This window comes from Schistocerca serialis, chromosome 10, assembly GCF_023864345.2.
Source record: "Schistocerca serialis cubense isolate TAMUIC-IGC-003099 chromosome 10, iqSchSeri2.2, whole genome shotgun sequence".
Taxonomy (NCBI): domain Eukaryota; kingdom Metazoa; phylum Arthropoda; class Insecta; order Orthoptera; family Acrididae; genus Schistocerca; species Schistocerca serialis.
The window spans coordinates 183,992,384-184,255,478 of record NC_064647.1 but is presented as its reverse complement, the minus strand read 5'-3'; the positions used below and the strand labels follow the sequence as shown (position 1 = coordinate 184,255,478).

Genomic DNA, 263,095 nt, shown 5'->3' with positions numbered 1-263,095 from the left:
CGAAATTATTACATATAATTAATTAAAAACGAACGAACAACGGTTTCAAGTGGAAAAAGAATTAGAAATAATTCAAAAGCCGAGATCGCTTAAATACTGTTTACTGGATAACCGGTTTCAAGACACTAAAGGTGCCATCATCGGATCTTACCTATTGAATTATTTCTACAACACAGTGATCGCCCCACAACGCAGTATGTGTTCACTGGAAAAAGAATTATTGGAAGAAAAATGAGAGCAAATGAAGAAGCTGATATTATGATTAAAGTGACGCGGTAAAGGAATGGAAATAAAAAGTTACATTTAAATTGTTTAACTAAACAATAATGGTGATCAAAGTCACTTTTATAAAGATTTAAAAATAAAAATAAAATTAATGCAACTGATGAGTCTCAATCCCGCAACCTCTTGCATCAGAAGCCGTCACCCTATCGATTAAAAATGGTTCAAATGGTTCTGAGCGCTATGGGACTTAACATCTGAGGTCATCAGTCACCTAGAACTTAGAACTATTTAAACCTAAGTAACCTAAGGACATCACACACATCCATGCCCGCGGCAGGATTCGAACCTGGGACCGTAGCAGTCGCGCGGTTCTAGACTGATGCGGCTAGAACCGCTCGGTCACAGAGGCTGGCGCTAGTATATAAGCATTGACATGTAGCGAGGGATTAGTGTGACATTCGTGTCTTCCCGACGTGCGAGTGCCAAATGCGGTAATGTGAATTGAGGCGACGTTATTACCAGATGTGTCCAAGGACGACCAACGTATTGTTATTTGTTAGTTTATTGATACTGACTTTGAAAGGCTGTCCATATTTACTTTCTTAGGAGAAGAAAAATTTTGAGCTAAGATCGCAATAAAACACTGTATAGCGGATGACCTGTTTCGCTAAAACTATATTGCCATCATCAGATGTTTAATTACATTACAAAAGGTGCTACGAACTCCAGAATGAGATTTTCACTGTGCAGCGGAGTGTTCGCAGAAGAGCTTCTGTAAAGTTTGGAAGGTAGGAGAAGAGGTACTGCAGAAGTAAGGCTGTGAGGACGGGGCCTGAGTCGTGCTTGGGTAGCTCAGTTGGTAGAGCACTTTCCCGCGAAAGGCAAAGGTCCCGCCGCAGGTTCGAGTCCTCCCTCGAGCATTGGTATGTCTGTTATCCTTACCGTAACTTAGTTTAAGTAGTGTGTAAGTCTAGGGACCGATGACCTCAGCAGTTTTGTCCCTTAGGAATTCACACACATTTGAACATTTGAAAACTCTCGTGCCAGCTACACACAAATTGTTTCCATTAAATCTATGAACGGATTCTGACATGAATGACGTGTTGGCACGTCAAAAGTAAAAGTTAAAGTTGTTATGTACACAAATCGCTGCAAGGTTCTGCAGCTTTGGGGCACGAAATGGCATAATCTCAGCGCGCACAACAAACTGCGTGCCATTAAGGAGACTACGAATGTGTGGCAGTCCTCCATGCGGACCTCTCGCAGGGACTCTGTGGTTCTCTGCCGGCTCAGCGTTGTGCTGTGATGACCCACCTCGGTCTGGCACCCGGCTGACAGTGGTCCTTATCTTGGTGACTTGTCATTCTTTGGCTGCCCTGCGATGGACTCTTCAGTTACCAGACTCGTTGCCATTAATTTCAGCTAACAACGCCTCATTTGCTCATATAGGGACACTGGTGACGGTCACCAGCGACTGTCACTGACTGAGATACATTCATTTGAACTGGAGCGTTCACACCAGAACAATACGCTGCCTCACCGAGCCACTGTGAGCCAGCAGTGACTCAGCCTCGCCACATGTGACAGACGAGGTCACTGTGTTTACAGCACTCACCGCCAGACTAGCATTGGTTTGGAGTGTTCACACTGGAACACTGGTCAGAGACACAGCGCTGCAGATTTGCCAACAGACAGGCAGTCATTACTAGGACAATGCTGAGAAACATTCTTTATACGAGGGTGACTCCAAAAGAAATGCACACTATCTTCGTAAAAATACAGTTTTCATTCTGCATCTGTGAAAGTCTTACAGTGTGCAGATACATCCTTCCCGCTTGTTTTCAAACTTAGTTCAACCTGTTCCCGTGAGTGGCGCCGTCGTAGCATGTCTTCAAGATGGCTGCTACACTTGACGTTCGTCAGAAGCAACGTGCTGTCATAGAATTCCTGAGCTGTGAAAAGGAGACAGTGGGAAACATCCACAAGAGGTTGAAAAAGGTGTATGGAGATGCTGCTGTCGATCGCAGTACAGTTACTCGGTGGGCAAGCAGGTTATGTGATGAAACCGGGCACGGCAATATTGAGGATTGTCCTCACAGCGGCAGGTCTCGTACTGCTCTCACTCCAGTCAACACTGAAACACCCGCCTTACAGTCCTGACCTGGCTCCATGTGACTATCATCTCTTTCGGAAACTGAAAGACTCTCTTCATGGAACAAGGTTTGAAGATGATGACTCCCTTGTGCACGCTGCCAAACAGTAGCTTCAACAGGTTGGTCCAGAATTTTAATTTTACCGTGCAGGTATACAGGCGCTGGCTCCAAGATGGCGTAAGGCAGTTCAGAGGGAGGAAATTATGTGGAGAATTGAAAATATTGTTCCTACAGGATGTATCTACACACTGTAAAACTTTCAAACATGTAGAATAAAAGATGGATTTAAAAAAAAATATTGTGCATTTCTTTTGGAGTCACGCTCGTATATTATACTGTACACACTGTACCATTGAGTTTAGATTTGATTACCACGGAAGATTTTATAAGTGAAGTAGAAAGCTGTCCTGCTATTTGGGACGTGAAAAGTGACGACTATAGCAACAAAGTGATGGAAAGGAATCCGTGGGAAGAAATTACAACGAAGTTTGTGCCTGATTTCAATGAGAAGAGCATGGATAAGAAACACAAAATTGGTAAGTTATATGTTCTTTTTTCAAATTTAATACCTTGTTTTTCGGACCATAAAAGGCCAGCGAAATTTAGTTGCTACCCCAGTACGTGTCCATTTCATCAACTAATCAGTTGACAATACCTGCAGTGTCGGACACCAGTGATCCTAGAGTGTTCACCACAGTCACCGGTGACCATCACTGGCGACTGTCACCAGCGTCCCAGTGTGAAACGGGCCTTAGTTTTACGTTTCATACGTGACGGTGGGTTTTATCATTCTATATAAGTTTTAGCGCGTGTCCTTTGTCCCTTTGTCTTCTCCACTCCAATATCCTTAGGGTGGATCTTCTAATGTGTCGCTTTTCCTTTTTATTCTCGTCGTCGGTCAGCCACGGTCATCTGTTTTCTTGTTTTTACTTCTTCTTGGTTCTGCGCTTTTCTTTTCCTGTTTTATCCATGGTAATGTTGGTTGTTCTTGTGCCATTCTTTTGGTTCTTCCTTTCTCCTGTCATGGTGCTGTACATCTCCTTTTTCTTCTTTCCCTACTGTAATTATTTTACCTGGAACAAGGTACCGATGACTTCGCAGTTTGGTCCCGTCTCCCACTTCTTTTAAACCAACCACTGCATTACTCGCCTTTCTCTCAAGAATGGTTAGATTTAACTTGTGGAAAGTATGTCACTTACTAAGGGACCCGGTCTCTTCGTTCTGTACAAAATAGAAGCTTCTAAGTTAATGCAATCAATAAGTACGCCATATTACGGCTCATGTTTTGATTATCGGAAACTCGCTTACTTACAGTTTTAAATGCCATGTTATTTACCTAGGCCCGTAATATTTGGCACGAGACGAGGTGCAACAACAACGTTATATGAGTAAATGCAAAAAGTATTAATTTGTAATAAAAACTTAAGAAAAAATTTCATTATTGTAATATGTTTTTGTAGTGTCGTAATGCCAAACATCCTCTCAATGAAGTCGTGCACACGTTAAATGACAACCTCACGAAAAATATCGACCCCCCCAAAAAGCATCGACCCACAAAAATATCAACCTTCCAAAATGACGACATCCAGAAAATTAACGACTACAAGAAAAAGACATCGACCTCCCGAGTACAGTGTACATACCAACAAACCGACTTATCGAGAAACAAGGAACTATCGAAGATAGAGACATCCAGTAAAATATCGAACGCTCAAAAATAACGACGCCTCGAAAATTATCGACGCCTCGGAGTCTGCCGACGCCTCAGGGGCTGCCGAGGCCTCGGGAGATATCGACGCCTCGGAAAGTGTAGCCCACCCGAAAGATGCCTACCCCTCGAAATGTGTCGGTGTCTCAAAACGTATCGACACCCCGTAGGGCATCGACGTTTTGACTGTTACCGATCCTTCGAAAGATACCGATATCTGGAAAAATATCGGCTTCTCGGGAGATGTCGTTGTCTTGTAAAGTGTCGGCGTGTCTCAAAAAATCGACCTCTCAAAAACGTCGACACATCGAAAAACTTTTGCCCTTCTAAGAAGATGGACCTCTGCAAAAAATAGACCTCGGAAATTAACATCCCCTAGAAGAAATTAGTCCTATGGAATAATATCGACCTCTTGAAAACTGACATCTCTATCATGAACTTCCTCAAAGTAAGTAACATCTCGAAGAACAAGCTCCTCTATAAAAATAATGACACCACGAAAAATAATGATATTTCGAGGAATGATGTCTACTCGTTACATGTCGTGCTCTCGCGAAAAGTCGACCACTCGAAAGAGGATGTTACCTCACTAATATTGAAATATATGTAGGTATCAACATCCTTAAAACATCCAACTCTCGAAAAGTGTCCGTCTCGAAAATGTCGACGTATCGAAACATTCGGTGCTGTCGAAAAATTTTGATCTCTAGAGAAAATGCCGTCCTCTCGAGTAACGTCGTCCTCCGAAAAATGTCGTTCACTTGAAGAATGCAACAAATGAAGATATCTCGAGAAATGTCGACAATTCGAAGAGTGTCAATGTCACGAAATATGTCGCCATGAATAATATTATCGTCTAGAAGAAATTCGACGTCTCGAAATGTGCCGACGTCTCGAAAAACGTCGACTATTAGACATTTGTTTATATCTCGAGAAATATAGGCCTCACATTCAGTATCGACTTCTCGACATGCATAGATTTCCTAGAATATCGACGTCGCGATATGACGACCACTCGTATTGTGTCGATAGTTGCAGACTTATCGATGACCTAAAAATATCTTGATCTCGAAAAATATCGGACTGTTGAAAGGTATCGAAGCGCGAAACGTTCCGGCAGTGATGACTGATCATGACATATCGACTAAAAGGTAATTTGTATCTATCGTCATCCACTAAAGTGCAGCCCTATGAAAAAATCTACCTCTCGAAAATTGTCAACTTATTTAAAAATATCATCTTATTGAAAAATATCATCTTTCTTCTCGAGAAATGCCGTCTTTCTTCTCCAGAAATGCCGTCTTGTCACGAATTTTCCTCCAGAAAAAAGTCGAACTTTCGAAGAGCATCAGCCTCGATAGGTATCGCCACCTCGAAAGTTGTAGGTACCTCAAACATGACGGCACATCGGTATTTTCGACTCCCCGAGGAAGTGTCGATCTCTCGAAAATATTGTCCTACCTGAAAATAGTACCGACGTGGTTAACATCGACATCTCGGAATATATGACCAATTGGAAAAAAGCATCGCCCTCTAAGTTACGATGCCATCACGAAAATAGTCAACCATTGGGAAGATATCGACCACCCGGAAATTTTAGACACTAAGGTATCCGGGCTCCTCGTTCTGTACAAAATAGAAGCTACTATGTTAATGCAATCGACAAGTACGCCGTATTACAATTCATATTTGGTTATCGAAAACTCGCCCATTGACAGTTTTAAGTGCCATCAGTTGACCTAGGACTGTAATATTTGTCACGAGACGACGTGCACCAGTAACGTTCCACGCCAAAGTGCGAATAGTGCTAATTTCAAATAAAATCTTAAGAAAACATACCATTCTGTAACTGGTTTTTGTAGTCTCGTAATGCCGGAATTTCCTCTCGTAAAAAGTCGGTCATATGGTAAAGGTCAACCTCTCTAAAATAGATCGTCGACAACTCGAAAAATAATGACATATAAAAAAAGACGACCTCTTGAAAACCTATCGGGGACGAACAACCTCGAAAAGAACAGATATCTCTAAAAACATCGATGTCTCGAAAGATAACGACACTACGAAAAATATCTACTTCACGAGAAACATCGCCCTTTCTGAAACGGACTCCTAGAAAACCATCGTTCCGTCGGAATATATCGACGCCTCGAAAAATGCCGTCTTGAAAAATGGCGTCATCTCGTAGAATGGCCTTTAAAAAAAAAAGACCTGTTGAAGAATGACGATATTGCGATAAACGTCGCCATCTAGACAAATACTGGCATCTCCAATACACGACAACTCAGTTAAAATCGAAGTTCCGAGAAATGTTGTACTCCGAACAAATGTCGTCCTTCTAAAAACGTCGATCTTCGGAATCAGGCGATACGTCGAGAAATGTCGACCTCACGTATAATGTAGGGACAGTGAAAAATGTCGACCTCACAGTAAATGTCAACCGTGCGGTAAATTGTTAACACTCTGAAGAATGTCGACATTTAGAGGAATGTCACATATCAAAGAATGTCGACATTTCAAAGAATGTCGTCATGTCGTCGAGTGTCGACGTGTCGACGAATGTCAACATGTCTAAGAATGTAGGCATGTCGAAGAATGTCGGGGAATATCGACACGTCGGAGGACACCGACGCTCCGGAGCACGCCGACTCTTCAGAGGACGCCGGATTTTCGGCGTACGTCCACTCCTCGTATTACGTTGGGGGATAGCGAAAAATGTCATCTTGAAGAAGCTAACATCTCAAATAATGTTGTCTTCACACATAACGTTCTCTCGAAAAATGTCGACATCTCGAAAAATGACGATATCTCTGTATATGCCGCTATCTATGGAAAAATCGAAATCTTAAATACTTGACCCCTCGAAATATGTAGACCTCTTGAAAAAACCGACGTTTAAAAAACGTCGTCCTTTCGAAAAGTGCCGTACTCTTGTAAAATGTCGACATCTCTAAGAGTGGCGCTGATCAGAAAGATCAGGAAAAGTGTCGACGTCTCTGGGCGTGTCGACGTGTCGGGGGTGTCGACCTATACAAAACTAACCACCTTCCGTGAAAAGCACCAACCCCCGCAAAAAGCACTCACCTCCCGTAAAGCAGCGATTTGACAGAGGGACCATTCGGAAATTTCGCCTAATAAACTCTGTGTGTCAACCTGAGGAGCGCACAGGGAGGAAGAAGAAAACGCTGAAGCGGAGTAAGGATAGGAGAAGGGGAACGGAGGAAGAAAAAAGGAACGATAAACAGTGGATGGAGTTTTCTGACATCGGTTACTGAATATGCAGATCACATTCCCAAAAACATCCCAGACATGTTCCCCCAAAGGAGAGGAAAAAGAATAGCAGCTCAGAAAGTACATACTGCAACCGACTAGCCAACATGTAATGCCGCACCAAGAGGAACTTTTCTCAAAAAACGTTGGCCCCCCAAACTACATGGTCTCTCTAGAAATACCGGTCTCTCGAATATCGTCGACCTCTCGAAAGATGATTGATTTAGCACTAAGAAGAAGATTTGTTTTCATTCATTTGGAGACAGCCTTTAATAGGGAACAATGCAATGAACTAATGGAGGTTTTAAGAAAGAATGATGTCTACTAAAGGGATAGAAGGCTGATTAAGAACCTATACCTACAACAGAAAATACGAGTTCAGATTGGGAATAAAATGACAGAGGAAAGCACATTTGGCAGCAGAGTGAAAAAGTTGCTGACTCCTACTTGGCATGGAGTGAAAACACAGTCATTGGAATGTTAAAATATCTGAGAGGAATTCGGGGTGAGAATTAATCAGAAAATATCGACTCTGATACATGTACTCTCGTAAAATATTCACATCTTTGGAAATACTGAAAAAACGAAAATTACTGACCTATCGGAAAACACGGGCCACATAAAAAAGGCGATCTTTCAATGGATAACACTTTCTCGAAAAGTGTCGACCACTCGAAAAATATAGACAGCTCCAAAAACATAGACGTTTCGAAAAGTATCGACCTATAAAAGGCATCAGCAAATACAAATTCATCGACCTCTCTAAAAGTATCGACAGTCGATGGGTGTCGACCTCTGGTGGTTAGAATAGGCCTGAGGTATTCCTCCTGTTGTAAGAGGGGGAGTCTCACACTTTTTGGCCTTTATGTGATGGACCCATATCGGGTTTGACTTCCCTTTCTAAATTTTACCGAAGAGGGAGCCTGGTGGGGAAGGACTCCTTACATAGTGCATTGTGTCCATCATGCATTGTGATCTATAGCCCACTTTCTCGTCGTCGGATTGCAGTACCGCTCATTCTTCATCTCCTGGGCGAGGACACCTCCCTGGGTGCGTTTTCCACCACACACTATGCAGTGTCAGTTTCTGCGCCGACGATGACCATGGAATTCTTAGCACTTCATATCCAGCACGGTATCCAGTCCGTTGCGATGGGGCCGCCTCGTACCCATTGGTTGTAGACATCTGACAGGGATCTCCCAGCTGATGCCTGCCCCGTTAACTCCCCACGCATGCCATGGAGTAGATGCCCATCTCCTTGGGGCATCGGGACTCCCAGCAATGGCCAAACTCCCCACGCATGCCATGGAGTAGATGCCCATCTCCTTGGGGCATCGGGACTCCCAGCAATGGCCATCCTGTCAGGTGGCCCTTGCTGAGGCTGGGTGGCGCCCGTGGGGAGGGCCTCTGGTCGGAGTGGGTGGCATCAGGGTGGATGACACGCCATGAAGCGTAGTAGGTAATCTACTGCTGGTGGTCCGCCACCATCCGCCACCAACAGTCTCTAAGCGGGCAAAGTCTAACTTCAATGCTAAGAAATATGACCCCAAATCGTTCTTCTCCCTGGCCACACCATGGGAGGAACGCCGGGCTAAGGTTGGCAGTGAAGGCTGAGTGACTGGTTTTTAAATGTTTTCAGAGATTAATTCATTTGTGGTTTTACAACAAGCAGTTTGTAAAGTTTGCCTGAGTGGCGTTTCTTAAAGAACTTATTATCTGATTTATGATCGAAATTCTCTTAATGATTTATCTATGATGCAAATATATGTTGAAATCAAATGGTCACTGTATGTGTCAAGTCCTTCCACTCCCTTTACAGTATAGATTAAGGAATTTGCGGTTAAAAGAGAAATACGTTCCACATCGTGCTCCTGAAAGTGGCAAACATGATTGTGATGTCGGCGCTGCAGTCCGTCAGGGACTGAAATGAGGTGCATGGACGCATGAAGGGTCTCGCCTCGTGCCCACTGTCTGTTGCCTCTAAAATCCCTGAAACAATCATTATCATGTGACGCGAAGCGATAGTTGCATCCTTCCTTCGGCGCCGGATGCTCAGGAGTGTGCAGCAGGTGGAGCAGTGTCCGATGGCGGCCGCCGTGGAGCAGTTCCCAAGGCGATGGTCGAGTCGAGAAACAGTTGCAGTGCTTGGTCCCTGGTGTCTGTGGTGCGAAGTTTGGACATCTGCTACTTGTAGGTTCCGACAAAACGTTCCGCTTCGCCATTTGACTGTGGATGGAACGGTGCACTAGTTAGATGCTGTGCCAATGCGTTCACAGAATGATTCAAATTCATTAGATGTGAACCGAGGGCCGTTGTCTGACATTATGACCAGGCAAACCTTCGAGGCAAGTAATAGAGGACAACGCCTGAACTTCAAAATGGTTGAAATGGCTCTGATCACTATGCGACTTAACTTCTGAGGTCATCAGTCGCCTAGAACAGAACTAATTAAACCCGGCTAACCTAAGGACATCACACACATCCATGCCCAAGGCAGGATTCGAACCTGCGGCCGTAGCGGAAGCTCGGTTCCAGACTGTAGCGCCTAGAACCGCACGGTCACTCTGGCCGGCAACGCCTGAACTGTGTTACGTGACGTTGTCGAGTTCATTGGCACAGAGAAAGAAAATTTGCTATTAGAGTCTACCATGATCAACAAACGAATGTTCCAAAATGGTCCCTCAAAGTCTATGTGCACACGCTGGAACGGTGATTGTCACGTAGGCCACGCAGAGAATTTTTGTGGCGGAGAGAACTGATTTTCCGCAGACGCATCACATTTATATCGCTCTTTCAATTAAGAACAGTATTATTAGCCTTATTTTCATAGAAGGGAGAGCTGACCGATAATATCTGTAATGTCAATAGCATTAAAAAGGTTTTCATTAAAACTACCGAAATATACGCTACTGGCCATTAAAATTGCTACACCAAGGAGAAATGCAGATGATAAACGGGTATTCATTGGGCAAATATACTAGAACTGGCATGGGATTACATTTTCAAGCAGTTTGGGTGCATAGTTCCTGAGAAATCAGTACCCAGAATAACCACCTCTAGCAGAAATAACGGCCTTAATACGCCTGAGCATTGAGTCAAACAGACCTTGGATGGCGTGTACAGGTACAGCTGCCCATGCAGCTTCAACACGATACCATAGTTCATCAAGAGTAGTGACTGGCGTATTGTGACGAGCCAGTTGCTCGGCTACCAGTGACCCGACGTTTGCAATTCGTGAGAGATCTGGAGAATGTGCTGGCCAGGGCAGCTGTCGAACATTTTCTGTATCCAGAAAGGCCCGTACACGACCTGCAACATGCGGTCGTGCATTATCCTGCTGAAATGTAGGGTTTCGCAGGGATCGAATGAAGGGTAGACCCACGGGTCGTAACATATCTGAAATGTAACGTCCACTGTTTAAAGTGCCGTCAATGCGAACAAGAGGTGACCGACGTGTAACCAATGGCACCCCATACCATCACGCCGGGTGATAGGCCAGTATGGCGATGACGAATACACGCTTCCAATGTGCGCTCACCGTGATGTCGCCAAACTCGGATGCAACCATGATGATGCTGTAAACAGAACCTGGATTCATCCGAAAAAATGGCGTTTTGCCATTCGTGCACCCAGGTTCGTCTTTGAGCACACCATCGCGGGCGCTCCTGCCTGTGATGCAGCGTCCAGGGTAACCGCAGCCATGGTATCCGAGCTGATAGTCCATGCTGCTGCAAACGTCGTCGAACTGTTGGTGCAGATTGTTGTCTTGCAAACGTCCCCATCTGTTGACTCAGGGATCGAGACGTGGCTGCACGTTCCGTTACAGCCATGTGGATAAGATGCCTGTCATCTCGACTGCTAGTGATACGAGGCCGTCGGGATCCAGCACGGCGTTGCATATTACCCTCCTGAACCCACCGATTCCATATTCTGCTAACAGTCATTGGATCTCGACCAACGCGAGTAGCAATGTCGCGATAAATCGCAATCGCGATAGGCTACAATCCGACCTTTATCAAAGTCGGAAACGTGATGGTACGCATTTCTCCTCCTTACACGAGGCATCACAACAACGTTTCACCAGGCAACGCCGGTCAACTGCTGTTTGTGTATGAGAAATCGGTTGGAAACGTTCCTCATGTCAGGACGTTGTAGGTGTCGCCACCGGCGCCAACCATTTGTGAATTCTCTGAAAAGCTAATCATTTGCATATCACAGCATCTTCTTCCTGTCGGATTTTTTCCGTAAGGTCACAGACCAAGAATATCTGGGGAATTGTGTGTGCGAGAAAAACTAGTGCTCAGTATTAAATTCTATTACATGCCGAATAACTGATAAGAGGATCTGTGGACTATGCGAAGGGGATTGGACACTTAGTTTTGTGAAAATAAAAGCGTACGAAGTCTGAACGACTGTATCGAAGTACAGTAATGGACCATAGTCCTTCCTATAACGAACTATAATAAGTCATGGACATTTTAGTTGCCATAATTGCTGAGGGTAATTGTACGATCAACCCTCCTTTCCCCTCTAAACAAAACGCAATCATGCATGATCATTTAGTTATTATTGAATCATATTGTAAGTAGGCTGTTTTATGTTGGTAACGCCATGTACCGCTCTATATGAAAATCACTGACTGTGCTGTGTGCAGTCTGTGGCTGGTTTGCATTGTTGGAATTTGCTATTGTAGTGTTGGCCAGTTGGCTGTTAACAGCGCGTAGCGTTGCGCAGTTGGAGGTGAGCCGCCAGCAGTTGTGGATGTGGGAGAGAGATGGCGGAGTTTTGAGAGCGTATGATCTGGATGTGTGTCCATCAGAGACAGGAAATTTTTAAGACTGGATGTCATGAACTGATATATATATTATGACTTTTGAACACTATTAAGGTAAATACATTGTTTGTTCTCTATAAAAATCTTTCATTTGCCAACTATGTCTATCAGTAGTTAGTCCCTTCAGTAGTTAGAATCTTTTATTCAGCTGGCAGTATTAGCGCACGCTCTATTGCAGTAGTTTGAGTAACGAAGATTTTTCTGAGGTAAGTGATTCATGAAAGATATAGGTTATTGTTAGTCAAGGCCATTCTTTTGTAGGGATTATTGAAAGTCAGATTGCGTTGCGCTAAAAATATTGTGTGTCAGTTTAGTGTTGATCAGAATAGGTAAAGAGCGAAATGACTGAGTACGTTCAGCTCTGTTCAGCTGTTTGAAAATCAAATAACGTAAGGGGTCTATTAGCACAGTAATTCATAAATTTTTCTAAGGGGAGGTTTCAATAATAATAAAAGAAACTAAAGTGTTTTCCATAACATCGTGTGTATTGGGTAATAATAAGTAACATCCAAAGACGTTACTAACTATATTGTCCTCTGATGCTTATCTGCGTCGACTTGATCCCCCCTGTAGTGTCTGGGTGTATTTAGAAGCATTTCAGAACAATAATACGTTAGCTTGGTGTCAGCAAGCGTCAGTACGTGTCCCAGAAAGACGATTCTTTCGCATCCAATATTGGTTTTTGTGTGCCGTGTTGACGTTTTATAGTTTACCATTGATTTATAGTGTACGGTTTTGTCTTTAAAGTAAGAATAAGTGGTAATGAAGTGTGTTGGGGCAGAAAAGCTAAAAACATTGTATCCAACGCGGCGTCGAAACAGTACGTCATCAAAGCGTCCAAAGAATAGATATGAGGCTGAGAGCAGGTCGGAAGGAGTCACTCCTCTAGGCTTAGGCTTCACAATAATTATTACTTGTCCAAACTGTTAAGTCCTAGCAACGCGCCTGCTTTCAGTAGGCCAAAAGGAATTGTGAAATTTTACGCTTTCATGGAATTGTCACGACCGATGTTTCAATCGTTTTATGATAAACTAGTGGATATGACTTGGGTCGTAACGACAACATTACGACAGGCCAGTCCTGGGATAGCAGATAAATCGTAAGATGTCCTAGACGTATAATTTTTTTTATTTGTTCATGTCTACTGCACATTTTTGTAGGTACTACTGTACCTTTATGTAATCGTTTCACCATGTGCAAAAGTTCAGTTGTAATGTAGCCATTAAAATGTTCAGTAACATGTTTTGTACGTGTCATGTACTATTATGTAATTGGTGCACAACTACGTACAACTAGCATTTACCCCTCAGTTAGATCTTTGATCAGCCATTAGTTATATTGACCCTGGCCGGTGATGTTCGGTATTTCGTTACTGTTATGGTCATTCTAGTACTGTAGTAAAGATCGGTAAAGAATGAACGAGTAAGCCCTTCCCAAATTTTTCACTGTGTGTGACCAGACGTCTGTATTATTTAAAGTCCACTTAATAACAGTGTTAAGAACAGTAAGTATAGCGTTTGTCATACTGTAGTATGTCAATCATACCGTGATTAAAGGCAAAACGGCTGCATCCCAGCATGTGCAATAGTGGTGCATTCCATTTATTTCAAGCATCAACTTCGCTTCGCGATTCCTTGTGATGTAATTGACGAATTTCTATGCAACCAAAGTCATTGCTTTCATGATTTTTGATGTTACTGATAGCGTAAGAAATAATACAGGCTGTCCATCTAAGTTTGTGTCGAAAGTAATATTTGCTTACGTTTTAGAATGTCTCATAGTATTTAGTCACCCAGGGAAAATACCTATGAATGTAATAATAATTACATACAGATATCTACAAACGATTACCAACATTAGATCACAGCTTATTTTACAGATATTTGTAATCTAAATAGCCTTGTAATTGTAAGATGATCATATGAAAGAATGGAAGAAAATTCACGTAGACATTGGGTGACGAAATTGCAGGTAGACACTGGGTAACAAGCTCACATCTAGACGCCAAACGACACATTGCCGTATACAAGGTAGTACAGACAGCAAGTTTGCTAACAAAAATTCAAAATCTTAATTGTAGCTCCATTGGGAAATAGGTACAGTATATGTTTTCCAGATAACTATAGTAAGGTATTCATTGTTTCTTTGATTTCAAGTAATTATCGATGTAACGAAACTAGCTTACATATGGCATTATAAGATGTACATAAGAATTTTTAAAAGATTTAGATTCATTTTATGTAATTTGATATTGAGAATTATTAAAGTTTTGTAGAAATATTTTTAGTAAAAGTTTTTAGATAAATGTTGGCACATATTGTAATTCTGTATGAAAAATGCCTTAAGGTTTCATTGTATAGAAACTGCTTTTTATTATGAGTTGGACACTGAGCACATTCTGTTACACTTCATTAGTAATCTAAGATGAATATCAATTGAACATATTTGTTCTAGCAGAGGTATATGTAACAGTGAGCTAGTAATGCTAGACTATGGGCTCAGTTTTATAGCAATTACAATCCCACATGGCGTAATAATTGTACACTGGCTATACTAAACATTGGAAGAGTGTTCATCTGGATATCAAGTGATCACATTGTACATTGGCGTCATATATCGAGATTCCTCCTAAATCTCGAGTAACATGTTGTCTTGGGTAAGCTCATGTAAACTTTGTAATTGACAACAAAAGCAAAAACATTAAATAGCTTCAATGTTACGTATTCTTGATGTAATATCATATATGTGCCTGTAGATATCGAGCTATTCCCAAATGTACTAAAATCAACCTACATGTGATATAATTAGCTGTACATAGAGAACTTTTAAGTGGTTATAGGTTGTTGCATTGGTTGTGATTTTGTATAAAGATAAATTTGGTAAAGAATTTTAAGAATAACTATAAAATGTTTTTTAAAAATTTTCTAAAATAATATAAAAATGATTATGTATAAAATAAATATTATGAATGTGGCACAATCCTTTACAGACTGTTTTTTTTTTAAGTAGAATACTGACTTGGCTTATATGTCATGATAATAATTTAGGCACATATAATTATATGGAATAGTTGATCTATTTCTTAATTGATTTGTATTACCACTGTGTCATGTGATGTACTTATGCATCACTAATGATGTTCACACTGGTATCTGACAGTTATAAAGTGGTGATGAATGTGAGCACAAGTAATTGGCACAATAATATTTGTGTACATAGCTGTTATTTTAAAACTGAGATGCTGACTTCTAGTATAGCTTACAACAACGACGTTGTCATACATTGTATAGCACCACTTACTGTTCTGTAGTGGGAGAATATGCACTGATATAAACAAAGGTATGTTGCTGTTGCAAGTATTGCAAATGTCTGTTGTAATTGTGTGGACTGACACGTTAGTTGCTGTATTCTACCATATTTTACAGACTATCTACATGAATAAACGATTTTAGTGATCTTGGCAGTAAAAATTTACTCGCTGTTCACAATACTACAGGTCAGCCCCACGTCAACGATGCCAGAAGCGTTTTTGTAGTGTTTACTTTCATCAAACCCTGCCATACATTCATATCCATGAAAGACTATCTCAATATCTAGGGTGTGTACTGAAACATTCAGGTGGTCCATCCTGTATATGGATGTTACGTGTATATACTGTACACTGTGTGTTTTCAAGCAATGATATCCTTAACAGCAGCAAGGACTCTTGCACTTTATATTTTACTTGAACAGTTAATCATAAAACTCAATGGTTCCTAATGTATTTCATGCAGTTCTGTTGGAGTTCAGTAACAGAATAAGTTGCTATATGGAAATGTTCAAAACACACAGATCACCGAAGAATTTGGGGAAAACTGCTGAAAAAGTTACATCATTCTTCATCATGCTAATGATAGATGTCTCACCTAGTACAGTTGATGATATGACTCATAAGAAACAAAGAAACAATGTCTCACTGCCTTGATTGCTATGATTTGTTACAAAATGACTTCATTTTCTTCCTTTACATGAAGTTAAAAACGCATGGATGGTTATTTTCACCATGTCAAATAGCTGTTGATTGCTCCCAATTCATGCTTTTAAGGTAACGGTATGAGAGTGTGCGAAATGTTTCCTGAATTTTTTTTAATGCTTGGAAAACTGTGTAATATTTAAAGGTGTATATTTTGATAACAATTACCGATCTGTATCAAATAATTTTTGTTGCAAAAGAGCTTATAAGATTCTCATGTTATAACCTAGTTAAAATCTATATGAGGATAGACTACCACAGTTGTTGATGGCACCAGTTAAAACATATGTCTGGATATGTTGTTCCATTGTCATATTTTTGTATAATTATCTACTTATGTTGGCAAACAATATGTCGACTCTTGTCGACAGCTTAGTATACCCCCTTAAATGTGTCATCATGGTACATATTTCCATGTCAGCCATATAAGCTCAATTATTGTCCTACTATGGTCTGTGACTACTGGCATTTCCACAATGCACTGTGTGAGTAGCATATTTAATGCCCCCTCGTAATATCATGTTCTTACCCACACTCAGAACGTAACAATTCGTGTTTGTAATATCACATTGTTTAGATAGATAATAAAGCGATTATAACAAGCGAGAAGTGGTTCGATGAAACTTTTTGTAGTTCCGGCTAAGCAGGTGTCTTGGCATTGACTTAATCTGAGTGAAACACAGTGACATACATAAAAGTATGCTGACTAGCTCGGCCTTGGCATGGGAACCTAGTGACTCCACGTGATAGTTTCAGTGTGGTGATGACTGCTGCCATTTGCTTGAGATTGTGTCCATAATGGATGCCACTTATTTTTCAGTTGTTTCATGAGTACTGGATCAGAGCCCATTGTGGGTCAATTTTATTAATGGGAGGCTTACACAAAAGATCTGTCACTTTCAAGGTCGAGGACATCTCCCTCCCCCTCCTCCACCTCAGGTCAATGTGAAGCTCAAGGTCACTGCCACCACTACTTCTCTGCCCACCTCAACCCCTTCACACTGCCTTTTCAGGCTGGACTATTTACCTACCTTCGCTTGTATACCATTCACCACAGTGGGAAAAAGTGACTCAGGAAAATCTTAATATGGTTAATAATTATACTGATCTCATGTTCAATCGTTATGAATGATTGCAGTTATTTGACATATTGCAGAACAAAAACAATTTAAAATAGCTGTAGTGGGACCAGACATCAGGCGTGTTATTAGCACAAGCAGTGTGGCTAATAGTTACGGCTGGATCCAATTATTGTAAAATTATGTCATGACTGAATTGCTGACAAAAATTACATTCATTACGGTGAGAAAAGTGTGTATTGCATATCACATTAAAAAACGATGTATGTACACAGTTCAAAGGTCACACTGATTAATTACAATATTCACATTTTATGATTATACTGATTCTAGATAAGCCAATTGACACACAAATAAACACATGTAAGCACAACCCAATTAAATGCCTATCACAGAAGACAGATGACAAAACTGGCTTTTTTCCGCACTATAACCAGAGTTGTAGGGAAGAAGGGATCAAATACTTCTTTATTTAGACATGGTATAAATGCTGAACATGAGTGGAGAGTTGTGGTAGTTGACCTTTGTGTCTTCATCTACTACTGTACCTGGCAGAGCGCGACATCTGTGTTGGTGAATGTGACCTGCCAGCAGCAGTGAGCATGCACAGTCCCCACCCCCACACACATCTTTGTGAACAGCTGCCTCGCCAGTGGCGCTCCCCTCTCAGTGGGCTGAATCCCTGCATCCCTCTCGTACCATTGCGCCAGCACAGTCGGTCGTTAATTACAAGGAGAGACAGGCTGGTGTAGATGTGTTACAGCAGCTTGCTGATGAACCCCTTGCGGCTCTTACAGCATGCCAATCTCGAGTCAACTTCCAACCTCACGAAAATATTTACATTGAATGCACAGAAATTTATAGATTTAGTGCTAATGACTGATGGAAACAGACTATAAATTCTTTCACTGTGACAGCATTAAAAGGGCCTGGAGACCTCTGTCAAAGGTGCTCCTGCCTTCTGGCAACTGATCTGATTCACTCACCTGCCATCCATTCCCAAAACGTGCTTCAATGCTACTAATTTTGTAAGAGCACACTATTTAGCGTCTCGCCCAGGTACAATACCTGCAGTCTTCTGTCCAAACACATTAGGACCTGTCAGATCTGCTAGACTTAACAGAAATCCAGATAAAGAATTCCCTTATGCATATATTCTCAGTCCTAGTCCCTACGATATTGTACTCTTTTAATCCTCAGATGTGCTTCCAATGCTATTGTCCCCACTTGGACTTTTGTGTTAGCAGAAGAGCCAACACCGTGTTACGAGTAGAGGCCGAAAAGCACGTGTTTTAGCTCACGCAGGCTGGAGTGAGGAGGGAAGAACTATACTGACGTGAGGTCTGGAACATAACAAGTAATGAGAATTCAGAAAGCGGACGTAATTAGTTTGATACTTAACTTTAATCCATTATTGATGAACGTCGCTCTTGACGGTACATGAGTCAATATTATCTGTTCAGAAGACATTCTTGAAGATAGTACTTACACTAACTGAATATGGCGCCTTGTTAGGTCGTAGCAAATGACGTAGCTGAAGGCTATGCTAAACTGTCGTCTCTGCAATTGAGAGCGTCTGTAGACAGTGAACCATCCCTATCAAAGTCGGCTGTACAACTGGAACAAGTGCTAGGGAGTCTCTCTAGGCCAGACCTGCCGTGTGGCGGCAATCACAGATGGTGGCGACACGCGGGTCCGACGTATACTAACGGACTGCGGCCGATTTAAAGGCTACCACCTAGCAAATGTGGTGTCTGGCGGTGACACCACATGGATATTCCAGTCCGTATGATATTTCTGAGTGCAGCACAATCAGAAAAACCTTTCTTCTTGCTCTGTCATAATTTTCTCGATATTTCACAGCATTTAAGGTCTTGTGGTAAATTTGGTGTGCCATTGAGCTTCCTTCCGTCTGACTGAGCAATACACATCCCCATCAACAAAACACACATTCTAGCTGCTGCCACATCAGTCAACAATACTGTGTATAAATATCACAACCATGTTAGTTGAAAATCACTCCAGTTCCAGATTGTTAACCTGAGACACGTACAGTGAAGAGATTTTTGTCATTTTCTCCCTGCAGCAGTTCTTAGAGCAAGTGATAACAGCAGCCTGGTCATGTATCCAGTACTATAGGTGATGATGATCAGCCACAAACATTTCAATTTCCATGCAAGTACTGATTTTTCCCTTCTTATTCAGCTGTTGTGTGTGTATTATATGGAGTTCAGTATGAGTTGTCGTTGCAGCAATCATCCCTCAGATACTGGACGAGCTTGAACAATAACTTAAAGCTGAACAACATATAATCAATGGACATTGTATTCCAATATGGTGCTAGTGTCGGTATATTGCGTGAGATAGCTGACAATTACAAATCCTTTTTCATATTTTGCAGTTGGAGGTATCTGTACATTGATGTCTCACTTAATGAGGAGTATCATAAACAGCAGATATTGACTTCAAGGACAGTAGGTTGTGCTGGTGTGGTGGGACCAACACATGAACAGACTGCTCCGAAACTTTAAAAAATGAAGCCAATCCAAAGTACACTGCAGTACACTTCCAGGATGATGGGGAGTAATAGGTCTATACATTCTTACTTATGTGTGTATCTGCTTGGGACTCCAGTAGTGATGATGATGATGATGATGATTATGATGATGATGATGACGATGTACCAAACTCACAAATGATATGCAACTCTGATATGCATGTCTGACTAGAGGATATGCCTGATGATCTCAAGATAACAGTATCAGACTGGCATAATACATACATCAAAGTTGCTTTAGATAAGAAGAAAACAATTCAGTACTTACACATGTATTATAAATATCCATATTATAAATATCCAGTAGTAACATATCTCATTATTTTTTTCTACAGTGTACATTTAAATCATCCAGAGGAGTACTTAGGATGCAATCACCACCACGTGGTCTGACATCATAGTTAACATGTGCATGACCACCACAATTCAGTCTGGTCCAGCTTGACCCTCACAGCCTGTAAAGTTCACTTCACGCTCACCACAGCAGCTACCATCACACCAGCACTGGGGCTCTATCTACTGCTGTCCTGGGCCATTACTCTTGGCGCAGACTTCAACCTCCACTGCTGATAGTCGTGGTAATACTCCAGCTAGCTGCAGACCTCTGTACCATTCTACTAATAATGTACACACACAGCAGGTTACCAGCTTTCCACCTTTTAATTACTCAGTGACAGCAGTTGCATTTGAAGACTAGATATCATTTGCCCATATAGATAATTGTACTGATGGGTACAGAGACACCATACATATCTTGAACTCTGGTCTATGCATTCGAGAAAGTGAGTTTTCCAAAATGGCTGGCAATCCACAACGGCACACCATTAAGCGTGGCACACTGTTATGCTATGAACCGATGCACACAACAAAACAACTTTTCCAATATGCAGGAAAGAGGGTCCCAAGTACTCCTGATTGGTGTTCAATCTCATCTTATTGATCCATTAAATGATGGGTCCAGCTATATGTGGCTTCCACAAGACATCACTAACAAAAAGGCGCTTACTAATGTCGAGAATCTTGATGAGATTTGTTTTTCATGGTCAATTCTGGAAAGTGAGAGAAATTATTGAGTCATCCATGTACATAATAAAGTTTGTGTGTGTTGTAACTTTGATGGTACTGATTTCCTCATTCAGCATGTACCAAAAGGTGAGAAGCAGAATACCAGTGTATTGGTTCATGTTTATGGCCTTCATTCATCTAATTTTGGGAGCTAGCATAAGATAGATGTAGATTTGCTTTTATTCCCAGAGGGAGAAAATCAACATTACTCTATATGTTGCCTTCCAAAGACTCTGGGACATGTTGATATTCTAATAGAGGAAAATAAATTCTCAAAATTTAAGAAGACTCACCACCAAAATCGGTTTCCCTTCGTTGTGTATGCTCTGACTTTGAGCGACTCCTTGCTCCTGTCATATCCATCTTCTGGTGCCTTATGATAGTAATAAATCCTTTGTGGAGATGGGATAGATATTCTCCTGTACTTCCACTATTCTTTCATGTTAATGTATTTGTTTCTAAAGTGTGTGTGTGTGTGTGTGTGTGTGTGTGTGAGTGAGTGAGTGGGAGATAGATAGATAGATAGAGAGAGAGAGAGAGAGAGAGACAGGGAGAGAGAGAGAGAGAGAGGGAGGGAGGGAGGGAGGGAGAGAGATTCAGATTATTGCACACCATGTGTGTGATATAATGAAATGCATGTATACATTTCTACATTAGTCTTTCACCTGCTGCCTGCTGCTAGAGTCTCTAGTTTTTAGTTTAATTGTCATGTTAATTCAGTGTATTTTGAAGAAGTATATCAAACTATATTGCAAATTTCTCCATTGCAGCAAATGACACTGCGATTGTCAAAGTTTTCCATACTGGGTCAAATGACATTACAATAACTGAATTGTAATTTTTTCTGTTGTATCAATGTGTGCTTTCATTGAAAATATACTGTAGGAAGAGTATTTTTCTACCTAAAAAATATAATCTTTTAAAAGATTTCATTATTATAACTGAAACATATTAATGAAAAATATGTATCTCTGTTTTATTGTTAATTAAACAACAAAAGGAAATACTGCTTAAAATGAACTGAATAGATGATGAAGAAATTTGTTGCCCTAAATTATTATTATTACTTACAAAAGCCCAAATCACAATTTTGTCAATCTGACGTAGTATATAAAGGGTGTGAGACACTTTTATATTTAAAAAACGCGAATGTTATTTAGAAAATCCGGTTCTGGATGTAGTTGTGTGCTGAGTAAAAATATATCCTCAAAACATTAACTACATCAGCCGATGGTAGCTGAAAACAAAGTAAAATTACGACGAACTCGTTAATAACACAGTGAATTTGTTTTAAATTCATTTGATTGTCAGCCAACTTAAAGGAATTTCCAGATTTTATGAAGCAAACGTAACACTATTTTCTCCATTTCCACACTTTTTCTTGACCTGCTGGACAGCTGGGCAGTACCATGCATCCATGTATTCATCTTGTATCATATTGCATAAATGTGTTTGTGAGGTTGAAGGTTTAATATCTCACTACATACTCATAAGATATGTCAGGATCATTACAGCGAATTCCATGGAAAAAGTACGTTAACTCATGTGTTTTGGTACACTTCACACGTCACATCCCTGAGAGATTTCAGTGATGCTATATTTGCGGAGAACGTCGTTATTACACATTCACAATTTCTTTAAAAGCAGTTAAGGCAGTATCCTTAACTACATACTGTCTGCATTCATTGAAAAAGACTTGAGCATCTACAAAGATGTGCCATCGTGAACTGTTTTGGATATAACACACCACCTGTTTATCTATACTGCTCGTCGCACAATTTTTGTAAGTGGCGAGTAGTTAGTCACCCAGTCATGCAGAAGTGCCTACTGGGGGACAAATCTAACTGTATTGTTCTGTTTTGAACAACGTATAACGATAAGTGATGCCAGCTCCTTAACTTTCCATAGAGTGAACAGACATTCTTCTCCTTTTACGTCCTCATAGTAGGAAGGGTGAAAACTTACATGCATATCAAATGTAAGATAAAAAGATTCCATTTCACTCATTAAGTGTGATATGGATAATAAACTGAATTCAGGTTGACTTTGGCGTTAGTTAAAGTACAGCTGTCTCGAATCGTTTCCATTGTTGCAGTTCCTCTTGGTTTGAAATGCTGATATAATGAATCTTGCTGTTCCTACCCGAATGGACGTTTTAATAGCCTATGCGAGCTTGGATGCTATCTGCAGAACAGCATGGTGAAAATGCTCCCATCAACAGAAAGTTAATGGCAGATGAATACCAGCATTCAAATGTTCCTCATCTGTTACATTGATATGGGGCATCTTCCATCATATTTTTCCAACGAAAATCTCATTCTCATCACCACATCCTCACTGAACGTTTGAGTTACAATCCATTGCATTTCTTACCTAAACAAATTCATGTCCTTGAAGTATCCCATCAACATGGGGTATACACGCGTTTAACTGACTATTTTGCTGCCCTACCCATCAGTTCATCTTCGAAACATCCTGCATTTTCTAAACCATTCAAATCTCAGATTTTAAGAGTTAATGTTACACTCACATTACGTATGTTCAGATCTTATTTCCTGGAACACAAATGTTAAAGCATCACATGTAACATTCGATCCAGATGTAGCATTATCATCACATTTCCGAAATTTCTCGTTGAAGTATAGAAAAATATTACTATTTTTATCTGGTACATAAAAATTATCAGAATGACGCTAAACCTGAATCCTTGAGAAACCTAGTAGTGGTACCATTGAGCAATCACAGATGAGCTCTATTTTCTTTTTCATTGTCCTTATTTCTGAGTTAAGCTTATTCATGTTTGCCTGTAAAACAGTTCCTTTTTCAGACCATTTAAAAACCTCATTTTAATATTAATATCAAATGTGCCAGGTTCTGTTTCCCTAACTTTACTACCTTTTAGATGTAGCTTATTGTCTGCCTTTGTGATATTGGAAACATTGTTCTATATCTCTAATCTAGTCAGTGTGATACTGCAGTGCCCTCTGTTTAAATCAATTGGTGGAAAAAAATTTGCTCATTATACTGAGGATCACTCTTTTAAAGTCAGGATATACGATATCACGTTTAAGTTTCATCTGATGAATGGATGGGTAATACTGATCATTATAAATTATTCTACTTCATAAATTTCAGGCGAACGTGAGGCACAGATGAGCATACAATTGCGTATCACTGTTTTGGTAGCTTCGAAAAATATAGAACACATGGTTGCTGGTAAGGGAGCGGCGTAATTCTACTGGTGGATGAAGGTCATCAAACAAATCAGAACAGTAGACACTATTTATGGGTTTTTAAACATATGCAACCCTGTGAGTTCTAGGTCTTCCTGCTACATCTTAATTCAGAATCATGCATCAATTAGTTTTTCATATAGTCTTAAGCAATGTGTTCCATATAAGCACTTTATGAAATCTTGGAATATCGAATATCTGGGCAAATTTAAGCAGATCAGTATTTGTAAGAGGTCAGTTGGATAGTATAGCCAGGAGTTTTTCCTATTACGAACTGCCAGATCCCTTCCTATGTTCTTTTAATTACAATCCTTTCCCAATATCCATAGATTCCATCGTCCTGTTATGTCCTTTCACCTCATCAAGCTGTGGGTGGGCACTTTTAGAATTTTTCACTGTTCAGGCGATGACCGTCACATCTCTAGCTAATGAAGCAGTTGCTGAAAGATCTGCCAGTGTTAGAATTAGAAATGGAATAATTTCACATATGGTCTTATGTACTGGTTGTACCTTAGGCCTTTTAATTCATTCTTCTTCTTCCTCCTCCACCTCCTCTGCACTTCAATGCTCTTGTTGCTGCTGACACCACCAAGTGGAAATAATTTTTTAAACACCCTTGGGCTGTATTTTTATTCTTTAGTGTATGACGAGCAATGCTCTTAACGTATTAGAAATGTACTTCCAGACCCTATTTATGCTTGGTGCTCATCGTTTTATAAGCTGCAAATGCTGTAATGCATAAATCTCTTCTCGCATGTATTGTCTTAGCTTTATCACCCAATATTTTATCTGCTGCGTGACTTTCTGCCGAACACTGATTTGTGGGATATTCAATATCATACTTCTTCCCCACCTTAGCCAACAGAATAATTCTCTCAGCACCATTTGCTAACTGTTTCTGAAGCATCGTATCAGGTCCATAGTAGTTACATGTTGGGATATGTAGTTCGATCGCTGGTTTATCTATAATACTACAGCCACCTCTGATGCATTTCCTACCATTCGCTTTATACTGCTGCACGGTTTGATGTTTGCACCCCCTGTTATACCGGGTGTTTCCGTAAGATCACGCAAAAATGTGACAGGACATAGAGGTAGGGAACCAGCACTCAGTGAAGGCAGCTTAAGGTGATATGGAAATAAACTTGTCTACCGCTCTGTCTAGCATTATTGGTTTCCAGCTTATTTGTAACTAACATGTGTACAAGTTTACCCATACTGTACTGTTTCTTTACATATACAGTCTTTATTTCCTGGAAGAAAACGAAGAGGACGAGCTTGATTACTAGGAAGTATTTCCTGGTCCCTGGGAGGTCTTTTCATGGCCTGCAAGTTGATTATTTCCTATGGGAATATCTAAAGTCACTTGTCTATGAGACCCAGTGAATACAGAGATGGAATTAGCTATCAGTGTTGTAGCTGCCTATGATGTGATTCGAAACACACCAAGGATATTTCTTAGGTTCCGTCAGAATCTTGTTCCCCAATATTATGGTTGCATTGAGGTTAATAGCCGTCAGTTCCAGCAAGTTTCACAAGATGCAGTGCAAATGGTACGTTCATTGTGTCAATGATGGTATTTGTAGTTAACTGTAACTAATGTAAATAAAGTACACAGCACCGTGATTTTACTCCCATTATATCCTTAAGCTGGCTTCTCTGATCCATGATTCCTTACCCCAAATTGTTCAGTGAAGCATCCACTATGTCCTGTTAAATTTTTGCACGCTCTCACGTAAACACATTGTATAACAAATAACCAACATATTTATCTAAAGACCTAATCCTTGATGTGTTATGAAACTCTCTACACGAAATACAACTGATTCGGAGCTTTTCCCCAATTCTTCTGCGTAGAAAAGCCAGCACTTTCTTCACCTTTACCATCTTTTAAGACATACGTTCTTGTGTTTGTTTTCTGCAATTTTATAATGGTAAATATCTCTGTTGACCAGTTCGATATATGTGATTTCTTTTACTCTGAAATGCACATCAAATCACCCACATTAAATGTCTGACACTGCGGATCTGACGTTTTATTATGATTTTGTACAGTATTTAGAGTGTCAATATTAGGAATGTTAATCCGTTTCATTCATACTGTATGATATATAGTTCACTTAGACTGTTCAGTTCTTTGTGGGAGAATGTCTAACCATTTGTACGATACTAGAAGATTACAATGCTTGAAAAATTTGTTTTTTACTATCGTATTCAAACATTCCTAGGTACCAGACTTCAAATGGAAGGACGCAAGTATTCCATACCGCTATATTACCACTTTCAAATGCTTATTGTAAATTTCACCTCTACGGTCAGTTTGAAGGTTTTCAGGCAACAGCATCAGCTGCTCAAACAATGTGCAACATGCATGCTCTTTTATGTTTTCACAGGTAATACCCAGGAAAATTGGAATATATATCAGTAACCATTAAGATGCACTTCAATCCTCTTTCACACTTAAATATTGCATTGTATCTACAAGATGAGCCTCCACAAGTCATATACACCATATATGATTATTATTATTATTATTATTATTGTTATTATTATTTATTATTATTTCGTATGGCTTGAAATACAGCATCAGCTTACATCTGGTACATTGTGAGATAAGATATATATGTACAGTACATACTGATTATAAGATAAAATACTTATGATGAAAAAATGTATGTAATATCAAGTCATATAGAATAAAATAGTAAGTGCTGTATAATTCCATAAAGTGACCACGTAGTTGGCGTTATTGTACTGCTCAAGGATGGATGTCCAGTCCTTTCAGCCAGACGGTAGCTTCTCCCTTAAGCAAATGAAGGTCGTGAAAGGTGCCTTGGAATTTCCTTACAGATCATGCAATGGCGATGTGCTGTAGTGTCTGTTGTGTGCACAGTCGCAGTCATGTCTATCAACCACGCCCCATTTACGCCTCCAGTAGTGACAATTTCGATGCCAAGTTCAGAAACAGTTGAGTGATGTCTAGGATCATCTTTAGGAGCTCAAATCCGACAGGGCGTCGGCTCGGATCTTTGATTAGATTGTTTGAGTCTGGGTTGGAGGAAGATCATTCTCGGCGCCAAGAATCATCAACGTTAAAATTGAAACTTCCTGGCAGATTAAAACTGTGTGCCCGACCGAGACTCGAACTCGGGACCTTTGCCTTTCGCGGGCAAGTGCTCTACCAACTGAGCTACCGAAGCACGACTCACGCCCGGTACTCACAGCTTTACTTCTGCCAGTACCTCGTCTCCTACCTTCCAAACTTTACAGAAGCTCTCCTGCGAACCTTGCAGAACTAGCACTCCTGAAAGAAAGGATATTGCGGAGACATGGCTTAGCCACAGCCTGGGGGATGTTTCCAGAATGAGATTTTCACTCTGCAGCGGAGTGTGCGCTGATATGAAACTTCCTGGCAGATTAAAACTGTGTGCCCGACCGAGACTCGAACTCGGGACCTTTGCCTTTCGCGGGCAAGTGCTCTACCAACTGAGCTACCGAAGCACAACTCACGCCCGGTACTCACAGCTTTACTTCTGCCAGTACCTCGTCTCCTACCTTCCAAACTTTACAGAAGCTCTCCTGCGAACCTTGCAGAACTAGCACTCCTGAAAGAAAGGATATTGCGGAGACATGGCTTAGCCACAGCCTGGGGGATGTTTCCAGAATGAGATTTTCACTCTGCAGCGGAGTGTGCGCTGATATGAAACTTCCTGGCAGATTAAAACTGTGTGCCCGACCGAGACTCGAACTCGGGACCTTTGCCTTTCGCGGGCAAGTGCTCTACCAACTGAGCTACCGAAGCACGACTCACGCCCGGTACTCACAGCTTTACTTCTGCCAGTACCTCGTCTCCTACCTTCCAAACTTTACAGAAGCTCTCCTGCGAACCTTGCAGAACTAGCACTCCTGAAAGAAAGGATATTGCGGAGACATGGCTTAGCCACAGCCTGGGGGATGTTTCCAGAATGAGATTTTCACTCTGCAGCGGAGTGTGCGCTGATATGAAACTTCCTGGCAGATTAAAACTGTGTGCCCGACCGAGACTCGAACTCGGGACCTTTGCCTTTCGCGGGCAAGTGCTCTACCAACTGAGCTACCGAAGCACGACTCACGCCCGGTACTCACAGCTTTACTTCTGCCAGTACCTCGTCTCCTACCTTCCAAACTTTACAGAAGCTCTCCTGCGAACCTTGCAGAACTAGCACTCCTGAAAGAAAGGATATTGCGGAGACATGGCTTAGCCACAGCCTGGGGGATGTTTCCAGAATGAGATTTTCACTCTGCAGCGGAGTGTGCGCTGATATGAAACTTCCTGGCAGATTAAAACTGTGTGCCCGACCGAGACTCGAACTCGGGACCTTTGCCTTTCGCGGGTAGAGCACTTGCCCGCGAAAGGCAAAGGTCCCGAGTTCGAGTCTCGGTCGGGCACACAGTTTTAATCTGCCAGGAAGTTTCATATCAGCGCACACTCCGCTGCAGAGTGAAAATCTCATTCTGGAAACATCCCCCAGGCTGTGGCTAAGCCATGTCTCCGCAATATCCTTTCTTTCAGGAGTGCTAGTTCTGCAAGGTTCGCAGGAGAGCTTCTGTAAAGTTTGGAAGGTAGGAGACGAGGTACTGGCAGAAGTAAAGCTGTGAGTACCGGGCGTGAGTCGTGCTTCGGTAGCTCAGTTGGTAGAGCACTTGCCCGCGAAAGGCAAAGGTCCCGAGTTCGAGTCTCGGTCGGGCACACAGTTTTAATCTGCCAGGAAGTTTCATATCAGCGCACACTCCGCTGCAGAGTGAAAATCTCATTCTGGAAACGTTAAAATTGTCTCCTACTAAACCCCCTCCCACCCTACATGATGATTTCAGAGACCTTAGTCGAGAGTGGGAGATGACATCTTGATGGACAGGAAGTTGATGGTTGTCTAGGCATTTTTTTCAGTGCTAGCTGTCTTCGCAAGTGTAGAGGATGGATGTTGGACAGAACAGGGAACCACTGGGTTGGTGATGACTTGATGATTCCCGATATCAGCCTCATAGTATTATTGAGTTATCCACTGCTCTGGTATGGGCGCTCTTTATCAATCTAGAGCTGCAGTACTCTGCGGCTGAATAGACAAGAGCAAATGCCGATGTCCGGAGGGTTATCGCATTCGTTCCCCTGCCATTTCCTGTCAGTTTTGGGATTATGTTATATGTAGTTTGTATTTTGCAGGCTGTCTTCTCCAGGTGAGCTCTGAAAGTGAGAGTGTGCTCAAGCGTTAATCCCAGGTATTTTGGTTGAGGGTTGTATCTTAACATTTGGTTTCTGAGAACGATTCTGCATGCATAGTGTGTCTGTTGTTTAGGTGAAAGCAGGCTGTCTCTATCTTCTTGGCGTTGGGATTAAGTTGCCATACTTGGAAATATTCATTCATCTTTTTCAGATCGTTTTCAAGAGCAATTTCTGATGTCTCAAAGTCGACAGATTAGCTAATTAAACATGTCATCGGCGTAAATGAACGTTTTAGAGTGGGTGTTTGCTAGGTCAGATATGTATATACTCAAGAGCAGAGGTGGAAGAACTGACCCCTGGGGAAGGCCGTCACTGAGTTAGTAGTTCCGTTTTTTCTTGCCATTAAGGTGTACTTTGATGTGTCTATTTGCCAGCATGTTCTTAAGTAGTGTGGCCAGTTTTTTTACAAGGTATGATGCATAGAAACTTTAGCAGTACTCCTTGTTTCCATACTATCTTATATGCAGATGATAAATCAATAAATACAGCTGTGGGTTTTTACTTTTGTTCAAAGCCCCTTTAGATATGTGTGGTTACTGCTAGTACATGGTCATTGCAGCTCACTTTAGGTCTAAAGCCAGTCTGTTCAACTGGTATCATCTCCTTAACAGTGGGTTTTATTCTGTTAAGAATGAGGCTCTCAAGAAATTTATAGCAGACAGTAAGCAGATCTATGGGTCTGTAGTCTTTAGGGTGCTTTCCTGTCTTTCCCGGTTTCAAGATTACTATGATTTTGGATCTATTAGAAAGGGCTGGCAGCCTTCCAGTCTATAATATGTTCTTGAAGAATTCTGTCATCCATTGTACAACATTGGGGCTGCAGTGCTTCAAAAATTCTTGGTATACGCCGTCGATGCTTGCAGCTTTCCCTGCTTTTGTGTCCTTAATGGCCTTGGAGATCTCGTATGTCTCAAAATTCTTTGAGACGTCAGTTTCACGTGTTCTTCATTTGACACTGCTCAGTTCTGCTCTGATTTCTCTGGTTTTCTTTTTGTCTGTCTCTGGCGTTTTGCGTGTAAGTTTCAAAATTCTGTTGGCAACATCATTGGGACTTATATCATCACTATTATGTACTGTTTTGTTTTAAGTCACGCCCAGTCTTGACAGTAAGTGCCATACCTTTCTACTGGAATGTTCGAAACTCATTTCATTCATTAACGTGTGTCATTTTTCTCAGCCAGCTGAGTCCAAACATTGCAAAAGTTCGTCAGCGACGTCAGGATCGGCATTCTCCAGGTATTCATTGTAGAGGTCAGTGCATTCCTGGCTCCATCCAGGAATGTATGTTTTTCGATAGCCCCTGAGGACATGTGTTCTGGCGATGGATAATAGCAGGCCCACAAATCGCCCTTAATTTCCTGCTTTTGGAGGAATCCATTGAATGTTAAACTCTAGCTCAGAAGTATAGTTCTTCCAGTTAGATTTACCAAAATGCCATCGGGGTTTAGGAATCGATCTGATAACAGGAATTTGTGTCCCGACGTTGAGTCGAACAGGCCTACGTTGACTGCGAGGGAAATCTGAGAGGCCTTTCTTGTTGCAACGTAAAGGTGTATTTTGTACATCTTTTGTGATGAAGCACGAATCTGGACAGTAGTCTCTACCCCATCTAGCAGAATGGAATGTTCCCCTGTCTTTGGAGTCATATATTAGAAAATATTCTGTGTCTCTGCCTATTTGGATACTTCTTCACCGTCTTGGTTCAGAATGGCTCTGAGCACTATGGGACTTAACTTCTGAGGTCACCAGTTCCCTCGCCATCTTGGTTGGTATAGTTGTATTCCCATTGAGTGCTGTGACAGTTGAAGTCTCCCATGATGAGTGCAGGGCGTTGGATGTCTTGAATTGAGTTGCCATTCCAAAGTTGGGCTGGAGGCTCATAAAGGCTTATAATTTCCATGTTAGAAATTTTAACGGTTGTGACATACGTGTTTCCTTCTGTAGTGGATACCATGCTATTCACTGCCTCGATGTTATTCCTGACATAGTTGGCAGTGCCATGTGCCATGTGGTATGTGGCAGCAGCTAGGGTGAAACCAGGTAGTTTGCATCAGTTTCCTAGTTGTGTCTCATCAGCACAGTGTGTTTCCTGAAGTGAAACTACGTGAACAGAGTGATCGTTCAGGATCTTTAGTAGGTAATCGGCTTTTGATCTACTTGCACCTTCTGTGTTCAGTTGTAATGTTTTCAAGACATCTCCAATATCCCTCATTTCTGATTCTGATAAGAGTCATTTGTTTTTGCATTTGCTTTGGTATTCATTGCGCTGTATTTCTAGAAAGCTGGGAAATCCCGTTTAGGTCCAGCAGCCGGTACTGTAGACTATTTATCCGTGACAAGTCACGTTGCCCGGGATGCACCATGTGGCGGCTAGTCTACGTTGCATTCTCATGTACGATAACATGCCTATGAGAGAACGTTTTGTATGCTGGTTTGTGTAGTTCTCGAACTACTCTCTCCATAATTGTTTAATGATTTGTCTTTCCCTAAACTATGAAATAACTGATATGGTTTAATTTATATGAGCTGTATTTCCAGCAGTTGCTGATGTTGTGAGCAGTCATAGCTGCCCTATATTTCAATGAGAGCGTCATAATACATGGACTCCAGAGACTGATATAGATCTGTTTATACTGACCATCAATACCTTTAATGGCTATACCACATAATAGAAGTTTAATTATGTTTCCATGCTTCAAATACTGTCAGGGCTTTCTGTTCGTCTATTTGTTTGTCGTATGTAATATTTCACCACACGATTTTAGATCTTTAGAAAAATTCGGAGTAGATATTAAAATCCATGGAGAAGAAATAAAAACTTTGAGGTTCGCCGATGACATTGTAATTCTGTCAGAGACTGCAAAGGACTTGGAAGGGCAGATGAATGGAATGGACAGTGTCTTGAAAGGAGGATATAAGATGAACATCAACAAAAGCAAAACGAGGATAATGGAATGTAGTGGAATTAAGTCAGGTGATGCTGAGGGAATTAGATTAGGAAATGAGACACTTAAAGTAGTAAAGGAGTTTTGCTATTTGGGGAGCAAAATAACTGATGATGGTCGAAGCAGAGAGGATATAAAATGTAGACTCGCAATGGCAAGGAAAGCGTTTCTGAAGAAGAGAAATTTGTTAACATCGAGTATAGATTTAAGTGTCAGGAAGTCATTTCTGAAAGTATTTGTATGGAGTGTAGCCATGTATGGAAGTGAAACATGGACGATAAATAGTTTGGACAAGAAGAGAATAGAAGCTTTCGAAATGTGGTGCTACAGAAGAATGCTGAAGATTAGATGGGTAGATCACATACCTAATGAGGAAGTATTGAATAGGATTGGGGAGAAGAGAAGTTTGTGGCACAACTTGACCAGAAGAAGGGATCGGTTGGTAGGACATGTTCTGAGGCATCAAGGGCTCACCAGTTTAGTATTGGAGGGCAGCGTGGAGGGTAAAAATCGTAGAGGGAGACCAAGAGATGAATGCACTAAGCAGATTCAGAAGGATGTAGGTTGCAATAGGTACTGGGAAATGAAGAAGCTTGCACAGGATAGAGTAGCATGGAGAGCTGCATCACACCAGTCTCAGGACTGAAGACCACAACAACAACAACAGGTACATGGTTATAGGCTTTGAAGGTTTTAAGAATATTAAATCCAATAGACGAAGCGTTCTTTCAAATTCCTTACTTTCTGCACATAGGACGTTCTTGGCTAAGCTTACAGGCTGTACACCCTACATATATGGTTCTTCCCTACTGATCTGATATGTAGATTCTATTTCACTGTCTCCATGACAGCTAAATCAGTCAGCAACAGTATATTATACTTCTTCCTCTTCTTTGCACACATCGGACTTAGCAAGTGTGTGTGAGAGCTACTCGATAGCTGTTTTGGATTAAACTTTTCTCTGAGAGACTGAAGTCATTCTGAGTGTCCTAACCCTAGAAATCGTAATTTCTGTCTAGTAGCTTTCTGTGCATCAATGACTTCACGTTTCGTCAACATGCTGTTGCATACTAAACTGATTTCGATACAATATGCAACATGTATGGTCTCTGTAGATTTATTTGTACTATATTTCTAAAGTTCATTCATTGTTATCAAACTTTAGGTTTAATATAACGATTAACTTCAGTAGGGTTATGTCATTTCCTTGTCCCTTTAATATCTTCAAGTTAGTTTTTTTCATATCTTGTAATGTTTATTCAATTAACATGACCTTTCCAGTTTTCATATTAATTATCTTCAACATGTTCTTGTTCTTCTGGAATTTTACATCAATGTGTTGATTAACTATCACAGACTTAATGTCGATAATTTTAGTCAATCTTCTGCTGCTCTATGAGGTGACAGATGATTAAATCTTTGCATTTAGACATGGGCAAATGTTCTGTGTATTCATACTCCCCCTCTCGGACTGAGCACGTGACATACGTGTGAATATAATCATAATGTACTGTATACTTAACTCCTTCATTGCTATATGTAGAGAAACTGCTGAAAGTTTCATTTTTACTGTCTGTCATTCAATTTTCCTGTTTTGTTAGTTTCCAAACACTTGTACTGTGTGTGATACCAACAGACTCCATATATCTTCATAAGTTCACTGGATGTCATAGAATTTCCTGCAAGTACTTGATAAATGTGTTTCGAATTCATATTGTCTTGTTTGAAAGCGATAATAAGGTGTGCATTATCCCTTACCAACTGCTTTGGAACTCTAGAATATGTCAGACTTATGTAAAAAATGTTAACTCTCCTATGATGGCGTATATATTCCAGTTTTTTACCTGATTTTCCAGTGCAACATCATCAAAGCACTGTGTTTGCCTTCTCTCTGTCTGTCAGTAGTATATTGCCTCTTTCGCTGAATGTTGTATATGTTTCACCAACGATGCTGTGCCATATTTACTATAATAGCTGGTATCTGGGTTGCAATAGCGTTTCTGAGAAGCAGATTCTATCTGAATGTGTTAGCAATGACATGATAACATTCATCTTGACACAGTCAGAAGGACCTACAATTATTGCTCATGTATTATCATGGAGTGGTGTTCCATTTTTGTTCTTCTTTTTCCAGTCTCTGGTAGTATTGCAAGACGAGTTAGTTACTCTGAGGTTCTGAGAAGCTGTGAAACAAGACTTCAACTCTCAGTGCCACGTTACATACCATAAGCATCACTGTTGCTCAGTGTCTCTCCTTTCCTGAAAGGCTCAAGTGTGGTGATGTGAAGAATTTATACTGGTTGATCAATGTAGTGTTATATGGCAAAACGACACCGAAAACAGGAATTTAAAAAATTTAATTCACCTAGTTTTCAGACGTGTTCAAACTGTTTCGACTTTTTGTTCGTAATAACTAAAATCTTTGAAATATCCAGAAAAGTCAATGTTCAGTGCTTAAAAATTGTGAGAGCAGTTCCAATGGAATTTTTAGTATAGGTCGTTGCCGAATGTAGACCGAGTGGAACGCCGAAAAATTGTACCACTTCACTCTTTTCATGAAATAAATAGTAACTTATTCGACATAAATGAGTACCTTAGCATATTGCAACACCCTCTAAATACATTCTGACCATAAATATCTCAAAAGAAACATACTCGGACATTAATTTTATTTCTTGAAACCATGCTGACACAGATAAGCAATTTTCTTCAATCACATGTTGCCACTTGCTGGAAACACCCAGAAAGGAATACAACTGATTCACACAAGCATATGGTATGAAGTACGAGGTGCGACAATAATGTAATGAGTTCCCTTCTGATTGCACACACTTCTTCCAGCGCTTCTGCCGTTGATGGTAACATTTCTGGAACTCATCTTCTGTAATATCCTCCAAGACCCTCGTCACAGCTTTTTGGACATCTTGTGTTGTTTGAAAATGGCGTCTCTTGACCACCGTTTTGACTGTTGGAAATAGAAGAAAGTCGAATGGAGCGATAGCTGGTGAAATTTGTTTTGAGGTTAAAAATTGCTGTACTGACAGAATGACAGAGCAGTATGGGATGGCACATCATCGTGATGCAGACTCCAATTATCAGCAATGTTGGCACAGACACGAAGAACTCTTTTACAAGGTATTTCTAAAATTTATTTGTAGTAATATTGGTTAACTGTTTGTCCAGGAGGCACCCACTCTTTATGGACAATTCCCTTGGAATCAAAGAAGCACACAAGCATGAATTTCACTTTTGACTTTGACATGCGAGCTTTCCTTGATCTGGGTGATCTCTTTGAGCACCACTGCGAACTTTGGCGTTTTGTCTCTGGATCGTACTGAAAAAACAAACGTTCATCGCCAGTGATAACATGGCTCAACAGTTCTGGATTGATTTCCGTTTGCTCTAACAGATCGGCTGCCACATTTTTTGGTGTTTCTCGCTGTTGTGGTGTGAGATTTTTGAGGACAATTTTTGCGCAAATCTTTCTCATACCAAGATCTTCAGTTATTATTAGACGAACCGTTTCTCGATTGATGTTCAGTTCTTCTGCAATCGTTTTCACAGGTAATCTTCCATCACATCGTACTAGTTCAGGCGCCCTGGCCAAGTTGACATCCGTCCGTGAGGTTGATGGTCGTCCACCGCGGTGTTTATTTTCAACATTCGTTCTGCCTTCACTAAACATTTTATGCCAACGAAAAACTTGATCTCTTGACATAACCTCCTCTCCAAAAGCCATCTGAAGCTTACCGTAAGTTGTCGTCGTGTTTTCACCCAATTTAACGCAAAAACGGTTCCATTTCCGTGACGAGAGACACAGACACGTGTTAACTTATTGCAGCACAACTCACGACTGAGCAGTTGCATCAATGTGCCGCTTGGACTAGAAGCAGCTTATAGGCCAAGGTCAAAGATATTGTGCCTATGCAAGCCTACAGGGTTGCCACATTTTGCAAAGAAAATCAGTCTCATTACTTTATTGTCGCACCTCATATATGCTACAATCGAATACACCCAGTTCAATTTACTTCCTGAGATGAAAAAAGCAAAAAAAGTGGATGTGACATATATTCTACGTTAGCATTGAGGTTGCCAGTGGTCTGAGAACATATTTTTAGCAATTATCAAGCGTTCTGTATTGAGTTTTTTATTTTAATTTAAATACATACACAACGTGATCTAGTAACAGAACCATATCACAGGCAATACCGGTACCACCTTCTCAGTCAGTATCGGGTGGAGCAGTTCTTGTGATCCACTCGAGGAAGGAGGTTACCCGGGCATAGCCAGCAGCTACAGGTACCTCGCACCTGTCATAGAAAAAGCTGGCAATGCCGATCTGCTTGTAACCATCATTGGACTTCTGAACAAGGGCTCCACCCCAGTCTCCCTGCAATGTAGACAGTTATTACATTACAAATATCTAGTAGAGTTCTGCTGCTAATACTAATAGCTGATGAATAATATTACACCTTGACCTATACAAAGGATGCACCATGGGCAATGGACTCGTCTTCAAAATCTGTGTGTTTACTGATGACAAACACGCTCATACCAGGAACAAACCGTAACAGAATAACGTAACGGGCTTATATCGGGTTCCCAACAAACTGCTTCCCTTCCTACAAAAAGCCGTATTGTTGGAACTGAGGCATTACAAGCAGAGATCAGTGGGACCAAACTCCACACTGGATAGGGCACCATGTGGGACGTTATTTGGCATCGATGCGCATAACAGACTGTCGTTATACCAGCGCATGGATATGTTTGGCAAAAAAAGATTATGTGAAGTTGATATTTCAACATGTTGCAAAAGTCTCTTCAATGACCTTGGCATTATTAAACTTAACCGGCAGTACATTTATTGTCTAATCGTATTTGAAGTTATTGGCAAGAACTATGCAGAATGAACAGTGAATTCGCAGCAGAGACGGACCTATCACGATGCCATTGGAGTACTCACGACAACATAAGTTTTTGTTACGTATGTGTTGTAAAATTATACAATGGACAATAACGAATTATGTCCACCAAAGCAAAACTGCACTTGTACGAAAATTATAGGAGTAATCACAATTTCATGGCTTTGACCATGTATACTTACAGCAAGTCTTATGTATTATCTGATAAATTTATATTTGTGCTAGCAAATAGTAAATAACCAGGTACCTATGTTTATAAATTAATTCTTATGGCATCTGATTCGTTTCAGATTAGTATTGTCTCCCACATTGCCCAGAAAGACAGTTATTCACATTTTCTTAGAAGCTTCTCGCGACAGATATTCCGTCTTTCTCGGAGCGTCTGCAGGTTAATATTTCCCCACATGTCTGTTATACTCTCCAGCCATTGAAGTAAGTCTGCGATCATTCAAACCGCCCTTCATTGCATGTTGTTGTTGACTATTGTTGTTCAAACTCTCCATCCACGTTCCATACCGATTTCTGCGTGCTCTCCCTACCAACAAATCCTCAATTCAGTCGCTCGATAGTCCATACGAAAGTACTGTAGATAATGATATTATGAATATTACTGAGAAACATTGGATCTATCTGACTGCCATGATCCACGGCTTTCAGATAAGCATGTGAGAAAACAGTGATTTGAGTTTCACATGATCGATGTTTACAGAATCCGTGCTGGCTGTCATAGAGGATGTCATTTTGTTCGAGATATACGAGTATTTGAGCCAGTCAGTAATTCTGTGGATCGATTCTGCTACCCTTCTCGTTGACAGGTGCGACCTGTGCTTCAAGGCCATGAAGCTTTGTTGAAATGTAACGACCTCAGCTGTTCCTCAACCTCAGTGGCACTAATATCCATTTCAGTCATCTTTGAAGTGATACAAGAATGAAACTGGGACATTGATTGTCCATTTTTCCTTTGTAAAGGAACGTTAGAAACACTCAGTTTCAGCTCCTGGCTTGTGCATGTGTGTCTGAACACTAACTTTGGTGCCACTAACAGTCTTTACACATGATCAGTATTTCTTAATATTATGTGGAATACCTTTTGATAATAATCTTCTACAGGGTGGTCAATGAAGGCACAGGCATTTCCTCCTTTAAAGCTAAACGAGTTTCGTTCAGCATCTCTCTATCTCCATCCGTATGCTATGTACTAAACCTACTATGCAGTTCTCTCTGTTTCTTTAGAGCATTGTTCAGTGACCATATACCATGGAGGACCCCATCCACCACGAACTGTTCCGTGAGGTGCATTTCTATCTAAGGCATGGTCAACAATTTTTTTGAATTTGTGCCATAGTTGCACTACATGCTCCTGTCAGCAGAAAGACACAATTTCTTCATTTCAATCTAGCTTAGCGAACATATAAGTCCGTCTACCTGTTTTTGTTGTCCTTCTTACAGTGGTAGTCGTTGTTGCTACAGCTACCTCGTGGTTATTATTACAAGTTTGACTGTGGATATCCTCAGAGAGATCAAGTGTACTTGTCCTCAGTAGATCCAATACACAGTATTTCCATCATGACTGGAATTCCGAAATATATGTTTTCGGTAGTTATCAGAGAAGGCATTTAGTAATGTTTTGCAGGAAGTCTAGTCACATCTATCACTAACAAAACTGTAACTATCCCAACTGGTTGTTGGATTAAAGTCTCATCCAACGATTACAGTGTGACTGAGGAACCTACATACCAGCGATCTAATGGCTCCCTCTCATGTTTTCGGTGGCATCAGGAAGTGAATTTGGTTATCGATGCAAGACTCCAGTTATACGTTTATGCCCAAGGCTGTTATTGAGTCTTACCCAAACAATCTTGCATGCAACTGCAATTTATTCATCAATGGATCTGAGTTTCTTGTCTGCTACACAAAACAGACAACAGTTTCTATGAGACCAAATTAATCATTTTATTATACTTGCTTTTAACTAAATTATTGTCATCTTAACAGGGTCTGTTGGACCAGCTTAACTAATAAATGGTAGATTTCTGTTTTAACAACACTTTGGCACAACAGTCAAGATTAGGTATTTTGTGTATGATGAATTTATTAAAAGTTCATAACTAAGTTACATTCTGACAAGGTATTAATTCTGTAAATACTACCAGTTCACATAATATATTCACATATTTTAACAGTCTCCTAATAAATGATAAGGGATGTGACTTTTATATTCTGCTGTTCTAAGCTTTTTGTGTTATACTTTCTGACATGTTCCACACCCACGAGAATCTTCTCATTTGTGGGTCTATGGAACGAAAACTTAATCTAATCTAATTTAATGTAGTCGAAACGGCATTCCTGCCAATGACGCAAGCCACTAACACACATTGCATGCAGCACAGTTCACGGCATATCCTCCTCCCCTGGAGGAACAGCGACCTGCTGTTTCTGAACTCACTGGAGCCGACTACAGTACCCTGGATCTAAATCTTGTCAATAAACTTCGGCATGGCAACGCTGGGGGATTCTCAGGTTCCAGTCGTGTTTTCACATCCACTTCACTACGATGAGAATTGAAGGCAGTCCCTCCGACGAAGCTTCATGGTCGTCGAGAGGGTCTTCAGTTTCCTTGAATGAGGAGCTTCCAGTGTTCATTTGCTCCTCAGGGCTCTAATAGGTCGTCATATGAAGTACATGTACGACATCCCTGCATATTTGTCTTCTTGATGAGGCGGTCATAATCCTCGATTTTGTATGTGGCGTCCGAGAAGTGGCAAAGGATACCATACAGCCCAGACGAGTGCATTAGTGTCTTTTCCTGCCGTCCCACTTCCCACGCAGCTGTAAATGTCTATATCAAGTCTCCCAGGCAGTACATCACATAATAGTGCTTGGCACAATAGTACTTGTTTGTCGAAGATCTGTACGTGAGCCAGCTACCTTGGTTCTTTCATCCTAGTGATGTGTTTCATGCAGTCATACTGGGTATTTTCAGGCAAAAACAGGTGCTGTGCATCGATTGCCATTTCTGTTTCACAACTGTGGAAGAGAATGAATGGTGTGAAACCTGCAGTATCTTGCTTTTCTGCACTAAGTGCGAATGTCACAAGTGCAATTTGTGTCCTGATCTCTCTGTTTGATATCAATATGCATCGAGAGTAGTTCTGTCACGGTCTTATTAAAGCGTTCTGTGAGGCCATGCGCCTGTGCTTGGATAACAGTCGTCATCCTATGCATGATGTCACAACATGAAATTACCTCTCATTCTAATTGCAGCAAGAAAACATTTCTACGACCAGAGATCATCGATCATCGAGCATTCTGCTTCAAAACTATGTACACCACAAGGAGTCTTGCAACTTCCGGAACCTCGTCAGGTGGCACTGCTTTGGTGTCGACCCAAATCATTGTCCTTCGATTATCATTTGTCGACTTTAGGATGCGCCCCAAGATGTCGATTCCAGTTCGGTGAAATGGTGCTACTGTGGGCAGAATTTGTCCCAGTTGTCCTGAGGTAGTAGTGACATGTGCTTCCGTCACGTGCATTACTTACGGTGTCTCACATAGTGACTAATAGATCAGTAGACCCACGCGGAGTGGCCGAGCGGTTCGAGGCTCCATGTCAGGCATTGCGCCCCCCCCCCTCCTCCCACCACCAGATGTGGAACCCCGAATATGGGAGTGTGTGCAGTTCTTAGCATCAGTTAGCCCAAGTAGTCTGTAAGTCTAGGGACTGATGACCTCAGCAACTTGGTACTGTAGGAATTCACACACATTTCAACATTTAGATCAGTAGACACCTGCCCAGAGATAACTGAGACAATCCCGAATCGTTACGACTTCCGAATGATCAGGCTGTGGTTCGGACAGTGCACTGTGCAAGCTGGTACACCGTCCACTGCTCGATGCAGTGACGTCAGCTCCCCTGACACCACTTAAGAGGCACTCAGTAGAGTGAGTGGTATGGTAGTGGGCTTGTCGTACCCAGTAGACATACTGGTCACTGAGACACAATAATTTATTAGCTTCAGAGACATGCCTCACTACTGCGACCTAGGCCAGCAAAGGCTCCGAAGTAGCGGCTTCCATCCTACACAGTACACGAAAAGGTGTACTCCAGACGTGGTTTTTACAACTTTGTTTTCGTCTATTATAAGTATGTACCATAGTTTCATCATTATTTATACAGACGGATCCCAGCAGGAGAATGCCCTCGGTTGTTTTGTGGTTTTCGCTGATAGTGTTTTTAAAGTGCGTCTTCCAGAACAATTTACAAATTATGATGCAGACTTATATGGCATTCTGATGGCCCTGGAGAGGGTTCACTGACATGAGCCTAGGAGTTTGCTTGTCTCTTCCGACTCTCTTAGTGCATTGCAAGCACCTCACCAAATGTATCCGGTAGACCCGCTGATTCAGCTCCTCCATGACTCCATACAATGGCTCCAATGCCATGGCAAGGTGGTGATCTTTTGCTGGGTACTGGCCACGTTGGGATACAGGGTAACGACATGGCTGACAAAGCTTCCAAGGAAGCATGTTGGGATGGTGCTGTCCATCAACGTCCCATCCCGTTGCACGCCATTATCTCATTTTCTGACAGATGCATCATGCGTCAGTGGGAGACTGAATGGTTGCACGTGTCAGACAACAAACTGCGGTCGCTCAAATCGACCACAAAGGCTTGGCGGACTTCATGTCAGCTTCGCCAATGGAAGGCGGTTTGGCTTACCAGACTGTGCATCGGTCATAGCCCTTTCACACGTGGCTACAAATTCTGTGAAGTTTGTGGTGTGCCGCTTTCAGTTCAATATATTGTGGCTACGTGTGTCCTGTATACTGGTACTAGGGCAGTCCTCAGTCTCATTGGAGATCTGCCCACCGTCCTCATAAATACCGATACCATTGTTAAAAGAGTGGTGAAATTTTCTGATCTGTCAGGACTCCTCCCTAAACTGGAGGGGACAGGAGGCAGACTTTAGTACATTATTAACTGCTCCACATGTGGGGACAGCCTTCGTCCGCACCCGTGAGATTTCATGTTGACTTTCCATCAGGGCGCTGATGACCATGATGTCGAGCACCCCCCTCAACCCAAATATCATCGTCATCATCATTCAGCGTCAGCGCCCTCTGATACTGACATTGAGGGCCTATGGCGTAACAGTGGGTCTCAGTATTGATGTCAGCAGTGCTCCAAGTTGTGCCGCTATGGCATGCGGCAGTGGCGTGGTGGCGAAGGATAATTGCAGTGCATGGGACATGACCTGCTGCCCTGTAGTAGGTCTAGGTGGCAGGCTGGTGGCGCTGTGGCACCAAGTCCCATAACGAGACGCCACTCTGGAGGCAGCTGGCTTGACCCAGTCCAGAGTCTGTGGCAGCAGCTGGTCATACCCAGTCACCTCGTCATCTAGCTTGCTCTTGGCATCGTGGTGGTGCCAAATGTCCTGCCCTGATGTGGTAATAACAAATAATGTGTGTGGCTAGGCCGGGAGCCCCACCTGCAGGCAGGATGGTGCAAGTCTTTTTAGTTGAGCCCCCTTTGGCGACTTGCATGTCAATGGGTATGAAAAGATGGTGGAAAACACAACACAGTCGCCAAGTGAGGAAAATCTCTGACCCCACCTGGAATCAAACCCAGGCCTTCTGCATGGCAATCTGCTGCATTGACCACTCAGCTATGGAGACGAACTCTTTAATGGGCTGACACTGTTCTGCCCACTCCCACTATTACCATTGTGCAGTCCGGTCCCATATGATGGCACATTACATATATTGCCCAGTGGTAGCTGGATACAGAGGTACACTGCAACTCCTTACACATTATTCAAGTTCCACCAAAACTAGGTAGTGACACCACAAAATGTATACTAGTCCAGTTTCTATGACTTCCGTGCCTACGGACTTCCAGTCGTCTTCAGCTGATCTGCATACAGCGATATTCGTTATCAGAGACTCTAATGCCTCAGAGACTTTCAAACGCTTCTCATCATACTTGAGTATACCACTTCTTTCCACATTTTCTGTTTATACGTATAGTCTGCTACGCGACAAATTAGTAGATAAGTGGGAGAATAAGATTTCTATGTCCGAACTGGCAGCGTTACTCAGTTACACGAAATTATCAACACCTGCCAGCTGGAAAGCAGCCTCGTCACTCTGCAGAGAACCCGTGGATCAGCTCAGCGGAAAATGGTTAGAAGAGCAGGGACTGGACTGCCGTCATTACCCTGGCAGCGCCGTGTAAATCCGTCGGCACACGGACCGTGCATCCGAACGTTGAGCGTTGAGCGTGCCGAGTTTCTGACGTCACAGCGTGGAATAGCACGTTCGGGAATCTTTCCGAACGTGCAGAGCAATATCTGGTGTGTCAGATATTCTGAGAGTGCGTCTGAGCGTTGACCAATGAGAAGGCACAACGCCACCTACGTCACAAGCACGCCGTCTCCCTTCAGTTGTGAGGCGCCATATTGGCATTCATTTCAAGCCCATATGTATATATGCCGTTCCGAGCATCAACAAATTGAGAATCACTGCAAAACCCGTTGTTAACTGTGTGATTCGTTCCAATAAAATAATGAGAAACATCATATTCGTGGCAAAAGAATTATTGTAACTTGCATATAATGAGAGTAGACTATTTGAAGGCAGCGACACACTGAAGATCCACCCAAAACGCATTGTTCTTGGTACAATTTCTTATAATTAAATTTCAGTTAGTAACATATCTACGATTAAGATTTTTAGCAAGTGGTAAGATACTATGAGTAGATACGAAAGGTGTGAAATTGGTTTAACGTAATTAATAGCGTCCTTGTCCTGCAATGAGTTTTTTGCTGGGGCGGTGGTTCGCGTCCTGACACAACCAATTTTTTTTGTCTTAACATTCACGTTTTTATTAGGTTCTGATACTTTATTATTATTTTAATATAAGTATAGACTATAATATTTAATGTTATGTAAATACAAGTTCACCTTTTTTTTGAGGGGTGACTGTTCGATTGGCTTAATCTACAGGACAGCTTGCGCTACCTGTATACAGATATTCTGCTCCTTTTTCTTTTACGCTTCGTAATTCACATGTTGCAAAGATTCTGCTACTGGGTAGGAACAGTGATCAAGTGAGAGTGACCTTGGGGTTTTACTAAAATGTGGGAATGATGAAATAATGTTTATCTTATTCGGAGAAGTTCAAAATGGTTCAAATGGCTCTGAGCACTATGGGACTCAACTGCTGAGGTCATTAGTCCCCTAGAACTTAGAACTAGTTAAACCTAACTAACCTAAGGACATCACAAACATCCATGCCCGAGGCAGGATTCGAACCTGCGACCGTAGCGGTCTTTCGGTTCCAGACTGCAGCGCCTTTAACCGCACGGCCACTTCGGCCGGCTATTCGGAGAAGTATTCCAAATTTGTAACGCACTGTTTGTAATGGAACTTTTATAAGCCTGTGTCTTTATTGATTGGACATGGTGCTTTCCTTTTCGTGGACGATGGAAGAAATGTGTGTTTTAATATAGCTAACGTGGGAATTTTACGCGCGCCCGTTGAGTAAACAGTGTGATTTACGAACTAGAAACATCCCTCAACTGTCGCTGAAGTGCGTTGCGATCGCGTATACCAAGTTGGGGCCCACATACCGTATGCACAAGTCGGATCGTTCCTGAGCGTTCAGCAGCACGTTGAACTTGGCACGCTCAACGTTAACGTTCGACAATACGGTCCGTGTGCCGACGGCTTAAGAGACATTAGGCGGAACGCAATATTACCTAGCAGTAGTTTGACTAAGCAGCAAAGGCGGTGTAATAAATTTGTTAAGCAGATGTAGCGGAAATGAAGACCACCGAGAACTTGAAACGAATGCATCTCGTTCGATCATTACAAATGTCGTAGAGTGGAGTCTTTCCTCAACACCATAAACACTCGGCCCCCACTAGTTTAGAGCAGTCAGTCAGGACGATCGAACGGCACTCATATCGTTCACACTCAGTTATCTGGTAATGATGTGGTAACATCTTGTGTGTGATGTTGTTCTAATATTGGTCTTCCACTTGCTGCCTTACGAGAAGGTAAGCGATCCTCAGCTACAGATGATAAAGTCCAGCATTCTGTTCTGAAGTCAGCACAGCAGCCAGTACTGACAGGTAGTCCAGAGATCTCTCAGTGCAGCTCCGGATTAGACCAGAAGCTGCCATAAAACTCCAGCATTGCACGTTGTTCATAACAACATCCCCAACCATATTCTCAAACGTTGTGCCACCAAACGAGAAGTACTTCGAAGAACTTCCAGGTTCTGTGACCCACTTGGTCTCCTTGTCACCAATGTCTCTCACTGCAGAAACAATTTTCCAGGAAATTCTGTCTGGAGGGCTTGAATGGTACAAGCTTATTCCTCTTGATTATGGCAAATGCTGGCAAATGCTGGTATCAATTTTGCCATCATTTCTCTTATACAAATACCACAATGGATTGCTGTTTCTGAGGACACTGAATAAAGAGGACCTAAGGGAATGATGAGGTTAAAATTACAGCATAACGGAGTGCTATTCAGTGGGACAACCTGTGACGTAGCAGGCACGGTGTTTCGTCTCCTGGTTACCGTCATTGGAACTACTGTATTAAATTTCACAGAGCTGTGGTTCTATTGGTCAGAGAAGTCGCTAGATGCGTTACCAACACCGAACCTTGCCTTTGTAAACCATAACCTGAAACTGGACTTCGTTCACTCATTAGACAAGTTTGCAGCTTCGCCAAAGGAATGGATTACCGCGGAATAGAAGTTCCAGCATATATGGCAGTACTGTGTGATAAGCAGCGCCATGATGTCGCAGCTATAGGTGTCACGACATGCAGTGCTGCAGTGGTTCCGACTGAATTCTGTGTAACCTTCATCTAGCTTAAGCGAAAATTTACCGTCCCACATAAACTGTCAGTGCATAAAATGCCAGCAGTGTGAGAAACCATTAGAAATGGGAATTAATCGAAAAAGAATTGGTTACAAACTAATTTGTAATAAAAGGAAATGCAGATTAATAGTAAGAATCGAGGAAGATTGTTATTACGTTTTCTGAAGAGTTGTTACGATGGAAAAATTTCATTTTACTAATTTGTAAGTGGTGATTCAGTGGAAACATATTCCTGCAGTCAATAAAGAATGTCAAGTGGACCGAACCTAGATAATAATGTTAGTTTGTAAGATTGCAACCAATGGAAGTTGTGGTTTAACTACCGTTTCGCATTGTCTGTGTTTTATGGTGTATTATGGAATGTGTTTCAGACATGCATGTGTATCTGAAGCACTTGGCATAGCACACCGTTAGAAAACCGTAAAATAGTGCTAATGCCTAGACGGACCGCGACAATAATACGTTCTCCCTTCGTGGGAATCAGAGCAGGATGTAGATGCCTGCTGATGTATAGGGTTTTGGGTCGATCCGTGAGTCTAGCTCACACAGCAGAAGTCGTTAAGGCGACTGCTCGAGTAGTCTGGTTTCGAGTCCACATCGGGCCCAAATTTTCAAAACTGTAAGCCAAAATGCCGGACGTATAGCGTCCCAATATGTATTTCTCACGAACATTTTTACATCTGCTAGGAATTAATTAACTCAGTGACTTTAATAAAAGAACTTCTGTACAGTGCAATAGTCAGTGAAACAGAAAATTGATGAACATGGAATATAAGACTGTTAATTCTACGAAATGTTACTATGGAGAAATATATAAATTGCTGTGCAACAGAATATTTATATCTGTGACTCTTACAGTTTTGTCGGTGATGTTATACATACTGTGATAACGTCTCTCTCCTCTCTCTGGCGCCTTTTCTATGACTGTCGTTGTTATAAGATCTCTATGTGGCTTCCAGATCTGTAGTACTGTAGCATAAGACTGCTATTCCACAGGAGCCTGTGGACCTGCAGGAGATCTTGTTTATATCGAAACAAGCAGGTGCACAAAAATGATTGATTTTTCAGCTGGCCTGGCAATGAACCAACAAAGATGTAGTTTGAAGTCATGTTATAAAAGAAAGGTGTCGGGCTATGCACTGTTAAATCATTATAGTGAGAAATACTTACAATGGTAGTCATTTACAGTGGCATAGTTGATTTTGTGGTGTAAAACTAGGTATTTCTTTTACGTGGAGGTAGTGTCGGATGCCTATCGAGTTTTTCTTGGTCATTACCTATAACAGCATTTATGCCACACAATCACAGTAATTAGATGGAAGACTCAGTTCATGAATATTAAAGTAAGTGTGGCTAAGACTTGTCCTGCTATTTATGTCGCAAACGAAAGTGCTAGCCTAAGAACCGATGCTGTGTTTTGGAAGCTATATATATACACTCCTGGAAATTGAAATAAGAACACCGTGAATTCATTGTCCCAGGAAGGGGAAACTTTAATGACACATTCCTGGGGTCAGATACATCACATGATCACACTGACAGAACCACAGGCACATAGACACAGGCAACAGAGCATGCACAATGTCGGCACTAGTACAGTGTATATCCACCTTTCGCAGCAATGCAGGCTGCTATTCTCCCAAGGAGACGATCATAGAGATGCTGGATGTAGTCCTGTGGAACGGCTTGCCATGCCATTTCCACCTGGCGCCTCAGTTGGACCAGCGTTCGTGCTGGACGTGCAGACCGCGTGAGACGACGCTTCATCCAGTCCCAAACATGCTCAATGGGGGACAGATCCGGAGATCTTGCTGGCCAGGGTAGTTGCCTTATACCTTCTAGAGCACGTTGGGTGGCACGGGATACATGCGGACGTGCATTGTCCTGTTGGAACAGCAAGTTCCCTTGCCGGTCTAGGAATGGTAGAACGATGGGTTCGATGACGGTTTGGATGTACCGTGCACTATTCAGTGTCCCCTCGACGATCACCAGTGGTGTACGGCCAGTGTAGGAGATCGCTCCGCACACCATGATGCCGGGTGTTGGCCCTGTGTGCCTCGGTCGTATGCAGTCCTGATTGGGGCGCTCACCTGCACAGCGCCAAACACGCATACGACCATCATTGGCACTAAGGCAGAAGCGACTCTCATCGCTGAAGACGACACGTCTCCATTCGTCCCTCCATTCACGCCTGTCGCGACACCACTGGAGGCGGGCTGCACGATGTTGGGGCGTGAGCGGAAGACGGCCTAACGGTGTGCGGGACCGTAGCCCAGCTTCATGGAGACGGTTGCGAATGGTCCTCGCCGATACCCCAGGAGCAACAGTGTCCCAAATTTGGTGGGAACTGGCGGTGCGATCCCCTACGGCACTGCGTAGGATCCTACGGTCTTGGCGTGCATACGTGCGTCGCTGCGGTCTGGTCCCAGGTCGACGGGCACGTGCACCTTCCGCCGACCACTGGCGACAACATCGATGTACTGTGGAGACCTCACGCTCCACGTGTTGAGCAATTCGGCGGTACGTCCACCCGGCCTCCCGCATGCCCACTATACGCCCTCGCTCAAAGTCCGTCAACTGCACATACGGTTCACACCCACGCTGTCGCGGCATGCTACCAGTGTTAAAGACTGCGATGGAGCTCCGTATGCCACGGCAAACTGGCTGACACTGACGGCGGCGGTGCACAAATGCTGCGTAGCTAGCGCCATTCGACGGCCAACACCGCGGTTCCTGGTGTGTCCACTGTGCCGTGCGTGTGATCATTGCTTGTACAGCCCTCTCGCAGTGTCCGGATCAAGTATGGTGGGTCTGACACACCGGTGTCAATGTGTTCTTTTTTCCATTTCCAGGAGTGTATATATATATATATATATATATATATATATATATATATATATTTATATTTATATTTATATTTATATGAGAGCTGTTTGGAAATTGTTCACTTCTTATATATATATATATATATATATATATATATATATATATATATATATATATATATATATATATAAGAAGTGAACAATTTTTTGTTGTCGAGTAATTACTAAAGTGAATGTACAGAAGATAGTTTCTGGTGTTGCTAGTATGGCAGTATTGCTTGTAGTATTGCAACACTGAATAATTTACCTGTCTGTTGTTGCTTCTTTGTATTTTTGATACAGTGATATATTATCACACTGTACTTTACCTTGAAATTCTATAACAAAATCTTCAGGCAATTTTTTGTCTTTGTTATATACATAAAATATAATGAAGTTCTTGTGAAGTTTTCAGACATTTTATGATGTTTTGCTATATACTGCCAATTTACTTTATTCTGAAATCCTCTAATACAATCAGCTGACAGTTTTGTATCATATGATATGTAATTACATCCAAATTCTTTGCATGGATTTTTCTTCTTAATATAATTGACAACTACATCAACATATGTTTAATGTGTTATATACAGATTATATAACTGTCCAAAATTTAAATTTTCACACCTAAGAGGAATCATTTGAATAAATTGTTGTTGTTTAGCCTTTACTTCAATAATCTCATTGTTACTGCTAATATTATTCCTAATAAGATAAATAAGTTCTTGCTTTCTCTGTTTAGAACATCCTTTTATTTGTAGCTGTATTTCTCTGGCTTTATTTTGTTGACTTTTAATGGTTGTAGGCTCACAATTTATAGAATTATTTTTTGTCAGACAAATAAAAACTAACTATTTAAAGATGCCAGTAATTATGAAGATTTTATGCTATATTAATTAAGGAATTTCAGTGTCCATGAGAGTAGGCCCTGGAAAATCAGAAGATGCAAATTCTCTGAACACCAAACATGAAAAACTAAACAAAATAAAAAGTTTATATTAAATTTCTTACAGAGAATAATTCTGAAAAACTTTTTTCCTTAATAAAAGTTACATTCATATAATGACAGCTATCACAAGTAATGCTGTTGGCAATTCAGCATCAGTTATGATGAATGTTCTTGTATTTATTCATAAAAACGATTATCAACTAAATTTACGAAATTGGTTTAAAGATATTTGGTTTCCATTATTTGACAGAAAGGTAAATTGATATTTTGTGTATTTTTTGTGATGTTCCCAAGTCCAAATATTCGAATGTGACAACTTTAAGTAGAAGTAAAAGTCATTATCTCCAATTTGTCAAACAAAATGTTTCTTTCATAGAAATACATCACAATAATCAAGCAGCTTTAGAATATCAATATATTCGAAATTAAATAAAAATCTTAATCGTTTCACTGCAGCCTATAGACTAGTTACACCTGAGGCAGTCTTCAGACTGCATCTGTGTCTGCACCTGCAGCGTATTCCCAAAAATGTCTATTTATTAAACACAAAATATTGTTAAATTTATAATTAACAGGTAATTGTTTCAACACAAATAAGCACAAATGACCATAAATTACTTGATTAAAATTTTATACTCATTGCCTATTATAGTACAACTCACTTGAGCCAAGATTTTTAACCACTTCTTTAGGAATATTTCCTCCAAATGATTCAAACACAAATTTTAATCTGTATTCTTATAATAACAGATTCAATGTGAAACAGAATGATCAGCTGCATCTAAATTTACTATTCCAGATTCATATCCCCTAAGATGATCAGTGCCAGCTGAAAGAGTCTTAGAACTGGCGACTGCTGGAGCAGTGGCAGCTGCACCAGTGTTCAGACTGCCTCCATATGCAGGTAATTCATCAATCATAAAAATAGCACAAAAGTAAACAATTTTTAACTGCTTAGCAACTTTTTATTTATCGAAATTACTTAATTCATTAGGATTCATATATATGGATTATCTTTTATAACTTGTTTTTACTCCAATGGAATCTGAACCAGACTTTCAGCTGCACCCAGTTCCAGCTTTCCTCTCCATTGCTAGAGGTAAAACTTCTATGCTTCGTTTTACGTTTCCAATTTTCTTCTAAATTTTTGAGCATTTGTTGAAGTTGTTTTTCTCTTTGGATGACAGAAATTCTTCATTTTTATGAAACAAGCTTTCCTCAAATGAGATTCTGACTGTTTTGATGGAATAGGAAACATGTCATCACATTTTTCTTCATGAAGATGGTAATAATGAATGATTCGTTTTTCAGCCTCACTATTTTCTTCAGTAGCTTTCAGAGCATCATAACATAAACCTTCAGTCCTTCTTTAACTTCTTTGATTGCATCAATAACTGGTTGAGCTCCTTTTTTACATTTTTCATGTTCTACACTTGGTTGTTTTTTCCAAAACTTGATCTGCTCTTTCACTTCTCCAACTTGTTTTATTTTCTTTGACTTTTTAACAACTTCTGCATCAAATTTTGAAGACATATAATACAGATGAAAAAATTAACTAAAAATAATTTTAACTTTTAATGTTTTATGTTCTTGTTTATGAATTCAAGAAAAACAATTCGTTCTCCTTTAAGTTATTAGGAATTTTTCTATTTTATCTCTGAAATTACCTTCATTCATTTTTCTAGTCATATTTTTAGTAAAAAATCCAAATTGATCATTGCAACATTTTCTCCCATTTCTTTAAGGTCATCAAATTTTCAGTCACCACCAACAAACTCATGGTAAATGTGATTTAAATTTATGTCATCCTGTCTGAAACTATTTAAAAATTTGAGATTATCTCTGAGTAATTGTTTTGGTATTTTTGAGAAAGTTTCAACTAAATGAAAACTATATATTTCTATATGACTATGTCTAGTATAATATTTTCTTACTATACCCTGATTTTCAAGGATGAAGTCATTGCATATTAGAAGTGAATTATCTTGGCATTAATCTAGCGGTATAATTTATCGCGATTTTCAAGAAAAGTAGTAATCTTCTCATTTCTTTGTCTTTAATTTTTTTGCAAATTTTTAAAAGTTCTTGATATTTCAGTTGATCTAAACTTATTGAATTTATGTACAAATGATTAGTTATATTCCAGTTCAACCATCCTGTTGCTAGGATGTACTTGTCAATCATCAATGTAGTTTTTCCATATTTGCTTGACCTATTATTGCACATCAAATAGAATTTAGCAAAACCTATCATGTTTACAGTTTGATTTCTTCTCTGGAATTCTTATTTTTGTTTCCCAAACAGTTTTCATTTGATGAAAATAATTTTTATTGATATAAATGAGTAGATTAGTCCAATTGAGTGGCAAGTCATACGTTCTCAAGAAAAAAATCAACTGTGCCTATAAGAGACAGATTTGCTATGTAGAACTAGCTGGTTTTTATACAACATTTCTGACACCAAATATTACATAAAAATGATAAACCTTACTGTCAATGAGAAAAGATCTAAATTCCTTTTGCCCAGTACAATTTAAAAAGCTCGAAAAAATTACTCATACAAAAAAGCCAAATATTCAGAGTAAAACAGATGAAATTTTATATTTGAATTATTATACAGGGTGATGTTAAATATTACATGAATATAAAAGACAGTATTAAAAGTGTGCTTGGGTGAAGTGATGGTTCAAATGGCTCTGAGCACTATGGGACTTAACATCTATGGTCATCAGTCCCCGGTGTAGTGATCAAACTGCTGAAGCTAATAAAAAACTGTTGTTAATGATGTTCCTAAAATTATTCCACTCGAATTAATTAATACAATTTTTAATTTAGTTGATAGAATGCTTGTAAAGCATACTGATCATTTTCATTGAGAAACTAATATTACTGTATCATTCAAGATAATTTGATTCATTTCAGTGGTGCTTCTGCAACAGTTGTTTTACAAATTGCTGAAACAATTTATTCCTTAAGAAATAATGAACGAAATAGAGAGTTACCAGTTTCACTCATTCCATGCGAATGGGTAATCTAAAAATAATTTAATGTACCTAACAAGGATACAGAGATTAATATAAATAATATCGACAGCTGGGTACATCCTAGCCATGCACAATTATACAAGAGCTTCAGTATTATTGGAACTGATGGTACAGATTATCCAACATATAACGCAAAAACCAAACAAAAATTAATTGATAATTATGTAACAGAGCTATAGGATTTTGTAACCATAAAGATAGGAAATAATATTTTATCTAGAATTGAGCATCCTTTCATTTCATCATCAGTTAGCTTGTATTTGACTTCATGTTTCTAATAAAATTAATATAGAAGAAAATATACGTAACACTGGCAAAATAAAGAGTAAGAAAAATAAAGTACTTTATCCACTAAATATGCTTGGTGGTTCTACATCTACATCTACATCTACATGATTACTCTGCAATTCACATTTAAGTGCTTGGCAGAGGATTCATCTAACCACAATCATCCTATCTCCCTACCATTCCACTCCCGAACAGCGCGCGGGAGAAACGAACACCTAAACCCTTCTGTTCGAGCTCTGATTTCTCTTATTTTATTCTGATGCTCATTCCTACCTATGTAGGTTGGGCTCAACAAAATATTTTCGCATTCGGAAGAGAAAGTTGGTGACTGAAATTTCGTAAATAGATCTCGCCGCGACGAAAAACGTCTTTGTTTTAATGACTTCCATCCCAACTCGCTTATCATATCTGCCACACTCTCTCCCCTACTACGTGATAATACAAAACGAGCTGCTCTTTTTTGCACCCTTTCGATGTCCTCCGTCAATCCATCCTGGTAAGGATCCCACACCGCGCAGCAATATTCTAACAGAGGACGAACGAGTGTAGTGTAAGCAGTCTCTTGTTGCATCTTCGAAGTGTCCTGCCAATGAAACGCAACCTTTGGCTCGCCTTCCCCACAATATTATCTATGTTGTCTTTCCAACTGAAGTTGTTCGTAATTTTAACACCCAGGTACGTAGTTGACAGCCTTGAGATTTGTACTATTTATCGAGTAATCGAATTCCAACGGATTGCTTTTGGAACTCATGTGGATCACCTCACACTTTTCGTTATTTAGCGTCAACTGCCACCTGCCACACCATACAGCAATCTTTTCTAAATCGCTTTGCAACTGATACTGGTCTTTGGATGACCTTACTAGACGGTAAATTACAGCATCATCTGCGAACAACCTAAGAGAACTGCTCAGATTGTCACCCAGGTCATTTATATAGATCAGGAACAGCAAAGGTCCCAGGACGCTTCCCTGGGGAACACCTGACATCACTTCAGTTTTACTCGATGATTTGCCGTCTATTACTACGAACTGCGACCTTCCTGACAGGAAATCGCGAATCCAGTCGCACAACTGAGACGATACCCCATAGGCCCGCAGCTCGATTAGAAGTCGCTTGTGAGGAACGGTGTCAAAAGCTTTCCGCAAATCTAGAAACACGGAATCAACTTGAGATGCCCTGTCGATAGCGGCCATTACTTCGTGCGAATAAAGAGCTAGCTGCGTTGCACAAGAACGATGTTTTCTGAAACCATGCTGATTACGTATCAATAGATCGTTCCCTTCGAGGTGATTCATAATGTTTGAATACAGTATATGCTCCAAAACCCTACTGCAAACCGACGTTAATGATATAGGTCTGTAGTTCGATAGATTACACCTACTACCCTTCTTAAACACTGGTGCGACCTGCGCAATTTTCCAATCTGTAGGTACAGATCTATCGGTGAGCGAGCGGATGTTTATGACTGCTAAGTAGGGAGCTATTGTATCAGCGTAATCTGAAAGGAACCTAATCGGTATACAATCTGCACCTGAAGACTTGCCCGTATCAAGCATTTTGAGTTGCTTCGCAACCCCTAAGGTATCTACTTCTAAGAAACTCATGCTAGCAGGTGTTCGTGTTTCAAATTCTGAAATATTCCATTCGTCTTCCCTGGTGAAGGAATTTCGGAAAACTGCGTTCAATAACTCCGCTTTAACGGCACAGTCGTCGGTAACAATACCATCGGCTCTGCGCAGAGAAGGTATTGGCTGCGTCTTGCCGCTTGTGTACTTTACATACGACCAGAATTTCTTCGGATTTTCTACCAAATTTCGAGACAATGTTTCGTTGTGGAACCTATTAAAGGTATCTCGCATTGAAGTCCGTTCCAAATTTCGCGCGTCTGTAAATTTTAGCCAATCTTCGGGATTTCGCGTTCTTCTGAACTTCGCATGCTTTTTCCGTTGCCTCTGCAACAGCGTTCGGACCTGTTTTGGGGGATCAGTTCTATCTTTTACCAATTTATGGGGTGTGAATTTCTCAATTGCTGTTGCTACTATATCTTTGAATTTGAGCCACATCTCGTCTGCATTTGCATAGTCCGTTCGGAAGGAATGGAGATTGTCTCTTAGGAAGGCTTCTAGTGACACTATCCGCTTTTTTAAATAAAATTATTTTGCGTTTGTTTCTGGTGGATTTGGAAGAAACGGTTTTGAGCCTAGCTACAACGACCTTGTGATCACTAATCCCTGTATCAGTCATGATGCTCTCTATTAGCTCTGGATTGTTTGTGGCTAAGAGGTCAAGTGTGTTTTCGCAACCATTTACAATTCGCGTGGGTTCGTGGACTAACTGTTCGAAATAATTTTCGGGGAAAGCATTTAGGACAATCTCGGAAGATGTTTTCTGCCTACCACCGATTTTGAACAGGTATTTTTGCTAACATATCGAGGGAAGGTTGAAGTCCCCACCATCCTCGACTTGCGCCATAGGGTGGTGGGGTTTCGGGTTCCGCTGGATAGGTCAGGAGTCCACAACACGCAACAAGCGGCTACACGGGTAGCAGGGGTTGTGTGGCGTGGGCTGTGCGGTTTTTTAGGTTAGATGGCCTTGGGCAAGTACAGAAAGGGCAACAGCCTCAACGGGTGCGGGGCAAAGTCAGGACATGCGGGGACCAAGCAGCAATCGGTATTGTAATTGTCAACTGTCGAAGCTGCGTTGGTAAAGTACCGGAACTTCAAGCGCTGATAGAAAGCACCGAAGCTGAAATCGTTATAGGTACAGAAAGCTGGCTTAAGCCAGAGATAAATTCTGCCGAAATTTTTACAAAGGTACAGACGGTGTTTAGAAAGGATAGATTGCATGCAACCTGTGGTGGAGTGTTCGTCGCTGTTAGTAGTAGTTTATCCTGTAGTGAAGTAGAAGTGGATAGTTCCTGTGAATTATTATGGGTGGAGGTTACACTAAACAACCGAACTAGGTTAATGATTGGCTCCTTTTACCGACCTCCCGACTCAGCAGCAGTAGTGGCAGAACAACTGAGAGAAAATTTGGAATACATTTCACATAAATTTTCTCAGCATGTTATAGTCTTAGGTGGAGATTTCAATTTACCAGATATAGACTGGGACACTCAGATGTTTAGGACCGGTGGTAGGGACAGAGCATCGAGTGACATTATACTGAGTGCACTATCCGAAAATTACCTCGAGCAATTAAACAGAGAACCGACTCGTGGAGATAACATCTTGGACCTACTGATAACAAACAGACCCGAACTTTTCGACTCTGTATGTACAGAACAGGGAATCAGTGATCATAAGGCCGTTGCAGCATCCCTGAATATGGAAGTTAATAGGAATATAAAAAAAGGGAGGAAGGTTTATCTGTTTAGCAAGAATAATAGAAGGCAGATTTCAGACTACCTAACAGATCAAAACGAACATTTCTGTTCCGACACTGACAATGTTGAGTGTTTATGGAAAAAGTTCAAGGCAATCGTAAAATGCGTTTTAGACAGGTACGTGCCGAGTAAAACTGTGAGGGACGGGAAAAACCCACCGTGGTACAACAACAAAGTTAGGAAATTACTGCGAAAGCAAAGAGAGCTCCACTCCAAGTTTAAACGCAGCCAAAACCTCTCAGACAAACAGAAGCTAAACGATGTCAAAGTTAGCGTAAGGAGGGCTATGCGTGAAGCGTTCATTGAATTCGAAAGTAAAATTCTATGTACCGACTTGACAGAAAATCCTAGGAAGTTCTGGTCTTACGTTAAATCAGTAAGTGGCTCGAAACAGCATATCCAGACACTACGGGATGATGATGGCATTGAAACAGAGGATGACACGCGTAAAGCTGAAATACTAAACACCTTTTTCCAAAGCTGTTTCACAGAGGAAGACCGCACTGCAGTTCCTTCTCTAAATCCTCGCACAAACGAAAAATGGCTGACATCGAAATAAGTGTCCAAGGAATAGAAAAGCAACTGGAATCACTCAATAGAGGAAAGTCCACTGGACCTGACGGGATACCAATTCGATTCTACACAGAGTACGCGAAAGAACTTGCCCCCCTTCTAACAGCCGTGTACCGCAAGTCTCTAGAGGAACGGAGGGTTCCAAATGATTGGAAAAGAGCACAGATAGTCCCAGTCTTCAAGAAGGGTCGTCGAGCAGATGCGCAAAACTATAGACCTATATCTCTGACGTCGATCTCTTGTAGAATTTTAGAACATGTTTTTTGCTCGCGTATCATGTCATTTCTGGAAACCGAGAATCTACTATGTAGGAATCAACATGGATTCCGGAAACAGCGATCGTGTGAGACCCAACTCGCCTTATTTGTTCATGAGACCCAGAAAATATTAGATACAGGCTCCCAGGTAGATGCTATTTTTCTTGACTTCCGGAAGGCGTTCGATACAGTTCCGCACTGTCGCCTGATAAACAAAGTAAGAGCCTACGGAATATCAGACCAGCTGAGTGGCTGGATTGAAGAGTTTTTAGCAAACAGAACACAGCATGTTATTATCAATGGAGAGACGTCTATAGACGTTAAAGTAACCTCTGGCGTGCCACAGGGGAGTGTTATGGGACCATTGCTTTTCACAATATATATAAATGACCTAGTAGATAGTGTCGGAAGTTCCATGCGGCTTTTCGCGGATGATGCTGTAGTATACAGAGAAGTTGCAGCATTAGAAAATTGTAGCGAAATGCAGGAAGATCTGCAGCGGATAGGCACTTGGTGCAGGGAGTGGCAACTGACCCTTAACATAGACAAATGTAATGTATTGCGAATACATAGAAAGAAGGATCCTTTATTGTATGATTATATGGTAGCGGAACAAACACTGGTAGCAGTTACTTCTGTAAAATATCTGGGAGTATGCGTGCGGAACGATTTGAAGTGGAATGATCATATAAAATTAATTGTTGGTAAGGCGGGTACCAGGTTGAGATTCATTGGGAGAGTGCTTAGAAAATGTAGTCCATCAACAAAGGAGGTGGCTTACAAAACACTCGTTCGACCTATACTTGAGTATTGCTCATCAGTGTGGGATCCGTACCAGATCGGTCTGACGGAGGAGATAGAGAAGATCCAAAGAAGAGCGGCGGGTTTCGTCACAGGGTTATTTGGTAACCGTGATAGCGTTACGGAGATGTTTAATAAACTCAAGTGGCAGACTCTGGAAGAGAGGCGCTCTGCATCGCGGTGTAGCTTGCTCGCCAGGTTTCGAGAGGGTGCGTTTCTGGATGAGGTATCGAATATATTGCTTCCCCCTACTTATACCTCCCGAGGAGATCACGAATGTAAAATTAGAGAGATTAGAGCGCGCACGGAGGCTTTCAGACAGTCGTTCTTCCCGCGAACCATACGCGACTGGAACAGGAAAGGGAGGTAATGACAGTGGCACGTAAAGTGCCCTCCGCCACACACCGTTGGGTGGCTTGCGGAGTATCGATGTAGATGTAGATGTAGAACTATAACCGTATGAGTGGGGTATTTATTTGTTATGAGACTCAAATTTTCTCTGAACTGTTCAGCAACTATATCATCGGAGTCTGGGGGTCGGTAGAAGGAGCCAATTATTAACTGAGTTCGGCTCTTAAGTATAACCTCCACCCATACCAATCCGCACGGAGTATCTACTTCGACTTCACTACAAGATAAACCACCACTGACAGACCACCAATTCTGCCTAATCTATCTTTCCTGAACACCGTCTCAGACTTCGTAAAAATTTCTGCGGAACTTATTTCAGGCTTTAGCCAGCTTTCTGTACCTATAACGATTTCAGCTTCTGTGCTTTCTATTAGCGCTTGAAGCTGAGGGACTTTCCCCAACACAACTACAACAATTTACAACTACAATTCCGACGGTTCCTTGATCCAAGCACGTCCTGTATTTGCCATGCACCCTTTGAGATTGCAGCCCACCCCGTGCTTTCCCGAGGCCTTCTAACCTAAAAAGCCACCCAGTCCACGCCACACAGCCTCCGCTACCCTTGTAGCCGCCAGCTGAGTGTAGTGAACTCCTGAACTATCGCGGAACCCGAAACCCCACCACCCTATGGCGCAAGTCAAGGAATCTGCAGCCAACACGGTCGCAAAACCGACTGAGCCTCTGATTCAGACCCTCCACCCGGCTCTGCCCCAAAGGTCCGCAGTCGGTTCTGTCAACGATGCTGCAGATGGTGAGCTCTGCCTACATCTCGTAAGCAAGACCGGCAGCCTTCACCAAATCAGAGAGCCGCTGGAATCCAGAGAGAATCTCTTCTGATCCAAAGCGACACACGTCATTAGTGCCGACTTGCAGCTGGCTGCACCCTGTGCTCTTCATGGCATCCGGAAGGACCCTTTCCACATCAGGAGTGACTCCACCCGGAATGCACACGGGGTTCACACTGGATCTCATCCCCTCCTTAGCCGTCATATTCCTAAGGGTCTCTTTAGAGACTGTAAAGAAAGTTTATGGGAAGGTGATCTTACGGTAATTTGCACTTGAAGTTCCAGTGCTGGATATGCTCTTCTTAGATGACCTGATAAAAATGATGCTGGAGTCGAAATGAAAGATACACGTCCAAAAGAAGGAAAAGTCGTTGTAGAATCGATGGAAATTCGTGTACTCATTGTTAAATATGAACCAAATTACTCGTCACACCAAGTAGAAAATATATCGAAAAATTCTAAAATTCTAATATTTTTTTATGAACTACAAAGTGTAGAAGTTGCTGGATTCACTGGTAAGACAAATTTTGAGTTAGATATTACGAATTTCTACAGCTCAGTAGAGTTTATGTGCTATATTTAATATTTGTTAAATTTCAAACAAATTGTAAAAATAATCAGTGCTGGACTCTTCATTATTCCATCACAATGAGCTACAGAATATATACCTGAAAAATGTAAGAAACGAAGTTTTCCCTCAAGATATGTGGGATATTAATCCACCTTATAATTTTCTCAAAGCATATGATGAATTTCTCGATTTTAAATGAGTTACACTACTCAAAGGAGATACTGAAGTAAGTCTATAAAATTTTGTAACGAACTATCTTATCTATGTGATTAATATGAAACTTTCCCGAGGCCTTCTAACCTAAAAAGCCGCCCAGTCCACGCCACACAGCCTCCGCTACCCGTGTAGCCGCCAGCTGAGTGTAGTGAACTCCTGATCTATCGCGGAACCCGAAACCCCACCACCCTATGGCGCAAAATATTGTAACACTCCAAGGACAACAATGAAATTAATTGCAACTTTTAATGAAAAAATTCTTGCAGATACTTCAGCGTACACAGTTATGTATGGTAAAAAGAACCTCACTTATGATGCGAAGCACAGAATTTTAACTGACAATTTTTAACCTCTGTGGAAGTGGCAGTGAAAAATGAATTGGCAGTGAGTACATACTATAAGGAGATGAGAGCAAACCTTTGCCTATATCTTTAAAGACTTCACATGATGGAGTGTATAATTGTAAAGGCAAATTCTATGGAGAGATTCTGTAAAACTTCATGCTTTTAACCAAAAATAATTATGCATTCGTGTTTCATCTGCATATTTCTACATAGCTCTAAAATATTAACATAATAGCTCTCATTGAATCAAATGTTTTACAAATGCTAGACAAAAGTAAGATCTGAGCATATTGGAATTGGAGACACGCTCTTTCCTCGTTTTTCGAGCTGTTTTCCTTTTGAACCGAGCCCTTATGGGAGAACAGCACTCTTTCTAACGGTTCAAGATCATAAATCTCCACTCCAACCAAGAGTAGTTTATAAGAACAGGCGCAAAACAGTGTACTGTCAACAACCTTAAAAAGTAGACAAAATTAAGCTGCAAAAATATACACAACAACAAGCTATGATGAATACCACCCAAATTTTCGTAAAATGAACATTAACTCACGAACTACATAAATCTTATGTGTAAAAACCTGTGAATAATGATCATAACATGAACACTTACACACTTAGTGAATGTAAACCCAAAGTGTGAGGCACTATTTTTGTGATGCATGTTTAAAAAAAAAAAAAAAAAAAAAAAAAAAACAGGAACTGTAGTGGAATGCCCATTACAGAAAGTATTCAAATGTATGCATGACCTTTCCAGTGAGCCATATATTGTCCTTATGTGTATTTGTCGCGAACTTTTTTTTTTGTTCGTTACGAATTAATGAAATGAGCAACTCTAATAGAAGACACTCTGTACCGCTAGTGAGAAAGAAAATCAATGGTCAAGGAGTATAAGACTGTTAATTCTACGAAATGTTACTTTGGAGAAAACCAGTGACGATAGAGACCTGATAAACTGTGCTACGAAACAATACATTTATATCTATTGATTCTTACAATTTAGAATTACCACCATTATGATAGTCTCTCTCCTTGATATTCTCTCTCCGACGCAATTTTCTCTGACTCTGTTGTTGTTATAAAATCTCTCAGTGTCTTCAGGGTCTGTACGATGGTGTTATTAATTATGAAATAGATTTTTCGCTGAATCTGTTACTTAATGCTTTCATTTCGTAATGGTATGGCCCTGTGTCAAGTAACCAAGCATTGACAGCAATTCTAGCACCATGGGCAGTCGAGGCAACGTAGACTCACAGGAGCTACAAGACAGCCGCCATTTTGCAGCGAATTGGGTTTAGTACTTTTCTTTATAGTCGCACAACTGCTCGCGCAGTTAGTACAACATTTCTATCCCATAGGAGCCTGCGGACCTCAAGGAGATTTTATTTATACTTAAAGAAGTAGGTATACAGTAAATGATTGATTTTTCAGCTGATCTGGCTGCGAACCAACAAAGACGTTATTTCAAGTCACATTATAAAGGAAAGGTGTGGGACTATGCTCTGTTACAGTGAGAAATATTTACGCTGATACTCATTTACAGTGGCATAGTTGATTTTGTGGTGCGAAAATAGTACTCTACGTAGACGTATTGCCGGACTCATATCGTCACGAGATTCTGTTTTTTCCTTGATCATTGCTCACAACAACATGTACCCCGCGCAGTCACAATACTTAGATGGAAGACTCAATACATGATTATTAAAGTAGATGTGACTAAGAATTGTCCTGTAATTTACGTCGTAAACAAAAGCGCTCGGCTTAGAACAAATGCAGTATTTTAGGAGCTAATTTCCAAACAAAACTCGGATTTAAGCATTTAATTTTCAAACTCGGTTATTTTCTAACGGAGGGAAGAGTATTTCGCTGTAAATTGATATAATCGGTGCGGCTGGGGAAAAATGAAGACATCTTCAACGGCTAATGCAAGCTGCCACCTCAAAAGTTCACACAGACTGACCAAATTTTACAGAAATAATGCAACACATTTTTTCAGGAATTTTACTCAGGATTCCAATGTACCATATTATTCTTCGATCTAATCATAACTTAACACTTCCGGGCTGGGATGCTGTGGTCCATACATAAAACTCTCCCCCGACGGGCGCTGTAAACAGCTAGAAAAAACCAGCCAAATTATATCGTTAGGTAGATGATACACTTGTTATGTGGATCCATGGTGAGGAGGAACTGGATGCCTTCCTGTTACATCTGAATAGTATTAATCCAAGAATTTAATTGACTATGGAAAAGGATGGTGACCTGAACTTCTTAGATGTAACTGTAATTAAATGAGAGGACGGATCATTGGGTCATAAGGTTTTCAGAAAAGACACACACACACTGATCTTTATCTGCAGAAAGATTCTAACCATCACCCAAGACATAAAAGAGGGGTGATTAATAGATAGGGCGCACACAATATGTGAACCAGCTCACTTAGATGATGAGATTGAACACCTTAGAGCGACCTTCAAGAGCAATGGGTATTCCAACAGAGAGACAGATCGTGCACTATGCCCTAGACTGACAACCAGGACGGACGATGATCAACACCAACCCAAGGGGAAAGTGTTCTTACCATTTATCAATAAGGTCACTGATCGCATTGGAAAACTTTTAAGCAAGTACGATGTGGAAACTGTTTTCAGACCCACCACGAAAATAAAAGAATGTTTAAGATCCGCAAAAGATAAACGACATCCTCTTGCTACACCACGTGTCTACAAAATTCCGTGCAGTTGTGGAGAGGTCTATATAGGTACAACAAAAAGAAGCGTCAACACCCGTCTGGGTGAACATAAACGGAACTGCCGCCTCGGACATATTGATAAATCGGCTGTAGCGGATCATGTGTTTCAGGAAGGTGATCATGAAATAAAGTTTAGTGAGACGACCGACATAGCAAAGACGTCGCATTATTATGCGCGAATGTACAGAGAGGCTATTGAGATTGCCAAACACTGCAATAATTTTAATAGAAAAGATGAAGGCATTAAGCTGGATAAGATATGGATGTCAACATTGCAGCAACAGCGTTGCAATCGATTAATTTCAATTGAGAAAAGTAGATAGGAAATGTATGTTCTACCCCAATTAACGAAATCAGCTATTTAAAGCCATTTTTATGCTATTTTTAGACCATTTTACATCGAAATCAGCTATTGTTCATATTTTTACAATGATACAACCACAAAATTAGGGAAATGCATAAAGTGTCTCTTTTAGATAGTACTATATACATATATACAACATTTATAATGGTGTTGAATAATAAAAATATATACAATTATAGATGGTGTTGGTTATTCTAAATATATACATATATACAATTACAAATAAATATGTTTACATAATATATACATAATATATACAATATTTACAATAAACTATAATGTCCAAGTGGTAATGTATTTATTCCATCATTCAGAATGTGTCTTTTATCATCATTTGCATTTAGTGCTATTTTATTTAATTTTACTGTATATATTTCATGTTTATAGCTTCTAATTAAATTCATTGATCTATATAATTCACTATTATTGAATAAGCAGTCTTTATAGTCATCCATTGATATTTTATTCATTACTACTGATTTCTTAACACCTTTAGATTTTTTATTTTCTTTTTCACCAACACAATATGCATACATTTTAGCTCTCAAACCAACAAATTCAGTCATTATTTTACCATTACATTCATCTTTCATTTTACCTAATACCTTTTTGTTCATTTGTGGTATATTGTACACATTATTTGTTGCATAATCACTTGTATCAAAATGTTCAATCATATTTTTCATATCTTCATAAAAGTCATCTGTTTTTATATTGTATATATAACTATCAGTATCTTGATAACATAACTCAATATTTGTACCATATTTAGGTTTCATTACATTATAATGGAAACTATACATTAATTCTTTTGATAAATCTAATATACTCATTCCAACATAAATTGGTTTATTAAATTTAATTTCAGTTTTATTCATATGAATAGCAACCAGATTTTCATTAAATATTGTTCTATGTTTAAAATTTGGTTTAGCTATTAATTTATCACATTTTTTACCATCTGATACTAATTTTATATTAACTCTGTTTCTTATATTTTCCATTGTTTTTCCAAACACACTATTGTTCATCAGTTTAAAGAAATCTTTTTCAAAATCATTTTTAGCTTTTGTTCTCATTTCTGTATTTAAGTCAATGTACTTTTTCAACCAATCACTTTGTTTGAATTTTAATGCACGATGTATTTTTGTTAATTTCAATCCTAATTTTATACATTGTTTTAGGTTTCTATAATGTACAACATATTTATATTTATTGTTTAATGTTGTTAATAATTTATGTCCATTTTCTGGTGCTAATGGTAAATCTTTATGTTTGTCATGTAATTCAATTGGATATTGTAAATCAACTTCTAAAATATATCCATATTCAGATTTATCTGGAATGTTCATTACATCAATGTTTAAATTATTTTCCCATTCAAATCCACCATATGGTAAATCTTGTGACATTGCATATCCATATAAATTATTAGCATCTAAATACATTAAATAATTTGATTCTTTATTTTTATTGTAATCTTTCATGTATTTATTATTTGCTTTAACATATCTTTTACAACATTGTGCTATACCACCTCTAATGCCTTTTTCAACCATTAATATCATATCATAATCATGTAATAATTCAAGTGGTTGTTTAGTCATTTTTAACATTGCATCCCATGATAAACCAGGTGCCGTATAATACCATGCTGGATCTAAATCATATGATTTCATACATGTATCTCTAAAGTTTTCAAATACATCAGCTAACAATAACACATCTGTTTTCAAATATAAATCATGGTATTCACCCATATTTTTTATATTAAATTTATTCCATACTAATTGTGCATGCTCATAATCATCATCACTTATATTACATTCATTGATCTTACTATAGAATTCATTTTTAGGTGGTAATTGTGTTTCATTAAATCTATTCCAATTATCCATATAATCATATGGGTAAACACCTTTTCTAATAACTAGATCTACTTTATCTTTTTGAAAGAATAATTCAATATTTTTCATTTTATCTTTTGATAAATTAGATGATAGTTTATCTAATGATGATGCCATGAATCTAAATGTATCAATAAATCTCATTTTTAAGTTATTTGTTTGTTTACCAAAACTTATATATTTTTCTTCATTATTTGGTATCAATTCTATTTCCTTATCATCATAACCAAGTTCTTTAATAAACAAATGTGAATCATAACCAGTTAGATTGTGTAAGAATATAGGCACAAATGTTGGTTGTTGAAGTTTAAGATTACATTCATTACATAATGGTGCTATATAATTACCAGTTAAATGATCATGATGATGTACTTTTTTATTATTTGGTGTATATGGTGATTCACATAATGTACATCTTTTAGATAGGTTAAGTATTTTTATTTGATCATGTGTTAACTGTTTCATTGGTTCTATTTGTGAATATATGTGTCCTATTTCTTCAACTTCATTTTTAATCATCTCAATAAATTTAGTTTTAGCATTTGGTCCTCTATAAACAACAGGATCTTTATAATGATTATGAATGTATTTCACATAGTAACAAAATCCAGATGGTTCATGTTTTTGATATTTCATTGTGTACGATTCATTTGGATTTGGTTCACATGTGTCCATTTTCAATAATAAGCTTTCAAAATCAGCATATATCACAAATGGAACAGGCATTGTATGTTTATAATTCTTAAATGTTATGTATTCACCTTCATTTGGTACTCTAATTTTAACTGATTCATTTTTAGAACAATCTTCTTTATGTACATTTAGTTTACTTTCTGAATTAAAGTGTTGTAGACACATTTTACATAGATGAATATTTTCAGTATGTTTTGTACACTGAGATCTAATTAATCTAGATAGATTTTTAATCCAACAGTAATGTGAATTATTATTATTTTTCATGTATAATAAATGAATATGTGTTGATTTTTCATCATTAGTTATCTTTAATGGATATATTTCATATTTCTCATCATATGCATACACATTAATCGATATATTAAGTTTACATTCATATTTAGGTATATTATCAATTTTAACTGGATATTCAATTTGACCAATTTTAGTTTCTAATTGTTTGACACATTCTATATAGTTACTAGTTCTGTCTGGGTTTTTACATTTTGTAGGGTCAACTGGATTTAATGCTGATGCTATTGACCACAAGAAACATTTTTCATCATTATTCTTAACATTTATACATGCTTTTTTATCTTTTATTGTTTTTGGTAGTTCAATATATGATGAACCATAAAGTGGTGTATATTTGTTAATTCCTAATTGTAAACCAATTACACTATTTAACATCCAGCCTGATCCTCTATCTTGAAAATTTTGCATGTGTGTTAATATTTGTTGTTTACCTTTTGTATAAAATTTATTTAGATCTTTTTCATTTGTGATTGTATAGTTGTATGTTGAGAATCTAAATTCTTTTAATTCATTAGTAGTATTCAATTTGAATTCACAGTACAATATTAGATTAACTTTTAATCCATTGTATATTTTAAGATTATCTTTTATTAACTGACATACAATAGGTTTTGCTGATGTCATAATGTGTTGTGGATCTTTAATTTTTAAGTTGTTTTCAATATTGTATGTTTGTAATCTATTTTGAAATGCTTTTTCAATTGAATGATAAACATGAATTATTCGTTCATTAGGATGTTCAAATATATCTGTAGCAAATGGAAATAGTGTTTGAGTATTTTGAATCAACTGTAACAAATCACTTTTACATAATTTAGAATATCCACTAAGATTTAAATGTTTAGCTAATGTTCTAAGTTCATTAACATTCATTTTTGATGGATCTTTATCTTCTATATTAGCAATAGATTCATTTTTAGGTGTTCTTTTTCTTTTATTAGATACCTTAGCAATATCAATTGTATGTGGAAATAATAAATCCATTAATTCACGTTTACGCATTTTAGAGTAACCTTTAATCTTTATGCTTTTAGCTATTGCTCTAAGTTCATTCATCTTCATCTCCATTATGATAGCTCTATTTATTAAGGAAGAAAACTATTATTGTTGTTGTCTGTATTTGTTGTCTATTTACTTATGTAATTATTATTCGGAATTTTTGGTAACTGTATTTTTACAAATAGATACAGATATATCTATTTATTAGGGATAAAAAGTAAACTAATTGTTGTCTGTATGTGTTGTCTCTTTTGTGTTTTTTTATATTACATAACTGATATTTATTAGCCTTATTTTGATAACTAGATACAGTTAGATGTATCTATTTACTTACATAATAATTATTCAGAATATTATACTCTATACAACATATGGTTATATAATTTGATAAAAAATATATTATAAGAATTAGTAGATATTTATAGATTCTTTTTCTTTTATAAGATCAGAATGAATTAATGATTTTTCATGCTGTTTAAGTTTACATCTAGCTATAATTCTACCACATTCACATGCTACCTTTTCAAATAATTTATCTTTGTTTGCTTCATAATATCTTTTAGTATAATAACATGCACACTGGTTACATACTCTACGGTGTCCATCTTTTACAAATTTATCAAAATGAAATTCATTAATATTTTTATCTTCTTTACATCTACAACATTTCTTAGTTGTATCCATTTATTACACCTAAAAACTCTAATTTATTGTTGTCTAAATTCTAATACATGTACCTTTTTATCTGATCTATCCATCATTCCTTTATATACAATATTACAACCAATTATAGCTGTACAATCATCCCAACCAATCATTTTTGCATATCTATCTGGTAGTATTATATTAAATTCATTATTAAGTTCAATAAATGTTTTAAAACCTAATTTAGTATTTTTGATTTCTACATTTGTAATATGATACACTTTATCCACTTCAATGTCACATAATTTCACCAATGGTGTATTTTTATTAACACTATTAAGTCTAGTTAATAGTTCCATTTATATAGAAGAAAAATGTTTTAATTGTTGGATTGTATTGTTTAGTACAATTATTAGTTCTGATATTAACGAAGATGATTTAATACAATCTATACCAAATAGTGATAAATCAAATATACCATACTTTACTACTTTTTTGGTGAATTCATTATATTCATAAAAGGCATCATCTCTAAAAAAGTACAACATACCATTAATGTACCTAAATACTGAATTTATACCAGTTGGTAATCCAGAATATTCTCTACTTATAATACCACGTACTTTATATTTAAAATTACATTCATCTATTTCAGCATAGAAAAAGTCATTAAAGAAAATAAATGTTCTACCAGAATAAGTGTTCACTATGCCATTTAATTTGAAATTATTGCGTAAACCTGTACTAGATAGTGGTTTGGGATATCCTGATATCAATTGTAATGTATGTAAATGTATCATATATATCATATTATTGGAAAATATAACAAGTTCACCACTAGGTCTCTGATATATACCATCTATACGGTTTACATCATTTGGTAAAAATGTTAACCAATCAGTTATTAATTGAGATTGTGGTATTGTATTTTGAATTATCCACACCCATTTCTGATAAAAAACATATAAAATCCCATTCATAAATAATATGTGATCAATATGTTTAGTTTGACATAATGATATAGGTTCTGATTGTATAGGTGGTGAAATTGGTTTAATTGGTACTTGTGTTGGTTGTGTTGATTGTTTTCCATATAAACTTTGAATAGCATCAATATCATCTTGAGATAATTCTAAATGAGATCCATTATAGTATGCATACATTATTGAACCATAATCATCTGAATGTCGTAGACCTAATGAATGACCAATCTCATGTATTAATACTTCAAATAGATTTGTTTGTCCTTTTGGTGTATTAGTATTCATCTCTAAATACCATATTTCATCATCATCCATATGTATTTCTACAGGATTATTATTCATATCTGGAAAAAATGCATGACCTAAAACATTACCTTTACCATCTAAATCCTTTGAACAATGTATACTTTTATCAATTTCAAATTTATGTTTACATCTTTTATTTGTAATTAAGATATCAGGATTATTGCTATCATGTTTAAACTGAATATCTATTTTATCTTGCCATATTTTAAATGCTGCATCAGTTAATTGTAATACTTTTTTAGTAGCACCTTTATAATGCCATTTGATATGTTGCTTATTCCATTTATACAAACTAGTTCTATAGCTACCAAATTCATCTTTTACACCACATCTAGGCATGTTCATAAAATTTAAAGTATCATCACTTAATTCACCACTTATTTCAAGATTATATGTTAACTGAAATAACATTAATGCTTCTCTAAATGTATCATCACTAACATGAGTATTATCATTAACATTTGTAATATCTAAATATCCATAATCACTTAAATACTTTATTGCTTTACTCTTATCATTGGCATATATAATTTTAAACAACAATAAGAATATTATTGTTTTCATTTATATAGACTTAAAAAATTCAATCTTAATATTCTCATTCTTATCACTAAAATATAAATCAATAATATGGTTATCTATAGTTGAAGAAAATTCCCAATCAGATGATGTAATTGATTCTTTAAAATTTAGAAATACCTTTTCATCATAATTATAAATAATGATTCTATAAGTCGTATACAACATTTTGTCATATTTAATATAACCAATCCTAAGATTATTATGTAAATAAAAATCAATGTTGAATTCTTCAAGTTTAGATATAACATTTATTAACTTCATTTATTATATAAAAAATAAATAGATTGTTTCTTAAAATATTCATAAACAACACATATTTCCTCACCATTCAGATCATATACATAATTCAAAGATTCATCATTTAACTGATTAATGAATATAGATACATCATCATCAGGATAACAGACAGATAGAAAAAACAGAAGTGCAAACTTCTTCATTTATATATATAAAAATTATTCACGTAATTATGTTGTCCTTACTAACCCAACTATTATGTGAATTATCAAATCCTAACCATTTAACATATAGTTTATCACCTTTTGTTCTTAACACCTTTTCAATAAGATATACATCTGGATATTTTGTTTTCTGTATCTCATGTTCATAGAAATTACCTTTAATATCTTTTAATTTATATGTAATTGGATCTGAATAAATAACATCTTCAATTTCAAATAATTCTGTTGACCAATTAGCAGTATATTCTTTTTCAAATATTCCTTTTAATTTACTTATTCTAACTTGATCACCAATAGAATATTTAGCTTTATATGGATATATTACAGTAGCATTTGGTTTATAATTTTTATCATTAACATCTATTGGTTTCATTTTTATTGTACTATGTTTAGTATTATTATAGTCATTTACTAGTTTTTGTAATATATCAACCCATTTGTAGTTACCTTGAATATCAAATTGTTTCCACATTTTCTCTTTTAGTGTTCTATTAAATCGTTCTACAACTGATGCTTTAATTTCAGTAAATGTAGAATAGTGATTAACATTATATATTTTCATTAGTTTATTAAAATATTTATTATAAAATTCTTTTCCATTATCTGTTTGTAAATGTTTTGGTGATCTAATTTTAAATATATTATCAAATGCATTTGCTACATTCTCACCTGATTTATCCTTAATTGGAATAGCCCATGCATATTTAGAATATACATCAATAACAGTTACCATATATTTATATCCTTTATTTATTTTTGATATACCTTTTACATTACCTGAATCCATTTCAACTAAATCAGCCTGCCATAAATCATCTATTCCAAATGATTCTACTTTTCTTCTATTATAATTTTTCCTCATTGGTTTATGTAGTTCATTTATTATATTTTCTCTACTTACAATTAAATTTTTTTTAAAAATTTACTCTTTTTTGTTTTACATACTGAACATATACCTTCAATTCTTTGTCTTCCATTTTTAGTTATTGATCTATGTAGATCATGTGTATCTGTAAATGTTTTACACTTCAAACAATATATTTGATCATTCATTTATAAGGCTTAAAATTCTTCTTCATCTATTAATTCACCAAATATAATTAACTTAACATCAACTGGAACAGTTTTAACTGTATCATTTAATGTAACAGTTAGAAAATTTGATTTGTGTACAATTATTGATTGATTACCATTATTTACTTCATATAATTTATCAGCTACACTTACTGCAATATCAAAGTCATCAAATTTCAAATCTTTGTTTATATTCTTACCAACAACAACAATTCTTTTAAGTCTGAAATCATATTCAAAGTTGTGTATTTTTTGTTCATTTCCAGTCAGAAAGGTAAATTCAATTGTTTGTTTATCACAGATTTTATTTTCAAGATTATTTATTTTATTTATGTATGGTGATAAATCTGACTTTGAGAAATAATCTGAAAAAGCCTTTTCAATCTCCTTTTTTGTGAAGAAATTCTTAAAAGTGTTGTAGTTATCTTGATGAATCTGATTAATTTTTTCATTAAATTTTGTATTGGTAACATAGTTATTAAATTGTGTTAAAATAGACATGTATTCAGGTTTGGTAACATATTCTTTTTCTAAGTATCCTTTTGTAACAGCATCATAGTCATTAACTGGGTCATTTATATTTACTAACCGTTTACCTTTAAAACTAATATATTTTTTGGTAACCTCAAAAACCTCAATCAGTTCTTTTTCAAATACATTAATTACATTTTGAATTTTTGAATCCAATATTGAGTTTAGTTTATTAATTTGTTTGTTTTTTATATTTTCTGATTTTATTTTATTTCCAAAAATGTCCATTTATTAGATTCAAAATATCACTGAATTTATAACCATCTGATAATAGCTTTAACACAAATATACATAAATGCCCACATACTACTTCATCATAATTTTGTATTCTCATTGCATTATAGTATAATTCATTTTCACCTAAATACTTAACTAGTTGATATGGTATATTACCACCAAATGAATCAAACACAAATTTACCATCATTATTCTTATAATAACATATCCAATGTGTACCAACATGATCAGATGTGTCTAAATTTACTATTCCACATTCATTACTTTTAGGTTTTTTATTAGATAACTCATCTATCATAAAAACACCTTTAAAATGTTTAATTTTTAGTTTTTTAGCTATATTTTCTAAATCGAAATTACTTAATGCTTTTGGATACATTTGTATTATTTTTTGCATCGTTTTTTTAACCCTGTACCTTTTTTTTCCATTTCTAAATTATGTCTTTTTAGTTCTTCTAATTCTTTATCACCTTTATTTTTATTTATTATTGCATTTGCTACAGTAGCTGTTCCACCAGCTAGTGTACCAAGAGCAGTTAAATATGGTAATGCAGCCAATAATAGTGGTAAAAATCCACCTTCATGTTGATTTAAACCAGAACCATGTTTCTTTTTTGTTAGATATTCAATAATCTTTTTCACAACTGGAATACCTAGTGTAATAAGTAAACTACCACCAGTTTTTTTCTGTTTCTTTCTTTTTTGAACATCAGTTAAGAATGGTTCAATACTATTTAACTGTTCATTATTCACTTTAATTTTAATACCTTTAGCTTTAATTTTACCATTAGGTAGTGTTTTATAATCAACTGTAAAGTTATTCATTTATATAGAATAAAAATACACTTATTTTAAAAACTAAATCCATTATCATCTATTTCAATACCCATTCCTAATTTTCTTTTAGTATACATTATACCTCTAACAGCAGTAGAAGCTAATTTTTCACCTAATGATGCATCTGAACTATACATTCTCTCTTTTGCTACATTTTGTAATGTTTTATCAGCTATATGTCTTTTTTCTGTATCTTTATTATCCCTATATGCAATATCATGCTGTTTACATGCTTCATCTAATGGATTTATACCTTTATCACCTCTAGATAACCTTTCATCTAATTTTGTACCTGGTCCACAATAATTATAACCAGGTAGATGCATTTCAAATGGTAATTTATTAATTAATGTATTTATCAATCCTTTACCATATTTTTCATTCTTCCAAAATGTGTGTGGTATATTATTCAAGATCCTAATTAAATATGGAATACCTTTTGGATCATTAATTATAAAGTCATTAAATTTATTTGTTAACATTTTAGATATTCCTACTTTTTCATTGTAATAATTATTATTACCAGCCTTTTCTTCACCATGAATTACTACTAACCTATCAATTAATTCACGTACATCATTCATCCAAACATATTCAACTGGTTTTTCAGTATATTTTTTAATAAATCCTGTACCTGATTTGGTTGGGGACACATCTGAATAATCTGATGAATCTATAGTTTGTTTTCTTTTTTGTGGGAAATAAACATCAACAATTTCTTTTATCAAATTATTGTATTTAACACCTTTACTTGATTTTATTTTATTTGGATTTTTATCAGAATATAATGCATCTGATTTGTATAATATATCTGCATAATTTGATAAATCAACAGAATAAAATTTATCATTCAAATCATCCATAGTAACATGTTTTTTAGTTAAAAGGTTCATTAATCCATCTGTACCATCATATTCATGTCCACCAATGATTAGTTTATCCCCTTTGAATTCTACAGGTAATTTACCAATGTACTTAAACATTCCAACAGGTCTTAATCCAAAAACGGGATCCTCACTATGATTGATATATTTTAACATTCTTTCACTTATATTAATTTTTTTTAATTTTTTCTCTTCTTCATATTTATTCAATACATCATCAATTTCTGATTCATTTAAATCACTGTAGTTATCATATGGTTTGATTTGAGGTATATGATATGGAATCATTTGTTTTTCTACCTCTCTATTTTCTTCAATAGCTTTCAGAACATTATCACCTATTCCTTCAAGCCCTTGTTTTACTTGTTCTATGGCATCAATAACAGGTTGATCCTCTTTTTTATATTTTTCATATTCTGTTCTTGGTTGTTTTTTCCATGTTTTAAATTGTTCTTTTAATTTTTCTACTTTTTTTCTATTACGTTTAGCTTGTTTAACTATAGCTGGATCATATTTTGTAAACATTTATTTAGAATGAAAATGTGTTTATGTTGATGTTTGTGTTGACATTTAACATTTACGTTAACGTTTATGTTTAACGTTTATGTTAACGTTTATGTTTATGTCTAACGTTTATGTTAACGTTTATGTTTATGTTTAATGTTTATGTTAACGTTTATGTTTATGTTTAACATTTAACGTTTATGTTTATGTTAACATTTATGTTCTTATGAAATGTTGTATTTTATTTCTATATTTTCCATCATTACATTTCCTTGTAATATCTATTGTTATAAAACCAAATTCATCATTCCAACATTTACTACATATTTCTTTAAATTCATTAAATTTTAAATCACCACCAACAAATTCATTATAAACATGATGTAGATTTGTATCATCCTGTCTAAATATATTTAAGAAATTCAGATTATCTCTGACTAACTGTTTAGGTATTTTTGAGTATGTTTGAGCTAAATAAAAACAATCAATTCCTTTATGTCTGCCTCTAGTAAAATATTCTCTTACTATATCTTGATTTTCTAGTATAAAATCATCAAATATTACAATTGAATTATCATCACAATCATCTAATGGTACAATGTCATCATTGCTACTAATAAATGATGCTAATGAATCACCTGTTATATCTTCAATTTTATTACATTTTTTAATTAGTTGTTGATATTTTGATTGATCTAAGCTTTTAGAATAAATATATACATGGTTTATTTTATCCCAATTTAACCAGCCTGGTGCTAATAAATAGTTATCAATCATTAATGTTGTTTTACCACATCCACTTGGTCCTATAATTGCACATCTAATTGAATTAGGTAACAGTTTACCATGCTTATTTTTTACCTTTTTGTCTGCTATTCTAATTTTTGGTTCCCAATCAATTTTGTTCATTTAATTAATAATAAATGAGTAGATTATTTCAATTGAGTGGTAATTCATCAGTACTTAAAAAAAGATTAAATGTACCTATTAGAGATAACTTTAATAGTGTAGCATTAGTTGGATTTTATACAACATTTTTAACACCTAATATAACATCTAAAAATAATAAATTATATTGTGATGGTGAAACAATTGTATTTCCTATTGGTCAATATAATTTAAAAAATATAGAAAAATTTATTCATACAAAAAACCCTAATATAAATATTAAAGCAGATGAAATTTTAAATAGGGTTGTTATTGAGAGTGATAAAAAAATATATATGGATATGCAAAAAGAAGATAATATAGCACCTCTGTTAGGTTTTAGTAATCAAACAACTAATCCAAAACAAAGAACTGTTGCTAATGATGTACCTAAAATTATACCATTTGAATTAATTAATATTAATTTTAATTTAGCTGATGGTATGTATATAAAGCATAATGATCATTTTCATAGAGAAACTAATATTATTGCTTCTTTTAAACCAAATGTTGAATTTGGTGCACCAATAATATATGAACCATCTCATCCATTATTTGTTCCAATTCATGACAAAATTCAGGATTTAGTAGTAACTATAACTGATGACAATGATAATTTAATTGATTTCAATGGGGCACAAATAACAGTTATATTGGAGATGAAATGACACATTTTTCTTCTTAATAAATGGATAAGATTGAAAGCTATCAATTTCAGTCATTTCCAGTCAATGAAAAAACAAAAAATAATCTTTGTGTTCCTAATAAGGTTACTGAAATTAGTATTCATGTTGGTGATGGTTGGGTACATCCTAATCAAGCTCAATTGTACATGAATTTTGAAGTTATTCATGATGATGGATCTGATTTTTCTGCATATGATGGAAAAACAAATGTTAGATTAATTGATAATTATGTTGCTAAATTATTTGATATTGTAACTATAAAAAAAGGGAATAATATTTTATCTATAATAGAACATCCATTTATTTCATCATCTGTGTTAATACGATTAACTGCATCTATTTCTGATAAAATATGTCTAGAAAATTGTGTTATGAATAATGGAAATGTAATGACAAAGGAAAATGAAGTACTATATCCATTGGAATTATTTGGTGGATTTTTTAAGAATTATAAAGAAATCATGTGGGAAGGTGATTTAACTGTATGTTTTACATGGAGTTCAAGTGCTAGTGATTGTATTTTTAGATGGGAAACAGATAATGACAAATCTACATTACCAAAAGAAGGAAAAATCGTTGTTAAACATATGGAAATAAGGGTGCCAACTGTAAAATATGAACCTAATTTTGAACTGGAACTAAGAGAAATGATGTTAAATAATCATAAAATACCAATATCATTTTATGAAATACAGACTATAGAAATTGCTGGATTAAGTGGTAAGAAAAATATTGAATTAGATATTACAAACTATTACAATTCAGTTGAATTTGATATGCCATATTGGATATTTGTTGTATTTCAAACTAATCGTAAAAATAATCAGTTGATTGATTCATCATCATTTGACCATGTTAAACTAAGTAATATTTATGTGAAAAATGGACGTAATGAAATGTTTCCTGAAGAAAGGTGGAATATAGAACCATCACATACTTATCTTAAGGCATATGATGCATTTCGTGAATTTAAAATAGTAGCACAACGTCAAAGAGATGTTGATGTTAATCCATATAATTTTATTAATAATTATCCAATATATGTCATCAATATGACTCATAGGAAAAAGGTGATAACAGCACAAAAAACAACAATGAAACTATGTGCTACATTTAATGATAACATACCAGATAATACACTAGCCTATGTAATAATGTATGCTAAGAAACATCTAACATATGATACACAACATAGATTACTCACTGAAAACTTTTAATCCCATATATCAATATCTTCATCTTCATCTTCTTGTTTCTTATTCTCATTTTCTTCATGTTTCTTTTTCTCATTTAAAAATTGTTCCCATATACTAATATTACGTTTTGTGTTTTGTATTTTTATTTGATGTTCAATATTTAATAGTTCAGCTATTTTTGCAATTATATATTTGTATGGTAATGCCTTACCTTTGTAATAGTAATTAAACATCTCAAATAACTCTATAATACGATCCTTTTCATAACCAGTAAACATATCCACTATTGCACCATTTTCTACAGTTACACGTAAGTTCATTAAATGTTTATTAAAATATTTAAATCTATATATTTTGTTGTTATGAACACTTACTTTATCAGGATTACAAATATAACATCTTGTACCATCAATACTCCATTGTGAACAATTTTGACAATATTCAGGTGCATAATATTCAGATGGATAATGTATATTATCAGGTATATCAATCTGAACTGCTTTTTCGAATTGTTGAACTAGTCTACTGTCATCATTTTTTACATTATTCTGAATGTTACTGGTTTCCTTTGTATGATATCTATTTTTTCTATCTTGATTAATACATTTCTTACATATAGATCTTGGTTTACCTAATTTAAGTCCATATTCAGATATATCTTTTACCATATCACATTTAGTACATTTTTGTACTGTTTCATTTTGAATGTTACTGGTTTTCTTTGGATGATATCTGTTTTTTCTATCTTGATTTATACATTTCTTACATATTGACCTTGGTTTACCTAATTTAAGTCCATATTCAGATATATCTTTTACCATATCGCATTTAGTACACTTCTTTGATATGTTGTCCATTTATTATAGAAAAAAATTTAAGTATTTGTTGTCCACTATTTGTTGTCTATGTTTTATATATGTAAATATATTGTGTACTATTGTTTCATCATCATTCATTGTATATATGTATATATTATGTAAACATATTTATTTGTAATTGTATATATGTATATATTTAGAATAACCAACACCATCTATAATTGTATATATTTTTATTATTCAACACCATTATAAATGTTGTATATATGTATATAGTACTATCTAAAAGAGACACTTTATGCATTTCCCTAATTTTGTGGTTGTATCATTGTAAAAATATGAACAATAGCTGATTTCGATGTAAAATGGTCTAAAAATAGCATAAAAATGGCTTTAAATAGCTGATTTCGTTAATTGGGGTAGAACATACATTTCCTATCTACTGAGAAAGTTGGAAATATCAGAGATTATAGCACAGGCGACGTCACGTGATTGCCAGCAGCGCCCTCTGGATGGCTTATATATTCGACGTTCACTCGCGCTCCCGTTGCAGTTCGCCGCTTGTCTTCAGAGGATGCCTTCCGCAGTCGAAGGCGAAACGTCAGGGGAGAGTTTTATGTATGGACCACAGCATCTCAGCCCGGAAGTGTTAAGTGATGCCAACACATGTCGTGAAAGCCTTCATTCTATGATCTTTCCGTTTTTTTGCTACGAAACCCTATTTTTCAACAGAATCTCCGTTCAATGCAACGGCCTTACACGACATTACTGGGAGGGCGTTTACAACCGCATGGAACCACTCTAGTGGTGGACATCGGAGCCAACGTCTTGTTGCATAAATAATCTCTCCACTATCCACGCACTGCTTCACGCAATCCTTCATTGGGCCAAACAGATGGGCCTTCGTGGCTCTTTATGCTCTTTTGTCACGTGGTGACGAACCTAGCGGGCACATACCTTTGAGTACCCCAGCTGGTGGGCGAGTGCGTGTATCGACAGAGCCCTCCAGTTAAGCGGTGACGTGTTTGACTGTGATCCGTCGATTTTCTAGAATGAGGGTGTCCGCACATTCCAGTATTGCAGGAGACACAGCTGTGTGTAGCCAGCAGGCGTGCAGGAGATAGGACAGGTTTGCGCTGCCAGGTATGCGCTACCTCACTACGATGATGACAGACGCCTCGCCCAACAGCTCACCGTGCTTCTGTTCACTGCTAGTTCTCCACAGACTTTCTGCAAGCGCCTACGAATCTCCGAGATGCTCTGCTTTTCCGTCAAAAGAAACTCAATGACAGCTCGGGAAGCAATTATGTGTTACAGACTTCATTTCGAACGCTACGTATATCGCCACCACCCATCAGAAATTCATAAAACTATGGGGACCGAAGCGGGAATATTCCACGATGTCCCGACAAATTCCGCATTTTTTCAACCCAAATTGGCCTAGAAAAAAGCGTTCCATTACTTTCTGAACGCCCAAGAACATGTTGTGATTCACAAGACCAGAACTGATAGACCAGCAAAGCAAGTATGTACCAAACCAGTTTACATAAAGCACCTTCTTTGGTGAAAGGTATCGCAGTCAGCAAGCTCGAGAATGGACCTTTGCTGGTCCCAAAGTTTACAAGTCTGAAAATCTATGAATGTATCAGTCTGGAAAGCTCAATCAGTCACCTCCTTCAGACTGTGATGTTGTTAGCTGTGGCACTACTGTTGGTGCCAAGTTCGTTGATATGGACTTTACACTTTCCAACCAGTGAGACAACTGCCAGGCCTATTTTAGCTGATTCTGCCTCCTACCCTGCTGTCTTTGGTTCCCGTCCAGTGACGTGCAGCCTCTCGTCCACAATCTTCTGTGTGTGCAAACTACTTTCCACTCTGGGCAGACTCTGCTGTTGTGAGCTGCCTCTTCTGCATAGGTCAATAGCGTGACCATTGACGCCTCGACCATCCGTATCCAGGGCTGTAATGGTACCAAGTCGGTGGGATTACCATTATGTTTCTGTCCTGCTGGGTCAGCGCATTTGCAGTGCCAGTGCCTTCGCCACTAAGCCACCTGCTGGTGGCCATTCACCACCTGCTGACCGTGGCCTCTTCTCTGGCTGGGTCTACACTGTTTCCGTCCTTTGGACGCTAGTGTCATGGGGAATCGTCACAATGGATGCATTTTGAATAATAAATGAATGAGTTACCACTGTTTCTCTGGCACATCACACAGCATCTAACAAGCACCCATTCAACACCCTACAGCAACTCTCGTCTTGTGCTTTGATATTCTGGCAGCCTGACAACGATCCAACTCATTGTGCCAACCACCATAGAGGTAGCCAACATAGTCGTTAAAATACAAATCTTCCTCCGAGCACCATCTCTAACTTTCACCGCGATCGATCCCCATCTTAGAGTCTGACCAATACTTCAGGCTCCTGGCACAGAGCGACATGCCAGCTTTTTGCATGCTAAAACAATGCCACAGCACCTCGACAATGCCCTCACTGCCAACAAGTGTGCGTACCATGCTCAGTGTTCTAAGCTGTGAGACTCGCTGGCTAGGATATGTTAACAAAAGAGTACAAGCTTAGAAAGCATGGTACTCTTAGATATTGTCTAACACTTTCACCAAGTTTGTTGGTGGGGAGAAGGGGGAAGGGGCCTCATGAAGTTGCTTGGGTGGGTAAGCGGTCGCTGGCAGGTAGTCGATGTCGTCACTGGTGGACACAGAGGCCACGCTGTTGGCGAGAAATTCTGCTGCCCCAGTGGCTCCACACCACGAGTATCAGACAACGCGGCATCGCTGCAGACGTTAATAACGAAATGCGCAACAACACATCATTCTGATGATAACGTCATTACAGACCTTTCATCGGAATGCTGTATCGCCACATTACAAACTTCCAGCAAAGTGGTCCTGAGGTTATGATTAACGCAGTGGGAAAATTACTTTTGCATTTCTTAATTCTACTGTATAATGGTATTAATTGTATAAAGGTATTAATTGTGTGAGAATAAGCCCTACAAGTGTTCTACACGTGAGCCAAGCTGGTACACCTACACCATTTATCTGCTGGTACACCTACACCATTTATCTGTTACATTGCAAATGCTACATTCGGGTATTCGTGATTTTAAAATTAACAACGGATATTAGTTTCCCAGCGTCTAACTAGATATTTCCATCGCCATCGATGACATATTATGGAGAAGATTTGCGGCAAATGGTTTCCCCTAGCTCTAGTTTCAGTAGGACTGACATCTGCTGACAGTAACAGATTCATAAAGAAACGAACTATCCTATCTATGTGATTAATATGACCCATAGAAAAAAATATTGTAACATTCAGAAGACAACAATGAAATTAGTTGCAGCTTTTAATGAAAAAATTCTTGCAGATACTTCAGCATACACAGTTATGTATGGTAAAAAGAATCTAAGTTATGATGCGAAACAGAGAATTTTAACTGACAATGTTTAACCTCTGTGGAAGTGACAGTGAAAAATGTATTGGCAGTGGGTATATACTACAAGGGCATGATAGCAAAGCTTTGCCTATGTCTCTGAAGAGTTCATATGATGGATTTTATAACTGGAAAGGTAAACTCTATGGAGAAATTCTGTAACACTTCATGCTTTTAACCAAAAATAATTATGCATTCGTGTTTGATCTGCATATTTCAACATAGCTCTAAAATGTTAACATAATAGCTCTCATTGAATCAAATGTTTTACAAATGATAGACAAAAGTAAGATCTGAGCAAATAGGGATTGGAGATACGTTCTTTCCTGGTTTTTCGAGCTGTTTTGCTTTTGAGCCGAGCGCTAATGGGAGGACCACTCTCTTTCTAAGTTAAAGATGATAAATCTCCACTCCAACCAAAGGTAGTTTATAATAACAGGCACAAAACAGTGTACTGTCAACAGCCTTAAAAAGTAGACAAAATTAAGCTGCAAAAATATACACAACAACCAGCAGCAGCAAATACTATTTTATAAGTTTCAAAAGTTTTAATTGCCACATGTAAGATGGTAGATATGATGAATACAACCCAAATTTTCGTAAAATGAATATTAACTAACGAACTACATAAATGTTATGTGTAAAAATTATGGTCATACCATGAACATTTAGTTAACGTGAACCCAAACCATGAGACACTATTCTTGTGATGCATGTTTTATAAAAAACGGGAACTCTAGTGGAATGCCCATTACAGACAATGTTCAAATGTATGCATGGCCTTTCCAGCGGTCCATATAGCGTCCTCATGTCACGAACATTTTTTGTTCGTTACGAATTAATGAAATGAGCGACTCTAATAGAAGAAACTCTGTACAACTAGTGAAAAAGAAAATCAGTGGTCAAGGAGTATAAGATTGTTAATTCTACGAAATGTTACTTTGGAGAAAATCAATGACGATAGAGACCTGATACAATGTGCAACGAAACAGTACATTTATATAAAATTTATATAAAATTGTTACTATATTAATTGTTACGAATTAGCGTTGTAGAAAGCATTAATGATGTTGGTAGTAAGTTGTCGTAGTAGACCACACTTCTTACTCACAGAGCAGATGCCTTTGTTCGTGTTTCCGGCACACAGTGTACTTTCAATAATGAAACCCGGTCCGTAGTCTTGCTCGCACACTGAATTGGGAATAACTGTCACCTCTGTGTACAGGAGAGTATCAGAATAGCTTTGGCCTGTAACGAGAAAAAAGTCAGTCATGTCATATTCGTGTCTCTTTACGAACATGAAAATCCAGTAACTCTACCCTTCAGTACCAACATAAAACTAATTAGTACTATCGGTCCAAAGTACTTGCAGTATAAGGATCTTTGCAATAATTTTTTGCAATAATTTGTGAACGCTGATCCACTGTTTGCCAAACTCAATTTGACCAGTTTATTTTATTATGGCAGAGACTGAATCAAGTTGCATATCATGAATGAAGCACATGTTTTTGGACATAGCTACATACTCGTTATTTACTAATACAGGGAAACCACAGAGAATCATACTATATTTTGTTCTCATGTATATGCATATTAGTTTGCAGCTAGTTGAGCAGTGCGTGTCTCATGTTCGTGCCATCTCTTATTTAACATCCTATTTTTGCCGTACTGCCACCTCGCTATGTTAGTTTCGATTACTTGTCACTGAGTTGCTGCTTTGCCTGCCCGTGAACGGCAGCAGCAGCGCTTATCGATATAAGCTCTGCTGTGTTATCTTTGCTGGACTGCTATTACTTCCCGGTCGTCTTGTGTCGAGGAGTTCGGTTGGAACATGCCAGCAGTTAGTTCGGATCTGCCAGTGAGTTGGGAGGCGCTAGCAGTGCAGTTCGGACCTGGCAGTGTTTGACTTACGACGCGGCAGAAGTTCAGTCGGGGCAAAGCTGCAGTGAGGTCTAGACAGCCATGACTCGCCCGATGGTTGCCGATACATATCATTTGAGTGCAGACCACCTTGGTTGGTCGTCTCGTCGGACGACGAGTATGTTGGCCAGCGATCGCTTATGGGTTGCCTGCGTGTGCCGACTCGTGATTCTTCCCTGTCATTGTACAGTCAGCTGTTAGCATTGTCTGGTTCACAGAGCAAGTGTTCGTGAAACTGTTTGTAGTTGGTGTGATTTTGGTTGACAAGTTATTTTAAATGTTGTCGGCGTACTGGCTCAGAGGAGTCGGTTGATTGGTGTGGATCAGTCAGGAAATCTCCGCGCGGCACAGTGGGCCGGGCCCGCTGGCAGTGTCTACGCAGTGTCAGAGTGTGTGGGAGCTGTTCTGATTGCTACGGGGTTCGTGGCTCACCGACCCAGGACATCAGAGTTGAGTGGTGATTTAATAACCGAAGCCAGACTGTTCACATTGTGCCGTTGGTTTCCATGGTCGGCTGTTGGGGGTATTCCTGTAAGCAACAGCGAGTGTTCGAGTTGGCGAAAGTTTGACCACCATCCGGTGGAGTTTAGCTGTATTTTGGTTATTTGAAGTCCAAGTGTGCCAGCGGAATTTTCTGCCTTGTGGCTGTTAGCGTTCCAGTTACCTGCCCTGGCCACTGACATAAAATTCGGGCAGTGTCGTTTCCCCATCGTGTTGTCGCTGTCCAACACGTGTGTGTAGTTTTGACAGCTTATGCATATTCAGTTGTGGGTGGCTACGCCTTTACGTTTTGGCATTGGAGTTCCTTGTGTACTGGTCGGGTGGAAAGCAAGTCGTCTTGTTGGTGGATCTGTTGACTGTCTCTTGGTTGGGTTGCCGGCGGATCGGGTATAGTTGGGTTGACTACCTGTCTGTCCTAAGTGAACGTTAATATTTCAAGTGCAGACCGACCCCCGAAAACTTCTGATTGTGTATTTTAATGGCTTTTTGTTGGGTTTTAAATAATGGGCCTTCAGCCATTTTAAAATTGAAAGTTTCTTACTTGTCAAGTCTTGCATTGTTTGGGCCTTCAGCCTCATTTAATTATTTTTTTTTTTTTGATGAAGCTTTGAGCCATCTGCCTTTTCAAAATTTGTTGTAGTTGTGTTTTTAAATGATGGGCCTTCAGCCGCTTTAAAATTTAAATTTCTTTCTTGTTAAATCTTAGATTGTTTGGGCCTTCAGCCTGTGTAAAATATTGTTTAAAGATAAAGCTTTGGGCCTTCTGCCTACTAAAAATTATTTTAGTTGTTTTAAGTAATCGACCTTCAGCCGTTTTTAAATTAAAGTTCTTGTCTTTCAAGTATCAGACTGTGTGGGTCCTTCAGCCTAATAGGAGATAAGCCCTTCTGCCTTGTGTTTTTTTAACTAATACCTACAGTCTTAAATCATGAGCCTTCAGCCGTCTTTAAATTAAACTTGTTTACCTTTCAAGTGCTAGATTTGTTGGACTTTCTGCCAAGTTATAAAAAAATGGTTCAAATGGCTCTGTGCACTATGGGACTTAACATCTGTGGTCATCAGTCCCCTAGAACGTAGCGGTCACGCGGTTCCAAACTGAATCACCTAGAACCGCGAGGCCACACCGGCCGGCTGCCAAGTTATAGAACTAACTTATGTGAGGGCTTCTGCCTTCTAAATATTCTTTTTTGAGTCTGAATTTTAAGTTAGTGGCTTTCAGCCGTTTTTAAGTTTAAGTGGTTGTGCCCCTAAGGCATAAGATAGTGTGGCCTATTCAGCCGGTAACTAAGTTCAAAAATTTTTGCTGTATTGTTTGGACAACTAAATAATGTTATATGTGTTTGAGGTAACTGACAGCCCCCATTTTGGCCCCATTTTACAATACCAACTACCTGTGAACGTTTTTGTCTGATGAGGTCCATCTCATGTTACAATGTTTATACTCCGAGGGTGATTCTGTGTTCCAAGAAATCAGGATCGCTATTCACACAGATCGCTTCGTCCAGGGCTGGTTTTGTGCAAACGGGAATGAATTATCGCATCTCCCGTGGCCACAATAATCACCAGAATCCAATATTACTGAAGCTTTGTAGTCTACTTTGGAGAGAGGTACGTAATCGCTACCCACCTGCATCATCGTTACTTGGACTGGCCACTGTTTTGCAGGAAGAATGGTATAAGATTCCCTTGAAAACCGTATAGGACCAGTATTTATCCATTTCGAAACGACTGGACGCTATTTTGGATGCCAATAGTTTTCCTACTTCGTATTAGGCGATGGTAATAAGAGGCGTGTTTTTTAAGTAAGGTCCGTTTCGTTGTTGACACTAGTAGTTCGCGCGCATACCGCAACGAGCGCGTGCGTCGTGTACCGGCATGCCTCGGGAACAACTGTGCTCAATTTCAGCTCTGTAGCTAACCTGTACGGTTCTGTCCTGTGTTTTCAAAAAGATTGTCAACTCGCCCGCCCCGTGTGAGGTTCGCTCAGTGATACGGTTTTTGCCAGTAAGGAATTTGTCTGCTGCAGAAATTCACCGACACATTTGCAAAGTGTACGGTGATATTGTTATGAGTGAAAGCAAAGTGCGTAAGTGGGTACGAGAATTCAAGGACTTCCGTGACAACGTCCATGATGGGGACCGCTCCGGTCGCCCTTCTTTGATTACATATGATTTGGTGGCTTCAGTTGAAGCGAGCATTCGTGAGAACAGGCGCTTCACAATAACAGGTCTCTCAAACGAATTTCCTGACGTGTCGAGATCAGTGCTGTACGACATTGTTTCTGAACACCTAAAGTTTAGGAAACTGTGCTCCTGTTGGGTCCCGAAACTCCTAACAGAGGACCACAAAAACCAAACATTTGAGTGTGCGATGAAGTTCTTCACTCGTTATCACGAAGAATGTGACGGCTTCCTGAGTCAGATCGTAACTGGAGACGAAAGATAAGTTTCGCGCATCACGCCCGAATCTAAGCAACAGAGCGTGGAATGGAGACACACACACTCGCCTGTAAAGGTGAAGGCCAAACAGACTCTGTCCCAGCGCAAAATCATGGCGTTGGTGTTTTGGGATAGGCATGGTGTTTTGTTGGTCGACTTCCTGCAACGAGGAACCACTATCAATGCAGAAGCATACTACCAAACTCTGACAAAGCTATGCAGAGTGATTCAAAACAAAAGACGCGGCATGCTGACAAAGGGAATTGTCCTTCTCCATGACAATGCAAGACCTCATACTGCAGGTCAGACCCACAATTTATTGGACAGTTTTGGCTGGGAAGTTTTAGACCACCCACCTGACAGTCCTGATCCTGCGCCGAGTGATTACCATCTGTTCCTCAACCTCAAACAACACCTCAGTGGCAACCGTTACAATGATGACGACGACGTGAAAACGGCAGTGAACTCTTGGTTATTGGAGCAGGTGGATAGTTTTTATGAAGAGGGTATTTTAAAATTGGTTGAGACATATGTTACGTGTTTGAACAAACTTGGCAACTACGTCGAAAAATAGAGTGAAGTATGTACATTCTGAAAATAAATTTATTTTTTTGAAATAACCTTTCGTTGTGTACTTATGTTCAAACGGACCTTAATTAAAAAGCACGCCTCTTAATGGGATACAGTGGTCGACCAGCTCATCACAAACCACAAATTTCTGTAATCTGTGCTGCTACTGAACTATGTATTCATTTGGGATGATGAACCAAACTGTGCCCTATGGTAATTAGATGGAAGGGACTGGACATGTGTGAATGCCTGCTGGAAGTTGCACAGCCATCATGTGTTAGTGCCAATACTGAAGTATGGATTAGATGGTGTTACGGTGTGGAAGAATTAGGATGAGATGCCTGTATTACGCTTAACAAATCGCTAAATGTGGAAGGATGTGAACACATTTAACATGACAGTAGACATCATACAGTAGAGGAACAGACTAGACGGTTACTGATTCTGTCAGTATGAAAGAGCACTGTGTCATAGGGCAGCATTTGTGAGGCAATGGTTTGTCGATAGTAAAATTCGCGAAATGGGCTGGTTTACCCAGAGTCCCGACCTGAATGCAATGGAACATAATTTGACGGGACAGAACGTCGACTTCACTCCAGACCCAGCGTCCAACACCAATACCTTCTCTGGTACAGGCTCTTTCGGAAAAAAGGCTGCCATACCTACTCAGACATTCAGATCCATCATTGATATTGTCTCCAGCAGAAATCAAGCCGTTATAAAGATGATGAGTAGACACACACCATATTCATCTACATCTACATCCATACTCCGCAAGCCACCTGACGGTGTGTTGCGGAGGGTACCTTGAGTACCTCTATGGGTTCTCCCTTCTATTCCAGTCTCGTATTGTTCGTGGAAAGAAGGATTGTCGGTATGCCTCTGTGTGGGCTCTAATCTCTCTGATTTTATCCTCATGGTCTCTTCGCGAGATATACGTAGGAGGGAGCAATATACTGCTTGACTCCTCGGTGAAGGTATGTTCTCGAAACTTCAACAAAAACCCGAACCGAGCTACTGAGCGTCTCTCCTGCAGAGTCTTCCACTGGAGTTTATCATCTCCGTAACGCTTTCTTTATTGCTAAATGATCCTGTAACGAAGCGCCCTGCTCTCCGTTGGATCTTCTCTATCTCTTCTATCGACCCTATCTGGTACGGATCCCACACTGCTGAGCAGTATTCAAGCACTGGGCGAACAAGCGTACTGTAACCTACTTCCTTTGTTTTCGGATTGCATTTCCTTAGGATTCTTCCAATGAACCTCAGTCTGGCATCTGCTTTACCGACGACCAACTTTATATGATCATTCCATTTTAAATCACTCCTAATGCGAACTCCCAGATAATTTATGGAATTAACTGCTTCCAGTTGCTGACCTTCTATATTGTAGCTAAATGATAAGGGATCTTTCTTTCTATGTATTCGCAGCACACTACACTTGTCTACATTGAGATTCAATTGCCATTCCCTGCACCATGCATCAATTCGCTGCAGATCCTCCTGCATTTCAGTACAATTTTCAATTGTTACAACCTCTCGATATATCATAGCATCATCCGCGAAAAGCCTCAGTGAACTTCCGATGTCATCCACAAGGTCATTTATGTATATTGTGAATAGCAACGGTCCTACGACACTCGCCTGCGGCACACCTGAAATCACTCTTACTTCGGAAGACTTCTCTCCATTGACAATGACATGTTGCGTTCTGTTATCTAGGAACCCTTCAATCCAATCACACAATTGGTCTGATAGTCCATATGCTCTTACTTTATTCATTAAACGACTGTGGGGAACTGTATCGAACGCCTTGCGGAATTCAAGAAACATGGCATCTACCTGGGAACCCGTGTCTGTGGCCCTCTGAGTCTCGTGGACGAACAGTAATAGGTGTCCCATTGCTTTTGACCAGCTAGTGAATCTCTAAAATGCCCCCAGTACAATGAACACGGTATAGAAAACTGCTGATACAACGCAAACTGTCCGTTGCTTAAACAAAGCAACAGCCATAAACAGGTTCATAATACCTACCTGTGTTTTTGGGCGGCCCCACACGGTCTGAGAAGCGTGAGGTTTTGCTCTCTCATAAGGATAAGTTATTTAGTTTGTAATAACAGTTTGTTTCGTACAGATTAAACATTAGAAAAGTATGCTACCTTGTTTCTCAAGCTTGTTTAATAACAATTTCACTTCACAAGATTTTACTTAAGTTTACGTATTATTCGAGAAAACGCGGCAACATCGTAAAATCGGCTTGTAGTTATAATTTTGTTTACATTTTGGCGCAGTAGATTTAGAGAATCCCATTTGTCTGTTCTGTTCTTCTTTCCAACAAGTTAAGTAGACTGTGGTTACCATTGGAGAGTAGTGGAGAGATAACTCGCTTTGGCACGAAATATACATTTATTGAACACTTGTACATATGACAATTATGGCAGAAAGTTCTCGCCAGAATCGATAGTCCAAAGGAAAAGGTTCCCAAAGATAGTGCGCTCTGCGCCAGACGCCACAGAGCCCCCCCTCCCCCCCCCCCTTCCCCACCCCCCCCACCCCCACACACACACCGGTAGTGCGGAGCACGGCGGAGGGAAGGCTCACGGGATGAAGTCGTAATTTCGGAGCCAATCCGGCGGGTTCAGGCGGCGGCCGTCGAGGGATGTGCGGACGGTGGTGTCGGCGGTGCTGCAGACCAATGATTCCAACGGCTGCACTTGAGAAGTGATGGCAGGCGGAGACGAGTCGGCTGAAGGCAGGGCGGCTGCGTCGGACCAGATGAAGTTCGTCGTTGAGGGACCATTCCGGTTTAAGTCTATTAACTGAGACTGTCTGGGGCTATCCATGGAGGTGGATGACAAACGTGTTGGTACCGTGGCGCAGCACATTGTGGGGGCCCAAAAAGGGCCGCTGTAGGGTTGCCTGCACAGTGACATCCCGCAGCATAATAAAATAGAACTTAGCTAGGTCCTTGTGGAAGAACAGAGAGGGGGGGTGGTGTAGGGGCGGGGCAGGGGGGTGTGGAGGTGCGTGACGTGCGTGCGACATGCTCGACTAGGATGGGGAGATGCTAGCATGTTGCGGGAGGTGAATCCTCGACGAACTCAACGGTGAGATGGAGTGGCTCGCGATACGGAACCTTGGCGAGCAAGGCATTAAGATATTCCTTATGAGACAAGCAAACATCCAGCAATACCCACCGGGGGAGGCGGGGTGGGGACGGGTCTTGGATGGCCTTAACTGTGCGCTCCCACCGCTCGATGAGGGTATTTGCCTGCAGGTGGTAAGCTGCGGTATGACACTTGGTGACGCCGCAGAGTTCGCAGACTCATATGAAGAGTGCATGCTCAAATTAGCGTCCCTGGTTGGTGGTGAGAGATAGGGGACCGCCAAAGCAAGCAACCAACACCGAGATGAAGGAACAAGCGATGGTGTCGGGCATGATGTCAGTAAGGGGGACCGCTTCGATCCAGTGGGTCACATGGTCGATGACTGATAAGATATATCTGTAGCCCTCGGATGGAGGAAGGGGACTAATGACGTCGATATGGACGTGCCAGTAACACCCCTTAGAGATATAGACCTTGCCCAGAGGAGGTTGGGCGTGTCTGCCGGCCTTGCTCCACTGGCACAGAATGCACGCGAAGCTCCAAGCACGACAGTCGTGCTTGATACCAGGCCAGACAAAGTGCTCCATAACCAGCTTTGTCGTGGCGTATGTCCCAGTGTGAGTTAAGCCATGCAAGGCGGTAAAGACCATATGGCGAAGAGCAGTGGGGAACAGGGGACGAAGTGGACCCGTTGAGGGGTCACAAAGGACAAGGATTGCAAATCCAGGTAGTATATGGGGCTGGACAGAGAGCGATGAACTGGTGTTTGTTCTTAGTTGCTGTATATCGTCATTGTCGGCTTGTAGTCGGGCCAGCTCCTTTAGATTCAGCGGTGCAGTTAGCACGCAGATGCAGGAAAGGTAGTCTGTCACAACATTCTCCGTGCCGTGGTTATAACATGCGTCGGAAGAGTACTGACAGATGTAGTCCATATGGTGGAAATGCCTGGGTGAAAGGTTTTTAGCCAGATTACGAATAGCATCCACGAGTGGCTTGTGATTGGTATAGATCGTGAAGGGTCACCCCTCGACGTCAAGGCTTAATCGCCTTGTCCACTGCAAGCAGCTCACGGTCAAATCGTCAAGGCTTAATCGCCTTGTCCACTGCAAGCAGCTCACGGTCAAATGCTGACTATTTGCACTGGTTCTTAGTCAGTTTCTTGGAAAGGAAGCAGAGGGGCTGGCTGGAGTCGGCAGTGTCCTGCTGTAAAACAGCGCCCGCAGCTGAATCACTGGCATCAGTCGTGATAGAGGCATGGCCCTCAGGGTCAGGGTGGGTGAGTGTGAGGGCTTTGGATAGGGCAGTTTTAAGGTTACCAAAAGCATTGACCATTGGTTTGGTCCACTCCAACTTCCGTTTTCCAGTGGTGTTCTTGCCAGGGAGAGCATTGGTGAGGACCATTTGGATGGAGGCAGATTGAGGTATATGGCGGCGATAAAAGTTTGCCATACCCAGAAAACGACGGAGCTGAGCATAATACTCCGAGAGAGAAAGTTTATGTACGATTTTGACACAAGCATTCGTCGACTGCAGACCATCGGCAGAGACAGAATGGCCGAGGAAGGTAACAGATGTGGAACACAGTTGAGATTTATCATGGTTCACTACCATGCCATTTGCAGCGAGGGCCAAACGGACCAAAGCGAGGTGAACTTGACACTCCTCAGCAGGGGAATAAAATATAAGAATATCGTCTACGTAAGCATAAGCAAGAGGCAGATGAAGCAAAATGGAATCAATGAACCAGTGCCATGTCTACACAGCGTTTTTCAGTCCATAAGGCCTGTAACAGTATTCAAATAGGCCAAATGGTGTGATGATGGCCATCTTCGGAATATCTGGTGGATGCCTAGAAATCTGGTGATGCGCTTTGGAAGAATCTAATATGAAGAAAAAGGTAGAACCATGGATATGGATATACACTCCTGGAAATGGAAAAAAGGACACATTGACACCGGTGTGTCAGACCCACCATACTTGCTCCGGACACTGCGAGAGGGCTGTACAAGCAATGATCACACGCACGGCACAGCGGACACACCAGGAACCGCGGTGTTGGCCGTCGAATGGCGCTAGCTGCGCAGCATTTGTGCACCGCCGCCGTCAGTGTCAGCCAGTTTGCCGTGGCATACGGAGCTCCATCGCAGTCTAACACTGGTAGCATGCCGCGACAGCGTGGACGTGAACCGTATGTGCAGTTGACGGACTTTGAGCGAGGGCGTATAGTGGGCATGCGGGAGGCCAGGTGGACGTACCGCCGAATTGCTCAACACGTGGGGCGTGAGGTCTCCACAGTACATCGATGTTGTCGCCAGTGGTCGGCGGAAGGTGCACTTGCCCATCGACCTGGGACCGGACCGCAGCGACGCACGGATGCACGCCAAGACCGTAGGATCCTACGCAGTGCCGTAGGGGACCGCACCGCCACTTCCCAGCAAATTAGGGACACTGTTGCTTCTGGGGTATCGGCGAGGACCATTCGCAACTGTCTCCATGAAGCTGGGCTACGGTCCCGCACACCGTTAGGCCGTCTTCCGCTCACGCCCCAACATCGTGCAGCCCGCCTCTAGTGGTGTCGCGACAGGCGTGAATGGGGGGACGAATGGAGACGTGTCGTCTTTAGCGATGAGAGTCGCTTCTGCCTTGGGGCCAATGATGGTCGTATGCGTGTTTGGCGCCGTGCAGGTGAGCGCCACAATCAGGACTGCATACGACCGAGGCACACAGGGCCAACACCCGGCATCATGGTGTGGGGAGCGATCTCCTACACTGGCCGTACACCACTGGTGATCGTCGAGGGGACACTGAATAGTGCACGGTACATCCAAACCGTCATCGAACCCATCGTTCTACCATTCCTAGACCGGCAAGGGAACTTGCTGTTCCAACAGGACAATGCACGTCCGCATATATCCCGTGCCACCCAACGTGCTCTAGAAGGTGTAAGTCAACTACCCTGGCCAGCAAGATCTCCGGATCTGTCCCCCATTGAGCATGTTTGGGACTGGATGAAGCGTCGTCTCACGCGGTCTGCACGTCCAGCACGAACGCTGGTCCAACTGAGGCGCCAGGTGGAAATGGCATGGCAAGCCGTTCCACAGGACTACATCCAGCATCTCTACGATCGTCTCCATGGGAGAATAGCAGCCTGCATTGCTGCGAAAGGTGGATATACACTGTACTAGTGCCGACATTGTGCATGCTCTGTTGCCTGTGTCTATGTGCCTGTGGTTCTGTCAGTGTGATCATGTGATGTATCTGACCCCAGGAATGTGTCAATAAAGTTTCCCCTTCCTGGGACAATGAATTCACGGTGTTCTTATTTCAATTTCCAGGAGTGTAGATATGTGGTATGGGGTAGTTATCGATAATGGTGTCGGCGTTAAGGGACCTGTAGTCCCCACACATGCTTAAGGTGCCATCCTTTTTGGGAACAAGGTGAATAGGAGAAGACCAGTTGGTATCGGAGTGGCAGAAGACACCCAAAGCCGACAGATCCTTAATGATCTCCTTGACACACAGAAATTTGGAAGCGTTAAATCGCCTGAGCTTATAACAAAAAGGTGGGCCATTGGTGGTGCGAATCTTATGGCAAGTGTCATTAATGATGGCCGATAATCCCATAGGGAAGTCGACATGAAGGCTCATGAAGGTATCCACAGGCAACGTCGGTCCATCGGTCCACTGACCTTGATGAACCAGGTGAAGTAGGCCAGGCGTCAGCTGTAGTCGGCGACAGAAGGTTCGATGCAGGAGTGAAGCGGCGTGAAGAATCTGGAGAGGTGTATGCAGGTGCATCTTGGAGACTCGTCTGCAGCAATGCGAAAAAACCAGTAGGTGGTCTAATGCTTGACACTGGTGCAGGTTGGCGAGAATTCTTTGTAGAGGCATGTTCTGGGCCGCCTAGCTGCAGGGATGCCGTGTGTGTGACAAGTCGGTGGAGGTAGGGGCGATGCAGAGTTCGTTGGTCTGGGAGCACACTTACGAGAGATCAGAGAGTCGTGAGGTTATGCACTCGGCCAGAGAAGCACATGTGGAAAGTGAAACTAGGAGGCAGAGAGCGAAGTGGTGCTGAACTCAGGTGTGCATGGAACTATAGAGCCAGACATGTGACGGAGCATGGTGGCATGCAGGTCTGGTGAAAGTTCAGGACGAATGATGGTGTAAGCCTGATCCACCATATGTAATCGAACCTCGATGGGTCAGTGACATTGGACAGGAGATGTAGTGGAAAATCTGAAGGAATTTTGATCATCCACAACGTCCAAAGAGCAGCATTAGGCAATGTGTGGTCGTTGTGTAAGCACATAGACACTGCCATAGCTGCGAAGGGATGTGGCTATCATGATGCTTCTCATGTACAATGTGATGTACAATGAGGACGGGTAAGGCGCTCAATGGGCAGTGATTTGGCCATCGCATATTTGTGCGAGGCGTACAGTGAGAGAAGCAAGTCCCTAATGAGGTCCGTATGTGTGTGGAGATGACTCACCAGGCAGACAAAACGGGCGCCGTCGTCGGAAATGCCATGGATGTAGAGGAAGTGGTCTACTAAGTTTTTGGGTTGCCTTTTTGCAATGCAGATAGCTTAGGGAACCTGCCTGGTAGCACATATTCAGTTTGTACCGTCAGCTGGAGATTGGTGCGGTCAGAGCAGGACGCCTCCGACGCCGAAAGTGCGGTAATGATGAACATTGCGTCGCCTAAGGTCTGGTTGGGGTGGTGGCCGCATACCGCATACGATACGAAGGGAATGGAGGCAGCGGCGGCCGTATAAGACAGCAAGGTGTGTCCAGTCGGCAAACCTATCGAAGAACGCAACACGGGTGTAATGGCCAGTACTGTTACAACAGTGGTCGGGGGGCGGCTGTGGTGGAGCCATGTGGTGGCGGACCTGGGAACCGGCGTGGGGAAGGCGGTTGTGCAGCAACCACGCGCCGACGGTCGTGGAAACTGGAGCGATCGAGGCGACTGGCGTGTCAAAACAGCGTGCAGGGGGGAGGGGATGGTGCTGCCACACTATGTAAATGAGAATGTGCTACCCCATGCATTGTAATGTTTGATTCACAGTCCTGGAATTTCGCTGGCATGCCAAGCCATCCTGAAGGTAACAATGTATATGAAGGATAGACTGAAATGACATGTGATGGCGGCCATTTTGATGGCGGCCATGTTGAACTGGGTAAGGTTAGGTGGCCGCCGGCATGGCTGACCGTAAATAACCACTTTGAACCAAGTTCGAAGACTGTACACCTGTCAACTCATGGTCACAATCGACAGAGTTAATGGGGCCCATTACACTTGCACCGAAGGTCACAGGTAGATGCATTGTGGCGTAAACAATGCAGCCTGGCACGCGATGTGAGTGAATGACGAAAACAAGCACAAATAATGCTGGATGAGACCTCTACGGTGTCAGGTTCACCACTGTAGTTATCACGGGAGATTAGTCGAGAGATAAGTCGCTCCGATATTAAATATACATTCATTGAACACTTGTAAATACGACAATTATGACTGTTACACATATCGCGAGCAGAAAGTTCACGCCAGACTCGCTATTCCAAAGGAAAAGGATCCTGGCTCTGCGCCAGAGACGCCACAAGACCAGGTCCATCCATTATAAGTTCATATTTCCAGAAAGTAGCTTAAATTTTGAAGTTTTTGATTTACAAACTTTTGCACTAGTAGTTTGTTTATGTAGAGTTTGTATACATTAAAGCCACATTAGACTTTACGTTATATTGTGAATAAGTTAATTAACAGATTCTTCATCTGTGTGAGAGCTGTGCTGTTAATGTAAGCAAAAGTTATTAACTTTCTACTTTAAATCATGCATATGAAGCTTTAACCCGTAGGCCCAGTTTTTGCAACTTATGTGTGACTAACATAACGAAAATTCGTGCAGTGTAAAGAGTGCTAATTGGTTTAATTCTATTTTTAAGCACAGAATGTCTGTTCCAATGAGTGATAATAGGCTACCAGGTCACAAATGTTGTGTCTGAAGCGAAGCCAGAAGACACAGGGAATTTGTGGAAATGTTTTAGCAAAGAGGATCAAGTTAATGTAGTAGTTGGACTGGGGAACAGCTTGGTTAAGAACAGTAATATTACAGCGTTAGGCGTCACCTAGCTGAAATAGGAGTATCCTCTACACACACAAATGTGAGTTTTGTGGAGGTCCTACAGTAGTATAACCAGCCATGGGTTAACACTGCTGTGAGCCATATGAGTTAATGAGTTGAGCAAGCTGATGGTGACTGAAATGGAATCTCATATGACTGCAGTGCCAGTTGGTACAGGTGGGAGGTTGGGATATATTAGACACGGCCTATACCTGAACAGGAGATTCAAAGATAGGTGGGTGAGCTTCATGCAGAAAATGAGCAGGGGGCCACCGTCACACAAGATAAGATCCGTGTTGTTATTTGGGTCAGAAACAGAACTTTTCTAATTTAGAATCTGGCCGGATTTTAAAAAGGTTGGACTAACAGAAGAGCCCCACAAAATGCTTAGTAATGCACAGAAAAGTAATGTTAGCTTATTTCATCAAAATTCTAGAGGACTGAGTAATAAGGTAGAAGAAGTTCTTGTCTGTTTGGGAACTTTGAGAGCTCTGAAAAGACATACATCCTGTGCCTGTCTGAGCACCACATAACCACAGGGTTAGATAAGTTACATGTAACGTAGCATCTTATTCATGCACAACTAATATGGGAAAAGGAGCAGTTGTTCCAGATATTAAGACAGAAGTCAAAGGCACAGTGGCAAGCAGATTTTTTAGGATCAACACACAGAAGTGTGTGTTTGTAAATTAAAACTAAAGAAATTTCACTTTTAATTATAGCCATGTATAGTTTGGGAGATTATTAAATGTTTCTGAGTCTTTCCTAAAGGCCTCACTACTTGGGAGTATATGGTTGGCAACTACATAACCCCTTAGCTAAGTTTTACGTTACTTCCACTTACATGTGTCAGGTTTCTTCCGTTTTCCTTCTTATCGGCCTTCCTTGGACAATTCTTATATTTCGACCCCAAAGATATTAAGTTCCGAGGTATGTGGGCGTCTTTCGTTTTCCTTTGTATTTCTAACGTCGGAGGCATCGGAGGAGATGGACAGGAGAAGGAAATTGTAGAGTCTTTTCTCAGAGAGGTAGCTACAAATAGCTTAGGACTCATATTGAGTGGCAGAATACCGCTGCACAACCATACACCTATGTTGAAACGTATGGGATACTACCATATTATTTTCCCCAGGAAACGTGGCGTGGCTTTACTTGTATAAGAATCCTCAATCGATTCTCCAGGAGGAGCTTAGACTGAGATCAATACAGAAATGAAGGAGGAGGAAAAAGAAAGGAAGGGAAAACGGAGAAGGAATATGGAAAGGAAGTTGAGGATTGGAACATGGAATAAGCTTACACAATGGTAGGCTGGCAAATGCCAAGCAGGAAATGATCAAGAATGGACTGGATGTATTAGGTATGTGTGAAATGACACAGGTGAGTAAGGAAGAATTAGAGAGTGGAGGGCACAAACTATTTTACTCAGGCAGGAACAAGACTGGCAACTATGGAGTGGCAGTTATGATAGGAATACAGCTGCTAAGAAACATACTGAAAGTGGAGTGCATAGACGAAAGTTTGATCATGATGAGAGTAAGAGGTGACAAGAAAGACGTCGTATTAATGCAAATACATATGGCAATAAGTCAAAAAAGTGGTTCAAATGGCTCCGAGCACTATGGGACTTAACATCTGAGGTCATCAGTCCCCTAGAACTTAGAACTACTAAAACCTAACTAACCTAAGGACATCACACACATGCATGCCCGAGGCAAGATTCAAACCTGCGATCGTAGCGGTCGCGCGGTTCCAGACTGAAGCGCCTAGAACCACTCGGCCACACCGGCCGGTGGCAATAAGTCAAAACCCTGGTAAGAAAGTAAAGGACTATTGTGACAAGATTGAAGAAATTCTGCATAAAAAAAACGCCACATAATCCTAATTAGGGATTTGAATGGAGTGGTAGGAGAGGAAAAAGTTGAGGGAGTGGTTGGAAGATTTGCACTCAGAAACAGGAACGACAGGAGTGAAAGCCTGGTTAATTTCTCCAGAGAAAATGCTCTTGTGATTGGAAACACACTGTTTGAACAACATACAAGATAGGTAGGTTGAATGAAGACAGGTACCAAATAGATTGTATCATGATAAAGATTAGGAACAAAAATAGCATTAAAAATACCATAGCATACCCTTGAGGAGACACAGGTTTGGACCACACCCTGGTAGTGGCATATTTGCGAATAAGATTGAAGAGAGTAAGAGGAAGAAAACCAGTGAGAAATTTGACCTAGAAAGACTAAAGGAAGAAGGCAAATAAGCTGAGTTAGAAAACACGTTCATGTCAAAATGGGATAGAAGGTTCAAGGAAGAGAGCATAATGAAAAATAGATGGAACAAGGAAGGGAAGTTAATGATGGGAACATGGAATGTGCTCACACTATTGTAGGCTGGCAAGCTGGAAAATAGTAAACAGGAAATGATGAAGAATAGACTAGACACGTGGGACATGTGTGAAGTGAGATGGGGGAATAAGGGATAACTGGATAGTGAACAGCACAAATTGTTTTACTAAGGCAGGAAGAAGAGTGGCAGTTATGATAGGAAAACGACTCATGAAACAAGTGTTGAAACTGGAGTCAGTGGATAAAAGAGTGATGATGATCCGATTAAGAGGTGACAACCCGACGCTTCAGCGGGTCATGCAGAATTTCGCTATTCGTCTGCGCCACATCATCGCCAGTGATGGCAGGAATGTGGAACATGTCATAACCTAAATCAAAATATCTGTAGGGATGTTTACATGTTGAATAAAGAGTGTGCACGCCGTAGTTTGTAACAATTTAGGTTTTTATCCATATAGTTCAGTAATTGTCGCTCTGTACGTACAACAACGGGAAGAAATGGTAAACAAGGTTCTTAAATTTACCATTGGCTCTTTCTGTGAATGGTCTCACTGACAAAGCACAATATATTCAGTTGTCCACATCTTGGCGGGACTACATCAATGATAAGTGTACTACATGAAGGGAACTTCAAAGTTTTTCGGTGTGCTCATTGATGAGGATCTAAAATGGAAAAAATCACATTTTTAAGTTCCTAAAACAACTTAGCCCAGCCACATTTGCACTTATAATTGTTGTAAGCATTGGGAGAGACAACTCAGTAATTTTGTATTTTGCATACTTTTATTCAATAACGTCATATGGAATAAGGTTTAGGGTCACTTATCTTTAATAGCGCAAGTGGTCGTTGTTCAGAAACATGCTGTAGGGATGAAACTTCCTGGCAGATTAAAACTGTGTGCCGGACCGAGACTCGAACTCGGGACCTTTGCCTTTCGCGGGCAAGTGCTCTACCGACTGAGCTACCCAAGCACGACTCACGCCCCGTCCTCAGAGCCTTACTTCTGCCAGTACCTCGTTTTCTACCTTCCAAACTTTACAGAAGCTCTCCTGCCATCGTGGAGGAGTACCTTGAAACTGAAGATATCAGGCGAATGGAGTGGCCTGCCTGTTCTCCAGATCTAAACCCCGTCTAGCACGTCTGGAATGCTCTCAGTCGAAGTATCGCTGCACGTCTTCAAACCCCTACGACACTTCAGTAGCTCCGACAGGCACTGGTGCAAGAATGGGAGGCTATACCCCAGCAGCTGCTCGACCACCTGATGCAGAGTATGCCAACGCGTTGTGCGGCCTGTGTACCTGTGCATGGTGATCATATCCCATATTGATGTCGGGGTACGTGCACAGGAAACACTGGCGTTTTGTAGCACACAACACAACCACTTCTACACTCGCTCAGAGCTATACTTGCACGCCTGATGGAGCGAAGAAGACGGTAAGTACCGCTGGTACTTTAGAGAAGCTTTTTAAATGTTGTAATTCCAAAAAAATGCTGAAGATTAGATGGGTAGGTTGGATTAATGAGGAGGGACGCAATCGAATAGGGAAGAAAAGGTATTTGTGACATAACTTGACTAAAAGGAGGGATCAGTGATAGCAAACATTCTGATGTGTCAGGGAATTGTGGATCTGTTAATGAAAGAAATATTTAGGAGAGGCAAGTGCGTAAAACTTGTAGTGGGATATCATAACTTGATTACTGTAAGCGGATTCAAATGGGCATGGTTTGCAGCAGTTACGCAGCAATGGGTATGCTTCCACATGATACGATGGTTTGGAGAGCTCTATGAAACCATTATACGGAGTGGACTTGAACACAAAACTAGTTTGTTTGTCTTGTAAACCCAGCGTAAATATATTTCTGTAAACAGTGATCAAAGCTGATTAAAGTGGTATTGTTTAGTATATTCCTCTAGTATGCTTAATTTGTCTTTGAATCTGCTTCTTAGCCGAAAATAATGTTATTTAGGCTGAATTTCATTCGCGACTGATGTTTATAGACACTGTGAACTCGAAATAAAAACGCCTCAGCTGGAAGTTACTGCCAAGCTCTCAAACGAACTGGATGTGTGTGCCTGTAGGTTTTCCAATATTTTCAGACTGGCAATGTGTAAGGCATGTTGAGTTGTGATGCAAAAGTGATTATTTTGTTTACGAAATTCCCGTTACAAAAGTCTGGAGAGGGGAGTGAGTTCATGATGTTTTTGATGGGAACCCATGTCCAGGACTCCAGTTCTACGACGGTTTCACTTCAGATGTGTAACGTGTCCACGTCTGATGAGAGAAAGAGAAACGTCCCAGACTTGCCTGTCCTGGTTTCCAGTGGGGTAGGCAGGATGAAGTATAGTGTACCACATCAAACGGCCACCTGATGTGGGGTCGAACGCTAAGCTTAATTTACAAGACTCCTGTACAGACACCGGAAGATCAACTGGCATGTGTTCTGGCCACTGCACTAGAAAACGAAAAGACACCATTTGGGACGGAGAGTGAGTGCCAGATCATGCTACATAGGCACGATGTCTGTAACAATATTTGTGGTCACCACATCTATCCGCTGCTGTAATGCATCGCTACTTTTCTGTACGTACAGTATGCCGGGCTCTTTTTTGTTCTGGAATAATGTAAACACATGATGTTCAAGTTCTAATAAAAATAAATATGCTTCAATGATAAATGGAGATTTCATTATGTTTCCTTTCGAATTGTTACCTAATAATTGCACTGTGTCACACCTAATTCAGTTCCTCAAGCAGAAGTGGATGAGTTAAAGATCTGAATTGAAACCGTCGTAGAACCGAAACGTTACGCTTCTTGACATAGGTTCCGAATGAAAGTATTGTTACTTCTCCCCTCTACGGCTCTTAGAAGGTTGTAATGGGTATTTACGAACATCTCGTATATCCGTGTGAAACTGGCCGTGCAACGCTACCGATAGAAAAGTGTACTTCTTTCGTAGTGTGCAAATAGTCATTACGGAACTTATGGCATTTGCAGCTAAATTTCGTCGCGAAAATAATCAGAAATGCCCAACAATGCCATACTTTCCACGAAATGGCAAGGTACACAGGAGGTTTTCGAACGATCGAAACAAACATAATTCAGTACTGTATCATAAACTAAACTATGTCAGTAACTTACCACCCTCCCGTTTTCCCCAGCCTGTCATCAAGGCACGTTTTCCCACGAAGGTTGCATTGACCTCGCTGGGGGAAGGCAACGTCACCAGCTTGATGAAACCTTGAGGAAAAAATGTTAAATTATTTATGCCGACAATCCTTTATGTATTGATTCTGTAAATGCAAAAAGCAATACCATCTAACAAAGGATGTTGGATGAAATAATACACCTTTGCCGTCCTCATGTTATCTTGACAATAAGTCCTAATCACCAATACTATGAGGAGGTAATACAGGATGTTACCAGAATAATACAGGACGGACCTTGAGGTAGTCACCGACTATTCCACGAAAACGTACTTACAAGGAAACATTTTTGTTAAGAGATGAGTCTTTGGCCATGCTACAGCCCCCTATGTACCGCTCCCTGTCAGATCACACTTTCACCTACCATGCGATTACGCGCTTTTTTCCCTTCTCTTTCATGTCACTCTCCATCGTCTTAGTGGGGAAGGAACACAAATTAAGTCGAAGAGGTTCCATTGACACATAGTCAACACGGATTTACAAAACATCATTCTGGTGAAAGATAGTTCTTTACCGACATGAAGTGCTGAGTGCTATCGACAAGGGTTTTCAAATTGCTGCCGTATTTCTAGATTTCCCTATATCACAAGCGGCTTGTAATCAAACTGCGTGCTTATGGAATATCGTCTGTTATTCAACTGGGTCGTGATTTTCTGTCACAGAGATTACAGTTCGTAGTAATTGACGGAAAGTCATCGTGTAAAACGAAAGTGATTTCTGGCGTTCCCCAAGGTAGTGGAGCAGTCATCTTGCTTGCACAGGATGCTGTCATTTATCGTCTAGTAAAGTCACCAGAAGATCAAAACAAATTGCAAAACGATTTAGAAAAGATATCTGTATGGTGGGAAAATTGGCAAATGACGCTAAATAGTGAAAAGTGTGAGGACATCCACATGAGTGCTACAAGGAATCCGTTAAACTTTGGTAACACGACAAGTCAATCAAATCTAAAGGCTGCAAAATGAGCTCAGTGCCTAGGAATTACAATTATGAACTTTTTTTTGAGATTATCTGGCTGCTTCTGCTTCTCGGATTTAGATATTTGCCTTGAAGTGACTTTTCTTCGGCATATCCCAGAGGACACGTGCGACTTATGGTATGTCACAGACGCGAAAACCCATCGCCCCCCTTAAATTGGACAGAGCACGTAGAAAAGTTGGGGGGGGGGGGGGGGAATCGAACCACAGACTGCGTTTCATTGGCAGAACACTTAGAAGATGCAACAGGTCTACTAGAGAGACTGCTTGCACAACGCTTGTACGTCCTCTTTTGGAGTACTGCTGCGCGATGTGGGATCCTTACCGGATAGGATTAATGGAGTACAACGACAAAGTTCAAATAAGGGCAGCACGTTTTGTACTATCGAGAAATAGAGAAGAGAATGGTACGGACATGATACAGCGTTTGGGGCGGACATCATTAAAACAAAGTCGTTTCTCGTTGTGGTGGGATCTTCTCACGAAATTTCAGTTACCAACTTTCTCCTCCGACTGAAAAAAATATTTTGTTGTCGCCGACTTATATTGGGAGACACGATCATCATAATAAAAAAAACGAAATCAAAACACGCAATTCAAGTAGGGGAACCTAGGGTAGAACGGGTTACCGGGGCAGAATGAAGATCGACGTTTTTAGGTGTAAAGGAGATGCTGCCAGTTAGCTGCAACAATTTGAACTATATGACCTTGGTGCTCTTCAACTGCGGCATTCATGTTTTTTGTGTTGAGCGCTGAGGTGTGAAGTTTCTGTTGTGCGATATTTTGCCCCTGCCTTGGAATTCCAAATCATTTTTTAACTAAGGTGATGTATACACACATGTCTATTGAGGCAATTAAAACTCCTGTCGGTGTAGATATTTCTGGCCTGCATGGATATTTAAAGGCTGTATCACTGGTGAAAACAGTTCTATACAGCTACAAGTAGTGAATAACTTTGCAGTTCATATGACTTCCTTGCTGCAGTGCAGAAAGTAAGTTCCCCATACTTGAACTAACATCCAGTTCACAAGAATCTTCTTAAAGATTGAGGGCGGGGGCGAAAGAACACCACCAGTGGGTATCAAAGACACAGTAATAGGTCACTTGGGCTGGTGGGGCACAACACCCGGTGGTACACTCCAGTGGCACCATAACCATGGAAACCATGTTAGGTGCTTCCTTCAGATTACTAACTGGGCGCCAGTTGGGTTGGAAGTGGAGGTAGTATCATGTGCCAGGTTTGACACTTTGGATGAAGTAGACATCTTTGTTTGGTTTCACGTCGCCTCTCATCAGTGAAATATTAGAAAAGCTATCGTATTCTCATTAGAGGTCACTACTTGTGGAATGGTCTGAGCTATCTACTGACATACATCCAAGCAAGAACGCTTAGGGTTCCAGGAGCCACCATGGTTTCACAGATTCAGAAAAATGTGGACGCCAGTAGATTCTTCCATGATTTACAGTCTGCAGATATGCACCCATGTTAGGTGCTACATTTATTCTAATGTCATCCGCACTTCACTCATTGCTGAAAAATCAGACAGTTTCTGTAAAAAGACCATAAAAATGAACTGAATAAATAAAGAACTGAAAGAAAAGCAACTATGTAGTATATTACACTGTGCAGTCACATTAATGTGAACACGTATCAGAATTCTGAATAACCACCTTTTGCAGTGTGGACCGCTATAAGACATGCGGGAAGATAGTCAGCGAAGTTCTGGACAGTTCTGATAGTGATGTGGAGCAACGGCAACTCCAGTGCTGTGGCCAGTTGAGGATCCATTGTGTGAACAGGTCAGTGTGGTACCATGGGTTCTCATTGAGTTTCGTATATGGTGTGGTTGACAGAGTAGTAAGCTCACCCTGCTGCTCTTTAAACCATGAACGTACACTGTCAGCTGTGTCGCATGTTGCATTGCCCTGCTGGTAGATGCCATCGCGTTGAGGAGAAAGGAAGTGCATGTAGGGGTGAACATGGCCCCCAAGGATAAATGCATACTTTAGTTGATTCATTTTGTCTTCCATAATGGCGAGATCACCCGCTGAACGCCAAGAAAACACTCTGGAGACCATAAAACTCTCTCCTCTGATCTATACCCTTCCGCTGATTGTTGCAGGGAATTTACTTCCAGACGTTTCACGCTGTACAGCCTAACCGCCAACTGTCTGATGGAATATCAAACGAGTTTCATCTGAAAACTCGTCACCACTCGGTGGACGTCCAGTTCCGGTATTAGTGTGAAAATTGCTGCCTTTTCGCCACTGAACAGCAGTCAGCGTGGGTGGATGAACCAGCCATCTGCTGTAGAGGCCCATAAACAGCAATGTTCCCTTACTGGTTATTGAGGAGATACTGCTGGTAGCCCCTTGGTTCACTACGAGTGTACCAGGCATTAATTCAGTCCCGTCTAGATTATGGGAGCCTGACTTACGGTTCGGCATCCCCTTCTGCATTGTGGTTGCTTGACCCCCATCCTTCACAGTGGGATGCGACTCGACATTGGAGCTTTCCACACAAGCCCTGTCAACAGCATACTTCTGGAGGCTGGTGTCCCTTCATTGCGGATCCAGCGCCATCACCTACTGGCTGCTTATGCTGCACATGTTTGTAGCTTGCCCGGGCATCCCAACTACCGTCTGCTGTTCCCCTACTCGGTCGTCTATCTTACAGAACGGCGGCCCCAGTGATGGTGTACATCGCGGTTCGCGTTCGGACTCTTCTCTCTGGGCTTGAAGTTTTCCCTCTTCCGCCTCTTTTCCGGGCCCCCCGTGGTGTGTGCCCCGCCCATGCCTTCAGCTCGATTTGGCACAAGACCCTGAGGCCCTCCACCACCACTTTCTTTCAATCCTTGCCGCGTTTCAAGGCCCTGACGTGGTTTATACCGACAGTTCGATGGTTGCTGGTCGGGTCTGCTCTTACTCTAGGAGACCGTTCTGAACAACGCTCATTGCCGGCTGGTTCCAGTGTTTTCACTGCCGAGCTGGTACCAATCGAGCCTTAGAGTATATCCACTTCTGCACAGGTGAGTCCTTCGTTATCTGTAGTGACTCCCTGAGCGGCTTACAAGTTATCGACCAGTGTTTTCCTCGCCTGCTGATGGCAATCCAGGAGTCCCTCCATACTCTTGCCCGTTGCGGCCGCTCCGTGATCTTTGTGTGGACCCCAGGTCATGTAGGTATCCCGAGAAATGAATGGGTAGACATACTGGCCGGACAGGCTGTCAGTGCCCCGGCCTTGGAGATTGGTCTTTCGGAGAGTGACCTCAGCTCACTGTTGCGGCAGAAGGTACTTCGCACCTGGGGTGAAGAATGGCGCGCCCTTTCTTCACCCAACAAACTTCGGGCCATCAAGGAGGTTACCGGTATGTGGCGCTTCTCCTTGCGAGCCTCCTGCAAGGACTCAGTTGTTCTCTGCCGGCTACGCATTGGCCACACCTGGCTGACGCATGGTCATCTCTTGCGCCGTGAGGACTCACCTCTCTGTCGCTGTGGATCAGTGTTGACAGTGGTCCACATCTTGTTGGCCTGTCCGCTTTTAACTGCGCTCAGGCAGTCGTTTGCACTGCCAGATACGCTCCCTGCTCTTTTATCAGATGACGCTGCAATGGCAGACTTAGCTTTGAGTTTTATTCGTACAGGGGACTTTTATCTCTCGATCTAAGTGTTTGTGTCCTTTTTGTGTTGAGTCTGGCCCTTGGCCTACGGTTTTAGATTATGGTCGTTAGTGTGTTTCTTGGTGGTTGGCTTTTCCTTTTTTGTTTTCATGGTCGGCCAACCACTGTCATATTCTGTGTGCTTTTAATTCCTATTGTCTGGTCTTTGTCTGTGCCTTTCTAGTTCTGTGTCGTCCCTTGTTACCTCCGTTATTTGTTTTTATTCCTTGTAGCATTTTGTGGCCGTGGAACAAGTGACTGATGGCCTATGTAATATGGTCCCTTCAACCTCTCACAAACCAACCAACCCAACCATCTGGGTGGCCAGCTGCTCAACAGCTACCCATCTGTTTGACTATACACATCTTTCAGCTACCATTCATATATGGCGCATAGTGCAGGACAGTTGCCTTACCACCAGTTCAGGATAGCGCCATTTTCCCATGTGCATTGTACTTTAACAATGGCGGCATTTCGAAAATGCTTCCACCCTTGTCCCAAAAACCAATAATCATGCCTTTCTGTATGTCAGACAAATCGCTCTATTTCCGCATTATGACATCTGCACTGTTTCTAAGCTTCCCACCCCCATAAACACCCTTTACGTACCCTCCGCTGGCAATGCTGCCACCTGCCATCTGAGACTGGTCATTGCACTTTGACGTTGAACAGAGGTGGCGCTCACATTAATGTGACTGGACTGTGTAAAAAGAAACTGTAAGTTTCAGACTGCACACACTGCTTTGCCAGACTGCTGCACATGACTTTCACTCAACCACCACACTCTATCTCACACTCTTTATCAGTTTATTTATATATCTATCTGTACGTCTGTAGCTCTCTGTATGAAGCAAGAGCGCCATTCTACTTTTACACTACTCACTACTGAGAGGCGCCTTCTCAGGCAGGAATATAACAGACACGTCGTGACTGTAATAGGTCTCCGTATTGTAGTCTGGGTGGGTCACTGCCCAGTTGGCGACCACGGTCCAAGATGTGGTCTCGTTCTTAGTGCGATGAATTCCTCCCAGGCGGATGGTGAACTTCTCATAGCTGCAAGAATAAAACTACTTTCAGTTGCAAAGCAGACAAGCGCAACTAATAATTTTTATATATAGCTGATGGTAATCAATGCCACAGACATTCCACAGTAGGTGAAAACTCTACTACTAACTGTCAACTTCTGTTATGTCCATTTTTGTATATCTAAAGACATACACAAACACAATATAATATCAGCGAAGTTAATTAAACAGTGTCCTTCTGAGATTAGTAAAGCAATAAGTTATTTGTGTAATCAGTTATTCATCTGCGGAATATTTCAGAAACTGTTTGAATGTGCTGAAGTTAAGTCAGTTCGAAAGGAAATTAAACGAACAGTGGGAATGACAGACGGTTATACAATGAAGGCTTTCACCACCGAATGTTTCAGCTACCGAGAATTCTTCCGGGTTGTATGGCCGTGGTCCATGGAAGCCTTCTATCCCTGACGTTTCATCCAAAGTTACGTTGGACATCTTCGGAGGTGCTCCTGGTTGTGCTGAGTCTTGTCGACTGACGATTCGGACGTCGAAGAGCGGCCTAAATACCGTGGAAAGTCGGAGTGGTCTGGACTTCACGTAATAGCAGAGATGAACCTTGTCAAGGATAAAATATAACTATCGATCATAGTACGTTAAAGATTAAAACTTCTCATCGATTCTGTGGCGCCACTGTCCATACATCGCTGAGTTTCATAGCTGCTTCTTTTCTGTTAAAATTATCACCATGTTTATATATTTCGATGGCTTCTCTATACAGCCATGGATAATAGTTCGTCTTAGTGTATAATACTTCAGTTGCTATTTTGTCTAAAACTGACATGGTGAGACTGTGGCTGTGTACAATTAATGTAGGTTAATTCTTACAAAGAAGAAGACAGCAACCAGCCACTATTAATACTGTTGTTTATTTAGGTAAATAGCGCCGTTACCGGTTTCGAACTGGCAACTTCATCATCAGACAGCTGTTCACATGATTTGCAAAATACACTTTACATTATCGTCCGATATCGATTTTTATTCTTCCATTGTGGCGAAGTATTTTTGGTGTGTTGTTGCTGTCGAAAATTCCGCGCGATTTTGTTGCGAAGTTGCAGGATTGTATTTTTCGAATATTCCATAATATATCAAGCATTTATGTAATTTGTACATCAGCATATTGTGCAAAGCATCACACACACACACACACACACACACACACACACACACCAAAAAGAATTTGCCACATGAGAAGTTATCACAAAGATTGCACAAGAGAACTTCTCTTTCACAAGAGAACTTCTAAATAACAATGACCAAGTAGCCGAAGTCAAGGATGAAACTGATAAATTGAAATCCACTGAAGAAGCAGCTAAATGCTCTAGTGGATGTAGTTGGCTCTGAAATTGTAAATATAGAATCAGCTAATGCTATTAGATAAAATAAAACTATGAATAGTTTTGAAATAGATAATTCTGAAGGATAATTAAATTTTGACATAAGAAATAACTCAAACTAAACAGAATCCGGAACATAAACTGCAACTTTAGTGCAGACAAATAATCAGATTTCTGTTATCAATACTAAGGTGGAGGATGTAGAAAGAATAGTAACCAGTAATGTAGGTGAATACGAAAGCAATGTGTCAAACATTATATAGAAGCTTGTTGAATTACAAGAAAATCTCTCTACAAAACGTTTTGTTAGTAAATGTAGTGGTATTTGGCCTAATGCACCTTCAATAAAATTTCCTAAAGAAGGTAAATTATGTGCTGTCAACTTTTGTACAAGACTTTTGTGACAAAGTTGTTTCTTAAACGACTGATGTGATTAAATTTGATAGATACGTTTTTGAAGGGTAAGCAATTTTGTAACTGAATCATAATGTCTGTTCACATACGTTTTATGCTGTAAGGTATTTGAAAAATGTGCTCCAAACAGATTTTTGTTAGAATCAAAAGCGAGTTTTTGAGTGGGTTTAACTTTAGAGAGGGAAAGGAGAGTACAAAAGAACGTTTCTAGATAAGCTCAAGTACTGTGATATAAATGGGACAGCGCTCAAATGGTTTAAATCATATCTAACTGGAAGAGTGCAGAAAGTTGAAATAAGCAGTTTACATAATATGCAAAAAAAGCTGGTGATTTCTCAAACTGGGGAACAACCAAGAATGGGGTTCAGTCTTGGGTCCTCTGCTGTTCCTATTTTATATTAATGACTTGCAATTCTATATTCACAAAGATGCAAAGCTGGTACTTTTTGCCAATGATACAAGTATAGCTATCACACCCAACAGACACGAATTAACTGATGAAATTGTAAATGATGTTTTTCAGAAAATCATTAGGTGGTTCTCTGCAAATGGACTCTCATTAAACTTTGACAAAACACAGTATAAAGAGTTCCACACAGTAAATGGAATGACACCATTAATAAATATAGACTTCGATCAGAAATCGGTAGCTAAGGTAGAATATTCAAAATTTCTAGGTGTATGCTTTGATAAGGGGTTGAACTGGAAAAAACACCCTGAAGATCTGCTGAAACGTTTGAGTTCAGCTACTTATGCTATTAGGGCCATTGCAAATTTTGGCGATATACATGTCAGTTAATTAGCTTACCACGCCTATTTTCATTCTCTGCTTTCGTATGGCATCATATTATGGGGTAATTCATCATTAAAAGAGTGTTCATTGCACAAAAGCGTAAGAATAATTGCTGGAGGCCGGCTGCGGTGGCCGAGCGGTTCTAGGCGCTTCAGTCAGGAACCACGCGGCTGCTATGGTCGCAGGTTCGAATCCTGCCTCGGGCTTGGATGTGTGTGATGTCCTTGGGTTAGTTAGGTTTAAGTAGCTCTAAGTTCTACGGGACTGATGATCACAGATGTTAAGTCCCATAGTGCTCAGAGCCATTTGAACCATTTGAACCATAATTGCTGGAGCTCATCCAATATCATCCTACAGACACTTAATGAAAGAGCTAGGGATCTTCACTGTAGCCTCACTATATATATATATATATATATATATATATATATATATATATATATTCACTTACGAAATTTGTTATTAACAATCCAAACAAATTCAAAAGTAATAGCAATGTACCTGGCTACAACACTAGGAGAAAGGATGATCTTCACTATTCAAGGTTAAATCTAACTTTGGCTCAGAAGGAGGTAAATTATGCTGCCACAAAAGTCTTTGGTCACATACCTAATAGTATCAGAAGTCTGACAGACAGCCATACAGCATTTAAAAGGAAATTAAAGGAATTTCTGAACAGAAACTCCTTCTACTCATTAGATGAATTTTTGGATATAGTAAGTGGGTAATTTCCCCACCCCCACCCAAAAAAATTAAGTGTCATATAATATTTTGTGTAATGTAATATCTTGTATTGACACCTTTTATTAACTGACACATTCCACATCATTACAAAGTGTCGTATTCATGATCTATGGAACAAGTACTAATATATTCTAATCTAATCTCTGTTTGAGAAACAGCTTAGAAGAGTAATACATTTGGTTAGAGCTTTGGCGGGCTGACTCAGATGCCCTAAAAACAAGACTTCCACAAAAAGCGCAATAGGCACAGTTTATGTAACAGAAGCCTCAACTGAATGGTTTCTCAAGTATGTTTACAAGCCAGACAGTCTTAGAGAAAAATGAGAGACAGAAATTTTATTGTGGTGCAGTTGATGGTTATGGACATTGGGATGGGATAGAAATTGTAATGAGAAAATTCGTGAAAAAAAGGAGGAGGATATTGCAGGAATGATTGACAGGGATTGTGAAATCATAAGAGATTGCCAATGAAATGAGAGAAATAGAACTGGAAACAGAGAACTTTAAGATAAAAACTTTTAAATTCCAATAACTTTAAGATAAACGTATGCTTATGGTCTTTCCATTGTAAGCTTGTCAGTTTGGAGGAAGAAATATGAGCCTAAATATGGCCAGTAATTACATGATCAGAGTATAAGGGAGGATAAGTTCAGACTCCTATGTACAGAAAAAGTGGGAGCCTGTGAACAGTATAAATTATATTCTGATAGGGAGTTCAAGAAAGCAATGCCTCTCAACACAACAGACAACAGAAATCCTAAAAAATACATGTAATTAAGAGTAAGTGTGGGGTGATGAGTTGCTCCCAAATGCCTATAGTCTGTTAGGAATTGAAATTTCAAAGGAGGAGGAAATGACGAAAAATAATTATAATAATTGTGGTACAAATAATAATTACTGAGGAAGCACGACTAAAACGTAATCTCGCTATTTCCAATGTTGTAATTGGTGAATTTGATAATCAAGTACAGGTAGTGAAGACATTTTACCTTTTAATTGTAATACGAGTGATGATGAAATTAAGATGAATATGATGACAGATGTGATGTAATTTATGATGAAGAAATTGATAGAATGATTAAAATCGAATTTACAGATAAAGCAGTGGAAGTTGACGATGTTGACATTCATATCCAAATTGTAGGAACAGTCAAGTTGCTGGTATACAGCTCCATTAGAATCAAATTTTTGGTACTCAGTAAGTCATTAATCAGTTATGGAAATACCAAAGAGTGTGAGGTAATGAAAGTTCGAAGTTGTTTTTGAAAATATTGTAGGGACAACAACACAAACAGAAAAATCAAGACCAATGTAAAACAAATTGGTGAGATGATGTATCCAAACTGTTGAGAAGAAATGAATAATAGACTGGATAATGCAGGGAATCCACAACTGGTGAACATTCTTCCAATGAAAACTGTGGAGAACAGGGAAACCTGGCATGACTGTTAGTGCATCACAAGCAGAAAAGAAGGCAGCACTGAAAAAGATGGGGCACAAAATGGGTTTCAGTGAAACTGAAGATAATCTCTTTTATAATGAGAATGATAAAAATCAATGTGACACTCAGGGAGCTCCCTATATTTCCATTCAGACAGAAAACTGGGAGACTAATTGTTTCATACATCCTAGAAGTCTCTAGAACTTCAGAACCAGGCAGTGGCAAAATGAAACACAGTCCAGATTTCATGACAGTGACTGGAATGGCTGTTAAGGTACGTACATTGGTGTGAGATATGCAACAGTTATGAAAGAAATAAAATATTACTTTTGTCAGCTGACATTGGGAAGATAAAATTTGTGCAAGAATGTCTAGTTGTACCAGATTTCAGTTAAAAAACCATATTACATTTGGACAAAATTGTAAGAATGGGAATGGAATTTGACTCACCAATAAAGAATTAATATTTACTGACCCAAAAAACAAAATTAATTGAAAGAGACAATTTTTCCGATTTATGTAAACAGAAGCATCCAAATTAGGTAGCAGGAAACATATGACACAAATCTGCACAAGAACAATTAATTTTCTACCAGTTTCGGCCTATCGTCTGGTTCTTATGTCAATGTTAAGAAGACAAAACTGGCTACAAAACCTTAAAATACAAAGCGTCATGTAGACAATGACAAGATAAAATCAATATTCATACCAAGTAGCCAATGAAAATTACATGCCACTCAAGTAGAAACATAAAACCACATTAATTATGAAGGCCTAGAACAATAGCAAAGTATATAAGGATTGCCTAGAATCACCACTTATCGTAATACACAGCAAGAAGTAACTGAACATTTTTTTAGGACTTAACCTGAGTAACTAAAGTATTGTAATGTAAAATATAAAATCACAAAGATGTCTGATCAACATGTGCTGTAGTACGCTAGGATAATGTTAAGATTTTTTTATATTTTATTTCCTATGGCACCAAGGGTACATTACAGAGATTGAACAGCAGCAGGGTTAAAGATAATACAATATACATAAAGTACAGATAAAATAAATTAATATAATTCCTGATTAGGGAAGCCTTATGTTAAGTTGATGAGACAATATTATCCATGTGAATGGAGTACATTTAAAAACAGTTGCATGAATTATACAGTAAAGAAAAATGCTAATTTTAATAAGTAGAATAGGTATTTTAAGTTTATGATAGTAAAAGACAGGAAAGTTCTTTAACTATTTTCAAACTGTTGGTTGTAGGTTGATATCTAAAGTTCCACCCAGAAGACTGCATCCTGAGAGATGTAATGTATGCTGGACAGAGCTTCAGCGTATTTTCATGGAGGAGATTCCATGTCTATGAGGTGCATCGTTTGTCGCTAGTGTCCACTGTCACTCTTGGTACTTTCACCGGTTTCACACTTGTGCTTAAAGTCCTGCCATACTCTGTGCTTGGTGCATATGCGATTTAGGGTATTCAACAACTTCCTATGTTGTTGGAAACCTGGAGGGGCTCGTGTAAGAAGATTGGCACTGAGACCTTCAGAGCCAGGATTGGCTGCAAACCACTTACCCCACCATGCTGGAATCCTTCAGAAGTGAATCTCTTGCCAGGAGAGTTTCCCAGACTTAAGTTATTGCCTTTGAGTGACGTCACAGTACTGATGTAGTGACAGCTCGCAATTTCTCGAAAATTTCTCCCACTCCTTTTCCAATGGAGCTTGATTTTGTATCTTCCATTGTTCGATCAAATTGCCATTCCGTGGGTGTTGTGCCATATATCTTCTTACACCCACATTCAGCTTTGTATCAACCATGTCTGTATGAGTATTATTCAGCCATACTGGGCAGCAATATTCACCAACAAAATGCACATTTAGAGGGCAGTTGTTTTCAGAACTGATACCTGAGTTCCCCAACTTTTTTCACAGAGTTTGTGTAATATGTTGCATCTGGTTCTCAATTTTGAGACTGTTTCAGTTAGGTACGTTCTATATGTCAGAGGGCAATCCAGAGTCACGTCAAGATATTTTGGAGATGGGTTATATGACAAGAACTGATTTCTGAATGCACTTTTCAGTTTATGGCCAGCATGCCAGTTATTCAGATGGAAGATGAAAGAATCACTTTCGTTTTCGTTTGCTTTGAGTCGCGATACATCAAAAAATCTCATCCAGAATTCTCAAATCCTGAGTGAGAGTCTTTTCTGAAATTGTAAAATCATTAGACTGTTATGTCATCAACATAGATAAACGTTCTCGCTCTCTTTTCTGGTAGGATGCAACATTAAATTTGAAGTCCTTGTGGTAGTCTGTAATTTAAATTGTTCACCTTATTTACTTGACCATTTAGGTGAACTTGTAATTTCCTGAATGAGATTTTCACTCTGCAGCGGAGTGTGCGCTGATATGAAACTTCCTGGCAGATTAAAACTGTGTGCCCGACCGAGACTCGAACTCGGGACCTTTGCCTTTCGCGGGTACTGGCAGAAGTAAAACTGTGAGTACCGGGCGTGAGTCGTGCTTCGGTAGCTCAGTTGGTAGAGCACTTGCCCGCGAAAGGCAAAGGTCCCGAGTTCGAGTCTCGGTCGGGCACACAGTTTTAATCTGCCAGGAAGTTTTGTAATTTCCTGTTGGGCAGGAGGTTATTCAGTAGCTGTACAACTCTTTTACACTGAATTGTTCTGAAGAACCTTAGAAGCATACCTTTCTCCACACTTTATGATATGCCGATGTTAAGTCAATAAACAGGGCTATTGTTTTGTTCTGATCTTTGATTCCATTCTCTATGTAAGCGGACTATGCTTGCACTTGATCACTACAAATGCGGTCTGGTCTCAAGTCAGCTTTTTCTAAAGGAATATTTTTCAAGATATTTGGTGCTATCCTACTGTAGAGTAACCTTGCCTGCAGTTTATGGCAGGCATTTAGAACAGCAATAAGTCTATAACCTTCGCGATTGTTAACCAGATTTAGACAGTTTCAGGATGGCTCCACCTTGACCAGCATCTTTAATGAACACACAGTATATGCTCTTTTTCTAGGTTTCAAGATGTCTAAGGCTCAAAAAACTTTGTCTGTAGAGATTTTTTGTGCAAATTCGAAAGGCTGTGCTTGAGACAGTTTAGACACTAGTTCATGTGTCATTCCTTTGATTTGCTATTTTCGTTGTTGTTTCTTGGCGTTCTCGTTAGATTGCCACTCCTAGTTGCTATTTTGTTAGGATTTACTTCGTCTGGTAAAGAATTATAACTATAATAGCAACAGTTAGAGCAATGTTGTAACATATGTACCAAAGCAGAATAATAACATTGTAAATTAATCACAGCTGTGTGTGTGTGTGTGTGTACCATTTTACAGTGCATTATCTGTCTAATAGAAAACTAAGTGACAATAAGGGAAACTCTCACAAATGACATTGAAATATAATTCAAGCAAACATGTTAATAGTATTATTATACATAATTTTTACTACAATATATCATACAATCACATGTTCCAAAACACAAGGTCTGACAAGCAAAGAATACCTATCTGAATAAATGACTAAAATTTAGAGCCAAAGATTTCACTAATAAGCTTCATGATCACAGATACCAGACAAACTAAGCAGAATTAAAGCAAACAGTGGAAAAAACTCAATGACTACTGAAGAAAGCTGTAAGTGCAAGTATTTACAGCTAACAGGAGTAATAGGGAAATATATTTCCCAGAAGATCAGTACACAATATCAAAAAGCGTCACACTTGAAGGGAGATATGGATACATCATACTACTTACTAGTGGTTTTTATGGTCAATCAGATGATGGCACTGATGCTGAACTTAATACATTATGGTACATAGCACTGCAGAACATTGGTTGTAGGCAGGTTGTATAACAAGACAATTAGAGTACAGGTAAGACAGTAAGAATAGTAGTCACTTTGCTTGAAATAAATGACAATGAGAACACTAGTTATATGGTTCTTGCCCCATATGGTAATATTTCAGAGAAAATTAAACAACTAGTTAGAAGAAGGTAATGCTATGATCTGTTTGGCATGAAAGCATAAACAATATATAGACAGGACTAATCTGGGACATGTAAGGTTGATGATTTTCAGCATGACAAATTTTACATAGGTCAGAATGAAAGAAAACTTTGAACTAGATTTAAAGAGCATTCTTCCCCAAGCAACATATAAGCTCTTGGAGCACATCTAAATATCCACAAGTACTCTCTGAGTAATATAAATGATCAGATGAGACATTCTGATAAGATCTAAAATTAACAAGCTGATTTGATAAATAAGAAGTATTCAAATGATTTTTGTATAGGTTATGAAAATGCTGTGACATTTATGATTCTTGTTGATGGTTTCTTGTGCACAGTATTCTGTTATTTATGGATGACTAGGTCCTGACAGGTAGTAATTTGGAATGGAGGTAGTTTCAAAAGAGTTTTAAAAAGTTTTTGCTTCATACCGCTACTAAGAGACATTGATACGTCTTTTCTTAAGACAGTGTTTTAAAATTTGGTGTTAACAAAATTTATTTTTCTTCATATTTAAGATATCAGTTATGCAGCAATCAGTTACTCATCTCCCCCCCCCCCCCAAATTTCCCTTTCTCTTTCTGGCCCATGTTCAACACTGCCCCACCCCCCTTTCCTTTTGGCCATCATTGCCCCCATCTCCTATGATAAGTTTGGTTCTGCCTCAATCTTCATACTTTAATGTGTTTACAAAGTGGTATATTTCATTTTAAGTCAAATTTAAACTTTCCAGTTTAACCATTGTCAGTATACCGTATATTTCACTCTTTCAGTCTTTCTGTTAACATAATTTGACTTCATACTGTTATGATAGACCATTGACTTCATACTGTTATGATAGACCACTATTCTGTATTCTAGTATTATCAGTTATGTCTTCAGATTACAAAACCAATAATATTGATTTACTAGATTATATATTTTTATAGTAACTGTTAATGCCACCATCCAAATGATAAATTAAACTCCATGTCAGCACACATCCAGCTGCTGAGAGAAAATTTTATTCTGGAAACATCTCCCAGGCAGTGGCTAAGCTATGTCTCTGCAATATGCTTGAAGTGCTAGTATTGCAAAGTTTTCAGGGGAGCTTCAGTGAAGTCTGGAAGCTAGGAGGTAAGGTACTGGTGGAATTAAAGCCGGGAGAACAGATCATGAGTCATGTTTGGGTAGCTCACATGGCAGAGCATGTGCTTGGCAAAGGCAAAGATCGTGCGTTTGAATCTTGGTGCGGCACCCAGTTTTAATCTGCCATGAAGTTTCATATCAGCACACACTCTGCTGAAGAGTGAACATTGAATACTTTCCTCTGTGTGCATTCTGGTTATTTTGGTGCTACATACACTCCTGGAAATTGAAATAAGAACACCGTGAATTCATTGTCCCAGGAAGGGGAAACTTTATTGACACATTCCTGGGGTCAGATACATCACATGATCACACTGACAGAACCACAGGCACATAGACACAGGCAACAGAGCATGCACAATGTCGGCACTAGTACAGTGTATATCCACCTTTCGCAGCAATGCAGGCTGCTATTCTCCCATGGAGACGATCGTAGAGATGCTGGATGTAGTCCTGTGGAACGGCTTGCCATGCCATTTCCATCTGGCGCCTCAGTTGGACCAGCGTTCGTGCTGGACTTGCAGACCACGTGAGACGACGCTTCATCTAGTCCCAAACATGCTCAATGGGGGACAGATCCGGAGATCTTGCTGGCCAGGGTAGTTGACTTACACCTTCTAGAGCACGTTGGGTGGCACGGGATACATGCGGACGTGCGTTGTCCTGTTGGAACAGCAAGTTCCCTTGCCGGTCTAGGAATGGTAGAACGATAGGTTCGATGACGGTTTGGATGTACCGTGCACTATTCAGTGTCCCCTCGACGATCACCAGTGGTGTACGGCCAGTGTAGGAGATCGCTCCCCACACCAATTGGAAGCAATGTCCTACAGAAGAGAAAAATGGCTAGAATTTTCTGTGTCCTACAGCTGTTGGTCTGAAAACAGTAAATAAAGGAAGTATAAACCATTATCCATCATTACCAATCATAAAAAATCTTAGACAAAACATCCATGAAACTAGTAACATATAATGACAATGGAAAACATCATCAGAGCAGAAATATAAATATACAACTCTGACAGGCCATACAAACATCACAGTGTGTAATCCTATTACATATTATGACACTAAACCACAATTTGTCAGCATGGACCAGAAGGGGTGGTGTGACTTACTAATAAAAACACTGTGTAGTGATACGAGTTTAATACACTCCTGGAAATGGAAAAAAGAACACATTGACACCGGTGTGTCAGACCCACCATACTTGCTCCGGACACTGCGAGAGGGCTGTACAAGCAATGATCACACGCACGGCACAGCGGACATACCAGGAACCGCGGTGTTGGCCGTCGAATGGCGCTAGCTGCGCAGCATTTGAGCACCGCCGCCGTCAGTGTCAGCCAGTTTGCCGTGGCATACGGAGCTCCATCGCAGTCTTTAACACTGGTAGCATGCCGCGACAGCGTGGACGTGAACCGTATGTGCAGTTGACGGACTTTGAGCGAGGGCGTATAGTGGGCATGCGGGAGGCCGGGTGGACGTACCGCCGAATTGCTCAACACGTGGGGCGTGAGGTCTCCACAGTACATCGATGTTGTCGCCAGTGGTCGGCGGAAGGTGCACGTGCCCGTCGACCTGGGACCGGACCGCAGCGACGCACGGATGCACGCCAAGACCGTAGGATCCTACGCAGTGCCGTAGGGGACCGCACCGCCACTTCCCAGCAAATTAGGGACACTGTTGCTCCTGGGGTATCGGCGAGGACCATTCGCAACCGTCTCCATGAAGCTGGGCTACGGTCCCGCACACCGTTAGGCCGTCTTTCGCTCACGCCCCAACATCGTGCAGCCCGCCTCCAGTGGTGTCGCGACAGGCGTGAATGGAGGGACGAATGGAGACGTGTCGTCTTCAGCGATGAGAGTCGCTTCTGCCTTGGTGCCAATGATGGTCGTATGCGTGTTTGGCGCCGTGCAGGTGAGCGCCACAATCAGGACTGCATACGACCGAGGCACACAGGGCCAACACCCGGCATCATGGTGTGGGGAGCGATCTCCTACACTGGCCGTACACCACTGGTGGTCGAGGGGACACTGAATAGTGCACGGTACATCCAAATCGTTCTACCATTCCTAGACCGGCAAGGGAACTTGCTGTTCCAACAGGACAATGCACGTCCGCATGTATCCCGTGCCACCCAACGTGCTCTAGAAGGTGTACGTCAACTACCCTGGCCAGCAAGATCTCCGGATCTGTCCCCCATTGAGCATGTTTGGGATTGGATGAAGCGTCGTCTCACGCGGTCTGCACGTCCAGCACGAACGCTGGTCCAACGGAGGCGCCAGGTGGAAATGGCATGGCAAGCCGTTCCACAGGACTACATCCAGCATCTCTACGATCGTCTCCATGGGAGAATAGCAGCCTGCATTGCTGCGAAAGGTGGATATACACTGTACTAGTGCCGCCATTGTGCATGCTGTGTTGCCTGTGTCTATGTGCCTGTGGTTCTGTCAGTGTGATCATGTGATGTATCTGACCCCAGGAATGTGTCAATAAAGTTTCCCCTTCCTGGGACAATGAATTCACGGTGTTCTTATTTCAATTTCCAGGAGTGTATTTTAACGAATTTAAATGAGTACGATAGTAGAAGTACTTTTGAGAATGCGGTATATTTCTGCAAAACGCTTATTGGTGTCGATGGTCCTGCAAATAAATAAAATATAAGTTGAATAACAGGGAAACAATAGATTCCTACTGCACGTAATTAGTTATGAACAACAACAAAACTCGCGAGATATTAACTTCTAAGTGCACTACATCTTCACTGTAGAAGCCACGGAAATCTCACAAATACATAAGTCAGCACTACGAAATGTTTCTATGTGCCGTGAGCACGCGTAAACCGCTCCACACTGTCTAAGTCCCTCTCGCGACTCTGCGTCCATCTCGCCGCTACGTCCAGCAGTTCTCGTGTCCTCTCTCGTCCTCTCCAGAACTGCCACACTGCTCATAACTACCTCGTTTCCTCCCCGGAGACGATCGCTGCGATTGGCTAGAGTGCTTCTGCCCTGTCTTCAAGCCAACGCCCACTCACAAACGTAATGAAACATTCGAAATACTGGAGTAGCATTTAAACAACTTGAAATTAAATAAATATTCCTATGGCTAGACTTTAAACACGCTCTAACACACATTATTAGATACACAAACAAATTAAACAAACATATATCAATGGAATAGAACAAAAGGTAGGCCAGTAGCCTAATGTCTCTGTGTTTTCTAAAACACAGTAAATCTTTAATAAATTTCTCCAGATCGGATATAAACAAAGACATAGACGAATAAGTATATTCATAAGCATGGTGCTACCGTTTTAACTGTAACTGTGGAGTACTGATGGCCTGACGCAATCGATAGTAATTGGCCACTTTGTCTTCCAGTAACTCATGTACTATTCAAGTTACATGCCTGTAATTCATACCAATTTAGGTTTGCACTAACGGCTCTCTAAAGACACGTCGATCGACGAAATCGCGTGAAGCGTTTTCATTTCGGAAATTCCTTGCTGGGTGTTACTTGTCTAATTTACAGTCAGATACTAAACTTTTAACTAATAAAGACATTGAAAATCTGATAACACCATCAGAATCGTCGTTAAAATAATGGTAATGTACATGTTTCTTTTTGAGGTGTCATGATTCCTCTGGGTACTATTACACTACTGGCCATTAAAATTGCTACAGACGTGAAATTTAACCGACAGGAAGCAGACGGTGTGACATGTCACTGATTAGCTTGTCAGAGCATTCGCAAAAGGTTGGCGCCGGTGGTGACACCTACAAAGTGATGACATGAGGAAAGTTTCCAAGCGATTTCTCATACACAAACAGCAGTTGACCGCCGTTGCCTGGTAAAACTTTATTGTGATGCCTCGTGTAAGGAGAAGAAATGCGTATCGTTTCCGACTTTGATAAAGTTCGGATTGTAGCCTATCGCGACTGCGGCTTATCGTATCGCGACATTGCTGCTCGCGTTGGTCGAGATCCAATGACTGTTAGCAGAATATGGAATCCGTGGGTTCAGGAGGATAAAAAGAAACGCTGTGCTGGATCCCAACGGCCTCGTATCACTAGCAGTCGAGGTGACAGGCATCTTATCCGCATGCTGCCAGGTCTCGATCCATGAATCAAGAGATGGGGACGTTTGCAAGACAATAACTATCTGCACGAACAGTTCGACGATGTTTGCAGCAGCATGGACTATCAGCTCGGAGACCATGGCTGCGGTTACCCTTGACGCTGCATCATAGACAAGAGCGCCTGCGATGGGGTACTCGACGACGAACCTGGGTGTACGAATGGCAAAACGTCATTTTTTCGGATGAATCCAGGTTCTGTTTACAGCATCATGATGGTCGCATCCGTGTTTGGCCACATCGCGGTGAACGCACATTGGAAGCGTGTATTCGTCATCGCCATACTGGCGTATCACCCGGCGTGATGGTATGGGATGCCATTGGTTATACGTCTCGGTCACCTCTTGTTCGCACTGACGACACTTTGAACAGTGGACGTTACATTTCAGATGTGTTATGACTCGTAGCTCTACCCTTCATCCGATCCCTGCGAAACCCTACATTTCAGCAGGATAATGCACGACCGCATGTTGCAGGTCCTGTACGGGCCTTTCTGGATACAGAAAATGTTCGACTTCTGCCCTGGCCAGCACATTCTCCAGATCTCTCACCAAGTGAAAACGTCTGGTCAATGGTGGCCGAGCAACTGGCTCGTCACAATACGCCAGTCACTACTTTTGATGAACTGTGGTATCGTGTTGAAGCTGCATGGGCAGCTGTACCTGTACACGCCATCCAAGCTCTGTTAGACTCAATGCCTAGGCGTATCAAGGCCGTTATTACGGCCAGAGGTGGTTGTTCTGGGTACTGATTTCTCAGGATCTATGCACCCAAATTGCGTGAAAATGTAATCACATGTCAGTTCTAGTATATTTGTCCAATGAATACCCGTTTATCATCTGCATTTCTTCTTGGTGTAGCAATTTTAATGGCCAGTAGTGTAATTTCTATACGAACCTTGAAATGTGTGCCATTAAGGTGTCACAAAGTCCGCGATCTTGGGCACTCGCAACATGTGTCCTTCACCGACACAGCGTCACCATTGAATTGCCAGTCACGCTGCCGCTGGACCCCTCTTGCTTCGGCCGGCGTCTGGCTCCATGTGATCGGCCTGCCGAGAGGGCCGTGCGACCACTGCTTCCTCCGTACTTTCGGGGCCCCACGACTCACCCGTTACCTCACAGTAGGAACAGGAAAACTGCGCGTATCCGATAAATCGTAATTGACAGTTTTAGGTAAGCGCGAAATCGGTGAGTTTTACGAAATACCGTAAAATTTGTCATTTTTCCGAATGAAAAACGTTAAAAATCTGAGAACGACAGTGAAACAATGTAAGTAACTGATAATTACTGAATACTGACAATTCATTCTGCATATTTTCCGTGTGAGCTTCATATACAATGTTGGATTAATAGTCCATCTCCCACGTAAAGAACTATGACGTGACTTCAAAAATAGCACCGAAATCGGCAAAAAGAAAAACACCAAGCTTGGCAAGAAAATAACATCGAAAGTGGCACAAATAAAATCCAATTTCTAAAACAAAGCGCAACGAGTTTGGCAAGAAATAACGCAGAATTTGGCAAAACAATAACAAGGAAATTGGCAAAAAATAACAAGGAAATTGGCAAAAATAACAACAATATTAGTAAAAAAAATATATCGAACTCGGTAATAAACACACCAAAATTAGCAAAAAACATGACTTGGCCAAAAGTGCATAGAGTTTGACAAAAGAAACACAATTTGGCAGAAAAAGGTAACACCAAATCACAAGAAGAAGTAGTATCGATTTTCGTATGAAGATAACAACGTATGTGGCAAAAAACACCGAATTTAGATAAAAATTACTACGAATTTGTAAAAGAACATCGAAAAGGAAAATCTGTAACATTAAAATTGGAAAAAATAGTCACGAAATTGGTAAAGTAACACCGAGTTTGGAAAAAAGCAATACCGAATTTGGCAAAAAAAACTCAAATTGGCAGAAAATTAAAACAGGCAAGGAATAAAATAACACCAAAATTGGCCAAAAATAACTGTAAATCAAAAAACTAATTCGGCAGTAAAACAGCGCCGAAACTTGCGAAAAATGACACCCAACTAGATAAGAAATTACACCAAATAATGAGCTAAAATAAAACTATTTTATCCTGTTCTGCCGATAGCTAGAGATCACTTTCAAGTACCGTCGATTTTAGCTTTGAACAAACTTAACTGGAGGTCAAAATTGTTAAGGCTTTCGTGGCCACTTGTTGACAAACTGCCTATTGGCTTCTGTCTCGGGTTCTTCGGCCGACGTTCATCTGATGATTTTACTGACGTTTTGCCAGCACAAGTGGCTGGCATTGTCAAAGCTTCACGCAACGTTGCCGGTGGTGAACTGGAGCTGAGCTCGTGGCTGCAGGCTATATGTACCTGGCGCGCCAACGTCCGAGGGCTTCTCCGACGGCATTTCCGGTGCGGTTCTCCTCTTGCTACCTGCGACGGTCGTTCGCTGCAGTACTGGAAGCCAGGATCCGTTTACGTTAAGGCTTTCCTCTTTCTTACTGAAGCTGTTCCCGTGTTTTTGTGTTTCTACAGCTTCTCTGAACAAGCGGGTGTGATAGTGCTTGAAACACGTATGTAACATAGCAGCGATGGCGAGGCATTGTAGCATCTGTGACCAGAGAGTTTGCGCTTGACCGCGCGAGTGTTGCGAGCGGTTCTCAGTACTCTGTTGTCAGTCGTTGCGAGTCTGTAGCTCTGTGTAGTCGTGCAGTGCAGTACGCTAATAGTCGTCATGCAGAGCGGTCGGTCAGTAGTAGCAGCCCAGTGCGGTTGTGTGATGTAGGCGGTCGGCAACACTGGTCAAGATGCTGAATGAGGTACACTGTTAATTAATATAATCATTAGACAATGTAAAACTTATTTATTGTAATCAATCTCTAACAAGTCCCCCAATAATAATTTTGATTTCAAAAGCATTTTTTCAAAAATTTAATTTTTTATTGAACTAAAGATTTCGTTGCACTTCCCATTTCATTCCACTTCTTTTGAAGAAAAATTTCAGTAAATTTACAGAAAAAAGGAATAATATTATTTGCAATGCAGTTCCTCCAAGCCGTGCGCAGAAATAAGAGCAGAAATGTGACATCCATTTATTCTGAGGTAAGACTTTAATTCTGATTGTTCTACACAGGGCCAAAGACCGATGTTTCGGTTTAATTGAATTTTCTTATCACTGAATGGACTTTAATTTTTGTGAAGAATTTATATTTGAGTCAGATTGCGAATTTCACATTTTTGTTCCCATTGTCAGTACATTTCATTGTGGGCAGGTTAGGCTTAGAGCAATGTCCATTGGCATTCATAAATAATATTGTCATTCATGTAAATTTTTGTGGGGAGGTTACACTCGGCTCCCATTTCTATTAAGTATTGTCGTATTTCTTTCTTGTAAAATTTTTGTGGGGAGGTTACACTTGGCGACACCCAGTCCAGGATCGTATTTCGTTGAGAGTCTTTTGAGCGACAGTCAGATATCTGCTCTTATTTGCTTAGATATAATTAGGATTTGGCGCAACGCTTTTACTAATCTTGTGACTTTCTTTCTACAGGTCAACGGCAATTGTTGCTCTGTTGTATTTGTGTGTTGCTTTTGCATTGTGCTTATTTATTTTTTGAAAAATTGTGACTATTGTAAAAATGCCGCGAAAGACTGTGAATAGTGTATCGCGAGGTATTTTGAATGAAATTACCGACTTAAACAGCGTGACCGATAGTAATTATGACACGCAGTGTGATGATGACAATCCTGCGTTCACTAACAATCAGTGTATTCCAACCACTAATGATGACTTTTGTCTTAATGATGAACAAACGAACTCGGTTATGTCCTCTGTTGATTTGACGACAATCGATGACGCGGGACGCTCTATTGTAATGAGCGCTGCCCAGCTTAACACACACGATTCGGAAAACTCAAGTAATGTACAGACAAATTTGTCTAATGAAAACGAACAGGATACTCAAAGTACGATGGATCTATTTAATTCCGAAATAATGTCTGACAGTGTACATTCGACTGACAAACCTTTTTGTGAATCTCAAAATAACCAAATGGTTACAGAAAGCGAAACAATTCCAGATCCACCATTAAACACCACAGAGAATAGAAATGCTAATTTTTTGTCGGATCCACTTAAGGCATTGTTGCTGCAAATTCTTGAAAAACAAGACAACAGTAGTAAAGATTTCAAACAACAATTTAGTGAACAGAACGAAAAATTAGACAAACAAAGTGAAGATTTTAAACAACTTAGTGAACAGGTCAAACAACAGAATGAAAAACAAAGTGAAGATTTTAGGCAACTTAGGGAAGATAACAAACAGCTAAATGAAAAATTAGACGACAATTCTAGACAGCTTAGTGAACAAATTAGAGACGTTGCCGCGCAGTGCCATGACACTAAGGAACAGTTGCGCGTGGAAATTGAGGCTTGTTCTCAAAAAAATAGCGAAGAAATTAAGTCTGTTGCGCAAGAATTAAGGGAAATGCAAACAGCCGCAACAGAAACACTCAGAGACGAAATTAGCGGAGTCGCTAAACAATGCTCTGAAAAAGCTACACAATTACGGGACGAGTTTAAAGCAATGACGGTAGAACTTTCGCGCACAGTGGACGCAAAGATAGACGCGAAATTCGAACAGCAGAACACTCAGATAAACGAGCGCTTTAATCAGCACATACAAAACAGTGATACGCGTTTCCGCAGATTTATTCAAGATCAAAACAAAGTAAAACGACAAGTCATGGAAACAATCACTGCACAAAGACAAGAGGACAAACGTAAAATGTTCGCGAAAGCGAAGACGTATGTAGACAATAATATTACTACAGTGTCCGACAAAATTAACACCATAGAACAGTTGAACGCGGAATTACGGGATGAAATTTCTGATCTTAAATCAAAAACAGATACACACACAGTAAATATTCAAACAGTGACAGACAGATTCGAACAATTAGATCTAACACAGGATCGCGATGTCATCAAAGCTGATGTTAAAAAACTGAGCGAAACTACGCGTAAGTTACAAAAACAGATTAATGCGTCTGATTCTAAAACCGATGATCAGGCAAAATTACTGACAGAAAAATATGATGAATTGGCCAGTCGTATTGATGCTATCGAAAGTGCTAATGACAATAAATCAGACGATACTGCACCGGTTTCATTTAACCAAACACCTGAATTTCAAAATTTACAGCAGACAATTAATGAGATCGATTCATCTAACAATACGTTACGTAGGAAGTTGTCAAATTTACAACAAGAAGTAACAGAGATCAAAAACATTTCAGTTAATAACATACCGCAACAGACGCCACTTTATGAACATGTGTCAGACTCACGCAGCGCGTATAATTTGGGTAATCTACAGAGAGTACGGGACTTAGATTCCGATCAACCACAGTTCAATAGATTCTCTTACGATCCTGAACCTGTTCCATCACACAGAGATGTTAATTTCGACTACAAACATTTTCTGTCAGTGAGAAAGTTTAAGGTTTTCAAAAACGATAGAACGCAGATTCACCCACTGGATTGGATTCAACAATTTAGCTTTGCTCTTCCACCGACTTGGCCTGTAACACATAAACTTGAATTTATTTGCAGTTTTTTGGAAGGCGAACCGGCAACTCGTATGAGACCAATCGCGAGACAGTGTTACTCGGTAGAGGAATTTCAGAATGCTTTTCTGTCAGCGTACTGGTCGAAGACGACGCAGCGCGGAATTAAAGATCAACTAATTAGTTTGCCAAACTATGAAAACTCAAATTTTCCCAGTGTGACGCAATTTTTTGAGCACATGGTACAACAAAACCAATACCTGAATGAACCGTACACTGAATCCGCACTTATACAATTATGCATTTCCAAATTACCACGGTCATTACGAGTGTCACTTCTAACGGGTCAGCAAAAAGAAAACATTTCAGCATTCAGAGATATTTTACAGCTCTTGGAAGTACAGCAATCTGATTATTCTTTTGTAAACAAAAACTTTTTAAGTAACAACCAAGGTCAACAACCGTACTGCAATTATGATCAGGGACGTAATTCCAATCGGAAAGATAACAGACGTTTTAGGAACGACAACTACCAAAACTTTAATAACAGACAGAATTCAGATTATCAATATCGTCAAAATTTTCAGCAACAGGAAACACATTTTGGTAACAATAGACGTTTTCCACCACAACAGCATGAAAGTCAGCCGGTTAACATACCTAACCAACAATGGAATACACAAGGTCAACCAGGCTTTAATGTTTCGCCGCGTGCACGTGTAGTGCCAGCCGCAACAAATAGTAACGCATGGCAACAAGGAAACAATTACGTACAAAGAAGACAGTATTTCAATTCCTATCGCAATACACCGTATAGGAATGACTATCACGACAGACGTAAAAACGATGAGCAGAATTATCAGCGCACATATAATAACAGTCGGTCTCACCAGCAACAAAATAATCAACAAGGACCTATTCTCATGAATGAACCCGACAGTAGGTACCATCCAGAACGTAATACGTCTGGAAGAAGTAATAGGACAGTTCAAATAGTCGAAATGCCACAACATCCTCCTAATAATAATAACGCGTCAGATAGAATCTGACTAGATACTGCACAGATCGCATCTTCCAATAATACAAGTACTACTTTAGACACGCAAAATGTTGTTCATGAAAATGTAATTACTTTTGACGACATCAGAGACACTCTTTTACAGGAAAGACCAGTTATTCAGAAAACCATTTCACATCCTGTTATCGAAATTAAAATTGGTTCATCGAAATTCTCAGCAGTAATTGATTCCGGATCACCAATATCAGTAATAAATGAGGAGACTTTCAACGAGTGCAACAAAGAGAATACCTATCCGACATTACCTTTAGGCAAAACAAAAGTGAAAGGAGCAGTACCGAGTAAAGGAGTAGACGTTAAATTACAGACTCATTTATCATTTTGTATCGCAGGTCACACGTTTCACTCTAATTTTTGGATTGTTCCTTTATTGACAACAGACGTTATTTTAGGCACGAATTTTCTGGTACAACACGACGCAGTTATCGATTTTCAGAATTCTTATTTAATGTTAAAGGATGAAAATGTACAACTTGCTTTAGAATTTCAGCACTCATTATCTGCGGAAGAACAAACAATCAACCGCACAGAGGTCATTTCCGCAACACGTGACATAGACTGTAATCCCACATTGTTAACGGATACGTACGTACACAACTATAGTACTCCAGACGAAGCTGACTACGACGTAATACAATTGATTTCTGATAAGGTTAAAGAGAGCAGTGCAACTACAGACGACGAACGAACGCAATTACACAAAATTCTTTTACAGCAAGCTCCAGTTTTTGACAACATTCCTGGTACTATGTCCGGCTTTATGTATGAATTTCAAGTCAAACCGCACGACACATTTAAAGCAAAGCATTATCCTATTCCATACATTCACAGAGAACAGGTTAAAAAAGAATTGCAGGATATGCTTGATCAAGGAATTATTGAACCAGCAGTTAGTCCGTACATAAACCCGCTACATATTGTTAAGAAAAAAGATGGCTCACTTCGCCTTGTACTTGATTCACGTCACATTAATGACATTATTATTAACGAAACAGATCGACCACAGACACTAGAGGAACTTTTACAGACATTTCATGGTACAGCTATTTATTCTACACTAGATTTGAAATCGGGATTTTGGCAAATTCAACTTCATCCGAACTGCAGAAAATATACAGCTTTTCTCTGTTTCGGCGACTGTTATCAATTTTGCAAACTACCGTTCGGCTTAACTATTTCTTCTGCAGCTTTTATTCGCGGTTTGAACACTATACTTCCGACAGAACTTAAAGACAGAATTACGACGTATGTAGACGACATTCTTATCGCAGAAGCTAACTGGTCCGAACACAATCTGATTCTTGAACAACTGTTACAAACTTTTCATGCACAAGGACTTACAGTTAATCTTAGTAAATCGCACTTTGGCAAAACTTCCATAAAATTTCTTGGACACGTAATTTCAGCAGAAGGCATTGCACCTGATCCGGAAAAACTTCAAGCTCTACGTGACATTACCGTTCCTACGACGAAGAAGCAATTACGCAGTTTTTTGGGCTTAATTAACTTTTTTCGTAAATTTATTCACCATTCTGCTTTAGACACGCCTAGACTATGCCAATTAACAGGTAAAAACAGTATTTGGTCTTGGGATAAGCAAGCACACTCTGAATTCATGAACCTGAAACATGCTTTGTTGAATGCACCACTATTATCGCACCCAGATCTTACTAGAAATTTTTCCATTGCCACCGACAGTTCTAACACCGCTTTAGGCGTACATATTTTCCAGGAAATTGAAGAAGATGGTTCAACAGTTATTAAAAACATCGCATTTGCAAGCCGCATTCTGTCACCTGCTGAACGAAATTATTCCGTTACAGAATTGGAAACATTATGTGTTGTATGGGCTTTTACGAGATTTAGGCACTTTCTTTATGGCAGACATACCACCGTTTACACAGACCACAGAGCGATACAATTTTTACTTTCGGCTAAACTCACTCACGACAGGTTAAGCCGATGGAAACTATATTTACAAGAATTTAATTTTACGATTGTCCACATTCCCGGCACACAAAATGTTATAGCAGACGCACTATCGCGTTCTCTCGGCAACAATCAGCAAGACGTAGCAACCAACTTCTGCAAAACAAATTTCAGTGTCATGTACATTCAGCAAGTTGCATTTGAAAACTTTATTTCATCGTCATTACAGGACATAGCACAAGAACAAAATAAAGACAACGTGTGGAAAGAAATTAAACACCTTTGGCTAGATATGAATAATGTAACGATTAGGAACCACTACACTGTACGCAATGACGTTCTGTTTCGCCGCTCTCATCCTGACAGCAACAATTGGTTATTATGCATTCCTGACGAACTGGTCAACAAATTAATTTGGTACACTCATTTAAGCTACGCACATTACGGAGCACGAAAATGTTTTCTTATACTGAGACAGAACTGTTATTTTACCAACATGGAGAAACGTATACGACGAGTTTTAGCGTCTTGTAAAATTTGCCAGAAAGCTAAATCAGACACCACTTCACATATTCCTCCATTATATCCCATTATACCTGTTAAATTAAGACACATGGCCGCTGTAGATATATTTGGTCCGATTCCGAGAACTAACAGAGGTTTTTGCTACATCTTTGTCGCTGTTGAGCTCACTTCAAAATTTGTTACTTTCACTCCATTACGCAAAGCTACTGCTAAAACTGTTTCAAATGCATTTGTAAAACATTTTCTATCTCATGTAGGGCATGTAATGAAAGTAATTTCTGACAATGGATCTCAATTTCGTAGTAGCGTATGGACACGCATGTTACGAGCTAGAAACATTTCTCCGATCTATATATCCAAGTACCGCGCTTCTTCGAACCCCTGTGAAAGATTAATGAAAGAAATTGGTAAGCTGTGCCGAATATACTGCCACAAAAGACATATTGATTGGGACACACACATATTCTCATTCCAAGATGTAATTAATTCCATTCCAAATGAATCCACTATGCTATCTCCGTCTGTTATACTGAAAAATGCTGAACCACCTAACAAAATTAAAGAATTAATAACATTTCCTACATCTCGTCGATTACGACACCACGAAATAATTGACATTGCGCTGAACAACATCAAACGTGCCGCAGAGCGCCGGAGAAGACAGCAAAAACAGGTTTGTACACGCCGCGTCTTTCACGTTGGACAGAAGATACTAGTACGTACACACTATTTATCCAGTAAATTAAAAGGTAAGTGCAGTAAATTTGAACTTCTATACGCAGGTCCGTATCGGATTCGCAGCATCCCTCACCCCAATGTTGTACACGTCGAAACTTTGAGAACTAGAAAATCGAAAGGCAATCACCATATCTCAAACATTAAACCGTTTATTGAGTGAAACCACTGTATGATTCAACACACTATGATGCCATTTACTAATGCAATTATTTCACGTGACTAATTACTGATGATTATCGTATTTTTTTTTGGCAAGTGCCCGGCAAGGTAAGGTTAGCAGGTCGCTTTTCTTGTCGTTACACATCAGACCGTGCATATTTTTCCAGATGAACTTACGTATTTTATGACTAATTATGCAATGTTAGCTAATGACACGTTAATTTCATTACACTTTTTTTCCTCATTAAAGGCTTTAATTCTCGCCTATATTAACTACACTACATACAAGCTGAACACAACGAACGTCACATTTTGTCTTTTTATATATGATTGTACTCCAGTTTTGTTTATATGCACTGTGAAATAGTTAAGATATAACACACCAGTCGACTTTGACATTTTTTTTTTGCCCTATGATATCTCAACATCGTGAGTGTTTTACATTTTTTTTTTGCTACTGCATTGTATTATTCTGTGTACATTTTTGCATCTGAACACTGTCAATGTCTTTGACACGTTACGTTTTCTGTCATGTTATGCTGTATGCTTAATTGTGTCACCATAAACCAGTCATTATTTAGTGGGTATATGATTTAAATGCAAGACATTAATCTTTGTTCATGAATTTCAGAAAGGAATGATGATTCTAAGAAATAAATTTAGCATAAATGGGAATTTCACCTACGGAATAAACGAAAGGAGATGCAATAACTTTATGAGGAAGAGTAAATGGATCAGGATTAACAAACATTAACAAGAATATACAATACTCATCACAGAATAGCAGTCTTAACTAATTTTTTCATTCAGAATACAAGGTGATTGATACAGGCTGTCAGAGAGAACTACACATCTTAGTTTTAGTGATGAAATATGCTAGAGATAAGGAATAGTTGTATAATGAGTAATGAAGTGATTTTTTGCAGATGATAATGAATACTGATGAATAATGATGAAGGAAATGGTATTATGAATAATGAAGTTTTTCTTTACAGGTGATGATGATAATGGTGTTATGTTGAGATGTATAATGAAGTTTTCTTTACAGATGAAGATAATGTTGTAGTTATGTATTTATGTTATGTAGTTATTTAAGTATTTGTTGCAGTTTGCTTTGACAGCAGGTGTTATATTGCATAGTAGGATGACGGAAAGTTTTGGAAAGGACAGCTATGGAACACATTTTTATACACGTTTCACTACCTGTTAATTCGACGTTCACTACTTTTCAGCATAGTGTGCGTTTCTTCTTTCAGGTCAATAATCCATTTTGTATTTTTTCCAGGAGAAGCTTTTCATGATACTTGCTAAACCTGTTACTTATTATACCTGTTCTAGTACTTGCATTTTTTTGTATTTTTACCCATTTGTGTTTATCATTTATAAATGTGATCACATATACTGCCTTGTTACATAACCTTGCTACAGCTGACTCATGACGAATGACGTTACCTATCCTCGTTTGCAGCAATAGGTCAAAAGCAAATAGTGTTATGCCTCAGCAATTAATTATCGATCCCAACGCAATGCATTGCTAACAAAAAAAAAAAAAAAAAAAAAAAAAAAAAAAAAAAAAAAAAAAGGGTATTACCAGTCCCAAATAGTGACACCAGTTTGAGACAATTCTGAATAATACTGATTAGCTCTGAATAGTACGTCACTTGAGTAATGACTTCTTAATGAGACAAAAAAAAAGGTATATATTTAAGATAATGCTTTGTCACTAGCTAATAACTGCCACTGTTTATTGTAATGATCTGACTGAATGAGGAACACTGTTTATTGTAATGAGACTACTTATAGTGCCTGTGATTGTTAATGCTTTGATTGTAACTAGCTGATTTTTAATAATGACTTCGTAATAATCTGAATAATACTGAATGATGATTCTATTCAATACTTGCTGGCCACTGAGTGCCAATAATTAATGTCACTCCACGAATTGTTATTAATTATGCCATTAATTAACTTTTGTTTTCAATGTTCATACTTTGTAATTGGAAATGAATGTGACTGTTTAATAATGCTTTGTAATTAGGAAAAGGCTAATGATTATTATTGGAACGACAAATGATTAATTACCTGTAATTAGACAAATGATTAATTAACGACAAATGATTAATTAACTGTAATTAGGAAAAGGATAATGAGTATTATTGGAATGACAAATGATTAATTAACTGTAATTAGGAGAAGGTTAATGATTCTTAATTATACTCTGTAACTGAAAAGAATGCGATTATTTCATAATACTTTGTAACCAGGAAAAGAAGGCTACTGATTCTATGTAAAACAATTAATGAACATTCTTCTGTAATACTGCATACTTGGTACAGAAATGTTCAATAACTGGGCTATGAATGCCGCAAACTACTAATTAAGTCTGTAATTGTCAATATTATGTGACATAATGTCCTTATCCTCATAAGCTAACTACCCTGAATTATTGCAATGTCCATTTGTCCTGTTTATCCTAGTGATCATGGAGCACTATATTTGGTTTTGCACTAATTCTACGTTGGTGTGCCTTGTAAGAGCGTGGTGTTGACACGACATGCTGTCCACCACCGCGAGCGATGAAGACATTATTATGGTCCCACTGTTTGGTGTACGTAAGGTACTGCCAAAATGAAAACATGGAACATTACTACGACAGTTCAGTGTCTTGGCTACACTGATAAATTCTGATGGGAAAAGAACATCAAGTTGTGTCACTTGGTGTTGTACTTCTGTGGAAAGATATGGACTTTCAGAACAGCTGTGTGCAATCTAAAGTGCTACAACCATGATGCAATCCTTCCCTTTCCTATCCTGATTCTTGTCACATAAAGAAAAAAAATTTTTTGGTAACATCATTTATGTTCATAGGTTATACATTTTTCGATTCGCTGAACTCCAATGCGAGTACACTTATGTCACTTGTCATCATGATATTTTTTCTTACCAGTCTGTTTATTTGTTCTGAATATGCTAAAGAATTTTTCAGTGCCTGTGCACTTTGTTATCTGTCAAATAATTTGTATATGCATTTTTTCTGATTTGCTACTATGTTTTGTACTCACATTTTGTCTTTGTCTGATATATTTTGTACTTAGTGCGTGTGCACAACGTTTAAATATTCTGTAAGTTGAAGAATTTTGTTAATTAAAGAAAAATTTTGCCGCGCTTGGCAAGTCCAAATGACTCACCATCGCTGCCAAATTTTTGCCCCCCCAGTGGAGGGTTATGAAACACGTATGTAACATAGCAGCGATGGCGAGGCATTGTAGCATCTGTGACCAGAGAGTTTGCGCTTGACCGCGCGAGTGTTGCGAGCGGTTCTCAGTACTCTGTTGTCAGTCGTTGCGAGTCTGTAGCTCTGTGTAGTCGTGCAGTGCAGTACGCTAATAGTCGTCATGCAGAGCGGTCGGTCAGTAGTAGCAGCCCAGTGCGGTTGTGTGATGTAGGCGGTCGGCAACACTGGTCAAGATGCTGAATGAGGTACACTGTTAATTAATATAATCATTAGACAATGTAAAACTTATTTATTGTAATCAATCTCTAACAAGTCCCCCAATAATAATTTTGATTTCAAAAGCATTTTTTCAAAAATTTAATTTTTTATTGAACTAAAGATTTCGTTGCACTTCCCATTTCATTCCACTTCTTTTGAAGAAAAATTTCAGTAAATTTACAGAAAAAAGGAATAATATTATTTGCAATGCAGTTCCTCCAAGCCGTGCGCAGAAATAAGAGCAGAAATGTGACATCCATTTATTCTGAGGTAAGACTTTAATTCTGATTGTTCTACACAGGGCCAAAGACCGATGTTTCGGTTTAATTGAATTTTCTTATCACTGAATGGACTTTAATTTTTGTGAAGAATTTATATTTGAGTCAGATTGCGAATTTCACATTTTTGTTCCCATTGTCAGTACATTTCATTGTGGGCAGGTTACGCTTAGAGCAATGTCCATTGGCATTCATAAATAATATTGTCATTCATGTAAATTTTTGTGGGGAGGTTACACTCGGCTCCCATTTCTATTAAGTATTGTCGTATTTCTTTCTTGTAAAATTTTTGTGGGGAGGTTACATGCTTCTCTACAACCAGAACTTCCGTGTCGGCGAATTTTATTACGTGGTCGGTCTCACTCAGTGCGTGCTCTGCCACGGCCGATATCTTCACCCGCCCCAGCCTGCAATGTCGCTTATGTTCTTTGATCCTGGTGTTGACTGATCGTCCAGTCATTCTGACATAAACTTTTCCGCGTGTGCATGGTATATGGTATATTCCCGACATTGCAAGTGGGTCTCTTTTCTCCTTTGCCGATCTAAGACACTCTTTGATCTACCTACTCGGTTTGAAAATCGTCTTTACGCCGTTTTTGCGCAATTTACGGCCGATTCCGTCTGTCACTCTGGGAATGTATGGCAGAAAGGCCGTACCCGACGTTTCTTTTTCTGATTCCTTACTTCGCTGAGTGTTTGGCTCTGTTTCACTTCTAATATTATTTGTGGAGTACCCATTGCTCAGCGTATCACACGGAATACGAATCGGTTAATCAAGGCGTCTTCTCTACCGGCGGACATGCAGAGATACCTGCCCAACACAGAAGGCCTACCACCTCGGCTGTATAGATTACCTAAGATCCATAAGAACAATGTTCCACTAAAACCGATCGTTAGCGCTCCTGGCTCACCGACGTATAAACTGGCAAAACACTTGGCCTCTCTGCTCCAGCCGCACGTGGGGAAAACCGACACATACATAAGGGACTCAGGACATTTCACTGAGAAGCTGAAGAAACTGAAGCTTTCAGCAAACGACATCCTGGTCAGCTTTGATGTTGTTTCTTTGTTTACGAAAGTGCCACTCAGTGACGCTCTGGACCACATCGGTTTCATTTTCCCGCAAGACATCACAAAGCTCTGCCATGCTTGCCTCACCACGAGCTATTTCACGCTGAATGACAATTTCTACGAACAGCTCCGGAAGGCGTCGCCATGGGTAGTCCTCTTAGTCCACTGGTGGCCAACTTCTTCATGGAACAATTCGAAGCGCAGGCACTGGGCTTGGCGACTTGCAAACCTAAGGTGTGGTACAGATACGTCGATGATACTTCCGTCGTGTGGAGCCATGTGGAGCTCGGTGACTTCCTAAGACACTTGAATAGCCACCATGCTGACATAAAATTTACCATGGAAGTAGAAAAAGTCAAAAAACTGCCGTTTCTAGATGTGCTGGTCTCAAGGGATGACGAGAACCTGGGACACAGCGTGTATCGAAAACCGACACATTGGACCGATACCTACACAAACTGTCAAACCAGCTCCAGAATCAGAAACAGAAAGGTCGGGTACGGCCTTTCTGCCATACATTCCGAGAGTTACGGACGGAATCGGCCGTGTATTGCGCAAACACGGCGTACCCAAGACGATTTTCAAACCGACTCGGTAGATCAAAGAGTGTCTTAGATCGGCAAAGGAGAAAAGAGACCCACTTGCAATGTCGGGAATATACCGTATACTTTGCACATGTGGAAAAGTTTATGTCCGAATGACTGGACGATCAGTGAACACCAGGATCGAAGAACACAAGCGACATTGCAGGCTGGGGCGGGTGAAGATATCGGCCGTGGCAGATCACGCACTGAGTGAGACCGACCACGTAATAAAATTCGCCGACTCGGAAGTTCTGGCTGTAGAGAAGCACTATCACACCCGCTTGTTCAGAGAAGCTGTAGAAACACAAAAACACGGGAACAGCTTCAATAAGAAAGAGGAAAGCCTTAAGGTAAACGGATCCTGGCTTCACGTACTGCAGCGAACGACCGTCGCAGGTAGCAAGAGGAGAACCGCACCGGAAATGACAGCGGAGAAGTCCTCGGACGTTGGCGTGCCACGTACATATACTCTGCGGCCGAGAGCTCGGCTGCAGTTCACCACCGGCAACGGAGGCTGAGCTTTGACAATGCCAGCCACTCGTTCTGGCGAAACGTCAGTAAAATCATCAGATGAACGTCTGCCGAAGAACCCGACACAGAAGCCAATACGCAGTTTGTTGAGTTAGAGTGTCGAATCGTCACCCATGTCGAAAGCTAAATTATGCACCACAAACAGTACTGTCAGCTTCATTGATGAACAGGAAGTGTTTCATTACTTTGCAATTTATCAGGTGTACCAGTATGAAATGAGCGTTTTTTTTGTGAAAATGAAACACTAATTTTGAAAAGTAAAAACATTTTATTCAAAGTACTGACTATTGCTTTCTATACATTTTGACCACCCTTCTGGCAATTTGTGGATACCACGCCAATAGAAATGTTCGTCTTTTGAAGCAAACCAATCAGACACCGAATTTTCGACTTCTTCGTAGGAATCGAAGAGTTCCTCAACCAATGCATGTCCCATTGATGAAAACAAATGGTAGTCGGAAGGGGCCAAGTCTGGTGAATACGGCGGGTGGGGTAGCAGCTCCCAGCCAAGTGTTTTGATTGTATCCTGAACCAGTTTTGCTTTGTGTGCAGGTGCATTGTCGTGTAAAAAAGTTACTTTGCCATGACTTCTGGCCCATTCTGGTCTTTATCCGATCAATGCATAGTTCAAATTGATTATTTGTTGTCTGTAGCGATTAGTATTCACAGTTTCACCGGGTTTTAGAAGCTCATGATACACCACACCTTTCTGATCCCACCAAACACAGAGCATTGTCTTCTCGCCGAATCGATCTGGTTTTGCAGTCGATGGTGATGGTTGTCCCGGATTACCCATGATTTTTCCCGTTTATGATTCTTAAAATAAATCCATTTTTCATCGCTAGTAACAATTCGACGCAAAATTGATTTTCTTTCATGTCTTTGAAGCAAAATTTGACAAATGGTTTTTCGGTTTTCCATCTCTCTTTCATTCAATTCATGTGTCACCCATTTTCCACACTTTTGTATCTTTCCCATAGCTTTCAAACGGTCATAAATTGTTTGTTGTGCAACATTTAGCATTGCTGCCATTTGCTTCTGACTCAAAGTATCATCTTCATCCAATATTGCTTGCAATTCGGCGTCTTCGAACTTTTTTGGTGGTCTTCCACGTTCTTCTACATCTACATCTACATTTATACTCCGCAAGCCACCCAACGGTGTGTGGCGGACGGCATTACCTCCCTTTCCTGTTCCAGTCGCGTATGGTTCGCGGGAAGAACGACCGTCTGAAAGCCTCCGTGCGCGCTCTAATCTCTCTAATTTTACATTCGTGATATCCTCGGGAGGTATAAGTAGGGGAAAGCAATATATTCGATACCTCATCCAGAAACGCACCCTCACGAAACGTGGCGAGCAAGCTACACCGCGATGCAGAGCGCCTCTCTTGCAGAGTCTGCCACTTGAGTTTGTTAAACATCTCCGTAACGCTATCACGGTTACCAAATAACCCTGTGACGAAACGCGCCGCTCTTCTTTGGATCTTCTCTGTCTCCTCCGTCAACCCGATCTGGTACGGATCCCACACTGATGAGCAATACTCAAGTATAGGTCGAACGAGTGTTTTGTAAGCCACCTCCTTTGTTGATGGACTACATTTTCTAAGGACTCTCCCAATGAATCTCAACCTGGTACCCGCCTTACCAACAATTAATTTTATATGATCATTCCACTTCAAATCGTTCCGCACGCATACTACCAGTTATTTTATAGAAGTAACTGCTACCAGTGTTTGTTCCGCTATCATATAATCATACAATAAAGGATCCTTCTTTCTATGTATTCGCATACATTACATTTGTCTATGTTAAGGGTCAGTTGTCAGTTGCCACTCCCTGCACCAAGTGCCTATCCGCTGCAGATCTTCCTGCATTTCGCCACAATTTTCTAATGCTGCAACTTCTCTGTATACTACAGCATCATCCGCGAAAAGCCGCATGGAACTTCCGACATTATCTACTACGTCATTTATATATATATTGTGAAAAGCAATGGTCCCATAACACTCTCCTGTGGCACGCCAGAGGTTACTTTAACGTCTGTAGACGTCTCTCCATTGATAACAATATGCTGTGTTCTGTTTGCTAAAAACTCTTCAATCCAGCCACACAGCTGGTCTGATATTCCGTAGGCTCTTACTTTGTTTGTCAGGCGACAGTGCGGAACTGTATCGAACGCCTTCCAGAAGTCAAGAAAAATAGCATCTACCTGGGAGCCTGTATCTAATATTTTCTGGGTCTCATGAACAAATAAAGCGAGTTGGGTCTCACACGATCGCTATTTCCGAAATCCATGTTGATTCCTACATAGTAGATTTTGGGTTTCTAAAAACCACATGATACTCGAGCAAAAAACCTGTTCTAAAATTCTACAACAGATCGACGTAAGAGATATAGGTCTATAGTTTTGCGCATCTGCTCGACGACCCTTCTTGAAGACTGGGACTACCTGTGCTCTTTTCCAATCATTTGGAACCTTCCGTTCCTCTAGAGACTTGCGGTGCACGGCTGTTAGAAGGGGGGCAAGTTCTTTCGCATACTCTGTGTAGAATCGAATTGGTATCCCGTCAGGTCCAGTGGACTTTCCTCTGTTGAGTGATTTCAGTTGCTTTTCTATTCCTTGGACACTTATTTCGATGTCAGCCATTTCTTCATTTCTTACATCAAAATCATTATTTCTGAACCGTTGAAACCATCTTTTGCATGTTGCTTCTGATACAGCATGATCACCATATGCTTCGACAAGCATGCAGCACTTTTTTTCAAATGAAAAATTAATGTTTTCCGCAAATCATCACTTTCTTGTACAAAATTCGACATTGTTAACACGATGAAAACATATGATGTTGTTTGTTCCATGACTTGATGTTCAAAATGGCTCTGAGAACTATGGGACTGAACTACCGTGGTCATCAGTCCCCTAGAACTTAGAACTACTTAAACCTAACTAACCTAAGGACATCACACACATCCATGCCGGAGGCAGGATTCGAACCTGCGACCGTAGCAGTCTCGCGGTTCCGGACTGCGCGCCTAGAACCGCTAGACCACCACGGCCGGCAATGACTTGATGTATACTAAATATCTTTGACATGCGTCATACCAACCAAACAAAAAAAATTAAGGCTCTTTCACAACAACAGTTCGCTATCGACACATTCGTATCTTAACGCTCATGTCACACCGATATACCTTGTACTTTGCACTTCCGTTTCCCATGACAATCACACATAATATTTGTTTGTTGACAGATGTGAAAATTACCGAACTATCAGTTTAATAAGTCACAGCTGTGAAATACTAACGAGAATTCCTTACAGACGAATGGAAAAACTGGTAGAAGCTGACCTCGGGGAAGATCAGTTTGGATTTCGTAGAAATGTTGGAACACGTGAGGCAATACTGACCCTACGACTTATCTTAGAAGAAAGATTAAGGAAAGACAAACCTATGTTTCTAGCATTTGTAGACTTAGAGAAAGCGTTTGACAATGTTGACTGGAATACGCTCTTTCAAATTCTGACGGTGGCAGGGAGCGAAAGGCTATGTACAATTTGTACAGAAACCAGATGGCAGTTATAAGAGTCGAGGGGTATGAAAGGGAAGCAGTGGTTGGGAAGGGAGTGAGACAGGGTTGTAGCATCTCCCCGATGCTATTCAATCTGTATATTGAGCAAGCAGTAACAGAAACAAAAGAAAAGTTCGGAGTAGGTATTAAAATCCACGGAGAACAAATAAAAACTTCGAGGTTCGCCGATGAAATTGTAATTCTGTCAGAGACAGCAAAGGACTTGGAAGAGCAGTTGAACGGAATGGAAAGTCTCTTCAAAGGAGGGTATAAGATGAACATCAACAAAAGCAAAACGAGGATAATGGAATGTAGTCGAATTAAGTCGGGTGATGCTGAGGGAATTAGATTAGGAAATGAGACACTTAAAGTAGTAAAGGAGTTTTGCTATTTGGGGAGCAAAATAACTAATGATGGTAGAAGCAGCGAGGATACAAAATGTAGACTGGCAATGGCAAGGAAAGCGTTTCTGAAGAAGAGAAATTTGTTAACACCGAGTATTGATTTGTCAGGAAGTCGTTTCTGAAAGTATTTGTATGGAGTGTAGCCTTGTATGGAAGTGAAACGTGGACGATAAATAGTTTAGACAAGAAGAGAGTAGAAGCTTTTGGAATGTGGAGCTACAGAAGAATGCTGCAGATTAGGTGGGTAGATCACATAACTAATGAGGAGGTATTGATAGAATTTGGGAGAAGAGGAGTTTGTGGCACAACTTGACTAGAAGTAGGGATCGGTTGGAAGGACATGTTCTGTGGCATCAAGGGATCACCAATTTAGTACTGGAGGGCAGCGTGGAGGGTAAAAATCGTAGAGGGAGACCAAGAGATGAATACACGAAGCAGATTCGGAAGGATGTAGGTTGCAGTAGGTACAGGGAGATGAAGAAGCTTGCACAGGATAGAGTAGCATGGAGAGCTGCATCAAACCAGTCTCAGAGCTGAAGACCACAAGAACAACAATATTTACATACCAAAGTATTGAAATCACAGCTGTGAGTACAGGAAACAACAGCTTATTAAAGTGTAACGTAGGACGCAATTTTCCCAAACGAGCATACATTTGTAACACCCGAGATGAGACATTGGCCCATTAGCCTGCGCCACTTGCGCTCTGCCAGCCCAGTTGCCGCTTACCGCTGCCACTCACCCGACCGTGCAGAAGCCGGCGGTGAGGACTGCAGTCTTCGTGATGAGTGATCCGCCGCATATGAAGTGATCGTCCGCGACGAGGAGGGCCTGGTGTGGGAACTGGCCGAGCGCCGCCGCCTTGCCTTCGATGATGCGCGGATTGCCCTGTGCGTGTTGCGACTGTGTGCCTAAAACAAGACGTCACTCTGTCGTACAGTTTTGTTGAACTCTTCGGCCGTTCATTAATTTGAGATACACTGCCAACACAGAACCTGCATCTGATTGATACGTACACGCTGAAGGCTCTTTGTTCGCTATAATAAAACAAAAATTCACAAATGAAACTTGGTTGTGGTATAGCATTACACACGCTTCTGGTTACAACATAAAGTCGTTTGAAATTATTTCTACATTTTTATACCATTCAGTGCGTTCATATTTACTCTGTCAGTTCATATAGCGCTATCCCTGTTTTCACTTTCTGCTTCCGTTTTAGAAATTGTGTCTAACATTACTAACATTTGTTAAAAGGCAAAAATCGTCTCGTATTAGCAGTCACATAACGGACTTAGTGTGTGACAGCCCCCATAAAATTATCCCAACAAGCCCAGTATGAGAGTATTGCTGAACTTAATTTCTGACTCCGGCTTTTTTAAATTGTTTTTAAAGAGAAGCTTTTCGAAGCCAGGCAACGCCCTTGCCGCAGTGGATACACCGGTTCCCGTGAGATAACCGAAGTTAACCGCTGTCGGGCGTGGTCGGCATTTGGATGACTGACCATCCAGGCCGCCATGCGCTGTTGCCTTTGTTCGGGGTGCACTCAGCCTCGTGATGCAAACTGAGGAGCTACTCGACCGAATAGTAGCGGCTTCGGTCAAGAATACCATCATAACGACCGGGAGAGCGGTGTGCTGACCCCACGCCCCTCCTATCCACATCCTCAGCTGAGGATGACACGGCGGTCGGATGGTCCTGGTAGGCCACTCGTGACCTGAAGATGGAGTGCTTTTTTTTTTCGAAGCCACTGAGGCATCTCAGTCGAAACATATCAAAAGATCCCGATTCATATGTCTACTATCACCTTAATGAACATCTATTGGATAATAATAGTAATAACAATAATAATATCTAGAATGCGCAGCCTTTACAAAGTGTAATGGATCATATTATTTTTTCTTTCTTCGTTCTTTTCCTTTTATACATGTAAGCTACATATAGACAAAGCCAAAGGTAAATTGACGAGTTATTTTTTGGCAGAGATACTGTTTTGATACAAAAAAGGAGAAGAGATACGCTCTTTAATTGATTACTTTCTGTACCTTCATCTATTTGTTTCTGTAAGTCGTGGTGGGCAGACGTATGATGAGATCCATCATACCAGTATTGTTTAAAAATGTGTATTTCAAGCATACATTAAAAAGTGCTATAAAAAGGTATTGTGAAAGTGAAGTTTATTCAGATATTCACATTGACCACACCTGTCTGTTCATCATTTTTCTCGCGACGAGAGGCCTGCAAGACAAGAGCAGCGGACGAGCGATCCTGCGTCCGCATTGTTATAATCAGGAGTACGCACAATGGAATTAATGTGAAGAAGTACGTAACTTACATGATGAATATCTATCTTAAATGTCTGTTGATACACTACTGGCCATTAAAATTGCTACACCACGAAGACGACGTGCTGCAGACGCCAAATTTACCCGACAGGGAGAAGATGCTGTGATATACAAATGATTAGCTTTTCAGAGCATACACACAAAGTTGGCGCCGGTTGCGACACCTACAACGTGCTGACATGAGGAAAGTTTCCAACCGATTTCTCATACACAAACAGCAGTTGACCGGCGTTGCCTGGTGAAACGTTGTTGTGATGCCTCGTGTAAGGAGGAGAAATGCGTACCATCACTTTGATAAAGGTCGGATTGTAGTTTACCGCGATTGCGGTTTATCGTATCGCGACATTACTGCTCGCGTTGGTCGAGATCCAATGACAGTTAGCAGAATATGGAATCGGTGGGTTCAGGAGGATAATACGGAACGCCGTGCTAGATCCCAATGGTCTCGTATCACTAGCAGTCGAGGTGACAGGCATCTTATCCGCATGGCTGTAACGGATGGTGCAGCCACGTCTCGATCCCTGAGTCAACAGATGGGGACGTTCGCAAGACAACAACCATCTGCACGAACAGTTCGACGACGTTTGCAGCAGCATGGACTATCAGCTCGGAGACCATGGCTGCATCACAGACAGGAGCGCCTGCGATGGTGTACTCAACGACAAATCTGTGTGTACGAATGGCAAAACGTTGTTTTTTCGGATGAATCCAGGTTCTGTTTACAGCATAATGATGGTCGCATCCGTGTTTGGCGATATCACGGTGAACGGACATTGGAAGCGTGTATTCGTCATCGCCATACTGGCGTATAACCCGGCGTGATGGTATGGGGTGCCATTGGTTACACGTCTCGATCACCTCTTGTTCGCATTTACGGCACTTTGAACAGTGGACGCTACATTTCAGATGTGTTACGACCCGTGGCTCTACCCTTCATTCAATCCCTGCGAAACACTACATTTCAGCAGGATAATGCCCGACCGCTTGTTGCAGGTCCTGTACGGGCCTTTCTGGATACAGAAAATGTTCGACTGCTGCCCTGGCCAGCATATTCTCCAGATCTTTCACCAATTGAAAACGTCTGGTCAATGGTGACCGAGCAACTGGCTCGTCACAATACGCCGGTCACTACTCTTGATGAACTGTGGTATCGTGTTGAAGCTGCATGGGCAGCTGTACCTGTACACGCCATCCAAGCTCTGTTTGACTCAATGCCAGGCGTATCAAGGCCGTTATTAGGGCCAGAGGTGGTTGTTCTGGTTACTGATTTCTCAGGATCTAAGCACACAAATTGGGTGAAAATGTAATGACATGTCAGTTCTAGTATAATATATTTGTCAAATGAATATCATCTGCGTTTCTTCTTGGTGTAGCAATTTTAATGGCCAGTAGTGTATTAGTACCAGTTAAACTTTACCCAGCATATGTGTATCTTCCAATTTCTTTCAGTTATTCTTTCCAATTAATTTTTGTAGTTATTCATGCAGCAACAGTCAATCAGTTTCCATTATTTATCTGCACACCTTATTTGCAACTATTCTGAAGTTTCATTTGAGGTTCAGTCAAACGCAATCATTTGATGGACATTCTTTGGCACAAAACATGGCGGGTGGCAGCTGCAGAGTCCAAGCAGATCCATCGCAACGTGGGACAAGTGACCTCGCATGGTAGTCAGACGTGCTGATCACTCAGCTAAGGGGGCGGACGACTTGGTAGCCACTCTACTCAGTGGAAGAGGGCTCAAAATCAGCGAACACGTACCTCGGCTTATCTGCAGATATTCCTACGTCTCCGAGCAATAAAACGTTCTATGAAATGATTTTGACTTAAGGTCGTGTACTCATCGTTGCAGACGATCTGTCGCAGTCGTAGTCCTGGATTCTTAGACTTACTGTAACATTTAACTATTTGATTAAACGAATATTTAATCCTGTATTATGTTTCCATGCATGGTTTAATTTATTCACGAAAATCAAAGCATCTTTACAAAAGTGAAATAAGTAGTAACATTCTTACAATAATGAAATGAAACTTACTCAACAAGCTACATGTTTTCTGCGCAAGTTCACACAAAGTACTGACTCCCATGCCAACGTGGCTGACCCTATATATATCTTCTAAACAATTCCGAACAATCATCGAAATTGTTTAAAATGGTTTTTTGATTATATAACAGTTAAAATACGTATTTAAGAACTGATAATAAACATATAATTGTTTGTTTTCTGATGTTACCATATTAGTCTGTATCTATGACTTGATTCGAGTATAACTTCTCGAATACGTGATCACAATAATGTATTTGCATATTTTATTAATTACTAGATGCTCGTTTCATAGAAAATATTCCTATCATTTACAGTACTTCTGTACTTTACCTTAGTTGTAGTGTAATAGTTTTGCTGCTATAATTTTTCACCCATATTACATATTACGAATTTTTGTTTACATGTATAATCCCGGATTAAAACTGGAGAATGTACGTTTTAAGTGGGTCTTAATGGGCTGTTACGTTTCAGAAAACAACGGTCAAAGTTTTGGAGTATTTTCTGTGTCTTTTAGCGCCTAAATACGCTGATCACCCAAACAGCTGGGACCACTGCTCACCGCAACGTTGTATGCTGCTTGTTCCCATTGCGGGCATGTGACGCTGTAACGAAAGTATATAGACAGAGCACACATGGACGGGCGATCACCCTAGCTAAGATATTGGCTGTAAAAGGGGGAAATCCATTGAGAAAAGCGACTCTGACGAAGGGCAGATTTTTACTACGTGGAGTCTGTGAACGGGTATTTCGAAAACGGTGAAGCTGGTCGAATGTTTGCCTGCTACTGTCGCGAGCAGCTCCGAAACGAGGTAGAAGGACAGTGAAACTACCCTTAGACGCTAAATGGTTGGACGCCTATGACTCGTCACAGAACGTGGTGTTCGGAGACCCGTCTCATTTGTAAAGTAGGGTAGATGGCGATCTGTGGCATCTCTGCCGAAAGAACACAATACTGGTGCGCACACAAGTCTTTCAGAGGACTGTTCACGGCACAGTGGTGACCACTGAACTCCGCACACACCACCCCTACGTGTTCACACGTTGACTCGATGATGACATCTTCAGTTAGCCAGCCGTTGTGGCCGAGCGGTTCTAGGCGCTACAGTCTGGAACCGCGCGACCGCTGCGGTCGCAGGTTCGAATCCTGCCTCGGGCATGGATGTGTGTGATGTCCTTAGGTTAGTTAGGTTTAAGTAGTTCTAAGTTCTAGGGGACTGATGACCTCAGAAGTTAAGTCCCATAGTGCTCAGAGCCATTTGAACCACTTACAAGGGGAGGCCGCCAATTGTGAAATTCAGATTCGATTCATACTGCGCATAATAAAAGCTCATGGCCAGAGGTGTAATGTGGCAAAGCACCAAGATGCACTTCTCAGCCGTTGTCGAGAAAATCGACAGTTAAAATAAACCGTTGCGGTGAAATGCCCTCTACTGTTAATAGTATTATACAGCGTCGTGGCGCAGCGGTAAGCGCTCGGGTTTGTAATTGGAAGGTCGCCGGATCGAATCTCGTGCCATGCAACATTTTTTTTAATTATTAGGTTTTTGTAGTTCAAATCTATATATATATATATATATATATATATATATATATATATATATATATAAAAACTATTAATGAATTGCTTATGCATTTTGGTGAAGGCGGATCGCTCTCCAATTGTACCGCCTCCATTTTTCCGTTTGTTTAACAGGGTGTACCAAAGCTTTCACGTCCGCACTGATTTTCGACGATGTTATAAGTTGCGCTAGGGACCGCATCTACCTTCTTTCGAAATTAGCAGGCAACTACGCTTTTATGCGGCGGCTCGTTTCGGCCCATTCAACATCTGTCCTTCAAGTGTAACGAGCGAGTAACGGAGCTTATATTTCATACCTGCCACAGCTATTCTAATTCGAACGTTTGACTTACACTATACGTATTCGTTTCGGAATATCGTTTCTACGTCTTCCGTTAACTATACGTTGTTAACATTATGAAGACAATTAATAACATTTGTGAAATACAACTTTGTTTGCGGTAAACATAATGATGTTCGAAGTCGCCAGTTTTTCCACGACAAACGACCTTCAACAACTTATTATATGCATAATTGTTGCAACTGATTGCCGGGAATTATATATATATATATATATATATATATATATATATATATATGTGTGTGTGTGTGTGTGTGTGTGTGTGTGTGTGTGTGTGTGTGTGTGTAGACACATTTGAATAACAAAAAACAAATACTAAAAAAAAAAATGCATGGCGCGAGATTCGATCCGGCGACCTTCGGATTACGAACCCGAGCGCTTACCGCTGAGCTACGACGCTGTCGATAATTGTTAATCGTTGAGAATATTTCACCGCAACGGTTTATTTTAACTGTCGATTTTCTCGACAACGGCTGAGAAGTGCATCTTGCTGCTTTGCCACATTACACCTCTGGCCATGAGCTCTTACCATGCGCAGTATGAATTGAAGCTAAATTTCACAATTGGCGGTCTCCCCTTGTTAGTTACGATTGCAGTGGACACGGGACAACCGGGGTTCTATCTTCGACCAGTGGAAACTTGTCGGATCTTCGGGTGAGTCACATTTTTGCTTTGTTAGGTCATCAAGGTGAACGGTGGCTCGAAATGTGTAGCGTTCCACAGATGCAAGCTGGTGGGAACAGTATTATGCTATGGGAGACATTCCCCTGTGCTTCCATGAGACCTGTGTGGGTAATCAAAGGCACTGTGACAGCTGCAAACCACATGCATCCCTCCGTGCTTGGTGTGTTCCCCGACGGCGATATCTTTCAGCAGTGTAACTCTCTGTGGCTCGGAGTCAGAATCGTGCTACCGTGCTTTGAGGAGCGTTATAGTGAACTCACGTTGATGACTCGGCCACCAAATTCGCCTGAGTAATCTCTGTGGAGCCCATCTAGGTCGTTATCGTGCGCCGTCAGCGGCATGTGTAGACATCTAATGCCACATACCTCCACAAACCTACCAACAAAGTCGGATTCCTGATACGCAGAATCAGTGACGTATTTCGTTCCAAAGTTGGTCATAACGTTTTGGTTCATCACTACAATTCAACCAAAGCGGTGGCGCATTGTTTAGCATTGCAGTTTCACACTTTAGCGTCCTTTCGCCCCGTTTTCGAAATCTGATTAAATTTTATAGTTTTCCTTTCATCTATTCACGTCCGTAAAGCATTGACATGCGAATATTTTCCAGTGTATATAGAACTGAACTTGTCTTCGTACGTTACTAATTATATGTCAGGGGAATAAATTTTAAAAAAATTAATGAATGGAAATATTATCTGAAATTACACTCCTGGAAATGGAAAAAAGAACACATTGACACCGGTGTGTCAGACCCACCATACTTGCTCCGGACACTGCGAGAGGGCTGTACAAGCAATGATCAAACGCACGGCACAGCGGACACACCAGGAACCGCGGTGTTGGCAGTCGAATGGCGCTAGCTGCGCAGCATTTGTGCACCGCCGCCGTCAGTGTCAGCCAGTTTGCCGTGGCATACGGAGCTCCATCGCAGTCTTTAACACTGGTAGCATGCCGCGACAGCGTGGACGTGAACCGTATGTGCAGTTGACGGACTTTGAGCGAGGGCGTATAGTGGGCATGCGGGAGGCCGGGTGGACGTACCGCCGAATTGCTCAACACGTGGGGCGTGAGGTCTCCACAGTACATCGATGTTGTCGTCAGTGGTCGGCGGAAGGTGCACGTGCCCGTCGACCTGGGACCGGACCGCAGCGACGCACGGATGCACGCCAAGACCGTAGGATCCTACGCAGTGCCGTAGGGGACCGCACCGCCACTTCCCAGCAAATTAGGGACACTGTTGCTCCTGGGGTATCGGCGAGGACCATTCGCAACCGTCTCCATGAAGCTGGGCTACGGTCCCGCACACCGTTAGGCCGTCTTCCGCTCACGCCCCAACATCGTGCAGCCCGCCTCCAGTGGTGTTGCGACAGGCGTGAATGGAGGGACGAATGGAGACGTGTCGTCTTCAGCGATGAGAGTCGCTTCTGCCTTGGTGCCAATGATGGTCGTATGCGTGTTTGGCGCCGTGCAGGTGAGCGCCACAATCAGGACTGCATACGACCGAGGCACACAGGGCCAACACCCGGCATCATGGTGTGGGGAGCGATCTCCTACACTGGCCGTACACCACTGGTGATCGTCGAGGGGACACTGAATAGTGCACGGTACATCCAAACCGTCATCGAACCCATCGTTCTACCATTCCTAGACCGGCAAGGGAACTTGCTGTTCCAACAGGACAACGCACGTCCGCATGTATCCCGTGCCACCCAACGTGCTCTAGAAGGTGTAAGTCAACTACCCTGGCCAGAAAGATCTCCGAATCTGTCACCCATTGAGCATGTTTGGAACTGGATGAAGCGTCGTCTCACGCGGTCTGCACGTCCAGCACGAACGCTGGTCCAACGGGGGCGCCAGGTGGAAATGGCATGGCAAGCCGTTCCACAGGACTACATCCAGCATGTCTACGATCGTCTCCATGGGAGAATAGCAGCCTGCATTGCTGCGAAAGGTGGATATACACTGTACTAGTGCCGACATTGTGCATGCTCTGTTGCCTGTGTCTATGTGCCTGTGGTTCTGTCAGTGTGATCATGTGATGTATCTGACCTCAGGAATGTGTCAATAAAGTTTCCCCTTCCTGGGACAATGAATTCACGGTGTTCTTATTTCAATTTCCAGGAGTGTATTTCGCTGAAATTCCTGTAGCGTATCTTAATTCATAATCAACTGCAAATGGCGGGTTTCGGAAAAGTGATTCGTTATGTATGGTTTGCGGCCAAATTATTGACTATTTGTGAAATCTTCAGCAATATTAATGACATTTCTTTCCCGAGTGAGATTCGCACGAACAAATGCCGCTGTGAGAAACCTACCTTCGCGTGATGCTCGCGGTGTTTGGAATGTTCGTGTTCCGAATGTTACTACGGTCGGTATTTTAACGTAGCTAGTTATTCCGCGTTGTGAAGGGTGCGGTGAGCTCCAACGGTCCAGTGGCTGCAGGAGATTCGTTCGCTTTTCTTGTTCTTCCTTCAGTCAGAAAGCAGCCGACGCATCTGCGTCAGGTGCCGCCTGCTGCAGACACACGGCGCGCCGGTAGTAGAAAGTTTACGCTCCCTGTGAATTAGTTATTCTCCGATTTTGTTGAATCTTTACACATTGCTTTTTGTTATTGCTAATATTATACTGTCCAGGTTACATTTCATTGTTTATCATAGTTTCGAAGCCAAAAAATTTTACATAAATATCACAAAAAAACCATTCCGGTATTTCAGAACTGATCTAGCAACGGCAACAGATTAACCTTCAAGGTCATATTGAGCAATAATGAAAAGTTCAGTTGCCAAAACTCAGTTAACTATAATCTTTCATTTTATAATATTTGTAACTTTTATTTGACGTGGTATTGAAACATTTTAAAATTGATTTTCAGTTATATTTTTTATGTGAGTGAGTGGGAGTGACAGAGAGTGAATGAGAGACATACGAAATTGGAAATGTTTTATTTTGTGAAGATCTATGTGAAATCCAAATGTTGGGAACAATCCTGGGAAGAACGATGAGTCATGTGACATACGTTTGACTGATCATGGTTTTGTAAAACGCAGCCAGAAAAAAGTTAATAACATCTACATCTACACCTACATCATACTCCGCAAACCACCTAATGGTGTGTGGCGGAGGGTACTTTCGGTACCACTATATTATATGATCCCTCCAACCCTGTTCCACTAGCGAATAGTGCTTGGGAAGAATGAATATCGGTAAGCCTTTGTATTGGCTCTAATTTCTCGAATTTTCTCCTCGTGTTCAATGCGCGAGACGTATATGGGACGGGGGGGGGGGGGGGGGGGTGGAAGTAATATTTTGTCTGATTCCTCCTGAAATGTGCTTTCCCGCAATTTCAGTAGTAAATCTCTCCGTTATGCACAACGTCTCCCTTGTAGCGTCTGCCAGTGAAGTTTGTTTACCATCTCTGTAACGCTCTTTCGTCAGCTAAATGATCCCGTGACGAACCGCGTCGCTCTTCGTTGGATCTTCTCCATCTCCTTTATCAGTCCTGCCTAATAGGGATGTCAGACAGATGAACAGTACTCAAGTACCGGGCGAACAAGTGCCTTATAAGCCACTTCTTTGTGGTTACATTTCCTTAAAATTCTTACGATGAATCTGAGTCTTGTGTCTGCCTTTCCCACTATCTGTTTTATATAGTCATTCCAGTTAATGTGTCTCCCCTAGATATTTTACGGCAGACGCTGTCTCCAGCTATTTGTCATCATTAGTGTAGCTGTACAATAGTGGATTTCTTTTCCTATGTATACGCAATATGCTACATTTATTTACGTTCAGGGTCAACTGCCAGAGTCTGCACCATTCATTAATTCTCTGCACGTCTTTCTGCAAGTTCTTACTAACTTCTGGCATTGCTACTTTGGTATCACCTGCGAATAGCCTTAAAGAGCATCCGATGCTTTCTACTAGATCATTTATCTATATTGTGAACAGCAACGGTCCTATCACACTTCCCTTTGGTACTCCGGATATTACCTTTACACCTGTCGATTTAGTTCCGTTAAGAGCGACGTGTTAAGTTCTATTTGCAAGAATGTCTTGAATCCAATCTAAGGTCTGCTCCGATACTCCATAAGCTCGTATTTTTTTTCATTAAACGACAATTCGGGACGGCGTCAAATGCCTTACTGAAATCAAGGAACACGGCATCAACATGAGTGCCGTTGTCCACTGTGCTGTGGATCTCATGGAGGAACAGAGCGAGCTGAGTTTCGCAGGACCTCTGTTTGCTGATTCCATGTTGATTTTTATAGAGGAACTGTTCATTTTCCAAGAACGTCATAATTCTTGAGCATAACACATGTTCCATAATTCTACATCAGATTGACGCCAACGATATAGGTCTATAACTGTGTGGATCTGTCGTACGGCCTTTCTCAAAAACGGGAATGACCTGCGCTTTTTTCCAGTCCTTAGGTACCTTTCGTTGCTCAAGTGATCCACGATAAACTACTGCTAGATGGGGAGCAAGTTCTTTCGCATAATCTTTATAGAATCTTACAGGTATCTCATCTGGTCCTGAAGGCTTTCCACTACTATGCGATTGTAGCTGCTTTTCAATTCCGCGATCGTAGTAATTTTGCTATTTAATTTCGGATTTATTTCGTACTTTAAGTGGTTTATAATTAAAAAGCAATGTCATAAATTGAAAGTTGGCTTACGTAAATTTACTTTCTAAATTTTGATTGGATAAGAGAGGATTCTGCCGCGATAAAGAATGTTCCGATTGCTCGTTCAGATCAACAGTCAATCAGAACTGAAAGCTTCCCATGAGGAGAGAGGGGTACTGTATGTACAAGGGCACTGCCTAGGAGAGTCACTTCTGAACCACTGTTCCGAACACGTGACGTTAGATCTCTTTTCTCAGATAGTACGTGAAATGAAGAATTGGAGACGTAAATTCGGTTACGTTGTCACTAACAGAAAGCGACCTGCCGCAGCGATCGCTTGGTAATTTTATGTGGTTCTGTGTGAAAGATAACCGCGTATGAAACATTCTGGTCGAACTTAGAAAACCAGCGAGGCATGTTTCGCATTTTTGACGGAATATTGCGACGAGTACTTTTGTAAAGGAGACCACTGAATTGACTGGCTGCTTAACTCGTGTAAAGTTGTGGGTTGGTGACTGGTTGGATCGCAAACGATATTCAGGTCGAACTTCCAAATTTCTGGTTGCTTTTAAGTGACTAAGTGTACCGGATTTTTATAATTGTAAACTTGCAGAGAATATACGTACTTGATAGCCATTTTATGACTCTTAATGGCAATAACCAGTCAACGGAACTTTAAATATCTTGCTACCAGAAGGTAAAACCCGAACGCCCGATATTTATACCTAGATAGTCTCTGATACGATAGAGAGGAGGGACAACGAGCAGACAAGAAGCCTATGAGGCAGGTGGGTTGAACTGTGTGAATCTGATAAAAATACGAAGAGGGCCAAAACCACTCTGTCGCAGCATCATCCAAGGGAATACACGAAATCTTCCAGAAGAATAAGACCAAGAATAAAACATAAGAATTAATATAACAGTTGATACGAGACTGAAATATGAAAATACGAGATTTGGAAATGTTTGTGCCCTTTGAAAATACGATACACACATGTGTTGTATAATAAATTTATGACACTTATTATGAAACTCGGTTGTAATTTTACAATCAATGAAACGTCCTTGTATCACCTAACTTGACAAGAAACATTTGTGTAGTAACCTGCTATGGACAAGGGTACGTAAATGAAAAATAAACTAAATAAAATAATCAGGTTTTGAAGCAGAACGCAAAACGTTAGAAGCCATGCACTAGCCACTATGTCACCACTTGCACTCAGCTTATTGTGCGTAAAGAGGCACCTAGATCACGTGGAAAACTTATACGGTCGGTTTCTCACAAAATGTTGTGGACTGACAAGACAGCCAGTCCACAGTGACGGGTAACCGAAAGGCACGCAGGCTGGCGTGAGGTCTGAAACAGGATACGTAATGAATGCTATAAAGAAAAGTACGTAGCTGGTGGTATACTTAACTTTAATCCACAATTGGTGAACATTGGTCTTGTTACTGTACATGCTTCATTAGATACATAGCAAAGGATAAATGGCGCCTTGCTAGGTCGTAGCCATTGACTTAGCTGAAGGCTATGCTAACTATCGTCTCGGCAATTGAGAGCGTAATTCTCAGTGAACCGTTCCTAGAAAAGTCGGCTGTACAACTGGGGCGAGTGCCAGTACGTCTCTCTAGACCTGCCGTGTGGCGGCGCTCGGTCTGCAATCACTGATAGTGGCGACACGCGGGTCCAACGTATACTAACGGACCGCGGCCGATTTAAAAGCTACCACCTAGCAAGTGTGGTGTCTGGCGATGACAACACATTCCTCCCCCGCAAATCGGCGGACGGTTGTGTTATAAGGCTTCCGCCCGCCGTGGGGAGGACCCCATGGTGACGTATGCGACGAGGTGGGGAGCCTAACAACAGGCGTGGCTGTACCACCCGCACCCTGCCATTCGGTCCGAGGGGAGCTAGGAAACGCCTGAAAACCTAGTCCAGGGTGCACGCCAACATGCGGATTATGAGCCCTAAGATAGTCAGGAGGGGCCGAAGGGTCGACCTCCATCGAGTCGGAGCACCCGACGGGCGAAGGTGACATCTGGTCCGGAGCGGGCAAGAGTTCCATGTCGGAGGACAGCCGGTCACGGGAAGCGATCGGCGGCGCGTGACCCAGGGAGGCGCCTGGCGGTTGCAGCGAAGCGTCCACTGTGGGCGGTGCCGGCGGGAGGACCGGCGGCGGCGGCGGCGGCGGCAGCGCGTGGCCACGGGGCAAAATGGAAGGCAGCGTCGGTAACACCTGCGGATGAGGCGAGCCAGTAGATGGGTCCCCAAGGCGCTGACGGGACGGCACCGTCGCTGAAAGCAGACGGGGAGCGGCAGAACCCGTGCGACGACAGAGGCGCAGCTGATTGAGATGCCGACGCACATCATCAGAGGCCCCCAAAACCAGATACATAGCGTGACCGAGGCAGCGAAGAATGCGCCCTGCGAGCCAACGCTGTGAACCGCAATAGTTGTGATAGTATACAACGTCGCCTGGAGCAAAAGCAGGAGTCTGCCGCTGCACAGAAACCTGATGCGGCGGATGCAGCAAAGACATCAAGATTCGATGAGGACGACCGTGGAGCAACTCAGCCGGCGAGTGACCATCTCGGGGCTGAGAGCGATACGAGGACAAGAAGAGCAATAACGCGTCCTCCCGAGAATGCGACTCTTTTAACTTCAACATCTGTGACTTGAAAGTCCGGACCAATCGTTTAGCGGCACCGTTTGACTGAGGCGAAAACGGCGCGGACGTCAGATGTTGAATACCATTGGCCTTGCAGAATGACTGAAATTCTGCGGACATGAATTGTGGGCCATTGTATGAAACAATAGTCTGTGGAAGACCTTCAATGCAAAAGATAGCGGATAACGCTTGGATGGTGGCAGAGGACGTCGTGGAAGACATCCGGACAACAAAAGGAAAATTACTGAAGGAATCCACCACAACCAACCATCGAGCATTCCAGAATGGACCAGCAAAATCGATGTGTAAGCGTTGCCAAGGGGAAGTGGCTTTCGGCCATGCAAAGAATTTCCGCGGCGGTGCGGATTGTTGTTCGGCACATGCCATGCAGGAAGAGCACATATTCGTAATTGCAGCATCGATTCCGAACCAGGTACAGTGCTGACGAGCAAGTTGTTTCGTGCGCACTATACCCCAATGTCCTTGGTGGAGAAGCCGTAGGACAGAGGACTGTAACGAACGTGGGACCACGACTCTGGACTGATCATTATCAGAACGCAACAACAAAACACCACGTCGTACAGAAAGTCTCTCCTTGTGAGCAAAAAATCTGCGAACCAACGGATCCTCGATCCGTGACTTTGACAAAGGCCATTGCGTAGCAACAAAACGCAAAACTGTAGCAAGGACAGGGTCAGCAGCAGTGGCTGTAGCTACACGACGAAAATCAATCGGAAACGATTCGACCACGTCATCGGTTTCCGCGTCAATGAACATGCAAGCAAGTTCGGAAGAATCGAATGCTCTATCCTCAGCAACAGGCAAACGGGACAACGCATCGGCGTTTCCGTGCTTAGCAGTGGACCGATACAAGATATCGTAGCGGTACTACGAGAGGAAAATAGACCAGCGAATGAATTTCTGCGCTGTACGTGGAGGTACAGGCTTGTTCGGATGAAAAAGCGATGTCAAAGGTTTGTGGTCTGTGATGATGGTAAAGGGACGACCATACAAGAAATCGTGAAACTTTGTAACATCAAACACGAGAGCCAAAGCTTCCTTCTCGATCTGTGAATAATTGCTTTGCGCTGACGAGAGCAATTTGGACGCAAAGGCAATAGGGCGATCATGCGAACCATCTTTGTCTGCAAGCACAGCACCGATCCCGAAATCCGATGCATCTACCATCAACAAAAGGGGTTTCTGTGGATCGAATGGCGTAAGGCAAGCATTAGAAAGCAACGCCGATTTCAACTGGCGAAAGGCGCGTTCGCATTCCGTCGACTAGACGAACGGAACACCTTTACGGCGTAAGCGAAGAAGCGGAGCTGAAATGGAAAAGGCATGCGGGAGAAAGTTATGATAATAGTTAATTTTTCCCAACACACTCTGTAGCTGCTTCAAATTCTGCGGCGAAGGCAAGTCTTGTATGGCACAGAGGTGCTCTGGACTCGGATGCATGCCTTGGGCATTGATTACATGGCCCAGATATGGTAAGTCACGAGCAAAAAACACACATTCGTCCTTCCACAAGCGAAGACCATTTTGTCGCAAGACCTGAAATAATGTTCGGAGGTTGGCTAAATGTTCTTCTTCTGTCTTTCCGGAGATCACAATATCGTCCAGATAGTTTGCTGCAGTAGGGACCGACGCACAAACAGTTTGTAAATATTGCTGGAACAATGCAGGGGCGGATGCACACCCGAATGGCAGTCTTTTGAATCGATACAAACCAATATGAGTGTTAACCACCAAGACGCGCTGGGATTCATCGTCCACTGGTAGTTGCAAGTACGCATCGGCTAGGTCCAATTTCGAAAAATATTTACCCGGGCACAGTTTGTCAAAAAGATCTTCCGGGCGGGGTAAAGGATAAGTTGCAATCACTAGTTGTGCTTTCACTGTTGCCTTGAAGTCCACACAAAGTCTCAATTTTCCAGAAGGTTTTGACAAAATTACTAAGGGTGAGGCCCAGAGAGAAGACTGCACACGTTCAATCACACCTTGCGATTCCAAATCGTTTAATGTTCTTGCGACCTCATCACGCAATGCGTGGGGAACATTGCGCGCTCTGAAAAATTTCGGTTGCGCGTTTACTTTCAGTTCCAAATGTGCTTCATAGTTCTTAGCACAATCAAGGCCCGGTGCAAAAATGTCTGCAAATTCTTCACACAGACGAGAAACACTGGCTGAAGGCACAGTCTGGTTCACTGATAGGACCTGATTGACTATAGACAAGTTAAACAACTGAAATAAATCTAAACCAAACAAGTTCACTGCAGAAGAAGAATGAAGGACGTAAAATGACACAAGTTTGGTTTGTCCCTTGTATGTTGCAAGAAGGCTGCACTGTCCTAACACAGGGATCTTGTGACCTGAATATGTAGTTAGCGTAACATTTGCGGAACGCAACGGGGGTGTGCCCAGTTGTTTGTACGTGTCTTTATTGAGCAATGAAACTGCAGCTCCGGTATCGAACTGGAATTGAATCACGTTGCCATTAATGTCCAAGTCTACAAAAAGTTTATTGTCCTGCTGACGACAAGAGCGACTGTTTTGTGCAATTTGAACAGACACTTGTACAGAATCACTCGCGACTTGACATGATTTCCGTTGATGCCGACGCACACTTTTTGTGGGACGAACACAGTCACTGTTAGAGAGAGTGGCACTGGGCGGAGTGGAATTAACGACATGAATGTCCATGGGCGAAGGTTCACGAGCCTGAGTGTTCTTGGTTCGATTCCGGCGCGAAGCAAAGGGCCCAGAATCGTTGTGAGTGTCCGATCTGAGCCTTTTCTGGCAAACACTCTGAACATGTCCTTTTTTATTACAGAAGAAGCAAATAGCTTGGCGTGACGGGCAATTTTCACGCGAATGTCGAGTAGCACACCGCGGGCATGATTTCACTGCATTTGCTTGCTGCCGCGGGACACGTAGTTGAGATCGTGGCGGCAGCTGCGCGGACGAGCGCGAGGGCTGTTTACAGTTCCGTGCAGCTCGCCCGGCGGGCCGGTTAATGTGACACACAGCTGACGAAGTTTCAATTGAGGCCTGAGCAAAGTCAAGTGTGTCTTGCCTATCCAATATGTCTATCACTTGTTGAAGGGAGGGATTCACTAGTTTCAAAATTTGCTCCCGTATACGAACATCAGAAACGTTCTGTGCAATTGCATCTCGCACCATAGTATCTGAATAAGGGAGGCCACATTCACACTCAAAAGCACAATCCCTTGTAAGGCCTTGCAAAGTTACAACCCACTCCCGATTAGTCTGACCGGCCGTACGTTTTGTACGAAAGAACGTATACCTTTTTGCAACTACATTAACTGATTCCTTGAAATAGGCATCTAATGCCGACAAAATTTCTTCGTAGGACAGAGTTGCTACGTCGAGTCGGGGAAATAATTTCACTATCACACGGTACGTTTGAACCCCTACACACGCCAATAAATGAGGCTGCCGCTCGTTACCTTGAATTCTGTAGGCGGCGAGATGAAATCCAAATTGGCGTGACCACTCCGTCCAGGTTTCCATTTTCGCATCAAATGGACGAAACAGTGGTGCAACTGTGTGTTGTGGCTGCGGTAGCGGTGGAGCGGCGGCTGATGCATCGTTTTGCATTGCACGTTGACCCTGGACGAGCTGTCCAAGGGCATCCAATAAGGCCTGCGTCTGCTGATTCTGCAAGCGATAAAATTCGGACAGTACATCTGGCGAAGTCATGACACAAGTAAATTAGGGCAATACGAACGCTAAATCCTCTTTTGAGACTCGTCGCCAAAAATGTTGTGGACTGACAAGACAGCCAGTCCACAGTGACGGGTAACCGAAAGGCACACGCTTAAACTCACGCAGGCTGGCGTGAGGTCTGAAACAGGATACGTAATGAATGCTATAAAGAAAAGTACGTAGCTGCTGGAATACTTAACTTTAATCCACAATTGGTGAACATTGGTCTTGTTACTGTACATGCTTCATTAGATACATAGCAAAGGATAAAGGGCGCCTTGCTAGGTCGTAGCCATTGACTTAGCTGAAGGCTATGCTAACTATCGTCTCGGCAATTGAGAGCGTAATTCTCAGTGAACCGTTCCTAGCAAAGTCGGCTGTACAACTGAGGCGAGTGCCAATACGTCTCTCTAGACCTGCCGTGTGGCGGCGCTCGGTCTGCAATCACTGATAGTGGCGACACGCGGGTCCGACGTATACTAGCGGACCGCGGCCGATTTAAAAGCTACCACCTAGCAAGTGTGGTGTCTGGCGGTGACATCACACAAACAGTCCAGTATCTACAGATAACTAGAGACATATGTTCCCATATTATGGCTCCTCTTCCCCTCAGCAAAGTTTCTGGGAAATCCAGTTATGGCACTTGCCGCGATCTGGTTATCAGCCTGGATATCTGCACAGTCTGGCAACACTGTAAGCAGCAGTAGCTCCTGAAGGACGTCTTGTCTTCTGTGTGAGTTGATATACTACACCGGCGCCCGTGATCTAGCAGTAAACAGCACTTCGTCTGAATGCAGTATCTCGTGATCGAAATCGCTCTTTGGCCAAAGTTTTCTATTGCCTTTCGTCTGAATGTTGAAGTCGTGATTGTAATGGTAACACAGTCTGGCAACACTGTAGGCTGCAGCGGTTCCTGAAGGACGTCTTGTCTTCTGTGCGAGTTGTTATACTAAACCGGCGCCTGTGATCTAGCAGCAAACAGCACTTCGTCTGAATGCAACATCTAGTGGTCGAAATCGTTCGTTACCTAAAGTTTTTTACTGCCTTTCGTCTGAATGTTGAAGTCCTGAGTATAATCATAGCACAGCTGCAATGTATTTCAGTTTGTAACACATCGGTAACGGCAGTTCTGTCCAATAAAATTTTGCGACCGATGGCTTGGCAGTCTGTCTGTGTTTGAAAGCCGCATGCGTTAGACATTTCCAGGACCCACTTGCTGGAGCCTGGCAGCGGCTGCTGCATGCGAAATGCACTCCCTCGCCCTTTGTCGAAAGCGTCACCTACCACCCACCACTTTGGAGCATATACAATTGTTTACTGTTGTTGAATTATGCTGCATAAAAATGACTTCCATTTCACCTTCAATAGTAAAGGATGTAGACTATCCATTTTTGTTTGATGAGTGTTATATTACACCATGGATGGCCACAGCGTGCCAAACTTCACATGGGCCAGGTGTGCAGGCCGCGTGCAAGCCAAGCCTCAGTCTGTCTCGCTTTTGGTCGTTGGTCCTCGAAAGTATCCAGTATAGCGTGATATCTCTTTTAATACGGTGGTGTTCTATTTTTCGGTCGATACAACTCCATTCATTTCGTCAGAATCCTGGTATCAAGGTCGCTTACCTATCCCTGTTTGTTCGTGGTACGAAGGACATGCCTATTGGCTGTTAACACAAAGAAAGCAATCTAGCCATCTATGGCCATAAGCGTTTAAAAATACGTAGGAAAGACACAAGAGAGGGGGGAGAGTTCTCAACATACGAGGGTGAGTCAAATGAAAACCTTAAATACTTATTTAAATATTATTTATCGTACAGAAGTGGTACAAAGCTGTATCACTTTTCAACATAATCTCCCCCACGCTCAATGCAAGTCCTCCAGTGCTTACAAAGCGCATAGATTCATTTAGAAAAAAATTATTTTGGCAGTCCGCGCAACCACTCATGCATCGCGTGGTGTACCTCTTCATCGGAACGGAACTTCTTTCCTCCCATTGCGTCTTCGAGTGGTTTTGATGATGAGGAATGGCGCCATTCCTTGCTCGCTCTCTTCATTTCCGGTTGGTGGAAGTGAACCCACGTTTCGTTCCCAGTAATGATTCTTGCAAGGAAGCCATCACCTTCTCGTTCAAAGCCCCGAAGAAGTTCTTCACAAGCGTCAACTCATAATTTTCTCATTTCAAGAGTCAGCTGCCGTGGCACCCATCTTGCAGACACTTTGTGAAACTGGAGCACATCATGCACAATGTGGTGTGCTGACCCATGACTAATCTGTAAGCATGCTGCAATGTCATTCAGTGTCACTGGGCGGTTTTCCTTCACTGTGGCTTCAACTGCTGCAATGTTCTGTGGAGTTACAACTCGTTGTGCCTGACCTGGACGAGGAGCATCTTCCACTGAAGTCACACTATTTGCGAACTTCCTACTCCATTCGTAGACTTGCTGCTGTGACAAACATGCATCACCGTACTGAACCTTCAAATGGTTCAAATGGCTCTGAGCACTATGGGACTTAACATCTGTGGTCATCAGTCCCCTAGAACTTAGAACTACTTAAACCTAACTAACCTAAGGACATCACACACATTCATGCCCGAGGCAGGATTCGAACCTGCGACCGTAGCGGTCACGCGGTTCCAGACTGAAGCGCCTAGAACCGGCACTGAACCTTCATTCGTCGATGAATTTCAATAGGTTTCACACCTTAACAACACAAAAACCGAATAACAGAACGCTGTTCTTCCCTGGTGCAAGTCGCAAGTGGAGCGGCCATTTTTATACTGATACTGCGACGGTATGTGTGCATCTGCACTATGCTGCCACCTACAAGCCATTCTGTATGCTGTTTGTAGCACGCTTACCAACTTACAGGATAACGGCGAGAAATTTCGATTTGTTTTTACCAATTTAAGGTTTTCATTTGACTCGCCCTCGTAAATTATGCAGTCGAATAAGTGACGGGTATGACAAATTTGCTATGAGACAATATTAGAATACCATGCAGATAGAATTTAAAGATTTACTTGATGACGAAAGAGCCAACAATCATAACAATCAACAGGCGGAATTCATTGTTCCGCATAGCAAGAAGCATTTTGTGCTAAATTAGCAGGTATGCAGCACATGAAGAAACTGATGGTGTGGACAGTAAAATTTCTGAAGTCTCACTCATTATTCCACTGTCAACTTCAACAGTTTTCGATGGAACTGAGCAAGGAATATGGAGACATTATACATTACTGCAAAGTACGTTAATTAAGTCAAAGGGCATGCCGGAAACGATTTATCAATTTGAAAATCGCTGTTCTTGAATTAATGAAGGAAAAAGGAACGCAAGTATGAAAATCAGAACATGCAAAATGGGTTGAAGACCTCACATTTTAAGTGGACTTGACTGCACACCACCCACAGTATAACAGTACAAGGGGAAAAACAATACCTTTCTGGTTTCTTGGGGATCCATTAAAAACAACATTCTGGCAAACACAGTACATTTTACTAAGCTCACCGCTGTTAAAGAAAACCTGAGGTCTGAAGATTCATTGTGGCTTGAAAAAAATAAAGGGTAACTTCCTAAATGTTTTGAGGACACTGTTAATCTTACCTCTGTTTCAGAGATCACTTGCCACTTAAACTGAAAGTGGCCCTGTGAATGAGCATATGCAACTGGCTGGACTGCAAGATAGTTCCTGTTTTAACCACAAATCCTTTCACGTGAAAACTGTCCAGTACGTCTACATTACTTTCCTCAGGTAGTGTTCCCATCTGCTCATAATGAACTTGCAAAAGTTCTACAATATCTCGGTCGATGAATTTGGGTGAAAGACATTTTTCAATTATGAAGGTAAATAATACACAATTATGTGGCAGCCTATACGAGAAAATCAGTGAAGTTTTCAGCATAGGTCTGCATGTTAACAGCTTGTAATAGATAAAAATTGTATTATGTCTTCAGCGCACCAAAATAATTAAATAATAGTGAAAATTATTTATGTTTATGGTCTATAATGTTGCGAAATGACAAATATAAAACCAATTCGCATACAGTGCGACTGCAGTACCATTTAATTGCGGGGCGTTCACAGTTTGTCCTTCTTTCCCTTTTTCGTAGTCAGAAAGTGTGGCGCTGTTATGGGGGAAGTGTGCAGCGATGCTAAGCGCTGTGGCAATCATGGCAGGGCATGGCTCTTGAACCAAATTCCTGGCCACCCCTGTATTACACGAACGTTCAAGACATGAGTATGGCCCAAAAATCAGTGTTATAATTTGTGATCCGTTCAGAATACTTTGTTCTTTAAAGTTATTGTCAATCATTAATAACTCAGACCTTTTTTAATTTCGTGCTATTATTTCGCCAGGAGATCGTATGTTGTTGTCAAGCCACAGTAAGTAACAGTGATGTAATGAGTTTTACAGTCGTTGTTTGATTTCTTACATGAAATATATACAGTAAACTGCGTGAATACCTTGCAATGTACGCTCCACAGCAAAGCAGGCACACTGTCCATTTTGAGGTCCATATATGGATTCGTGGAGAACTTGAAGCTGATCGAAAGTAATATCCAAAATATTGAATTACATTTAACAGAACAGAATATCCCATTTTTGAAGTTGCCAAGACTAGCAGACGCAGCTAACGTCCACGGGGCTATCTAATTGGCAGTACACAGATTCAGCGCAGAGGAACTGCACTACCGGTGTACGTGTCGCCACCGGCGCCAACCTTGTGTGAATACTCTGAAAAGCTAATCACTTGCATATCACAGCATCTTCTTCCTGTCAGTTAAATTTCGCGTCTGTAGCACGTCATCTTCGTGGTGTAGCAATTTTAATGGCCAGTAGTGTAAATGAAATGGGCAACGGAAGGGGGGACGGTTCATGTTGACTTACGTTGGTGGCCGGTCGCGAGGAGCAGAGCCTCTGGCTCTGCCTTCCAAAAAGACGTCTGTTCTGCTCGAAGTCTGGATTAGAAGAGAGAGGAGCGAGTGTGTTCGGCACAGCAGGCCACGCCAGCGTCCACACACGTGATCGGTATCCCACGCACACTACTGGTTAAATCCAATGGCGTGAATTCGCTAGCATTTTCAGCAGGGCGTCTCTTGTCTGCAACTTTAGCTGGACAGAAGTGCCTCGGTTTTGAAAGGCAAGCGACTTGTGTCACGTAGACACGGCGTGAATTACTCTGGGCCTTTGAAATAAATTTTATAAACCAATTCCCTAAAATTTTACTTGACTGGCTGCCATCATGTACATATCCTCCCCCTTCCAGAGAAGTGGTGACAAACATTGTTTACAAAAGGGCGTCGGTCACTCCCCGGAAAGACGGTTTGGTTCAAATGGTTCAAATGGCTCTGAGCACTATGAGACTTAACATCTGAGGTCATCAGTCCCCTAGAACTTAAACCTAACTAACCTAAGGACATCACACAAATCCATGCCCGAGGCAGGATTCGAACCTGCGACCGTAACGGTCGCGCGGTTCCAGACTGAAGCGCCTAGAACCGCTCGGCCACACCGGCCGGCAAGACGGTTTGCCTTAGTAGGAGCCTTACTACTATGGGAGGGATATGTTACAATATTTCGTTTAGTGAATGTAAATGAGAGAGGATTTACATGTAGTCAAGTTTATCATATTTCATGAGGAAGAAAATAGTAAATTATTAACTTGTTCAAATTACAATACAATAGCCGGCCGAAGTGGCCGTGCAGTTAAAGGCGCTGCAGTCTGGAACCGCAAGACCGCTACGGTCGCACGTTCGAATCCTGCCTCGGGCATGGATGTTTGTGATGTCCTTAGGTTAATTAGGTTTAACTAGTTCTAAGTTCTAGGGAACTAATGACCTCAGCAGTTGAGTCCCATAGTGCTCAGAGCCATTTGAACCATTTACAATACAATATCTCCTGTAATAGTTGAAATAATAACTGTCCATAAAATCAGGTCTGAAGACAAACGAAGTCAAAGTGATGCCATAACGCTTCACAAAATAGGAATGAACGATCATGGTTTCTGTTAGTTTGAGGGAATAATCTGCTATTATAACAAAATACTTAAGTTGTAAGTTCTAGGGTACTAATGACCTCAGAAGTCCCATAGTGCTCAGAGCCATTTTGAACCAAAATACTTAATTCTATGGTAATCAAAATATTTGGGTAAAAAAGATAATACATTGACTTACTGCAGATCATTAACAACTAGCTTGGGTTACAAGCACATTTAAAGAAGAGTGATAACAAATGTAATGTTAGTACATCCTCCACGTATTAGTTACAGGTAATGGTTATATAAAGTTCCACGGGCTACAACATATACTGACAAAACACTGGAATTGAGGATGAAATCAAGGGGCTGTCATATGGCATAAAATAATCTTGTAAACAAAGTTATAGGCATGGAGAATACACAGGCAAAACGCTACAAAAGATAATTAAAAAATGGGTCCATAGTGACAAAACAACTAATAATATTCTCGTCCTATTCACAAACTTCATATAAAGAAAGGGAAAAAATAATCACATCATAAAATACGAAAAGGTTCACATCTAGAATGTGGTTCTGCGCGAAATAAGTGCACCCACAAACTTTGACCAGCCGGCCCGTGTGGACGAGCGGTTCTAGGCGCTACAATCTGGAACCGCGCGACCGTTACGGTCGCAGGTTCGAATCCTGCCTCGGGCATGGATGTGTGTGATGTCCTTAGGTTAGTTAGGTTTAAGTGGTTCTAGGGGACTGATGACCTCAGAAGTTAAGTCCCATAGCGCTCAGAGCCATTTGAACCATTGAAACTTTGACTGTTTGCACGTCGCTTGTCCGGCGGGGAAGTGTGACGTCGACAGACTTTAATGGCCGTTCTCTCTAGTAGGGTGATGGAGGGGGTATTATCTGTGGCGTAACGCACGTCTTGCGGGAGGGGAAAGAGCGGAGAGGTAAGCGCAAGAGATGAGGAAGGGCGGGAGGGCTGAAGAGGAAGAGGCACGCAGCACAGCTGGTGGCATGTACCGGTGGAATTTAGTGGTTTCATGAGTGATTCGCTGAATCGGAAGCTTTAGTACTGGATGTTGGGGCTTATGAAGAAAAGGGATTTGACCAATGGGAAAAATCATGTTGTATTTAACGCAGGGTTTGTTCTGGGTGTAATTGTGGACATCCGTCTGCGATCGCAAAATGGCTCTGAGCACTATGGGACTTAACTTCTGAGTCATCAGTCCCTTAGAACTTATAACTACTTAAACCTAACTAAGGACGTCACACACATCCATGCCCGAGGCAGGATTCGAACCTGCGACCGTAGCGGTCGCGCGGTTCCAGACTGCAGCGCCTAGAACCGCTCGGCCACACCAGCCGGCTCCGCGATGGCAACGCCAGGGTAGCCCGACATATTGGCCATTCATGCCGTGCGGCACTCTCGCGGCGAACCGGAAGGGTGCTCACATTAAAGGATAAGGAATTGGGTATAATGGGGAACAAGTTCAGGTGGACGAGCGATTCAGAGCAATGGTAGTAACCCAGTGCAATGCATGGGCGAGGAAGACGTAGGGCGATTATGTCTCGTCGGGGTTAACTATTTGGAAATTCCCAACATCCTTGAAGTGACAGGATGAGCTACGAAAACAAGAAGGGCTGGAACTACTGTGACATTGTACAATGAAACTTTTTATTCATTTGGGTGGAAGTCTCTTGCTAACTAAATTATCAACAAAAAAACGCGTTACTGCGTTTTGGCTATGACGTCACCTCATTGGTGCTAAACATCAACAAACGAGTGCTTATTTCAGCAGGAGCGTCAATCTTGTAACATCATGGGTGTATTTGTTTGAATAAACAAACGGGTTTCTCTCATTTCCTAAACACACAACTGGGCACTGTATCCAAATGGCAACAGTGTCAATTTCCGTGCTCGGTCGTAACAACTTCACTTAGTCAATAAATTACTTCGTAAGAAGTAGGGTAAATAATAATGAAACTTGTGTTCGCCTGGGTGAATCCTCTACCTCGCTTACCGCTCTACAGCGAGAGGGTACCGCACTTCCTCTCAACTTCAGGGGCGCATTCAACTCTTTATATATTGGGTATTTTATATAATTCGGGTGCTTCACTTAGCAAGGACTTCCACGAAAATGCGTATCGTAGCGGGCGTGTTAAGCGTTTGCGGAAGGTGGAATGGTGGTACTATACTTCGGAGGAGGCTCGGAATTGCAAAGCGCCAACAAGCTAAGTGGCGATTTACGGGAAGACACCTCATAACGACCGGCTTTTTTATGGCAATGCATTTCCATTTCGCGTTCCATCACATGGTGGTCGCTTGCTTCTAAACTCCACTCAGAATTATAGTCTGATTAGTGGGCATGAGAGTGAAAAACTCGCAATCTTTTTTAATTTTAGGCAGCTTGAAAGAAAACAGGGAAATAAATGCTTCTAAAACGACAGTAGACTTAGCTCATCTGCAAAGCAGTGGAACAGTGGAGTATTAGTTGCAAAAGTAAGATGAAAATTCGAAGTATCACAATCTATTGAACAAGAAAAGACAAACAGAATGGAAAACGCAAGGAGGGGCTCCACATTCTAGTTTTGACGCCAAAACGAAACGTTCGACGACGTAGGCTTGTAAAAAGTAGCATTGTAGAAAAACTTTTGTAGGGTAAACTAGATGCATTCTTTCGAAAGGCAGAACAAAATCATTGTCAATAAGCAAGATCTAAAAGTGAAATACAGTACAATACAAAAATTCTGCAATAAAGTTGAAAATAAGGCAAGTAGTTTAATACACCACTAAATTCGGTCTAAGGCGCTGCAGTCATGGACTGTGTTGCTGGTCCCGGCGGAGGTTCGAGTCCTCCCTCGGGCATGGGTGAGTGTGTTTGTCCTTAGGATAATTTAGGTTAAGTAGAGTGTAAGCTTAGGGACTGATGACCTTAGTAGTTAAGTTCCATAAGATTTCACACACTTTTTGAACACCACGAAATTACTTTGTAAGAAGTAGGGTGAACAATAACGAAACTTGTGTTCGTCTGGGTGAATTCTTAAATGTGCAAAACGCACGTGTGGTGGTAACTACTATTCTTCATTTATTTGAGTGAAAGTTAATTACTTCTATCCTATCGCCGGCCGGGGTGTCCGATCGGTTATAAGCGCTACAGTCTGGAACCGCGCGACCGCTACGGTCGCAGGTTCGAATCCTGCCTCGGGCAGGGATGTGTGTGATCTCCTTAGGTTAGTTAGGTTTAAGTAGTTCTAAGTTCTAGGGGACTGATGACCTCAGAAGGTAAGTCCCATAGTGCTCAGACCCATTTGAACCATTTTCTATCCTATCACAAAATCTTTCTCGCCTACCACTCTACAGCGAGAGGGTAGCATACTTCCTCTCAACTTCAGGGGCGCATTCCACTCATATCTATTGGGTATTTTATATAACTCGGGTGCTTCACTCACTTCTAAACATACCAGCTCGGCTGTGGGCACGAACATTGCGCATACTAGGATTCCGGAATCGTAAACTCATAAAGTCAGGTATTATAACTGAAGGGGAATCTTATATAAAGGTGGTGTTGCTGTAGTGCAACGTATCTCAAATCCAGGCCTGTGGTGGCCCTTTACACACTGCGGATAGCAATATAAAGTACAAGTACATATTATAAAACACAAATGGCATAAATTATAAAAATACAGGCGTGAAATAACATACACAACTGGCCGTTAAAATTGCTACACAAAGAAGAAATGCAGATTATAAACGGGTATTCATTGGACAAATATATTATACTAGAACTAACATGTGATTACATTTTCACGCAATTTTGGTGCATAGATCCTGAGAAATCAGTACCCAGAACAACCACCTCTGGCCGTAATAAAGGCCGTGATACGCCTGGGCATTGAGTCAAACAGAGCTTGGTTGGCGTGTACAGGTACAGCTGCTCATGCAGCTTCAACACGATACCACAGTTCATCAAGAGTAGTGACTGGGGTATTGTGACGAGCCAATTGCTCGGCCACCATTTACCAGACGTTTTCAATTGGTGAGAGATCTGGAGAATGTGCTGGCCAGGGCAGCAGTCGAACATTTTCTGTATCAAGAAAGACCCATACAGGACCTGCAACATGCGGTCGTGCATTATCCTGCTGAAATGTAGAGTTTCGCAGGGATCGAATAAAGGGTAGAGCCACGGGTCGTAGCACATCTGAAATGTAACGTCCACTGTTCAAAGTGCCGTCAATGCAAACAAGAGGTGACCGAGACGTGTAACCAATGGCACCCCACACCATCACGCCGGGTGATACGCCAGTATGGCGATGACGAATACACGCTTCCAATGTGCGCTCACCGCGATGTCGCCGAACACGGATGCGACCATCATGATGCTGTAAACAGAACCTGGATTCATCCGAAAAAATGGCGTTTTGCCATTCGTGCACCCAGGTTCGTCTTTGAGTACACCATCGCGGGCGCTCCTGCCTGTGATGCAGCGTCAAGGGTAACCACAGCCGTGGTATCCGAGCTGATAGTCCATGCTGCTGCAAACGTCGTCGAACTGTTCGTGCAGATGGTTGTTGTCGTGCAAACGTCCCCATCTGTTGACTCAGGGATCGAGACGTGGCTGCACGATCCGTTACAGCCATGCGGATAAGATGCCTGTCATCTCGACTGCTAATGATACGAGGCCGTTGGGATCCAGCACGGCGTTCCGTATTACCCTCCTGAACTCACCGAATCCATATTCTACTAACGGTCATTGGATCTCGACCAACGCGAGCAGCATTGTCGCGATACGATAAACCGCAATCGCGATAGACTACAATCCGACCTTTATCAAAGTCGGAAACGTGATGGTACGCATTTCTCCTCCTTACACGAGACATCACAACAACGTCTCACCAGGCAACGCCGGTCAACTGCTGTTTGTATATGAGTAATCGGTTGGAAACAGTCCTCATTTCAGCACATTGTAGGTGTCGCCACCGGCGCCAACCTTTTGTGAATGCTCTGAAAAGCTAATCATTTGCATATCACAGCATCTTTTTCCTGTCGGCTAAATTTCGTGTCTGTAGCACGTCATCTTGGTGGTTTAGCAGTCTTAATGGCCAGTTGTGTAATACTCTCCGTACATGGTCACTCAAAACTTATGCAATAAATGGCTTATAAATCAAATGAAGATTAGACTTAATTTATGACAGGCAAAACGAAGAATAGAGAGAGCAGTGATAGCGTTTGGGGCGTAACTGACGTATAGCAAGGCGACAGCTGTGCCAGGCTACGTGGTTGCGTCATGCGGTCTCTGCTTATAGTAACCGTTCACTGGGAACATGGGCTGCAGAGCCTCTGGCTCTGCTTTCCAAAAAGACGTCTGTTCTGCTCGAAGTCTGGATTAGAAGAGAGAGGAGCGAGTGTGTTCGGCACAGCAGGCCATGCCAGCGTCCACACACGTGATCGGTATCCCACCCACACTACTGGTTAAATCCAATGGCGTGAATTCGCTAGCAGTTTCGGCAGAGGACTCAGGGCGTCTCTTGTCAACAGCTTTAGCTGGACAGAAGTGCCTCGGTTTTGAAAGGCAAGCGACTTGTGTCACGTAGACGGCGTGAGAAAACTTGTAAATATTCCACTGGGCCTTTGAAATAATTTTTTTAAACTAATTCCCTAAAATATTCTTTGACTGGCTGCCATCCTGTCCATTTATAACTCCTCTGCGCTGTAGTTTAAGAGACTTCATATGTGGCGAGGCATTTGATTAGTCTAAGGGAGATCTGAGGCCGGTATTGCACTATCAAATTTCTTTTTCAAATATCTTTGTCAAAAATCTTTGTCAAAGATATTTGATGGTGTCATAGGAAACTTTGTCAAATGACGTCCAATATTTGATCAAAGCTAGGGCCTCGCTGTAGATTTGATCAAAGAAGTCGCTTGTCTTCTGTTCACCGCAGTGTGACATGTTACCATGTGGAGCGCTAGCATCGCTGCAGCGTTCTGTCGTCTGTAGTGCTTTTATACACATTGCCGGTACATACAATTGGTGTGTGCCGACAACTACAAAATTAAGAGAGATGTATGAAGCTGATGAGGCGCTTTGCAACGTGAGGCACCCTGAATACAACCCTCTCCTGTAGCAAAGAATCGGAGTGTTACAGTGAGCCTGTCTTGTGCAGATGTAGCAGTTCTTAAGTGAATATTGTGCTTTGTGATATGAGGATACACTTCACTGAGCACATACTGTTATGTATGCTCATCCATTCTTAAGTAATTGATGTACGACTTGACATCCTCCACTATAAGCTCACGTAACAAGTTTTGTTTAATGATTTATCGTGTCGTCGTAAAACCCACGGCTTAACCCAGGTACGTTTCCTTTTTTTCCCTCAATTCTCTTCTGCATTTGCACACAGTGCAATTGTGGTTAATAACAGGTTGTTGTTGTCAGCCATCTTGAACTTTGACGAAAAATATGATGACAGTGAAATACCCCATCTAGCGCTACGTCACAGATCTTTGTCAAATGTATTTGACGAAATATTTGTTCACATCTTTGATCAAATCTTTGACAAAGAAATTTGATAGTGTAATACCGGCCTAAAGTGAGGAGGCATCCTTTGACAGAGGCAGATCTTAGCACTCTGTCACGAGCCAAAATGAGTTTAATATTTTAGTCATATGATGCATGACGTAATAGATATTAGGCTGATTAGAACAGATTTTTTTCCACCTGATGAAAAAATACTTAGAAGGAATGTAGCCTATGCCACACTGTTACAAGATCTTCACAACAAGTAACGATACTTTACTGATGAGTATGTCCTGGTTTCTTCTGTCCTTGAAAATAACTTGTATAAAAGCTAGAAACCAACACTTTGCATGAGAAATTCGAGGCATTTGGTCAACATATCGCTATCTCAGATTGGGTAAAGTGGATTTTTTAAACTGGGGAAGGGGGAGGGGGGAAGCTATGTCGGGGTGGAATCGGTTAGAACTGCTATATACATCCAAGCTGCAGCTGCAAAGAATGCGCCGACCAGTCTGATTTTCCCCATGGCAGCATGGGCTGGTGAAGCGTGAAGTGCGCTGGGTGAGTGGAGATAGAAACGGATGTATGTGTTGAGTGAGAGAAGATTCAAAATAACAGCTGTTTGGGCCAGACATATTAATAACATTCGAATTCCTACCATTCCAATCATCCCTGGATGCCCTCCATGACCAGTGGTATTGCAACCTGGCTTACACACGCGTCCAGGACTGCAACTGCGGTAGAAGTGGAAGTTTTCACCCATGTAGTTTTCACCAATTTCGTATCACTAGTGTCATCGGTGTTTGAGGATATTGGTGCACTGTATGTGTTTATCAGAACATGAGCGTGTGGAATGTGCCAGTGTTTCAGTGATCTCTGACATCAGCCCATGTCAGCTACTGCTACAGACGGATTTGTGGTTAAGTGTGTCGCGTTTAGTGCTTGTCAGTACATCGCAGTGGACTCTGTCTTGCAGTGGTATTTGCTGTTGTCTCTATCCTATCACACAGTAGATCCTTCCTCCTTCTGAATGTAGTGGAGAGAACCAATTTAGGAATTATACAGTGTTTTAAAAACCCAATAGCAACATCAAATTCCAGATTGATAATGATCTCTGATATCTAGCCATGACGACTTATTTTTCTGGATTAGATCGCTGTTTAAGTGTGTTATGTTTAGTGTTTCGCGGTACATCACAGTGGACTCTGTCTTTCAGAGGTATTTATTATTGTTGTCTCTATACCACTGTGTGGTAGATCTTCCTCCACCTCCTGTTGTGGCTGAGAGAACCTGTCAACTTAGGAATTCTGTAGTACTTTTGAAAAAGAAAATACACTTCGAAGACCTGTAGTGCTGAGGAACGCCATAACCATGACGGAATAAATTCACATTGAAATTTGAAATTGCAACTATCATTACATACATCACAACTTCCAATGGTGATGACGAATAATAATAGGTTTGTATTACTTAATGAAACTTCTCGCCTGAGCATAACACAATTGTTTATGCAGACAAACTACTGTGCAGTGTTGTTCATTATTAGTTTTAAACTGTGTGCGTTTGAGCAAATCATATGAGTCCCTATATTAATGATTTAATTAATATTTCCTGTGGGACATCTAACGAAGCAATATTTGAAACATCTTCAAGATATGATATTCCACACCAGATTTAATAACTTCTGAAGCACTTCATGAAGTGTATCACAAGAAAGTGCACCAGGATGGCTTGGGCAGTTTAGAGTCCATGGCTGGAATGAAAAAGCGCTACAGTTGTTTGAATGTCCCACACTCATTCCTATGTCATGTGCAAAGCACCTACCTACCTCTCTCTCTCTCTATCTATCTATCTTTCTAGGCAACAATCATTTGTTTCTTTCACTATAGTTTGAGTCAGCCTGCTATTTGTTTTGTGATGTCATTAATGTGTGTGTGTGTGTGTGTGTGTGTGTGTGTGTGTGTGTGTGTGTGTGTGTGTGTGAAATAGCTACCATGTTCGCCATATATCCCCTACATCATGATCATATGACCAGAAATTAATTATTTATTAACTTCATCAGTGTTTCTGGATCCATTGCCAATCAGGTAATTGCTCCTAAGGAAAGTGTCCCTTGCATTTGCTGGTATCCGACAGACCATTTGAGATAGCAGGGGATGCTGACAGGATGTGCGATTTTATTCCAGGGATTAGCGGGAGATCCGCTCTGTGTGGTGCATGTGGCAGCTGGCGTGTGGTGTGGCCGTTGATGGACACGTCGCTTTGTGGGGCCCCCAATGCACCCCAACTCGAGACAGCCTGCAGGGGGGACAAGACGAGAGAAAGTTAACAGGTATGTTGAAGCAATCTGCTAGGGTGAAATTACGTGTTTCCTCGACCTGTCAGTCAAAAGAGAACGATAGGTTTGTCCCTGAATGTATACTTGCCTGTGATGTAGGCAACCCACAATGTGGGGCTGATGCTGCTGTTGCCCTACTACTCCTGTTTCCAACCATGTACTGTCCGGTGCTGTAGCTGCTTACTACAAAAGTATGAGGCCTATGAGGAGCTGCTTGAACGTTGTACGCTATTGTTTTTAACTTGTCAGTGTGATAGATGGACTGCTGATAGCACTTTCGAAATCACGACTGATTTCTTCCACAGATTTTCTGTGACTTTTTTACAACTGTCCTCCACAGTGCTTGACGGTCCCTGGCCATAAGTACATGAGGTCCTCGAGATCTGACTGCCTCCAGACTTAAGTGTCTTCGATGGGGAATCATATGCGATCTTGTGGGTACTGCAGCAGATGAGCTACTCGATAATTGGGAGTGATAAACTCCTCGTATGTTCCGACTCCCTGAGATCCCATCACTCTCTACAATGCAGGTAAAGTAGTCCAGAATATCGTGGGTGCTCTGCTCGACCTACACAGGCTAGAGAAGGAAGTGTCTTTCAACTTGGAACCAGGACAAATGAAAAAGATATTTCAGTGTGCCATCTTCAAATGTGTTATCACCTCGCATGGCTTCTCGATCTAGTGAGAGGACCCTCCAATGTGTGGCCCTTTTGTCGTACAGGTCACAGTGCGCCACCTTTTACTAGAATGAATATTATTTTCAGATGAAAGGGCAGCAACTCTTTGCTGACAGATTTGCTCTCTATTTTAACTGACGATCAAGGGAATGTGACACGACTTTTAAGGTTTTGTGAGCATTCTACACGTTTCCTAAAATTTTAGGGCGACGTTTTTGATGTGTTATCCGGGTGGCGGTCTGATCCGCGTTTTTTGTAAATTATCAGCCAGTTACATACTTCTCCGAATCTGTTTTAGTTTTCCTCTTGTTTTACTTAGCTTTATTTAATAGTTGTAAAACATCTGAACAATTTTAAAGCTGGGATGAGATTTTCACTCTGCAGCGGAGTGTGCGCTGATATGAAACTTCCTGGCAGATTAAAACTGTGTGCCCGACCGAGACTCGAACTCGGGACCTTTCCCTTTCGCGGGCAAGTGCTCTACCAATTGAGCTACCGAAGCACAACTCACATCTGCTACTCACAGCTTTACTTCTGCCAGTACCTCGTCTCCTACCTTCCAAACTTTACAGAAGCTCTCCTGCGAAACATGCAGAACTAGCACTCCTGAAAGAAAGGATATTGCGGAGACATGGCTTAGCCACAGCCTGGGGGATGTTTCCAGAATGAGATTTTCACTCTGCAGCGGAGTGTGCGCTGATATGAAACTTCCTGGCAGATTAAAACTGTGTGCCCGACCGAGACTCGAACTCGGGACCTTTGCCTTTCGCGGGCAAGTGCTGTACCAACTGAGCTACCCAAACACAACTCGCGACCCGTCCTCACAGCTTCAGTTCCGCCAGTACCTCGTCTCCTACCTTCCAAACTTTGGAAGGTAGGAGACGAGGTACTGGCAGAAGTAAAGCTGTGAGTACCGGATGTGAGTCGGGCTTCGGTAGCTCAGTTGGTAGAGCACTTGCCCGCAAAAGGCAAAGGTCCCGAGTTCGAGTCTCGGTCGGGCACACAGTTTTAATCTGCCAGGAAGTTTCATAATTTTAAAGCTATCTTTCATTGAGTTGGTGTGATATCTGCTAACTATGCGAGGTCTGTTCATAAAGTATCGGCAATTTTCATTTTTTAGAAATACTTTTATTATTCGTCTATATTAATGACATCTCCTTCAAAGTAGTCCCCATTACACGTAATACACCTATGCACCCGCTTCTTCATATTCCCGGAACACTTCTGGAACTCTATCTTTGCGACAGCACGTAGCTCTTTCAGCGATGCGCTTTTAACCTCATCTAAGGTTCTAAAACGACGGCTCTTTTCGGATTGCTTCTAGAAAACTGCGTGGCAGTTGTGGGTAGTAGTACTTCTAACTAATTTTGACCTTTTGGCTAGAACTCGAGATGCCCTACACGGTTAAAATCGAAGGAAACGCTGAGCAGAACCTTTCCAAATTCCATCGCACATTCCGAGCTTTTCTCGAACTTGCCGGTCCAGAATGCCTCCGATAGATGATTCATCCTTCGTTTCGACGTTATACCCGTACACCCATGTGTTGTCACCTTTTGTGGTGCGTTTCAGTAGTTTTGCACCGTTGCTCACCTCTTTTAGCGACTCCCGAGCAACTTACATTCTCCGCTGCTCTCAATCGAAATTCAACGTCTTTCTACATCTCAGTATATACTCGGTTAGCCACCAAGCAGTGTTTGGCGGAGGGCACAATTCGCACAAAAGTAATATTTCCCTCCCTCTGATCCACTCGCGGATCGCGCGAGGGAAAAACGATTGGATGTACGCCTCAGTACGAGCTCTAATTTCCCTTATCTTTGAATGGTGATCACTGCGCGATTTGAAAGTTGGTGGTAATAATATATGCTCTACATTCTCTGTGAAGATCGGATTTCGGAATTTAGTGAGCAGCCCCTTCCGTTTAGCGCGCCGTCTATCCGACAGTGTGTCCCACCAGTCACGAATCTTGCCGCTCTTCTTTGGACCTTCCCAATCTCTTGAACAAGACCCAACTGGTAAGGGTCCCATACAGACGAACAATACTCTAAGACTGGTCGATCTAACGTATTGTAAGCTATTTCCTTTGTTGAAAGACTGCGTCGCTTCAGGCTTCTACCAATAAATCGCAATCCAGAGTTTGCCTTACCCGTGAATTGTGTAATCTGATCATTCCATTTGAGATCATTTCGATTAGTCACACCCATATACTTGACGGATGTTACCGCTTCCAAAGACTGGGCATTTATTTTGTACTCGTACATTAATGGGGATTTTCGCCTTGTTATACGCAATAGGTTACGCTTAGTAATATTGAGAGATAACTGCCAGTCATTACAACACGCATTTATTTTCTGCAAATCCTCATTGATTTGTTCACAACTTTCGTGTGATACTGTTTTACTGTAGACTACAGCATCATCGGCAAACAGTCTAATGCCGCTGTCAACACTATCAACCAGATCGTTTATGTAAATCGTAAAAAGCAACGGACCTATTATGCTGCCCTGGGCCTTGGGGCACACCTGAAGTTACGCTTGTTTCTGTTGAGGTCACCCCATTTAGGACGACACACTGCTCCCTCCAACCGCATATGTCACCGGATAGACCGTAAGCGCGCACTTTTTGTAGCAAGCGTCATCGAGGAACTGAGTCGAACGCCTTTCGAAAGTCGAGAAAAATGCATCACCCTAGAAGTCGGTATCTAGAGCCTGTTGTATAACATACGCAAAGATGGCACGCGGTGTCTCGCAGTACAGGTGTTTTCTAAAACCGTACTGGTTTCTGCAGATGAGCTTCTCAGAGTCTAGAAAGGTCATTATGTCGTAACACAAAACACGTACCATGACTACAACAAATCTATGTCAGTGAAATTGGCCGGTAATTATGTGCATCCGATTTTCTACCCTTTTTATAGATTGCTATGACCTGGGCCTTCTTCCAGTCCCGTGGAACTTTCTGTTGTTCCAATGATCTCTGGTAGATGATGGATAAGAATGGTGCTATATTTGTAGCATGTTGTTGTTGTTGTGGTCTTCAGTCCTGAGACTGGTTTGATGCAGCTCTCCATGCTACTCTATCCTGTGCAAGCTTTTTCATCTCCCAGTACCTACTGCAACTTACATCCTTCTGAATCTGCTTAGTGTATTCATCTCTTGGTCTCCCTCTACGATTTTTACCCTCCACGCTGCCCTCCAATACTAAATTGGTGATCCCTTGATGCCTCAGAACATGTCCTACCAACCGATCCCTTCTTCTGGTCAAGTTGTGCCACAAACTTCTCTTCTCCCCAATCCTATTCAATACTTCCTCATTAGTTATGTGATCTACCCATCTAATCTTCAGCATTCTTCTGTAGCACCACATTTCGAAAGCTTCTATTCTCTTCTTGTCCAAACTATTTATCGTCCATGTTTCACTTCCATACATGGCTACACTCCATACGAATACTTTCAGAAATGACTTCCTGACACTTAAATCTATACTGGATGTTAACAAATTTCTCTTCTTCAGAAACGCTTTCCTTGCCATTGCCAGCCTACATTTTATATCCTCTCTACTTCGACCATCATCAGTTATTTTGCTCCCCAAATAGCAAAACTCCTTTACTACTTTAAGTGCCTCATTTCCTAATCTAATTCCCTCAGCATCACCCGACTTAATTAGACTACATTCCATTATCCTTGTTTTGCTTTTGTTGATGTTCATCTTATATCCTCCTTTCAAGACACTGTCCATTCCATTCAACTGCTCTTCCAAGTCCTTGGCTGTCTCTGACAGAATTACAATGTCATCGGCGAACCTCAAAGTTTTTATTTCTTCTCCATGAATTTTAATACCTACTCCGAATTTTTCTTTTGTTTCCTTTACTGCTTGCTCAATATACAGATTGAACAGATTTGTAGCATAGTCAGCATATAATCTTACGGGTATACCGTCTGGGCCAGATTACTTCCTGGCGTCTAAGTATCTTAACTGTTTTACTATCCCAGATACACTAAATACTACGTCAGCCATCCTTGCGTGTGTTCAATAATTGAAAGGGGGAACGGTGCTGCAGCCCTCTACGGTAAACGAGTTTCTGAAAGCTAGGTTTAGAATTTCGGCCTTCGGTTTATCATCATCAGTTACATTACCCGTACTGTCAGCAAGAGAATGTATTGAATTATTTGTAGCGTTCATAGATTTTACGTACGATCAGAATTGTTTGGGGTTGTTTTTAGAATCTGCAGATAAAAATATTACTTTCAAATTCGTTAAAAGAATCTCTCATGGTCCTTCAGACAGCTACTTTCATTACGCATAATTTCTGTTTGTCAGCGGGGCAGTTGAAATGGCTCTGAGCACTATGGGACTTAACATCTGAGGTCATCAGTCCCCTAGAACTTAGAACTATTTAAACCTAACTTACCTAAGGACATCACACACATCCATGCCCGAGGCAGGATTCGAAACTGCGACCGTAACGTCAGCGGGGCAGTCACTACGTTTAAAACGACTGTGCAAAATTCTCTGCTTGGCACAAACCTTGCCGTCAAACGTTTCATACCCAATACATCCGAAAAGATTTAATGGCATGAGCAAATTGGTATGCCAACATTACCAGCAACTTCTCTGTTGTGATTCAGCGATCATTCATAATCATTTCTTTCGCTTTTTCCACGTTTCCGTCGGTTGTTGACGTGCTGGGGCGCCCAGAAAGTTCGTCATCAGCAAATGATTCACCGCCAACTCCAAAACGCGTACACCACTCGTAAACCCTTGTTTCACTCATAAGAGACTTACCAAAAGCGATATTCAACATTTATAAAACTTATTTACATTTTATTCCATTTTCATAGCAAAATATAATGCATCTTGAAGACAAATCAGTATTTACCAATCATAAGCAAACACATGTAACTTATGTGACAACTGATGACCCACATTGTCCAATACAGCGATCAGTGAATACATAAAACTTCCTGGCAGATTAAAACTGTGTGCCAGACCGAGACTCGAACTTAGAACCTTTGCCTTTCGCGGGCAAGTGCTGTACCAACTGAGCTACCCAAACACAACTCGCGACCCGTCCTCACAGCTTCAGTTCCGCCAGTACCTCGTCTCCTACCTTCCAAACTTTACAGAAGCTCTCCTGCGAACCTTGCAGAACTAGCACTCCTGGAAGAAAGGATATTGCGGAGACATGGCTTAGCCACAGCCTGGGGGATGTTTCCAGAGTAAGATTTTCACTCTGCAGCAGAGTGTGCGCTGATATCAAACTTCCTGGCAGATTAAAACTGTGTGCCGGATCGAGACTCGAACGCGGAACCTTTGCCTGGAAGACAGGAGATGAGGTACTGGCAGAAGTAAAGCTGTGAGGACGGCGCGTGAGTCGTGTTTGGGTAGCTCAGATGGTAGAGCACTTGCCGGCGAAAGGCAAAGGTCCCGAGTTCGAGTCTCGGTCCAGCACACAGTTTTAATCTGCCAGGAAGTTTCATATCAGTGCACATTCCGCTGCAGAGTGAAAATCTCATTCAGTGAACATATAGTTTGACATGATGGCCGACAACAACGAACAATCGAGAAAATTGGACTAATACAATCCTCGAAATTAAAAGTTCCCCATACTTTTTGAACACGCCTGTATACAGCAAATAACAGAGGACGCTGCGTGCTCCGAGATTAACAAATTGGCAGGAAATCATAGTAGGCCATCATAAATTAGTGAGGAGAAAAGAACATAAATGATGCATTGTTTAACGCTTGGCAACGAAGACAAAATCTGTAAAAAATTGTAGTAAAGCAGTTGATTGTTTTACGTGTGTCTCTGCGAAATATAGTGACTGCTAGAAGAGACTCACTCGTTCCCGCCATCACCACCACCAGAGCAGACGCCAGCGCACAAGGGAAGCGAGTAGCCATGGCTGGTGCCGTTCCCAGCTCCGTCACCGCTGGCGCTGCTGCTGCTACCCAGGCCACCTGCAGGCGCGTCGCCTTGTGCATGCACGCTGATAAGCCAAAGCATTACGACCTCTGCCCACGTCGACGTTAGATGTCGCCTGGTGGCGTTGCGGCCACTTCATGTGTGTAGGCGGAGCACACAAGAACGGTTTTTTTTTCCTTTATTGTTTCTCGATTCCCCCCGAAGGGGGCGGGCTGGCAGCAGCTTATTACGCTGCTCTGCAGCCTACAGACTTTTTAAAACGTGTGAAGAAGTTAAGAAACAATAAAAGCAGGCGATAAAACAGGGACTTAAATTGTAAAACGGTGGAAAATTGTGGAAAGTTAAAACATAAAGCAAAGCGTTCGCAGAGCGAATAAAAATACACAGGATGCAGACAGGTAACATAGTAGACAGACAATTAAAAAGCATGGCGACAGTCTGGTTTCTATTTGCTAGAGATATAAAAGCACACCCAGCAACAGTATGATGTCCGTTTGCAACACTCCAGAAAATACACACAACACTGAACACTCACTGTAAACACTGCACTAAAATGTCGGCACAAAGATGACACACCATAGCCTAGGGCAGATGGGGGAGGGGGGGGGGGGGGTGGACCTGGACAGATGAGGGGGAAAACAAGGAGGGAGAAGAGGAAAAACTAAAGGTGGGGGGGGGGGGGGACCAAAGGAAGGAGTGATAAGGGGGGGAGGGGCAGAGCAGACACGATAGGGAATGGGGAAAGGCAGAGGAGGGACATGCAAAAGGACTCGGGGGAGAGAAGGGGGGCAGAGAGAGGGTAGGTGGGGAAAAAAGAGGATTGAAGTGGGGGAGAGGGAGCCCAAGAAAAGGATGGATGAAAGGAGGGGGGGTAAGGACCAGAGTTAATACGAGTGATAAATAGAGGGAGAGAGGGCATCATCCGGGAGGGGGTAGAATGGGGGTAACCCCGGAGATTATATGGGCTGCAAGTTGGATAATCCATTGAGATAAGCGACTTTGACAAAGGACAGATTATTATAAAGCAGATCCTGTGAACGCATATCTCAAAAACAGCGAGGCTTGTCAAATTTCACGTGCTACTGTCATGAGCATCTACAGGCTGGTACATTGATAGTGAGCGGGCCAAATATCTCACGAAATAAGCGTCAAACAAAAAACTACAAAGAACGAAACTCTTCTAGATTGAAGGGGGAAACCAGAAGGCGCTATGCTTGGCCCGCTAGATGGCGCTGCAATAGCTCAAACGGATATCAACTGCTTTTTTTTTAATATAACCCCCATTTTTATTACATATTCGTGTAGTACGTAAAGAAATATGAATGCTTTAGTTGGACCACTTTTTTCGCTTTGTGATAGATGGCGCTGTAATAGTCACAAACGTATAAGTACATTTCCGCCAGTGCCAGCTGGAGTGGCCGAGCGGTTATAGGCGCTTCAGTCTGGAACCGATCGACCACTACGGTCGCAGGTTCGAATCCCGCCTTCGGCATGGATGTGTCTGATGTCCTTAGGTTATTTAGGTTTAAGTAGTTCTAAGTTCTAGGGGACTGATGATCTCAGCTGTTAAGTCCCATAGTGCTCAGAGCCATTTGAACCATTCCGCCAGTGCGGATGGTATTTGCTTCGTGATACATTACGCGTGTTAAAATGGACCGTTTACCAATTGCGGAAAAGGTTGATATCGTGTTTATGTATGGCTATTGTGGTCAAAATGCCCAACGGGCGTGTGCTATGTATGCTGCTCGGTATCCTGGACGACATCATCCAAGTGTCCGGACCGTCCGCCGGATAGTTACGTTATTTAAGGAAACAGGAAGTGTTCAGCCACATGGGAAGCGTCAACCACGACCTGCAACAAATGATGATGCCCAAGTAGGTGTTTTAGCTGCTGTCGCGGCTAATCCGCACATCAGTAGCAGACAAATTGCGCGAGAATCGGGAATCTCAAAAACGTCGGTGTTGAGAATGCTACATCAACATCGATTGCAACGGTACCATATTTCTATACACCAAGAATTGCGTGGCGACGACTTACAATGTCCTGTACAATTCTGCCACTGGGCACAAGAGAAATTACGGGACGATGACAAATTTTTTTCACGCGTTCTATTTAACGACGAAGCGTCATTCGCCAACAGCGGTAACGTAAACCGGCATAATATGCACTATTGGGCAACGGAAAATCCACGATGGCTGCGACAAGTGGAACAACCGCTACCTTGGCGGGTTAATGTATGGTGCGGCATTATGGGAGGAAGGATAATTGGCCCCCATTTTATAGATGGCAATGTAAATGGTGGAATGTATGCTGATTTCCTACGTAATGTTCTACCGATGTTACTACAAGATGTTTCACTGCGTGACAGAATGCCGATATACTTCCAACATGATGGATGTCCGGCTCATAGCTCGCGTGCGGTTGAAGCGGTATTGAATAGCATATTTCTTGACAGGTGGATTGGTCGTCGAAGCACCACACCATGACCCGCACGTTCACCGGATGTGACGTCCCCGGATTTCTTTCTGTGGGGAAAGTTGAAGGATATTTGCTATCGTGATCCACCGACAACGCCTGACAACATGCGTCAGCGCACTGTCAATGCATGTGCGAACATTACGCAAGGCGAACTAATCGCTGTTGAGAGAAATGCCGTTACACGTATTGCCAAATGCATTGAGGTTGACGGACATCATTTTGAGCATTTATTGCATTAATGTGGTATTTACAGGTAATCACGCTGTAACATCATGCGTTCTCCGAAATGATGGGTTCACAAAGGTACATGTATCACATTGGAACAACCGAAATAAAATGTTCAAACCTACCTACGTTCTTTATTTTAATTTAAAAAACCTACCTGTTACCAACTGTTCGTCTAAAATTGTGGCCATATGTTTGTGACTATTACAGCGCAATCTATCACAAAGCGAAAAAAGTGGTCCAACTAAAACATTCATATTTCTTTACATGCTACACGAATATGTAATGAAAAATGGGGGTTCCTATTTTTAAAAAGGCAGTTGATATCCGTTTGACCTATGGCAGCGCCATCTAACGGGCCAATCATAGTGCCATCGTTTCCCCCTTCTTTGTAGTTTTCTCCGTTTGACGCTTATTTCGTGAGATATTTGGTCTGGTCACGATCAATGGACCACCCTGTATAGAAAGAAGTAGGACCGTGAAACTACCACTAGCCGCTAAATGGTTGGACGCCCATGACTCTTCATAGGGTTTGGGGCCTTGTCTGCCCTGTAAAGTAGGATAGATTGTGATCTGTGGCATTTCTGACCAAAGAGCACAACCCTGGTGGACGCACAAGTGTTTCTGAGTTTCGGAGCACACCTTTAATCGTACATTGTTGAACTTTGAGCTCCACAGCCGACTACCCCTACGTGTTCACGTGTTGACCCAACGACGTCGTCAATTACGAATGCAGTGGGCGCGGGACCACTGGAATTCTATCGTCGACCAATGGAAACGTGTCGGCTTTTCGTGTGAATCACATTTTTGCTACATTAGGTCACCGGTCGCCTCCACAAACGCCGTCGCAAAGGTAAATGGAAATGCCGTGTGGCTAGGGCCGCCCGTCGGGTGACCCTTCGTCGGGTGCAAGTCTTTCGAGTTGACGTCACTTCGGCAACTTGCGTGTCGGATGGGGATGATGATAAGGACAACACAACACCCAGTCCTTGAGCGGAGAAAATCTCCGACCCAGCAGGGAATCGAACCCGGGCCCTTAGGCAAGACATTCCGTCGCGCTGACCACTCAGCTACCAGGGGCGGACGCCGCCAATGTCAACAGGAACTTGGAACGTGCCGCGCGCCATAGTTTCAGGCTGGTAGGAGTCGTGTTATGCTGTGGGAGACATGTTCCTACGCTTGCATGGGACCTCTGGCGGTAATCGAAGACACGTGACAGCTGCAAGCCCTCTGCATCTCTTCATGCTTGATGTCTTCCCCGACAAACTTGTCATCTCTCAGCAGTATGATTGTCGGCGTCTCGGAGCCTGAACAGTGTGGTTTGAGGATCATTACAGCGAACTCACGTTGATGTCTCGGCGACCAAATTCGTGATGTAAATCCTACGGGACCCATCTGTATCACTATCGGGCGCCATCACCGCGTACGCATATCAGCGACCCATAATTACGACAATTACATGACCTTTGCGTAGTGGCGGCTGGAAGGGCATCCGGCCACCCCTTCGCTTAACCTTGCTAAATCCGATTGTAACCACGCCGACCCTGCGAATACTGGGGGACAAAGGTGTAAGCAAAAAGAAAACATGACTGAAGCTAAATTCTTCTGGGTTATTAGGCCGCGTCATGTTTCTTCTAAAATGTTCGACGTTTCGACCCCTCTGCTGGGATCTTCCTCAGGATCTTTTGGTGTCCACTACTGTTAGAACACCGTCAGAGACGAGTGTCGCGTCCACTTATAAAGAGGGAGTTTTCTGGCGTTCATGCTGGAGAAGTGTTAGTATTGGTTAAAATTCGTATGGCTACCATTGGCAGGTGGCAGTTGACGATAAATAACGAAAAGTGTGAGGTGATCCACATGAGTTCCAAAAGAAATCTGTTGGAATTCGATTACTCGATAAATAGTACAATTCTCAAGGTTGTCAATTCAACTAAGTACCTGGGTGTTAAAATTACGAACAACTTCAGTTGGAAAGACTACATAGATAATATTGTGGGGAAGGCGAGCCAAAGGTTGCGTTTCATTGGCAGGACACTTAGAAGACGCACCAAGTCGACTAAAGAGACAGCTTACACTACACTCGTTCGTCCTCTGTTAGAATATTGCTGCGTGTGTGGGATCCTTACCAGGTGGGAGGACATCGAAAGGGTGCAAAAAAGGGCAGCTCGTTTTGTATTATCACGTAATAGGGGAGAGAGTGTGGCAGATATAATACGCGAGTTGGGATGGAAGTCATTAAAGCAAAGAAGTTTTTCGTCGCGGCGAGATCTATTTACGAAATTTCAGTCACCAACTTTCTCTTCCGAATGCGAAAATATTTTGTTGAGCCCATCCTACATAAGTAGGAATGATCACCAAAATAAAATAAGAGAAATCAGAGCTCGAACAGAAAGGTTTAGGTGTTCGTTTTTCCCGCGCGCTGTTCGGGAGTGGAATGGTAGAGAGATGGTATGAAAATAGTTCTATGAACCCTCTGCCAAGCACTTAAATGTGAATTTCAGAGTAATCATGTAGATGTAGATGTAGACTGGTGAGCCATAGTCATAGGGTAATACAGGAGACGGAGCGTTGGTAGCTCATCTCCTGTGGATACCATTGGCGGTCATCGTCATTGGATAGAAAGGCACTGTTCCACACTTATGCTGGAGACGGGTTATTGGTTGAAATGCCTGCTACCGCTATTGGTTGGTCGTCATCAGTGGCTAGATTCGAAACGGACAGAGCAAGAGAGGGGGAATGTTTACCCAAAATATTATTGTCCGCCGAGGTGACTTGCAGCGCGTTGTTTATGCCGCTCACACACCGCGGCCGCTTATTTACTTCCTTTATGGCAGGGAACCACGATGCCGGAAGCCTATAGCCGTCCTCTCTATGGAAATTAGATGAATTCTTAGAAATCTCAACAGCTTTCCGGACGTTTCTTCTATAAATGTTTGTTTCTTTAGCCAGTACACGTACGTTATTAAAATCGATGTCAGAGCCACAGTTCTCGTGATTTTGCACTTTGTTTTAGCCGCATGTGTCGTTCGTGTTCCTTAATGCGTTCTTTAACAGTTCTTCCCGTTTCTCCTATATGCACTTTGCCGCAGCCACATGACACTTGATAGACGCCTGCATTGTGGATGTAATCAGGTGCATCCGTTTTCCGTCGGAAAAAGTCTTTTATTTTGTTTTGACTAAAGAAAGATGTCTGAATTCCATTTTTCTTTAAAATTCTGCGTATGCGGCCAGTGACCCCACAAACGAACGGTAACCTGACGGAGTGAGAAGGCGGTTCCTCGTCATTCTTATTAGCGGTATAAATATTCCGCCTAAAAGCCCTGTCGATTGAATAACTATCATACCCATTTACCTTGAATGTCCTCTTTAAAAAATTAGCCTATGACTATGGCCCACCAATGCTATGCATATGAATTTTAACCAATGCTATCACTTCTCCAGCACGAACGCCAGAAAACTCCCCCTTTATAAGTGGACGCGACACTCGTCTCTGACAGTGTTCTAGCAGCAGTGGGTACCAAAAGATCCTGAGGAAGATCCCAGCAGAGGGGTCGAAACAGCGAACATTTTAGAAGAAACATGACGTGGCCTAATAACCCAGAAGATTTTAACTTCAGTGACAACGGCCACGAAAGCCTGCAGACTTGCAGAAAACATTACCTTTGCGTAGATATGTAATGGCACATACCTCCACGAACCTACCAGCAAACTGTCGGATCGCTGACACACATACATTTCATTCCAAAGATGGGCAAACAAGCTATTAAGCAGGTGGTCATAAAGTTTTGGCTCATCAGTGATGGATTTCGCTCCATAAAAGGGTAAACAAACTATTAAGCAGTTGGTCATAATATTTTGGCTCATAAGTGTATACAGTTAATGACACGGGGGTGGTGTATCGTACTTAAGAACACTACGCGCGTCAGTAGTATATATGTTATGAGCTCGGTGGTGCTATCTCCCCTGTCCAAGGACGCAGCAAGACAGAACACGTCATGCTGTTCCAGTAAAGTCAAGTTAATATGCAGAGTATCGATAAATTTCCACTATCATTTCAAAAAATCATAATTTCGAAGCTATCAGAGACAAGTTGTGATACTGGGTTGGCGCAAAAATCTGTACCGCATTTTCATAAATGCAATAAACACAACAGATACACATACCAGAGACATTAGTCATCAATAATACACTCCTGGAAATTGAAATAAGAACACCGTGAATTCATTGTCCCAGGAAGGGGAAACTTTATTGACACATTCCTGGGGTCAGATACATCACATGATCACACTGACAGAACCACAGGCACATAGACACAGGCAACAGAGCATGCACAATGTCGGCACTAGTACAGTGTATATCCACCTTTCGCAGCAATGCAGGCTGCTATTCTCCCATGGAGACGATCGTAGAGATGCTGGATGTAGTCCTGTGGAACGGCTTGCCATGCCATTTCCACCTGGCGCCTCAGTTGGACCAGCGTTCGTGCTGGACGCGCAGACCGCGTGAGACGACGCTTCATCCAGTCCCAAACATGCTCAATGGAGGACAGATCCGGAGATCTTGCTGGCCAGGGTAGTTGACTTACACCTTCTAGAGCACGTTGGGTGGCACGGGATACATGCGGACGTGCATTGTCCTGTTGGAACAGCAAGTTCCCTTGCCGGTCTAGGAATGGTAGAACGATGGGTTCGATGACGGTTTGGATGTACCGTGCACTATTCAGTGTCCCATCGACGATCACCAGTGGTGTACGGCCAGTGTAGGAGATCGCTCCCCACACCATGATGCTGGGTGTTGGCCCTGTGTGCCTCGGTCGTATGCAGTCCTGATTGTGGCGCTCACCTGCACGGCGCCAAACACGCATACGACCATCATTGGCACCAAGGCAGAAGCGACTCTCATCGCTGAAGACGACACGTCTCCATTCGTCCCTCCATTCACGCCTGTCGCGACACCACTGGAGGCGGGCTGCACGATGTTGGGGCGTGAGCGGAAGACGGCCTAACAGTGTGCGGGACCGTAGCCCAGCTTCATGGAGACGGTTGCGAATGGTCCTCGCCGATACCCCAGGAGCAACAGTGTCCCTAATTTGCTGGGAAGTGGCGGTGCGGTCCCCTACGGCACTGCGTAGGATCCTACGGTCTTGGCGTGTATCCGTGCGTCGCTGCGGTCCGGTCCCAGGTCGACGGGCACGTGCACCTTCCGCCGACCACTGGCGACAACATCGATGTACTGTGGAGACCTCACGCCCCACGTGTTGAGCAATTCGGCGGTACGTCCACCCGGCCTCCCGCATGCCCACTATACGCCCTCGCTCAAAGTCCGTCAACTGCACATACGGTTCACGTCCACGCTGTCGCGGCATGCTACCAGTGTTAAAGACCGCGATGGAGCTCCGTATGCCACGGCAAACTGGCTGACACTGACGGCGGCGGTGCACAAATGCTGCGCAGCTACCATTCGACGGCCAACACCGCGGTTCCTGGTGTGTCCGCTGTGCCATGCGTGTGATCATTGCTTGTACAGCCCTCTCGCAGTGTCCGGAGCAAGTATGGTGGGTCTGACACACCGGTGTCAATGTGTTCTTTTTTCCATTTCCAGGAGTGTATATACTCCTTCACTGTTTACAACAGTGTGCCAACGCTGGGCTAACTTTTCGATTCCGTGACCATAGAAATCACGTGGTTTTGAGACGAAGAATTCGTCGATCCCTGTTGGGAGCAAATTTTCGTACGAAAAGAAAGTTCCTTAAGGGTTGTCCGATAGAGAACGAAAGAAGTGAAAATGTGAGGGCATAAGATCAGTTGAATAGGGTGGGAGCAGAATGACTTCCCAACCCAACACCGGTATAGTGTCTTCTGTCAGTTTAGCAGAGTGCGGGCGGGTTTTATCATGGAGTAGCGTCAATTCAACCAGTCTGCCTGGTCGTTGTTCTTGTATTGCATCTGCAAGACGTCTCAGTCGTTCACGATAAATGTCAGCAGTGATCGTTACACCTCAGGAAAGCAATTCGTAGAACACCGCACCGTCGCTGTTCCACCACATGCAGGACATTATCTTTTGTGGATGCGAACAGATCTTTGTATGGGGAGCTGCTGCTCCGTTTAGGCTCAACCATTCCTTCCTTTTCCTACATTCTGATAGACTGACAAAAAACACTATACTGGTGTTGGGTTGGGAAGTCATTCCGCTCCCACCTTATTCACCTGATCTTGTGCCCTCACATTTTCACTTTTTTCGCTCTCTATCGAACAACCTTTAAGGAACTTCCTTTTCGCAAGAAAATTTGCTTTGAACAGGTATCGACGAATTCTTCGTCTCAAAACCACGTGATTTCTATGGTCGCGGAATCAAAAAGTTATCCCAGCGTTGGCACACTGTTGTAAACAGTGAACGAGAATATACTCATATTATTAATGACTTATATCTCTAAACGCCATTTCTCGTCATCAGTAAAGACACAGGATACTTATGGTCGATGTTGCTCAAGATCCAAATGATCACCAGCAAGGAGAGATACCCATATGCGCATCTGCTGATTTTTGTGATTTTCGCTTGGAGCACGCCGTACCAACATACCCGGTTTTTGAACCTTCCCCACTGCATGCAAATGTCGCACTGTGGTGGAATGATCACAGTTCATCATGTTTTCCAGTTCTCGAATACACAGACGTGGAGCACTGTGAATTAATGCGTTTGAAGAATCTTTGTCATATGTGCAAATTTATGTATAATTAAAGAAATTTATTGTACTATGGGCATATTTGATACTTTATGATCTTTGCAGCGAATAAATCGTTTTTCATGTTTAGTTCACAAATCCCTTAAATTGTGAGCCAGTGGTGTCGTGAACTTACGTCTGGTATCCTTGGTTATATTCGTCTTCTTCCGCCATAGGTATTTATCTCTTGACCGTGTGTGTATCATTAATTCTTGATCAGACTTCCTCTTCCGATGCAGGCCGCTTGTTGATCTTTCACTGAGATAATGTACGGAAGAAAGGAAAACTTTCGTGGTTTTGCACAAAAACGACCTTTGAGGCTTAGTATTTTCATAGGATTATTATTCAGACAATACATTGATTCACAAGAAAAAGGCCGGCCGCGGTGGTCTAGCGGTTCTAGGCGCGCAGTCCGGAACCACGCGACTGCTACGGTCGCAGGTTCGAATCCTGCCTCGGGCATGGATGTGTGTGATGTCCTTAGGTTGGTTAAGTTTAAGTAGTTATAAGTTCTAGGGGACTGATGACCACAGATGTTAAGTCCCATAGTGCTCAGAGCCATTTTTTTTTTTTTTTTTCACAAGAAAAACACCTTCTCGCCACGAGAACTAAAGACAGAGTCTCTCTATTAATTGACAAAAAAATTGAAAGGAGTTTTTTTTCATTTGTTATTTGCCTTCCGCCGTAGCAAAATATACCTTCATCGACGCCCGCAGGGGCCGCGCTAATAATTATCATTGCATTTAAATTTTTGTCGTAACTTATTGGGGCTTTTCCTTGTGTACCTATACACATAGTCCGAAGGTCTTCCTGATGATGATGATGATGTTTGGTTTGTGGGGCGCCACTTTCATGAATGGTGATGAAATGATGGAAACAACACAAACACCTAGTCCTTTCGAGGCAGGTGAAAATCCTTGATCCCACCGGGAATCGAACCCGGGACCCTGTGCTCGGGAAGCGAGAACGCGACCGCGAGACCACGAGCTGTGGACGGAAGACCTTCCTGAACGTGGAGAGTAATTAACATCGAAACGATCCTCCTTAAAACGAGAGAACCATTTTCTTACCGTGCTGTGTCCAATGGCATTATTACCATACACGGCGCAAATGTTTCTGGCTACCTCCACTGCTATCACGCTCTGCTGAACTCAAAAAGAAGAATACGTCAGAAATATTCCGATTTCCCCAGTTGGAACTCCATTTTCTAGCATCCAGAGCTCCACTCAGTACCTCCAGATGATAAAACGACAAAATGTAAACTCTACGGCAACAATGAACCACAAATGGGAAATTTCAATCGATAAAGAAACCCACAGCAATACGCCAAACAACAACGCTACGCTACGTTATGCACCTTTCTAATACTTTGTTGTAAAACATCGAGTAGCTCTGAAAGTTATTTTAAATTCTGATCTGTCTTAGATTTGACTTGGAATGTATCAAAATGACGATAGACTAGGATAATGTGCAGTATGTAATCTGGTATGCAGAATTCCAAACTGTGACAATGGTATCGCATAATTATAGACCCCATTTTAGCAGAATACAAACGCAAAAATTAGCACTGTGATGTGAATCGAAAACCTTAAAAGGCAGACCTTTCTCTAAACAAAGCCCCCCCCCCCAACTTTCCGCCCACCCGCACCCTCCCACACACACACTCCTCCAGTGCCTCAAGGACGTGTTGTCAGCTTGGAAGCTGCCAGAATGGTGGGGTGCTGCGACTTCACACGGGAGTTGGAACGTGAACGACGCGCTTCCTGAGAAGTGGCTGGACCGTGACGGTCACGATGTCACACAATTAGACTTCTCTTTGTGGTGTTCGTCAAGGATCCCGTGTTGACGACACAGTCGATGATTCCTGCCCTTCGTGCTCCTATCGCTGAAGCTGTGGTGTCACCGCCAGACACCACACTTGCTAGGTGGTAGCCTTTAAATCGGCCGCGGTCCGTTAGTATACGTCAGACCCGCGTGTCGCCACTATCAGTGACTGCAGACCGAGCGCCGCTACACGGCAGGTCTAGTCTAGAGAGACTCCCTAGCACTCGACCCTGTTGTACAGCCGACTTTGCTAGCGATGGTTCACTGTCTACATACGCACTCATTTGCCGAGACGACAGTTTAGCATAGCCTTCAGCTACGTCATTTGCTACGACCTAGCAGGGCGCCAAATTCTTCAAGAGTGTATTCTGGATAATATTGTGAATCATGTACCGTCAAGAGCGACGTTCATCATTAATGGATTAAAGGTACGTATCAAACTAATTACGTCCGCTTTCTGAACACTCATTCCTTGTCATGTTCCAGACCTCACGTCAGTATAGTTCTTCCCTCCTCACGCCAGACTGCGTGAGCTAAAACGCGTGCATTTCGGCCTCCTCTTGTAACACGGTGTTGGCTCTTCTGCCAACTCAACAGAAGCAATCAGAAGTGTTGATGCTACAATACTGACCCTCGCATGGGCAGAACTCGAATTTCGCCTTGATGTGCTACGAGCGCACGCGTTAAAACTCTGATCTGTCTTAGATTTGACTTGGATGGCATCAAAATGACGATAGATTAGGAGAACGTGCAGTATGTAATCTGGTATTCCCCGCAGAATCCCACGCACACACTCCTCCAGTGCCTCAAGCAAGTGTTGTCAGCTTGAAAGCTGCCAGGATGGTGGGGTGCTAAACGTTTCGCAACAAACCACGATGATCTTTCACTAATAGCTTCCAAGTTATAAAATTTTGAAATCATACGGGACCTTATGAACTCGCTCTATTTTATTGCAGCTCCGAGGCAAAGCTGAAAAGGTTGATAACAGTGAGCATGTTGTTCTTCTGTCATCTGATGTTGGTGATACTGTAAGTAAAGACGATGATTTAAGTAGAGAGAAATTTCAGCCTCACGGTGATGTCTGTAGTACTGATGTACTCAACCCTACCGTTCTTCCGCTCTATGTAACGAGCGAGCCGGCCGTTGTGGCCGAGCGGTTCTAGGCGCTTTAGTCCAGAACCGCGCTGCTGCTACGGTCACAGGTTCGAATTCTGCCTCGAGCATGGATGTGTGTGGTGTCCTTCGGTTAGCTAGGTTTAAGTAGTTCTACGTCTAAGGGACTGCTTAGAGCCATTTGAACCATTTGTAACAAGCGCTGAGGCGGAAGCCAATTTATTGCAAAATGTTTAATACAAAGGATACACAAAATCTCAGCTCGTGGAAACTGAAGGATGTGATTCTATGTTTAGTAACACTGATGAGGCTCAAGTCACGGCAGCAAAAATGGGGAAGAAATTTCTCTTCATAAAAAGTCCGTTATTGGTGAAAATGTATTATTATCAACCATTTGTTGTATTGAAAATTTGACAATAGCACAGGAAAACGATAACTCTGATACTGTAGTTGTTGGAATGTGGTACAGTATGTATGTTTACCGAAAACAGGCAGTTGGTTCCATTCCATGTGTTCATTGAGCAAAGGTAGATGTAAATTGTATTTGCCTTGTCGTTAACGAATATTCTTAACGTGGTAGCAGTTTACTGTTGTTGAGTAAAAAGAAGATTGTTATTTGAAAAAGTAGTGCTCGGTCCTGTACTTAAAGGAAGAGAAGTGGGCTTTATGCAATTGGACATGGCTGACATTAAGATACGAGAGTATGATGGAGAAGATTATGGGAACTGAAAACGGCGAATGGAATGTATCTGAAATTGAAGAAAAGGTGTACAGTGGCTTCTAGGGCAAAACCATGCAAGCACAAATCGGATATTTCCAGAATGAGATTTTCACTCTGCAGCGGAGTGTGCGCTGATATGTACCTTCCTGGCAGATTAAAACTGTGTGCCCGACCGAGACTCGAACTCGGGACCTTTGCCTTTCGCGGGCAAGTGCTCTACCATCTGAGCTACCGAAGCACGACTCACGCCCGGTACTCACAGCTTTACTTCTGCCAGTATCTCGTCTCCTACCTTCCAAACTTTACAGAAGCTTCTGTAAAGTTTGGAACTTCTGTAAAGTTTGGAAGGTAGGAGACGAGATACTGGCAGAAGTAAAGCTGTGAGTACCGGGCGTGAGTCGTGCTTCGGTAGCTCAGATGGTAGAGCACTTGCCCGCGAAAGGCAAAGGTCCCGAGTTCGAGTCTCGGTCGGGCACACAGTTTTAATCTGCCAGGAAGTTTCACAAATCGGATACTTTGGAAGAAGAAAATCTCACTGCAGTGAACTACATATGTGGAACGATTTCGAAAAAACAACCGGAATTCGTGAGTAATATGGTAACAACATTTGAGATAAGGACAAAATTGGATGTATTAAAACGTGGATAATGGAATGTAGTCGAATTAAGTCGGCTGATGCTCAGGGAATTAGATTAGGAAATGAGGCACTTAAAGTAGTAAAGGAGTTTTGCTATTTGTGGAGCAAAATAACTGATGATGGTCGAGGTAGGATATAAAATGTAGACTGGTAATGGCAAGGAAAGCGTTTCTGAAGAAGAGAAATTTGTTAACATCGAGTATAGATTTAAGTGTCAGGAAGTCGTTTCTGAAAGTATTTATATGGAATGTAGCCATGTATGGAAGTGAAACGTGGACGATAAATAGTTTGGACAAGAAGAGAATAGAAGCTTTCGAAATGTGGTGCTACAGAAGAATGCTGAAGATTAGATGGATAGATCACATAACTAATGAGGAGGTATTGAATAGAATTGGGGAGAAGAGGATTTTGTGGCACAACTTGACTAGAAGAAGGGATCGGTTGGTAGGACATGTTCTGAGGCATCAAGGGATGACCAATTTAGTTTTGGAGGGCAGCGTGGAGGGTAAAAATCGTGGAGGGAGACTAAGAGATGAATACACCAAGCAGATTCAGAAGGATATAGGTTGCAGTAGGTACTGGGAGATGAAGAAGCTTGCACAGGATAGAGTAGCACGAAGAGCTGCATCAAACCAGTCTCAGGACTGAAGACCACAATAACAACAACAACAACAACAACAACGACGACATACTCCAAGGAATCGACAGCACTACAAACTGTGTGCAAAAACGAATTGGAGAAACTGAAGTTAAAAGTTACAGTGACAGAGCAACATTTTTAAGTTTTTTTTAATATTATTAAAGTTCTCCCTGAGACATTTGAGTTGCATCGTACTTCTGCTTCTATCAATACCGCAGATTTTTCAGTCTGTTTGAAAAAAGCGAACAAATTAAAATTTGGAGGCACTATAGTGACGGAAAAGCAACAGATTAATTACATGTTGCCGTAATATTTCAGCTATGTAGCACACTTGATCGGTTTTTAGAAAGAAGAGGATAAGACAGTGAAATACTTTAAAAGCAAAATTCAGACGATTGATTTAAAAGCCAAGTAGGGAACTGACGCTGCAAAACACTAAATGTGTGGAATACACAAAACATCAGTTCGTAGAAACTGAAGCAAGTGATTCCGCATTTCATAACATTGACGAGGTTCAATTAATTTTGCAATACTGCGACACTGAAAAGAAAACCAGTGAGAGCTACGCGGAGTAGTTACGTAATGGACGGTGCAAACAAAGGTACTTTTAGAGGTAATGACGTCAGTCGGAAACAAGCAGAAATTAATGGACTCGTGGTGTACATCATCCGTCGAGGCAGTTGGACGAAGCGAGCTGCATAGTGTTGGTAACAACAGCTGGTCGCATGGTACAGGTGAACAGCGTCGTTCAGGAGGCGGTCGTCATCCAGAACGCCAAGGCTATCAACGGAACAGAACCGGCATGGCCATTGTTGTAACGGAGGTATATAACCATCGAAAACATGTAATAAGGATAAGTCAGGTAGCAAAGTACCGACTCACTGCTTACTGGATAGCGTTGTACAGATCATGTTGTTGATTGTGGAAAGTATATTTATGTCTACGTAACTTTAATGCTTTCTGTGAATATGAAAAATGAGGACTGTAAAGTTTAGCAGACTACAAAGATAGGAAGTATAATTACACTACTGGCCATTAAAATTGCTACACCAAGAAGAAATACAGATGATAAACGGGTATTCATTGGACAAATATATTATACTATAACTGATATGTGATTACATTTTCACGCAATTTGGGTGCATAGATCCTGAGAAATCAGTACCCAGAACAACCACCTCTGGCCGTAATAACGCCCTTGAAATCTTGGGCATTGAGTGAAACTCAGCTTGGATGGCGTGTACAGGTACAGCTGCCCATGCAGCTTCAACACGATACCACAGTTCATCACGAATAGTGACTGGCGTATTGTGACGAGACAGTTGTTCGGCCACCATTGACCAGACGTTTTCAGTTGATGAGAGATCTGGAGAATGTGCTGGCCAGAGCAGCAGTCGAACATTTTCTGTATTCAGAAAGGCCCGTACATGACCTGCAACGTGCGGTCGTGCATTATCCTGCTGAAATGTAGGGTTTCGCAGGAATCGAATGAAGGGTAGAGCCACGGGTTGTAACACATCTGAAATGTAACGTCCACTGTTCAAAGTACCGTCAATGCGAACAAGAGGTGACCGAGACGTGCACCCAATCGCACCCCATAGCATCACGCCGGACGATACGCCAGTATGGTGATGACGAATACACGCTTTCAATGTGTGTTCACCGCGATGTCGCCAGACACGGATGCAACCATCGTTATGCTGTAAACAGAACCCAGATTCATCCGAAAAAATGACGTTTTGCCATTCGTGCACCCAGGTTCGTCGTTGGGTACACCATCGCAGGCGCTCCTGTCTGTCATGCAGCGTCAAAGGTAACCGCAGCCATGGTCTCCGAGCTGATAGTCCATGCTGCTGCAAACGTCGTCGTACTGTTCGTGCATATGGTTGTTGTCTTGCAAACGTCCCCATCTGTTGACTCAGGGATCGAGACGTGTCTGCGCGATCCGTTACAGCCATGCGGATAAGATGCCTGTCACCTCGACTGCTAGAGATACGAGGCCGTTGGGATCCAACACGGCGTTCCGTATTACCCTCCTGATCCCACCGATTCCATATTCTGCTAACAGCCATTGGATCTCGACCAACGCTTGCAGCAATGTCGGGATACGATAAACCGCAATCGCGATAGGCTACAATCCGACCTTTATCAAAGTCGGAAACGTGATGGTACGCATTTCTCCGCCTTACACGAGGCATCACAACAACGTTTCACCAGGCAACGGCGGTCAACTGCTGTTTGTGTATGAGAAATCGGTTGGAAACTTTCCTCATGTCAGCACGTTGTCGCCACCGGCTCCAATCTTGTGTGAATGCTCTGAAAAGCTAACCATTTGCATATCCATCCTCTTCCTGTCGGTTAAATTTCGCGTCTGGAGCACGTCATCTTCGTGGTGTAGCAATTTTAATGGCCAGTAGCGTAGATATTTTTCAGTTTATGATGACATGATTCCGACTGAGATGAGAAATGTATTTTGCGTCAAAGGCATGGATAGAGATTTGATTATACACGTGAAAGTAACAGAAAAATTATCTCAAAAGCGTTTGATAAGCACAATAAGTTACTAGCGATTACTTTGAAGGAAGACAAGCTGTATAAAATGACAAATAGAAATTATAAGGAGAGATTAATGTAAATAGTGTGAATAGTTAGGGTATTATCTCAATAGACGCTGCAGTCATGGACTTTGCGGCTGGTCCCGGCGGAGGTTCGAGTCCTCCTTCGGGCATGGGTGTGTGTGTGTTTGTCCTTAGGATAATTTAGGTCAAGTAGTGTGTAAGCTTAGGGACTGATGACCTTAGCATTTAAGTCCCATAAGACTTCACACACATTTGAACATTTTTTTTATCTCAATAAAGGAGAAGTAGAATTGGCAGTGGGACATGTAAATTTTCACGGTTTGAGTATATTGTGTAAATATCAGGTCGCACATATACGTATTCCCATAGGAATTTATGAACTGAAGTGCTGAGAACAACAAGGGCCTAAAGCACGCTGTCGTCAGATCCACATGACAGTGAATGCCAGAGAAAGCGGTAAGGCAGCTTTTCGTGAACGTTCGTATGTACGGTTTGGACCTGCAGCACAGATAAACGTGGCTCACCGTAAGACCAACAGATGCCAGCGGAATACATACATGCTACACTCTCAAAATCGACGATGGTGTGCTTTAGGTCCGTATGGTTCTCAGTGCCTCAACTGTAAAGTTTGTATGAAAATAAAATACATAATTTACATTCTGAAAAGAATGTAAGCAAAGTAAAAGAAACACTAGAATTTATTCATAAAGATGTGAATGGGTCACAGTCAACTGAAGTTTACGTGGGGAAAACCACCCTCTCACTTTTATTGATGACAGTAGTAAGTTAGCTACAGTCTACGCTATCAAATCTTAAATTCAAGTTTATGAGAGTTTTGTGGAATATGTTAATGAAACTGGAAATTTAACTGGTAATACTATTAAGAAATTTAGGTGTGACAGTGGGAAGGAACGATTAAATTCGGATGTTTATCAGTTTACAAGACAACAAGCCGATTATGAATATGTCACTATGCCTGTACTCTGAAAGAAGAGTAAATAGGAGATTTTTGCCTGAAGTAGTTTGTGCCACTGCATACCTTTAAGTAGAGTTTCAGTTAATACTGCTGAAACAAAATACATTTTTTTGGGAAGAAATCTAATGTCAGATATTTAAAGTTGTATGGTACTACTGTTTTTGTACATGTACCAGAGTAGTTGAGAAAATCAAATTTGGTACGAAAGCAGCCTTCGGTATTGAAATAGGCTACAGTGAAGTTGGATACAGAATGTTTATTAACAAATCATAACTGTATACTGAATTTTATACAATCATGGGAAGTTCCGCTTCTGAGATTTCAATAAACCTGCCGGTCTCTCAAACAGCAAAACTGTATGCCAGACGTTCCATGTTTTTTACAATGGGTATCGATATCTTGTAAAAACCTTTCGATGCACTATAGCATAGACCTTCTCTATTCCTGGTGCGATATCAGCGTTTCGTCTGCATCTGTCACTCCACTCACGATTTTCTTCTTGCCCATAGTTCTACTTTTTTCCACAAGAATGCTCACCACGTCAGGCATGCCCTTCGCAAATCGAGGTGCTTCGTCACCAAGATAATCTCTCTTTTCTTTCAAAAACTTCTCTAGCCTTTCACCTTAGTAATACACATTCCGAAATTTATCCCAAGAACTTGTAAATACTTCTGAACGTGGTTGGCTTCTCCTAAGATAATAGTCTATAAACTTAAAAACCGCAAAAACGATAAATCACACAATACAGGCACCAGAGTTTGATCATCTCCTCTGATTTCTGTAGTTTTCATAGAATCAGATAGTTCTTCAGTGCCACAAACAATCTTTTTATAGCACTGAAACACATGTTTGATGACTGTAGTGAGAATACCATCAGGTATGTGAAAGTCTCTTAACTAAAATACAACGTTTTCAGAGTAGTCCACCTGCACGTAGAATCTGAGTAAAGCAATTACAAACTTTTTAAGGTACCCAAAAATTCAGGCATAATAGAAATGTAGGAAGAGCGTGCCATCGGCACAGACTGAGGAAGAGACTTCCATAGGACAGGAATCAGAAACATGATAACCAAGCGATTTCAAATTAAAGACTTAGGTGAAGGATTATGTTGGTATAAATATTGACTACAATCATGCAAAGAATGTAAGAGAGCTATATTGAATCTCTAGCTAAGAAATATCTGATTCAACATTCAAAACTGTGCAGTACACAGATTGAAGTTAATTTGAAATTAGAAACATCACAAGATGCAAAGAATGATAATAAGTACAGGAACCTGATATGTGCTCTCTAGTGCTTTAATTCAGAAGCATGACCAGATATAAGTTTCAGTGTGAATTATTTGTGTAGATTTCAAAATTTTTGCAGTGATACTTTATGTATGCTTTGCAAAAACTGCATCACTCAAAATATTTGAAATTAACATATGGAAAGACTAAAAATATTGATTTCTTAGATTGTTTTGTAGTTGTAGATTGGGCAGATAACTGCACAGCTGATAAGGCTGCATCAGCTTATGTAATTGCAATAAATAATATAATAAATACAGTAAGCAGATTCAAAAGGATGTAGGTTGTAGTAGTTATTTGCAGATGAAGAGGGCTACACAGGAAAGAGAAGCTTGGAGAGCTGCATCAAACCAGTCTTTGGACTAAAGACCAGAACAATAACAACAACAACAACAACAATATGTTTACCGAGCAATAACAGCTAGTTGGATGCTGTCACAGCGTTCACTGTGTAAAGATAAATGCCTTGTCTTGTCATCAACAAATATTTGTAAAAGTTGTAATTATTTCGTAATTGTAAAAGAAAATTACGAAGCAACACGCCGGGACAGAAGCAAGAATAGATACAACCACAGGTCGAAAATGATTTCAGAGTAGCCGCTGAAGTTAAAGCTGTACACAAGAATTAAGTGCAAAAATATTATTTCAGAAGTTGCCGAGAAAAAACAGAAGTACAAATTTCTGCTAACTTTTCGACAAAGGAAATCGGAAAGAATACAGGAAGATGTCATGAGTAATCGAATAACAGTGTTGCACGAAGGTACTGTTGTACAGGCAGAGCCACAGTTTTGATAGCACTGAACAGGAAACAACTGGTGCAGCTGAAGCAGAGAGACATGCACCCAGTTGTTATGAGCTAGAGCAAAAATTTTTCGTAATGTTGTTGATCTGCAATTAGTAGCTTATCGACTTAACAGTAGTAGCCGAACAGACTCAGCTGTCAATAACAATTTCTCAGCATTTGATTGTTGCCAGAGCTGACGCAGCAGTCATAAGATGTAAATTCAGTTGTTTTGATTCTCAGAGAACTATATGGAATGGGCAAACAACACAGTGAAAACAAGAAATGACGTTGGCACTTTTCAAAATCGTTTTTTGAGGAAATATTGATCGAATGAAATTCAGCAATATTTGTTAATTGACATCTGAACCAGAATAAATATCAACAAAATGACTAGGGTTTGGGGGTATTTCTGGACGCATCTCAACTATTTAGACGCATGTACGGAGGTAAAAATTTTTTGTCCCGAGTGGAACTACAATTCTCATTTAATTTGCGTCGTAGAATGATAGTAACCACTGGAAATAATTATGACTAACGTATAAAATTATGTTGAAGTTAATGTTTTGAAGAAAGTTTTCTTTGCCGTTTTTGTAAGGAAAATCGGAACCTAGTTTGATGCATAGCTGATTGAAAAGATAATTTACGTTGCTCTCTTCTAGTGACGATGAAACTTAAACGGAGGTACAGATAAGAGGCTGACTCTGTCCTTGGTGACTAGAGCATTCAGACAAAGGAATGACATTAACATTTGCTGTGGGTATTAAAAGATGATTCCTGTTTTTACTTCGAGAATTAATTCTGTTTTAGCGGTAATTGAATTTACGACCTCTTTTGAAATCTCCTTATTACACTGAAATACCTCAGCCTGTTTTTCGAGCGTTAGATTATAAAGCAAGTAATACTTATGGCTCCTCAAATAATTGAACGTATACACTGGGAGATAGTGCTTTTGATGAAAGGGCCTTAGTAGTATCTTCTGCACTCCACGTGACACCATTTCCATTTCTTATTGACCTTTTATATCTAGCGCGTGCACAGTCATTTCAGTCTTATATTTCATGTAACAATAATTTTTTGTAATACATAAGTTTCTTTATAATCGTATTTTTCTGGGCCATATTTCTCTTCTTTATTGTGTCTAGTTACTTCTTGAGCTCCTCTATTTTTTTATCACCAGCTGATATGGATGGATTCAGAAGTGATTCAGTAGTAATTGCCTGGTCAGCTTTCCTCTTTTTTCGATGTATTGAATGAAAACGTGCTAAGGCACTTTCTTTCTACACATATCTCGTTTAGTCTCATACTGTGACGATGTATAGTCAAAGACAAACAACGAGTACACAAAGTGTTGACAAAGCACACATGCAGAATGACAAAAAGAGAAATTTTATTGTGTAAACTTTAATATAATTAAGAAATTACTTCTTATGTAGTCTCCTACAATGTTATAATCCCCATACAGCATTCTGTGTGTTATTTACATGCTATTTACATACTTTGTAGGAAGGGTCTGCATTTGGTATCAAGGACGTAGCCAAAGAGACCCCCCTGTTACCTAAAAGAAATTACACGTGGCCTAGTCGCCAAGTAGTGAAACTGAAAGATGCTTTGATTTTCAATCATACGACGAAAAAGGGATTTCACTATCGGTAATCAACGAAGCCAACGACATATTTAAATTATCTACATATCAATAGCACTATCGGCTATTGCCCAGCCAAGTCGAACTTCTTTATGTTTCTTTACCGTGCTGGAGCTCAGCTGTCTTTTTGCTTATCAGTTCAGTTCTTACTTGCAACTGAATTTAATGTAAGTGCTACCGTTTACTGTTTTTGTTGCTGTTTGCTGTTGTGATACAGTTTCTAATTGTGGACAAGAAGAGGAAAATGGATGTTGTCACAGGAGAGCTCAAAAAATGCACTGGAAGTTGTTACAGGAAATAAGTTGCCCATGGTAAAGAGTCCTAAAGGCAAATTCCCAGGATCCACATTCAAACAAATAATCTGCAGGAAAAAAAAAATAGTACACCTGGAGAGACGACGTCGATCCGAGACCGACAGTTTCTGTCTTAAGTGATCTGGCAGTGTTACCAGTGATACGTATGTTAAGGGGCCATATTCATGGAAAACACACACTATTTAAAAGATGCACCAAATCCACAATTTTGAAAATATGGTAATGAAACATGGTATAGTACTCTACACGTGGATAACACATCTCCCGCTAAGGTCCTTCCATTATGTATATTTAACTTTTTATGGAATTCAAATGCTTATTTAAAAAAGTAATATATGTACCTTTTTTAAGAAAGTATTCAATACGTTACTGCAATATTTTCCCTGGTTAAATTCTTAACCTATGTATAATATAAAATTCATGCAAATTGCCACGCACTTTACCCCATATCTCAGCTTACACTCAGGATTTCAGAATTTACTTTTTAGAAAACATTTCTTGGGTTTACAGAAATACGTTTACAGAATTTCATAATTCAAGCTTTCGTAGTTACTTCTCTTTTCTCCAATTTTCCTGTAGGCGGTATCTGTCTTCCCTCTAGCGAAATATGCTTCTAAATCCTTACATTTGTCCTCTAGCCACTCCTGTTTAGCCATTTTGCGCTTCGTGTCAATTTCATTTTTTTAAATGTTTGTAGTCTCTGTCGCTACATATTCATATTTTTTTTTCATTTCAACAATTAAATTCAATATCTCCGGTGTTATTGAAGAAGTTATACTGGACCTTGTCCTTTTCCCTGCTTGATCTTTTGCTCCCTTCACTATTTCATCTCTTAAAACTACCTATTCGTCTTCCTCTACTGTATTCCTTTCTCCTGTTTTTGGCAAATGTTGCCTAATGCTCTCTCTGAAACTCTCAACAGCCTCTGTTTCTTTCAAATTACCAAGATCCCATCTCCTCAATTTTCTACCTGTTTGCAATTTCTTTGTTTTAATCTACAACTTATAAACAATAAATTGTGGACAGAGTCTTACAGTTTAAAATATGGATCCAAAATCTCTTCCTTACCATCATATCATCAATCAGAAACATTCTGGTGCCTACAGATTTCTTCCACGTACACAGTCTCCTTTCATAATTCTTAAGCCAGGTGTTAGTGATGAGCAAATTACACTCTGTGAAAAATTCTGTCAGGCCCCTTTCTCCTTTATTCCTTCCCCAGAGTCCATATTCACCTACTATTTTCCCTTCCCTTCCTTTTCCTACTATCGAATTCCAGACCCCCATCACAATTAAAGTTTCGTTTCCCTTATCTGTCCTGCTAATTGCTTTTCCCTCATCATACATTTTGTCTATCTCTTCACACTCTGTGGAGGTAGTTGGCATATAAACTTATACTAATGTAGCAAGTGTTGACTTCGTGTCTATCTTGGTTACAATAATGCGATCATTATGCTGTTCATAGTAGCTTACTCGCATTTCTATTTTCTAATTTATTATTAAATCTACTCCTACATTTCTTATTTACAACCCTGACCAGAAGTCCCATTCCTCGTGCCACCGAACTTCAATCATTCCTACAACATCCAGCTTAAACCCATCCATTTTCCTTTTTAAATTGTCGAACCTACATGTCCCATTAAGGGTTCGAGCATTCCAAGCTGCGCTATGTAGAAATCCAATTTCTCTCCGAAATATTTTAACCAAGTGGACGCCATCATCATTTAACCATACAGTAGAGCTGCATGCTCTCAGGAAATAGTACAGTTGTGTTTTCCTCTTGCTTTCTGCTGTTCACAGTACCAGCACAGCAAGGCTGCTTTGGTTGATGTTGCAAGGCAAGGTCAGTCAATCACGCACACTATTGCACCTGTAACTATTGAAAAGGCTGCTGCCCTCTTATGGAACCAAACGTTTGTCTGGCCTCTCAGCAGATACCCCTCCACTGTGGTTGCACCTAACGTACGGCTGTCTGTAAGTGTCCCCACCAACGGCAAGTTCCATGGTTCATTCTAGGAATTGGGAGGCAGTGGGGTGGAGGGGGCTGCGGGATGAAGTCCATAAATTCTTGCTTGAAGTCTGAATGCACACCAGCCACTGTAGGAGTATTGTCGTACTTTTCTGTTCGGCACGTTGTTACAGCCCGACCGCACTGTTCAATAAGATGGAAAGTGTCTTCCGTAATGACAACGCATTTCTTCCTAGTTTGCTGAAAATAACCTAGAAGTTACTCCTTTACTTCTAATTCTATGTTTCCTGTATGAACGTAACGAAATATTTCACTGATTTGATCCATGTGCGAGGTGTCTTCTTCTTGTCAAAGATGATACAAAATTATATGGACTTTTTGATGTCACTGTAAATGTTTTCCTAAACAAGCCAGCATGAAAGTGAGATGAAATCATTTTGTGTAGTGGGCGTTAAAAGCTTCTAAAAATTTAGCTCGGCTGTTACAGAATGGACTTTTCTAGCTTGCTCAAGTGTTCTCATAGTACAGCATGACATTCAGATAACAATGTAATAAACCGCTGAAAATTTCCTCTGTTTTCTGCCAACATGTGCTCTCTGTGGTCGTGTAATGGAAGATTACGCTTAGTCTAAAACATAGTGACGTATAACAGACTTTCTAAAATATCTTTCCATTTTCTTTTTTCTGTTTCAGATGCTGTCTGAGTAACATGATCAATTGTTCTGTTGGAAATTGAACTACCTCTTAAACTTTTCCGTTTTTGAAACAATTCCGAAGTTTTTCAGAGGTTTTGTTGATTGTAAACTTTCGGACTACGCTCCCACAATGCTTGAAAACCAGAGACTAATTTAGATAAATTGTTCAGACTTGTGACTGTGCTACGGAGTATACAGCAGAAACAGTACAAAATTTGGTTTTTACTTGAGTATCCCATCCAGTTTTTCATAACTTTCTCACCATTTGGGTGATTGTTATAGAACCATTGGATGATTGGTATAGAACCAATCAGAAGTCAAGTGTCAGCTAACACATTTTGTCTCTTAAAAGTGCAAAAAATCCAGCTTTGCTTTGAAATGCTTCACTTCTTATTTTAATTAATTTAACCCTTAGATTTTCTGGAACAGGGGAAAACCGCTCAGATACGTCAGAAAACAAAATATTGTTGCTACTTTCAGTTTTCTTCTTTTTCACTTGCTCCCAGTTGATCCAGTAAGCTGTCTTTCAATCTATTTTCGTTTATATCACAGTTACCTACAAGTTTTTCTACAGTCCTCTGAGCTCTTCAGTTTCTCCGTCCATGTCTTCCCTGACTTTTACCTCATTTTTGTTACTTATGTCAGTTTTTTCGCTATCTACTAATTCAGTCTCGGATTGAGATATTTTACGTCTTCTTCCGTTTGATTTTGGTGTGGTGCGGTCTGAATAGTTGATGCTGATGAGAAAAGTTTAACAAATTTCACCACTGAGCTGCCCACCGACTGGCCGCCAGAACTTCAGCTTTCTGCTTTTTCTTTGCTTTGCTCTGTCTTGACGGTGTCATGTTATGTTCTGGTATATAGCTCGTTTAAAAAACTATCACATATTCTTACGGGAGAGAGTACTAGACAAAATTAAGAAGAAAACTTCATATAGAGATATGTCCGGAAGGCAACACCTGTTGAGATGTGTGCGAATCTGTCCTCTGAGTCCCATCGGTCCGTCATGTAAAAGCAGACACTACGGACATTGTTGCATGTGGCTACCACGCACCCTGACAGACCCTTCAGTCCATCTTTGCAGAGCATCACATTCTCTTTCAAATACGTGTGGCTCCATTCGGACTGCATCACATAAATTGGTCACACGCTACTGTAAGGTGTGTACATTGCTTTTGTGTTGGGCATACACCAATGTCTTCAAATGTCCCTATAGGTAGAAATCCGACGGATTCAGGCACAGAATGAGCTTAATGAAGATGGTTGGTTGGTTGGTTGGTTGTTTTGGGGAAGGAGACCAGACAGCGAGGTCATCGGTCTCATCGGATTAGGGAAGGACGGGGAAGGAAGTCGGCCGTGCCCTTTGAAAGGAACCATCCCGGCATTTGCCTGGAGCGATTTAGGGAAATCACGGAAAACCTAAATCAGGATGGCCGGACGCGGGATTGAACCGTCGTCCTCCCGAATGCGAGTCCAGTGTCTAACCACTGCGCCACCTCGCTCGGTAATGAAGATGGTGATAACGAGGACCATGAAGGGTTGGAACAGGTCATAAGTGTGTGTGTGTGTGTGTGTGTGTGTGTGTGTGTGTGTGTGTGCGTGTGTGTGTGGTAGATTTTGTATCTGTTCTTTATGTTCCGGGTTAGTTTCGCATTAATTTTAGTTTACAACTTTAAAGATTTAAAATTATACTACTGTCACTGCTTAAACATGAAAATTTTGTGAAATGACATTAATAATAATGCAGTCTTACAGATTAACGGATATTTCATAGCTTAAAGTTGGTAGATTTTTTTTTTCATAGAAAGTATAGAGTGTTGAGACTTTGTGAAAAGAAATTCGGACCTACGAGATTCGTAGTTTCTCTATAAATTTGATTTTCACAAACATCTATTTTTTCCAAAACTTTGTGTCTGTGCTTCGGGCCCTTACGGCTCTCAGTACATTTCTTTAGTCGATGAGTAGATTTGGTCATTGATAAAAGCGAAATAATTGTAAGAAAATTGTTAATTCCTTAAGCACAAGCAACATTTGCTTACCAGCACTTAATAATACTGAAATTATTACTGTGCAAAATAAAGGATATGTCCGCAAACAGTGATTCAGAACTATAGTACAAAACGTTTTGTAGCATTAAGCTTCACTCCTCCTAAACATTTCGTGCATAAAGCGTTGGAAAGAGTTTTGTACACGCTCTCCTTGAATACTAGAAATCTTTGGAGCTACAGCAGGTGCAACATCACTTTCTTCAATGCTGGTCCATTTCTTATGTCCTGGTGTGATAGTTGCTCCTGCCACTGCTGCATACTTGTTGGTTCTATCTCTCTAACTACCAGAAACAAGTTCTGTCTCTAATGCTATGGAATGTACGATATGCTATTACCAACTTCCTCCCGACTTTTTCCACGATAAATTAGTTTTGAACTAATTTTTTGTGTATTTTTTCTGTTGCTAATTTCGTAAATGACACAGTCGTTTGAAACACAGATGTTTAAAAATTAGAACACAGCAAGGGGTCATGTGCTTGTTTAGCCCCAAATATCATACCTGTTGACTGTGTGTTAGCACGTGTCGTATCCTCCCTTAGTGTAAATGAAGAAGGGTGCCTGTATGTTCATGTATTTTGGCATCAGTCTGCACTGCTTATACTCTATTAAAACTAAACAGTGACACTTCTAGGGAATACAATATACAAACTTGATCTCAACATTTCTATGTTTATTGCGAAGAAGCTCAGTAGTAATTTCACGTAAGTTTTAGCAAAATGTTCCCACTAGAGCCAGCTTTAAATGGATTAAGGTTTTGGTAGATGGGACTCTTGTATCGGTTATCCCTCAGTTATTTAAGCGAGTAAAAAAATGCTAGAGGACACCTGAAAGACGATTACATTGTCCGAACGAACCGTCAGACTGCATTCCCGCGTAAAATATAACGGGCGCAAATAGAGACTTCTATAATCTATTATATCAACCAACGTTTATTCCAGACTTTTTGGATTTTTAGGAAAATAATGCTTACAAGAACAACGCCCCCACAATGAAATTAATTACTCATCAATTGTCGGAATTCTTTAATGATATCTACCTTCAACGTACTTTTTCCTATAAAGGACAGTTACTCACCAATATTAAACAAAAGACAGATTTCTTCATCTTATAATCACGTACTTAATATGTAAATACCGAATGACACCACTAATTGACCTCAGAGTGGCATTAAATCATCAACTTATGTTTTATCTTCCTACAATTTTAAATATCTTATTTTAAATGTCTTATTGGTACACTATACAGTACAACGTACCATACTGGTAGCTACGACGAAACTAAGCTGTTATGCTAGACCAGTTTTACGAATATGTCGTGCTTGTCACATATGAGCACTTGGTCGCCCTAGCTACAGGTAAATGTATAGTAACAGTATTATGTTTTTAGCAGGGCTCCTTTGGTAGAATGATTGCTTGTTTCATTTGGTTTTACCGTTCAGACTGCAGTGTTTCAACATTTGGAACTGTATCACGATATATGGTGACTAAGTTACATGATTTATGTCAGTGCATGGCAACTAATTTTGTTACCAATAGCCGGCCAGTGCAGCCGAGCGGTTCTAGGCGCTTCAGTCTGGAATCGCGCGACCGCTAGGGTCGCAGGTTCGAATCCTGCCTCGGGCATGAATGTGTGTGACGTCCTTAGGTTAGTTAGGTTTAAGTAGTTCTAAGTTCTAGGGAACTGATGACCTCAGATGTTAAGTCCCATAGTGCTCAGAGCCATTTGAAGCATTTTGTTACCAATATATTAAGTGTTGAAACTTCCTGGCAGATTAAAACTGTGTGTCGGACCGAGACTCAATCTCGGGACCTTTGCCTTTCGAGGGCAAGTGCTGTACCACTGAGCTACCCGAGCACGACTCACGCCCCGTCCTCACAGCTTTACTTCTGCCAGTACCTCGTCTCCTACCTTCCAAACTTCACAGAAGCTCTCCAGCGAAACTTGCAGAACTAGCACTCCTGAAAGAAAGGATATTGCGAAGACATGGCTTAGCCACAGCCTGAGGGATGTTTCCAGAGTGAGATTTTCACTCTGCAGTGGAGAGTGCGCTGATATGAAACTTCCTGGCAGATTAAAACTGTGTGCCAGACCGAGACTCGAACTCAGAACCTTTGCCTTTCGCGGGCAAGTGCTGTACCAACTGAGCTACCCAAACACAACGGGCGACCCGTCCTCACAGCTTCAATACCGCCGGTACCTCGTCTCCTACCTTCCAAACTTCACAGAAGCTCTCCAGCGAAACTTGCAGAACTAGCACTCCTGGAAGAAAGGATATTGCGGAGACATGGCTAAGCCACAGCCTGGAGGATGTTTCGAGAATGAGATTTTCACGCTGCAGCGGAGTGTGCGCTGATATGAAACTTCCTGGCAGATTAAAACTGTGTACCGGACCGAGACTCGAACTGGGGATCTTTGCCTTTCGCGGGCAAGTGCTCTGCCACTGTTTTAATCTGCCAGTAAGTTTCATATCAGCGCACACTCCGCTGCTGAGTGAAAATCTCATTCTGGATATTAAGTGTTCTTTGCAAAATATCGCAAAATGTCTGTGTTTTGTGTTTATTTCATGTTCTGTGACCACTCTTGGCAACAGCAAATTGAGTAAAGATCGTTTTTCCCTCGCTCCATTTGTAAATGGAATACGAAAGGAAAATGACTAGTGGTGGTACGTGGTGGGCTCTAACATATACAATATGGATGTGTCGTGGTGAGGTGAGGTAATGCCTGAAATTTGGTATTCTCAGCACCCTCCTGCCACTGTGTATCTCGGAATATTGAATTCCTTAACAGTATCCGAAACGGAATGTCCCATGCGTGTAGCTCCAACTGCCATTCCGCGTTCAAAGTGTGTTAATTCCGGTCGTGCGGCCATAATCACGTAGGGCACCTGGTCACGTGGATGACCTCAGTAGATATGAAAGCTCCGCCAATGCACTAGCCTTTCATAGCTTGTGTACGCGCTACTGCTGTCATCTGTATATGTGTGTATCGCTATTCCACGACTTTTGTCACCTCAGAGTGTACAGCAGTATATAGTAGTACGTGTAACGCACACGTCGATCGGTCCAGCACTGTAAATGGTGACAACTGGTGTGTGACAGAACTTCTAAAATTTGGCTCGAACTAGGCACTGACGTTGAAGGATTTAGTATGCTGCAGAATCGCTGGCAAGTGTTTGTAAAATGCAGTGGGCAGTCAGTCACATTTATCTGTAGTACCGTTCTCTTTCCACTGTGCTTTTCTTTCTTTTGAGAACTTTAGAACAGACTGTAAATATGATTGTAGTATTTCCATGTGCGTGTATGCTTGTCTGTGTGTGTGTGTGTGTGTGTGTGTGTGTGTGTGTGTGTGTGCCTGCAAGTAAGTAATATTCCAACACCTGTTGACTTTTTAGTAAGTCCCTTTTTGCAACTACTCTTGAATCATAAGACATGCTAGATCTACCGCTAAGAAATGACTGCTACAGCAATCGGTGGCACGAACGTGGGAAGAGTGCGTATGTTGTTGTTGTTTTTGTTGTGGTCTTCAGTCCTAAGACTGGTTTGATGCAGCTCCCCATGCTACTCTATCCTGTGCAAGCTTCGTCATATCCCAGTGCCTACTGCAACCTACATCCTTCTGAATCTGCTTAGTCTGAATCTGGTCTCCCTCTACGATTTTTGCCCGCCACGCTGCCCTCCGGTACTAAATTGGTGATCCCTTGATGCCCCAGAACATGTCCTACCAACCGATCCCTTCTTCTAGTCAAGTTGTGCCACAAACTCCTCGTCCCCCTAATTCTATTCAATACCTCCTCATTAGTTATGTGATCTACCCATCTAATCTTCAGCATTCTTCTGTCGCACCACACTTCGAAAGCTTCTGTTCTCTTTTTGTGTAAACTATTTATCGTCCACGTTTCACTTCCATACATGCCTACACTCCATAAAATTACTTTCAGAAAAGACTTCCTGACACTTAAATTTATACTCGATGTTAACAAATTTCTCTTCTTCAGAAACGCTTTCCTTGCCATTGCCAGTCTACATTTTATATCCTCTCTATTTCGACCGTCATCAGTTATTTTGCTCCCCAAATAGCAAAATTCCTTTACTACTTCAAGTGTCTCATTTCCTAATCTAATTCCCTCAGCATCACCCGATTTAATTCGACTACATTCCATTATCCTCATTTTGCTTTTGTTGATGTTCATCTTAAACCCTCCTTTCAAGACATTGTCCATTCCGTTCAGCTGCTCTTCCAGGTCCTTTGCTGTCTCTGACAGAAAGTTGAAAGTCCTAAAAATGTAAATGTCGTGTGACTAGGGCCTCCCGTCGGGTACACCGTCCGCCAGGTGCAAGTCTTTCGATTTGACACCACTTCAGCGACTTGCGCGTCGGTGGGGATGAAATTATGATCATTAGGACAACACAACACCCAGTCCCTGAGCGGAGAAAGTTTCCGACCCAGCCGAGATTCGAACACGGGCCCGTAGAATTGACATTCTGTCACACTGACCACTCAGCTACCGTGGACGGGCGGTGAAAGTCCTTAAATGCCTTCAAAGGAAATCGACGCCGCCCAACTAATGACGCGACTCTCGTGAAGGCGCCGTCTATGTTAGCGTGATATCAACCGAAGATGAATCACCATTATTGGTTCCGATGGTCAGGCCAAATTCTCAAGTGTCTGGCAGGGACGACTCAGTAACTGCCATAGCATTTCCTTTTTATTGGAGGCTTTTGTTACGCTCGGGACAAAGGGTGCTCAAACCCCCAGTCATAAAGTTTAGGAGGTCCTTTACGGTATTTGTAAAGCAGAATATTACCTTCGTTATTTCTTATCCGCGTGTGTTCGTAATCGTAAGATTTCTCAATGCTGTAAAACAAATGTCAATTTAGCATCAGAATTAGATAACCTTCGTAGCGCGGGTGCTCTTTATGGACTGATTCCATAGACGCTTGAGTGCCAGGAAATATTTACTGGTGACGCGAATGCAAGAAGCTGCCTGTATTAACAATTTTGCTGGTGGAGTCATTCAACGCAGTAGTGGCGTTAGCTCCAAAAACGTGGAAATCACGTCGGGCGGGGTGTGGACTGTGCAACACGTACAAGGGCGTCCCAGCTCAGCGACTGCAGCGTACTTCAAAGAACCTTGCTAACAAGTGAGAAGACCCACATGGCGACTAATTCTAAAATAATAAACAGCCCACTTAGTTTTTTCATCTGTCTCGTTATCATCTGAACACCAGTTGTCCATCACATAACTGCCAAAACTTTTTAAAAGGTTCCAAATTAAATTTTATCGCCCAATACTCTCCTGAGTCTAAGTATAAAAAAGTTTGTTAAACCGATTCTGTTTTAATAAACGTAATAAAAAATCGGAGCATGAACAAAATTATGAGGTCTTGAAGTTTTCATAGCGAAATTTGATATTAATTTAAAGAATAAATTCTAGTATTGTATGGTAATAAAATTGAAGATTTCCAAAGTATATAGTTTTGTAAAAAGTAATGTTTCAATTAAAAAACTGTTGCGATTGGAAAACTGCAAATTTCTACAACATATGTGCACAAAGCCACAAATTCTACAAGCATTCAAAATGCGCCATTGTGTCTGTCAGTTGATAGTTAACTTTTAGACACATAACCTACACTTCATTTGTCTGCGTCATGTGAACAATTTTCGAGACTTTAAGTACAGCTCACCTTTTGTCACGTAAACATGAGGTTCACTGTTCTGTTCTCAATATGTGTGATGTTATGATTACACATGAACGTCTGCCAAACAAATGATAATTTTTGGAAGAAAAAATATGTTCTTCAAATAACTTACGGGTTTGCTGCCGAGTAACGTCGTCGACCACCGCCGATATTTCGACAGGAGCACACCCTGCCATTCTCAAGGCACAAATGCAAGGAGGAAGCAATGTGCAAGGGAATTTAATATCTCGATTCACAGAGGAGAAACAAGGAAGATACCACACACAGAACAAGCAACCGCAGAGTCAACACACAACCAAAGATAACCAACATCAGAAATATCGATAGTGTCTATTAATCAACAGGTGAGGTTGCACTATTCTGTCCCTCTGTTTCTGATGAGAGACAGAGCCGGCCGGATTCCAAGCAGCATTTAAACAAAATCCACCATCTCTGTTTATAAGATTGCTTGATAGTTTGATTTCAACAGCTTCCTTAATAACACTATCCCAATAGCTGGACGTGCAAGCCAAAATCTCCTTCTTGTTGTATTCCATAGGATGACCGGTGTCAAGGCAATGTTATGCAATAGCGGATTTGCTCGGCTGTTGTAAGCGTTTGTGACACTTACGTTCAATACATCGGTCTTCCACAGTCCTGGTTGTCTGACCAATATATGAAATGCCACAACTGCAAGGAATACGATAGACACCAGCCTTACGAAAACCAAGATCATTTTTTACGGACGCCAATAGGGCCTTAATCTTAGAAGGTGATCGAAAAACACATATCACATCATATTTCCGCAAAATACGGCCAGTACTGTTGGAAATGCTTCCTGCGTAAGGCAGAAAGGCCGTAGACTTAGGTGCCACTTCGTTGCTATCGTCACTCGCCCGTTGCACTAAAGGCTGATAGCGCAACGCACGTTTGATCTGCCTCTCACTATAACCATTGTGACGAAAGGTGACTTCGAGATGTGATAGCTCAGCTGCCAAACTTTCAGGGTCTGAGATAACGTGGGCCCTGTGAACCAAGGTACGAAGTACTCCTTCACGCTGAGCTGGATGGTGACAACTATCAGCTCGCAGGTGCAAGTCAGTGTGGGTGGGCTTCCTATAAACAGAATGTCCCAACGTACCATCAGTCTTCCTTCTGACCAACACATCAAAGAAGGGAAGACATCTATTCTTTTCCACTTCCATAGTGAACTGAATATTCAGGTGGATTGAATTCAGGTGTTCCAAAAACCGGTTTAAATTCTCACTACCATGAGTCCTAACAACAAAAGTATCGTCTACATATTTGAAAAAACACGTAGGTTTCAAGGGACAGAATTAGTGCTACCTCATCTGTTGATTAATAGTCACTATCGATATTTCTGATGTTGGTTATCTTTGGTTGTGTGTTGAGTCTGCGGTTACTTGTTCTGTGTGTGGTATCTTCCTTGTTTCTCCTCTGTGAACCGAAGTATTAAATTCCATTGCACATTGCTTCCTCCTTGCAGCTGTGCCTTGAGAATGGCAGGGTGTGCTCCTGTCGAAATATCGGCGGTGGTCGACGACGTCACTCGGCAGCAAACCCGTAAGTTATTTGAAGATTCAATTCGCCGGGAAAAGTTAAGGTCTCACAAATATGTTCTTGTATGTCCACATTAAATGAATGTGGTTTGAAGTACAACCACAACGCAACACTTCGTTTTATGGAAACCGCTAGCTGTAGGTTGTCAGTGGCAATGTCATCTTAACCTTTGGTAGACGTAAGAATTCTATTGCGGAGACAACGTTAGGCAACTATAAATCTTGTACGCCACATATTAGACACACCACAGGTATTACTTCATGTCAAGAGTGGTTGTGATTGCGAGAACTCTGATGACACAATAGTACACCACGGTCATCCTGGGTCCTCCCGTGTTACCTCTCATACAGATATATGGCGGTGGCATTTTTCAGTAGGACAGTGCTCCTACACACATATTACCCATCTCTCTCTATAGACTGTGTGAATTATGTTGAGGTACTGCTGCGTGCAGCAAGATCTCCAGATCCATCACCAATAGAACATGTGTGGGACGAGTTAGGTCGTCAACTCGGTACCATTGTTAATATAGAGGATATCAACAACCAGGTCAGACAGCTGTGGCCAGCTTGTCAGTGGAGAGCATAGAACAGCTTTATCAAACCCTTCTAACCAAATAATGCATGCATCCAGGCCAGCGGTGTGCAGCGTCATGCAGGTAAGTGGACTCATACTGCTACACTCATCGTACATTTGACTCGATTCTCTAATTACTTAAATAACGTCACACACCCTATCATTCATTTCGTTTTCTCCTGTCCTGTGCGGTTCACCTTTTTTGTCGGATAGTGTATGGTTAAAAGTACCCTCTTTCCTAACTACACTACTGGCCATTAAAATTGCTACACCAAGAAGAAATGCAGATGATAAACGGGTATTCATTGGACAAATATATTATACTAGAACTGACATGTGATTACATTTTCACGAAATTTGGGTGCATAGATCCTGAGAAATCAGTACCCAGAACAACCACCTCTGGCGGTAAAAACGGCCTTGATACGCCTGGACATTGAGTCAAACAGAGCTTGGATGGCGTGTACAGGTACAGCTGCCCATGCAGCTTCAACACGATACCACAGTTCATCAAGAGTAGTGACTGGCTTATTGTGACACGCAAGTTGCTCGGCCACCATTGACCAGACGTTTTCAATTGATGAGAGATCTGGAGAATGTGCTGGCCAGGGTAGCAGTAGAACATTTTCTGTATCCGGAAAGACCCGTACAGGACCTGCATCATGCGGCCGTGCATTATCCTGCTGAAATGTAGGGTTTCGCAGGTATCGAATGAAGGGTAGAGCCACGGGTCGTAACACATCTGAAATGTAACGTCCACTGTTGAAAGTGCCGTCAATGCGAACAAGAGGTGACCGAGACGTGTAACCAATGGCACCCCATACCATCACGCCGGGTGATACGCCAGTATGGCGATGACGAATACACGCTTCCAACGTGCGTTCACTGCGATGTCGCCAAACACGGATGCGACCATCATGATGCTGTAAACTAAATCTGGATTCATCCGAAAAAATGACGTTTTGCCATTCGTGTACTCAGGTTCGTCGTTGAGTACACAATCGCAGGCGCTCCTGTCTGTGATGCAGCGTCAAGGGTAGCCGCAGCCATCGTCTCCGAGCTGATAGTGCATGCTGCTTTAAACGTTGTCGAACTGTTCGTACAGATAGTTGTTGTCTTGCAAACGTCCCCATCTGTTGACTCAGGGATCGATATGGGGCTGCACCATCCGTTACAACCATGCGTATAAGATGCCTGTCATCTCTACTGATAGTGATACGAGGCCGTTGGGCCGGCCGCGGTGGTCTCGCGGTTCTAGGCGCTCAGTACGGAACCGCGCGACTGCTACGGTCGCAGGTTCGAATCCTGCCTCGGGCATGGATGTGTGTGATGTCGTTAGGTTAGTTAGGTTTATGTAGTTCTAAGTTCTAGGGGACTGATGACCACAGATGTTAAGTCCCATAGTGCTCAGAGCCATTTGAACCATTTTTTGAGGCCGTTGGGATTCAGCATGGCGTTCCGTATTACCCTCCTGAACCCACCGATTCCATATTGTGCTAACAGTCATTGGATCTCGACCAACGCGAGTAGCAATGTCGCGATACGATAAACCGCAATCGCGATTGGCTACAATCCGACCTTTATCAAAGTCGGAAACGTGATGGTACGCATTTCTCCTCCTTACACGAGACATCACAACAACGTTTCACCAGGCAACGCCGGTCAACTGCTGTTTGTGTATGAGAAATCGGTTGGAAACTTTCCTCATGTCAGCACGTTGTAGGTCTCACCACCGGCGCCAACCTTGTGTGAATGCTCTGAAAAGCAAATCATTTGCATATCACAGCAACTTCTTCATCTCGGTTAAATTTCGCGTCTGTAGCACGTCATCTTCGTGGTGTAGCAATTTTTATGGCCAGTAGTGTATTAGTTCTGCATGATAAATTCATTCGTTACCCAATAGGCAGTTTGTTAATCTCATTCTCCTTAGTTGAATATGTAGTCGCATCACAGATCTCTTTTTTTGGATCACGTGAGATCCCAGTGTCCCCAAAACAGGCAGAGAGGGGCGAAGCTGGGCGGCCCGTTCCCTTTTATTATCCATTCCAAGCCACTTCAATAGCCCTTTCAGAGGTAGGTATCGCTGATAGCAAGAAAAGCGCCACCATCTTCATTCACAGGAGATGATTAATTGTCTCAGTTATTATTCTCACGAAGTAGCTGAAAGCCAACACCCATGTGTCAGACAAACTTTAAACGTTTCTCTTTAGCAGCAGCCGAAGTGTAAATTACTTTGCATCAAAGTACCACATTTGCTGTGCGGGAACTGATAATTTATTGGAGGAAAAGCACGATTTGTGATACAGAACTTAGAAACTGCCTATCAACATTCGAAGCTTTGTATCAACAGCAGAGGTAGATACAAAACCCGCCAGAAGGTCGACGGACATTCCAGTTAAAAACCATTTACGGTTTCTGTGTCCTGTATATATCGCCTTTGCGATTTTTGATCCTTATTTGTCTTGTGTTTCGAAGATGAAAACGGTCAGAGCATTTAATTATAAGAAGGAATCATCAAACTAAAGTATTAAAATGTATTGAGAAGGATTCGGTTAGTTCCAGTAGGATCAGTTTCTTTCTAATAAACAAAAGTGAGTGACAAGTACATTTACAGTGGCATTAAAACGAATATGTCGTCAACACACAACATCTACACAGCAAACTGAAAGCTGAAAATGATTTGAGGGAAAGAGAAGACAAATTCACGCAAAACTTTAATACCTTATTTCCTAAAATCGATCGGGCCCAACGAACCGTGTCCTCTCCACTGTCTTCGCATCTCTGCCATCCGCCATCCGTCCTCATCTATCGCTGACTCCCGCAGGTTTCCATGAACTCCATCCATCCACCTGTTTCTTGGTCTTCCGTGGGGCCTCCTGACTGCGATTTTATCTGATTCTCCATTCAACAGTGCTTGCTTCCAACACCGGACCAAAGACGTTCCATGCCACTTTTCTCTCAATTACAAGGAGTTTTTTGTCAATGTTCCGAGGCTTACTTGCAGCTCTGAACGCAGTTTTTTCTTTGTCTTTCTTTACGAAGAAAGTGTGCTAGCATCTCTTCCAGTCTGAGGTGTTACTCTCACAGCTTACAGAGTTGGTGGCATTTCTGTAGCAGTGATCTCCGGTATCTTTTTTTATATAGTTTTTCTCACGTTAGCTCATAAGCTGTAGTTGCAGTTAACTTCCCAGACCTCGAACACAATTAAGTCACTGACCTAGTTACCAGCTGAAGGTTAATCGGTTCAGCAGGGGAAAACACCTCAAGCTGGTTTGTGTTTGTGGTTGGTTTGAAGCAGCTATAAATACCGTATTCGATGAATCCTTAAGTTACAAATTCTGTCGTTCTGCATCTATGAGACACACTCCAGGTCTCATGCTGGTTGATTCCAAGGGACCAGTATCCGAGTGTTGCGGCAACTATGCAGGGCATAAAAAGAGAATATCACAGATTAATGATTTGTACCAGAAAATTTGATTTTTTCACCATATTTGCCTCACTGACATTGTACATAGTAGCGTTAGCGATTGATTATTAATATCAATATCAAGTTTAATAATGAAGTTCAAGGCAAATGGTTAATCAGCTGCTTTAGTGAAATACACTGGTGGAAATGAGAATTAGTTCCCTGAAAAGACATCTACATCTACATCCATACTCCGCAAGCCATCTGACGGTGTGTGGCGGAGGGTACTTTGAGTACCACTACCGGTTCTCCCTTCTATTCCAGTCTCGTATTGTTCGTGGAAAGAAAGATTGTCGGTATGCCTATGTGTGGGCTCTAATCTCTCTGATTTTATCTTCATTGTCTCTTCACGATATATACGTAGGAGGGAGCAATATACTGCTTGACTCCTCGGTGAAGGTACTGAGCGTCTCTCCTGCAGATTCTTCCACTGGAGTTTATCTATCATCTCTGTAACGCTTTCGCGATTACTGAATGATCTGTAACGAAGCGCGCTGCTCTCCGTTGGATGTTCTCAATCTCTTCTATCAACACTATCTGGTACGGATCCCACACCGGTGAGCAGTGTTCAAGCAGTGGGCGAATAAGTGTACTGTAACCTACTTCCTTTGTCTTCGTACTGCGTTTCCTTAGGATTCCTCAAATGAATATCAGTTTGGCATCTGCTTTACCGACGATTAATTTTATATGGTCATTCCATTTTAAATCACTCATAATGCCTACTCCCAGATAATTTATGGAATTAACTGCTTCCAGTTCCTGACCTGCTATATTGTAGCTAAATGATAAAAGATCTTTCTTTCTATGTATACGCAGCACATTACACTTGTCTACATTGGGATTCAATACCGATTCCGTGCACCATGCGTCAATTCGTTGCAGATCCTCCTGCATTTCAGTACAATTTTCCATTGTTACAAACTCTCGATATACTACAGCGTCAGTGGACTTCCGATGTTATCCACAAGTCATTTATGTATATTGTGAATAGCAACGGTGCTACGACACTCCCCTGCGGCACACCTGAAATCACTCTTATTTCGGAAGACATCTCTCCATTGTGAATGACATGCTGCGTTCTGTTATCTAGGAACTCTTCTATCCAATCGCACAATTGGTCTGATAGTCCACATGCTCTTACGTTGTTCGTTGAACGACTTTGGGGAACTGTATCGAGCACCTTGCGGAAGTCAAGAAACACGGCATCTACCTGGGAACCCGTGTCTATGGCCCTCTGAGTCTCGTGGACGAATAGTGTGAGCTGGGTTTCGCACGATCGTCTTTTTCGAAACCCATGCTGCTCCTACAGAGTAGATTTCTAGTCTCCAAAAAAGTCATTATACTCGAACGTAATACGTGTTCCAAAATCATACAACTGATCGACTTCGATTTCGATCCGGTGACGGCGTATGCCACATGGGGGACAGTGGATGTAGTGATAATGGTTTCAACGTCGCCGTCCGACAGATAGCGTAGCGGCATACCTACGAGAGCGCCATTTGTGTCTACCATTTAACAGGGAATGCTCACAGCCAGAAACGAACGTGTGAAGCAAGCAGCAACTATGTCATGGAGATGCTCTGTGCTTCCTAAAGCCAGCTGGGCGAGTCTGAAAGGGATCAAATTGCGGTGTTCTGAGTGCGTGAATGGTCTTTTCCGAGAATAGCCACACAAGTTGGACGTGCTGCGTTTTCTCATACCTGTAGACGAGGATCTGGACGTCCACGCGGCACAGACGCCAGTCGAGGTAGTTGTATTCTAAGGGCAACAGTGACAGATCGTGGGCCCATAAACTGTTGCGATCTGGTTAGTAGCAGTGGGGCTACGGGCACGCACATACCTCCAGCTCCACACCACAGCATCGACGTGCACGGCTCGACTGGTGCCTTCAGAGGATCACTTGGAAGATCGAAAGCTCCGCAGTGATGAAAGCAGATTCTGCCTGCACTTAAGAGATGGGCGTTTGTGGAAACGAGGTAGACCTGGTAAGCACTGTCTCGCAGAGTGCCCATGACGCACTGGCCCGACCTGAGGCCTTATGGTCTGGGGTGTGATAAGCTACAATGTTCGCATACCTTCAGTGTTCCTGGAGGGAATGCCAACTAGCGGTCGGTATATGCTGAATGTTGTCAGAACCGTTCTTTTGCCGTTCTTGCGACAGGAAGGTGGTGTATTGCTCCAACAGAATAACGCTCGCTCAGTTAGTGCTCTGCAAAACGTGCAAGAACTTCCATGTCCAGCATGATCTCCGCACTTGTCTTCAGTCGAGCGCGTGTTGAATACCTTTGGACGAGAAGCGACTCGTGGACTCATCAACAAGAACACTTACCGAAATACAGGTCGACCAGGTGTGGTATAACGTATCCCAGGACAGTATTCGCCACCTGTACGATCGACTCGATGCCAGAGTCAGCGCCTGCATTGCCACTGTGGAGGCTACACCACTTACTAGTATGGGTGCTTCAGCGTGGGTCGATACTGAGAAACTCAGAACCGCTTGTGCTATTGATCTGTAAATGTAATCATTTCACGTACTCCATATGCACTGCTGCAATAAAGAATCTTCAGTCAATAGGAAACTTCTAAAAGTGGCAGTGTATTCATTTTTTTTATTAAAAGTAAATGAGGACCTTGTGACCATGTTGAACAGACTAGAGGAACAAGCGGACCAGTTAATAGGGGAGTTCAAAATGGCTCTGAGCACTATGGGTCAACATCTATGGTCATCAGTCCCCTAGAACTTAGAACTACTTAAACCTAACTAACCTAAGGACATCACACAACACCCAGTCATCACGAGGCAGAGAAAATCCCTGACCCCGCCGGGAATCGAACCCGGGAACCCGGGCATGGGAAGCGAGAACGCTACCGCACGACCACGAGCTGCGGACAATAGGGGAGTATCGCGCAGGGTTTCGCAAAGGTCTATCTTGCGTCGAACAGATACTGAACTTAAAAACAATTTTGCAAATGAGAAGATTTAGAAACATTGTGGTAACTTTTGTCGATTTTAAAAAGGCTTATGATTTAATAGATAGACATTATTTCACACCTTACATGAGTTCAGGATTGACAGGAAAACAAGTTCAATTATTCAACAGACATTAACAGATACAACCTCCAAAGTTAAATTCATGGGAGAAACATCAGAAGCATTTCGTATCCATATTGGTGTTCGCCAGGGAGATGGAATGTGCCCCCTTCTGTTTAACATGGTTCTGGAAAAAATTGTGAGGACATGGGAAAAGGAAATAAAAGCAATTCAGCTTGGGATTAAAAAAGAGCAGAGAATTGGCGTGAAAAAACTACACGAAATCACACAGAAAACTGGGCTACAAATCTCCTACGAGAAAACACAGTACGTGGTAAACAAACCTGTAGATAATCTTCCCATTACTACTCAATACGGGAAAGTGGCACGAGTTGCCCACTTCAGATATCTGGGAGAGATAATCCAACCATCAGGACTGAACTCAGTAGCCAATAAAGACATAATCTCCAGATTACAAAAAGCGTGTAAGCTCAAATGGAATCACTATAATAGGAAAACTATTTCTGTCAATGATAAACTAAGGCATTACAACACACTAGTCTTACCAAAAGGACTTTATGCTGCAGAAACTACAGTGATTCATATACTAAGATCAGAGAGATTGAAAAGCAGGAAAGAAAAATTCTGAGGAAAATATATGGACCAGTGTTTCGGGAAGGAATTTAGATGAAGAGACCAACTAGAGAGATTTACAAAGACATAGAAACGATAACAGACACCATTGGAAAGAGAAGGATGAAATTTTATGGACATATCAGCAGGATGAATAAAAGCAAGCTCACAAGACAAATCTTTGAGATAGTAAACAAGAGCAAAATCAAGACAGAGTGGATCACTGAAGCAGAAGAAGACATTAAAGAACTGGTGATCACACAAGACAACATAAACAATAGAGAACAGTTTAGAAACATCATACAGAAAAACATACTTAAACAAGAACTTACGGAGAACAGAACGGGAGAAAGATGGTCGGAAGAACGCAAGAGAGAACGTATGAAGAGAATTTGGGAATAACGAAGAAAGAAGAAGAAATCATGACTACTCAAGTTCAATCGCTCTCTCAAAAGGGAATAGTTGAAAATAATAAGAAATGAGGACCTTGTGTCCCAGGGGCACAGATTCCTTTGTTCCTATAGGGCCTAAGTTACACGAAGTTCATTTCATCATCTTATGGAACGAAAATAGGCGTAGCACAAAGAAAAAAAGTCATACTTGATCAGTGTGGCAGTAGAGCAGGGCCTGCCAAACGCTGCACAGTGTGCAGACGTGCGGAAGTGCTGCACGTGTGCGACAGCGACATCTGTTATTAGACATGTGTCCTAAATGAACGGCGGCGGCTCCACTTCCCTGTTTATGTGGTACAAGCAAGAGCGCAACATACCCAGTCTCGTTTACTCCTGGTGACCGTAACCTTAACAGAGAAGTACTGAGAAATGGCAGGTAATGTGAAAAAGCAAAGGACGGGAGATCTATGTTCTCAGTCGTTTAAAAATGACTGGGAACTGCAATTCTTTTTTGTAGCCGTTGGTGAAAACTCGCAGTGTTTGCTATGCCGCCGAATAATAGGCGGCCAGCGTAAGTTTTCAATTGAAAGACACTACAATACATATCACAAAGACGAGTGTAGTGTACTCAAGAGTGAAGAACGGCAAGCAAATTTAAATGTCCTTAAGAAAATGGATGAGACACATCAACTCGATTATCATTTCTCACGCCCATTGATAAACGTGTTTGGATTTATTCCTTTCATAATTAAAAATTATTGTATACTAACTGCATTAATGCCTCATTCTGCTGCATGTTACATTATTATCAGGAAAGTTGGTCATTAAACCGATTGTTCCAACGTATACTTACATTTAGGGTTTTTTTTTTAATGTGTGAAGGGCTACGCTCAGCTGAAGTCGATAAAACTTAACGTTCATCTAATTGTCGGTCATTATGCAGATTTCAGACGTAGCTGATGAAAGATGTAGCAATAATGGTATTGAAATAACAGGTGATCATCGAGAGGTCTGCGGTTGTCATTCTGTTCAGAGGTCAGTGAGACAAATTATGTGGGTGTAACTGAGGACACCGAGAATTAGTTATAGGAAATCTTGCATTAGTTTAAAGTTATTTGAAATCATGAATAAGGTTCGTTGGAAGTCGCTAAGTGCTCTCTTTCTTAAATACTACACTCCTGGAAATTGAAATAAGAACACCGTGAATTCATTTTCCCAGGAAGGGGAAACTTTATTGACACATTCCTGGGGTCAGATACATCACATGATCACACTGACAGAACCACAGGCACATAGACACAGGCAACAGAGCATGCACAATGTCGGCACTAGTACAGTGTATATCCACCTTTCGCAGCAATGCAGGCTGCTATTCTCCCATGGAGACGATCGTAGAGATGCTGGATGTAGTCCTGTGGAACGGCTTGCCATGCCATTTCCACCTGGCGCCTCAGTTGGACCAGCGTTCGTGCTGGACGTGCAGACCGCGTGAGACGACGCTTCATCCAGTCCCAAACATGCTCAATGGGGGACAGATCCGGAGATCTTGCTGGCCAGGGTAGTTGACTTACACCTTCTAGAGCACGTTGGGTGGCACGGGATACATGCGGACGTGCATTGTCCTGTTGGAACAGCAAGTTCCCTTGCCGGTCTAGGAATGGTAGAACGATGGGTTCGATGACGGTTTGGATGTACCGTGCACTATTCAGTGTCCCCTCGACGATCACCAGTGGTGTACGGCCAGTGTAGGAGATCGCTCCCCACACCATGATGCCGGGTGTTGGCCCTGTGTGCCTCGGTCGTATGCAGTCCTGATTGTGGCGCTCACCTGCACGGCGCCAAACACGCATACGACCATCATTGACACCAAGGCAGAAGCGACTCTCATCGCTGAAGACGACACGTCTCCATTCGTCCCTCCATTCACGGCTGTCGCGACACCACTGGAGGCGGGCTGCACGATGTTGGGGCGTGAGCGGAAGACGGCCTAACGGTGTGCGGAACCGTAGCCCAGCTTCATGGAGACGGTTGCGAATGGTCCTCGCCGATACCCCAGGAGCAACAGTGTCCCTAATTTGCTGGGAAGTGGCGGTGCAGTCCCCTACGGCACTGCGTAGGATCCTACGGTCTTGGCGTGCATCCGTGCGTCGCTGCGGTCCAGTCCCAGGTCGACGGGCACGTGCACCTTCCACCGACCACTGGCGACAACATCGATGTACTGTGGAGACCTCACGCCCCACGTGTTGAGCAATTCGGCGGTACGTCCACCCGGCCTCCCGCATGCCCACTATACGCCCTCGCTCAAAGTCCGTCAACTGCACATACGGTTCACGTCCACGCTGTCGCGGCATGCTACCAGTGTTAAAGACTGCGATGGAGCTCCGTATGCCACGGCAAACTGGCTGACACTGACGGTGGCGGTGCACAAATGCTGCGCAGCAATCGCCATTCGACGGCCAACACCGCGGTTCCTGGTGTGTCCGCTGTGCCGTGCGTGTGATCATTGCTTGTACAGCCCTCTCGCAGTGTCCGGAGCAAGTATGGTGGGTCTGACACACCGGTATCAATGTGTTCTTTTTTCCATTTCCAGGAGTGTAGATCAAAAACATTACTCGTATTTACGTGCCGTCAGTCAAGCTGCCTTAATAAAACCCACGGTTGTTAACTGTATTACTTGTATTACTGGGTTAAACTGTTAACATAAAAGTAGATGTCTCAATGAGTAGACTGTGACAGTATTTTAAATGTTTAATACGCGAAATACCTTCCCATGGTTGGCTTGCAAGCTGTGGAGGGAGCACTAGAATGCGCCGGTACAGAGTATCCCAGTAAGTGGATAAAGCGACATCTGTGGGTAGAAACATGCACTACATGAACGCTGACGGCTGCGGCGTGCACGCTGTGACCCGGAAGTTGCACATGTGCAGGAGCACCGCACGCGTGCAGAATTTCTGGCCGGCCCTGCCGTAGTGCCTAGTCACGCCGTCATGAAGACGCTGTACGAACGAACGGTATGGACATTCAAACTGTCGCTTCTCAGCCCGTAGTTGGTTTCAGAACTTAATCAAAAGCTTTCTCCAACTCATCCAAGACTACGAAGGGAAAGATTCCTTTTCTCCGCATTCTTCGTGGAACAGTCTTCCACAGAAAATCATTCAAGTTCTACCTGTTGAAGTAGGGGAGCTGCACTGTGACATGGAAATATTATTTATAGTGTAGCTTATGAGCAATTAAGCAAGATTCAAGTGATAATTTTACCTGTAGAAGGTAGCAGCGGTAGGCCCGTACTGTAGCGTGAGTTTCATGTAAGTTCTTGGTTGCCCACAAGAAAAGAATGAAATTAGAATGTCTACACTTGACGTAAACAGCCACTTTGGATTAACTCTAAGGGCATGGAATGGGCACGATCTGCCTTTCTTCATTTCACTCTAGAATTTCTTCTTTGTTATCATCGAGATTTGTCTTCGTTGTTCATGATCATTATAACAGATCTTCCGAAGTAAAATTTCTTTTCAGAACTGCTGTCACGGAGTCATAGATTTTTAGAGGTTTTCGACTCGATCCAAACTAAACCTGTGCTGACAACGCTTGAGGAAGACGTTATTTTTGCAAGCGATAAAATGGTTCAAATGGCTTAAGCACTATGGGACTTAACATCTGAGGTCATCAATCCCCTAGACTTAGAACTACTTATACCTAACTAACTTAAGGACATCACACACATCCATGTCCGAGGCAGGATTCGAAACTACGACCGTAGCAGCAGCGCGGTTCCGGACTGAAGCGCCTAGAACCGCTCGGCTGCAGCGGCTGGCCTGCAAGCGATATTAACATACTGAAAGTTGTACGCTTCAGGTTCTACATCCACGAAACTTTCTGAGGAATGAGGATGAGAAAGTAAAATGGGAGTAATCAACTGAATTACAGATCCATATCGATAACGTCGATTAGCAGTAGGATTTCTGAACATACGTATGCTGTGTTAGACCACTATGGGTTAGCTCAAAGGAAACGATTTATTGACAAACGGCCAACACGGATTCAGAACATATCGTTCTTGTGAAACACATCCACCTCTTTACTCTCACGAAGTAGTGAGTGCTACCGACAAGGGATTTCAAATTGATTCCGTATTTCTACATTTGTAGAAGGCTTTTCACACCGTACCTCACAAACGACTTCTAATCAAATTTTTTGCGTGCCCATGAAGTTCAGTCTCGGTTGTGCGACTGGATTCATGACTTCCTGTACGGAAGGTCACAGTTCATAATAACTGACGGAAAGTCATCGAGCAAAACAGAAGTGATATCTGGCGTTCTCTGAGGAAGTGCTATAAGGCCTCTGCTGTTGCTGGTCTACATAAACGATTTAGGAGACAATCTGAGCGGCCTTCTAAGATCGGTTGGGGCTGATGCTGTCATTTACCGTCTTATAAAGACATCAGATGATCAAAACAAATTGTAAAACGATTTAGACAAGATATCTTTATGGTGCGAAAAGCGTCAGTTACTCTAAATAATGAAAATTGTGAACTTGTTCACATGAGTACTAAAAGGAATTCGCTACATTTCTGTTAAACGACAAATAACATAAACCCAACGGCTGTAAATTCAACTAAATACATAGGTATTACAATTACCATCACATAGATAATGTAGTGGACTACGATTGATTGGCAGAACGCTTAGGAAGTGAAACAGGTATTCTAAAGAGACTGCTTACCTCAGGCTTATACGTACTCTTGCTGAGTACTACTGTGCCCTGTGGGATCCACATGAGAGAGAATCGACAGACGACATCGAAAAATTTCAACGGGGGACAGCTCATTTTGTAGTATCTCGAAATAGAGAGTACCACTGACATGATACACGAATTGAAGTGGTAATCACTAAAACAAACGACTTTTTTCCTTGCGGCAGAATGTTCTTATTAAAATTTCATGAATAACTTTCTCCTCAGAGTGTGAGAATATTTTGTTGGTGCCTACCTACACAGGGAGAAATTATTATCATAATTACTTAAGAGAAATCAGAGCCTGCACGGAAAGATTTGTTTTCGTTTTTCCAGCTCTGTGTTCGGGGGTGGAAATAGCTTGAAGGTCGCTCGATGAACCTTCTGCCAGGCACTTAATTGTGAACTGGAGAGTAATCATGTTTATATAGATGTAGATAAGATCAGGAAGAAATTGAGAGGTGAAAACTAGTCAGGTGAATGGTTCTGAGCACTATGGGACTTAACATCTGTGGTCATCAGTCCCCTAGAACTTACAACTACTTAAACCTAACTAACCTAAGGATATCACACACATCCATGCCCGAGGCAGGATTCGAACCTGCGACCGTAGCAGTCGCGCGATTCCGGACTGCGCGCCTAGAACCGCTACACCACCGCGGCCGGCCTAGTCAGGTGAAGAATTCCATATTGCAAAAATTATTCTCAGCATTTCTAGACGAAATGTTCAGCTTCATAAACTGAAGAGTCGAAGAAGAAACATGTGTCACTGGAATATATCTCAAGCGCCCCCATGCTACTTACTGATGGAACTCTGCCAGTCGTTCACACAAACAACAGTGTCGAATGAAAGAACGCAGTACAGGAAGTTTTAAGGTAGCCCTAAAAATCGGATGGGCAACGGCCTTGCGGCAGTGAATACTCCGGTTCCCATCAGATCACCGAAGTTAAGCGCTGTCGTGCGTGGCCGGCACTTGGATGGGTGACCATCCGAGCCGCCATGCGCTGTTGCCATTTTTCGGGATGCACTCAGCCTCGTGATGCCAATTGATGAGCTATTCGACCGAACAGTAGCGGCTTCGGTCACAAAAAACCGTCATACCGGCCGGGAGAGCGGTGTGCTGACCACACGCCCGCAGGCCGATGTGGCCGAGCGGTTGTAGGCGCTTCAGCCTGGAACCGCGCGACCGCTACGGTAGCGGGTTCTAATCCTGCCTCGGGCATGGATGTGTGTGATGTCCTTAGTTACGTTTAAATAGTTCTATGTTCTAGGGGACTGATGACCTCAGTTGTCGTCCCATTGTGCTCAGAACCATTTGAACCGTACGCCCCTCCTATCTGCATCCTCAGCTCAGGACGACACTGCGGTCGGATGGTCCCGATGGGTCACTTGTGGTCTGAAGACAGAGTGCTAAAAATCCGATGCAGTTATGTTAAAATAATGTACATACAATTCAGACATCACTAGGAAGTGATACAAATTAAGGACTAAGTTACAAAACCAACTGATAATAAGCTCATGTTTCTAGGGCAGTAGGAGACAGTGTGTAAGTGGAGTGGAAAAGAAGTCAACCGAAGAAATAGCCTGCAGAGGTTTTGGCAAACGGAATACGGTCGTCGGAGCCAAGTTTTCAGGACAGGGGAAGGTTTAATTTCGCATCTATGTCAGATTCCCCTTTTAAAAAGGACAAGATGTACTTTTAAGTAGAGCAAAAACACTCAGAGATTTTCTAGCGTCGATTGTTAAGATAATGCCGAATATGTTAGTTTGGAGCGTAAGTTCGTAGTGTTTTTTCGTAAGTTTAATAAACACAAGAAGTACATATAACACTCATTTCACGCATCAATAATGTATTCTCATTCACTATTGGCAACAGTCTGGCAAGCTATGTTAACTTTAGATTCCGCGACCGTAAAAATCACGTGGTCTTAAGGCGAAGACTCGTCGAAACATGTTCCAAGCGCATTTTCATCTGGAAAAGAAGTTACGTGAAAGTTTCTCAGCAGAGACCAGAGAAGGTGAAAATCTCAGGGCTTAAGATCAGGTGAATGAGGTGGGTGCGTAATGACTTCGCAACCCAACTCCCATATAGCGTTTTTTGTCAGTCTAACAGAATGTGGGCGGGCGTTGTCTTGGAATAGCATCACTTCTCGCAGTCTTCCTTGCCGTTGTTCTTGTGCAAGACGTTGCAGTTGGTGACAATACACCACTGGCCATTAAAATTGCTACACCACGAAGATCATGTGCTACAGACGCGAAATTTAACCGAGAGGAAGAAGATGTTGTGATATACAAATGATTAGCTTTTCAGAGCATTCACACAAGGTTGGCGCCGGTGGCGACAACTAAAACGTGCTGACACGAGGAAAGTTTCCAACCGATTTCTCATACACAAACAGCGGTTGACCGGCGTTGCCTGGTGAAACGTTGTTGTGATGCCTCGTGTAAGGAGGAGAAATGCGTACCATCAAGTTGCTGCTCTCGTCGGTCCAGATCCATGATTGTTAGCAGAATACGGAATCGGTGGGTTGAGGAGTGTAATACGGAACGCCGTGCTGGATCCCAACGGCCTCGTATCAGAAGCAGTCGAGATGACAGGCATCTTATCCGCACAGCTGTAACGGATCGTGCAGCCACGTCTCGATCCCTGAGTCAACAGATGGGGACGTTCGCAAGACAACAACCATCTGCACGAACAGTACGACGACGTTTACAGCTCGGAGACCATGGCTGCGGTTACCCTTGACGCTGCATCACAGACAGGAGCGCCTGCGATTGTGTACTCGACGACGAACCTGGATGCACGAATGGTAAAACGTCATTTTTTCGGTAGAATCCAGGTTCTGTTTATAGCATCATGATGGTCGCATCCGTGTTTGGCGACATCGCGGTCAACGCACGTTGGAAGCGTGTATTCGTCATCGCCATACTGGCGTATCACCCGGCGTGATGGTATGGGGTGCCATTGGTTACACGTCTCGGTCACCTCTTGTTCGCATTGACGGCACTTTCAACAGCGGACGTTACATTTCAGATGTGTTACGACCCGAGGCTCTACCCTTCATTCGATACCTGCGAAACCCTACATTTCAGCAGGATAATGCACGACTGCGTGTTGCAGGTCCTGTACGGGCCTTTCTGGATACAGAAAATGTTCAACTGCTGCCCTGGCCAGCTCATTCTCCAGATCTCTCACCAACTGAAAACGTCAATGATGGCCGAGAAACTGGCTCGTCACAATACGCCAGTCACTATTCTTGATGACACGTGGTATCGTGTTGAAGCTGCATGGGCAGCTGTACCTGTACACGCCATCCAAGCTCTGTTTGACTCAATGCCCAGGCGTATCAAGGCCGTTTTTAGGGCCAGAGGTGGTTGTTCTGGGTACTGATTTCTCAGGATCTATGCACCCAAATTGCGTGAAAACGTAATCACCTGTCAGTTGTAGTATAATATATTTGTCCAATGAATACACGTTTATCAACTGCATTTCTTCTTGGTGTAGCAATTTTAATGGCCAGTAGTGTACATGTCAGCAGTGACACGTCGGGAATGCAATTCGTAGTACACCACACATGAAGACACCGTTTCTCGCCACCAGTACCGACACAGTATATGAATGGTCGGTGTTGTTCACAAGCCAATTGAGACTAGCAAGCATGGACTAATATGTGGCGATCGGCTGGTTTTTGTGATTTTGGTTTGCAATACTGAACTTTCCCCGTTGTTTGCAAATGTCGGAAGATGGTGGATCGATCACAGTTCATCATATCTCCCAGTTCTCGAGTACGCCGACGTGAATCATTGAGGAGTAATGCGTTTAAATGATCTTCATCAAACCCCAAAGGTCTTCTTGAACTTGGAGAGTAACTAATGTCGAAACGATCATTCTTAAAACGGGAAAACCACTTTCTTCCGATGCTCTGTCCAACGGCATTATCCTAATAAACAACGCAAATTTTTCTGGCTGCCTCCGCTGCTGTCACCCTCCTACTGAAGTGAAACAGAAGAATATGTCGGAAGCGTTCCGATTTCTTTGTTAGACACTCCATTTTCTAGCGTCTATAGCTCCACTCACTATCTCCGAATGACAAAATGACAGCATTTTAACTCAAAGTAGTGTAAGTAGGCTGTTTAGGTTTTTATTTTGGTAACTCCACGTAGCACTCTGTATGAAAATCACTGTCTGTGCTGTATGCAGTCTGTGGCTGGTTTGCATTGTTGGAATTTTCGCTATTGTAGTGTTGGGCAGTTGGACGTCAACAGCACGTAGCGTTGCGCAGTTGGAGGTGAGTCGCCAGCAGTTGTGGATGTGGGGAGAGAGATGGCAGAATTTTGAGAGCGGACGATCTGGACGTGTGTCCGACAGAAAAAGGAAATTTGTAAGACTGGATGCCATGAACTGATATACACATTATGTCTTTTGAACACTATTAAGGTAAATACATTGTTTGTTCTCTATCAAAATCTTTCATTTGCTAACTGTGCCTATCAGTAGTTAGTGACGTCAGTAGTTAGACTCTTTTATTCAGCTGGCAGTATTGACGCTCGCTGTATTGCAGTAGTTTGAGTAACGACGATTTTTGTGAGGTAAGTGATTCATGAAAGGTATAGGTTATTGTTAGTCAGGGCCATTCTTTTGTAGGGACTATTGAAAGTCAGATTGCGTTGCGCTAAAGAAAAAAATTTAAATTAAAAAATAATTGTTTGTCAGTTTAATCTTGATCAGAATAAGTAAAGAGAGAAATGTCTGAGACGTTCAGTTTTGCTCAGCTGCTTGAAAAACAAATAACGTAGAGGTTTACCAGCACTGTCATTTGTAAATTTTTCAAAGGGGATGTTTTAATAGCAACAGTGAACTAGAAATAAAAAATCAGTATCGATAAATAAACCAACAGCAACCGGAATACCAATATGCAAAACTAAAACGCTACTAACTTAGGCACCAACCTAACACTATGGGGAAACTGGCTTTTGCACGACAGTCGTGGACAAAGGCTGCCACCATATAGCTCTTATTACTCGGAGCAAATTTTCTTGGATATATGGTGCGTAAAAGCATACGATACTACTGAATAAGAACAGGGAAACTTACCAATTTAATCAACTATTTCGCCCTCAGAATTACGAAATTAATTGATAGCATACGTCTGCGATGTATTTTTAACTCGTGCAGACAGATTAGAGATTAAAGAATTTTAGATTTCTTACAAACTCTCCCTTTCTGGGAAATAGTAACTATGGCAGTTTGTACAGACAGAAGCACTGTCTTCGTAAGGCATACGCGACAAACTTGTAATGAGCTGCTAGGTACGGTCCGCCACGCGGGTTGCAGTGGAGATATATAAAGCGAGGCGGTGTGCCGTGATCGCAGTAACTGGCGGGCAGTTGTAGCAGCAGCCATGGATGTGCGCGTCGTATACTCTTTGGTATCTACTCTGTTCGTAGTTATGGCGAACGGGGGTGAGTTTACTTCTAGCAAATATTATATTTCTCACTGATACGTGCAAAACGACTAATTGGTTAACTAGAAATTTTTATGGTTCGTTTCCATTGCCAAGCGTTAATCACTGTATCATTTAATTTCTGTTCATTTCTTCTGACTACTTTGTAACGGCCTACCTCCATTATCTGTCTTCCGAGACATCTCTTCGTTGCTGAATTCTATCTTCTTGTTGTAGTTGTGGTCTTCAGTCCTGAGACTGGTTTGATGCAGCTCTCCATGCTACTCTATCCTGTGCAAGCTTCTTCATCTCACAGCACCTACTGCAACCTACATCCTTCTTAATCTGCTTAGTGTATTCATCTCCTGGTCTCCCTCTACGATTTTTACCCTCCACGCTGCCCTCCAATACCAAATTGGTGATCCCTTGATGCCTCAGAACATGTCCTACCAACCGATCCCTTCTTCTAATCAAGTTGTGCCACAAACCTCTTCTCCCCAATCCTATTCATTACCTTCTCATTAGTTATATGATCTACACATCTAATCTTCAGCATTCTTCTGTAGCACCACATTTCGAAAGCTTCTACTCTCTTCTTGTCCAAACTAGTTATCGTCCATGTTTCACTTCCATGCATGGCTACACTCCATACAAATACTTTCAGAAACGACTTCCTGACACTTAAATCTATACTCGATGTTAACAAATTTCTCTTCCTGAGAAACGCTTTCCTAGCCATTGGCAGTCTACATTTTATATCCTCTCTACTTCGACCATCATCAGTTATTTTGCTCCCCAAATAGTAACACTCCTATACTACTTTAAGTGCCTCATTTCCTAATCTAATTCCCTCAGCATCACCCGACTTAATTCGACTACATTCCATTATCCTCGTTTTGCTTTTGTTGATGTTCATCTTATATCCTCCTTTGAAGACATTGTCCATTCCGTTCAACTGCTCTTCCAAGTCCTTTGCTGACTCTGACAGAATTACAATGTCATCGGCGCACCTCAAAGTTTTTATTTCTTCTCCATGGATTTTAATACCTACTCCGAATTTTCTTTTGTTTCCTTCACTGCTTGCTCAATATACAGATTGAATAACATCGGGGAGAGGCTACAACCCTGTCTCACTCCCTTGCCAACCGCTGCTTCCGTTTCGTGCCCCTCGGCTCTTATAACTACCATCTGGTTTCTGTACAAATTGTAAATAGCCTTTCGCTCCCTGTATTTTACCTCTCCCACCTATAGAATTTGAAAGAGAGTATTCCAGTCAACATTGTCAAAAGCTTTATCTAAGTCCACAAATACTAGAAACGTAGGTTTGCCTTTCCTTAATCTATTTTCTAAGATAAGTCGTAGGGTCAGTATTGCCTCACGTGTTCCAACATTTCTACGGAATCCAAACTGATCTTCCCCGAGGTCGGCTTCTGCCAGTTTTCCATTCGTCTGTAAAGAATTCGCGTTAGTATTTTGCATCCGTGACTTATTAAACTGATAGTTCGGTAATTTTTCACTTCTGTCAGCTCCTGCTTTCTTTGGGATTGGAATTATTATATTCTTCTTGAAGTCTGAGGACATTTCGCCGTCTCATACATCTTGCTCACCAGATGGTAGAGTTTTGTTAGGACTGGCTCTCCCAAGGCTATCAGTAGTTCTAATGGAATGTTGTCTACTCCGGGGGCCTTGTTTCGACTCAGGTCTTTCAGTGCTCTGTCAAACTCTTCACGCAGTATCGTATCTCCCATTTCATCTTCATCTACAGCCTCTTCCATTTCCATAATATTGTCCTCAAGTACATCGCCCTTGTATAGACCCTCTCTATACTCCTTCCACCTTTCTGCTTTCCCTTCTTTGCTTAGAACTGGGTTTCCTCTGAGCTCTTGATATTCATACAAGTGGTTCTCTTTTCTGCAAAGGACTCTTTAATTTTCCTGTAGGCAGTATCTATCTTACCCCTCATGAGATAAGCCTCTACATCCTTACATTTGTCCTCTAGCCATCCCTGCTTAACAGTTTTGCACTTCCTATCGATCTCATTTTTGAGACGTTTGTATTCCTTTTTGCCTGCTTCATTTACTGCATTTTTATATTTTCTCCTTTCATCAATTAAATTCAGTATTTCTTCTGTTACCCAAGGATTTCTACTAGCCCTCGTCTTTTTACCTACTTGATCCTCTGCTGCCTCCACTACTTCATCTCTCAAAGCTACCCATTCTTCTTCTACTGTATTTCTTCCCCGAATTCCTGTCAATTGTTCCTTTATTCTCTCCCTGAAACTCTGTACAACCTCTGGTTCTTTCAGTTTATCCAGGTCCCATCTCCTTAAATTGCCACCTTTTTGCAGTTTCTTCAGTTTTAATCTACAGTTCATAACCAATAGAATGTGGTCAGAGACCACATCTGCCCCTGTAAATGTGTTACAATTTAAAACCTGGTTCCTAAATCTCTGTCTTACCATTATATAATCTATCTGAAACCTGTCAATATCTCCAGGGTTTTTCCATGTATACAACCTTCCTTTATGATTCTTGAACCAAGTGTTAGCTATGATTAAGTTGTGCTCTGTGCAAAATTTTACCAGGCGGCTTCCTCTTTCATTTCTGTCCCCCAATCCATATTCACCTACTACGTTTCCTTCTCTCCCTTTTCCTACTACAGAATTCCAGTTACCTATGACTATTAAATTTTCGTCTCCCTTCACTATCTGAATAATTTCTTTTATTTCCTCATACATTTCTTCAATTTCTTCGTCATCTGCAGAGTTAGTTGGACATTGTACTACTGTAGTAGGCGTGGGCTTCGTGTCTATCTTGGCCACAATAAGGCGTTCACTATGCTGTTTGTAGTAGCTTAACCGCACTCCCATTTTTTTTATTCATTATTAAACCGACTCCTGCGTTACCCCTATTTGATTTTGTATTTATAACCCTGTATTCGCCTGACCAAAAGTCTTGTTCCTCCTGCCACCGAACTTCACTAATTCCTACTATATCTATCTTTAACCTATCCATTTCCCGTTTTAAATTTTCTAACCTACCTGCTCGATTAAGGGATCTGACATTCCATGCTCCGATCCGTAGAACGCCAGGTTTATGGTAGCAAAGATAAAATATGGCTTTCCCTCATTTAGTGATATAGATTTTTTATAGATTATACACAGGGCGTTTCATTGATCGTGACCGCGCCAAATATCTCACGAAATAAGCGTCAAACGAAAAAACTACGAAGAACGAAACTTGTCTAGCTTGAAGGTGGAAACCAGATGGCGCTATGGTTGGCCCGCTACATGGCGCTGCCATAGGTCAAACGGATATCAGTTGCGTTTTTTTTAATACAAACCCCCATTTTTATTACATATTCGTGGAGTACGTAAAGAAATATCAACGTTTTAGTTGGACCCTATTTTTCACTATGTAATAGATGGCGCTGTAATAGTCACAAACGTATAAGCACGTGGTATCACGTAATATTCCCCCAGTGCGAACGCTATTTGCTTCGTGATACATTACGCGTGTTAAAATGGACCGTTTACCAATTGCGGAAAAGGTCGATATCGTGTTGATGCATGGCTGTTGTGATCAAAATGCCCAACGGGCGTGTGCTATGTATGCCGCTCAGTATCCTGGACGACATCATCCAAGTCTCCGGACCGTTCGCCGGATAGTTACGTTATTTAAGGAAACAGGAAGTGTTCAGCCACATCTGAAACGTCAACCACGACCTGCAACAACTGATGATGGCCAAGTAGGTGTTTTAGCTGCTGTCGCGGCTAATCCGCACATCAGTAGCAGACAAATTGTGCGAGAATCGGGAATCTCAAAAACGGCGGTGTTGAGTATGCTACATCAACATCGATTGCACCCTACCATATTTCTATGCACCAGGTATTGCATGGCGACGACTTTGAACTTCGTGTACAGTTCTGCCACTGGGCACAAATGAAATTACGGGACGATGGCAGATTTTTTGCACGCGTTCTATTTAGCGACGAAGCGCCATTCACCAACAGCGGTAACGTAAACCAGCAAAATACGCACTATTGGGCAACGGAAAATCCACTATGGCTGCGACAAGTGGAACATCAGCGACCTTGGCGGGTTAATGTATGATGCGGCCTTATGGGAGGAAGGATAATTGGCACTTTTATCGATGACAATCTAAATGGTGCAATGTATGCTGATTTCGTACGTAATGTTCTACCGATATTACTACTAGATGTTTCACTGCATGACAGAATGGCGATGTACTTCCAACATGATGTAGGGTCGGCACATAGCTCGCATGCGGTTGAAACGGTATTGAATAGCATATTTCATGACAGGTGGATTGGTCGTCGAAGCACCATACCATGTCCCGCACGTTCACGGGATCTGACGCCCCCGGATTTCTTTCTGTGGGGAAAGTTGAAGGATATTTGCTGTCGTGACCCACCGAGAACGCCTGATAACATGCGTTAGCGCATTGTCAATGCGTGTGCGAACATTACGGAAGGCGAACTACTCGCTGTTGAGAGGAATGTCGTTACACGTATTGCCAAATGCATTGAGGTTGACGGACATCATTTGGAGCATTTATTGCATTAATGTGGTATTTCCAGGTAATCACGCTGTAACAGTATGCGTTCTCAGAAATGATAAATTCACAAACGTACATTTATCACATTGGAACAACCGAAATAAAATGTTCAAAGGTACCTACGTTCTGTATTTTAATTTAAAAAACCTACCTGTTACCAACTGTTGTTGAGCCATATGTTTGCGACTATTACAGCGCCATCTATCACAAAGCGAAAAAAGTGTTCCAACTAAAGCATTCATATTTCTTTACGTACTACACGAATATGTAATCAAAAATGGGGGGTTCCTATTTAAAAAAACGCAGTTGATATCCGTTTGACCTATGGCAGCGCCATCTAGCGGGCCAACCATAGCGCCATCTGGTTTCCCCCTTCAAGCTAGACGAAAAGTTGGTAACAGGTATGTTTTTTAAATTAAAATACAGAACGTAGGTACGTTTGAACATTTTATTTCGGTTGTTCCAATGTGATACATGTACCCTTGTGAACTTATCATTTCTGAGAACGCATGCTGTTACAGAGTGATTACCTGTAAATACCACATTAACGCACTAAATGCTCAAAATGATGTCCGTCAACCTCAATGCATTTGGCAGTAGTGAAGTTTTACAAGATACCATAATAATCGTTTGGACAGATTTAGGTATCTTGTAAAACTTTGAGTATATCGTCAAAGACCTTTTTTAGATTTTTGATCATGACATCCTTCTACTACATGATATTCAGGTTTATATATTACATGTGTTTAAAAGGATATAGACTACGTGCATCCATATATTTGTTAGTTTATGGTGTAAAAATCTGAAGTAAGTCGCAAGAATTTTTCTAGACTTTGCCAACAACATTTCTCTTTTACGTAGTATGTATAAATTGGTGAAGGATTTTTCGATAATATTGGTAACAATATTTCCCATTTGTATAGAATGTATACACTTATATACCATATGTATTAAAAACGTGTAGCATGTCTGGGTGACTGTTTATCGGAGTAACACTAAAAAATCTGAATTTAGTCGTTCAAGAACTTTTCAAGATTTGTGGGAGCGATGTTAAATTATGAATTCTCTTGATTGAACATTTATCGGAATACTGTGTAAAAATTTCAAGTAAATCGGTCAATAACTTTCCGAGATTTTTGATAAAAACCTTTCTCCTTTGTATAGTACAAATATAAACTATGTCTCTCCAGACGTGTTGAGTAAAGATTGGAAGTAAATCTTTCGAGAATTTTAACAGACTTTTGCTAACAAAATTTTTCGTTTATATTGTATCGAGGATGATTCAGGAGGAATGTCACATAAACTGCGAGATGATTATACATGTGAAAATAAACCAAAAACGTCCTATGGACACGCGCCTGATTTTCGATCGATATAGAACTGGAGCAGGTTTAAAACTACACATATCAACGTATGTTTATGAGGACAAGCGTGAATATTACTACTGAAATGCTGTGTAGGCGCTGTGGCGGACTCCTACAAGGAGTGTCCATAAAGTTCCCCATCCATTCAACGCCCTTGTCAACACCTGGGAGCGTGTGTTTTGCTTAAATGTGGACAACAGCGTCGGTGTTGCAAGTGACGACTTCTTCACGTGTATCCACCTTCGCAGCGTACGAATGTTCAAATGTGTGTGAATTTCTAAGGGACCAGCTGCTGAGGTCATCGGTCCCTAGACGCAAACAGTACTTAAACTAACTTACGCTAAGAACAACACTCACACCCATGCCCAAGGGAGGACTCGAATGTCCGGCGGTACGGACAGAGCAATCCGTGACATGACGCCTAAGACGACGCGGTCGTATCGTACACATTTCCCTTTAACCAGCCCTATAAACAGAGATCTGATGGGGTTGTCAAGTGATCTGGCAAGTAGTTGATGGGTCCACCACAAAAAATTCATCGTTGAGGAAATGTGTTGTTCAGATACTAGTATACTTGTCTGATACAGTGAATTGGTGATCCTTCGCGTTGCAGATGCATTTGCCGTCATTGCTCTAATGTCGCGTCTTTCGAAAGTTCTGGTAGGTCTTCTGTCTGGAAATATGTGTACCCTGAGGCTGCCACACTATTTGGCAGGAAAACAGGGCCTATCACCATCTTATCAATCATACTACACCAGACGTTTACTGAGAACCTAACTTAGGATCTTGCTTCCATAGTTTCATGTAGATCGTTCGTCGCCCATATTAAAGAACTGCGGGTGTTCATGACACCCCTGCGTGTAAATGTAGCATTATCTGTTAATGAAGTGTATTGCATGACTTATTTGTGTACAGCCAACAGTCACAAAATTGTTTCCTGCTTATTGAGTCTCCTGGATGCAGATGTTGCATGGGCTGCACATGGAATGGGCACAAGCCCTCAGTCTATAGCGTACACCACATTCACGTTTTCGGAATATCGAGTTGATGGCTAATGCGCCATGTACTGATGGTGGGACTGTGTCGTACTGTTGCAATAATATCTTCCCTTTCCTCAACTGACTGGACAGTCACACGTTCTGATATTACATGTGCACTGGGTAGTGTTCCCAAATTGCGTAATGGTTGTAATACCCTGGCACAGGTTGTTCGTCGATCAGGGAAACATCTCTGGTATTCTGTCACAGCGACATGGGCACTGCCATCAAAGCACAGGTGAACATATGCGGCTTGTTGGTATTCGCAAACACAATGCATTTACTCAATTAAACAACACTCAAGCACAACACGTACACGGCCTGACTACTGCACAGGAATGAGTGTGAGGTTATTTTGGAATATAGCAATGTTGTTTTTCTGCCTTTTAATCGAGGTCTGTTGGTAAATATCCTAATCCACCGGTCGTGTGGGTGTATTTTTCTTATTTGATGTTCTTACAAACACAATTGCATCACTTGATGAGGTAATAGTCAAGTTTTAATAACTAACAAACGTCTTACACGAAGTCCTTCACACTACTGGCCATTAAAATTGCTACACCAAGAAGAAATGCAGATAATAAACGAGTATTCATTGGACAAATATATTTCACTAGAACTGACATGTGATTACATTTTCACGTAATTTGGGTGCATAGATCCTGAGAAATCAATACCCAGAACAACCACCTCTGGCCGTAATAGCGCCCTTGATCCGCCTGGGCATTGAGTCAAACAGAGCTTGGCGTGTACAGGTACAGCTGCAAATGCAGCTTCAAAACGATACCACAGTTCATCAAGAGTAGTGACTGGCGTATTGCGACGAGCCAGTTGCGCGGCCACCACTGACCAGACGTTTTCAATTGGTGAGAGATCTGGAGAATGTGCTGGCCAGGGCAGCAGTCGAACGTTTTCTGTATCCAGAAAGGCCCGTACAGGACCTACAACATGCGGTCGTGCACTATCCTGCTGAAATGTATGGTTCGCAGGGATCGGATGAAGGGTAGAGCCACGGATCGTAACACATCTGAAATGTAACGTCCACTGTTCAAAGTACCGTCAATGCGAATAAGAGGTGACTGAGACGTGTACCCAATGGCACCCCATACCATCACGCCGGGTGATACTCCAGTATGGCGATGACGAATACACGCTTCCAATGTGCGTTCACCACGATGTCGCCATACACGGATGCGACCATCATGATGCTGTAAACAGAACCTGGATTGCCATTCGTGCACCCAGGTTCGTCGTTGAGTACACCATCGCACGCGCTCCTGTCTGTGATGCAGCGTCAAGGGTAACCGGAGCCATGGTCTCCGAGCTGATAGTCCATGCTGCTGCATACGTCGTCGAACTGTTCCTGCAGATGGTTGTTGTCTTGAAAACGTCCCCATCTGTTGACTCTAGGATCGAGACGTGGCTGCACGATCCGTTACAGCCATGCGGATAAGATGCCTGTCATCTCGACTGATAGTGATACGAGGCCATTGGGATCCAGCACGGTGTTCCGTATTACCCTCCTGAACCCACCGATTCCATATTCTGCTAACAGTCATTGGATCTCGACCAACACGAGCAGCAATGTCGCGATACGACAAACTGCAATCGCGATAGGCTACAATCCGACCTTTATCAAAGTCGGAAACATGATGGTACGCATTTCTCCTCCTTACACGAGGTATCACAACGTTTCACCAAGCAACGCCGGTCAACTGCTGTTTGTGTATGAGAAATCTGTTGGAAACTTTCCTCATGTCAGCACGTTGTAGATGTCGCCACCGGCGCCAACCTTCTGTGAACGCTCTGAAAAGCTAATCACTTGCATATCACAGCATCTTCTTCCTGTCGGTTAAATTTTGCCTCTGAAGCACGCCATCTTCGTGGTGTAGCAATTTTAAAGTCCGGTAGTGTATATCTAAGTTCTACCAGAAATATAAACTGTATCTGCATAGCCTGAATGTGCATGCTGCCATTTCTCTGAACGAGACACCAGTTTGTTGACACCATCTTTGCAGAATGTTGGACATTGTTGACGGAACCTTTAGTATTACTTCTGCTTGCACCGCGTCGTGTCGCAGCGCTCGTGTTTGGTCTGGCAATGCTGCCACCATATCATTATTCTAAGTGAAAATCCAGTGTCATCCCAACTGACGCACTTGGTCACAGGCCAAACAATGTCTCTTAAACAAATTACCCTGATGGGAGAAGATGTGTATCAAAATAAAAATCGGAGTCCATGAGAGATGGAAACCACTGTTTGCGTGCAAATCATGTTTATAATTAGAGGAAAATCCTGGTTGTGGCAATCAAAGGACCTTCCGTCTGAAGGATTCGCCTAGCTGCAGATCCAGCGTTTGCAAAAAATTCTCATATAGATAGAAAAGAGCCGAGAATTAAACAGAATTGTGTCAGAGCGTGACGTCTTGTTTCAGACTCATGGGCAGCTCCTGAACGCGGATTCTATCGCATCGTCGATGGCAAAAACGCCACGCGGTGCCAGTTTCCACATCAAGCCCTCGTCCAAAGCGACGAGAAGACTGTATGTGGCGGTTCGCTTATCACGCAAAGTATAGTCCTCACCGCTGCGGGCTGTACTGTAGGGTGAGTTGAAACAACAGCTAGGCGAAAACTTGTACAGACTGTTCAACGTGTGACGTAACTGTACTGGGCAATAACCAAGTTTAATACTGTAGCTGTATAGTCGTCTGGTTAGATTATGTCATGTGTCACAGTTTAATAATTTGTTGATTCCGCTATTTCTGGTTGTGATTTTCGTGTATCAGTACACCATATGTTTGTCATGGCAAGAAGAAGTGTAAAGTTGACTACACATTAATGCAAGATTGCACATCAAGGACAGGGTGAGAATGCTGACTGTACAGTTTGGACACGGAGGACGGCTCGAAGCTATAACTCATCTACATCTACATCTACATGGTTACTCTGCAATTCACACTTAAATGCCTGGCAGAGGGTTCATCGAACTATTTTAATACTACTTCTCTACCATTCCACTCTCGAATCGCGCATGGCAAAAAGGAACACATAAACCTTTGCGTTCAGGCTCTGATTTATCTTATTTTATTATGATGATGATTTCTCCCTACGTAGCTGGGTGTCAAAATATTTTCGCAAGCGGAAGAGAAAGTTGGTCACTGAAATTTTGCAAATAGATCGCGCCGCAAAGAAAACCGCCTTTGTTTCAGTGACTGCCACCCCACCTCCCGTATCATATCAGTGACACTCTCATCCCTGTTGCGCGATAACACGAAACGGGCTGCCCTTCTTTGCACTTTTTCGATGTTCTCCGTCAATTCAACCTGGAAAGGATTCCACACCGCGCAGCAACATTTCAGCAGAGGAGGGACAAGTGCAATGTAGGCCGTCTCTAAAGAGACTTCTAAGTGTTCTGCCAACAAAGCGCAGTCTTTGTTTCGGCTGCCCCACAATATTATCTACGAGGTCTTTCCAATTTAAGTTGCTCATGATTGTAATTCCTAGGTATTTAGCCGAATTGACAACACTTAGATTTGTGCAATTTATAGTATACCCTAAATTTATCGGATTTCTTTTAGTACCCCTGTGGATAACCTCGCACTTTTCTTTGTTTAGTGCCAATTGTCACTTTTCGCACCATACAGAAATTCTCTCTAGATCATTTTGTAATTGGAACTGATCGTCTGATGATTTTACTAGACGGTAAATTACAGCGTCATCTGCAAACAATCTACGGGGGCTGCTCAGATTATCACCTAGATCAATTATGTAAATCAGGAACAGCAGAGGCCTCATGACACTACCTTGCAGAACGCCAGATATCACTTCTGTTCTAGTCGATGATTTACCGTCCATCACTACGAAGTGTAACCTCTCTGAGAGGAAACCACGAATCCAGTCACACAACTGAGACGATACTCCATATGCACGCAATTTGATTAATAGTCGCTTGTGAGGAACAGTATCAAAAGGCTTTTGTAAATCCAGGAATATGGAATCGATCTGAGATCTCTTGTCGGCAGTACTCATTGCTTCATGGGAATAAAGAGCTAGCTGTGTTGCACAAGAACGATATTTTCTGAATCCGTGTTGGTTACGTATCAATAAGTCATTTTCTTCTAGGTAATTCATAATGTTCGAGTACAGCATATGCTCCAAAATCCTACTGAAAATTGAGGTCAGTGATATGGGTCTGTAATTCAGTGGATTACTCCTATTTCCTTTCTTGAATACTGGTGTGACCTATGCTACTTTCCAGTCTTTAGGAACAGACCTTTCGTCAAGTGAGCGGTTCTATATGATTGTTAAGAAACACGCTATTGTGTCTGCATACTCTGGAAGGAACGTGATTGGTATACCATCTGGACCGGAAGACTTGCCTTTCTTAAGTGATTTGTTTCGCAACACCGGAGATATCGACTTTTATTCACTCATGCTAACAACTGTTCTGGTTTCGAATTCTGGAATACTCACTTCATCTTCTTTCGTGAAGGTGGCAAAATAAAAATCGACGAGACTTGAAACTGGTAATTACCTATCAATGGCACACACAGACATGTAAAAACCATTTGTCACTGAGATAGCTACATTTTCATATCATACTCTGATGCACAGTTAGTGTTTAAGGATGACGCATTGCGTCACAGGTACTTCGATACCACTAGTCTATCGTAAGGTTTCCTACTCTGTTATCACGCACGTAAGGCGCCATTAACTACGGAGCTGAACAGTGGCGTCTATCATTTTGAAGCATGGCACTTTGCTGACCACCAAGTATTCGGGCTACCGATATCGATCTGATCTTTTGGAGGACTCCGGCTATCCGGTATGGGCTTCAAGAAGACGCGAGTGTTTAAATCGGTCAGACGCATAAGGAATGGTACTGGCGAGTTGCAGGAAGAGCAGAGGACATCGCATGTGACCTGATCAGGAAGTCCCCAACCTACGCCGCAAACTCAAATTTTATGGCATCTCGAAGACCACCTGTATGGTTGGTTCAAATGGCTCTGAGCACTATGGGACTTAACTTCTGAGGTCATCAGTCCCCTAGAACTTAGAACTACTTAAACCTAATTAACCTAAGGACATCACAAACATCCATGCCCGAGGCAGGATTCGAACCTGCGACCGTAGCGGTCGCGCGGTTCCAGACTGTAGCGCCTATAACCGCTCGACCACCCCGGCCGGCCCACCTGTACGGATTGGAGACAATAGCGCCCCAGTAACGCCTGACAGTCACGGCGGCTTCACGCCTGACTGGAGCTACTTGTCGTTTTCTTATTTTTTGCCTACTTGATACTGCAAGGCCACGTCTGTGTTAATGTGGAATTGAACCTGTTATATCAACTCGCCTCCGAGTGACTGTGCGTATGATCATAGGCCAGTGTAACTGACGCCAATTTGTTGTTCCAGGCCATATTTTGTGCAAGTGTATGAGTATCATCCGTTATACAGGGTGTAAATTTTAAGTTGACAAACCAGAATAACTCGAAAAACAAGCTTCACGCGAAAGAATGTGTAGAATCCAAAGCTGATTTTTTTCAAGGGGGACATCTACTGGTTCTAAAATTAGACCGCCACCCAAGCCCCTGCGGGTGGGGTGGGAGGCAACTTTAAAATTTCAAATGGGACCCCCCATTTTTTATGGAAGAATCAGATTCTACATAAAAAAAACTACGTACATTTTGTCTTAAACATTTGTTTTGATTCTTGGTAGTTGGCGCTGTAATTCAAGAAAATCCATCTTCTCATTTTTGCGTTCAAAATGGTTACGGATAAATAAAAAATACTTATTTACTTCGTAAGTTTTGATTGCCTAAAACTCTCCCTCTCTCCCCATATGGTGGGGTTTGAGAGAGAGGAATTAGAGTTTTACAAATGCTGACAAACAAAACTTATCCGAATCTGCGGAAAAAATTAATATGTGGGTCAACATTTGCGAAACTCTAATTCATCTGTCTCAAACCCCATCCTATGGGGAGAGAGGGAGAGTTTTCAATTTAGCGAGTCAAAATTTACGAAGTAAATAAGTATTTATCCGTAACCATTTTGCACGCAAAAATGAGAACATGGATTTTCTTGAATTACAGCACCAACTACCAAGAATCAAAAGAAATGTTTAAGGCAAAATGTATGTAGTTTTTTGTGTATAACCTAATTCTGCTATAAAAATGGGGGTTCCCATTTGAAATTTTAAAGTTGCCTCCCGCCCCACCGCCAGGGGGCTGGGGTAGCGGGCTAATTTTAGCACCAGCAGATGTCCCCCTCGAAAATAATCAACTTTGGATTCCACTCATTTTTTCGTGTGAAGCTTATTTTTCGAGTTATTCTGGTTTGTCAACTTAAAATTTACACCCTGTATAACAGATGATACTCGTACACTTGCACAAAATATGGTCTGGATCAACAAATTGCGGTTAGTTACACTGGCCTATGATCATACGCACAGTCACTCGGAGGCGAGTTGATATAACAGGTTCAATTCCACATTAACACAGACGTTGTCTTGCAGTATCAAGTAGCCAAAAAATAAGAAAACGACAAGTAGCTCCAGTCAGGCGTGAAGGCGCCGTGACTCCCAGGGTTCGAAACTGGGGTGCTATTGTCTCCAATCCATAAAATTTGAGCTTGCGGAGCAGGTTGGGGACTTGCTGACCAGGTTGCGTGGGATGTCCTCTGCGCCTCCTGCAACTCGCCAGTACCGTTCCTTAAGCGAAACAACAAAGATTGCGTCTGACCGATTTAAACACTCGCGTCTTCTCGAAGCCCATACCGGACAGCCGGAGTCCCCCAAAAGCTCAGGTCGATATCGGCAACCCGAGTACTTAGTGCCAGCGAAGTGCCATGCCGTCAAAATTAAAGCCGCCAGTGTTCAACTCCGTAGTAAATGGCGCATTACGTGCGCGATAACTGTGAGTATGAAACTTTATGATAGACTAGTGGTATCCAAGTATGTGTGACGCTATCCATCATCCTTAAACACTAGCTGTGCACCATAATATGATATGAAAATGCAGCTGCCTCAGTGACAAATGGTCTTTACTTCTATTCTGAAACAACGAAATTAAATTTGTAGCTTAATTTGTGTTAGAGGTTTTTGCATCCAAGACGCTGAGATTTCTTCTTCTAGTTTACAAGAAATTTTAAGGAGTGATAAGCTCGTATGTGGGGTCGCTTTCGCAGTAAGTTGAGATTTCCAACATCTTGAGCATTCTCGTCTGTAGCCTTTTATGAGCGGGTTACTGTTCCCTTCTGATGCGTGCTGGCAGGGTAGCTTTGGCAGCGAACGACACGTTCGGGTTCACCGTGCCTGGAGCAGAGACGTGTTTGCTTTCTGCCGTGGCGACACTTCCGTGTTGCACTGGCTGGCAATCTGGCGATCGTTTGATGCGTGCCGCGGCGGAGTGTCGCCGATTAATCGGTAACCATTCGTCTGTCCTCTTTGGCGAAAAGGTTTATAGCCTGTTCTGAAAGCCCGAAGTTCCTCCTCGCTATACCTGCTCTTTAGCTACTCGTTTAAACCTTGTAACCTTATTTGCTCCTTCTGGAAGTAGTTAAGTTTTAAGGCCATTTACCTATCAATATGAACTGTCGAACTTTTTGATCCATAGTCATTAGCTAACTCCACTCATTGTGAAACTTGCCTGCTTGTTCCTTGTTGACTGTGGTAGGCGTTTGTTGTAGTTCCCAGCTTGCCTTGTATTTTGGGCGACTGTAATTTATATTAAAGGCCGTTGCCAATGTCTCTGCTGGTGTGTACCAGTTGAAAGTAGCATTTAAATTGCACGTCCTCCCAACTTATCGTGTGTTCTGGGCAATTGCATTTTTATTAAGGGCTATTGTCATAGTTTCTGCCGATATGCAACAATTGAGAGTTACATTTAAATTGTGTGGCTTCCCAGCTCTGCCTGTATTTTGAGGGATTGTGCATTTTATTGCTTACGGGATTTTTATTAATGCTTATTGTGCCTTGAAAGGAGAATATAAGATGAACATCAACAAAAGCAAAACGAGAATAATGTAATGTAGTCGAGTTAACTCGGGTGATGCTGAGGCAGTTAGATTAGGAAATGAGACACTTAAAGTACTAAAGGACTTTTGCTATTTGGGCAGCAAAATAAATGATGATGGTCTAAGTAGAGAGGATATAAAATCTAGACTGGCTATTGGAAGGAAGGCGTTTCTGAAGAAGAGAAATTTGTGAACATCGACTATAGATTTAAGTGTCAGGAAGTCGTTTGTGAAAGTATTTGTATGGAGTGTAGCCATGTATGGAAGTGAAACATGAACGATAAATAGTTTAGACAAGAAGAGAATAGAAGCTTTCGAAATGTGCTGCTACAGAAGAATGCTGAATGTCAGATGGGTAGATCACATAACTAATGAGGAGGTATTGAATAGAATTGGGGAGGAGTTTGTGCCACAACTTGACTAGAAGAAGGGATCGGTTGGCAGGTCATGTTCTGAAGCATCAAGGGACCACCAATTTAGTATTGGAGGGCAGCGTGGAGGATAAAAATCGTAGAAGGAGACCAAGAGATGAATCCACTAGGCACATTCAGAAGGATGTAGGCTGCAGTACGTACTGGGAGATTAAGCAGCTTGCACAGGATAGAGTAGCATGGAGAGCTGCATCAAATCAGTCTCAGGACTGAAGACCACAACAACAACATGCGTTGTTAAGAGTTTTCCAACAGGCAGAATCAGTGGTGTGACTTATTATCCTTTTGTATTTTGCATGGGCGTTACCCACTTTGTGACGTCTTAGCTATGCTTGGAAACTGTTAGTACATTTAGTGGCCGTCATTCTAATTCATTTTACTGATGCAACTGTTTGTTGAACCCGCTTGCAGCCATGCCTAGTTGGTATGACTTCTTTCTTGTATTTGGGAGCAACACGAGGTATCAGAAAAGACAGTACAAGCAGTTACGGTGACGTTTCTTACCAGGAAAATTAGGGAGACACCACATCTTATATGGACTGGAAGAAGGACATTAATATTGCTTCTACATTCTGATGCATTTCCAACCTACATACAATTCTGTCACCCAAACATTCTCTCCATCTTCATTTTGTTGGACCATCCAACAGATAAAAATTATCAGCAATAAAAACTGTGCTAACGTCACCCAGAAGAGAACTTGATATTACCGCAACTCTCTCTTGCAATACATCGAAAACAAATACTGTCTGCGTACCGATGTTGAGCGTAAATGAGCTGCAGCAACATCTCCCTTTCTCTATACGAGTAAATGCATCATTAGCTGACCATTAAATCGTACCTTATTGCAACCTCTCCCAGCCAATCAATGCATCAACTTTCTATCATCCTTTAACGCAGATCCATATCAACTTAGAGGCAGTTGGTCCTCTTTTCCACGAAATCATAAAAGTCAGCTGTTGACTTACATGTATCGCTATTACTTCAATAGACATACAGCAACAATTTTAGAATACGTGGCGAGAAGTGATGTCATGATCGCATAGTCGGGAGTGACATAAAAGCGATGAAATTACGAAAATTGGCGAAAAATATGTATAAATTGAGGGACAATACGCCAAAATGCTTGAACCAGTAAAATGCTTGTAGATGAGAACGAGTATTTGAGAGCAAGAGGAATACGAGAGGAAGTTGGCATGGAAGTACCAGGAAACAAGGAAACAGTCATTTTTCATCGATATGAATTAGACGGCTGGAATAGAATGTTTAACGTTCATGATCATCAAATGTAGACTAATAAATTTATATTTGTCGGATCACAAGCCAAGGCGTGACCCCAGAGTTGGCGGTAACTATCTTATAGACTTTTATAAAGCGTCCTTAAGAGCGTTGCTTTACCAGCTGTGGGGATTGCAATATGCACCCCCAGAATGGATCGTGTGTTTGTCTCTGCACAAGACTGTTTAGGAGTTTCAAAACCTAACAAACAGTATTTACGATGTGCTTCTCTATACTCTTCACGAATCACAACCATGTAGTGTCAGAAAACAAACACCTTACAGAACAGTTGCTGCATCGTTTTTAACAACATTGTACTGTATGTCTACTGAGGTAATAGTGATACACGCAGGTTGACCGTGTCTTAGATCCTTGCTTGGAAAAGATAACCATCTACCTATAATTGACATGGATCTGCATTAAAGGCTGACAGAACGTGGATGGAGTGAACGTTTAAGAGGGGCTGTAACGAGGTATGATTTTATGGTAGACTGATGCATTCTAGAGAGGGGGAGATGTTGCTGCAGGGAAATTATCATGCATTTAACAATTTTTTCCGTTGATCTCTCTGGGTACATCAGTTGTGTGGTATAACTTGTGAACGACTCGTGCACAATTGCGTGTTCTATGTGTGACTTAGAGCGCTATCTACCTTCAATTGCTACCAGCAAACGTCTCCATACAACAGTTAGCATGTGTGATCAGTCATGTCCGCAGATGGAAAAACTTATTTTAACAGTCTCCTCTAGATGAACAAGGCTGTATGCCATGTACTCTGTTTCTCTGCCACATCTTGGGCACAAATCGAGTGCAGTTTCATAACTGAAGTGATTGTAAGTTAGTAACAGTTGTTTGTGAGATTTTGCAAAACTTTCATATGGATTTGCTTCAAAGTCGTCTTGCTTACAGAGTTAGGGCAGCATGGCGTCTAATTTTGCATGTCAAACACCGCTGTTATGCGTTTGTCTGTTTCCTTCTAAGAGAAATTTTCCATTGCTGATGATCATTTTATGTGGCTGATCCTGAAAGTTGGATGTCTATTATTCTGCTGTGTGCATACACAAAGTCTGAGTCTGAGATATTACACTACTGACCATTAAAATTGCTACACCACGAAGATGACGTGCTACAGACGCGAAATTTAACCGACAGGAAGATGATGCTGTGATATGCAAATGATTAGCTTTTCAGAGCATTCACACAAGGTTGGCGCCGGTGGCGACACCTACAAAGTGATGACATGAGGAAAGCTTCCAACCGACTTCCCATACACAAACAGTAGTTGACCGGCGTTGCCTGATGAAACGTTGTTGTGATGCCTCGTGTAAGGAGGAGAAATGCGTACCATCACGTTTCCGACTTTGATAAAGGTCGGATTGTAGCCAATCGCGAATGCGGTTTATCGTATCGCGACATTGCTGTTCGCGTTGGTCGAGATCCAATGACTGTTAACAGAATATGGAATCGGTGGGTTCAGGAGGGTAATACGGAACGCCGTGCTGGAACCCAACGGCCTCGTATCACTAGCAGTCAAGATGACAGGCATCTTATCCGCATGGCTGTAACGGATCGTGCAGCCACGTCTCGATCCCCGAGTCAACAGATGGGGACGTTTTCAAGACAACAACCATCTGCACGAACATTTCGACGACGTTTGCAGCAACATGGACTATCAGCTCGGAGACCACGGCTGCGGTTACCCTTGACGCTGCACCACAGACAGGAGCGCCTGTGATGGTTTATTGAAAGACGAATCAGGGTCCACGCATGGCAAAACGTCATATTTTCGGATGAATCCAGGTTCTGTCTACACCATCATGATCTATGCATCCGTGTTTGGCGACATCGCGGCGAACGCACATTGGAAGCGTGTATTCGTCATCGCCATACTGCCGTATCACCTGGTGTGATGGTATGGGGTGCCATTGGTTACATGTCTCGGTCACCTCTTGTTCGCATTGATGGCACTTTGAACAGTGGACGTTACATTTCAGATGTGTTACGATCCGTGGCTCTACCCTTCATTCGAACCCTGTGAACCCCTCATTTCAGCAGGATAATGCACGACCGCATGTTGCAGGTCCTGTACGGGCCTTTCTGGTTACAGAAAATGTTCGACTGCTGCCCTGGCCAGCACATTCTCCAGATATGTCACCAACTGAAAACGTCTGGTCAATGGTGGCCGAGCAGCTGGCTCGTCACAGTACGCTAGTCACTACTCTTAATGAACTGTGGTATCGTGTTGAAGCTGCATGGGGAACTGTACCTGTACACGCCATCCAAGCTCTGTTTGAGTCAAGGCCCAGGCGTATCGAGGCTGTTATTACGGCCACAGGTGGTTGTTCTGGGTACAGATTTCTCAGGATCCATGCACACAAATTGCGTGAAAATGTAATCGCATATCAGTTCTAGTATAATATATTTGTCCAATGAATACCCGTTTATCATCTGCATTTCTTCTTGGTGTAGCAATTTTAACGGCCAGTAGTGTATAATTTCTGAACTGTAATCAGATGTGAGCCGTGTGTGCTATACAACTCTTGGAAGCTATATTGTGCATGTATCACAAAGATTCTATGTTTTTCTTTGGTGTAGACGGAAGCTGTTTCATCATCTTATGTTTTGTCACAGTAGTGAGTGGGACAGAGAACATGCAGGGTGAATGTATGTCAGATGTTGGACATACGAGGTATGATTGTAAAGTTTTAAGAATGGGCGTGTAATTGAACAATGGTGTTACTTAAATTGTACTGTGCTGCACCTCCTTCAAAATAGTCCCCTTCTGACTGGACACACCGACTCCAAAGGTGTTTCCACTTTTGGAAACATTCCTAGATTTTTTTCCTGAAGTGTGTTAAGGACACTCTCTGTATCTGCCTTGATGTCTTCAATCGAGTCAAATCGCTTCCCTTTCAGTGAAAATTCCAGTTTAGGAAACAGGTAGAAGTCTGCAAGGGCCATATCAGTGGAATAATGCGGTTGTGGAAACACAGGAATTTTGAATTTGGTCAAATATTCAACAATGGAGAAGGCATGATGAGCTGGAACATTGTCATGGTGTAGCACTGAAGTCCTGACTTTTCACAATCCAGGCCTTTTCTTCCACACCTTTTTGTGCAACCGCTGAAGTACACATTTGTAGCATTCGTGGTTAATTGTCTGTCCTCCAGAGGTAAATTCATGACGCACAATACCGGTAGAATCGAAAAAATTGCCAACATTATCTTCACCTTTGACCGACTTTGCCGTGCTTTCTTCAGTCGTGGTGAACCTGGTGTCTTCCACTGCGAAGATTGCACTTTGGTTTCAGGATCATATCCATCACCTGTAATTACCCTATTTTACAAATCTGGGTAATTTTTAGTCCGATTAATCAGTTCTTGACACACTTCAGGTCGGTATTTTCTCTGGTCACTTGACAACACTTGGTTAAAATTGCGTTAAATGCATAGAAACTTAAATTATGTTCATCAGAAATCTCCCTAATTGTAAGTCTACGATCAGTGCGTACTAAGTTGGGAACTTTCACATCTTCATTCGTTTTTGAGGTGGAAGGATGGCCAGACCATGTTCATCTTCAAATGATGCATGGCAATTTTTTAAATCTGTTGAACCAGGCAAAAACATTTGACTGGCTCATACAATTATCTCCAAAAGCTGTTTTTAATATTTCGTAAGTTTCAGAAGCTGATTTCTCGGTATTAAAACAAAATTTCATACAAGTTCGTTGCTCTGTTTTTACGTCCATTTTCATGCAGGCAGAATCCGGCAACAAGCGCCAACAGACTCGCACTCAACCAGCTGCCACAAAAAACTGAATAAAGGAAACCCAGTTTCCTGTCAGAGGGCGTTCAAGGACAAGGCAATGAGTCACTCCCCGCCCTCCGTGTATGCGCCCGCCAAACCAGTAAGCAGTAGCGGACCCAGTGTTAAAACTTTCCAATCACACCTCGTATATGTCCTGCATCAGAGCGTTACACTCCACATGACTTACGTTTCGGCAACAACTTGGCTTTAACATTATCACATGTTTAATTGCAGAACCGTGTAGCCTTAGGAGTGTATCGGGTGATCAAAAAGTCAGTATAAATTTGAAAACTGAATAAATCACGGAATAATGTAGATAGATAGGTACAAATTGATGCACATGCTTGGAATGACATGGGGTTTTATTAGAACCAAAAAAATACAAACGTTCAAAAAATGTCCGACAGATGGCGCTTCATCTGATCAGAATATCCATAATTAGCATAACAATGTAAGACAAAGCAAAGATGATTTTCTTTACAGGAAATGCTTAATATTTCCACCATCATTCTTCAACAATAGCTGTTGTCGAGGAATAATGTTGTGAACAGCACTGTAAAGCATGTCCGGAGTTATGGCGAGGCATTGGCGTCGGATATTGTCTTTCAGCATCCCTAGAGATGTCGGTCGATCACTATACACTTGCGACTTCAGGTAACGCCAAAGCCAATAATCGCACGGACTGAGGTCTGGGGACCTGGGAGGCCAAGCATGACGAAAGTGGCGGCTGAGCACACGATCATCAGCAAACGACACGCGCAAGAGATCTTTCACGCATCTAGCAATGTGGGGTGGAGCGCCATCCTGCATAAACATCGTACGTTCCAGCAGGTGTTTATCAGCCAGGCTGGGGATGATGCGATTCTGTAACATGTCGGCGTACCTCTCACCCGTCACAGTAGCAGTTTTGCTGTCCAGCACCATCTGTCGGACATTTTGTGAATTTTGTTTTTTATTTTTTTCTAATAAAACCCCATGTCATTTCAAGCATGTGTGTCAATTTTTACTTCTCTATCTACATTATTCCGTGATTTATTAATTTTTCAAGTTTATACTGACTTTTTGATCACCCTGTATGTGTTTATGTTCTACAATCAACCTTCTTGTACTGGCCCCAGTCACTAGGACAATACTTCAGAATTGATAGCACAGTTGATCTACGTAAAATGCTTCAAACTCCGTCCATCCGGAGCTCCATCATGCATAAACCACATGTTTCGTCTTAACCATCTGTTATATCATTGCAGTACTCTCATATCCACTATACACCAATAAGGGGTGCTAATCTCCACGACATGCACAAATCTGGAGGTGTCTTGTGCACTTGAATGGGTGCTGTGAGTAAGAGTTGTTTGGAACAGTCCTTGCTGAACAGCAGTTACTGGCTAAGCTTGCTCTAATCCTTCACAAGACGTGTAATATGGTAGGTATCGTACCCTGCTACTTCTGGTCAGTTGCAAATTAAATCGGAGACGATGTTGCAGGGATGGTTCGTCAAAGACAATCCGGGGACAACTTTAAATCTCCAACTTTATCCTATGAATGCCAGGATACTCTGTGACTCCCACCCACATAGGGAATGATGGGCAACCGTAACTGTAAATTCCACACTGCAATCGAAGTGCCAGAAATATGCAGATAACCTAAATGCATCGTTATAGGACGCTGTCTGGTGTACTTTGGTGTATGTGTCCGATAATTAACCATGAATGCGCGGACTGGACGGTCATCTACCTACGTTCTCAATCTAGTATATGGTACTCGCAAATTAGTGGAGGGGTAGTTTACTGATGATATATAAATTGGTTATCATGATTCCATGTCACTGGTTGGCATTGAAATTACGGAAAAACAGGTAAACTTGCTATAACTGATCACACTGTCAACTGTGATGCTTATTATAGTACATCGTCCCATATTGACAGTGTCTTTTCCAACCCACCTGTCCACTGTTACACTGTTGATTACCACATAATGTTTGAGCGACACCTCTCGTTTGAGATGGAGAGAGTCTTGGTGGAATCAACACCTCCGGTGATGGCCACCACTGAAACAGTGATCATATACATGGCTAGAATATGAAGAATAAAAGCTATTGGTCTCTTTAAAATTGAACACTGAGGCATTTGCTACCCTGTCACTGTGGAAGATGAGATTAAATGTAAAAGTCATCATCTTCCGACAGCGGTCTGTAAAGCCCCATAATGCCGCAAACTCTTCCACATTCCATATGTTGCGATGTCTTCCTCATTTTTGTTAATTAGAAACACGTTGTGTGAGCAGCATAGTTTACACCATTCGATGTGTAGCAGATGATGCAGTTGTTTATACCAAAGTAGCAATGCCAGAAGATAGCAAGAATTTGCACAAGGACCTGCAGAGAATTGATGAATGGTGCAGACTCTGGCAGTTGACCCTGAACATAAATAAATGTAATATATTGCGCATACACAGGAAAAGAAATCCACTACTGTACAGCTACACTATTTACACTATTGATGACAAACAACTGGAGACAGCGTCTGAAGTAAAATATCCGGGCCTAACTATCCAGAGCCACTTTACGCGGAATGACCATATAAAACAAATAGTGGGAAAAGCAGACACAAGACTCAGATTAATCGGAAGAATCTTAAGGAAATGTAACTCACTCACGAAGGAAGTGGCTTATGAGGCGCTTGTTCGCCCGATTCTTGAGTACTGTTCATCTATCTGGGACCCCCAACAAGTAGGACTGATAGACGAGGGCGAGAGAGCGTTAGGAAGTTGCTAAACAAACTCCACTGGCAAACGTTACAAGAGAGACTTTGTGCATCACGGAGGGATTTACTACTGAAATTTCGGGACAGCACTTTTCAAGAGGAGTCAGGCAACATATTACTTCCCCCACATACATCTCGCATATTGACCACGAGGAAGAAATTCGATAAATAAGAGCTAATACAGAGGCTTACCGACAATCATTCTTCCGACGCACTATTCGCCAGTGGAACAGGGCTGGATCCATAGAATCCAGCGCAAATGTAGGGACTTGATACTAAATGGCAGAAAGAATTTCTACCAGAAAACGCAGTGCTATAGATCAAAAAAGTCAGTGTAATGGTGATAGGATTTTGTACATTTCTTTAGTCTTCGATCCTACATTGCATTTTTTAAATGATTCCTCACATAGCACATCATCTACTGTATGTGATCGTTCTCAATCAGGCATCATCCTCCCTCACCTATAACCCAGTGGATGTGTCGCAGAACCTCTGTTACTGCTTACGTAACTCCGAGATCTGTTTGTTAGTCTGATAAATACACTACTGGCCATTAAAATTGCTACACCATGAAGATGACGTGCTACAGACACAAAATTTAACCGACAGGAAGAAGATGCTGTGATTTGCAAATGATTAGCTTTTCAGAGCATTCACACAGGGTTGCCGCCGGTGGCGACACCTACAACGTGTTGACATGAGGAAAGTTTCCAACCGATTTCCCATACATAAACAGCAGTTGACCGGCGTTGCCTGGTGAAACGTTGTTGTGATGCCTCGTGTAAGGAGAAATGCGTACCATCACGTTTCCGACTTTGATAAAGGTCGGATTGTAGCCTATCGCGATAGCGGTTTATCGTATAGCGACACTGCTGCTCGCGTTGGTCGAGATCCAATGACTGTTAAAATGGGTTCTGGAGTTGCATTTCCAATAACTACTATTTGCATACACAGTACAAGTAGTTTTCGAGTAACATAGGTAGTGCAGGGCCCAGTAATCAGTAGATTTAACATATACAACCAGCGTAGACCAGCTTGCTTAACCTAAATACTAACAGTCTAAATTTTCCACCTGTAATTAACGTCTAACTACCAACAACACTAAGTACATAGACTTGTTTCAATTCATACAGATTCCATATGTACATACGCCACCCAAAGTTTCCAGAAACAGCACCTGTTAACTGCTTAAGCACTATTAATAACTCGGGTACATTTGATTTGATATACAAATGACAATTATCATTTGTGTAGATTTTTTTAATCTTGGTGGGCACCAGTCGCTTAATATTGTTGGTTTTAGGATAAGCTACTAGCTACCTTCCTTCTTGAGGCATCGTGACTATCTTTCATAGACCTAACTCTTAGAATTCCTTTTGCATAGAAGATTTCGGCTACTTTTTCTAAATAATACTTTCTGTTACCTGATATCTTTGTATTTGTCATGCTTTCTTGACGCAATAAACGTTGAAAGCGTGCTCTCTCAGTGAGCGTGATTAAGGTTTGTCTTTTCTTCTCAGAAACATTCTTCCCTCTGAAGGATGGAAATGGATCTGTCCATTCATTCTTCTCTTTCGTTCTGCATACTATATCAGCTGGAGTGTATTGTATTGAGCACAGTGGCAAAATATTTCCGGTCTGTCCGAATAATTCTAGACAGTCTATCCATTGTGTCTGGTCTGTTGACTATGTTCACAAGTGCGCATAAACCTGAAAATATGCGAAAAATACTTGCTGTGGCGTTGCTTTTGGGATGGAAACTTAATATAAGTATTTTTTTTAGTCTCAAATTCAAGAAAAAATGTTTTCTATGCTCAACAGGCTACATTTCGTACGTCAGCTGACAGCAAGGTCCCAGGCTTGCCAACTCTAGGCATGCAATCATTTGCTGTTCTTCCAACGATTGGGCCTGTTGCAATAGAATTTGTAGGATATTGTTTAACATTCTTGGAGAAAATACATATAATATTACTTCATACGTAATTGCATCTCTGGTTGAGAGCAAAGATTGTGCAATATCAAATCAAACTATTTGTAACGGCTTTGATTACGAAATGGGATGTAATTCTGCATGATTGCATTTGTTTGCCGGATTTCTTTTCTAACATATGAGACATTTCTTAAGCAGCTGTTGTATTCGTCACCTCATCCTTGGAAAATAGCAGAACCATTTTATCTTTATTGCACAATTAGTTGCGCTGTACTACCCCCACACATGATATGTGTACCAAATTAAGGAATTCTCTCATTCGGCTGGAATGCAAACACACCATATGTCAGATCATACATCATTTCTTGGAAATAGAACTTAATTAAGTATTTTATAATATTGCTTCAATTTTTCAGCAGTTCTTGGGCACCAGTGCTGGGAAGCATTTAGCATATCAGCCATATTTTTGTACATATATAAAAATTACTGTTCTTGATAAATAACGTACAGTAATCTATGGTTTGTTCCTAAACGACCAACACGCAAAGCATGGCTTCTTAGAGGCCCAAACTACATTTGGAATTTCCAATTCGGCGGCAGACTAGGCACGTACACATTCTGGTAATGTTCATCTAGCAAAGCTTATAATAAAAATAACGTGCATGTCGTCTTCTTCATTAACTTGAAATAAACACGCCCCAAAAGCAATGAATGAGGTCTCACTAACAACACAGGAATCCTTGGAAATATCTGGATAATCTATCTGAGTTAACTAAAGTGTATTTCACTGAATCAAAGTGTTGCTGCTAGTCCCTTGTCACACCTACGATACACTTTTCTTGAGTAAGTTTATTAAGGCTGTGCTGTTCTGATGTTGATTAGGTATGAAATACCCAAAAACTAAACGTGATCCAAAAAATATCTTGAGCTGTCTTTTAGCTCGTGGGTGAGGAAATGTCTTTATAGCACTGATTTTGTGTATATCAGATGTTTATATGGCCTAGAATTTAATTTTGCGTATTACAAATTTTGACTGCAGTAGATGTGCTACAACTCCAGTTTCTGACCACTTTTGTTATTTTATCTACAATAAACCTAAGTGCCCTTCCCACGCAGCGGTGTTAATAGATCAACAACATACAATGTTAAGTCATGTAATGTCAGGGCCTAAAGCTGTGTCCAAGGCATTAATAAATACTGTTAATGATAAAGCTTAATAAAAAAAGTAATATATACACCAAAACGTACATATAATTCGAAAGGAAATGCATCGAACTGGTAATCCTTCCTCCAAAGGTGAATGCAGTACATTTTCAGGATTATTTTATTAGGCTTGCCTGCCTGTATGAAGATCTCAAATCTATGATGGTACAATAAGTTTGGTGACACAAAACAAAAGTATGATGTATATATCAGGGTAAGGACGAAAAAAGCTAACATAAAAACATAACTCAGGAACACCTAAAGCAATTCCTACAACATTTGGTATACATCATTCATTATTTGTGTAAATGTACTGTCAGAGTACAATACATCTCAAACTACATGCTGTTATTTCTTTCCTGTAATTACATGATTTGCAACACTATAAATATATGAAGCACAACCAGTTCGCAAGAGTGAGCACTGCAGCAAAGCCAATAACTCTGACGGCATATTTCAGGCCACAGATCACCCTTACAACTGAATACCCCAGACGTATTGAACATCCTCTGCTGAGACGACCGTGTAAAACAGTGGAAAATCAGACAGCTGCCAGCGAAAAATATGTGTGAGATACGTGCTTGTGGTTAAAGCTATGGGCTAGAAGCTAGCTGACCAAATTTTCTGAGGCAATAAGAATTTTTTAACATTTATGAATTATTCTCTCAGCACCCGTTGTATATAAACACATTAAAAGCTCAAATACACTGCATTAATGTTCACAGTTTTTCATTGTGAACTGTCTTTCGGCTTTCTAGACCATCATCAGACAACTGGACTGTCTGTTCATTTTTAAGTTTTTGACGAGCGTCAGTCCGACCAATTACAACTTTATTATTGGAAATAATGTTCTTTACTTTTGCTCCCTCTTTATTCATTAACTTAATAACAAAACTCATCATGATTGTTATTTTTCATTTCCTCCTCATTTGAAATTTTATCCCCTGATTCATAGCAGAAATTTGTGAATATCTCTGCACCCAGTTTCTCTTCATTACATGAATGATTATGATTTATAACATTAACATTGCCTCATTTTCAAAATTTTCTGTCAGGTTATTATCAGCTCCTATGGTATGCTGCCCTGTTATCATGTCCATAAGATTTAGAGTTTATTCTCCACTAGACTCTTAGCTTTTTATTATTTATTATTTACATCTCTTGTCTCTAACTTACAGGTTCCCAATGGGATGTCCCTCAGTTTCGCTGAAAATTCCCCCGTGTCTTCTATTGTCCCTGATCTATTATTTCCCTCCTGTGGCCTGCCTATGTCTTCCAATTCTCTGTTCCCATTCCTGTTTCTTTCATTTCAATGAAAAACTCTTCTGTTTCTACCTGCCTCAAACTCGTTCCCATAATTTCATACATCTTTCCTCTCCCGATTTCCCCCGTTATAATTTTAATTCCACCCCCATGTTCACAACCTAACAATTCACATTAATTAAAATTTTGTCTCATATTGTTCTCTAAAACTTGGTCCAGCTTGTCAACATATTTTAGAAACTATTCATTTGAGGCATCTGCTCCATAAATTAAGCCCTAATCCACTTTTCCTGGTTATCTTCCTTTTAGGGCAACTACTTGAATAAACTCATCGAAAAGTCTGCACAAGTGTATTAGTCCCATAAGCTGTCTCTCACAAAATTCGTTCGCTCTCTCATATTCTTCTGTATAGTTTGGCCTATTCAGAACTTCCATTTAGAGCCTCCCTTGTTCTGATCCCCACCAACTTTTATTTAGAAAACATTTTTGAAATGCAGTGTAAGACATATCTCAACTGGACTTTTATTAATAGTTTAACTTTTTATGACTGCTAGCACGTTATAAAAATGTGTATTCCTCAATAATGGACACCATTCTGGTACTAATGTATTGACTTCCTATCTTTGTGAAATTTACTTACATTTCTTTTACTAATGAAATGGTCTGATAAACGTATATTATTTAACATGAATTTCATTAAGGAATAAACATGCTGTGGAGCTGCAGTTAGTATCCTGAGTTCCTTGAACAGACATTTGTACGATATTCTTTGGTTCATAGAGCAGTATTACATATTTTTGCACTAGGAAACCTTTAACTTGGCTTGATGAGTTACCCAAAAAATGGTACCGTGCGGCATTGTGGACTGTAAGTAAGCGAAACATCTGCAATGAAACTAATTCTTTTTAAGGTGCTTCAGTAGTTTCATGGCATGTTCTTGTCATCTGACTTTATTATCAAGCAGTAATCTCAAGGATTTAACACTGTCAAGCTCTTACATCTGCTCGTCATCATGTTTGAAGTATACACACAGAGGAATCCTCTGTATGTAGTACGTTGTAATCAAAAGAAATTACCTACGATTCATCAGTTTCCAGTTTTATGATGGCTGATAACATAATAAAAGACTCTTACCTACTTACGCTCTTTGTTTCGCATCAGAGAGATACCATTTCAACCATTTTGCTCTACTTCCTGGGACACTGTAATATTCTAATTTATCTAAAGAATTTTGTTATTTACTTCGTCCAATACCTTTCGCAGATCACAATGTATACCAATAACCTGCATTTATTGTCTAACGAATTAATTGTATTTTCAGTATTTCTGTAATTAGCCTTCTCAGTTTCGTAACTATTTAGAAATCCGAACTGTGACATTGAAAGTTTATTATTCGTAATCAGGTGGTTAAGAATCCGCTTGTAGATCACTTTTTCCGAAATTTTCGAGACTGTTAGCAAGAGTGGAGTAGGGCGGAAATTTGGCGGTACTTATTTATTTCCCTTCTTATGCAATCCCTTGACTTCAGCATATTAAAACCATTCGGGAAATGTTTCACTGATAAATGCCTGAGTACACAGGTAACACAATATACTAGTAATTTGGAAGAACACAGTTTAATTAATTATGTTTATATAGTATTGTGTTTGAGTGTTGTACTTTTGATTACTACACCCATAAGCAAAAGTTCGCGACCTTGCTAGACTGCTTCATAACTGAAAAGAGGAAATTTACTGTCACAGGTTCAAAAAACTGACCATCCGCCTGGGAACCAACCAGCGGACTCAGAAGGATTCAAACACCTGGACCGCCGTCTCCACCTGGAGCAAGGCGCACCCGGACTTCGACTTCGACGGCCATAGTGAAAATGATGTGGCTCTTGCGTTCCTGCCTGAGAAAGCTCCTCTGGGTGGTGAGTTGAGCAAAAATAAAGCAGCATAAGAAAGACAGAGGGAGAGTGTGTAGTGATTGAGCAAAATCCAGATCCTAGTAGACTGAGAAAGCACTGCATGCTGTTCTGACACTCATATTTTCCTTTCTGTATACCACTCATATTTTTCTTAGTTAATTCAGCACATTTTACGCTGTTTCTATATCAATTATCTGATAGTCTGACAATGCCAGGTAACGTACATATCTCAACTTATATTAAATTAGCT

General features: G+C 41.6%; 2 protein-coding genes and 1 pseudogene across 2 annotated transcripts; 2 read left to right on the top strand and 1 right to left on the bottom strand.

The window, feature by feature from the left end:
• Window positions 1-36,560: 36,560 nt before the first annotated feature.
• On the bottom strand, window positions 36,561-181,143 carry LOC126424657 (brachyurin-like). Its single transcript, XM_050087388.1, has 6 exons — window positions 181,002-181,143; window positions 142,384-142,552; window positions 107,504-107,673; window positions 101,920-102,018; window positions 82,891-83,027; window positions 36,561-36,728 (listed from the first exon to the last, which is right to left on the bottom strand). The coding sequence occupies exons 1-6, from the start codon at window positions 181,141-181,143 to the stop codon at window positions 36,561-36,563; spliced, it is 885 nt and encodes a 294-aa protein (XP_049943345.1).
• Window positions 181,144-228,724: 47,581 nt separating this feature from the next.
• Window positions 228,725-228,842, top strand: LOC126425613 (5S ribosomal RNA; annotated as a pseudogene).
• Window positions 228,843-233,279: 4,437 nt separating this feature from the next.
• On the top strand, window positions 233,280-262,877 carry LOC126424656 (chymotrypsin BI-like). The gene is made up of 3 exons (XM_050087387.1): window positions 233,280-233,292; window positions 242,688-242,856; window positions 262,679-262,877. Exons 1-3 carry the CDS (start codon window positions 233,280-233,282, stop codon window positions 262,875-262,877), a joined length of 381 nt encoding a protein of 126 aa, XP_049943344.1.
• Window positions 262,878-263,095: the final 218 nt, after the last annotated feature.

Bases quoted from the DNA above. Each gene is read 5' to 3' on its own strand.
- LOC126424657 (XM_050087388.1), bottom strand. From the start codon at position 181,143: ATGCACAAGGCGACGCGCCTGCAGGTGGCCTGGGTAGCAGCAGCAGCG. The intron at 142,553-181,001 runs GTGAGTCTCTTC...GTCTTGTTTTAG, and splicing joins GGTGGTGATGGCGGGAACGA to GCACACAGTCGCAACACGCA. The intron at 107,674-142,383 runs GTGAGTGGCAGC...TTATTCTTGCAG, and splicing joins GCCGGCTTCTGCACGGTCGG to CTATGAGAAGTTCACCATCC.
- LOC126424656 (XM_050087387.1), top strand. The intron at 242,857-262,678 runs GTGAGTTGAAAC...TTACTGTCACAG, and splicing joins GCTGCGGGCTGTACTGTAGG to GTTCAAAAAACTGACCATCC.